This window comes from Dermacentor albipictus, unplaced genomic scaffold (assembly GCF_038994185.2).
Source record: "Dermacentor albipictus isolate Rhodes 1998 colony unplaced genomic scaffold, USDA_Dalb.pri_finalv2 scaffold_13, whole genome shotgun sequence".
Classification (NCBI taxonomy): Eukaryota; Metazoa; Arthropoda; class Arachnida; order Ixodida; family Ixodidae; genus Dermacentor; species Dermacentor albipictus.
In genome coordinates this window covers 10,129,280-10,373,072 of record NW_027225567.1, presented here as the reverse complement: position 1 = coordinate 10,373,072, position 243,793 = coordinate 10,129,280, and the positions used below count along the sequence as shown (strand labels likewise).

Sequence of the window (243,793 nt, the reverse complement as noted above, 5' to 3'; positions counted from 1 at the left end):
TTCATCTTCATCCGGTATCGACAATATTAACCCAAAGTTTTTGAAGAATAACAAGGATATTTGTGCGCAATTTTTATGCTTACTTTTTTCACAGTCACTGTTAACAGGTCAACTACCACGCGAGTGGAAAAGCGGTAAGGTCGTTCCAGTCTTCAAATCAGGTAAAAAAAATTCACCCCTTAACTACCGTCCCATTTCCCTCACCAGCGTACCCTGCAAACTCATGGAACACGTCATCTACTCCAATGTCATGAGCTTTCTCGATTCTCACAACTTTTTTCATTCTGCGCAACATGGTTTTCGAAAAGGCTTCTCATGCGAAACACAGCTGGCCATTTTTATTCATGATTTGCAGGCTAATCTTGACCCTAACGTACAGACCGATGCTATTTTTCTTGACTATGCAAAAGCGTTTGACAAGGTTCCTCACAAACGCCTACTACTTAAACTTTCATATTTGAACCTTCCCTCTAATATCTTTAAATGGATAGAAGAATTCTTGACTAACCGCTCACAGTACGTTACCGTTAACAATCACAACTCCAGTCCTATCCCAGTAACGTCAGGTGCCCCGCAAGGGTCTGTCCTCGGTCCGCTTCTGTTTCTAATTTATATTAACGATTTACCAACGCATGTCTCTAGTAATATTCGCATGTTCGCCGATGATTGTGTAATTTATCGCAAGGTTAATAACGCTTCTGACCAAACATCTCTTCAAGACGACCTTAACCGCATTCAGGAATGGTGTGCCAATTGGTTAATGGAACTTAACCCTAAAATATGCAATATCTTGTCCTTCACACGGCGCCGTAACCCACTTCATTTCCCATACGTCATAGCTAACGTCCCTGTACAACCGGTCCTATCCTACAAGTACTTAGGCATTACCTTGTGTGGCGACTTGTCCTGGAGTACACACGTTACGAACATCATTTCATCCACTAATAAAACACTTGGATTTTTAAGACGTCATCTCCGCCAAGCCCCTAAACATGTGAAATTATTAGCGTACAAATCCCTTGTCAGGCCAAAATTAGAATATGCCTCACCCATTTGGAACCCGCACTAAGCTTACCTTATAAATGCACTCGAATCAGTCCAAAACAGAGCAGCCAGATTCATTCATTCATCATATTCTTACGACATCAGTGTGTCCGCTTTGAAAGCTGAATCCGACTTACTGCCCTTATCACTTCGTCGCCGCATTGCCAGCCTTTGCTTGTTTCATAAATTTTTTCATAGTTCACTAGGTCGCGCACCCTACATCGTCTCTCCAGCCCGCATATCTCATCGCACTCGTCATCCGCTTCAAGTTTCCCGACCTCGTGCCCGAACTACCACTTTTGCCGCATCATTTTTCTCCCGTACTGCAGCAGACTGGAACGACCTACCCAACGACATCGCAGCCATCACGTGCTCATCCAACTTTGCCAATAATGTTACCAGTCATGTTTCGTTCTGTTAACACTCGCTCACCAAAATATATGTACCCACCCCTTATGTAATACCCCTCGTGGGTCTTTAAGGTAATAAAATGAAATGAAATGAAACAAATAAGTTATCATCCAAACGCCTACCACAAAAACATGCAGCCAACGACACCCCTGAATGCTCCTTAACCTCTTGCCTCCCCAACGATCTCCAATGCCCCCATCTTTCTTTAATTTTTTATGCGAAGCATATTACGAGGGCTCAACCCAGCTCCTCAGGCGCGGCGGTGACCATGAAATCACGTGACACCGTGACGTCACGACAGAGGAGAAGTGGCTTTGGCTCAACTCTTGCAAGACGGGCTGGGTGGGAATCGAACCAGGGTCTCCGGAGTGTGGGACGGAGACGCTACCACTGAGCCACGAGTACAACGCTTCAAAGCGGTACAAAAGCGCCTCTAGTGAATGCGGTGTTGCCTTAGAAACGCGCTGTTTCTAAGGCGTGCGTCTCTTGCTCAGGCGCACATTTCGTTGCCGCGCCGAACGCTGCTTTGCTCGACGCTCACCGCGTCCAATGCGGGGCGCGTAGTCGCTGCCCTGTAGCCCCTTGGCGGGTCGACGGGAACGCTGTCGCGTTCCACTCTTGAAGGCGAAGAAGTAATGCATGAGTTGTTTCTTCGTCTAGCCGAACCAAATATAGCCAAGCAACAGCAGTTCACCAGGCTAAACAGTGGTTCAACAACTAAAATAAAGGCTAGTATGCTTCGCATCCTGGGCTTAACCTTACCTAAGCCACAGCCATTTTTTTCTTTCTTGTTCTTCCTCTCTCTTTTTTTTCGTCTTGGTGTCGCCCTGGGTTTTTTTTTTCTTCTTTCGTTTCTTTTCTTTTCTCCCCGCGTTCCCACTCTCAAGCTCTTGTCCCCTCGTCTTGGGAACGAAGCTCACAGACGTCGGACGACAGCGCTCATTACCGCTGAAGTGTCTCCCTTTAAAACCAGCCGCCAGCGACAACGCCCGCACGTGACGTGACTGCACTAACCCTTTAAAACTAACACGCCGAGGATGACGAGGCCACCTTTGACGAAGATAGGTCCTCCTATCGAAACGTTGGCCAGCCTTTCTGCGGCACTTTATCCCTGTTTACAAACTTTAAACCTTTTCTGAAGTCATTCTGAAGTTCTCCCAAAATGTCATTATTCTCGGCCCATGCTTGCAGCTTTAATTTGATTGCTTGCATTGCTAACCTGTTTTTACCGATGTAATAGTCAACGGTCCATACGAGTGAGTTCTTTTTTTCCTGGTTACCTTTGTAATTAAAATCATTCTGCATTTTCCCCAACTGTGTGGTATTCGTCTATTTTTTAAGTTTTTTTTTCTCTGCTTTCACCAGAGCCCCCGTACTTTTTGGTCCTAGTTCATTAATCAGCCTATCAGGAACCTAATCTAGCGCTGTGGCTGTGCGCTTAGGAATTTCCTCTTCGGCTTTCTTCCAGTTGAAATTTGTAAGCACTAGCTCCTTCTCCATCTGGTGCTCCTTCATGCCCCCTTTTTCCTGAATACAAACTCGTCATTGGCTTGGAAAGATTCAGCTGCTATTTTTCGGATGTAATTTAATGCCGTGTCCCCTTCCAGTTTGTTTCCATCTTCGTCTAGGATATGTTGCTGTCTTATTCAAGACTTCCTGCTTAATAATTTCATGTGGTGCCAAAATATTCTAGGTGCGGCCTTCTTTTTCTCACGTATTTCTGACAACCAATGTTCACTTTCACCTTTTGTGTTTACTTGCAGCAGTACTTGAACCATAGATTTTTTTTCTCGGTACAGTTCCCATTTTCTGGCTACTTCATCCTGCGGCAACTGTGCTTTTTTTACCTGCCTGTGCTTTCGGCATGCTTTCTGACGTTTGGCGATCGCTTCTCGTATCTCCCTGTTCCACTAACTTTTCGGGTTTCTCTTTTCCTTCTCTACATTTCTATGTTCTACGTCTCTGTTCTCTACATTTCATGGCATCAGTATAGTCTTTTCTTCAGTTCGCACATCGAAACGAACAGAAAAAAAAAAAGAAAACGTGGCACTTAAACTCGAAAATTCCAGCGCACTGCGTAAAATAAGAAATGGAAGATAACAGAGAAAACAATTACAAATGACTAGTAAAAAAAATCCTTCATTTAGCTTTCGAGCTCTTTCCTCGAGATAATAGCTCTTACGATCCGAGTAATGTAATGTCTGCGAACTGTTCAAGAGGGGAAGCACACGAAAAAATTAATTAGATGATGCGGGGAGGGGGCATAACATAAAATCCTGCATAAACCTTAAGGTAAGTTTTATGGATGCTTTATATGTGCGCTCCGCAAGGAGAGCTCGAGGCACACGAATGTTCAAAAGTACATAGACGAATATCGCCAGGAAAAAAAAATAAGGATTTATACCCAGTGTAGACTTATGAAGAATTCATTTACTGCAGGGCGAACTACTCGACGCAAACACCGCAGTGCATTCGTCCATCACATCCATGGTCACATCAAGGTCGCATCCTGGTATTGGTCCCCTGGTAAGGCATGCGAGAGAAAAAAAAGGCTTTAGTGCAGAATGAGCGATTCGCCTAATCCGCTGCGGTAGCTCAGTGGGAGTGGCGTTGCTCTGCAGTGCCCTAAGTCGCAGGTTCGATCCAGGCCACGGTGGCCGCATTTCAATGGGAGCGAAATGCACAAAGGCTCGTGGGTTTCAATTCAGTTGCACGTTAAAGAAGCCCAGGTGGTCGAAATTAATCCGGCAATAATCGCAACAAGCTGATGCATATGTTGTCATCATCGCCAGCCTAGTTTATGTCCACTGCAGGACGAAGGTCACTCCCTGCGATATTTATTTATTTATTTATTTCAAAGTACCTTACAGGCCCCAAGGGGAGCATTGAGTAAGGGGGGCGTCATTGAACAAATGACAAGAGAAAACATATATATGAGCGCTAAAAAATGTGAGCTAAAAATGTTTGTAATGATCACATGCTTCCAAACAGTGTTAAAAGAAAACGCTAAATCAATACAAAGCGTTATCGGGAAAGGAATGAAAAGGGCAATTCACTCTAACATAAAAGGCAATGTAACACTTGCGCGAAATAACGTACATTGCGCGAGTACATAAAGCAAACAAAATTGAAACCACAATAACAAGAAAGTCACGTATTATATGACATGACATATGTACAGATGAATATATTTGTTATGATGAAGACTGTAGGTTTAGTAGTTGTCTGAATTTATGATTGCTCATTTGAGCGACAGTGCTATTAGGAAGCGAATTCCATAACCGAATCGCTCGTGGTAAAGCCGAGAAGTTAAATGCGTTAGTGTTGCCATAAATGCGAGTGAGGCTTAAATCATTATAAAGTCGTCGTGATGTGCAAGACGCGCGTTCCAGTGGCAAGTTTGGTGGCTTGACTTGGTGAACATATCTATGGATGGAGCAAGGACAGGAGGGCTATGTCACGTCGGCTACTCAGTGATTGAAGTGAAAGGTCGAGTTTTATTTGAGTAATGCTTGACTGGTAGCTGTAATTTCGGGAAATAAATCGACTAGCTCGGTTTTGGATGGCTTCTAACATGTGGATTAGGTATTCATGGTAGGGAGACCATATAGGGGACGCGAATTCGAGCTGAGGGCGTACAAATGATACGAATGCTAATTTACGGATGTTAGACGGGCAATTACGCAAGTTGCGGCGAATATACCCAAGAGATTTGGAAGCGTTTGCGCATATAGTTGCAATGTGAAAGGCCCAGGAAAGGCTCGGTGTAAGATTTACGCCTAGATATTTATATGCTGATGCCTGAGATACTATATCTGAGTTGATATAATAGGAAAACCTATGAGTTGTTGTTTTTCGCGTGAATGTCATTAGTTGGCATTTAGATGAGTTAAGTTTCATTTGCCAGTCTTCACACCATTTGGTAACGAGATGAAGGTCCTCTTGAAGAATGCGACGGTCATCAAGGCTGCGAATGGGTCGATATATTATACAATCATCGGCGAAAACACGCATGCAGGATGATATGTTATTGGGCAGATCATTGATGTAAATAAGAAAAAGCAAGGGTCCTAGTACGCTACCCTGCGGTACACCGGAACTGACATATGCAAGGGGTGACATAAAATTATTAACGACTGTAAATTGCTGACGGTTTGTGAGGAAGTTACGAATCCAGGAGAGCGTTAAGCAGTCTAATTTGAGAACGGATAACTTGGAAATTAAACGACAGTGAGCCACACGGTCGAAGGCTTTGGAGAAGTCGAGAAAAAAGCAATCTGTTTGAAGATTATGGTCCATGTTAAAATGCAAGTCTGTAGTGAATTCTAGTAACTGCGTCTCACATGACAAACCTTTCCTAAACCCATGTTGGTTAATAAAGAAAAAATTATTTGATTCCAGATGATGATATATGTGAGATGCAATGATATGTTCAAGCATTTTGCAGCAAATACTTGTCAATGATATAGGCCGATAGTTTTCTGGGGAATTCTTGCAACCATTTTTGTGAACTGGTATCACTTTTGCAATTTTCCAGTCTAAGGGAAGCTGGCCTGATGACAACGACTGGCGGAATATATTGCATAAGAATTTGCTAGATAACGTGACTGTATTCTTTAAAATTTTTGAGTTAATATTATCGACACCCGAAGAAGTAGTCAACTTAAGGTTATTTATGAGACCTGTGATACCATCCTCTGTTACATCGATGGATTGCATGTACTGGTAATCTAGATCAGTGACTTCCGGCAGATTAGAATGGTCTTCTATTGTGAATATGGATGAAAAAAATTCATTAAAGACGACTGGGCATTCCTTGGCACTGATTGGAGCTTGATTCCTATCATTTAGTGAAATGTGATGTGAGCCACTATTGGGTGAAATCACCTGCCAGAATTTTCGGGGGTTGTTTTTAAGTAGTGAAGGTAGATGTTGAGAGTAGTATTTTTCTTTAGCCTCTCTTAAAGATGAACAGTAAACTTTCAAAAATGAGCTATATTTGTCCCATACCACGGGTGAGTTTGTACGCTTTGCAGTTGCGTATAGCCTTTACTTCTTGTTTCTGAGCCGTCGAAGGTGCTTGGTGAACCAAGGGTTCTGTCTATCGTCTGTTATTCTTATTTGGGGGATATACGTTTCCACTAAAGCACACAGCTTTTCTTTAAACAGAAGCCAGTTTTCGTTGACTGACCGAGCAGAAAACGAAGCTAAAAAGGTGCCAGAAAGAAAAGTCTCAAGTTCTTTGTTAATACTGCCATAGTCTCCCCTGTTGTAATCACGGATGATTTTGTTTGAGACGCCTGTATATTTCAAGGGAATGTTAAGAGTAAGTTGTAGTAGCTTGTGATCACTGAAACCGTCTAAGCAAACAACTTCACCAATTGTTTCAGGGGTGTTAGTGAAAACTAAATCTAAAATGTTAGTGCCACGGGTGGGCTGGGTAATTATTTGGAATAAATTGAAATCTAACATTAAAGAAATGAACTCCATTGATGTATGACAAGAGGATGATAGGTTATTCCAGTCGATCGAAGGAAAATTAAAGTCGCCAAAAACATAGATGATATCAGCCTGACAGAGCTCAGTCACCCCTGTCCTGCGCCAACCATGCAACTAACGCCCGCGAATTTCCTAAATTAATCGGCCCACCGAGTCATCTGCCGCCCTCGACCGCGATGTATATGCTGCAGCGAAAAATTCCAGAGACGACTCAGCACATCCTAGTTGCACAACCGGTTTCCAGCAGAACGTTCTCACACTGACAGCAAGGGACGACGACACACGCTGGAAAACAATTGCGCTACGTGCAACCCACGAGCTCCGGCAAACACTATCTTCTGAACTCCCTAGTGTAATGCGAAAGGATTCACTCAGTGAGGATTCACTCAGTCAGACTCGTAGGTAACGCACACCTTCCATATACGCTTGCATTTAAAGCGGGCGGAAGCATCAACCGGTCAGCACTCGAGATAGGCAAGAGTCGTTTAGAGTATTGGTGAAATAAAAAAAAAAGAGCAGGGAAGAGATTGATACGACCGCATCAGTTACAGCCATAGCTAGCGGTACAAGGAAGGTGGGGAATTTTTCAGCAAGAAAAAAGAAAAATAAAAGAAGATTAAGGTGATGTACGTAAAAAAATGCTAGAATTAAAAGCATGTATAGCATGCCTGATTACATCAAGTAGGTTAGGTGACCGTTTCTCAGAGCCCCGATACAAAGGGGATGCCAATAAACCACGATCAGCGTCATCGACTTCCATTGAACCGCCTGGAGGTCCGTTACTTGCCCTCGAAGCTGTCCTCGGCTGTCTCCTAAGCTGTCTACGTAGACCTGTCTCCGATGCTGGCCATAGCTGGAACACTGCATCATTCAGCACAACTCTGCCGCATGAGTAGTCGTCACAGAGCCATCTGCTTTGCGTTGCCGAAAACGACTTTTATAAATGCTTGAGCACTTAATCGCAATGGATGTGACCTTGACCGCGTAAATTCTACAGCACTGACCTTCCTTTTCACAGACTATTCCGTTCGTGCCATTACCCTCTCACTGAGTGCAGTAAACTTTTTCTCTAATTGTGGTTTTTGATAAGTATTAACTCTGCCTAAACGATACAGCGATATTTAAAGCATAAAACTTTCAGAGATGCGATCATATGTACCGGAAACACCATAGGGCTGGCTTTATAGCTTTATATATATACCTATATATATATATATATATATATATATATATATATATATATATATATATATGTGTGTGTGTGTGTGTGTGTGTGTGTGTGTGTGTTTGTGTGTGTGTGTGTGTGTGTGTGTTCCGTGCCCGTTGCCGTGCAACTGCAGTCGAAAATTTTCTGGACATTTATTTTTATCTTTCCTCGCATTGCGATCAATCGTTGCTTTTCGGTGTCCAAGAATTGCGGTCTCTTCAAGCAGCCGGTGTCCAGGTTAACATCTGCGACTCTTTTCATTATTGGATTCCTGGGATGTTTTACACAATCTCCTCGTCTTATTCGCGCTCGACAATACACTTCACTCAGTCGCAGCATCGCGCGCGCCATCGACTCTTGCCCACGCCTGCTTAGTACCCAGAGAGTCACCATACTAAATAACCATACATATTTATTATAGAAGGAAAAGCTCGGCGAAATGTGACCACCGCAAGTGCGCTGACCATGTAAAAATTCATTGCAGATTCTTCATTTTGGCCAGCGAAATAATTTCCAAACTGGCTCAACGGTAAATAACGGTAAAAAAACGCAAAATATGATGACAAAATAGAAACTTTCGCTGTGCATGTACGCATGGACATTGCGAAAAGTTAATTACGCTATATTTTTAGAAAAATGACATGGCTATTTATTTTGTTCATTTTAATTTAGCGGGTGCAAGAGAGTGCGTTTACAGGAACATTAAATAGATGGCGCCACCACATCACGCGAGGCTCGGGATCTCGTCTGTATAGAGATTGGCGTCTGCCAGGCGTCTGCGCTTTCTGCTGACTTGTACCGCAGATAAGAAAACAAGGGATAAGAAAAGAGCAGATTGGGTGAGGGAACAAACGCGAGTTAATGACATCTTAGTTGAAATCAAGAAAAAGAAATGGGCATGGGCAGGACATGTAATGAGGAGGGAAGATAACCGATGGTCATTAAGGGTTACGGACTAGATCCCAAGGGATGGGAAGCGTAGCAGGGGGCGGCAGAAAGTTAGGTGGGCGGATGAGATTCAGAAGTTTGCAGGCACGGCATGGCCACAATTAGTACATGACCGGGGTTGTTGGAGAAGTATGGGAGAGGCCTTTGCCCTGCAGTGGGCGTAACCAGGCTGATGATGATGATGATGATGATGTACCGCAGACGGCGTGGAGTAAGTGTGGGCTTGCGTAGACATGTGTTGTTGTTGCTCTTATGTCTGTAGTCCATCTGTTTTTTTCTATCTCTTTTAACGTCACTTATTCTAGTGCGGCGAGCATGGCTTTGGGTTCTTTATCCCTTCCTGAGTTTATATGTATATCATTACTTTCTCTCAGGAGTTACATGACATTAGCCCGTTCCAAAGGCTTGTATCAGCTCACGTAGTTGTCTGCCTGATTTGTGTGTTGCACGTCGACTGCGGCTGGTGCACTTTGGGAAGCTATCAGTATGCACATATCGAAAAGCTGTTGTGTCGGCGTGTACACTGGATGCTCTGCCTCAATTATAGTTAACAAACAAGTCAGCAAAAGCATCCATGTTGTCTCTTCGGTGAAACAAGGGTGTCCTCTGTCGTCACTACTTTTTAGCATTTATTTAGAGCCATTTTGTTTAAAGATTATTCAAAATGAGGAAATAAGAGGCTTTCGTATTATGGCTTGTGAAGTCAAAATATTATCTTACGCCGACGACATAGCTGTTTTCTGTACAGATAGAGAAAGTGTAACAAATGCGATAAAAGATGCCACAGCTTTCTGTCAATACACAGGGAGCAGAATAAACTGGAATAAATGTCAGGGTTTCTGGCATGGTGAATGGGAAAGTGTGCCAGTCACGTACGCCAACATTCAGTGGACGACTACTCCAAGTAAATACCTAGGCGTACCACTACAACACTACAAGGACACACAAGAATACTGGAAAGAACAGACAGACAAGGCTCGAGAGAAAACACAAAAATGGGGAGGACGAGACCTATCAATTTTTTCCCGTGCCACAGTGTGTAACATTTTTATTATTGCTCGGGTATGGTATGTTTTGCAAGCGTTGCACATGTCGCGCATGAGTATTCAACGACTGCACAGAGTGTTGTCCGTTTTTTGTATGGAACTCATCGTGGGAAAGGGTGAGCCGCACAAATTTGTTCCTTCCAGTGCGATCGGGAGGACTGGGTTTGATTCATTTGTTCGTGAGACAAATTGTCTCTAGGTTCGTATATTATCGCAATGAAAGAAATCCTTTTTTAAGAAGTGTTATGCAAGTGAGATTGGCGAACGCATTGCCAGATGTCATTGTGTCATCATGCACCCATATGCAACGCAATGTCCGCGGATACATGCATGAAATTGTTGCGGCTGTGCAGTTTCTAAAAGTAAGATTTTCAATGGAATATCTCAGCGAGGTCAAGAGAAAACGCCTCTACAAAGATCTAATTGATGTGATGATGCCTGTTCCCTTGTATCGAAGGATGTACAATCCTGGGCCAGGCAGCAATGTGTTAAAAAGGGTTAAAAGTATGACTATCCGATCGTCAGTCAAAACTTTCTTTTTCATGCTCCATAGTGGCACACTTTCTACAATACCGTGGCTAAAGGAAAAAGGGTTGTTGGTACCATGGTCGGTTGACTGTGTAATATGCAAAAGGCCTGAAACAATCGAGCACATGTTTCTCGATTGTTGGGATGCCGTATTCTTATGGGACATCTTGCAAAGAACCCTGAAAAAGGAACTGCCGCTTACACCCTACGGCATTCGATTTCTTCCCGTCGAAAGCGAAGGTGTGCCGTACGATATGCTAATGATTCTAGTAATGCACAGTGTTTGGAAAACCAGAATGTCAGTGCGTAATGCGGACGTCAACGCGAGGTCAGCCCGGGACAACTTCAACGAAAGCATCGCATATTTACGAGATGTGTACAAACAGAAGGAAGAAAAGCCAGATTGGTGTGTTTATCTGGACGAACTCCTGACCGTAAAGCGTTTTTTACCCACTTATGCTAGCCAGACACAAGCTAGCATTTTTAATGTGATGTTATGATGGTGTTTTTCACTGTATTGTGCCAAGTTGCCAATAAAGAAAAAAAAAAAGCGTCGGTGGTTCAGTGGTAGAATACTCGCCTGCCACGCGGGTGGCCCGGGTTCGATTCCCGGCCGACGCAGCTTTTTCTTTTTTTTTTCTTAGTTGTGTTTTTAAGGCACTCTGAAGTCACGGGTGACAACGTTTAGAGTATTTGCAATCGCCTGTGGCCGGTTTTTTTATTGATTGTCGCTGAGAGTGGTGCTCGACACATTGCACGCGTGCTTCCAAGAGATACTTCAAATCAGAGCCCCGGGTTAAGGAGTGTGAAATTGCCGGCACACATATAACGGTGCTGCCGTCGGCTCCCCAGCAGCCCGAGTCGGCGCCACGAACCGAGGCGGTCCGTGGGATGCACGAAGGGAGGCCGTGCCACGCGCTACCTGGTCTCACACTCTCCTTTACTGGAACTGCGTTCGAATTCGTTTTCTTCTTTTTTTTTCTTTTTGTGAGCTCATCGGGCGCAGGCTACTTCATCGAGTTCGCAATGGGTTGCTCTAATCACGGTGAATTAATTTCCTTGCATGACATCCCTCCCTGAGCTGTAGATGCTTATTGACGTTGCGGTTCAACACACATGTGGAGCGCAAGGACACGATGACAGAAACCAGTGAGACGACCAGAGATCACAGGTCATTTTTTTTTTGTTGTTGTTCACTGTACTGTACAACATCGTTGCCCAGCCTGGCACTTGCACCACTTTGCGCCACGGCGTTGGCAGTTGTGATTGTCCGGGTCACGCTGACTGCTTATATCAGGAGCGCCGATGAAATACCGCCGCTACAAACATGTATGGTTCTTTTACGTGGCACCGAAACAAGCTTCACAAACACAAATACATTTCTTTTCAGAGTGTTCAATAAACACGGCACCCACATTTCTGCTTAGTTAAGCTTTCGTACTTCAAACTCCGCTTATTGCACTCTTTTAAGCAATGGACAGTCCGCGGAAATTACCGAAAGGGCTATTTATCGTTTAACTTGTTGAGCCTCTAAAAACCTCCATGATACCACACTGCGTCCATCACTGGCCACATACATATATGCGTGCGTCTTAGCCGCAAAGCCCGAGTCCCCCCCCCCCCCCTTTTTTTTTTACTGACGCCGATGCGTGTTTGTTTTCATAGAGTTTGCGCAATCCTTCATTCACAGGTCCAACTCGGTAGGCATACTATCTTCCACTGCTTTTACGAATATCTGTACGCCGCGGCATATAGGGTGTCCCACGTATACCTTGAGCCAAACTGTAGAAATATGCAAGTGCCACGTAGCTGGACAGAATGGAGGTAATGTGTGCCGTCGCTTGGAGAGACTCAGATTATATTTTGCATTCCGACGATAGAGTTACGTAATTAGTCTTAACTAATTAATTTCTCAAATATTATAATTAGGGGAAAAGTGTCAATGAGAAAATTGTAGAGCTAACAGGAAAAGCTTCCGATACAGCTTTCTGCTGCTTCAGTACGGGCTACATAAAAGTATTTTCCAAACGTGAAAGCAACCCGCGAATGCACAAAAAATTGCCGCGCGACTGGCCGTCCGAGGCACATATTTCTAATGTTTGGCTCAAGTAACGCGGGACACCGGGTATGGTGACGCAAAATGTCCCACGCAGATTCAACGAAACTGCATGTTATTGTGCTCTGCCTAAACACAGAGATGATCCAGCACATATCAATTAAAAAAGAAAGCAGAAAAAAACGAGGCTATTAAGAGAACAGACGAGCACTCGTGGCCTGTGTCACATGACTCCTAGAACATAGTGGTGGTCGTGTGATTCCGGCGCTCGGTGAATATCCAGTGTGGCAGTCGGTGATAGTCGGCGTTGAGGTTTACCGTGAGCAGGATCATGAGCAGAGCGATGGACTTTAGAGTCAAACCCATGACCAACTGCAAGAGAGACAGTAGTATGCGAGGGGATAAACGTTTTGTTTTTCGGCATACTTAAAAATCGCCTGTTGAGGCAACGCAATTCTGCGCCTCGAGCTGGATTATTCGGAGAGGCAAACATTAGTTGCACGAAAAATAGAAGCATATATTAAACAATTTTTTAAAATCACTACTTCTTATCCAAATTCAAGAAAGGGGCTGACAGATGGAATAGCACATTGTGGTATAAAGTTTGTAAGCAGGGATAAGGTGCCTCAGAAAGGCTGGCCAACGTTTCGATAGGAGGATCTACGTGAAAGGCGGCCTCGTCATGCTCGGCATGATAGTTTTAAAGGGTTAGTGCATTGATGTCAGACGTGGTTGTTGTCGGTGGCGGCTGGTTGTAAAGGGAGAGACTTCGAAGAGAATGAGCGGAGAAAGAAAAGAAAGAAAAAGGAGGAAAAGAAAACAAGAAAGAACGAAGAAGACACCAAGTGGGACAAATAGAAAAGTGAAGGAATGAGAGGGTGTTGGGGAAGCGAGATGTTAGGAAGCATTCAGGGGTGTCGTTGGCGGCATGTTTTTGTTGCTTTAGAAGAGCCGGTTAGGTGGTCAGTGCGCGAGTAAAAGAAACTCCCAATAAGAGATAAGTTGAAAGAATTACTTTTGTAGTGTAGTAGCACACTGCGTCGAGTAATTTTGAAGGAGTTAAGATGGCGACAAGGGGTGTGGGCTGCAATGCATGGTATAACTGCAAGGCAGCGGCATAGTCTTTCAAGGGACGTTAGCCCCAGTAGCTCAACGTAGGTGTCGTTACGGCGGTATACAGAAATGGCGATACCCGGTGTGGCTGAGGCGCCGAAAAAGATATCCTGGCGTAGGCGACTTTAGAGTGTGTTAGTGAGGGTGTTTAAAAAAATATATAATAAAAAAAGAGAAGAAAAGGGGGGGAGAACCGAAACTGGAATAACAAATAGGAGGGTGACATGAGTAGACGCGGGCGAGGGCAGGTGAACTTGGGAAAAAGGGGTCGTACAGTTGATATAAACGTAAAAACATGAAATAGTACATTAAATTCAGCAGTAGGCAGGAAAAAATTCGCAATGGAGGAATAGGTGAGGTTAAGAATTAAGGTTAGCTGGTGGCACAATGTGTTTTGTGCCTTGGTTGATGATATGAGAATTTGAGATTTAAGTTACCACTTTTAAATTTTTTAAGCTGCCGCGTGCCGAATTAATTTCCATCGGGTGTAGGGAATTAAACTTGCTTATGAGGTATGATTCCGTATATTTCCTCTCGCGAGGGGAACGGAAATTTGTATGTAGTAGATAGAGCCTTGCTTTGTCGAATATATGACATGTTCATTGAAGTGGCTGGCTACTGCTTTAGGTAAACTTTGTTTTGTATCTGCGTGGTGACCGTTGAGTCTTGTATGAATTTCAAAGTTACTCGACGCATTACTGCTACGCTACTAAAGTCATTTTTTCAACTGATCTTTTTTTGGGTCTTTTTGTTACTCGCGCACTGACCGCCTGACCGGCTCTTCTAAAGCCACAAAAACATGCCGCCAACGATACCCCTGAATGTTCGAAAACCTCTCGCTTCCGCAACACCCGGCCTCCCATGCCCTTTTTTTTTTCTTTTCTTGTTCTTTTTCCTTTTGGTGTCTTCTTTCATTTTTTTTCTTTCTGCTTTTACTTTTTTAATCTTTTCGACCCATCTTCCGACTCTCCCGCTCTTGTCCCCTCGTCTTGAGAACCACGCGCACAGACATCAGGCGACAGCGCTCATTCTCTCTGGAGTCTCTCCGTTTACAACCAGCCGCCACCGACAATAAACGCACGTGACGTTACTCTACTAGCCCTTTAAAACTACCATGCCGAGGACGGCGAGGCCGCCTTTGACGAAGATAGGCCCTCCTATCTAAACGTTGGTCAGCCTTTCTGAGGCAGCTTATCCCTGTTTATAACCTTTATACTTCTTAGTTACCGTACGGCACATATATTGCAATTTACGAATTATAGCTGGCGAGTTTGCAAGGCTCGTCCACTTGGAATGAACTTCAAGAATGAATACCAGTTTGGAGACATGCGCTATCTAAATCGACGTTAAAGTGCACTGTTGCTCAACTTACATTTTTAACAAAACGCTTTTTTTATACATTGAAACACAACAGTAACTAAAAAGACCATGTATTCCGTTCCACACGTTGAAAAATAATATCTCGGAACTGGTGCGTGTTATTGTAACCCCAGCGCTGACGCCCGTTGTTGCAATCGGACCGCTGGCACCCATTGTTGCAACTGGGTTGCAAGCCCCAAGGGTAGCGTTGGCCTGGCGGCCTGGGGCACAACTGGAAGCATCCGAAGGTCCCGGCAAAGCATGAGTCGACTGCTAACAGAACAACTTGTTTATTCTAGCATCGCAAAAGAGCGGCCGGTCAGGTCGACCGAAGTGGAGAGACGGGAGAGCACGTTACTCAACAGAAGAAATCGGAGCCTCTCTCCTGGCGTCCGGGGGCAGCCGCTTTTATACTCTCGGAGTTGAGGGCAAGAGGGAACGTCACGGGACGAGGCCACGTGACAGCGGGGCATGGACAAGCTGAGAGACATGTTGAGACGAGTGTAGTGACTCATCAACCGGGCCGGCGCCGGTCAGACCTCCTCGCTTCACACTTGGGAAGCTCCTCTCCCCGGCTGCCGCGCTTTGACAAGCGCGGGCACGCACACACACACACACACGCACACACGAAGACACGTGGCACTGAAACATGCCTGGATGCGCTTGGCGGGGAGGCGCTGCGGCAGCTCCGAACGGGCCAAAATGTCCGCCGCTTTGAACGAAGCCCCGGCGCCGGTCCGTTGCATCCGCGCCGGCTATACCGCGCGTCGTAGGCGAAACGTAACAGTGTCATCCTGGAGATCTATTTCAAGTCTACACTTCTTGAAAGCTTACCGACTGCAATTCGTAAATTGGTACATATGACGTAAAGTTAAAATTTGTTTCAATTTCTTGTGCTACTACTGACCGCCGCTTCGAATAATCCAGTTCAAGGACAAAAATTATGCCACCTGCCACAGGCGCGAGATTTAGAAATTCTGGAAGGCTTAAAAGGTTATCACCCCGCGCATGGTAGTCCCAAAAGTTGGCGTATGCGAAATGCGGGCGAGCCGCGATGCTCCATGTTTCCCTCTGATATGTCTCTTTTCTTACTAATTGAGTTTAGCAGATATAACGTTATCTTCGTCTTGCAATACCTGCAGTTTCTTTCGTACACACAGCCAAACAATCAATACACACGAATTCTAAATCGATAACCGTCCACGACAGTAATGAGCTGATCGCGGCGATATTCCGCGATCATTCTGCGTGCACTGACGTCATAGCTCAATAAGGACCCGATTATTTTGCTACATGATCGCTCTATGCGCCTCAGTGATGACAAGGGTGGGGGCAGGGGGAGAGCGAACAGTACATCGAGGCATCGTGCAAGGCGAGAATAGCAGTTTCAGCAATGAAAAGTCCTACCAGCTGCACGGGTCCAACGTCAATGAGGTTGGTGAGCACGGCAAGGCTGACGCCCGAAGTAGGAAGCACGAGAGACGTGGAGGCGGCCACCGTCACCGGTATGGCGAAGTAAAGCGGGTTGCACGGCGTTGTCACCGCCTGCGTTTTACGGCGTTGTCACTAGTAGCACGCGTCCCGCGAATTATTGTGCCAGGAGAGCGCGACATCATCACTTTGTCAGCAAACCTCGTTTTGTCAGTTTCATACATGCACTAAGTGGCTTCTTCATGCGCAAGACTGAGACTATTACAGGCAGGAGTGGCAACTGCATATGCTAACAATCGCAGTGGTAAAAAATGACATTACGTAGAAAGGCAAGCGAGAACATATCGGCACCAGTGCTTCTAAGCGCCCATACCTCTTCGGTTTGAGAACCGCTCATGCACCGCGCGAATGCCGTTATGGACGAATGGAATATCTTGTGCTAGTCGGTGCGCGCACAGAAATTTTCGGAGGTCAATAACAGCAGATGTATAATGCAGCATGTCAGACACGTTACGCTGGATACACATACGTTAATTTGTCTTAAGGAGTGACGAAAGGGGCACAAGAAAAATGGTTACACAACTATTCCGTCCCCTGGTTCTACATGTCAGGAAACGTCTGTGCCGATTAGTCTTGTTTGGGAAAGTTCTATCAAGGCGTGTATTGAGCCCTAGTGAAACATAGCCCACCACAGTACAAGCAATCAATCAAGGTGTCCTGTTGTCCTGTCTCTAGCTTGTGAAACGATAGCTTTGCGAATATGATTTAGCGAGATGTCATTAATAACGTACGATGTATATTAAATCGCCATTTTTATGGTGTTTCATTTAGCATACACTGGCTGGCGTATAATTACTACTCGGGCACGCGAACTCAATTTGCTAGAACAACAAATGCGTATTGGGCGAATAGGTAGCTATATGCATTGTCCACGTACTATTCTGATTCATTTGTGTCGCACTGCTAATAAATTGCCACGAACTTGTCCAATACCGTCATGATTACACACAGGGAACCACATTCCATATTCCACTCTCAGCACTTCGATGTTACTTCGAGTCACAATTTTGTGCACATAACCAGGATCAGTCGTTAAAGAAAACTCGCAGCTTCAAAGAAGGGCGAAAGTGAGGCAGTCTTGCAAGAAACAACTAGTAACTAGCCGGAGTCAATGTGTCTTACTGCGCCTTCAACAAATAGTTATTCTGATTTTTTTTTAATTTTAGTTTATGCGGGAGGAAAAAGTGCGACACCATTATTCTTCGCTTTGAAGAAGCACGTCTTAGAATGGTTTATAAAATTCAAAAAACTTTTTGGTCTCATCAGGGGCATTGAACCCACTAAATCACTATGCTATCTTCTCTTCAATTTTGAACAGTGCTGCAGAAGACAAGGACATAAGATGATGATACAAGGTTGGCAAACGTGGCGGTGTGTTAAGGATATGCTAAGTGATATGCTCGCTTCATCGTTGTCATCATCATCAGCCTACTTTTTTATGTCTACTGCAGGGCGAAGGCTTCTCCCTGCAATCTCCCAATTACCCTAGTTGGCACAGGACAAGGGTAATTGGAGATCGCAGGGAGAAGCCTTCGTCCTGCAGTGGACATAAAAAACTCAATGCCCTACCACTCTGTGAGCAAGGATGACCAGCGCAGCTGTGTATGTGGGCCCCTTAATGGCGAACTGCACCTCCGCCGTGGGTCCGTCCGGCATTCCACTATCTTCGGTATCGGCCCACGTATGGGGAGTGGTTAACGCCTGCTTCACCTCTGCCGCGGGTCGGGCCGGTATTGCAATATCTTCGGTTTCGGCCCACTTATGGCAAGTGCTTAACGCCTGGTTCACCTCCGCCGCGGGTCCGGCCGGTGTTGCAATCTTGTGGATTGGCCTATATATGCGGAGTGATTAACACCTGCTTAACCTATGCCGCGGGTCCGTCCGGCATTGCACTATCTTCGGGATCGGCCCGTGTATGGGGAGTGCTTAACGCCGTCTTCACCTCCACCGCGGGGCGGGCCGGTATGGCACCATCTTCGAGATCGCCCCACGTATGGGGAGTGCTTAACGCAGGCTTTACCTCCCCCGCGGGTCCGTCTGGCATTGCACAAGCTTCGGGATCGGCCCACTTATAGGAAGTGCTTAACGCCTGCTTCAATTCCGCCGCGGGTCGGGCCGGTATTTCACTCTCTTCTTGATCGTCCCACGTATGGGGAGTGCTTAAGGCCTGCTTCACCTGCGCCGCGGGTCTGTCGGACATTGCACTATTTTCGGGATCAGTCCATTTATGGAAAGTGCTCATCGCCGCCTTCACCTCCGCCGCGGGTCGGGCCAGTATTGGACTAACTTCGGGATTGGCCCACATATGCGGAGCGCTTAGCGCCTGCTTTAGCTCTGCCGCGTGTCGGCACGGCATTGCACTATCTTCAGGATCGGCCTAACTATGGGGAGTGCTTAATACCTACTTCACCTCCGCCGCGGGTCGGCCCGGCATTGCACCAGCTTCGAGATCGGCCCACTTATGGGGAGTGCTTACTGCCTGTTTCGCCTCCGCCGCTGATGGCGCCAGTATCGCACTATCTTCGGGATTGGCCCACATATCCGGAGTGCTTAACGTCTGCTTCCCCTCCGCCGCGGGACCGTCCGGCGTTGCTCTATTCGCGTTCGGCTCACTTATTGGAAGCGCTTAATGCCTCCTTCACCTCCGCCGCGGGTCGGGACGGTATTGCACTAACTTCGAGATCGGCCCACTTATGGGTATTGCTTAATGCCTGCTTCACGTCCGCCGCGGGTCGCGCCGGTATTGCATTCTTAGGGATTGGCCCACATATGCGCAGTGCTTAACGCCTGCTTCACCTGCGCCGCCTGTCGCACGGCATTGCACTATCTTCGGCATCGGCCCACATATGGGGATTGCATAACGCCGCCTTCACCTCCGCCGCGGGTCGGGCTGGTATTGCACTAACTTCGGGATTGGTCCACATATGTGGAGCGCTTAACGCCTGCTTTAGCTCCGCTGTGGGTCCGTCCCGCATTGCACTATCTTCGGTATCGGCCCACTTATGGGGAGTGCTTAACGGCTGCTTTACTTCCGCCGCTAGTCGGCCCGGTATTGCACCATCTTCGAGATCGGCCCACGTATGGGGAGTTCTTAACGCTTGCTTCACCTCCGGCACGGGTCGGCTTGGCATTGCGCTATCTCCGTGATCCGCCCCTGTGTGGTGAGTTTTTTACGTACCATGACAACGACACGAAAATTTTGCTGCACAATGGAGGTATTCATCTGCGCTGTAAAAGATAGGCTGATGATGATGATGATGAAGGTAGCATGAAGGCAACCTGACGAGGATCCTAGCGGCGAATCCCATAGTAGACACAAGATGTATGTTTATGCAGCTTCTTGCTCATACACGCAGTCAGAATTGTTACCTGGTAAATGGAGTGAAATTATACGAAACTGAGAGATTCGTAAGATAATTCCCAGCACTCAGGCCGCGGCCTGGAGTTCAAGCGCGGAAGAATTTCTCGCACGCATCGCAATGAGTTGACTGGAGAAATCCTCAAAGCAAGTGAAATGAGTTGCTTGAGAAGGTCATGTGTTAGCACGATGTCATGTTAAGATATCTATTTGCGGTGTCTGTCCGTGAACTACGAGAGTAACATGTCATGATTACACATCAGTTTAACTTTCCGTGTTCGTTTTTTTTTTGCTTTTTTTCAGTTTTTCTGTCCGTTTATATATGGCTGTTCTTTCGGAACAAAGATGTTCGGAGTCAACTGTATCCGTCCTCTTATTCCGTGCATGCATTTTGTTGCGCAGTTAAGTGTTCATGATGATCAGAAAAGCCCAAACGCTGACGTTATGAACATAGATTCTGCTTAGCGCAAAATATTTGTTGTTACAAGGTCTGTGTGCCTTGACCCAACATCTTTCAAACGCACAATGTCGACGGCGACCGGGAGGAGGACTGAGAGGGCTGAGGTGTTGCTGACCAGCTCGGTGAGGAGTGATGAGCAGAGGGCCAGGACGCACTGCATCACGAGCTGGCTGGGCGCGTACCGCTGCAGCTGCGTCGACAGCCACTGGGTGAAGCCGCTCACCTGACGACGACAGGGCGCAACTTGCGTTAACGCAATGCTGTGCTAAAATGGAAGTGCAGGATTTTGCCGATAGGGCCACCCTTTTTCCAGCAAAAATTTTGCACACTGAAGTTCGAACATTAACCAAGGGTGTGTCGTGCCTTCATCTACTTCGGTGTACTAACGGGACACATTGGATGTCCGTGTAGTCGGGTGCGATCAGTCAGCTTCTGAAATTTCTTTGACGGGTATTTAGCGACAGCAGATGGCGGCCGCATGAAATAGACGAGCTAAGCTTAACTGTTGTTTTAAGGATGTCTGGTTTGTCGGCAGGGCAGGCTTGCCCACAGTTCCCGTCTGTGCAGCGCAGACAGCAATTCACGGAGGCATTTAGTATTTACGCTCAAGTAAGAGCTGGAACACCTTTTAACGGAACAAAGTAATATGAGTTTGGACTTCACTCCTGTATAAGCCGCACTCTTATCCTCGGGAAATAAACAGGATTATGTTCCTGTGAAGAACGGTACATACTATGGTCATCCGTTGCCGAGCCGTGACACTTCGGACGCTTTGTACGTGACTGCGGTCTTCATGTCCGTCCATATACGAGTCCGCATTGCAGCTTATTTTTGTGGCGATAAACAGGTAACTTCCTTGACAAAGCTCACGATGTTGAGAAGCCACGCGCGCAGCCTGTAAAGCGCCATTGCGATAGCTGACATGTCTATGTTCACGGCAATTTTAAATAAACTTATTTGATGCATGGCAATTTAGACTTCAGGGACCGAATTCGCGAGGCTGTTCGTTAAAGCTGCTTTCTGTTGGCTTACCGCTTTCGCTAATAAGTCCAAGGTCACGATTGACTGGCGCATGCTCTTGCAGAGTGTTCTAAAAAAAAACGCTTTTGTAAATGTAGCTTGAACGTGGACGTAGATATTTATTTTTTGTTTCTTTCTAAACGCTACTCCGAAACGAAAACATACGTTCCCATCGTTTCTGCATCGAAGCATGTTAACACACAACAAAGTCTACCACGAGTCTGTGCCGTAATCGGCGATTAAGGCAAGGCCGGTACGAGGCTGAGCGCAGTCACAATTAGCGACACCAGCCTCGTGTTTTTCAAGGAGTACAGACGGGACAACATTCTAAATTAATAAAGGCGTGACTTGGTTCCATTGGTGGCTCCGCCTGTGCGCCACCTTGACCCGTTTACTGCGGCAGTGGAACGAGAGTGTACACGGGTACGCGCACACTCGCGTTCCACGGCGTCTATGTACCAGCTGCGCTAGGCTGTCGGCTTAATGTTCGGGATACGACAAGTAAGGTACGAAATCTGCCTCACAGAGTTGTTGCTTACGCCTACGGTGCTCTTTACCAAGATAATATTCAACTTTTTTTTTCCTTCTTTTTCCCGTTTTGTCGGCATGACAGCCATAGTTGGAACGATGCCCTGAGTTAAAGGCTCTTCAGTCGTACGGTAACATTTCTGTGATGCAACCAGCAGTCGGCGGACATCGCTGGCGAGTGCCAGAGCTGTTACATGGCATGGCATCAACTTAACATGCCCTGGGTTATACCTGTAGCCAATTTAAAGATATAGTCACTCCGGCTCTAGGGTCATCATTGAGCAAGCGATGACGCGCGCTGGTATGTGGCTGAATTAAACACAATACGAGGGAGAGGGATAAATTCAATACCGCAGTAAATTTTGCAAGAAGTAAACGGAGAATCGGCGCACACGAGTTGTAATACCCCTGTTACACGGGCACTTTAACGGCCGTTAAGGAAAACGGCAGTTGGCCTTAACGGCCGTTAGGCGGAGTTACACGGCAGCGCGAGCGCCGTTGGAAATCCAACGGCGATTGAAATCAACGGAGCTCGCTGGTCTCCGTTGCGCCGCCGCTTCCGTCCGTTTCGTCGTGCAGTAGACAAGATGGCAGCCCCCAGCAGCAACGCGTCCGCGCTGCAGGTGAGCGCGCCGGCGCAAAAGCGCTTTGCTCGTAGTGCGCGACCAGGAGAAGCAAATCGGGTGGACAATCACGGTCGCAATCATAAGGTGGCCAGCTAACCGCCATTCCGCGGCTGTTCTGGGGTGCGCGTCGCAAAGTCGTACCACGTTCAACACTGCACCTGCTGAATCGCGCAGACGGTCACTCGCGGTACGAAAGAAAAAAGGATATGCACAGTGAAGCTGCGGTTAGTACAAGCGATGAAACGTGAAATGGGACGCTTCACCACGTTAAAACCACAACAAACGACGCCATTTTGCAACGCCACGAATCGGATTGGATCGGCTAATTGAGCTTCTTCGCTAGTTTTGCAAACAACTTTTGCAAATAGTTAAACAAACACATTGTACAGCATGTAGCGCAGAAAATAATTGGAGAAACAATTTTTTTTTAGAGTTGGCGAGGTAAAAAGTTCAAGAGTCACGTGACTAATCGTCGAAACGGAAGTGAACCGACTGAGCATGGAAAGTGCCGTGTGAGCGCTGCCCCCACCGTTCCGTTCCCACTGCCGTTACGGCGTTCAACTGCCGTTTGCGTTAACGGCCGTTGCAAGTGCCCGTGTAACAGGGGTATAAGACAGTCTATAGGAACCTAAAAACGTAAACTTCATTGTGCTAGCGTTAGCTTTGCTTCAATAATTGTCAAATAAAAGTATACGCGCCATGTTTTCGCCTTCATTCTATGGAGCATTTTTTTACCCTGCCGTACAGAGCATCGAGCCAAGAAAATAGCTCATTATTTGCAATGGCAAACATTCCACTCACCGCCACGCATCATTGCGTGAGTTGATCGCCGTTATGCTTGGCTCATTTGGAATCCAACGGGTAAATGTAAGAATATTTACAATATAAATAAATAAATAAATCAGTGTCTGTATACTATCAGCTGACTGCAATCCTATGAAGAACTTATGTGCCATATGCGTAAAAATAATGTTAATTTACTTCTAGTACTCTTTCACACGGCATAACATTACGCTTACACCCGCCGTGGCGACCTATAGTGGCTTGAAAAAGGGGGTACCAGCGAAACACAAAGGACGCGCACACAAGGAAAAAGCGTTAGATACAGACGGACGCTGGATCCAGCGACCGTCCGTGTCTAACTCCTTTTCCTTGTTCGCGCGTCCTTTGTGTTTCGCTGGTACCCCCTTTTTCATGTTCATCAGGCACCAACTGGCCCAAGAGCTTGCGCTAATGCACCTATAGTGGCTATGGCGTTGCGCTGCTAAGCCCGAGAATGCGGTATCGAATCGCGGCCACGGCGGCCGCATTTCCATGGGGGCGAACGAAAGGCAAAAAGACCCGTGTGCCGCGCGTTGGGTGCAGGCGCGTTAAAGAACCTAGTGGTCAAAAATGACCCGGTGGCCCCCACTACAGCGTGCCTCACAATCGTATCGTGGTTTTAGCGCACAAAACGTTGTAAAAGGCATTACACTGGCACGCGGCTATACACGTAGCACTAGGCAAAAATTCCAAAGCAGTTGGTGGAAATAAGCGTTCTATAGGCTGCATATCCTGTGAACGGTTGAGTGTTGGTGATGACAGGCAGGAACATGGAGTTGTCTATGTTCTTTAGTGACCCTGCAGGGAACGCGAGACATGATACGACTGAGGTATTTGGGGCAGGTGAGGATACCGAGAAGGAGCTTTAAAAGAAGCAGAAGGCCAGCGCGATAACGCTGGCATAACAAGTAAAGGCAAGACAATAATCCAATAGTGCTAGAACAAAGTCCAGCGTCCATGTTACCAAAGCAGTGATGATATATGTTTAGAAACTTTTTCTATTCCAGATCTACGTATCATATCACTGTTGGATCTTGAAATGCCATTCCACACGAACGACACGTATTCGTGTTGAGAAAGACAGACTGATGCGTACAACTTGCGGAACGGTGTGGAAGAATTGAATTCCCCCCATACTCTGCAAACACAGCCTAGGCAGCGCAAACCCCGCATTGCAACGCGTTTAGTGCGAGCTGAAAAGTGCAAGGTTGCATCAAAAATTACACCGAGATCATTAATCTCAGAGCGTTCAACCCTGAAACGTTATATAAGGATGAGAAACGAGCGGCAATACAATCCGTGTGCTGCTTGGACTTCTACTCCCCTAGAGCTCAGCAGGTGAAAACACTCTCCACGTTTACTAGAATGCTTGAAAATATGCTTCCCAAATTCCACCCATTGATTGGATGCGTTTTTTTCCAAGAATGCAATATATAAGTCGTGATCCCGTTTATGGAGGCGCTTGCAGAGTCCTAAAAATGCGGAATTGATCTCTCCAATCAGTGGGCATGGGACTTTTGGATTTACGTTGCGCGCGATCTTTAAACTTTAGGGAAGTTGTGAGTTCAGGTGAGAATCAGTGGGGATATTTATAGCACTTACGTCTGTTATGGGGAATGTATTTGCGCACACTGCTCAAAACTAGCTTCGTAAACTGATATACTTGGTCATCCACATTGGTTATGTCTGTGACGAGCGACCAATCGGTGATGGAGAAGAAATCATATATATACCAACATAATCAACACGCTTGAAAGTGACGTGAAAGATAATAATAATAATAATAATAATAATGTTTATTGCCACACAATATACAAAACAACACAAGGAGGCCGGTCTAAGCCTTAGTTGGCTTGTAGGACCGTGCCAATGGATATAATATAATAATAATAATAATAATAATAATAATAAAAGAGAGTCTTAGAATAAGGGCCCCAAACGTTGCGGGCCCCAAAGAAATAGCGGCGAAGCCTCTGCGCATGTTCGAGACGCAAACTGCGTTTGAGTTTTCCGTCGGGCAAGCTATTTCACTGATTTAGCGGGAGCCCCAAAAGCTGTCCCAAAAGATTTGCATCAACAAACATGGCGTCAACCACCGTAGCAATGGCTCTAACCTAGCACCAAACTGGGCTGAATTCCTGGTAACGCGGGAAGTTCGCAAGCTAGGAGAAGTGACTGCGGTTGTCGCTTTCTCACAACTAGCGCGTGTTATGAAGATTTATTCATTAGACGCAGCTCATTCCGAATTCGATTGTCGATTTCATGGCTCCTAGGCCTAACACGGCTTAGCTTTGCTGGTGAAGGCACGTAAAGTTGGTTACTCAAAACTAAGCGCAACTAATTGATTCCTGCTAATAGAATACTCTTAATTGTAATTAAACGCGAAAACACGAAAGGGGGTCAAAATTACTATTGTTATCATAAAATGGTACATTTTATTTATATATTTCTAATAGCTTTTCTTGGATGCCTTAGTGGCGTTGTCAACGCAAGAAGCTATCCGAAAACGCAAAGCCTTATTCTAAAATCTTTACTCCTGCGTGCCCGAACACTAACACCACCCGCCGTGGTTGCTCAGTGGCTATGGTGTAAGGCTGCTGAGCACGAGGTCGCGGGATCGAATCCCGGCCACGGCGGCCGCATTTCGATGGGGGCGAAATGCGAAAACACACGTGTACTTAGATTTAGGTGCACGTTAAAGAACCCCAGGTGGTCAAAATTTCCGGAGTCCCCCACTACGGCGTGCCCCATAATCAGAAAGTGGTTTTGGCACGTAAAACCCCATATATCATTATTATTAACACTAACACCCGCAAAGCTCTTTGAGGCCCCTATTCTAGAACTCTCTAATAATAATAATATTTATTTATGCACCACAAGAAAAAATACATAGTAAGCGGGCCTGCCGAAGCCTAAATGGCTTGTGTGACTAGGCCCGGCAGTGCCGGCAACAGCGATGAGGTCAGTGTATGTACATACATGCGTAACCTTGGTGCCGACAAAACATTGTGCAAACAAAACGAAAATTAAATACATGTTAATACAATGTAGCGTGAACGTATTTTCACGCTTATATGGATGAAAAACAGAAAATATGATACATGGTAGTCCAGCATAGTGAACATTTTTTTTATGCTTACATAGAACAAAAAACAAAAATTTAAAACAAGTTATGGCAACGTAATGAACATTTTTGTAAGCTCATAAAGATATACAGGTTAATACAACCAAATAAACACATACCCATACATAAAAGAAAACTCAAATGGAAGATGACATCTTCTTTAAAACCTTTTTTGACTGAACCGAGAAAAATTCGTCAGGTAGATCATTAAAGATTTTGGGCACATAGACGCATCGCCGTGCCTCGCCATACCGAGTTGACGAACGAGGAACATTGAAACGGATGTTGCCCCTCAAAAGTCGAGGAGCTACATATTTTTCTCTGCATTGGTCGTTCCAAAAATGACGAAGAACAACAGTTTGCTTAAATAATGACTGAAATGAAGGAAAACCTAACGCGGAAAATGAATTGTCACCTGACATCTGGCCGCAGCCATAGGCAACACTTTTCAATATATTTTTTTAGTAAACTGTCAATTCTCGTTTGCCATCTCAGTGCGCAGAAAGCGAAAATGGTGATTCCGTATCGCAAGATGCTGTATGCGAGTGCATGCACTATGGTTTCCTTTACCGATAATGGCGTGAAACCTTTTATATTAAAAAGCAACCAAGGGACACTCCTGAGTTTTCCACACAGATATGCCAGATGATGCTGCCACGACATGCTGCTATCAATGAATAACCGAGATATTTCACAGAGTCTACGTACTGAACAGGGGTACATGTACATGAAATGCAGTGCTGGTCATGCAAAAATACTGGAATGTTTATTGCTGTGGTCTTTAAGGGATTTCTAATACATATTACCTGTGTCTTCCTGATATTTACATTAATACAATTTTTCACGAACCAGTGCATTACACTGTGTATTGTATTTTGCAGGGCGCCCACAGCCTTTTCATAATTTATATGCTTTGTTAATATAACCGTATCGTCAGCATACTGATAGATAGTGCCTTTAGAAACTACTAGAGGAAGATCGTTTACGAATATGTTAAATAAAAGAGGTGATAAAATTGAGCCCTGGGGAACACCGGCTGTAAGCCATTGCTTGCTACTGACGGTTTCCTTGTCACCCATAACTATCTGTGACCTACCACACATGTAGTTTCGCAGTACCCTGTGGAATGGTCCTCTGAATCCCATTAAAGTTAATTTCTCTAGTAGAATGTTATGATCCACTGTGTCAAAAGCTTTCGCTATGTCTAGAAATAGCGCACAGGTGAATAAGTTGTTTTAAAATGCAGAATGTACTTCATCTGAGAATTCTTCCAATAGGACTGTGATACCTCGATTCACAACAAAACCAAACTGTCTGGGCGATAAAATCGAAAACTTCATTAAGAAAGACATCATGCATTCGTAAAGGAATTTTTCTAGTATTTGGGAAAGTACCGGCAAAATTGAGATTGGCCGATAGTTTTCAATGTTATCTTTCCTGCCTCCTTTATATAGTGGCTTAACTATAGCCGTTTTCAGTCTCGGGAATTACTGCAGTTTCTAAAAAGCCATTGATTAAAAAAAGCAAGATGTTAGCAAGCACATCGAAGTTTCTTCGCAGAGTGCCTACAGATATGCCATCTATTCCTGGTGGTTTATTTTGCCGAAAACTAAAAAGAATCCTTTTCAGGTCAGGTGTTGATAAGCTAGGCAAGAAAGCGGATGCCGACACAGATTCCTTCAACGTGCAATTATTTTCCTGTTGGGATAAAGCGTTTTCAGAAGCACGCGAAAAAAATCGGTTGAATGCGTTAACTACCACTACTTTGTCATCTAGAAATGTGTCAATGGGATTAGAAGGCACGTCACCTCCTCTCCTAAGATTATTTATTACAGACCACGTTTTCGCGGGACTTTTGCGCGACTGGTTGAATTGATTAAAAAAATACATTCTCTTTGCTGTTCGCAAGAGCCCGACTACCCTGTTTCTTGTAATTTTATATTCAGCTTTTAATCTCTCATTTTAGGAGAGCGTTCGCAGCGTTTCCAGAGCCAATCCCTAAAAGATATGGCACGCATAATATCGGCATTAAGCCAGCTAACGTTATTTCTGCATTTTTTCATGACAGTATATGTGCTTAGGCGCTCAAAGTGCTTAAGTTGAGTGGAGAACTTTTCGTATACCTTATCGGGTGCACTGCCGTCAATTAGCAAAGACCAGGCAAAATTAGTGATGTGTTGGTCCAACATTTTTGTATTAGTGATTTGGATTTTCATGTTATTTCTTTTTGTGTTCCCAACCGATTGATGTTCTACAGATAGGGAAGGCTTCGAAAGGCGACATGCCGCAAAGTAGTGGTCAGCTAATCTCTGATTTATGACGCAAGCAGCCACAGAATAGTCAGATGCGCGCACCACAATGTGGTCTATGCAGGACGCTACGACTCGGTTATTAAGCACTCTTCTCTAGTCGGATGATTTATGATGGATTCCAAACCGTAAGAAGGCAAAATGGATAAGTAATCGGAAACAGTGGTTGACGTGACGCATAGCGTATTTATGTTCAAATCACCAGCTAAGCATAACTGCACAGCTGAACCCCATTTGCCCAGTATTTCATCGAGCTCGACCAAGAATCGCCTCACACTGTTACAAGGTGGACGATATATCGAAAGTAGGATTAGATCTGTATCTGAAAGATTTATTTTTGTGGCCAGGTATTCCGCATGAACGAACGTAATATCTATTCCAGACGTCACATACATGTCACGAACAAAAATCGCTAAACCACCTCCACGCCCTCGTGGCCGGGTCACGAAATGTGAACGATAACCAGACAGCGTAAACATATCAGCCCCGACTTGTGGTATATTTATCTCAGTGAGAACAAAAGCGTCAACGTAATTGCTAGCCGCCTCCGCTATCTCTTTAAATTCATTCCAGTACTTTCGTAGGCTTCTTATGTTTACGCTGACGAAAGTAAAATTATGTTGTGACCTCAAGCCAAACGTACTTTTGAAACTTCTAAAATGAGGAACCACACAGAAACTAGACGCCATGCTGCTTAAACAATCCTAGCAATATCAGCTGGCCTGATTACTCGGATCAAAGGTGCACCTTCGTCCTTCTTTACAAAAATCGTACCACCTTTTGCCCAGGCGAACTTGTACCCTTTCTCCCTAGACACGGATAATAATAATAATAATAATAATAATAATAATAATAATAATAATAATAATAATAAGCTTAGCAAGTTTTGTCAAATCTGGAGAATACTCTTCTAAAATGTATAATAATAATAATAATAATAATAATAATAATAATAATAATAATAATAATAATAATAATAATAATGTTCATTTTATTATAGTTACTGGGCACATGAAACTGGGAACATGCAGTAAAATAAAGTTCAGTAATGTTGAAACTTGGGCAAGTTGGTGATTAATCATCACACCTTGCTGGTGAAGCAACGTACTGACGCAGACACAGTGAAGACACACAAGCAGCGAGTGGCGTCTTTTCTTGTGTGTCTTCAATGTGTCCGTGTCAGTGCGCTGCTTCACCAGCAAGGTGTGATGACATGCAGTAAAAGTTATCACAAACAACAGCTTCACAGAGCCACATGCCTACGTACCATTGACTGCAGTGCATCAGGAACAGAACAATATGCCTTTGTACGATAAATAACAGAAACATACACTAAAAAAGTTACAAAGACAAAGAAGTGCTGCACCTTGACGTGTAAAGTAGTAAGCTACAAAGAACAGTGAGCACTTCTTTCTTATGACACACAAGATACATGATCGTGTGTTAGATTTTCTCGCTATAGAATCAAAGAAAATAAATGAGATGTGAACAAGGTAACTAAAGAAGCGTACTGTAACTGGGGAAAATGTTATGATAATAGAAAAATAAAATATCTGAAGGAATCACATTACATCGCGAACAAAGTAGAAAGCTTACTTTGATGTCACGTTTTCAATATGTATATGTTTTATCATTTACGCTATTTAATAGTCTATATAGTCTATTCTGCAGTGTTTGTGCACCGTAATTTGTTTTATGTGTTCTCTTTTAATGTTTCTGTGCTACGTGTCTGATCATTCGTAATATTGCTTTTTAAGTTGCTAAACGTTGTAGTAAAGAAAATGTTTGCATGTTCGTAGTTCCGTCGCAAATGTTTTACAATGAATATAATCAAACAAACGTGTCACAGGTAACATGTCATAATTAATGAATAGGCTGTCGGTGTCATAATACATAAGCACGTTTTCGACAGTCCTAAGGAGTCTTTTTTGCAATTTATTGATCTTATGTAAATTGTCATGCGCCGAGGTTGCCCAAACTAAATGGCAGTGGCTAACTCGAGAATAAAATAAAGTGTTATAGGTAAGTGTCATAATGTTAGGGGGCAGTATGTGGCGCTTAAACTAACTAATACCAAGAACTTGTGCCAGCTCGGTCAGCATTAGATAGGCGTGTACATCCCATGCCATGTTTTTTTCGAAATACAACGCCTACCTTCTTAAAGTAAGGAATAATTTCAACGTGCCCTGATCTTAATAAAATAGATTTATTAACAGACATAGTCTTGTTTTCGCATACAAATACCACCTCATTGGGTTTGCTAACATAAATCTGAAGTGTTTCATCTAAACACCACCAAGGGTGTTAATTGAACGTTTGCCACGTGCCAAACCACCGCACCTCCTAACCAGACGTCAGCGTGGCGTGGACAATGACTAAAAGCGCTCACCCCACCATTACCTGGAAGCCGGAGAAAAGCGTAAACGAGGAGGAACCGCGTCAGCGAATAGATAAGCGCAGTTAATTAGACGAGTCACGTCACCTGGCAGACTGAGCGAAGAAGAAAGACAGCGCACTAACCAGCTGTTGCGGCATTCCACGAAAGGCCCTCAGCCCGCGCTTCACCTTGCAGACTGAACTAAGGACGGGGTGGGCAATGACGAACGAATCAGGTGTCGCCGGATGATTTCCTTTTTTGTCTCAAATTCCAAACAAGTTTCTTCGAGGCGGAGTTACTGAGGCCTATGGATAGCATGGGGCGGGGTATCGCTACGGAGTCGACGATGGGGATTTGCTGCTGGACAGTCTTCAGACTCTCTAGTCGACTCGCCTAGGGAAGACGACGGGGCTAAACGCAGATACTTTTAGAGAATGAGGACAGAGGGTCTTGAAGTGAACTGAGACGTTAATTTGATCCAGCGTGAAGTGACTTCCACACTGGAGCCATGTAACCAACCTAAATATACCCTTTTTCCTTCATTTTCTACAACTTCACGTCGTAGTCGATCAGCATGGTGGATTCCATGTCCCGGACGCCACCCCAGCCGCAACAAAAGGCGATTGCGTGGTATCCATTCACGTAATTTTGTTAAAAGTAAGTTTGATGCTTCCATTAAATCGTTAACGGATTTACCCATTCAGCACACACCAGTGTCGTCTATGTACATGATGAATTTGGTTCTTGCATCGACTTTGACAATATCGTCAATTAACAGATTAAATAAAAAAGGACTTGAAATACTATCTTGTGGTTCTCCTGAGAACACAGGAAGTGAGTCGGAAAGCGAATCACTAATTGAGACTGTTTGTGTGCTATGTTTCTGGTAGTAACGAATGAGGAATGCAGCTTTCCCACGTAAGCCGTATCGGTCTAGTTTTCATATCGAAAGGTTACGACTAATATTGTCAAAGGCTTTTTACAGGTGTACGGAAATTCCGAGTAAAATATTTCCAAGTTTTAAGTTGGATTAACGTAAGTGTTCTTTTTGAGAGAACAATGCGGGCTGAGTACTGACGTCTTTAATGGGACCCTGAAACGATTTTGGCGATTTTCTACAAACGTACTGAGTCGTTAGAGTAGGTTCTTCTGATCATTAATTGATGCATCTAAGTGCTCTGCGTAAAGCGTGTAATTTATTATAAGGTTTTAAAAATACACATCGCTGCCGATCGCAGCGCACTGCTCGGCGGAATTTTAAGCCGCCCCTACCCATATGATGCAAATAAACCATATTATGTCACATGGGCGAGCTATCTGATTGGCTGACCAAGGCGCGTGGTCGATAATTTTTCCAACTTTATGGTGAACAAATGATGCTCGTAATAGTTGGAATGTTAGTTAGTTTGTTTTTGTAAAAAGAAAATAACTTAAAGAGAATACACAAGAATAGTTTTTTAGTACACTTCAGCGCTTCCCGCACACAGCAAGTGTCGTCTGCTTGGGTTACAACGTACTCCATTTTGACGAGAGCACTGCGGTCAGAGTCGGTCTCAGTCTTTTCGCGAGCACCATGATTCGACTTTGTTGCCTTGTGGACTGCAAACCTAGCGACCTGCAAACCGCGAGTCCAGTATTAGGGCAAACGCAAGCGCAAGGGGACGGGGTCTGGCCGCTTGACTGTGCCGGGATGAGCCACGAGATGAGCAGAAGGGCAAATGTGAACGGTCTGCACGGTGCAGCCACCTGGTGGCACAGAGCTCAACCATACACAGTAGCAGCAACGAAGTGTATTCTTTGCTGCTGGTGTGTATTTTTCGCAGGAGTGTAATCATCAACACGTTGATTTATAAATGTTTAAAATGCTTTACACTTGGTTAGAGCAATATTAGCGCTTTGTTTGACTGGTTAAGCGCTGCGCCAGCAAGTGTCTGGACCGTGCAGACCGATCAGGCTGCTCACGTACGTCTACGCTAAAGTTCCTTCATCAGATTGAGTTCATGCCTCCAGTCATTTGCCGAAATGACCAGCTTGCCTGTTTTTAGCGGAGTACCGGACACGTTCGGCGCTACGACAGAATGCTCGCAACGCACGCTGCTTCGATAGCTCTCGGTCGACGGCCAAGCGGCTAGCGGAGAGGTCTCGCGCGGGAGGGGGCGTGCTCCTAAACAACCGGAAGTGAGCGATCTGACGTCGCATCGTGACGCTGAACCAGTGAAGGCGGAGCTTAGCGCCGCTCGTTCGGTGAGCGAGTTGAGGAGGAAAAGCAAAGCTAGGGAGGAGGGTAACTTCTAATCGCTTGCAGCTCCATTAATACGTAACGCTTCACTTAAATTGTGGTGCGAATGTTCTACTTAACATGTACCCTACGCGCCTACAAAATTTGTCCGAACTGTTTCAGGGGCCCTTTAAGGAATCCATATAGGGTGTTTAAAATAAATGTTTACGCTCGAACTCAGTGAAACGTTCTAAATGACCTTTTTTTTTTTCGACATCTAGAAAACAAAAACAAGTAGTATAGACATTGGCCGAGAGCTTCCTATGTAAATTTTACAGCCTTTCTTCAACAATACTGATATACATGCACTCTGCATACTTTGGCAGAAAATATGTTTACTAATACAAATATTAGTAAGCATATTTAGCGCCAGCAAACAAGGACGTAAGGGAGACGACAACACAATGCGCTAACTTCAACAACTTGATTTTCAGGAAGTACACCTATATAAACCATGCACAGTGGCGCCACCTTATCCAAATCTTATCCATCCAAAAAAGCCGTCTCCTTATCTAATAGGTCGATTGAAGGGGCCCTAACACACGTGTTTCTATTCCGCCAGATAGCCTGCGCTTCAATAGTCTCTCGCACGTCTTTATCTTTGTGCTTCTCAAGAACCCGACAGGATTCATAGACCGGCGCACAGCCGCATTCTTGACAGTGGGATGACAGATGACCGTTTTGCTTATTTTTCACAGTTTGGCAATGTTCCCGCAATCGGTCATTAAGACATCTCCCTGTCTGTCCGATGTATTTCTTCCCACAGGACAGCGGAAGCTCATATACAACACTCTCTGCGCATCCCACTGGCGCTTTCCGATGATTCGTAGAGCACCCGGCAGCTGGCTTACGGTACGGGTCTGTCAATCGACATATTTTTGCCAGCTTTTCTGGTGCGGAAAAGACCACTTTGTGTCCACCCGGCTAGCCATTTTCTTAAGTTTATGTGCCGTTCTATGCAGGTAGGGCACTACCGCTACCTTCCTTCTACGTTCCGTCCCTTGATTTGCCGTGTCCTGAATTGTGCTATCAGACCTGCACCTTTTTAGCAGCCCCTCGACGACCGAAACTTGCACTGATTCCGGAAACCCTGCTGCTGATAGCCTTCCCGATTGATCCATAAGGCTCATATAGATCTTGTGGTGGCAAGACTTCTTTAGAGCATTTCCAAAGCATAAGTTGGCAATGCTCCTCTTGACGAGCTTCGAGTGGGCTGACCTATATGATAACAGGGGCTTATTAGCTCTAGGTTTATACTCCCAACACGTGTGCCGTTCCATGAACTCGAGCTGAATGTCTAGGAAGCGCAGCACGTTATTGGAGGGCTCTTCAATCGTGAGAGTAAGTGGGCTAAGGGCCGATTTACGCTCGAGCCGCCTATCGCCGCAAGCCGCACCGCACGCGTGCGGTCGCGCCAAAGATTGCACGTATCAAACACTTGTGCACAAATTTCGGTTTACAATGTGTAAGGTATACACTGTGCACACAGTGTAAACAGTAATTTGTGCACAAGTGCTGTATGCGTGCAATTTTTCGCGTGACCGCAAGCGTGCGGTGCGGCTTGCGGCGATGGGCGGCTCGAGCGTAAATCGGTCCTAAGGCCTGCAGAAAATACTTCGTAAAGCTTGCCTACCGTAAAACGTGCGTCAGGTTAGGTCACGGTATCTCCCGAACAGGAATCGAGTCATCATCACGCGGCTAACCATCCTTGCAATATTCCTCGTGGTAAACATACTGTTCTTTTTGCATAATCTTTACAAACATACGCAGTTGACTCCCCAAGCGCGAGCACATTTCTAATCCTGTTTCCTCATGCGCAAGCAACATATTGATATTAACTGAAACTTGGCTAACATAAGACGTGACCGATTCTGAAGTTTTGGCCGTCTTATCTAACTTCAACATCTTTCGGAAAGAGAGCAAGTACTTCTGAGGCAGAGGCTTTCTTATTTTTATTAACCACCAGTTACCTTCTTCTGTCATCAGAATAAGTTCGGAGCTATAAATATTGTGGTTCATCTGCCGTTCCGCACCTCAAATAATCATACTAGGTGTCTGCTATCGACCCCCAGCAACAACCCAATGTATGCGCGTAACCTTAATGATAGCTTAGATTGATTTCATACTAAGCACCCAAATGCGCGCATCCTTCTGTTTGGCGATTTAGATTACCCCAGTAATTCTTGGCAAAATATAACAGCAACAAGCAGCGCAGAAACAAAAGACTTTATCGATGTATGTTTCAATTTTAACCTCGCCCAATTAGTCACGGAACCGACACGCGTCCTGCATGAGTCTTCCAAGATTCTGGACTTGATACTAACTAATCATCCAGAAAGTTTATCATCCGTTGCATATCTTCGCGAAGTTACCGATCATAAAGCTTTGCATGCCGCCTTCAGCTTTATACCGGAACAACGTCAAACTTTCCACAAAACTATTCGCTTATATGACGCAGGTAATTACGAAGCCATCAATAATTGCAGGCTTTTTTTTTTTCAAATTTCGAAACAGGCTTTCACGACCGATCTATTGAACTGGCTAACTTTCAAAACTAACAAGACAGAACTAGTGAGCGAATTTATTCCCACCATAACGTTTCGTGGCAACCGTAATAACGTATGGCTCTCCAAGACTTTAAAAACTCTTGAAAACAAGAAAAACCGTCTATTCCGCGTAGCAAAATTCAACCCAAGCGTATACGCATGAAACAAGTATTCTGCGGCTGAGGATACGTATCTGCAATCCGTTCGGAGCGCTAATAAACGCACATTTTTGGAACAGACCTGCCCAGAATATTAACCAATCATCCGCGAAAATTCTGGCAAATACTAAACCCTCAACAGACACGCACTATCAATCTTACTAACGCACTTGGAGAAGAGGCCAGTGACATTGAATGCGCGAACACATTTAACTCCGCATTTTCATCCGTTTTAACTTAATAATTTGGCATACCACTACCTGTCGTAACTGCCTACCCGATATCACCAATGCCATCAACTACATTTTCTGCACACGGAATCGCCTGTATTATCGAAAACACTAAGCTGTCATCATCGTCGGGTGCTGACGAAATCACTTCCAAGCTCTTAAAAAATACTCGGCGCGTCTCTGCGGCATACTTTTCGCCACTGTTTGCGCGATCACTTCAATTTCAGTTTCAGTTTATTATTCTTTAAATACAATGCATTGGAAAGATACAATATACAGACGAGGGTCCCAAAGTCCAAGACTGCGACGGGACCCTCAGTTAATAATAACAATGTAGAGATGTATTAAAGAAGAGCAAACTAACTAAAACAAACGAACACAATCGCGAAAGTACAACATAGAAAAATAATATAAATGAAAACAAATTGTATTTATATAAGCATGTAGCGCACAAAAAAACAGTCAGTACATACAAATGACAAATATAGTGTAATGAATGAAGTAAACCTAGTTGCACATATAAAGCAGCTTAAGAGCATGACTAAATGAATGAAAAGATGAAGATTTAATGCTAACGGGTAAACAATTCCACAGTTTTATAGCAGCGAATGACGATGTCATTTTTTCATAGTTAGAATGAACCATAGGTAGTAGAAAATTTGAGTTACGTGCAAGCCTGGTATTATTGTTATTGATGACGTGTCTGGAATCAATGAATTGGTATGAGAGCTGTTTAGTAAGTAATTTATAAAACATATATATTTTATGATATTTGAACAAGTTCGTTACAACAAGGATGCTATTTTCACCAAGTAGAGGAGTAGCACTCATGCAAAACCCACTGTTAGTGATAATGCGCATTGCTTGGATTTGCAAGTGCTGAATATATGATATATGACAGTTATATGTGTTTCCCCAGGAAACAATGCCATAAATAATGTTACTGTGAATGAACGCAAATTATTGTGCTAATAATGCGTCTTTAGAGAAGTATGGTCTTGATTTGATTAATGCTCTAATACCCAAGGTACACTTTCCCTTACTGAAGGCAATGTGTTGAGAAAACTTAAGGTTAGAATCTAATTTGATGCCCAAAAATGATACACAGTCGGAGACACGAATGTGATGACCATCTAAAGTTATCTCAGGTAAGCCAGTTAGTATTCTTTGGCTAGATCGAAAAATCATGAATTGAGTTTTTGAAGGATTGATCAGTAATTGGTTGGACGAACACCAAGCAGCAATATGGTCAAGCTCATTGTTTAGTTTAAGGATTAAGGTTGTTAAAGAATTGTTACGCAACGAGATAGTAGTATCGTCTGCGTATAGCACACAATGTGCCGACTTGAGACAAGTGGGTAAATCATATATATATATAGAGAATAATAAGGGACCTAGTATGGAGCCTTGTGGTACACCTTGGTTAATAACTTAAGTATCAGAATAAGCACCTCCAAAAAAACTGTTCTCTATCATATAGGGAACATTTTAGGAGTTTTAGTACTGGACCGGTAACAAAGAATCACCTCTTAACTACCATCCCATTTCCTTAGCTAGTGTGCCATGGAAAATCATCGAACATGTCATTTATTCTTCCATATTGAATTTTCTTGACTCGAACAATTTATTTTCATCCCTCTCAGCACCGGTTTAGTAAGGACATGTCCTGCGAAACGGCAATTAGCCATTTTCATTCACCATCTTCATATTATCACGGTTCACAAGCGGCAGGAACTGATAAAAAAGGCCAGAACATTTTAATTGCAGGCCAAATGAAAAATGATCGCGCAGGGACGTCTTCTTCTCTTCCGCCATGCGTAAGATCTTCGTCTTCCTCTACGTGTCGCGTACTGGATGCGGCATTTGCCTTCCTCCAGAGAGAGCATCGTCCCGATGCTCACCTAGCAGCAGGAAGATGTGTGAGACGAGGTGTGGGCACTTCAGTTCGAACACTAGGGCTTCATGCGCACGATGTGCACAACTTCTGCTGGGCGCTACCTCGCCGTGGAGGAAGCAGGACGGTCAAGGATAACCTCATAGCTCAGGTCGCTGAGGCGCCACAAACCTTGTACGGACCAAAGTACCGCCTGTGTAGCTTTTCTTTTAAACAAAAGCGTTGAACTGGAGTATCTTTTGACCGAGCACGAACCGGACGCATTGACAGTAACAGAAACATGGCTATACTCCGAAGTTTATGACCCCGAAATCTGTCCGCCGGGGTACAAAGTGATAAGGAACGACCGTAGCAGCCGAGGTGGGGGTGTGGCGATTTTCATTGATAGCAGACTGCGGTATGCAGTATTTGAGCATCCATTAGATATAGAAACAGCGTGGTGCAAAATTTTTTGGGGGGTGAACGAAGTTGTCGGTGCAGTGTATCGCCCACCTGGGACAAGCGCAGCAGCTATCGAGAGACTGAATGATTTCATGCATTGCCTGTGTGTACAACACAAGAACGTTATTGTAGCGGGTGATTTTAATGTTCCTGAAGTATTGTGGGGCAGCATGTTGCTGGGAAATAGGGAATGCGAGTCTGCCACCGCACTAATCGAAATGTGTTTTTCGCACCGTCTTCACCAAGTTGTCAATGAATACACTCGTGTCCAGCAAGCCAACAAATCTGTCCTTGACCTTATATTTCTGAGTGAAAACTTGTTCCTCCGGCCACACAAAGTTGAGATTTTCCCTGGAATTTCTGATCATTCCATCGTTCGCATAATGCTATGTTCAGACTACGTTCGTAAGGCGCCGATTTTTCGTAACAAACGTAAGCGGAAGCGCAACAAGCGTATGCGTCTAGTTCAGACTGCGAACGTAAAGGTACCAACGTGCGCAATTCTCGCAAAAATCGTGGGTGAGAGTGTTAAAGGGTCGGCAACATTTACGACTGTTATGTTACGACCGTTGCGACACAGCCAATGACCGATAAGCTTTCGGCTTTCAACAACCGGTGACGACACTTCCGTCCTCCCGTCTGCAGACAGCCCCGGGCGCGGGAAGTGCCATTCCGCCATTCCGTGCGCACGATTGGCTGTGTTCGTGAAAATTTTTGCAGTGCGCCTTGCGAGACTGTTTTCAGTTCATCTGGTTTATCCACCGAGGAAATCGATGGCCGCAGATGCGTGCTCCGAACTTCGATGAGTGGTCTCATTAGGTTTTCAAGGAAGCGGTACTGCTGGGGCGACATGCGCATGATGTTATGAAACATCGCAGCGTCACCAACTCAGAGCTTGGCGAAAAGGTTGTGAAAATCGCCGTCCGCGGCCCTGTCGAGAAATACTTGCCGCACCCAAACCCTTCTGCGTCGCCTTCGTCGTCTTTGGGCGATTAAATACATGACTATAAGTTTGTTTTGAGCGTGAATTTCTTCGATCTCGGCCAGCGCTCGCATGTTGGCAGGAGCCATATTGGACCGCTGGTGACGTCGATTCTGCAGCTCCAAATTTGATTGGCCTGTTGTAAAAGCCGTAATTTAAGCAGCAGTAAATGTGAACAAAGGTGCCGGCTTAACTGCCGTAACGTTTTTTACAGCCGTTACGTTCGATACGCCAAAAGAGCTGTTACGCGCGTTACGACCGTAGTGTGAACATAGCATAACACTGACGTTGCAGCAAAATGGAAAGGCATCCAGACGTGTATCGACTTACAGGGACTACAATATGGCCAATGATACGGCTATACTTGACGAATTGGCCATTTCTCTTAAACGGTTTAAGGAGCTTTGCCTCCAAGAAAATACGGATATAAAGAAAGTTTGGGTAATGTTTAAAGCCTTTGTAATCAAATGCATAATCCAGTTTGTGTCCTTGAGGGTAAAAAAGAAACGAATGCGTAACCGCTGGATATCACGCGAAGTTATCCATTTGAAAAGGAAGGTACAGCGATCGAAAGCAAGGTACAAACGTGTGCGTGATCTAGATCTGTTAGAACATATTGCTACGCCCACAAAAGGCGTTACTTTGAAGCCGGGTAGAGTTAGATGCGGTGGCCTTGATCAGCTGAGCGCCTGTCGATATTCAGCTAGCCAGCCACACGTCGTCTTCTTCGTTCACCACCCTTCGGTGCCCCCGCATACTGTTTGATGAGGCGTGAACCCACTATGCACGTAAGAGCGTCACATTTTCCTCCGCGCAGACGAAGCCCGCCGGGCAAGTCAAACAGGCTGTCGAGAAATAAAGGGCTTTAAACGGGTGACATGCGAAAGTTCAGTCTTTGCTGACCGTCGGCCATTTGATGTGAGAAGTGCTATGCGGTAGGTTAATTCGCTGATACGCTCACTAATAACATAGGGTCCATCATAGTGGGCCAGCAGTTTTTTCACACAATCCACGTCTCCTGGTTGGTTTCCAGAGCAACACTAAATCACCAGCGTCATATATCACGTGTCGGCGTCGGCGGTCGCAGCGTGCCTTCGAGCTGTCTTGTGAAACAAGAGTGCGTAAAGAAGCAAGTCGTCGGGCTCCTCAGCAAGACAGACTGTCTCTCATATACAAAGATTATCGTGGCTGGAGAACGGGAAGATAGCGTCTAGTGCATAACGAGGCGGACGAGCGTAAAGAAGAAAGAAAGGTCTGTAGCCCGTAACTTCATGCTTTGAGGTGTTAAATGCGTACGTAATGAAAGGTAGCACGCTGTCCCAGTTCTTATGATCTGACGCGACATACATGGACAGCATGTTAGTAAGAGTTCTGTTCGTGCGTTCTGTACGGCCATTTGTTTGGGGATGATATGGGGTGGAATGTCGAAACCTTGAAGCACATAGACGAAGCATCTCTTCGACCACGTTTGCAGTGAACTGCCGCCCACGATCGCTGATGATGACTCTGGGAGGTCCATGTCGGAGAATAACAAAACGCAGCAGAAAAATACACACTTCAGTTGCAGTAGCCGATGGTATTGCAGCTGTCTCACAGTAGCGTGTCAAGTGATTGGTACACACGATAATCCAGCGATTCCCGTCGGATGAACGCGGGAAAGGACCGAGGAGGTCGATGCCAACTTGCTCAAAGGGAGTGCTGGGGGGTGGCACTGGATGGAGTTGACCAGGAGGAGCACTCGTCGGACGCTTGTAACGTTGACACTCGCTGCAGCTAGACACATACTGGGCGGTCGTCTGGCGCATTTTAGGCCAGTAGAACCTTTCTTGAAGGCGGTAGAGAGTTCGCGCAGAACCCAAATGACCAGATGTTGGATCGCCATGCATAGCGCGCAAGACGGAGGCACGGAGACTCTCCGGGACCACCAGAAGATATAGTGGGCCTGTAGCACAATAGTTCTTTTTGTAAAGAACCCCATCACGAACGCAGAAACGAGTGGATGGTGCTGATTGCCTTGCAGTAATGAGCAGTGGTTCTGAAGTTCTGTCTTTTTGTTGCTCGACCTTGAAGGCATTTATATCAGGAAATCCCGGCTCCAGTGATGCGATATAGCGGTCGAAGTTGTCCGCGTCGCAGTCCGTCGTTGGAAGCGCCATGCGCGAGAGGCAGTCAGCGTCGGCGTGTCGGCGGCCGCTTTTGTAAGAAACGCTAAAGTTATATTCCTGTAAAGGAAGTGTTCAACGCGCAAGCCGGCCCGACGGATCACGGAGATTAACCAGCCAGCAGAGAGAATGATGGTCTGTCACCACAGTGAAGGGGCGCCCGTACACGTACGACCGGAAGCGCTGTACTGCGAAAATATTTGCAAGACATTCTTGCTCTGTAACGGTGTAGTTACGCTCGGAATTACTTAAAGAGCGACTCGCATAGGCGACGACGTGTTCTTTGGTGTCGACGCGTTGAATAAGGACAGCGCCGATGCCAATACCGCTAGCGTCCGTATGAACTTCTGTGGGAGCCGCATGGTCGAAGCGTCAGAGAATGGGATGTGACGTCAGACGAGACTTCAGCTAATGAAAACTAGCTTCACATTCAGGAGTCCATTCAAAGGGAACGCCCTTCTGGAGGAGGCATGTCAGCGGATACGCGATGTAGGCAAATCCACGAATAAACCGGCGGAAGTACGAGCAAAGCCATAGGAAACTGCGTAGCTCTTTTACATGGCGAGGTTGCTTGAAGGCTTCCACCGTAGCAGTCTTCGCTAGATCAGGTCGTACACCGTCCTTATCCACTAGGTGTCCCAGAACGAGTGTTTGGCGCTCTCCAAAATAACACTTCTTCGAGTTGAGCACCAAACCTGCTTTGTCCAAGCAATCTAGCACAAGATCGAGACGTGCGTTGTGCTCACTGAATGTGCGCCCGAAAATCACTACATCGTCTAGATAGCACATGCATACTTCCCACTTCAAACCACGCAGGATGTTGTCCATGAAGCGCTCGAAAGTTGCAGGCGCATTACAGAGCCCGAATGGCATCATATTAAATTCAAAAAGTCCATCTGGTGTTACAAATGCCGTTTTCTCCTTGTCCGTCTTGTGCACAGGAATCTGCCAGTACCCCGACCCCAAGTCAACAGACGAAAAGTAAGACGCTGATGAGAGGCAGTCGATAGCATCATCAATACGCGGAAGAGGATATACGTCCTTTTTAGTGATGGTGTTGAGGCGGCGGTAGTCAACACAAAATCGCCATGTACCATCTTCCTTTCTAACCAGAATCACTGGCGCTGCCCATGGACTACAGGATTCTTGGATTACATTCTTATTTAGCATTTCATGGACTTGGTCATTGATCACCTTGCGTTCCGATGGTGAGACTCTGTATGGTTTCTGTCGCAACGGTTAGATACACCATCGCATCTATGCGATGGTGTATACGAGAAGGAGGAAACAATGGTGGCCCCTCTTGCTAGAAAAAAGTCAAACAGTCGGGCATGTTTTAGCAGAATATTCGCCACTTCGTGACGCTGCTTAGTGCTGAGTGATTTGTTTACCATAGTCAGAAATGAAGAGTGCGCCGGAGGGCAGGCATTAACGAAAGGGCGCTCATCCGCAGAATCAAGGGCCTCTGTAAGAATGGCGAGCGACAGCACTTGATCTTCATGGTAGGCAGCAAGTTTCAGACCCTGTGGCAGTATTGTAGGTTTACTGGAACAGTTTACGGCCCATAAGTTAGTGCGTCCCTGAACAACTGACAGCGTGCAATGCAGTGTCAGTACATTCCTCTTGATGCAACTCAGATGAACGGGCTCCACGGTAGCGTCAAACGTTCCGTCGGTGGTAGGAAAACAGGCAACTGAAACACACGCTGCGGATAACGGAGGCACAACTGTATCCCGGGATACACAAAGCACACTTTCACGATACGGTGGGCCTTCCATAAACGCAGCAGAAAAACTCGTACCTACACTGATTTCACCCGTTTTGCAGTCGACGGTGGCACCACACAGTTTCAAAAAATCAAGGCCCAGGATTACGTCATGCGTAGAGTGAGGTAGAACAGTGAACTCCGCGTTAAATATTTGACCACCTAAGGTAACGTCTACATTACACACGCCCACAGGATACAACAACTCCCCACTCACTCCGCGAAACGTATCGGCACGGTTCCAGCGAAACATCACTTTTCGTCATAGGAGGCTTTTGAACGCAAGACTCATCACCGAAACGGTTGCTCCCATGTCCACTAAGGCCATGGATGAAACCCCGTCAGTTAATACAGACACCTTGTTCTTAAACATACAAGTGGTTGGAGGTATTTCTGTCGACATCGAAGATTGTCCAGCTACCTCACCTCCAACGGCCGTGCTGGCTAGTTTTGCGGAGGTGGCGACGGGTATCGACGCCGCGGAGAGGGTGACCGGCTTACACGAGGAGCGGGTGGTGGTGTCAAGCTGCGATCGGATGCTGGAGAACGGTTCCGCAGCGGCTCCGGGTGCTGGTGAGGCAAGCTTCCTAAATATGTGTACGAGGGCGAATATGTTTCGCCCAGAGGAGCGCGGTACCGCGTAGACATCGTCGATCGGTCGAACCTCGGTGGTTGGCGGCGATCGCAGTACCTGGCAATGTGACCCAAGTCGCCACAGCTATAACACACAGGTAAACGACGATCGATGAACTGTCCTTCGAAGCGCTCAGCCGTGGGGGGTCGTGTAGCAGAGCGAAGCGGCGGAGCCTGCTGCACAGGAGGAATGGTCGGTCTCCGAGCAAACCTGCTGGGGCGAGGGTGTTCTGCAGGTCGGTGTTCGGGCGTGAATGCGCCCTCACGTGGCCATGGAGCTCCTCTGTGGTTGACGTCTGTGACAAATACCGCCCGTTGCCAGGAAGTGCAGGGTGCGGCAGGCGCCATGTGTTGCGGGTAATAAGTATCAGGTTGTCGTATGACGTCGCGCGCAAGTTCCTGGTGCCGCAGCAGTTCTTCACGTACGATCTACCGTATACGGTAGACGAAAGATCGACAGACGGGCTCTCATCGATGCTGGCAATGGTTGTCACATTCGCCAGGCGTCCAAATTTTGGCAAAATGTGTCGTGTTTTCAACGTCTCAAACGTACGGCAAGGACGCACGACATCTGAGACGGAATCAACGTGTTCCCGGCTTATGAGGAAATTGTATACATCTTTGGCAATTCCTTTGAGGAGATGTCCGACACGGTCTTCCTCAGACATCTGCGAATTTACGATTTTGCACAGCTTGAGGATTTCCTCTATGTACATAGTGCATGTTTCTCCAGGCGCTTGAGCTCTTTGAGCTAGTGTTCTCTCGGCGCGTTTCTGTTTGGCGTAGGAGTCGCCAAAACACTTCTTAATTTCCTCAACGAAGCGCTCCCACGTTGTTAGCGAGTCTTTGTGGTTTTCATACCACATCAGCGCTGTCTCACTCAGGAAGAGTAGGGCATATTGAAGCTGAGTGACAGAATCCCAACGGTTGTAGCGGCTCACCCTTGCGTAGTGCGTCAGCCACTCGTCGACGTCTTCACCCACTTTTCCCGCGGACGAGCGTGGTACCATATAGTGCTGCAAAGGTCTAACTGGCGCTGACTTTTGAGCGGGTGAAACTAGAGCTGGCATTTGTCCACCTCCGTCCTGAGCCATAGGGAAGGTCGTTGGCAAGAGACCGGCAAGACGACGGCTCCGGCGAAGTTCTAGATGTTGCGACTCCGTGGTACGTTGTGTCATACCCCGCACCTCCACCATTCTGTTACGCCCACAAAAGGCGTTACTTTGAAGCCGGGTAGAGTTAGATGCGATGGCTTTGATCAGCTGAGCGCCTGTCGATATTCAGCTAGCCAGCCACATGTCGTCTTCTTCGTTCACCACTCTTCGGTGCCCCCGCATACTGTTAGATGAGACGTGAACCCACTATGCACGTAAGAGCGTCACAATATTATTGAGCTCAAAAAAGAGTTGAAGGATAAAGTAGAAGAGTCCAAACAGAAGTATTTTAATGTTACAATGCCAAAGTTCCTTAAGGACTCACCCCAGAAGTTCTGCAGGCACATTTCAAAAGATAAAAAGGCTATCTCTGAGTTGAGTACGACTGAAGGCTTTATTACTAATGAAGAAGATATTGCAAATGAGCTTAACAGTTTCTTTTCCAGTGTCTTTACTACAGACAATGGCGAAGTAGGCGACTTTAGCGTTTCTCAATGCTTCCGTCCTCTATACGCGAACTCGAGCTTTCTGAGCGAGGTATATTTAAACTATTGCTCAATTTAAAACAATGTAAATCGTCTGGACCTGATGAAATTCTTAGCGCATTATAATGAGGTATGCAAAGTGTATGGCCAAATACTTCTTAGTTATCTTTGAAGAATCTCCATCGTCGGGGGCTCTACCTGACGATAGGAAATTAAGTAAAATAATCCCAATACCAAAAGACGGAGATCTTAAATCTGTCTCCAACTACAGGCCTGTTGCAACGTCAACACCATGCAAGATTTTCAAACATGCTGTCCCCAAACACATCAGAGAATTTCCGACGAGCAAAAATTTCTTCAGTCAGTCTCAGCATGGTTTTCGTAGCGGCCTCTCGACAGTTACCCAACTTATGGAAACAGTGCATTTCATCTGTGAAGTGCTAGATCGAAGCGGCCAAGTAGATATAATTTATCTGGACTTTAGAAAGGCATTCGATACGGTTAGTCACACGAAACTATTATTGAAGAGTCGTGCTAGGTGACTGCAAGGTTGTCCAATGGATCGAAAATTTTCTAATAAATCGCCGACAGTTCGTTAGTGTTAAAGAAAGCCAGTCTACAATATGTGAGGTTGTCTCCGGAGTGCCGCAGGGCTCTTTGCTGGGACCCCTGCTTTTCCTAATATATGTCAATGACCTGATAGCAGACCCATCGATTCAAGTCAAATTATTTGCAGATGACTGCGTTATTTTCACTGAAGTAACCTCCACAGCTGACCAACTTAGTCTTAATTCTTACTTAGATCAAATACATGAATGGTGTAGAAAATGACAGATGTCACTGAACTTGGAAAAAACTGTATGCATGACAATATCGCACAAATACGCCCCTTTACGCTTCAACTACTCCTTATCGGGTACCCCACTAACTCAAGTGACCGAATACAAGTACTTGGGCGTAACTTTGACTGCAAATATGAGTTGGACGGCCCACATTGACAATATAGTAGGCAAGGCAAATCAAAGATTAGGATTTATTCGACAGACTTTCAATCAAGCACCCGCCGAAGCCAAGCTTATCGTATACAAAATGCTAGTTCGTCCTACAATGGAATATGCTTGCGAAGTCTGGGATTCGCATGACCAAAAGAACACACTAAAATTAGAAGGCGTGCAACGGCGTGCCTGGCGCTTTATTTTTTCCACAAGACTCGGTGTCACCGCTTTCTGAAAAAGGCAAACCTTCCTTTACTTAAAATGCGAAGGAAACAGAAAAGGCTGAGCCTTTTTTACAGCATCATGAATCACATGGTGCTGGTAAACAAGGAGCGTTACATAACCGAGACAACGTCGCGGGTAGTAAGGAATAAACATTCAAAGTACGTGAAAGAGGTTTAGATTTTCTAAGGATTGTATTAAATATTTTTTTCTTTTTTCAAACTGCGAGAGAATGTAATAAACTGCCGGAGAGAGTGGTAAGCGCGACAGACTACGAGGAGTTTCGGACCCACCTTCAACAATACTCTTCTTAGTGGCGCGTGATTTCAATTTTTGGTACCTTATAGTGCTGTACTAAGTGCCACAAGCTGATGCACTAAGCGTCAGGAATTGTTCCTAATATTGTTTGTGTATACCTGATCATATGCACTGCTGTGTGTTTAGTGTTTTTGTTGTGTACCATGTAATACATTATTGTACTCATTCCTATCTTGGCCCTGCAAAGGGTTCATAGTATGTTCAAATAAATAAATAAATAAAAAGCCCTGGCCGGCGGATAGGCCTCCAAACCCACATTTTGTCGCCTGGCTGATATGTGATGTAGCGGAGCCGTATATTGTAGCGTCGAACGTCGTAGTCTTGCTGTCGGGCGATACTGACGCGGGTGAGTTGTCTCGATTCTTCAGCATGTTGAGCGAAAGCTTCAGCGTCCGTGCCCGTATCACCGCAGTCATGTGGCAACATCGCATCGAGCTTCGTCGTCACTTCCCGGCCATGAAGAAGGCTAAATGGTGTCTGTCGCATTGTTTCCTGTTGAGCAGTGTTGTAAGCGAATGTGATGTACGGTAGAATGTCATGCCAATTTTTCTGCTCCCCGTCTACGTACATACTCTGCATGTCGGCGATAGCGTAGTTCGAGCGTTCTGTTAGGCCGTTTGTTTGCGGGTGATAGGCTGTGGTCTTTCGGTGAGCCGTGTCGCTGAGGCTAAGCACTGTCTTTAGAAGTGTAGCCGTAAAGGCAGTCCCTCTGCCCGTTATTATCACCGCTGGTGCACCGTGCCTCAGATCCACGTTTTCAATAAAGAATCGCGCTGCTTCGACTGCGGCGCCACTTGGAAGGGCCTTGGTTTCTGCATAGCGGGTCAGGTAATCGGTGGCAGCTATTACCCACTTATTACCAGTATTGGAAGCCGGGAATGGTCCGAGAAGGTCCATCCCGGTTTGGGCAAATGGGGCCGTGGGCACTTGGACTGGTTGTAGTAGCCCAGCTGGTTTCATATATGGTGGTTTGCGTCACTGACAACTGAGGCACGTACGCACGTAATGTTTCATAAAGGTGGCAATCCTTGGCCAGTAATATTTCTCTTTGACGTGGGCCAGTGTTCGCGTGTAGCCGAGGTGGCCAGATGTCGGTTCATCGTGGCAGGCTTGCAAGACCTCATGACGGAGGCACGTCGGGACGACAAGTAGGTGGCTGCTTCCGCATACGGAGAAGTTCTTGTAAAGAACATCATTTACGGAAGCAGAATGATGGCAAGCTTCTTGCAAATGTTTTAGGCGTGCTTGTAAACCGGCCTCCCAAAAATTCAATAAGCGGAATCAGTTCGCTGTCTTCCCGCTGCTGACGAACAATCGTAGCCGTGTCTAGAATACCTATAAAAGCCATGTCTTCGTAATCTTCTGTGACTTCCTGCTCATTTGGTGACCTTGAAAGGCGGTCGGTGTCGGAGTGCTTTCGTCCGGACTTGTACGCCACTGTCATGTCGAATTCTTGAAGCCTTAGGCTCCAATATACTTCAAGTTCGTCAGCCAGCAAAGTGAGTGATCATCGCTAACAACACTGAAGGGACGGCCACAGAGATACGGGTGAAACTTCATAACTGCCCACACCACCGCAAGGCATTCCTTTTCTGTGGTAGAGTAATTAGACTCAGCGCGTGAGAGCGTCCTGCTTGCGTATGCAATGACTCTCTCGGCTGAGTCTTGCCACTGCAGGAGCACAGCGCCTACACCTACGTTGCTAGCGTCCGTATGAATCATGGTAGGAGCGTCCTCGTCAAAGTGAGCCAGTCCAGGAGGTGTTTGCAGGCGCTGTCGGAGATCATTAAACGCTGCTTGTTCTTCTTCGCCCCATACGAAGGCAACGTCTTCTCTTGTAAGGCGCGTTAACGGTCAAGCTATATGGGAAAAAATGGCTATAAATCTTCGGTAATACGAGCAGAGACTTAGGAAACGCCTCACTGCCTTCTTATCCATTGGCGTTGGGAACTTTGCGACGGGTGTGATCATGTCAGGATCAGGGCGGACGCCTTGACGACTCAGAACATGACCTAAGAACTGGAGTTCCTCGAAACCAAAGTGTCACTTTTCTGCTTTCAGTGTTAAGCCGGCGGACCAGATCGTTTGTAGAACCGCCAGGAGCCGTCTCAGGTGTTCTCGAACGTTTCCGAAAAAACTATGACGTTGTCGAGATATACTAGGCATGCCTGCCACTTCAGGCCTGACAGAACCATATCCATGAGTGCCTGAAAAGTTGCTGGAGCTTAGCATAAACCGAAAGGCAGGACCTTGAATTCGTAAAGCCCATCAGACGTTACGAAAGCAGTCTTTTCTCTGTCTCTCTCGTCAACCTCGATTTGCCAGTAGCCGCTTTTGAGGTCCATCGACGAGAAGTAGCGGGCATGCCTCAGCCTGTCGAGAGAATCGTCGATATGCGTTAATGGCTATACGTCTCTCTTTGTCACCCGGTTAAGCTTTCGGCACAAGTCGACACAAAAACATAGACTGCCGTTTTTCTTTTTGATCATCACTACCGGCGATGGCCACGGCCTTCTTGATGGTTGGATAACGTCGTCGTCTAGCATTTTCTTTACTTGCTCTCGGATCGCGTCGCGTTCTTTTGGTGCTACACGGTATGGGTTTCGTCGGATTGGTCTCGCTGTCTCCTCCGTGATCATCCGGTGCTTCGTCAGTGGCGTCTCACCAACTCTGGATGTCGACGAGAAGCAATCGCGAAACTGGTGAAGCAGGTCCACAAGGCGTTGCTTTTCCGCTGGTGATAAGCTCGCGCTCACGTAAGGAACAGGTAACGGTGCCGAAGCTTCTTGCTCTCCTTGTTGTAATGCAAAACAATCACCGAATTCCGCAATCTCGTCAAGGTAAGCAACTGCTGCGCCGTTTGCAATGTGTCGTTGTTGCTTGCTGAAGTTTGTCAGCAGTAGTTCTGTTTGCCCATGCATTACTTTAACGAGACTTCTGGGCGTGGCAATACCTTGAGTGAGCGAAATCTGCTCGGCAATACCTTCCCCTTCGTACTCTGTGTCGCACCTGACAGAAACAGGATGGCAAGATAACGGTGGTACGGTCACGTCGTCTATGATGCGCGGAGACTTGCGTTGTAGTTCTGCACGTTCGTCCCCTGGAAAGGTTAGTATACCTTCTGGCATGTTTATGACGGCGCCGTGCTCGCCTAAGAAGTCCATACCTAAGGTTACATATTTGCAGCAGTCGGGGAGAAGAATAATGTTTGCGACGAATGACGAATCCCCTATGTTGAACCTTGCAGTACACTTGCCAGTCGGTGTCAGTAGCTCGCCTCTAGCACCTCTTTTGTACGGCCCTGACCATTCCATTTTCACTTTGCGCAGTCTGTCCGCCAGTTTTCCAGTTACGATCTAAAAGTCCGCGCCAGTGTCTACCAGCGCCATCACGCGTCGTGGCCGTGAGTTGATACAGTAACATCGGCGCTAACAATCTCGTCTGTCGTCAAATCATCCGGCTGTATCGGTTTCTCGTTCACATGGCAATAGGGGATTTTCGGCACTTCGACGTGTGGCAATCTTCCCCCCTGAGGTCGCGGCCTTCAGTTTCCCCGGCGTGGGCTGAGAGATCGCCCTCGGGCCACGTCGGTGGAACTGCGTCTTGCAGCTGGAAAACGATGTCCCAGAAAAGGGAAGCGCTACTGGTAACCGGGTAATTTGGCTCGGGAGCCGCAAACGCTTGCTTTATTTCTTGGCGCACAAGTTCAGCCACCGATGCAGATGTGCATTCATTTGGCGTTGCAGTGAGCTTCTTAATTTCTTCCTGAACAATACGCGTATCAGCCGGCGCAAGGAACCCTCGTCTGTGACGTCTGAACCCTCGTCCAGTCCAGTGCTGGTCAGGTGATCCTACTGGTGGCTGCGTAGATGTAACGCGCGCTCTATGGCCGTCGATTCTAAAATAAATTCATCGACGGTCATCGGCGGGTTCCGCACAAGGCCGGCAAACTGCTGCTCCTTTACGCCGCACATGAGGTGGCTGAGTTTTTTTTTTTGCCTCGGACATTTCGGGGCATGCACGAGGACAAAGACGAGCCATGACCTCAGCGAACATGGAAAGAGTTTCATTCGGCTTTTGAATCCGGGATTCGAGAAGACGCTGCGCGTGGTCTCGCCTTTCGGTGCTCCCGAATGTATGGAGGAACTGGCAGCGGAACTCATCCCAGCTTGGCCAGATTACCTCGCAATTGACGAACCCTGTGCGGGCTTCGTATTCAAGCGAGAAATAAATACCATAGAGTTTCTCACTACATTACCTAGAGGGAAATCTGGCGCTGCTGCGCTGTGGTATGCATGGGAATGCCGGTATATTCTGACTTGGGATTGGCATCGTTCTCATAGAGACAGGACACCTTGAAGATGCACTTGGCAAGTACCGTTCCGTCTGTCACAATGATTCACTTTCTACTAAAACAGCACGTAAAAAGCTGTTTTAGCTTTATTATTACGCGAAAACATGTTTTGTTTAACTATGAGAACTTGTTATTGTGTGTATGACTACATGTTACGTAAAAAGTATCAGCGGGCCGCTAAAGTTGGAGGACAGACGACAAAGTTCTCACTCGCTTTCAAACAGTTGGTCGTCTGTTCTTGCTTTTCTTCGCTTGGTCATGCATTGTGGGTGAGTAAAGATGTAGTATGCGTGAATGGAAACATTTTATGAAGATTTTACTTTGAGAACGCGTTATTTGCGTAGCCATATCCACGTTTTAGACGAAGCCTCTTACAACACCAGCCAACACGAGCCTCGCAGACACATATACCGTCATTCCCATGACGGCACGGTGCCCCCTTAAGAGGAAGCTTTAGCTCGGGTGCTCCTATCTAAATACATGTAAAAGGAGAATTCGTTTTTCTCGGCAACCACTGCACCAAATTTGACTGGGTTTGCTGCATTTAAAAGAAAAACTTAAAGTCTAGAGACTGTTGGTTTCGAATTTTTGAGTTAGGTTGTCAATTTTTTATAAAAAATTGACAAAAATTGCAAATTTTCAGAAAACGAAACTATCAAGTTTACAACTCTGCAACTCAACAAGCAAAAACGATATCGCAATTTTGTGAATTGTATCTGATATCACATCTAAAGCGGACAAAATTGATATGTTACACATGAACCTCAAAAAAGGTATTAATATGTAATTACAACTTTTGCAGAACCCTCGTAAACAATTTAACAAATTCACGTAAGATGTAAAATGACATATAATATTTGTCCGCTTTGAATGATCTAATGGATGCCGTTCACAGAACCGCGATATCTGTTCTTGATGCAGAGCTATTAGTTTGTAAACTTCATGCTTCTATTTTTTTTAAACTTCTGAATTTTTGAAAATCTTTCTAACAAAATTCAAGCCCTAAATCAAAATTCTGCTTCCAGCGGTCACTAGAATTTATCTTACTCTCTCAAATGCAACAAATTTCATCAAAATCGGTCCAGGGGTTATCTCACAAAAACGTTTTTACGTTTTTACATGTATTTGAATAGGCCGCGTCAGAGTTGGGCCCGAGCTAAAGCTTCCTCTTAAGAAGCTTCCATAGACGGTGGCACCAGATTACCCTCTAAGTGTTATAATGAGAAACTCTATAATAAATACACATGCATGGGCTAGCTTCTGTCCAGCATGCCACTCATTGTACTTGGCTACGCGCTCGTATTCCTCGAGCCAGTCTTCTGCATCCTCGTAGGCATTGCCGTGGATGCTCACGGGAGATCGAGAAATCAAAAGAGTCACCTGTGCAGGACCTGGGTCTGCCATGGCTTGGGCACTCGTGGTAACGGGCAGACTTCCTGGTAGGGGACCAAATTCTGGGCTTAGGCCTAGTATACATATATAGGCGACGGCTGGCGCGGTGAACGGGTGTTTCGACACGCGGAAAAAGTCCTGGGCTTGATGTGGGGCTGTTGACAGGCGTCCCAAACATTTACCCGGCACCTCCACCAGTGTCACGATTCACAAGCAGCAGGTACTGATAAAAAATGGCAGGACACTTTAATTGCAGGCCAACTGAAAAACGATCGCGCAGGGACCTCTTTTTCTCTTCCGCCATGCGCGAGATCTTCGTCTTCCTCTACGTGCCGCGTACTGGATGTGGCAATATGAATCTTGATTCTAACGTTAAAACTGACGCAATCTTTCTAGACTTCGCTAAGGCTTTTGACAAAGTACCTCACAAATGCTGCCTGCTAAAAAGTTTCCCAGTGAAATTTTCACCACGATGTATTACAATGGATAAAAGAATTTTTAGCACACCGCTCTCAGTTCATCTATGTTAATAACCAAGCTTCTAATCGCCTGCCAGTAACATCAGGCGTCCCTCAGAGATCCGTGCCTGGTCCCCTTCTATTTTTGATATATATAAAAAACTTACCCACGCATGTTTCCTGCGACATCAGCATGTGCGCCGATGACTGCGTTGTGTACCGCACAGTTACTAACACATCCGATAAGCTAGCTCTCCAAAACGACCTAACCTCTGCACAAGACTAGTGCAGCCAATGGCTCACGGAACTTAGCCCTGCAACATACAAACATGTGTCATTTCACCCTCAAGCACAACCCAATTTTCTTCCATTACTTATTCTCTGGCGTCGCAGTAGAATTAACCAGTTCGTAAAAATACCTGGGCGTAAACTTGTGCAAACACCTAAACTGGAATGTGCATGTCCGAAACATCCTATCATCAGCTATCAGAACACTCAGCTATCAGCTATCAGTTTTTGAAACGGCACTCGCGCCATGCTACACCAAATGTGAAACTTCTCGCATACACGTCCCTGGTAGGAACAAAACTAGAATATGCATCCCCTATCGGGAGGGCTATACGAATGACTACATAATAGATCCATTAGATTAATTCATTCCTGCTATTGATACAGATAAACATCATAATACCAGCATATCATATTTAAAAGCGTAATCCGGTCAAACAAATCTTGCTTGTCGTCGTCGAATCGCCAATATGTGCTTGTTCCGTAATCTTTTTTTTGTTAGCTCACTTTGTATTCCGCCCTACATCAGCCCTCTGGCACGTATTTCACTCCACAATGGCCATCCCTTGCAAGTTGCCTGTCCAGCTGCTCATCCTACAACGTTTGGTGCATCATCCTTTGCTCGCTCAGCCATAGATTGGAAGGGCCTTCCGCACCACTTCCCTGCAGCCACCTGTCCATCTACATTTTCTTACTGCATAACTGCCATATTTAACCAACATTTTCTTTGTATATGCGATTACTTATATCATTTACCCACCCTTTATGTAATACGCCCAGAGTGGGGGTCCTTAAAGTAATAAAGTGATGTGATGATTTATTTATTTATTTATTTATACAATACTGCAGGCCTCATTGAGGCCCAGGCAGGAGGGGCATACAAAATACAGAATAATTGCATTTGCAGACGTAAGAACAAAAGGACCAAATTAGTGTGCGCAATAGCAATGGAGTCCACCAGCTGCGAGAACCAAATGGGTAAAAAGAACACTCGGTCTTGTAACCAAACAATTGCCAAAACAAAAGTGAAGAGTAAATGTACAAATAAACCGTCAGTACAATTTTAAGCAATGAGAAGGAATGTAACACAAAGATCAATTTCAGTTATTACTATGAAATCAGTAGTTCAAACGGTCAATGGAATCAGTACTGTTTAGTAGCGACTGAGGTAAATTATTCCAATCGGTTATAGTGCGTGGGAAAAAAGAATATTTAAAAATGTTAGTTCTGGCATTATAGGGAGTTAGAGAGTCAGCATGACGATGACGTGTTCGGCGTGCTGTCATTGGCGTTACATAAGGCTCAGGAGTGAGGGCGAGGAGATTATTTTTAAGAAGAAAAAGAAATTTCAGCCGTTGTATTTTTCTTCGTATTTCCAATGTCTGAATGCCATGTTGTCTCATTATTGCTGTCGGGGAATCAGTCATACGGTATTTCGAAAAAATAAATCTGATTGCTTTACGCTGTACTCTTTCTAGTGCATCAATGTTCGTTTTCGTGTAAGGGTCCCACACTATGCAGGCATACTCCAGTTTTGGCCTTATTATTGATGTGTAGGCTAAAAGTTTAGTTTCAGCGGGAGCTTGTTTTAGTTTATGACGTAGAAGACAGAGTTTACGAAAGGCTGAGTCACATACGTTAGAAATATGAATGTTCCAGTGCAGGTTATGAGTTATTGTGACGCCAAGATATTTGTATTCCCTAACCTCGGTTAATGGTTCAGATCCGAGGGCGTAAGGAAAAGATAGGCTATTTATTTTTTTAGTTATCTTCATGTAAACTGTTTTGTTAGCATTTACCTCCATGTTCCAACGATTGCACCAAGAAAGAAGGTTTTGAAGATTATTGTTCAGGGTTATCTGATCATCGCAACCGGTTACCTCACTGAACAGAACACAATCGTCAGCGAACAGTTTTATTTGAACTGGTGCTGTGACAACGCTGGCAATGTCATTAATATAAATTAAGAATAATAAAGGCCCTAAAACACTACCCTGAGGGACGCCTGAGGTAACTGGAAGTTCATGGGAATGGTAAGTATCGATACTAACAAACTGTTTTCGGTTAGTGAGGTATGCTGAAACCCAATTAACAATGAAACCAGGAATGTTAATTAATCGAAGTTTTTCAATTAACTTGGAGTGTGAAACAAGGTCAAATGCTTTCCTGAAATCTAAAAATATTACATCTACCTGGCTGGATTTGTCTAGAATATTCGCAAAATAATGAATAACCGATGTTAATTGGGTGACAGTAGAAAAACCTTTTCGAAAACCATGTTGCTCAGGTGAGAGTACACTGTTATCACTTAAGAATTTAGTAATGTAGTTAGCTATGATGTGTTCTAGCATCTTACAGCATGATGACGCTAGCGATATTGGGCGATAGTTACTTATCAGCGTTAGGTCCCATGATGCGATGATACGCAGGCTATTTTACTATCATATAGCTCGCGTATACCTTGGACTATGATGTTCGATATTTTTCAGGGTTGCAATATTGGGCGTAAATAAACGGTGCACAGCAGCACAAAAACAATGCCAGTGGACACAAACGTTAAGTTATAGCATTGTTCTCATCCCTGTTTTCTTTCTAACGGCACGTATGCGTTTTCAGGCGCGCAGTGTTCAGGACACATTAAAGTTGAACAAGTCGAGAAGTGAGAACGCGCATTGCTAATAAAAGACTATCACCTTCGCGTAGCATATGTAGGTCCGAAATTCTTCCGAGTAATGGCGTTGATCCAGTTTTATAAGCGTTCCCATCTTTCGAAAACGAAAGTGCCTGCGCCTTCGTTTCTGCCTGACGTTATCCAGGACAGCCTAGCACGCAAAACTTGTTTGACATCACGCCTTCAACCTTGTGCGTCGCACTTCGGTTACATTTTGGAAATACGACAGTGCGAAATGACTATTCATGAGAGTGGCTTGTTGGGCTAGTTGGTACATGGTTATACTAGGCGAATGCCAGAAAACCTGAAAGTAGAAATGCTGCCGCTGTTTACGTTTAAGTTTGCTGCCATTCTCCTAGTATAGAAATGACTAATATTTAGGCATGACCATATAAAGGCAGATACTTGAGAGAGCAGGCGGAAGGGGTTTGAAGCACTGTAAAGGAAATTTAAGTAATTTCAAAATTTTGCGCGCAAGCCTGAAAAGGCACGAGTGAAATGGTGGTTATGAAATAAATGGTGGTTAGTGAAATGCCAGTGTTATGCCTGAGCGGCTCGAAGAGCGGTATAGACCTCTTAGCTGTTTACAAGCATAGCCCCATAGGGCTTCTTGTTTTGCCCACTGATATAGCTTGCTTAATTTGGTGGGCAAGAAAAACAAGCGCGTGAGCGGCAGAAATTTGTTAGAATAGAAACCGTCAGATTCTCGACGCTTTTTCCCTGCCCATATAACCAGATTTTGCAAATCAAGCTTGCCGTAAGTTGAGCTAAAAATCACATGTACTACTATTAGGGCATAGTTCACCTTATCTTTATCCGAAAACCTAGAAAGAAGCTTTCCGTACATAGAAACAGCTAAAGGTGCTTTCTGTTCTGACGTAATAGACTCATAAGGTATGCGACCAAAAGTTTCATGGTGGGCGCAGGCTCGTTGCTATCCAATGCATGCGCCGTTCGCACCTTGATGATGAGCATAATGGCGTCGCTTCCGGCCACGGTGATGATTGCGCCCCAAGGCAGCCTTTGCACGATGCCTTCGAAGTTCATGAAGACCCCGTGAAGCCACTTGGTGAAAGGTGGGGCGTAAGCTAGTACCAGGCATAGAACACCTAGCGGATGCCTGACAAGATGAACAAGCAAGACGATGAGAGCATGAAACTCAAGACGACAGCTAACTCATTAAAAACACCCATATCCCCAATAACCTGCGTACAATACAATGTACACTTCAATCCCATTTAAACAACTGGGGCTAGCGTATATGTAGCTCAAATGGCATATGATTATTATTGCGATCAGGATTCTTTGAGAACTTCACCGAGTTTGCAGTATGTTTGTCTCTAACATCTTTTCACGCCAACTTGAACTTGAGTCACTGGATATATATATGTGCCATTAAGCATGTGCCGCTCTTCGATGACAAAAAATTCTCTAAAATTTCTCCAGTGCTGGGCATAATCGAACTCGCGCCACGTGCGGACATCGTGGCAGCACCGCTTGATGGTGCAACGTGCTACAGCAGGGATTAAACCCGGATGTCTTACTCGTTCGTCATCTCGCAGTAACAGGACGAGCCAGCGCCCGTGGCCACTGCCTGTGCGCGGAGCACCTTCTTCCTTAGTTCGCAAAGGAAGCCTGAGGGAGGAGCCCGGCTGCAGTATACACGTCTCATGACGCGTTCGGCGGTGACGCTACGGCGTGTCGCTACGTTGCTTGAATGCTAATCGCATTAACCTCACCAGACATCTGAGGTGGTTTCTAATTGAATTGTTTTTCGTTTGCTAAGGTAACAAGGAAATTGAGTAAATGTATGATGTTTATTCTGTAGTTCTACGGGTCGATTTCAGATAGCTAGGTGGAGCGAAAACTTATAAAGAACGGCAGAAAGACTGTTGGCGAAGAACGAATATGGTAATTAGCCTAGCACACGCACTTTGTGCGGGTTGATGCCAGCAATACTGCATTGCTTGGGCCTAACTAGCTGGCGCCTCTAAAGTTAGACTGGTCTAGCGTGCACGAGGTACGCCAAGATAGTGCTGCCATGTTACTTGGACGGTATTCACAAGTTTTTGATCAAAGACTTGGTTTAATTAAGAGCTCTCCTATCAGGCTAGAGCTCAAACAAGGTAGCACTCCTGTCTTTTGCAAAGCGCGCCAAGTGCCTTTTGCATTGAACGACGCGGTAGCGCAAGAGTTGGAGTCTTTGTAGAGACCGGTGTTCTTGTAGGAGTACAGAAGAGAGAGTGGGCCACGTCCCTTGTTGTACGCCTAAGTTGAAAAACAAAGTTAGCATGTGTGGCTACTTAACAGTGGCACCAAATCAGCGCCTGCGCGCAAATCATAATCCTCTTCCCGTGATCAATGATCTGCTAGCAACTTTGGAATGATGCAAATATTTCACAGTGCTTGATCTGTCTACTACATATCATCAGGTCAAACTGCATCCTGAAGTAAAGTCACTGCTAGTCGTGAACACACATAATAGAGTTGTTCAAGTAGGTGCGACTGTCATATGGTCTTACGAGTACTCCCTCATTGTTTCAAGCAGCCATGGATGATATATTGAGGGGTCCTGACCATCTTGTGCGCTATTTGGACGATGTATTTATTACTGGAGCATCTCTTGAGGAGCGTTTGCAGAAAGTAGAGAGCGTACTTTCGTGATTTCAAGAAAAGGGCGTTTGAGTTCGAAAAGAGAAATGCAAGTTCTTTAAAACGTCCGTGTCTTATCTGGGAGACGTTTTGGACTCCAATGATATACCGCCGTCTGATGAGGAAGTTGAAGCGATAAAGCAGGCTCCTAGACATAAGAATGAAGCATGGTTGCGAGCGTATCTTGGTTTGATAAATTTTTATGATAAGTTTGTACCTAACATGCCTGCTACAGTCACGCCCTTGTACAATGCTCTGAACCAAGAAAAGTGGTTCCAGTGGGCAAGTGAGCCAAAAAAACTTAGTGCCCTTCCGCTCTGTGAGGAAAGATGACCAGCGAAGCTGTGTAATGTGGGCCCCTTAATGACGAACTGCACCTCCGCCGCGGCTCGGGCCGGTATTGCACTGTCTTCGGTATCGACCTACGTATGGGGAGTGCTTAACGCCTGCTTCACCTCCGCCGCGGGTCGGCCCGGCATTGCACTATCTTCGAGATCGGCCCACTTATGGGCAGTGCTTACCGCCTGTTTCGCCTCCGCCGCTGGTCGCGCCAGTATCGCACTAACTTCGTGATTGGCCCACATATCCGGAGTGCTTAACGCCTGATTCACCTCCGCCGCGAGTCCGCCCGGCATTGCACTAGATTGGGGGTCGGCCCACGTATGGGGAGTGCTTAATGCCTGTGTACTGAAGGCACTGGGCAGTGGGCATGGTGCTGATGTGCAGGTGCAAAAGAAGAAGACGACGAGAAGTGCTTGCTTCCGTGTTACGATACAGCGCCGACCTGTTTTAAGCCTAGCACTACAATCTATAACTACTGACCCTTCTGCTCGGTGAACACCCCCGTTGCATTTGGTGGAGCTGCTGGGTTTCTCTTCTACATCCTGGAACTCCGCAGCCGAACGCTACTACCAGCTGTTGCAATGGATGAACCAGGACCGTCCCAGGCTGCTGCTCCCGTGCCACCCACCATCGTCTGTTCTGGCGTGATCCGGCAGCGCGATCCGGCTATATTTAGCGGCACAGACGACCACGACGTGGAAGACTGGCTCGCCGAATATGACCGTGTAAGCGCGTATAATAAGTGGGACGACCGCGCCAAGCTCACGAATGTCATCTTTTACTTGACTGACGTGGCCAACCTATGGTTCCGCAACCATGAAGCCGATTTTACCACTTGGTCGGCTTTCACGGCGACTTTGGCAGAGGTCTTCGGCCGTCCCGCCGTTCGGCGGCTTCGCGCTGAGCAGCGCTTGCGTGGTCGAGCTCAACGCCAGGACGAGACCTTCACCAGTTATATTGAAGACGTCCTCTCGCTATGCAAGCGCGTGAACTCATCTATGGACGAAGCTGACAAGATTAAGCACGTCATGAAAGGTATCGACGACCATGCCTTCCAGATGCTCGTCGCGAAGAGTCCGCGAACGATTGCCGAAGTCATACAGCTATGTCAGCAGTACGATGAGCTGCGCAAGCAGCGTGCATCAACACGCGCTGCTCAGCAGGACACCTCGGATCTATCCCCGTTGGATTTCGGCCACGACGCTGCCGACATCTCTGCTTTATTGCCGGAGATAAAGCAGTTTATACGTCAGGAAGTTGCCCGCCAACTCTCTCTGGCGAACAGCACACCCGAGCCGTCGACAACCTTGGCTCCTTCACTTCGCCACGTCATCCAGACCCAAGTTGCCGCGGCGCTGCCATCTGCCCCTGCTCCGCAGCCTGCAGCTGGGCCGCTAACGTACGCTGACGTCGTCGCCCGGCCTTACGCTCCTCCGGCTCCTGATGCCTACCGGGCCACTGGCACCTTCCATGTGCCGCCGCCGCCACCTTCACGCCCAATGGTCGTCCCTTACTCGGCCGCTGGAGCCCCTGTCGTCAACCCGTGGCGTACATCCGACAACCGGCCAATATGCTATTTCTGCCATTTTCCGGGCCACGTAGCACGATTTTGCCGCCGTCGCAGCCCCCGTTTACCTGACAGTGGCGGCGCCTCAAGCTACAGGCCTGCTCGACTTCCGCGTCAGGACCCATCTAGCCTTCCTCCGGACTCATCTTACAGTCGCCTCCCTTTCGATGCCCGTCGGTCACCTTCCCCACGTCGCCGATCCATTTCCCCGATGGTTCGCCGACCCAGCCCAGCCCGAGAGGAAAACTAACAGTCGCAGTTCCAGAGGCAAGAACTGCGTTTACGTCGAACATTTCAAGGCCTCATTCTAACCCGGCGAACGAAATTGAACTGTCCGTAGACGGCGTCACCGTACACGCGCTTAACGACACCGGAGCCGCCGTTTCTATTATTAGTGAGAAGCTTTGCCGCAATTTGAACAAAGTGACCATTCCCCTTACCTCTCTTTCTCTGCGTACGGCAACCTCGCATCGCATTCAGCCTTCAGCGTCGTGCACAGCACGGGTTGTCATTCGAAACGTTATGTATGTTATAGAATTTGTCATCCTATCTCGTTCGTCACACGACGTTATTCTTGGATGGAACTTCCTATCTGTTAATCAAGCACTTATCGACTGCGCTCGTGCCGAACTTACATTATCAGTGCCGTGCTTCGACCCTGACGACCATTCTTCTCCTAAAGTTGTTGCCGCCTCCGACATCGATATCGCACCTTTCTCCGCCGCTCTGGTTCCTGTGTCATGTAACTCTGCTGCAAACTCATCTGTTCTGTTTACACCGTCGGCCACTTGTGCGCGCCGCCGGAACTTTCTGCTTCCGTTTGCTGTCGTCACTTTTTGCGACGGTTCAGCTGCCCTTTACGTGTGCAATCCGTCCGCCTGCCCATCATCCCTACTCCGCGGCGAGTGCCTGGGTACCGCTGAAGCTTTCGACAGCGTTCTCCCGGCCACCACGTTTGGTGATTCGGTATCACTTCCGATTTGTTCCGTCACTCCTCCGGCCGCGACTGATGCCCCTGTAGACGTCTTCGCTCGTGCCGTCGACGCGGAACTCACACCTGCGCAGCACACAGAAATTATCAAGCTCCTCCAACGCTTTCGTTCCTCATTCGACATTGACCAACCATCCTTGGGCCGAGCGTCCGCAGTCGTTCACCGTATCGACACCGGTCCACAAACACCATTGCGCCAGCGTCCGTATCGTGTGTCGGCTGCTGAACGCCGTATCATCGACCAGCACGTTGAAGACATGCTGGAGCGTGGCATCATCCAGCCCTCTAACAGTCCCTGGGCATCTCCGGTTGTCCTCGTTAAAAAAAAAAGATGGCTCCATTCGGTTCTGCGTCGACTATCGCCGCCTTAACCGAATAACGCGCAAAGATGTCTATCCTCTGCCGCGCATCGACGATGCCTTGGACTGTCTGCAGGGCGCGGAATTCTTTTCCTCGCTAGATTTGCGCTCCGGGTACTGGCAAGTGCCAATGGCAGAGGCCGATCGTCAAAAGACGGCCTTCGTAACGCCTGATGGGCTATATGAATTTACTGTCATGCCGTTCGGTCTCTGCAACGCGCCTGCCACTTTCGAGCGAATGATGGACACCATTCTTCGAGGGCTGAAGTGGAAAACGTGCCTCTGCTACTTGGATGACATTGTGGTTTTTTCCACCGACTTTGCGTCGCACCTCAACCGCCTCGAGCAAGTACTTGCGTGCCTCTCCACTGCAGGACTGCAACTAAATTTGAAGAAATGCCACTTCGGCGCTCGTACGCTTACTATTCTCGGCCATGTAGTGTCAAAAGACGGTATCCTTCCGGACCCCACAAAACTTAGCGCCGTATCCGAGTTCCCTCAACCAACCACCATGAAAGAGCTTCGCAGCTTCATTGGCCTGTGCTCATATTTCCGACGCTTCATCCGTAACTTCGCCTCTATCATTGCCCCCTTGACGCAGCTTCTTACCGGCAGTTCTGACCTATCAGCCTGTTCCTCGGCATGCGACGACGCATTCCAAGAACTGCGACGCGTTCTCACCTCGCCTCCAGTACTGCGAGACTTTGATCCCTCTGCTCCAACTGAGATCCATACGGACGCTAGTGGTGTCGGGCTCGGCGCTGTTCTTGCACAACGCAAGGATGGCTTCGAAGAGTACGTCGTCGCGTATGCCAGCCGCACCCTTACCAAAGCCGAGGCAAACTACTCGGTTACTGAAAAAGAATGTCTGGCCATCATTTGGGCTATCGGCAAATTCCGTCCTTATGTGTACGGGCGTCCATTTGACATCGTGACCGACCATCATGCCCTATGCTGGTTATCTTCTCTAAAAGATCCAACTGGTTGGCTTGCCCATTGGGCATTGCGCCTACAATAATACGACATCCGCGTTGTTTATCGCTCAGGCCGAAAGCATTCAGACGCAGACGCTCTATCCCGGTCACCCCTGCCCTCTGGTCCTGTCCGCTCGCCTATTTATACCTGCGGTGCCTTCGCCCTCAACATTTCCGACATGCCATCAGAGCAGCGCAAAGACCCATGGATCTCTTCGCTTATCGACTTCCTGTCCAGCCACTCGCCAGCACCGACCTCTCGGACGCTTCGTCGCCAAGCCACGCACTTCATCATTCGAGATAACCTGCTGTACCGCCGCAACTACAATTCGAGCGGTCGTAAGTGGTTGCTTGTTATACCCCGACACCTCCGCTCCGACATCTGCGCCACGTTCCACGACGACCCACAATGCGGCCACGCTGGTGTATTAAAGACATACTCTCGCCTCCAGCTTCGGTACTACTGGCGCGGTATGTACCGTTTCGTTCGCCAGTATGTCCGGTCATGCCACCTATGCCAACGACGCAAGACGCCACCTCAACATGCCACCGGCCCCTTGCAACCTTTACCATGCCCCGCGCGCGCGTTCGACCGCGTCGGCATTGACTTATACGGTCCGCTTCCCAACACTCCAAGCGGCAACCGCTGGGTTATTGTTGCTATCGACCACCTCACGCGGTACGTTGAAACTTCAGCCCTAGCATCTGCCACAGCAAAAGACGTCGCCAGTTTTATCCTTCAAAACCTGATTTTACGCCATGGAGCACCTCGCGAATTACTGAGCGACCGCGGTCGCGTTTTCCTCTCAGACGTCATTGCAGCATTGCTAAAGGAGTGTCGCATCATTCACCGCACTACCACAGCATATCATCCACAAACTAACGGGATGACAGAACGTTTCAACCGCACCCTTGGTGACATGATGGCCATGTATGCTTCATCTGACCACTCGAATTGGGATCGCATTCTACCTTTCGTCACCTACGCTTACAATACCGCCACGCAAAGCACCACTGGGTTCTCCCCTTTCTTTCTCCTTTACGGACACGAACCTTCATGCACTATGGACACGATTCTACCTTACCGGCCAGATGCTTCGGAGTGGACGACTGTTTCTAGAGCGGCTGCTTACGCCGAAGAATGTCGCCAGCTCGCTCGTTCGTTCACATCCCAGGACCAGTGGCGCCAAAAGCTTCGCCACGATTCATCCACTACGGCTACGTGCTTTGCGCCTGGCTCGCTGGTCTGGTTGTGGGTGCCCTCTACTCCTCCAGGCCTTTCCTCCAAGCTGCTCTCCAAGCACCACGGTCCTTATCGGGTACTGAAACAAACATCCGCGGTCAACTACCTCATCGAGCCAACGGAAGCGCCTTCCGACCAGCGTCGTCGGGGCCAGGAAATTGTCCACGTCTCCCGGCTCAAACAGTGCCATGACCCCCCTGTGTTCCCCTGTCCTTAGGTCGCCAGGATGGCTACTCTTTCGGTGGGGAGTGATTGTACTGAAGGCACTGGGCAGTGGACATGGTGCTGGTGTGCAGGTGCAAAAGAAGAAGACGACGAGAAGTGCTTGCTTCCGTGTTACGATACAGCGCCGACCTGTTTTAAGCCTAGCGCTACAATCTATAACTAGTGACCCTTCTGCTCGGTGAACACCCCCGTTGCACCTGCATCACCTCCGCCGCGGGTCGGGCCAGTATTGCACTATCTTCAAGATCGACCGTTTGGGGAGTGCTTAATGCCTGCATCACCTCCGCCGCGGGTCGGGCCGGTATTGCACTATCTTCGGGATCCCCACGTATGGGGAGTGCTTAACGCCTGCTTCATCTCCGCCGCGAGTCCGCCCGGCATTACACTAGAGTCAGGATCGTCTCACGTATGGGGAGTGCTTAACGCCTGCATTACCTCCGCCGCGGTTCCGGCCGGTATTGAACTATCTTCGGAATCGGCCCACATATCGGGACTGCTTAAAGAGAAGCTGAAGAGTTTTCCAGAAAAAATGAGTGAAGAGCTGTACGTAATGGTTTTCAACCCTCCGAACTCCAATATCCCATGAAAATTGAGCGAAAGAAAGTGCAAACACATTTTATTTCCACGAAAATTGCAGCAGAAGACTCGGGGAAGCTCGCGCGCCTCGTTTCCACCTGTGATTCCACCTGTGAATGGTGCTCGTCCGCACCGGCCGCTGCCGCCACACATGAAGCACGGTGCAAGGTGGTTTGGCGCTGTTGTTTTGCTGAGACGGTGATGGTAAATTTCGAGAGCTTGCGTTTCTCTGAGGAGTTCGGCGTTGCTCCCTACATGTACGTAGCCGGCCTCTCCAAGAAGCAAAAGATGCTGGTAGCAAGCAGTGCTTTCGACGCGAACGAAAGCGAAGTGTTAGCATCTCCTCGTGTTAGAAATGTTCTTTGGTGAGTATGTTTTTTGCAAAGCTGCATTCAGCGATCCAGTGAGTTCTTTTCCGGGCAAACAACTGTACTGTTATGTTCCTGCATGCCTCCTCGTGGAACGCAAGCAGGGATGTGATTGTCGGCATTTGTGCGCTGCCCCAGAGCTGTCGGCAATCTACACAGACGGTTTACATGCGGGATAAGTATTGCGGTTCTTGTAGCACGTGTAGTGACCTTCATCAGCGCGCCATCCCCACGCTACTCGTAACCGGAGCCGTAAAGGCGGTAAATCCCGTCGGCAACATGGGACAGCCGGTTTCTCTCTGTGCGCGAGGGGGAGCGCAGCGTCCTGGCATGTGCCGGCTTTCAAACGCATGCAAGCTTTAGACTTGCACGGCATTATGGTAGCTGCATGTAGGCTGTTTCACAAAACACGTGCGAATAGAAAATTAACGGTGGTTTGCGATGAAACCTGCGTCAAGGGTGGGAGATAAACATGCACCTTCCGTTCAGCGTTTTAACACGAAGGAGCTAGCAATAAATCAAAATCCAGGTTTAGACGACTTCGTGTATTCATAAGGCCTTCCAAGACCAGTTACCATCCGTCCGCCCGGACCCGTTCCGTCTTTGTGCGTTCGTTGCCCCGACCTTTCCGGCTGCGTTTAGACTGCTTTAGGCTGCTACTCTACATACACATAAACAAAGTAATTCCGGGTCGAGCGAAGCAGATTATGACGGTATGCACGCAGAAACAAGCACGGTCAGGCGCGATCGCGGAGACTGCGAAGGGACGGAACACCAGTGCTCACGTCACTACGCCGCGGTTTCCGGTCTCCGCTCGCATCGTCAGCGTCAGCAGCAGCACGCGGCACTCGACGGGGGATGGAGCGATAGCGCAATTTTGACCGGCGATTACGTCGCCCCTAAGTGAAAAATCCCCCACCCCCCCTAAAAGTTTTACCTTTCTTTCTTTCTTTATTTGTTTCCATTGCTAAAATACAATGACGGGGACTAAGATAAAAGCTGCAATGAGGCACCTTGAGGTGCCCTTAGCCCCCGTGTTACACGGTGGCAGTGAGTAGCGCACTCAGCCGTACGCAAAGAACATTACATATAAATAATAATTACAATCATCAATCAATTCAAGAGAATTTTCTATAACGGAACAAACAAAAAAGGAACAAAGAAATGGGATAAGGACAAATAAAAGCAATGCAGATATTACGCACCACCACATTACATACACTTGGCAATACGTAAATAAAAGTGAAAATCGCGTACACTTGACGATGCATAATTAAAAGTGAAAAGATACGATGGTCGATTAATATTGGAACAATTAAGAGAAAGAAAAGGACGAGCAAAAATTATGTCATTACAAACATTTAACAAGCCACACATGTGAATACAGGTGAAAAAGAAATTACGCCTGATTCATTATTTAGGAGAAGGTTCTGATAAGTAACGACAGTTCTGACCGTGTTATGTTAATGATGTCAATGCCAGCGTCACGTAATGCATTAAGCAGTCTGGGTAATTTATTTTTCGTCATTTGAAAACCGTAGTTGGTTCTTGAAGGGGGTATAGACCAATATTCTCCGTGACCGGTTATATAGGTAGCTGTATTTCTTTGCAGACAAGCAGTTTCATTAAATACGCTGTTTTCAGAGTTTGAGTTTGAGTGCCATATACGAAGGAGAGAGCAGTTGTATAGAGAGTAGATTGTAGGTATGTCGTATTGTTTAAAGAGGTGTTCACTGTGACTGTGATATGGCACATTTGCAATGATACGTACGATCTTTTTCTGTAGTAAGTGTATTTTCCTGAGGTTAGTTTCAGTTGTTGTGCCCCACACAAGGTGTGTATAATTAATGTGTGATGCAAATAGTAAGTGGTAAATTAATATTTTTATGGATGTTGGTAGGCGATATCTGTTCTTGTTCAGCATTCCTGTTATACGGCTAAGCTTTTGTACTACAGAATTTACTTGTCGATCTCAGTTTAGCGTACTAGAGAAGTATGTACCTAATACTTTAATTTCATTTACTATTTCTATGCTCCCTTCTTCATCTCTAAAGTGTGGCTTTGTGGAATCTTTGTGCCTTTGGCATGAAAGATTACGGCTTTTGTCTTATTTGAATTTAATTTTAGATAATTTTCTATAGACCATGAGGATATGTTATGGAGAAACTCGTTTGTGCTGTTTATTAAACTAGTATAAGATGCCGATGAAATAAACACACTAGTGTTGTCTGCATATATGATGAATTTTGCCTTGGGATAGATCAGAACGATATCGTTTATATATAAGTTAATAAGTAGCGGTCCAAGAATGCTTCCTTGTGGGACTTCTGTTTTTATTTCTCCAGAAAACGATTTGAAGTTATTTATGTGGACATATTGCCATCTTTTTTCTAAATATGACTAAATTAACTGCAGTGGGAGGCCCTTCATACCATACGTATCAAGCTTTGTTAATAATAGGGTATGGTTAACATGATCGAATGCCTGAGTAAAGTCTATAAATATACCTATTGTCAGTTGCTTCCTTTCAAAATTTTGCAGTACGTATATGGTCTTTCTGGTGTAGTAGTGCTAAATGTGTTGATTTGGTTTTTTTAAAGCCGTACTGAGCTTTCGTGACAACGCGATATTTTTCACCAAAGGATGTTAACTGGATCAATATTATTTTTTCAAGTCCCTTAGAAAAGTGCGGTTAAATTGATATGGGGCGATAATTTTGAATATTGAGCCTGTCAGCCTTCTTATATATTGGAATGAATTCAGCAACCTTCATTTTTGATGGAAAGATGCCTTGAGCAATAGAGGTATTATAGATATGAACTAGAATGGGGGCTATATCGTGTATGACAAATTTTATGGGTTTTATCTGCAGGTCGTCTGAATCACAACTTTTAGAGTTTTTCATTGCCATAAATACAGAGCAGACCTCGCCAACATTAGTTGGATGGAAAAAGATTGTGTTTGAGTTTCCGGGTAGGGAGAGAGTGGTTTTCGGGCGTGTATTCGCTTGTGTTTCTCTGTTCAGGAAGTATTTGTTAAAGGCATTCACCATGTCTGTTTCGGACAGTAAACGACCTTCTAGGCTAATTTTTTCAATAGGTTCTGTGCGTTGTTTCCGCTCCAATATATTATCAAGGTTCCTCCACAGTTTTCCTGAGTTTCCATCACACAATAAAAAGGATTGTAGATAATAGTTATCTCTGGTTTTCCTTATTTCCTTGTTTAGACTGTTCCTGTAAACTTTAAATTCTCTAAGATCAGCAATTTCACGAGTTTTAATGAATCTGGCGTACAACGTTTCGCGTTTTTTTATTTTCTTTAATAGCTCTCTTGTTATCCATGGTTTTCGGCACGACTTGGGCTTATATTGTTTGACGGTGAAGTGTTTCTTATAGACAACTAAGAATTTTTCAATGAAGATATTGTAGGCTCTTTCAGTATTATATTCCTCAAGTGCGTCCTCCGAACTTACTCGTTGTAATTCTGTTTGAAACGCTGCCATTGTACGCTCATTGATGTTCTGAAATATCCTAGTTATATTTTTGTTAACCTTTCTTAACTGGCGCTCGATAAAAATGCATATTGGATTATGATCACCAATTGGGCTGCTTAAAACAGCGCTTTTCACATATGAAGGCTCATAATTTGTAATAAATAGATCTAACGTGGTCTCCGAGGACACTGTGATTCTAGTACTCGATTCTATAACATTTATACAACCGTCCGGCAAGATTATATTTAATAAGTCATGCTGTCTAGCACTATATGCACTCATGTCAGTGTTATAATCGCCGCCAAGAACCACTTTTTGCTTGTTTTCACATGCACACGCCAACAGATTATCTACAAAAGTGAGGAACTCCTGCATGATACCGTCTGGTGGACGATAGCACACACCAAATATAACACCATCAGCTTGAATGCACAATGACTCGACATTATGCGTTATTGTTGTAAAGTCTTCCAATATGTCACAGGGTATGGAATTTGCCACCAGCAGAAAGACACCACCGCCACGTCGAGTTGTTCTGTTCAAGCAAAATGTTTTCTTTTGCGGTAGTCGAAGAATATTAACATCATTTGAGTACCAGGTTTCACAGAAGATAATGACATCACAGAGGAACATGGTTTATAAGGTTCCCGCATCCGTATACGAGTGTCTTATTGAATTCGACAGACTCTTCAGCTTCCCTTTAACGCCTACTTCACCTCCGCCGTGGGTCCGCCCGCCATTGCACTATCTTCGGGATCGGCCCACGTATGGGGAGCTTTTTGCTTACCACGCGAACGACACGAAAATTTCCATGGACGGTATTATATCACAGACGTGTTCTTGCGTCTGTCATATGACGTCGCTGCGCAGTTGTGAGCGCGTGTCATGTGTTTGCTGGCGCTCCACTTGCTGACGTGACCATATAAGCACCCGGCACTGCTGAGTTTATTCTTGCTGTTACGGCCGAGCTCGTAAAATAAGCAGTTTGACTCCATTGCTTTGACTTTGGCATTGCCCGCCATAGCCAGAACAAACACCTAGGGAAAGCCGTAAAAAAACATAGTTGAACCTAGAACAATAATAAAACAATAAAGCTACATTCGGGAAAGAACCTTTGCCTTGAGTCAATGCTTCGAGCACGTTTTTTGGCAAAAAAAAGAAAGAAAACGGCATTGCAATACTGCACCAAAGGTCACATCACCTATATTGAATAAATTTGTATTTGTTTACAGCTTGCCAATATATTTGTATACAGTTCACAACTTATTCGTAGAAGTACGAGCAGATATATTAACTTTGTCCGCTTTGGATGTCCCAATATATGCAGTATATGCAACTCTGGTATCCTTTTAAGCGCGAAATACTTTTAGCTCCCGTTGTCGGCGACCTTGAAGTGACCTTGAGCCAAAAGCCAGAGCCATTATCCGGGCACTCAGACGACAACATCCGGGCAAGCAGCTAAAGCTTGAGAAAATGCGGTCTCTGGCTCCCAAAAACAACCCGCGACGGTTGCTTAGTGGCTATGCTGTAGGGCTGCTAAAGACGAGGTCGCGTGTTCGAATCACGGCCACCGCATTTCGATGGAGACGAAAACACCCGTGTACTCAGATTTAGGTGGACGTTAAAGAACCCTGGCAGTCCATATTTCCTGAGTCCCCCACTACGCCGTGCTTCATAATCAGATCGTGGTTGGTTTTAGCACGTAAAACTCCCATAGCTTTATTTTTACATATTTTGGCTCCCAGACGTACATTTATACAGGACCGCCTTGCATACGTTAGTAAGTGCCCAATCAAGTTTCAAAAAAGATTGCTTCCGAGTTCTTCCTAATGTTTGTTTACAATATCACTCAAGCTGTAACTTGTAGTAGGCTGCAGTTTTATCTATCATTTCTAAAGCAGCGTTCAAAAGGCAGATACAGGGCACCAAACACTTCACTGTCATCTTTTGGCACTGAGACAGGCTTGCCTGTGCTCTTTTGAATGCCAGTGGTCCGTGAGTTTCGCGGCGCGGGCTTTGCGTCGTCTCGAGAGATGGCGCCACACTGCGTGGTGCCTCCTTTAGGCACTTTTCTTCTTCTAGCAGGGCAGTGCGCGGTCTCCCTGGCGTCTTTCACTGCCCGTCTTGCCGCCTTCAGCTGGTTTCTAGTTCCTCTAGCTGGGAACCGTCCATATGGACCAGTACACAGTATGGCGTGGTGGGGTGCGGTTGGGTGGGAAGCATTGCGAACATGCACGACACCCATTTTAATATTGTGGCTAGTATATTCTCCAATCAATCTGCTTTCGCGGGTGCCGTTTCATGCTTATATCTACTCTCAATTACGGGAGAGCGAGCAATTTCTTTATTGCTGATTTAAAACTATGCAAGCTTGATGCTACATATATTTCTTTTTTTCAATTTCCGGCAGTTTTTTTGCAAGCGAAAATGACGGCCTAAAAGATCTGCATCGACTTCAGCATTTCCTTTTAAACACAAGATTCGCGAATGTTGTTTTGGTGGATACTGAAAAATACGATTTCTGCGTTCCACTGGATTTAAATATAGGTGTTCCTGTAATAAAACTTCATCTAAGCAATTCAGTGGTGACACGTAATTACTGCAACACGTTTAGGCCGCTTGGGAAGGCGTGAGAGAATTATTGGAGAGATTCAACCGGCACGACGCGCTACCGAAAGCAAGAACGCGACATTTAAGTGACGTCGCATGGCGCGGAGCCCAGCACACGTACAGCTTAACTTGCAAAAAGTGAAGTAAATAGTAACGCGAAAATTCCGCAATACGGCTTACACCATGTTAATGCGTCGCTCGGCTTCGAGCTAGCGGTACGCGCTGATTGAGCTCTCTTCAAACCTATTGATTTTGCGCACGTTGGACTTGTTGGGAAAGGAACGGTGAAAACGACACAATAGCCTTACGGTGGAGCATATGAGTGGCGTAGCAAATGTGCGTTCAAATCATCCGACCCGCAAGACAAAACGTCAGAAAGATTCACTGCTGGCTGTTGGATCATGATGAATATCTGATGAAAATGGTGTTGGCTGTTTTTCTGCTATTGGGAACCGTGTGCGATGAATCGGATGATATTAAACGCATGTGCACGTCGACGTTCTCAATGCTGCCCCTGCGATGACAGGAATGTACAGTACAATATTCCAATGAGCCCGTAACTATTCTTGGAGTTAAAGCGATGTTAAGTTTCCTTTTATTTTGAGGGCAGGGACGAGTAGAAGCTTTGATGTGTAGGTCAGAAAATATCCTAGTCTAAAAAAAAGTTTGTTCAGGGCTCTCAGGATCCCTTTAATAAGGTTCTTCATATCCGTATCCGTCAGGGCTCTGGTATCTTCGAGGGCAGTCGCAAGGACACAAGAATTTTCTTCATCTAGCTGCTATCTTATCGATCACTGAAGGAATGACATTAGAAAGGAGTGCTTATCCAAAATAGATTTGCACGTCTTTCTGCTCGCTACTATAGCAAGTTAACACAATGAGATGACTCACATATCGTCAGTAGTGGTCCTGAGACCGGTATGCCTATGGGTAACGCTGTGAATCACGGTCCAGGCACTGAACAATAGCACCGACAGGCATTCTGAGCATCTGAAAAAGAAAATTGGTTAGGCGTTGTTCGCGCTGTAGAATAATATGATGCGCGGCAAGAAGCTACAACCACCTTTCCGGATATATCCTCTAAAATATGTAGATTACGATGGGCATGCTAATGGGCAGACAGGAACAGTAGTAAAAAATGCGAGTAAGAAAGAATACAACTGTTCATTGCGCTAACTTGGGCCCGGAAAACAAGGCAAGGCTTCGATAGCAACGATAGTGGTCGGCGACCATCGAATCGCTCTGGTTCGAGTTCCACGTCTATTTATAAATACATCATCTTACACACGCAGCCAGTGATGTTTACTTTGGTTCGAGAATGCACTACAAAATATGACCATATGTCTACAAGTGATCAGCCCATCTCGCTGTCGACGTGACGACAACGTTCGTGACTGTGCCGCTACAATAGGGGTGCATTCGTTGCGCGAGCGCGATATATAACTCGATCACAGTTGTACTACGGTAAAATCGTTAACCAGAGAAGAGAAATAGAAAGCGTGCATAAATATAATAAACGGCACACAGTCAAACTTGGATAATTCGAGCTAGGCATGGCTTTCAATAATCATCACAACTTGTTAAGCTTTCTACTGAATGGTGCGCTTTAAAAAGGGCGTTTGCGTGTTTGGGGGTCGTCGAACATTAGCCTAACTGAATATAAGGCCAAAACAATCGCTCTTGAATGGACGGACAAGACGTGAGATCGGAATCCGAAGCCGCGCAACGTTTCCACGCAGAACGTGACGCGGCTACATTGGATGCATTTCGCCTAAGAGTCGAAGTTCATAGAAGTACGTATTGCCTTTGTAGTAATTCCGGCACCTGATTCTTCTGATAAGGCTGTCAAAAGTGGTCCTGTTAGCCCCTTGCCCCGTTACAGCTGTTCGCGATTTTACGTTGCTTCTCTTGCGGTGCTGAATGTTTCCTGGATTAGAGTCATGGAAAACACTACTACTGGCTGCTTTCTTCGTGCAGGCGAGCTGCCGTGGAATCTTAAGAGTGGCGCCGCCAGTCCGTCTTTCGTTCCCGGTTCTTTTCTGGCTTACGAAGTCACCGCTTACGGTAAAGGTGGTCGCTCAACTATAGCAGAGGCATAATTTATCGATACAACTTCTTTTTTTTTTAATTCGAAAGCATGCCCTTAGGCATAATACAAAAGATGTTAGAAATACACGAACACATTCGACTCGTGCAAAAAATCTAGGAGTGAACGATGATGGGGTCCATGAATCCAACGTTCAAGGTCGGGTGGGCGGCCAGGCCGAAGGCCTGTTGCCCGGAGATGGCGGAGACGGCTTAGATGAAGCCCTTGGCACGTCCATAGTAGGTGTGTCACTGTCACATTTTGGATTCCAGTGTTGCAAAATGGGCACGATGAGCCGTAAGGACCATGGTATTGTTGTGGCCAGAGAGCGGTCACAGACGGGGTGAGTGCGACCCCGACACGTAGCCTCCTTAACGTAACCTCCTCTCGGCGGGCTAACCAGCCAGGGAGGTCTGACCCACACGGAGGTATGAGAGCTCGTGTGGTACGTCAGAGGTTTTCCTTTTCCCTGATCAGTCGTCCACAGGCGTCTTCAGGAAAATGTGGAAGTGGGTATGTTGTAATCTGTGGGTGGGTTGCCATATCTGCTTCAAGGAGACCCGGCAGGGCTGCTCGAGGCACCCACTGGACGCGTATGAGGATATTCGTAGTGGCAGCAAGACGGTGAATGCTATCTGACAATAGCGTGGACCGAGATACCCTACGTATGTCGTGGATGGCTTGAGTCGAGTCTGTGCGAATGATGAGTTGAGAGTATCGAGCATCTTGAAGAGTAGGTAGCAACGCGGCCAAGCCGTTTCGTATGGCAGCAAGCTCGGCAAGGTAGGCCGGTGGTGCAGGATCGGCAACATACGAGCACGTTCGGCCTGCCTCCGGTATCAATGGACACACGAGAGCTGTGTGAATCATGGTGCCATTAACACTGGCATCAGTGTATGCTACAAGAGTCGTATCGTCTTGATTGTCATCGGCGTGATGAAGGCGGGAAACATGGGCATTCGCCTGACGACGAACCGGGCTATACAGACGACCAAGAGGCTCATTGTCACTTAATCGTACCCTTTTCCACGGAGCTACATCGGGTCTCTTAGATGCTGGATTGTCTATTTCGTGTCCCATGTACCGGGCCAGTGAAGCAGCCGAGCCTAAATATGGCTTTAGGGCACGCGCGCATCGACGTTGGTGTACGAGTTCGTCAATAGTGTTGAGTTGGGACTCAGCCTGTAGGGTTGGCAACGGAGTGAGACGTGGTAATCCCGTTATGGCCCGCATAGCTTCATTAATAATGGCCTCAAGGCGAGCCCATTGTGCCTTCGTGAGATGATGAAACTGGGCTCTGTAGATGAGTCGTGGTTGCAATACAGAACGGACCAGAAGGCGAGCCATGTTGATGCTCGCTCCACCAGATTTCTTCGCAATCCGACGTATCAACTGTATCGTTTCTGCGGCCTGTTGCTTTGCATTCTTGACCCATGGTCCCGCAGATCCGGAGGAATCCATTTCAAGGCCGAGTACACGGAGAGTTGAAGCCTCGTGTAATGGTTGATGATCCAGAGTTAACTGAAGAGGCCGGAGTGCCAGTAGACGGCGCCCATACTTGTTCGCTACTGACATGTACGTCGTCTTGTCCTTGGAAATGTCAAGGCCTATCTGAGCACACCAGTTGTGCGTCATGTTTAGGGCCTCTTGGAGCGATTGTTCTTTGTGGCAGATTTCAGGATCAACTGACGAGACAGTGATGTCGTCTGCGTACATTATGTACTGTGCGTTATGTATCGTGACTAGCTTCCAGGCTAGTGGAAGGAGAGCAATATTGAAAAGGACTGGTGCGAGCACAGATCCTTGTGGGACACCCCGATGTGCGACGAACTGGCCTACTGCTTGGCCAGCCAGGCGAATGGAGAAGGTGCGAGCGCACAGGAAGGCTTCGACGAATGTGCAGACACGGCTAGGAAATTGAAGCCAATGGAGAATTCCGACAATTGCTTCTTGACTCACATGGTCGTAGGCTTTACGAATATCCATTGCCAGAATCGTGCGAATTCTTCGGGAGCGGCCGCCGATGAGAATCATAGAAGATAGGTACGCAAGGCCATCCTCTGCGCCTAGATGAGCACGGAACCCGATTTGGCCAGGATGATACCATGAGTACCGCTCGAGCCACCATGTAATACGTGCCGCGAGCATACGCACCATCAGCTTGCCTAACGTTGAGGTTAGTGCTATTGGGCGCATATGAGCGATATTATCTTGGGGTTTTCCGGGTTTGGGAATAGGGACCATTTCTGCATGCCGCCAAGAATCGGGAATGACTCCTGTAGCCCAAGCTTCGTTTATGGCCCCCAACAGCACTTCGAGAACCTTGCCTTCCGTGTTTTTATACAGTTCATACGGTATGCCAGCCGGTCCTGGTGCCTTGCATGGCTTCGACAGGTCGATTGCCGCTAAAAATTCCGCCATAGTGAAGGCAGCTTGTATACCCTCGATGTCAGAGAGCGTAGGCGGCGTGCCTGCGTCCACGGGAAGGCAGTTTTGAACAACGAAGGGAGGCGGTTCTGTGTACAAAGCCGGAAAAAAGGTGTGGGCGACAGTTTCTGCGAATACTGCTGGTGTCTGGCCCGATGCTAACAGGGCGCAGGCTGCGGGCTCTGGAGGGCGCCGACCACGTTCCATTACTCGGAAGGTGCGCCAAATGGAGGCATTGGACGACGAAGGTCCGAGAGAAGAGCACCAGTCCATCCAGCGGCCACGTTCTAAGCGGTGTTCATGGCGCCGAGCTACTGCAGTAAGGCGTTGGGCCTCTAAGCGAAGGGTATTTGATGCAGGGTCACGTTCTGATGCAACTTCTGCTTGGCGGCGCGACGCCCAGAGACGCAGAAGTTGCAAATCAGGAGCGGTTCGCGATTCATCAACCCACGACGTACGTGTCGCCTCAACTAATGCCGCCTTAAGACAGTGGGACGGGTCCACCATGAAGTTGGATACATTGCTTTCTGATACCGCCCTGTATCGATCCCAGTCCACCACTCGACATAGTCGGCGGAGGCGGCCTGTTCCACCCGAAGATAAGCCAAGGTGAATCGGATGATGGTCGCTACCCCAGCAGTCGGGTTCACATGACCACGAGACGGTCGTCCTTCCTAGCCACCAAGATAAGTCCGGTGAGTGTGGCGCCGCGCAAGGGTGGTCTCGCCGATGAGTAGGCACTGACACATTATTAAGCAGAGTGAATTGGGCGTCCATAAATGTGTCCAGCACACATGTACTACGCGCACTGGAAATAGCGTATCCCCATGTGGTGTGGGGCGCGTTAAAATCTCCTGCGACCATAATGGGGAAACCAGGATGTTTCTGTCGTAGGTGCGCCAGCCAGCCGAGACACAACCGAGCCGCACGACCGCTGTAAGGGCGGGCATAGTATGAAACGATGATAACGTCCGTGCGTTGGAGACGAACCAATACGGCCACGACTTCTTGCCATAGAGTACACCACCGTGAATGATCAACACGAGTCTGATGAAGAGTGCATCTTACATACGCTGCAACCTTTCCTGGAGGGACATCGGGCGTAGCACTCCTACGATCCAACATTGAAGGCGATGAGTATGCCACAAATCCTGGAATGGGTGGCAGGCCGTTGGATTCTTGAAGCAGTAGAGCCCAAGCACGCAGCTTCCCATATCTGAGACGCTGACGCAGCTCTCCGACCTTCCTCGCGATGCCGCGACAGTTCCACTGTAAGATGCCTTCTGGCACACTTGAAGACGTAGCAGCCATCATAGATTAAGATTGGCCAGTAAAACCGAGGTGAGATGCTGGAGCTGTTGCGCAACGAAGCGCAGGAGTTCTTGGGGTGAAAGAGGCTTCGACACAGATGCCGGGTTAGCCATATGAGCAGGACTAGACGACGACGGTGAATGCGACGGCCGCGCTCCGTCATGACGACGCCGGAGCACTGTACGGCGTTCCTTGAGACGTTGGATCTCCCTTTCAAGGTTGGCGAGGCGAGCGTCGATCTCGAACTCTTCGTCTGCCAAAGGAAGCGGCGTGTCTTCTATCGATTGCGATGCCCGTTGCGGTCGTGAAGTGGACGACCTAACAGCTGCGCTATAGGTACGAGTGGCAGCATCACTTGTCTCTGTACTTGCTTTTGTCACCTGGCTAGCGTCCTCTTCCAGCGATGCCAGAACGGCGTAACGGTTGTACACAGGGACTTGTTTCATTGATGAATCTCAAGGGGTCCGTGCTGGCTGTCGAGAATGGCGTTGTCGAGCCTTCTTAGTGGCCTTCAACTTCGTAGGACACGTCGTGGAAGTGATGTCATGATCGTTTGTTTGGCATAGGCCGCATCTAAACGATGCCGACGGTTCAGGCTCCATGGTGTCGTCTTTAGGTGGGTAGGGGCAGGATGATTTCATGTGTCCCTGTGTAAAGCAAGAGCAGCAGTACACAACGGAAGGCTTGAACGGACGCGGGCGCAGTACGCAGCCGTAATACAGGATACGTTCAGGTGGGGAATTAGGACCTTGAAGCGTGATTAGGCACGTACGACCGCTGCCTAGGTAGCGAGCAGCCACGACCTTGTGTGTGGGACACGATAGTTCCTGCAGGAGCCTCTCGGGTTCTTCGTCAAGATCAACGCCATTAACCACGTAGCGTCTTAAATCTGTACCACTGGCGAGGTATACCTGGACTGGAAGGACACACTCTTCCGAGACTTGTATTTGTTGCAGTTCTTCGAGTTTATAAACTAACGCCATAGCAGACACCTATACTGAGGCCGTATTAGTGGGTTTGTGTAGAGCAAAACCTTGAAATCGGGAAGTCTTGAGGCAGGCGTCCAGGGCCGCTTGAATGATACGGTTGTGCAGAGTGGACATGTCATATCTAGCACGAGGCTTGGTAACCACTTTGTACCACGATGTCGTTGGCGACTCCGGAGACGTGCGTGTCGGTCGTGCAGGCAGGCCTTGTGATGAGCGAGGTCTTTTCGGGGCTGCTGGAGCTACATTTTCATCCGATGGAAGGCCAGTAGCTTCCTTCGTCCTCTTGGCTGAGGTGTGCGCCACGACAGCAGGGCTGTTCTGCTCCATGTTGGTGGTATCCATGCTCAGGGTACCGCCTTCACCCGTTGCACTTGTCCCCACGGAGGAGACGTTCCTGGCTTGGGTGCCAGTTGCATCGGTAATGTTCCGCTCCCTCGACGCAGCGGACAGCAGCTTGGATGCTCCGCGCCGGCGCGGCGAGTGCCGCGGGGGCACTCGTACTCGCGAAGCCGCACAAGAACTCGAGCTCGACGGCGCAGCAGGAGGGTGTAGATGACGACGTACCTTGTAGATAGGCGCCAGTAGTAATTACGAGCCGCCAAAGCGGTCCATAAACAACAGAGTTCCAGTAGCGGGGAAAAGAAACCAGCAAACGGGGCGAAAATCCGGAGCTACGGAAAAACACGTCCGAGTGCGGCTACACTTATAGAACAACGATAGCGGCGAACACGGTCGGCGATAGTCGAAAATATCATACAACTTCTAATTCCTCCTCAGTGTCCCTCTAAAGCCACAAACCTGTACCGGGGTTTGGGGTCGAGAACGTTGGCTGTGTACGGTATTCAGATGGACAGGGAAGAACGCACTACGACAATTCTGATTAAAAGCTGGTGAACACGTCGCGCGTACAACAGCGACAATATTTCTTCGTTGACTCTCCGACAAATCGCAGCATACGTACACATGTAGCAGGGGTGTTGGGATAGCGAAATTCTCTAATCTAATCGAATATGAATATTCGAGAAAAACAAACTTCAGATGTCGAATCAAATACTGGATATTTTCTCATTTCTAAACAAAGTATATTATAATGTTGGTGTGGAATCCGTTTAGTTAAAAATAAGTCTTATATTAGTGCATTGTCTGATACCTGCCTGTAATGCCGTTCGCTACTGAATGTACGGTCAACTGAGGAAGTTGGAAACGATAAACCTCTGTTTTTGGCCTCCTGGTGCACTATGACAAAGGCAGTAACGTAACGCGCCATCAGGTTCTTGTTGTTTTCGTTGAAGCAGGGAAGTGAAGTAATCGCACATCATTTTAAAAGGATGCAAATGTCGTGGCACGTCGAAATAGTAAATTGCTTTGCCTAAATTAAGAGAACTTCGTATATAGGCTGCTTAAAAGCGATGCACCGTTATCGAATGATACGCTATTATTGAGAAGTTATAGGAAGCGTAAATGCATTTCCTCAGAAACAGGTGCCCCTCCGCGCAACAAACACGTACACACTCCCTCCTCCCCCTTGCCCCCTTCCTGCAGCAGAATTATTCAGAACAGTTTCTGTCTCTCTTGGATTGGTCTCTTTTTCTCGGAACTTCCGTACGTGTTGTTGCCCCTAATGTTCGAAGAGAAATGAGTATTGAACAATCTTGAATAATAAATTCTTGAATTGACTACGAAACGAATAGCAAAGGCTATTCGGTTCGTGTACAAGATTTTGTATATTCGTACACCCTTAGTACATAAAATTAGAATAAAGCATATGACTTTCAGCAACGAAGGTTGTTGTTGTTAAAAACTTTATTTAAATGCGGCGAGCGCTCGAGTCAGGCGGCGGCAGCAGCACGCGCAGGCGCAGACGCTCGCGGAGCGGAGTGTTGAACCGCGTTGTCTGCTGCGGCGGCGCGCGCTGGCAACATTGTCTTGGCATTGTCGGGAAGCGTGCTACTGTCAGAGACAGGGCGCGGATTTCATCGTTACTGCGTGAACTAAGCCGATATTCTTTACTAAGCGTTGGGCGACGCCCACTGATACGCCTCAAAGGCATGTTCATCGCTGAAAGGTGCAGGGCCGTCATAGACGACGTACTGATTCCGTACGTTCTTGACGGTCCGCTCCCGGAAGGCGACGTTATGTACATTCCAACACGATAGGTAGCTGATTTACACTGCTCGTCTTGTGCAAGAGCTGCTCGAAGAGGGCGGCGTCACTGCCCTGGAGTGGCCGCCCCAGTCCGCGGACCTCAACATCATTGAAAATGTCTGGGGCTCATTGAAAGCATCGCTGGCGCGCCATCCTCTCCATGGGTTGTGCGAGTATAGGTTTTGGTCCACCATCGCAAGTGTGGGACGTGCTGAGAATGAACACGTCGCTGACCTAGTCACTCTACACCTGACTGACCTCCATAATGAGCGCTGTCATCGCTGCCACTGGGGACATGACGAGATACTAAGTTCGGAGAGTCACACGTGCATTTCCCCGCCGGCGGGCAAGGTCTTTCTGGTGTAATGAACTATTGTCGAGAAGAATCACTTCCAGCTCATTGTCTTAAAACATTCCTTTATTCGCATCCGTTTCTTTTTATCTTGTTTTACCCTCATAATTATCCTTGTTGAGTGCTTTTTTTTTAGTCTATCTAAATAAAGACTGAGCACGTTGCGCGTACATTTTGCTGTGTCTTTCTTGTCACTGCTTATTACGGTCGGACACACAGTGAAGAAATATACGTGCACGCACTCGGTATCCCGGCCTTTCGAAAGAACACACGAAGCATGTTGTTAAAATAAATTTCTGGAACTCCACTGTCTCCACTGAAGGCTCAGCGGTTGGCGTCGCACAACGCTTAGTAAAGAATATCGGCTCCGTTCCGCAGTAACGATGTAATCGGCGCACTGCCCCGGACAGTAGTAGCACGCTCCCCGACAAGGCGGCCAGCGCGCGTCGCCGTAGCAGCCGACGCAGATCAAGATTCACTCTACCCGAGCGTCTGCGCCTGCGCCAGCTGCGGCCGCCGCCTGACTCCAGCGCTCGCCGCATCGCCATCGCGATGCGCTCCGAGTTTTCCCCTAAGTGTGAAACACTGCACAATTCAGCGTCGAGCATCTTGTGCTTGGCACGACGCGTAGCCCACATACGCACCCGATGCGTTCCATGCCGTGGCGCTTCTTCTGTAGAAAGAGTTGTATGTTGATCTGAGTATTCTTGTCCAACTCCACGTCACTGGAAGCAGGATACAGTGTGGGAAACGAGCGCTCATAATAATTACGCGCAGGTTGACATATTTCATCCCCTATAAGTATGTAAAAAGTCACACACACACACACACACACACACACACACACACACACACACACACACACACACACACATATATATATATATATATATATATATATATATATATATATATATATATATATATAACTTGAGTGTTGCTGCAAGGTAAACAGAACAAGTATTTTATTTCGACAGTTTCGATCGGTGGACCGATCTTCATCAGGGTTTACAAAAAAATGGCAGTTCGGCCCTGGTAGTGAAGACACCAGACCGGGTGCCCGGTCGTTCTTACATACATCAAACCGAGAGGAACAGTTGTGACAGTGATTGATTTTCGGCGCCTTGGCAGATTTACAGCGGCCTTTGGCAGCTATGCAGGGCAAGAGGAAGGCGGAGTCACATGTATGTAGAGCAAGGAGGTCAGTGAGGGAAAAAAATGGAAAAAGAACGAAAAGAAAAAAGAACGGAAAGAAAAAGAAAGAAGCACACAGGAGGAGGGAGACGTAAGTCGGAGAGCGAGGGGGGCGGGAAGTAGCGGCAGCTAGGTTCCCGTGCACCCGAGGCAAGGAGGGAGAAAACGGCCGTTCCGCAGCACCAGTGCGTGGGCTGCCGTTGTAGCGGGAGAGAGGGCAATTGAATCGGGTGGCGGGGGGCACAATAGAGAAGGGGCCCAGAAGGAAGACAGAAGAGCGGCAACTTGTGAAAAGAAACACAGTGTCACAGTACACATATACAAGGCACGGCGCGTTCCGGCAACTCTGTGGTCCAGCTACGTTGCGGAAAAAAATAGTTCCAAAAAAGAATATATGCGTGGGATTCGCAAAGCAAGTGCGCCCATGGGCTTAGGTTTAGGGAGCCGAGTTAAATAGCCTCCTTGTGGTCCAGTTTTCGAACGTTTAACAGACAACCGACATCAAGTCAGCACGTGCGTATTTCAAGAAGGGCAATAGGTCACTCAGAATGACCACTTCAGTGGCAGGGTCCAGAAACTGAATTTATTGGTTTTCCGCTCGCCCCCTTGAGGCGCATGCGGAGGGGTGAGCAAGCAGTGAATAGCCAGCGTCTCAATTTTAGAGTACAGAGCATGTATTCGCGTTTCCCATGCACTTTCACGGCATATCCCGGAGGCACGTCAGCCGCCCCGGACTCTCATTAATTCCTTTAGTGTACGTTCCAAATTTATGGATGAAAAAATATTCTCTCTGCTCGCGCGCACGGGTGTGTTGGAAACCAGATTGCAAGAGCACAACACTCACGCGTTCAAAGGAGTGATCTGGCAGCCGAACGTTCCTGGAGAAGGGTAAATTGGGGAGACTTTTCACATGCGCGCGGTGATTGTTAAACCGCAGGCGGAAAGGGGTCTCTGTTTGGCCGATATATTCCTGCTTACACACCTCGCATCGAATTTTGTACACGACGTTACTGGAATCACAGTCAAGATTTTCGGTAATCTTATATACGAAGGGCGAGTTCTATGCTTCAGCCGTGTCTGCTGTTGTCATGTGACGGCAGACCTTGCAACGAGGTTTCCCACACGGTCGACAGCCCTCGGGCGTGTTTGACTTCTATGTCCTCGCTCTGACTAATAAATACCTTAAATTTTTGTTTCTTCTATACACAACCCGAGGCGGCTGCTTGAAGATAGTAGCGAGTCGGATGCTCTGTTTCATGATATTAAAATGGCGGGTGAGAATGGCATTGACCCGCGGAGCACCGGTGGTGTATGTGAGGACCAAGTTTGGATCTGATTGTGCATTGGTATTGCTAACCTTTTCTCCCATTATCTGTGCTCGATCTAAGCTGCGGTTCCCGTGCCCGGTTGCGGTTCTAAGCTGCGGTTCTAAGCTGCGATTACCGTGACCTCCTTGCCTCGGGTGCACGGGAACCTAGCTGCCGCTACTTCCCGCCCCCCCCCCCCCCCTCACTCTCCGACTTACGTCTTCCTCCTCCTGTGTGCTTCTTTCTTTTTCTTTCCTTTTTTTTCTTTCTTTCTTTTTCCCTTTTTTTCCCTCACTGACCTCCTTGCTTTACATACATGTGACTCCGCCTTCCGCTTGCCCTGCATAGCTGCCAAAGGCCGCTGTAAATCTGCCAAGGCGCCGAAAATCAATCACTGTCACAACTGTTCCTCTTGGTTTGATGTATGTAAGAGCGACCGGGCACCCGGTCTGGTGTCTTCACTACCAGGGCCGAACTGCCATTTTTTTGTAAACCCTGATGAAGATCGGTCCACCGATCGAAACTGTCGAAATTAAATACTTGTTCTGTTTACCGTGTAGCACCACTCAAGTTCTTTACGTTTGAAAGGCAGCCTGAAGAATCCCTCTTTGCCTACTATATATATATATATATATATATATATATATATATATATATATATATATATATATATATATATATATATATATATATATATATATATATATATATATATATATACACACACTCTTAGGCAAAGTTGCACCCTTTGGCTTGCCCCTTCTGCCACACAACAATAATCGTTACCTGCCTTGATGCGTTTCCTTTCTTTAACGCTGTGAGCCCGGAACTTTCCAGTAACGAACGGCACTCGCGTTATCAGAATGGAACAGTTTACACCCTTTGGAGTGCCGCTACTGATAACGCGCGTGCCGTTCGTTACTGGAAAGTTCCGGGCTCGCAGCGTTAAAGAAAGGAAACGCATCAAGGCAGGTAACGATTATTGTTGTGTGGCAGAAGGGGCAAGCCAAAGGGTGTAACTTTGCCTAAGAGTGTACCATGTGTTTTCTAGCCGCACCAAAATTTTAAAATTATAACTATAGATATCCCGGTAACGCTACTTGTACCATTCGCGATTCGAGTGTCCGGATAGCCAGGTTCTAGATACATAGCCATTTCCGCAATTACGTGCGTAATTAGCAAAGTTACGGTGATTAACTTTCTAATTATGAACAATAAGTGGCTACAGCAAATGAGTACTTTGGGGCCCGTCCTCCCCACTACCTAACCCAACGATCAAATTTTGAATAGCGGATTTCATGTGAGAACTACACGAACAATTAGTTCCCCTTGGCAGCTCCTTGAAACCGAAAGGGGCTGGAAAAAGAGCGTCTGAGTCGTCTGAGTCGTCTGAGCTGCTGTGCTTGGGGAAAGAGGTCCGATCCCCCGTCGGGAACGAAAATGAAATATTTCTTTAAATGTTGAACTATTCGGCAAGACAGCAGCGGTATACTCCACAGCCGTAGTCAGGAAAGCCCGAGAGGTTCCGCTTTAAAAAATAGATTTATCGAGGCCACAGTAACATACGTCATGAAGTAACACTGTACAAAATGACACGCTGACATATCTGACAGAATGTTTCGCTCACAACTGCCGCAGGACGAAGGCTCGAACGTGTAGCCACGCCACCATCAGCGTGACGCATTCCATCGGCAGGACCATGGCCATCCAGACCAAGTGACTTGTGACCTCGGCATTGAACCTGCTGCGGGGTCGCCAACAAGTACACCAGAGGCTCCGTCATTGTTCGGGCACTTGTTATGTACTGAGGTATTATACAAATCCAGCGCACATTTAGGATTCCATGCGAAACGAAGCTTTAGTGAAGCGGTGAATGAGAGACTGTCCAAGTGATCACATTCTGCGATGCCTTTGGCAGCATAGCAATTACGTGGATGCACACGAAATCAGCAGGACGCCTAAAACGCCACCACGCGACCCTCGTTATGCCCGCGACCTCGGCATACTGTCTGCGAGGCCGGCCCACTTTTCATCAAGCCAGCTCCTTGATCAGCTAATTTTACTGTTGGCAATCTCCAAAACAGGCTGAACTTAAAGGGCGAAAAGTCGACCGAGCAGACCCTTTGAACATCGCGGAAGAATGAATGGAAAGGTTCACTTTATTAAAAGAATTATGCACCTAAACTATTTGTTGCACGGATGATAATGAGGTGCTGTTTGTGCTTTCACTGAGTCATTCCGCAGAGAACCGAGCCGGCAAGCACCACGTCTGTAGGGGTATATTATAAGCAGCTATATAGGGGCTAAACATAAGCAGATTCGTTGTACGAGAGCTGTCTTTTGTGTGAGCTTTCTGATAAGACAACGACAGCAGCAGCAAGCAGCTGCCGCCGCCGCCGTCGAACACGTCTGTTGTTTTAGCGTGCCGTCATCACCCACTTGCCCTATTCAAATGCATTGGTTATCGTGCCTACGCGACCTATCAATAGGTTGTGAATAGGTGATTGATGGGTGGCGCATACTACCGCTTGCACAGGGTCGTTGGCTCTTCCGGAAAACATCTGATTAGTATTTAAGTGCTCATTTCCGTCTAAATTCGACATTAGTAACACTAAAGCAAATGCTTCATCTATAAATAGACTTTTGTCGAACACGTCATGTTTTCCTTCAGTGAAATGTCCATATGGTAGCTATACTGACTTTAATAATTACGAGATTGTTTCCAGCTAAGAGAGCGCGACCCTGTACAGTCGTGCGCACTGTGAAAGGGAACAGTGAATTCATTTTAAGCAACGATTACGTGCGATATGTGCGTACTAACCTTGTGTGTAATTGGAAACTATAGCTTTCCAGTGGGAAATGCTGTCTCATCAAACACATTTGTGCTTAGCCATAACGCCTTTTGAGAACAATTTGCGTGTTGTTATCATATTGTGCTAGGGGGGCACGTTGACCCCGCGCAAGTCACCGACAGAAAGGTGGAAAATGGGGCCTCATTATGTGGGGCGCAAGTTGTTCAAAAAGTATGTGCAATCGCATAAATGAAAATAAGTAATAGGGGCGTCGGTCGTTTTCTGTGCAGTGTATAATGCACGCTACGATTCAAGAAGCTCAGGCACAACAGAAAAAAGAAAAAGGAGAAGCACTGGCCTTTTAGCAATGCACAGAGCACACTTACTCGCGGAAGTAATCTAGAAAGTACACGTTGGCACGGTTTCGGCTCAGGCTCATAGCCGAGGTGAGTGTGCAGGCGATGACTGTTGTCACGGCTAGCTGCCGGTGAATCATTTGCTGCTTCCTGCGGGCGAAAGCAACGCGCGCAGCTCGATAAAGTGCTGTAGGCCACTCAGTAGAAGGCTGCAAACCAAAGCTGCACAATATCGTATAGTAGGGTTATTGCAATAAATATAACCACTCCCTTCCCTAATGCTTCTGGCATGCGGGGTATTACTAAAAGAACATTATTTTTTTTTAAAGCCATTCTGCCTTGCGAAGGTGTATGACCCCTGGTGTTGTAAAGATCGTGGTAAGAAAACTTGTAAAGACTTCGCCCGTTGTCACTTAGTAACGACGGTCACACTGGCTTTGTGCTCGCGATGTTATACACTGATCGGCATACTCGCAACTGCAGACACATTCTCTGATAATGAAAAGTCGATGCACGAACACCGGTCAGTGGTCGGTTGGGTCGGATCGGTGTGGCATCGCAAGCGACATGTCTCCAGGAAACGTGTAAACCAGTGACTTTTCGGTCCCGACACTTCCACATTCATATCACCGACAACGACCAGATGGGTAGTGTCATTACAACTAACCCACGCAGAGCGAGCAGCCACGAACCTTTTGACATCGCATTTCGACATCTAGGAGACTTCGCCGCATTCTCCGATTCGCGACACGCGTCATCCCGTCTGGCCGGCCCCTTACGGTCGGCCTCTCGTGCGCGATCTGCAGTGGTGTTCGCCGCGCGTCGCCGTCGTACTCTCGCCTGAGTTCACTACCCAATTAGGTTTCTCCGAGGCAGCCTATGACAGTGTTCGACGTGCTGTTCTGCATGTTGTTTGCGTGATTCCAAAGAATGTAAGCACTGTTCGCTTCACTTTGCCGAGTGCTTGTAGTCTCTACCTTAAGGGGCTATGAGCAATTGCATTTCTTGTTTGCTTACGGGGGTATTAGTGCTTACGTGGGTATGTGCCATTGACGATGATAGTTTTTGTGTGCGGACACGAAAGTTCTATGGTACCCTAGCTACATACAGCTCCGCTGTGAAAAACAAACAGTACTATTGTCACAGATGTTACGTGTAGCCAGAAACTTAAACTGGGGGGTTTTGCGTGTCCAAACCACCATCTAATTATAAGGCACGCCGTAGTGGGGGACTCCGGAATAATCTGGACCGCTTCGGGTTCTTTAACATGCACCTAAATCTAACTATATATACACGGGTGTTTTCGCACATCGCCTCATTTCGAAAGAAATTTTATGCCGCGATCACGTGCTTAGCAGTCCAACACCATAGCCACTAAGCAACCACGGTGGGCAGCCGGAGTCTTGAATAATCTCAAAATAATCTGCGCCTTTGCTGAAAAACGGAAGCAACACGCTGGCATTAGTCGTAGCTGCGAATTAATTGCGTCCCCTTATACCTAATGCAAGGTACACGACCGTTTTGCATTAGCCCCCCCCCCCCCCCCCCCATTAGAATGCAGCCGCCATGCCTTGGATTCGAACTCATTCAGCCCCAAAACCACCGCGACTAGTTAAACGAAGTCTGTCGATCTTTTCCTGCCTTTTTTCTTTTTGTTCTCAGCATATCTGTAAGAAGCGAAATATTAGCGAATGCGTGTTTTTACTTTACGCTTCCATCATGAACGAAGATAAACCTCCCAATTAATCGTTGCGATACAACACGAAGAGTTCGATGGCAGTGGCAGATGTCATACACAAGCTGATAAAAATGTTCTGCGCCCGATCACCAACAGGCATATTCTCAGGCGCGTTCTCAAGGGGGAAACTTACGCAATCACCGGCGTCATCGTATTGGGTCCTTATATCGGGCGACATCCACTTGCGGGCTCTCCATCGCTGTTAGTGATAACGGTACACGTCATGATTGGCAATCTGTTGTGCACAAACACGGCTAATCAAAGCGCATTTGACGTCGCTCTTTGGTCACTTCGGTGCATATCGTTTAGTATATGTCTTGTGTATAATTGGAATGGATCAGTACATATACGAGGGACGTTCCGAAAATAAGTTTCGTCATTTATTTTCACACGAAAACTTAATTGCAAAAAAGAAATACACCATGACATCATGAACTATACACCTTGCACTATTTTTCCACATAGTCGCCACCGACATTGATACATTTGTAGTAGCGTGCAATCAGTTTGAAGATAACTGGTAAAACTCGGTGCCCGGCGATGTAAGGGGTGAGACATCACCTCTTCCCCATACACGAGCTGTAGGCGTTCATGGATGATGGGGTGCTATTCTCGACACGCATGGCGGCTGCACTACCGCCATTATCCACCATGTTGGCTCTCTGATTGGCTGTGGCGAGCTCACGTGCCTGGAAATTTGTGCCGGGAAACGGAAGTTTTGCGAAATGTCATTTTGCGTTTTCATCAAGATGACGAAACGTGACGCGGAGTTGCAAATTTTATGGACTAATACATTTTTTTTGGTCCTTGGCAGATATATTGCGATGTTAGTGCTTCAAAAAGAATGTGAGCGGTAGCGTGCAGAAGCCAGTGCAATGCATCTGCAATTGCGCGAATATGTGGTGGCGATCCAAGATATGCGCCATGCCAGCTTGCTGATTGGCTGAAGGAATATCTCGTGAGGAGCATCACAGGAAGGGCTGCTTCGTAAACGTCATTTTGACGACGCGTGACCTTGCGCTGGGCCGCCATTGCTGAGATTTCCCGCCATAATTTTTGCTGTGACGAGCCGCGCGAATTATGCTAATGAGCAGCCATATGCAATGGCAGCCGAGAGGAATGCGTATCGCCACATTTTCCCCGTCGTTTGGCGCCACGAAAATCTTTTGTTCATAACGCGCGCTCATAGTATTTGCATGGCTCTCGGGTAGTGTTGGCATTTGTGTTTGGGGCCATCATTTTTTAAAAGAACGCGTTTATACACAATAATATTGGTTGAACAGAGCAAACTTTCGGCAATGTTGTCCACTTTTCACTGTTGCATTTGTATTGTAATCAAGATTAATGCCTTTTCGCACACTCAAAAGTTATGACAACGGTCTCTTTCTAATTTATAAAAAGAAATGTTCGCAAGGCGGCGCCTTGAAGTTTCCTCCCTCGGGGCGAGTAACCAGCGAAATGAACAAGAGATTGCAGCGCCGGCGCTTGCGTCGCGCTAGTAAATATCTCTGGCGCGCGCAACGCTATCGGTGATATTCGGCCGTTTCTCAGCCAGTCGAGTCGGGCTGAGTCACTTGCGTTTCACGAGATAGCGATAACGTGCCCTAGAACTGTAGGGGCGCAGAGGCTCTGTCAGGCACTTTGCCTTTACCTCTGCCCCCTACACGGAGAGAATCCGTGAAACAAACAATAAAGAAATAAAGAACGTGCGCGCATCACCACTGGTAGGTCGCGTATGTTGTCTCAAGCAAGATAACAAGCGCGTTGGCGCCAACATGCGATAACTCATTCCATTTTCCGGGGACACGCATCCTAGCTATTGAAGCAGACGACGGCTTGTACGCAGCAGACGACGGAAGCGCGAAGCGTTTTCGACGGAATAATCATTCGCTTTGAGATAGCTGCTTTATTTTCACTGCGGAGGAAAAGTGTTTTGCTTTACCGATAACGCTATATTCAGTGCCTTCATTTCAATTTCTTATGCGAAACGTCAAGTTGGCGTCACGTTACGTAAGCAAAACGGGGCCACCAGCGCAATTTTGTTTGCGTCGCGCCTACGTCATACACCGAAGAAAATGGCGAAATGTCCAGAATAGCGCCCATGGACACACTAGTCATACGTGCCCATTCATACTGGATAACAGCACGCACTTCCATTCGCGACCACGTTGTCAGCACGCGTATGTCTGCCATCATGATTTGGACTCAAATAACCTCGAGCGCGACATGCCGGTCTGCTGCTACTCTCTCTTCTTCGGTGCTCTGCGCATGCGTGGTGTTTCCTTCGCTGGCGCTCCTTCCGTCGTTGAACCAGCAACGGGCGTGGATTCTGATGGCGATTGTTTGTTTCACCTGGGGCGCGATCGGAGATATTTTGTTCGATACGCGTTCTGTTCGGTTGCTGCAACGTCACAAAGTTGCAGTATTGAAAATTTGTGACAGCGGGGGGGGGGGAGGGGGGGGGGGGAGAGCAGCCAATCAGGAAGCGGTGACCTCCCCGGAAATTTACTTCCGTCGTTTGTCGTCTGCTTGCAGACAGTATATTACAAAACGAAATGTTTCTCGTCTTCCAAATGAATGAAATCTTTATTTAAAAAAATGTATTTTTTCTTCTCAAGCCCAAACACGTTTTAAAATAGTAGTACGTGTGATTACTGCAATTTATAACTATTAGTTTCGTTGCGTCGTCCCTATGTGGTGTCGCGCACAGTGAGAAGAAAAAAGAAAAAAAAAGAGACAGGAAGAGTGGCGCACTTTTCAAGAGGCAGCGACAACATTCCAGTGGCTCGCTGGCACCCATGATGGAGTCGATTTCTGTGTACAACCTTCGAATTATTTGTTTCGAGAAACAAAAACGACGCCGGAATTCACTTTCTGCCATTTCTTCAAACGCGTTTCGCAGCACCACCCGCTCTCCTTTCTCTAGAAACGCCAGCGCAACAACCTAAGTTCCCAATGGAAGCGCCATTTTCTGGAATTAAACTATGGATTGGATTCAAACGTGCCATTCCGCAGCCAAAAGGGCCGCCTGTTGGATCCAATCCTATCCGCCAGACGCGCCATGCGAAGCCGTATGATCGTTCCAAGCTTCCCGGCTCCCGTCGGATTCGGCGCCTATAGCAGACGAAATGCTCGGTGGGCGGATGATTGACAGGAGCGTGTCGTCTTTTTGACGTCACCAAAAACGTGGCCGCACCCCGCGCCTGGCGACGTCGGCGCGGAGTAGGCCAACCGCGCGCGCCGGTAACCGAACGAACGCGCCGAACAACCATCTCCGATCGCACCCCTGGTCATCTTGTCTTTTAGCAAAATGACGAAACTTAGTTGCTTACTTACAAGAAAGTTAAAGATGTCTGCTACGCTGTCCAGATCAAGAGCGGGCAAAGCTTAATAGGCGCATCCGTTTCAAGATCCCCTCGATTTATTTTGTTCTGTGCTACTTTCGAAAGGCACAAGAAATATTGACGCTCCCAAGTAGCCAGGCACTGTTTATTTACTTACTGATATTTAAAGCCGATGTATTCTCGTACCGGACGTCTTGTTCCATATAAGAAGCCTGCAGAGATAAATTAATGTTACGCATAAATTTTTTTCTGTCGGGGGGAGTTCGCTATCCCTCACTTTGCTTGAGGGGGCTGGTCGAAAATCGTGGGGGCATGCAACAGAAGCTTAAAAATGCCGCTAAAACGGATCCTCAGCAAAGAAGAGTTCGCAGAGCGAGGTCCTAGCTAAGTGTGCCGAAAGGGCTGGATAACGTTATATGGCCATGCAAAAAGTTTTGTTATAAGCAAATAACCCCATGCTCTCCGGCAGGTGCGAATAGCCAGACGAGACATTCATTTGAGGGATCGCCAGCCGTTTGTGCGCAGGTGCGAGTAATAGCAGGCGCGCGAGAGAAAATTTGGGGGCTTTTGCTCCTTGAATATATGAATCTGCCTAGGCACTACGGAGGAGCTTTCTTAGCGCGTGTTGTAGGCATTGCGAAGTGGGGTCGAGTTTGTTTACGCTTGCACGCTGGCTGCCGGCGCGGTAAAATAGGTGAAGCAGCGGGCACTGAGGCCGATTTGGCGACTGCTGTGTCGGACAGACTGCCTCGCACCTGCGGCGCTCGTACTAAGTAAGCCCTGGCGGATCATAGCATTCTCGCGCCTTATACATCAATGTACTTTGTAAATAACATCACAGATGTTTCCGTGGGAGCAGTAGCGACCGTAATAGAGCCCGGGCCGCATATACTGAAGAAAGTCGCGGGACGCGGTATAGTGCTGAACTTAGCATAACAAGTTGGCGGCTGGACGCAATCACATTTATTCAATCGTGTTTTCTTTTTACTAGTTGTAACAACGTGTCATTATTTTGCATTATTGGCGGCGCCTCCAGGACACCAAAGCGGCAACAGGGACGCCAAACCTAGAACCCGCACTAGTCCGTGGGTTTGGGGCTCGCCGAGGCCTGTGCGTGACAGGGGTGCATGTATAAAATCGGCTGTCTGCTATCGCGGACAGCCAATGTTTTGTGCGAACACCCCCTGGCACGGTTCGGCCTCCATGACCCCAGCACACAGGCCGCCTTGCTTCCAGCTTTCCCCCCCGCTACCCCTCGGGTGCCCCGGAGATCATGCGCCGCCTGCTTTAGTATAACCTCAGGTGCTCCCCTGAGGCCTCCGTTTGTCTGTTACATGTGCCCTCCTGAAGCAGTGCTTGTAAAAAATCCAAAATATCGTCGCGACAAAACAAGCGACCCACGACTTATACGACGCCAGTCAGAACCTTGCCCCTTCAGACAACAGCGATCACCAATTGGGGCGTCCGTGCCTGCTGCCTCAATGCGCGGGCAGCCAGCGGCGCAGCGTAAGCAAGCTCGACCGCACTCCGCAATTTCCGGCATGCGTAGGGGACAAACGCATGCAAGAAACCTCCTAGGAGGAGGAGGTTTTTTAGGAGGAGGAGGTATACATGGCAGAGTCAAGAGGAGCAAAAGCAACCAGATTTTCTCTCTGCCACCCGCCGTTACTCGCGCCTGCGCGCAAACGCGGCCTAAAATGAACGTATTGCAGTAACCAGTGCCTGAGCGATTGGCGGCAGCCATCTTCTATTCCTTTCAGAACGGGGCATTCTGCGGCTATTCAGAAAAAAAAAATCCGGTTTTGTTCGGAATATTAATGCATCTTTAACGCGTACACGTAACTTTAACGCAAAGAGTTTTCGCAGTTTCATGACGTCGAGTGACCGGCAGGTGAAGTCGGTGCAGGATGAAAGCTTTTGACCAATAGCAGAGGGTTAATGGCTAAAAAGACCCGCCGTGGTTGCTCAGTGGCTATGGTGTTATGCTGCTGAGCACGAGGTCGCGGGATCGAATCCCGGCTACTGCGGCCGCATTGCGATGGGGACGAAAACACCCGTGTACTTAGATTTACCTGCACGTTAAAGAACCCCAGGTGGTCGAAATTCCCGGAGTCCCCCACTACGGCATGGCTCATGGTCAGAAAGTGATTTTGGCACGTAAAACCCCATAATTTACAATTTTTTTTTATGTTTAAAAGGCATTGAATCAGAACTAATTATTTTTCTTGTGTTCGGTCGAATCATGCATAAACAGAATATACACGTCATGTCAGATGGGGAGCTGTCGCGGTTTTCGTGACGTCGCATGACAGACAGGTGAAGTGAGGGTGGTCCAAAAAATGTTTGACGTATCGCGGAGGGCTAATTGCAGAATTGGAATAGAAAAGTTTGGGATAGCTTTACGTTATAGCGCCCCTACTTACAAATTAAATTTGTAGTGAACGTCAGTTGACTAGCAAGATAATTAGTATGAGAATACATTCCCATAACGTCCACCGCAGTTGTTAAGCGCCAGATATACTCCAACGTATTCAGCGCGCCGTGCCACGTCCCCCGAAGCTATCTACGTCACCTTGGCGACGTCGCGTCGGCGACGGTGAGCTGGGCAAATGTAGCACAGGCTATTGGAGTGTAGACAAGAACACGATAACCTCGCACCTAGACTAACCGAACGCCTACTCTCGCACCCGGGTTACGCGGTCGACCGGCGCCATTTTGTACTGGGTGCCAAAGTGTGTTCGCCGGCGACCGGTAGACATGGCAAGCGTAAGCTCTAGGACTCCAAAGTGCGGAAATGTGCCTGATCACGTGGATCCAAAGTACAAGAAGTCATCTGGGCATCATTGCATCGTGTTTGGATGCCAAAACAACCAGCGCAAAAGGAGCAGGTTGCTTAGCGCTGTTTGCGAAGAGCACAACACACGTAGGGGATCGTGCCGGTGCGGTGTTTTCAGCCTGCACCAATTACCATCCACAACGAAGAATGCCAAGCTACGCCACCGGTGGATAGCTGCAGTGAATAGGAAGAACTACCAACCCAGTGAAAATACACGAGTGAGTATTCGATCTGTGTATATTTTGGTGCCACGTTCAACATTGCGCCCTACGAACGTAATATGCGTAATGCTATGTTCACACCACGGTCGTAACGCGCGTAACAGCTCTTTTGGCGTATCGAACGTAAAGGCTGTAAAAAACGTTACGGCAGTTAAGCCGGCACCTTTGTTCACATTTACTGCTGCTTAAATTACGGCTTTTACAACAGGCCCATCAAATGTGGAGCTGCAGAATCGACGTCACCAGCGGTCCAATATGGCTCCTGCCAACATGCGAGCGCTGGCCGAGATCGAAGAAATTCACGTTTAAAACAAACTTATAGTCATGTATTCAATCGCCCAAAGACGACGAAGGCGACGCAGAAGGGTTTGGGTGCGGCAAGTATTTCTCGACAGGGCCGTGGACGGCGATTTTCACAACCTTTTCGCCAAGCTCCGAGTTGGTGACGCTGCGATGTTTCATAACATCATGCGCGTGTCGCCCCAGCAGTTCCACTTCCTTGAAAACCTAATGAGACCACTCATCGAAGTTCGGAGCACGCATCTGCGGCCATCGATTTCCTCGGTGGATAAACCAGATGAACTGAAAACAGTCTCGCAAGGCGCACTGCAAAAATTTTCACGAACACAGCCAATCGTGTGCACGGAATGGCGGAATGGCACTTCCCGCGCCCGGAGCTGTCTGCAGACGGGAGGACGGAAGTGTCGTCACCGGTTGTTGAAAGCCGAAAGCTTATTGGACATTGGCTGTGTCGCAACGGTCGTAACATAACAGTCGTAAATGTTGCCGACCCTTTAACACTCTCACCCACGATTTTTGCGAGAATTGCGCACGTTGGTACCTTTACGTTCGCAGTCTGAACTAGACGCATACGCTTGTTGCGCTTCCGCTTACGTATGTTACGAAAAATCGGCGCCTTACGAACGTAGTCTGAACATAGCATAACACGCAGGTTTGCTCCGAGCACTTTCTGAACAACAAGCCTACAGCGAAGACTCCCGTGCCGGTGCTTCGCCTTGGCTATAACAAAAAGGCAAGCCTTTTCGTGTTTTCAGTCATGCAGAGCTCCCGACGGTTAAGCGGAACAGTTGAGTTTGCGGTTAGCAATACTTGCAGCTGGTGCACGGCATGGCCATTAAGCGTGAACGAAAAGTTGTAGGCAATAGAATGTTGCCCTGCTGGCGAGCGTTATTGCTATCAATGTAAACCGAAGTCTGCTCGTCACGTAGCATGCGTCCACAAAAACGTAAACGATGACTGCTCGTCTCCGAAGGTATTCTTGCAGCGTGCCTGTCTTTCTGAGCTGGTGTTCCAGGTGTCATTCGTTACGAATTCATTTCAGCCTCCTGAGCTTTAAACTGCTTGCGGGCTGTTATGCGGGGCAAAGCGCAAGATTTTCCCGTTCTTACAGCGAGGAAAATAAGGTGGTTAATTATTGTTGTATTTTGTAACAAAATTTTGCTCGTTGTCGCCAGCTTTTTCTTTTTTTTTTTTACTGATTTCTGTTCTAAGGGAGCGCCAACAATCTGATATGGCCTCGTACAAGCGAAACAGGTCTGATACCAGGTAGCTGCAGTTGGTGGGGCTAATTTCTTGGAATGCAGGTGCGGTTGTTGTCTTGTACCAAAGGGGTCCCTGATGATGCAGCTTTAAGTAGGGATGGTAATTTTATGTGCCCTGTCATGGTTTGTGCAACAACTGTACAACACCTGCACCTGTCATGCTCACCCTGTTATACGGCCTTTGACTGCACACGTAGTTTAACATTATAACTACTGCAGTTCCTCGTTTTCCAATGAGTGAAAGTTAAGCATCATATGCTGCTTGTTCGAGTGCTGTAAGCTATTGTTCTGAATGTTGTACGATAAATTTCACGACACAATTGGCCTGGTGTATTTTCTATTTCATTTTGAGAGGACTTTATATCTTCGCAACAGTGATGGCATGGGAAAGAACTACAGCCCTTCTCACTATAACATATATTTTGTTTTCAATGTGCAGGTGGTGAAGGGCAGGCATGTGCTAATCAGCCAGGCTATAAGCCCAGTCAAACGACCTCGCCAGTTGGTTGCCAAACGCGGCCAACCCAGTAGTGACCATGACAAACAAGACCAAACTGAAAGTGCAGAAGACAATGTGCTGCGTGCTTTAATAATATATGACACCAACACAGTGCTCTATATTGCTTCACAGGTTACGTGCCAAAAATGCGGAGATATTACAGCTCACTCGTGTTCTAGCACGGTGGGGGGCTCAAATACCGGCGGAAACGTGCCGGCGATACGGTTCTAATCATTCCCCGCAAAGCCTAATCAGCGGGAGCAACGGTAGCAATGGATCGCCACCGTTCAGCGGGAAATTTCTTGTTCTCATCCTTTGTCGCGTCGGTGTATTTTCCACTCGATCATATTTAGACGGGTAAACGACGAAGTTTGTCAGCAGTGCAGCATGCGGTTTAGAAACATTTCGCCGAGTTTCTGAATGTCGTACACCGCTTATACTGTTTGCCGCTGTTTTACCGCGTTGCACTAGCTAGGCAGCATGACGATAGAGTAACATAGTAAACGAGAAGAGTGGACACTCGAGCCGTTTCGCGGCTGAGCTATGGAGCTTCGCCGATTCCGCTAGGTGGCAAAGCACATCAAGAAAAATGCGGCTGTGGCTGCGGCTAGCAGCTTAACAGGCGGCACAACCCCTGGGCACGACCCAACACGTGCGAAGCCTAGTCAGGCCGTGCCGCCGCGCCGCCGGGCTCTTTCTGTAAAATGCACTTCAGCATCGTTGTTGGGTTCTTCTGCCAGTGTCAGCTTCGTCGCCGTTTCATGGTAAGGCCACAGCATATCCTTTTGCGCGTTGTTAACGATTTATTCTCTTCGCATTTCCTTATGTCACTGTTATCCGCATGAACGAGTGACGGCGGCCTTGCAGCCATGAACAGCCGCTGCCCATTTGCTACGCTGACTTTCATTTCGTGTTCTTTTTTTATGCGCAGCAATGAGCGGTGATGCTAGCGAAAACAGCGATGCGGCAGCGTCCGAGCTGCGAGGCACGTTCGATACAATGACGAAGTTAGAAAATAAAAGAAAATGGTTCGTTAAGAAGTGCGGCCTATGAACACATGCCGTTCGGGGCAGAGAGCTTTATGATACGCGCGGAGACTGCTGAAAAAGTATGGTGCTCTACTTTTGCAAAAGAAATGTAGCGATTTCTAAAGCGGTACAAAAGTGCAATATTTGCAGTATGGCAATAAGACACTCTCTTTCAACCTTCTGTATTAGGCTACGTGCGCTCGAGCATTGTTAGCTGTTCTGCATTCGGCTGAAGATACGTGTTTTCACGTTTTAATTATGTATGAAGTCGTTACCCTAGAAAGTTCCTTGTTTCGTAGCATTCACAACAGCGCTGCTTTAAGCAAAAAAATACGCATTGCATGAAGGAATGCAGCATCTCCATTATAAAGCTTTGCAGGCTCCAGTATTGCTTATACGAAGGAACGTAGCGTCTACATTCAATAGCTTTGAAGCCTCCAGTATTGCTTACCTTCTGTCGTTCTACGTATTGCAGGAATCTCCACAATTTCCTCAAAAAAACACTGTACAGCTAAAGAACATCATGCAGACTCAAGGGCAAAATTCCAAGTATCAGAAGGCAATTGCAAAGCTTCGAAGACAGCAGGTGAAGACCCCCAACACAAAGTGCTTAATTGCAGCTGTTTAATGACGGACGCACTGGTTTACACATTCGAGATGAGGATGTTGGTGCGTGCTCAATTATTTTTGCAGCCATTTTATTTCGGCACGCAACCATTCACGTAATTTTGCTACCCTAATTCCCCCTCCTTCGCCGAAGTATAAGAAAAAACGTCATATTTTCTTCCTTCTAAAACAATCCCATTATGAGCAAATTAATTTGCTGGCTTGTATGTGCAGCTTTATTTTTAATTATCTGAATAGTTGCAACACGTCTTCTATGTGTTTTTCTTGTGCCAAGGTACTGCCATCACGCCATTAATTTCCGACCATTCTCCATTATACCGGTGTCACACGACCACTTTCGATCGCGATCAAGTCCGATCCGGATCGAAATTCGCGACTGCTATGGCTCCATCGCGCAGCTTGCACAAAAGAACCAATTGCGACCGAGAAATTCAAATCGGATTGGGCTTGATTCCGTTTAAAAGTGCGCCGTGTAACACCCGCATTGCATGTCGCTGCTTCTTCCCGTTTTCATGTATCTGCCTCCTACAATCTTGCTGCAAAAAATTGTCTGCTATATTCGTGTTCTTCACTGTGCAGCAAGTTGATTTATATTTAAGGCAACATGGCACATTTATTTACGATACAACGTTTGGCATGAGGAACTAGAGGTACAATATCATAAGCGATAAAGTTCTACTTCAAGAGTTGGCATGATTATTGCGCTAAGTAACACCTTGAAACTGCAAATATGAATTTAAATGAAACTAACATAAAGTGAAACACGTGTGCGCGCTGGTCAGCGCAACATATAAACAGCGGCGGAACGCCTGCATGAAATCTCTTCATTTAAACAACGTTATGGGTCACACACAGAAAAAAAAAGAAAAAAAAGACGACACTGAAATTAGGGCCTCCGAGATTCGGCGGCGTGCGCGACCATCTTGGAGGCTGGTGCGTTTCGCCGATTCCGCTAGGTGCGCTGACAGCCAAAGTCGGCCGCAGGCGCCTATGGGAGTGTCCACTCTTTACGTTCACTAATGGCGTTTTTCACTGGTCGATCTGGAGCAGCCGCCTGAATCCTCGAGCGAGCGCTCGGCTTTCACCAATCCGAGTCTGCCAGTGGAGCGCACGAACGCTCCGCGGGAGATCACACAGGAAGTCTGCGTGCACGTGACACAAACCGGTTCCGCAAAGTATGCCCAACACAATGTTGTGCGTACCGACCGGGTACCGATTTCGCTTGAAGACGGAAGTGACGCCATGTGACGCGTTCTATTTCCGCCCGAATCCGCGTCTCGGCGGCGGAGCAAGTGAGAGAGATCCGGCGCGGAGCGAGTTGATCCGAAACGACCAGTGGAACGCGCGAACCCGCTCCAGATCGACCACTGAAATTCGGATTCGTTGCCGCGGAGCAAAAACTACTGCTCCGAATCGACCAGTGAAAAACGCCATAAGTTACTCTATGGCATAACTGCACCATTGCATCGTGATGTATGTTAAAGCTACTAAAGCTTGCAAGAATTGAAATTGTTGATTTTTTGCGGCCCGTTAAATCCTCGCACCAGCCGCCACGCACTTCATGTTTTTGCATCTATTTTATGCGTGTCTTCGCGCATGTTCAACTGCTGCTAGTTGCTTCATGCATAACTCTTGTTGATTATTTTGAGTAGCTAGGTTTTCCCCGTGCCTCGTTTGTAAAGGGTCTAAATCACGCTGTGTTTTATCGGAATGATACCAAGCAAGTGCTTCTTTAACCACTTTATTCTTTTCGCCCGAAGGCATCTTAGATATTGCGTTTTTTTGGGAAATGTGTTTAGAAAATAGGTAGTTCAGGGCGAGAACTGCTAATAGTTGCTGCATATGGCATTGTTGTTCGATTTTCGCTGAAAAGTTCGCGTCATGTTTGAGAAGTCGTCACATCTCGATGCTGTCTGAGCAGACTTAACACGCCGAGTGATTTGTTCTTGCATCTTAATTTTGTACTCAACTTAATCGTTTTTTATTATCCTTACGCCGCAGAGGACTAAACGCGGCCTTACCGGCAGCGCTCAGCTATTTTGACTGGTGCTGCTCTGGCTTTATCATGTGGCATCTCTCTCTAGTAACATTAAGAAAGAAGTACTGAGAAGTTAGTCAGTCTTTAGCTTTGTACATTTCCAAGCAGCTCCCTTGGAGAACTCAACATTGCAGCAACTGCAGCGGGGACGGCATTTCATCGGCGTATGCAGCAGAATTGCATCTGCGCTACAGCGCTAACACGCGCTTTTATTAATCCGTATGTTTGGCGACTTCGTTGACTAGTGTACCCGTTTCCATCAATAAATTTGCAATTAGTCTTCTTGAGGCGACTTTGACTGCACTTATTCGGCGATGTCCCATGTATTCATTGGGAGAAAGATCACAACGGCGTGTGCAGACATCGCACCATGCGGATTTGTTTGGCATAAGTCTACACTAACGACGGCTGCTTGTTATTGAGGTAGAAAAGCACCATTACGGCAAGGGTTGAATAAAAAAAGAACGATCGAGACATCGCGTTACTCAACAAAATTTAGCGGCGAGTTAACATGAGCTCCACTTCATGTAAACGGGGTTCATGACGTTTGTCTGCGGGATGCACCTGGCACGTATGTGGACCAGGTTGCCCTGAACACCGGTAACATTGCGTTCATAACCGCCCCATAGAGGCCAGCGTCTTCCTTACATGTGTCACTGCAGAACACGCAGACTGGCGCCTGAACAAAGGAGAAACAGCAGCCGCGAACTTCAGCCATCCTTGCTGCAAAGCGTTGTCGTCTGCTACTGCAACTGCTCCCGCGCGTCTGGGCCTATTCGATTTTCAGTTCTAGCAGCCAGATGGCAGCCAGCTATTTCCGGTCCTGAAAGGAAGTCACGTGGGCTGGGATCCCAAGACACGGTGTCCCAAGACAACCCGAACCAGCCCAAGGTTTGCAAGATCGAACGCCGGGACAGCTGTCAAAATGTAAACATGCTACAAGCATGGCAGCGCCCGGCGAGCCCGGCGAGGCCGGCGCGCGCTCGGCGTAGTCGGCCCATTTATGCGCTGCCAGCTTGAAAATATATAGTTGCATTCAAGGATACGAACACTTCCAAGCGATTTCGCGCGACTCGGCGCAGGACGCGCACTGGGCGAACCTCACCTTGTCCAGCGCAACAGATGTCCTCCGATGCGTCCGGTGACAAGACGCGAAATCGCGCGTAAGTGATTGTATTCTCAAATGCGATAGCTCGAGGGTCTCTGCTCGCAGTGATAACGTCGGCCACCGGCGACATTGATGAGTTGGCGTTGTGTCATCACTTCACAAGACATGAAAAAACAGGATATCGGGTACGTCTTATACGCATAAAATTTCGTGCCGACCTGCTTGGGCTTCGATTTCAGAAATTTTGTCATAGCTGATGGTGCTTCTGATTTTTACCCTAAGTAGCTGGGGACGCGGCTAGCGCCTGTGACCAGCGAAATGTTTCACACGAAAAACGACATTGGTCGCGATCATGAGAGCAATAATATACGTGTGTCTAATGTACGTGTGCGTATTACTCAACCAGTACATTCTTACATCAACGGCCTGCAGTTCGGACGCATATTGGTTTGGAGCTGCCGCCCAAGCATACGACGGAGAGACGGAGCAAACACGGGCTAGCTGCAACGCCTTCGCTAACTGCAGAAAAAGGAGATACCTCCGCATACATACGCGAGATATGTGAAAAGGAACCCCACCAGGAAAGACGAACCGAAAACGTACCGCGATATGATGTGAATGAGTGTCTACAACTTGCGTGGAAGACGATGCAGATAACATGCACGCATGAGAGCGCGGCGCCCTGATGCGAAGAAGCTTTGGGGACTCCCACACAAAAGCCAAAAGCTTCAAACGGTTCACTACTGCTCGTATCACACCGCTTCGCAATGCGGAACGGTGCGTTAGTACCTCAAAAGATAACGCTAGAAGTAAGGAAATCCGAAGATGACCGTAGACAGTTGGCTGAGCGAGGTACATTTAAGTCCTCAAGCGCCCGCGTTGCAATCTGGGAAGTCGCCGCAAAGATGGTGGCGAGCGCCCATCGCCTCTTTTATTAGTCTGCTAACCAGAGAACTTCCAGAGAACAGCCAGACTGAAATCGTCCTGGCAGGTTCTGGAATACCGCGGGTAGCAAGAACCGTCCAGCCCGAGCGAAAAAAAAAAACCGCCCGGCGGAAGTGCGTCGCGCGGTGGGCGGAGCAACCCGAGAAAAACGAAGACGCTCTGGCTGGCTCTGGCAGCCCGCGGGTAGCCAGAAGTGGAAAATCGAAGAAGCCCACGGAGGAAGAAGCCCAATGTTGGAACGCGCCCGACAGCGCCAGACATGCCGGTTGCGTCGTGTCGTTGGAGTATAGACGCCGGTTGTTCGCCACCGTGGCGTCGCGGAGCTCGATGCACGCTCGGGCGCGCCTTACGTCGGAATATATAAGCGGCATTACGGTGGGCACCCCCGCCCCCCCCGATTAGCCGCTATTGATCACATATTCCTTAAGTCTCAGTGTGTGTGTGTGTGTGTGTGCGTGCGTGCATGCGTGTGTGTGTGTGCGTGTGCGTGCGTGCGTGCGTGTGTGTGTGTGTGTGTGTGTTATGATCGACCGACAGGTCGATCATAACAGACCAGGTCTGTGAGGCGTTCAGGCGGGCTTCAGGCCGAATCGACGACATGCGTGTGTGTGTGTGTGTGTGTGTGTCAGTGGCGTAGCCAGAAATTTTGTTCGGGGGGGGCTACGCCACTGGCCCCATGTATATATATATATATATATATATATATATATATATATATATATATATATATATATATATATATATATATATATATATATATATATATATATGGGGCCAGTGGCGTAGCCAGAAATTTTGTTGTTGCATTTAAAAGAAAAAGTTTAATTCTAGTGACTACTGCTTTCAAATTTTTTATTTAGGTAGTCAATTCTTTATTAAAAATTGGCCAAATCGAAAATTTTCAGAAAACGAAGCTATCAAGTTTAAAACTCCGTGACTCAACAATTAAACATGATATCGCAATTCTCTGAATTGCATCTAATAGTACATCTACAGCGGAGAAAATGGATATGTTACACATGAATCTCAAAAAAATTCAGTATTGTGGAAATACGGCTTGTGCAGAACCCTTGTACACAACGTAATCAATTCACGTAAGATACAAATTGACATAGCAAACTTGCCCGCTTTGACTGTTATAATAGATGCCGTTTACAGAACCACAATGTCTGTTATTCATGCATAGCTATTAGTTTGTAAACGTCGTGCTTCTATATTTTCAAACTTTCGAATTTTTCAAAATGTTTTAAACAACATTCAGGCCCTAAATCGAAGTTGTGTTTCCAACAGAACTAGAATTTAACTTTCTCTCTCAAATGCAACGAATTTCAATAAAAGTGATTAGTAGGATTATCTAAGAAAAGGGTTTCTGCGTTTTACAAGTATCTGAATAGGCCGCGTCGGATTGGGCCCGAGCTAAAGCTTCCTCTTAAACAATTTGTCAAGGGATCAAATCCATGAATAACTGCATTGTCATTGCCAAAGATGCTGCAAACGAATTCTTGAACGCTACGCACAGTCAAAACAATAAAATACGTATTCTTTCATAAAAGAATGTACTCGTATGTGCCAAAAGTATTGCCCAAAATTACTGATATCAATGCTTCCATATTTTTGTCTATTTAAGTAAAGAAAATATCACACAAACTTTAGAACTATATCAGTTCGAAACCAGGAAAGCAGTGCATGCCACTGATATGAAAAATTAAAAGGCAATGAACTTACATTCTTGTATATATGCAATGGCCAGTGAAAAATCTCAATGACGCTGTAATTTGTTTTAATGTATTACGCAGAAGCAGCTGTCACCGGTCGTGTATCGTGAGTAATTGCACCGAAATCAGTCGCAACAGAGGGCATGTATAAAAAGCAGGAATTCTGCAAGATATACGAGGGCAAGTCAAATAAATGTGAGCCAACAACGGGGTGCTTCTTTTAAAGGTAGTCTTCATGAGAATTCAGACATTTGTCCCATTGACTAACGAGTCGCGTGATTCCCGTCTTATAAAACTCCTTGGGTTGCTGCTTCAAAAAGTCTGTATCTGGTTCCCTTGAGCTGTTTTTTCGGTTGCCCCAAAATGTAGAAGTCGCAAGGTGACAGGTCTGAGCTGTATGGCGGATGCTGCAGCGTTTCCCACTTGAACTTTGCCAGTTTTGTATTAACCACATAAGCGACGTGGGGACAGGCATTGTCGTGGAACAAGATGACCCCATTCGTCAATTTTCCACGTTGTTCGTTCTTGATTGCGACACACTGCCGTTCTGGCGTTTCACAATATCGGAAACAATTGATAGCCTCTCAAGATTTAGCAAATTCTATCAGTAATGGACCCTGACGACCGAAAGAAAAGTCAACAACACCTTTACAGCGGAAATGATGGCCTTTGCGTTCTTTGGGCGTGGTAAATTCGAATGTTTCCACTGTAAGCTTTGCCGTCGTGTTTCAGGCTCGTAGTAGTAGCACCAAGGTTCGTCCTCGATCACAATTGCAAACATGAAGTCGTCATCCTCATTGTGATACCCGATCAGATGAGTCAAGGCAGCGCGAAACTACTCCGTCTTCTCGCTATGGATCAAAATCTTGGGGATCCATTGCACACCAAAGAGCCGATAACCGAGAAGCTCATGAATTAAGGCGTGAACCGAACCGTGACTGATGTTCAGACGGTCTGCCAGTTCATCGATGCTTATCCTCCGTTCTTGTTTCATCAGCTCATGAACCTTTGAAATTGTGTGGAGGGTGATTGCACGATGGTTTTGGCCCGGTCTTGGAATGTCTTTACAACGTCCTTTAAACCGTTTGCTCCAACGCTTCACAGTGGTCAATGAAATGCCGTGTTCAACGTAAACGGCAGCCATACGGCGATTAATTTCTGTTTCGGAAATACCTTTAGCTGTCAAAAACTTCGCGACACCGAGCTGTTCAACTTTTGAAGTGTCCATTATGTGACGCAACCATATTCAACCCAGTGTATGAGAGCATTAAAGAACATTTATCTTCACACCTGCGTGTCACTTTTGTAAATGAGACATGCCGTTCTCCTACGCGCATGCCTCGCAGATAATGAACCGAACCATTATTGCGTGGTTAGGGTAGGCGCGCTTTCATTTGACTCGCCCTCGTACATTAGAAATGCAAAGATACAATGGGATATACAAATGTGAAAATACGGCTTGATAAAGGACAAAAAAGTGTCACTGGAAACATAGTTCACTGCATGTATACACAAAACATCGGAACAAGATATTTAAGTATACGTGTAAGTCTCCAATGAGTCTATGTATGTAAGAAAAAGTAACTGTATGTAATGCGTCAAACAAGGCAAATAAACATGTTGCACAATCATAGATTCACAGAATCCTAGATTCCGCCCCCATTCCATCCACTCCCCCCGATGTATTGCGTGCGACGGAAGGCGGCGCGCTTGCTCCCCGCTTTTCTCCTTTGCGCACACAAGTCTGAGCCACCATCGTCGGCTCACCCATTCCACCTCCCCCCCTACGCTTTCACTCGCACATACAGCATGCAGCGCGTGGTCACGATGTTATCACCCTTGGACTTTATACGAAACATGAGGGCGACGGCGACGGCAGGAATGCGCCTGGAGTGTCCATGTAATTGCTTTCGCAATAATACAATAAACGTATCCGGCAACTAAAGCGTCCCGTCGCCCATTACTTTCCTCAAAAGAAGTATCAAAATCGAACTTTCACCATGCGACAATTCGCTGCGCCGCAACAATATATTTTTTTTTTCTGTGAGGCGGAGGCACCGAAATGGGAAAAAAAAAACGCATAGGAAAGTATGTTGGCCAGAATCGAATGCCTACATCGGGCACCTAATGGGGCTACAAAATTAATACCGCAGAAAACATGAGACGATTGGCCCACTGAGAACCCTACGCATATTGCTCAGTATCCTACACCGGCGAAACAAGACTTTACGGAAAGGTTCCGCTCAAGGAACGCGGTGCAATCCTTCGAGTCCCCACAGTGATGGCGGCGAGCGACCATTGTTTTTTTTTCTCGTCTGCTAGGCAGAAAGCTTCCAAAACTCTGTCAGGTGAAAATCCGCTCGGCCAGAGCAAACCGAACGCCCACCGAAGTGCACCGCGCGGTGGTCGGGGCCGTACGAGAAAAACATATGCGCTCTGGCTCGCTCTGGCAGCCCGCGGGTAGGGTAGCGAGAACAAAAAAAATTGAAGAGGCTCAATGTGTTCTCGGCGAATAAAAGTCAAAGTAGAAAAAATAAATAAGAACGTAGTTACTTTGGCTGGCTTTAGTGTCTTGCCATGGTTGTTCTGGCGTAGGTTAAAAAAGTGTTGATATTTTTTTATGTGACATTACGGCACAAATGAACCACCCCAACACATCGTCTCATTGGACCTCGCTGCGTGCTTTGTCAACTCGTCTGCTAGTGTGTTGATTTGGCTTGTCCCGTTGTATGTTCCGATGTAAGACTTTAGAAAAGTCAATGGACCTTTGGCGTCAAATGTTTATAACAACATTAAATCAACAAAGTTCCGCAATTGAAAATTTAAAGCACAACTTTGGAAATGTCCATGCACGTTTCACATCAAGAGCTTATGAGATTTATACCCATAAAGTTCCGCAATTGATATCCATGCGCTCCATAGATTCCGTGGCCTCAGTGAGATGCCGCGGCGAGCCCGCTCACCATCAAAGCGCCCTTGAAACTTTGTGCTCGGATGGGACTGCTTGGCGTTATGTGACTGCCGGTGTATGGGCGTTGCCACGAAATCCAGCCCGAGTTCGCAATCTTCGCGGTTAAATGTCTTTTCGAGCGTCAAAAAGACATTCTAGACAAAATCCAGAGTGATTTCCGGCGCCGGGGGTCGCTTTGGTCGGTGGTGCATGGACAGCACGAAAAAATTTCGGGGGGGGCTGAAGCCCCATAAGCCCCCCCCCTGGCTACGCCCCTGGTGTGTGTGTGTGTGTGTGTTATGATCGACCGACAGGTCGATCATAACAGACCATGCAGGTCTGTGAGGCGTTCAGGCGGGCTTCAGGCCGAATCGACGACACACACTCCGAGCTGACACAATAGGGTGTAGGGCCATAGGGCTAACCAAAACGCAACAAGGCGCCCTCCCGCTCTCCGAGCTGACACAAAAGGGTCTAGGGCACACCAAAAAGGCAACAAGCACCTCCCCCCCCCCCCCCCCCCCCCTCTGCTCTCCACAAGCTGAGACAAATGAGTGGTCGGCACAAAGCACTACAACCCCACAGGCTCCAGGAGACGACGGCGACGACAACGGGACGGAAGAACGGAGTGGGAATAGACCGGAGCAGCCCTACTCTGCAATTCAGGCTAGGCTGGCCCACGTGTTACACAGACCGCTCGAGACTCAGATGAGAGTCACATCCATGTACCAATGAAGTGAATACAGCCTTTTCTACTCTTTTTCACCATCACTATACCCGGCTTCGTCATCATTTCCTGATTCCTGCGGTGAATGCCCACTTCACCCGAAGGAGATTATATCAACTGCTAGGCAGCAATGGGATATTCCACCCTTCGTCCTGGCTTCAGCAGAATGGTGAGCGCTTGACTTTCTTTGAGAATTTGATAAGTTTTAGCTCGTGTGTTTAATAAAACTGCAAATTATTTTCTGTACGTGCAGGCTCCTGTTCAAAGCTTCCTCACGTCACAACAGAATAAGGAAGTCCTCGTTTGGGATTGACCATGAATTTAAGCAAATGGAGAAAGCCAGAGTTGTTTTTAATTTGTGAGGAGCTGCGAATTGAGGTCGAGAAAAGGCAGAGAAAGCCGCAGCTTATTGAGGTGATTGAGAAGTGTGGGGCTCTTGAGGACGAAATTTCAGAAGCATGGGTAGAGATAGAGAGACGAGCTGAGAAAGCGGTACAAAAAGGTGCAGAAGATAGCCAAAGAGCTGAGTAAGCCGATCAATGAGCTTCAGAGGAAAGGCAATAAGCTGAGCAAATCGCTGCAGAAGAAAGAGAGCTCACGAAATAAAGCTAAAACAACTAGACGTGCAGCGGGATCTGGACAGGCAATCGGCAAATAACATCTCAATAAATGAAAGACGTTCAGGTGAATCGGAAGTAAAAATAAGGATTCTCATGCAGGTTGACGTAAACATAAAGGCGCACGTTGACATAAACGATGACATGGGATTGTTTCTGGTTACATTTCAACGAACCTGCGAGAAAAACGGGTTGGCGCTAGAAAGTTGGTCACAACAGATTCTGACCGTTCTTCTTGGCGAAGCAACCGAAATAATTGCAAGGCTAACGAGAGACGACGCAGATGACTATCGGAAAGTAGAAGCTGCGTTGCTGAGGAAATATCGGCTCTCATTGGAGGCTTTCCGTCGTCGTTTGCGTGAGGCAGCTAGAACATCGGGTGAATCTTTTCATGATTTCACTTACAAGTAAAATCAAATTTAATTGAGTGGCTAAAAGAGGAAGACGCGTTCGGCTATCACGACAAGGTCGTTGAGATAATATGCTTAGAGCAGTTCTATGGGTCCTTGATCGAAGAGATGCGCCTGTGGATTCATGATAAGGCGGGCGAGAAGGGCTTAGAACGTGTTGCAGTACTAGCGGACGGATTCGTCACACGTCGCGAATCCGAAAAGACGCGGATGAAGTCATTCACGAAATTCAGTAAAGAAGAAAATAGGCCACATTCATTTCCCTTCCCCCTTTCCTATTTTCTACATTTCAATTTCAACCACAGTTAATTAGCACGCTGCTTTCGCTGACTTCATTGTCATAGCTCTCTAATTTCCATCGCTGCCATTAGAACACTGCTAAAAAGCAGAGTACATGCGATTACTGAGGCTTTCCCTTTTTTTCTACTTGAAAGATGTTGATGTCCTCGTGGTGAGAATGTGAAGCGCCACATCATTTTTATTCATTCAGCTATAGAACCCTCTTGGAGAGAGATGAATAAAGCAAGGCGGGGGTGTTAACCGTGTTCGCACTAGTAATGTAAATGTAGGAAGAACAAACATCGCTCTAACGATATCGGGAAGATTAACGCGCACATGATTTACGAGGAGGAACACTTGTCTTCAGTAAAGCCACAGTGCGTGGCTTGAAAAGTTCTGTCATCGTGTGACCATGTAACCCTTTATTTCTGGGCCAGACACCATTGTGCCTATATATATATATTACCCTGTGATGTGGCGTGACTGCAGGAGCCAGTGTCCCACAACTACTAAATTATTGGCACTTTTAACACTTCTCAAACGAATAAGATAATCAACACATTCATTTCAGCTCGCCATTGTGCCCATCGGGCGAATCTGTGTCGAACGTGCTGTTTCGCGCAGGCAACAAAGAGTGGTCAGACGTGGCATGACCTCCAAAATCGGCACCCAAACCTCAAACGTTATAGTTTTAACTTTGTGGGATACGTGACGCTTCACCGTGATACGCGGAGCGGTAGGCCCACTGCACATGTGCGTCTTATACCACTGACTACCGCTGCAGGTAGTCGTGATTGCGCAACACCATGGCAACAGCAGGACCAGCCTGGACTGCTAAATTAATTAATTATTTATTAATGGTAAAATCAGCCCTCACTCGCTTCCATATCCCGCGGATGACATGGTGTTAATGGTGGTTTGTCGTTGTTATTGAGATAGGTGGTTTCTCTAACGCTCCTAGGCCTAAAATACGCCTGATGGCGCCGCAGCATTAGCGTTGGTGATGCATTTGGCGGTGCGGAACGCCCTAGTAGGCCACTTCTTCACTGCACGATTAATTTTATTCTACGCTCTAGCACGATATGCAATGAGAGTATGTTAAAATGGTGATTACTTAGCATTTCTGCCGTGGTTATGCGGTGATGAGGCGTAAGCTCACAGTAACAAACATATCACCTATCACGGTAATGTATCCCGCAAAGCTAAAGCCCTCTATTGTGCTGGCCAACACGTGATGAACAACACAGAGTGGTCACGTGCGTCTTGGCCACCGAGATTGGCAGCACGCTCATTGTCTCAGGCTCGTCCCACGTGAGCCTCGCGAGCCCTTTCCGTCGGGTGGAGCGCGGCTCAGCGCAGTGCTGAGCTTGTTCAGGAAAGCTGGCATCCAAATGCAAGGTAATTGGAAGTAGAAGTACACCGTCCTCAGTGCGTGCGGGGCGGAAGACATCACAGTGTTCGAGCCAATAAGCGAGCCTTTGCATTGTTTGCTTACAAATCGCTGGTGTGACAGAGATACGTCATAGGTTATCTGATTTATCGGGTGTCTTATCCTGCTTAGGAATAGCCCTAACTATGGACTTCTTCGTGTCATCTGGAACAGTTGATGTCATCCATGCATGATCGATACAGTTTAACGTATGCTGGAGCTGTGCGTACGTCATGCATATTTCGACGCGCCTCGTATGTTGGTGCATCCTGGCCAGACACTGTGTGCTTCTTTAGGGACCACCACTGGCAGCCATCAATTTAGCCGTTCCAAATGGGGAACCCATGCCCTCTGAGTCTTAGCACGCGTTGTTAGCCGGTAGTTGGCGATAGGAGAATCATAAAGTGGGGGAAATATTCGCGACGCTCAACAGTGAATTCCTGCTTGCTGTCGCCGATGCGGAACCGTATACGTTAAAGCAGATGTTTTATTTCTTGTAGCGTCTTTCCATTGCGCGGTACGTAGACCAGCGCTTCATAATGTTGGTGTGCTCGTTCAGCCGGTCGCATTATTCTTGCTATCGGCGTCTGCAGAGAACCTCCTTGCTTCTTTTTACAAATGCTGCGATGCCCTGTACTTAGAGAAGAGCAGTAGCTCGTTGTACTTCCAGTGGCTCCATGTAGATCAGATGTGCATTGCCGACTAGTACAGAAATTCAATAGGTAATAGTCAGGCATCGGATTTGTTCTCCTAGTTTTCATTATTTCTCGTTGCATGCTGTTGCATGAGTCGTTTAGAGAATTTTAGTGGAGAAAAAAATGACGGACGAGATGGAGACGAGATCGTCACAGGCATAGATAACTTTAAGGCACAATGCAGAGAAAGGCAGAATGCTAGCTTACCATACACGGTATAGCATATAAGTAGCTCTCACACGCTGGGTGACCATTTGTGGCTCTACGGTTCGATTTAATTAGAAATAACAACCATCATCGAGCCTAGCGTAAGTTTGCCTGCTCGACGTAGGGTAGCAGAAAGCGGTCACGTGTGTCACGCGCGGAGCGGCTGATGGCACGTGATTCTAGGAAGCGTGCCATCAACGTGAATTACATGTGAATTACATGCAAGTCTAGGTTGCGTCGCACTTACTGCTCATCTCGTCCGAGGTACTCGCGGTGACTTTGGGCGGGGGAGAAGATGCTCCAGGCATAACGATCTTGCCGCCTTCCATAATGGACGTCCGCTTCCTAGTCTGCAAGAGACACCCGCCCAACCCAGGTGTTGCGACGATATTGTGAGACGAGGTTTAGGCAGCCAGTCTCTTCTTTATTCTCTCGAGTGAGAGCCCCACCACCAGGCCCCAAAGGTATGCTGAGATTTTAGTAACAACGCTCGAGCACGGAAAATCCGCGAGGTTAGGTTGACCCATGTTGACCCATGGTTAGGTTGACCCGCATGTTGACCCATGCACCAACCGTTACTATTAGTAACGGTTGGTGCATGGGTCAACATTTCGTACCAAGCTCACATAATTATTCAGAGAGGAGCGACGTATATCGTTCGAGAATACTCGTATAATGCATCATTTGGGCAATGCATGTGTCTTAGGTTGTTAGACACAACCTCGTACGCGTGAAAGACCATTTAGAAAGTTCAAGGTTTCCTGTGGTAATCTACGAAATTCTGTGCAAGAATTGTGACGCATCCTACATAGGTGAAACTGGGAATTTTAAAAGAAGGATTGAGCAGCACCAGAACGATGTCAGAAACGGCAATGCAAGTTCAAACGCCTTGGCGGGTCATCACATGACTATAATAACCACGAAACGTCATCGATTGGGATGCTGCGAGCATAATCGCGACAGAGAAGCGCCTGTCTTCAAGACTACTATTAGAATCTTTACATATTCAAACGACGAGAAACGTGATTAAGCGGAAACGGGGTAATCTCCCCGAGATATACATGCGCACGCTGCGCCACCTAACACATAACTAAACGGCCCCTCCTGCACTCATTTTCATTGTGAACAAGAGACTCGTAGTGGTCCTGAAACGTCATCTTATATGTATTATTCATTTTAAACCTTAGGCGAGTGCCAGTTTATTTGACAATGTATCACTCTCGTCTAACGAGTTTTCGTCTAAATTTGGACTATAAGGTTATACAACCGTCCGGAAAAATACCAGCGCCGGCTGATTGTTATAAAGAACGAAATATTTGTAGATGTAGGCCACTGCACTGACAGAGAAAAGTTAAAGAAAATCTTCGCTAACACGGACGCATGGCTTCTATACGAAAAAAATAAATATCGCGCAACAGGCCGTAAGAAAAGGCGCCGGTCAATCGAAGAGTGAGTACATTATTAATGAAGGTGGCTGACCACTGACAAAGAGTTCAGGTCATGTATTCACAAAACTGCTTTCAAGAAAGACCTTTCCATCATTATCCGGCCTTCGGGCGTCCGCCACTCCTGATAACGATCGCTTCGATAACAGGACGAGCTCTGCCGCTACGACCAATCACAGACGGCGCCTACCTAAGCGATGTTTTGTGAATACGGGCGCTGGCGAAGGGGAGGGCCATGGTGCAGGATGACGTCGTGGATGAGGACGGAGGCGATGTCCGTATGGCGCAACCGATCAGCAGGTGTCACGGGAAGACGTGCCGTGTTGATGCAATGGCTCGATATAGGCATCAATAGAATAATGAAATCAGTATGAAGCGAAGCAGGTGTCTTCTGGCGCAGACGGAAGGTCTCATGCAGCGACAAACGGGCGGAAGAAACGATAAATCCAAGACTAGAAGAAACGGCGCGTGCAAGGAGCGATCGCCGTGCGCGAGTTCTTTGCAAGATCGTGGCCAGTAATAGGGGTGGTCGCAAAGTGGCTGGAGTTCGAGGCGCCTTTGGGCACACACACACACGCACACACACACGCACACACAAGCGCACGCACGCACGCACACGCACGCACGTAGGCGTACGCACACACACACACCGCTATACACCGATTGCTCTGGGAGCAGCTAGCACGCTCGGCTGGGGCAGCCTTTATCTGGCTCTAATCTCGAGTACGGGATCTTCATTGCTGCAAACCCAGTTGCAGCGCGGTAGGGACCAGTCGAATGTACTATTCTGTTGTCACTGGCTAGATATGAAGAAATGTGCAGAGGAAGAAAATGCAGAAGTTCGCATATGCGACGCCCGGCGGATCCGCGGAATGGCGGGACGCGTAGTCGGCTTCCTGATGAAAACGCCATAATTTATGAACATGTTACCGTTGAATGCAGGGGCCAAGTTAAGAAAACTTTTTGTACGTGGAAATTTATAACGGTCCTGTCGTCTTCACTAATTGTATTTTCGCTATCACGATTGAGTTCTGCTTGTTCTTGCGCACCTCTGTAGCTTACGAAATGCCGGGTGAACGGGCTCAGGACCCGATTTCCACAAAGCAGAGTGATCGGTAAAAAAAAAAGAGAAAAGAAAAAGAAAATAACAAATAAGCGCTGGTGGCAGAAAGCTGAATATTGTCTTTGCAGGTGACCTGGTGCGACGGACAGAACTTGAACGACAAATTACAAAGGTTGGTTAAGTACTCATCCAAATTGGCCAATACAATTTAATTACTGAGTTTGGGGCTTATGCCTATGCGGCATTGAGCAAACTGAAAATGTCCTCATACGAACGTATCTAGCTTTACCATTTTCCTAACAAGATTTGTCATCAAGCCATATCGACTGCTTACATAGAGGTCCAAATGAAGCGCTTGTTTATGCTTTGTAAGAGAGCTGATGCTATTGCGATGTACGTCATCATTTTGATCGCCGCGTTTGTGCAACAAAAGCCAGATGCGTCATCAGTGTATTTCGCGTCTGCGTACATGGATTGCTTTGTGCGAGGCCGAAATGCATGGAGAGAGGTGGTCATGCACAGGTGTTCATAAAGCTGGCTAGCAGCGCAGTACGGTGTTTGCTAAAACAGGACACGTTTAAAAAAAAAAAAGAAACGTGTACCATCATCAGTTGCAGAAATATTGATGGGCTTAGGCCGGAGCTTCTTACTCTGCTTGTGTGCTAGGTACAGATGCGTCTGCTTCCTCAAAAACGCGAACTTTTTTTGCGGCTATAATAGCCCCAATGAGAAACCTAATTAAATGTGCGGGTAGGAAAGACAAGAAGGCCTTTGATCCCGTAATGTGAATCGCCAAGCGTTGTGAAGTGTTATTTTAGTGCTAACGCACAAATGGTGGAGTGACCTGAGTACCGCTCTGACAGGCACGTACCCAGGGGGGGGCCCGGGGGGGGCCCGGCCCCCCCCCCCCGAAATCAAGTGGCATACCCCCCCCCCCCTCCCCACCCACGCCACCACTCCTCACACATTCCTAAAGCGCCGCCAGATCAATATTGAGACTTCGCAGCTGTTCATCGGTCAGCATTATGCTGCCTTTTTCACTCCTTTTAGATGGCGGTAGTTATCGCCATCTCTTGTATAGTGAAGGACAGTTTTCTCGTAGATTCCGCACCCGCGCGATTAACTCGAGATGGGTTCAGTTGTCACCATCTATTCAACCGTCACGCGCATGTTGCTTTTGTTAGTTCAACCTTCTTTGTTCGGGCTGATCCTGGGACCAGGAGAGGGATGCGGCTGTTGCTCAGCTCGTCTGTACTCTCATGGAACGAGTTGCGGCCGGAGAAAACGCCAATTCCGTTTAACTTATCCCTTTGCTTCATTGTTTCCTTGAGTTACGGCTCGCCGCGACGCTGGCAGATGCCCGGAACCATATACACGTGATATGGGCTAGATAAGGTGGGAAATGAAATAATGTGAAAGAGCGTCCATCATGGAACCCTGCAATAACCCTTAGACCCATAAGCAAGATGACTGTCGCCCGCTACCTCGTCTGTTTTTCCCTAACTGTATAGCACTTGGCAACTGGAAACAAAAATCGCAAGGAGTTGAGAGATTAAGCGATCTACTAAGGGAGAAAGCCAAGGCAACAACCAAACTGCAAGCAAAAGCGAATAATAAAAAAGTTAACCATTGTTTATGAGAATATTTATGAATCAACATCTTTTTATTTAAAAAGGAAGTAGAGAAAACGCCGCCGGAAGTGGAGAACAATTACTTGTTCAGAACGACACTTCTACAGTTATCGGTCGAACCGCCTCACGTATCTCTGCTGTGCTTATGGGGGTGTTTTTCTAACGTTTCGCAGTGAGCGCAGTACGTCTAGAATCGCAGAGTCCTGCGCTCTACGCGGTTGTATGGGACTGGCGGCCGCACAGAGTTACGCAGTTTGCGGAACTGTCAAAACTGATCAACAAGGCGAAAATAACTGATATTCGAAACTATAACATGAGAAAGACTGAAGAAGCCGCAAAAAATGAACGCAGCCTAAAATCAGTAAAAAAGAAACCTGGCATAGGACAAACCATGATGTATGCACTAAAAGATAAGAAGGATAATATAATCAGCAATCTCGAAGATATAGTAAAAGCAGTGGAAAAATTCTAAGCTGACCTGTATACAGTACCCAGAGGAGTCACGATAGTTCGCTTAGAAACAGTAATGAACAGGACACAGAAACTCTCCTATAACTAGCGATGAGGTCAGAAGGGCCCTGCAATACATGAAACGATGAAGGGCGGGAGGATAAGGTGGAATAACAGTCGATTTAATCAAAGATGGAGGAGACATAATGCTTGGAAAACTGGCGGCTCTTTATACGAAGTGTCTATCGACTGCAAGGGTCCCAGAAAACTTGAAGAATGCAGACATTATACTAATCCACAAAAAAAGGAGACGTTAAAGAATTGAACAATTATGGGACCATTAGCTTGCTCCCAGTATTATATAAAATATTTACCAAAATAATCTCCAATAGAATAAGGTTAACACTGGATTTCGTCAACCAAGGGAACAGGCTGGCTTCAGGAAGACATACCTAACAATGGATCACATCCATGTCATCAATCAGGTTATCGCGAAATCTGCAGAGTACAATAAGCCTCTCTATGTGTCTTATATAGATTACGAAAAGGCATTTGATTCAGTAGAGATACCAGCAATCGTAGAGGCACTACGTAATGAAGGAGTACAGAACGCTTACGTAAAAACCTTGGAAAATATTGCTACATGCGTGAGGTATTTGTTTGTTTGAACGAGGTGCGTAGGCGCCATCACTCCAGAAAAGAGGAGGAAGAAAGAACTGGGCTCGCGCTGTGAATCTAACTGGTCAGCGCATCAGCCGTTGTTGTAAATATAATCTGTAAATAGTTTCTTGTCTTACTGACTCGTCTTTCGCGTTAGAATATGTACCGAGGTTCTACAGCTACCCTACTTCTACACAAGAAAAGCAGGGAGATACCTGTAGAGAAAGGGGTCAGACAGGGAGACACAATTTCTCCAAAGCTATTTTCTGCGTGCTTAGAATAATTCAAGCTATTAAACTGGGAAGGCTTAGGAGTAAAGATCGACGGCAAATATCTCAGTAACGTTCGGTTTGCCGATGACATTGTTCTATTCAACAACAATGCAGACGTATTACAACAAATGATTGGAGACCTTAACATAGAGAGTGTAAGAGTGGGATTGAATATTATTATGCAGAAGATGAAGAAAATGATAAATAACCGGGCAAAGGAACAAGAGATCAGGATGGCCAGTCGGCCACTAGAGACTGTGAAGGAGTACGTTTACCTAGGTAAATTAATCAGAGGGAACCCTGATCATGAGAAGGAAAATCACAGAAGAATAAAAATAGGTTGGATCGCATACGGCAGACATTGCCAGCTCCTGACTGGAAGCTTACCATTATTATTGAAAAGTAAGGTGCGCAATCAGTGCATTTTGCCAGTGCAATATGTCCAGTGCCAATGCATTTGCCAGTGCATTTCCCAGTGCATTTTGCCAGTGCATATGGGGCAGCGACTTGAGAGCAAGTTAAGGACCACGCAAAGAGCGATCGAACGAAGATTGCTATGCATAACGTTAAGAGAGAAAGAGAGTGGTTTGGATCAGAGAGCGAACGGGTATAGACGATATTCTAATTGACATCAAGAGGAAAAAATGTAGCTGGGCAGGTCATGTAATGCGCCGGTTAGATAACCGTTAGACCATTAGACTTACAGAAATGGGTACCAAGAGAAGGGAAACGCAATCGTGGACGACAAAACACTAGGTGGAGCGATGAAATTAGGAAATTCGCAGGCGCTAGTTTGAATCGCTTGGCGCAGGACAGGGGTAATTGGAGATCGCAGGGAGAGGCCTTCGTCCTGCAGTGGACATAAAACAGGCTGATGATGATGACGATGATGATGATGATGATGGTGGTGGTGGTGGGTCCCCCCCGAAAAAAAATCCTGGGTACGTGCCTGCGCTCTGACGTCGCATTTTCAAAGTTGCACGTGTGTTTCGAAAGCAATTGAGCATATAACACCTCCGTAACAATACTGCGCCGACAACAGGAAGAGCAAGCGCCTGTTACAGCATACATATCCGTAGCTGCAAGAAGGCTATTGTGGAAAAGTCGCATCAGTATACGACACCGGTTTATGAACCGAATATCTTCCTTTTCTAACTATCATTCAGTATAGAACGCAAATACTGGCAGCCTCGCATAGTATGTCTGAGGATGAGCCCAGCTGCCTTGCAGCAGTAAGGAAAAAAAGTGAGCTGAACAGCGAAATGTTCTTGCGCATTAGAGTAAAAAAAAAAAAAGCAGCGCACGAAGCCAAAGGTGGTGCTCTGAAACGTGTCACTTTAGGCCAATTGATTACCATGCAACTTTTGCCGGATAGCACTTTAGTTGTCGACTATAACTGCATGTATCTTCTAGCTGTAATTTTCGCAGTTGCATCCATATACAGCATAGCTGCGATAGTGATGCCTGAAAATACTTTGCATGCGCAACTGTTCGTAACGAAGTCATAGTGATAGGATAGGACAGGTACTAAAATACCGCAGCTTTTTTTGTTGTTGTTGGGTTACTCACAATGTCAGTGATAAGTGGCACGCTAAGTTGAGTCCAAGAGAATGAGACGGAGCGTATACACGAGCACCTCCAGAAAAAGACGAATTAAAAAATACGCAGAATAACGCCTTCTCGTATGTGCGGCGACGCGAACACGGGCGCGCGCCCCGAACTTAAGGCAAGTGTGTCCGCTGAAGTTCGCTAAACTAATGCATTAGGTGGGCGCTATGGGGAGCTTTACCACCAGACTTATAGCTCATTCGGCTGGCCGCTATCGACGGCTAAGAACACATCGCCTGGTTCAATCAGAACGCCATGCTCCAGATCAGAGTGCTCGGAGGCGCTATCACCTTAAAGCTGGGAGCATGACTGAGATCCAACAGAATCCTTATCACGTGGCTTCTGTGATTGCTCTGCGAGCTGCTCAATGTCCGGCTGTGGCAGGCTTTCCCTGGCTGTAATCTCGAGAGGCCTCCCCATCGCTGCAAGCCGAGCCGGAGCACGGCAGGAACCAGTCGAATGCGCCATCAGCTATGTAAACTAAGTGACCGGTTGTGTCGGAGAGAGAGAGAGAGAGAGAGAGAGTGAAAGAGCAAATGCAGGGAAGTTAGCCAGAGCAGTTTCCGGTTGGCCGGGAAAATCCGTCTCGTTTTCGGCACACGGCACACAACTAAGAGAAGTCACACGTAGCACGTCATCCTTGATCGGCAACAAATTCTCCGTTGTCGCACGTGAGATGGCACTGCGGCCATGGGCATCACTTCCAATGCAATGTGAACTACAGTATAATTACACCGAGCTTTGGTGGCGCAGAGGAAATACATATATGAAAATAAGTACACGGAGCCATATGGGTGGGCGTCCTTTCGAATAGCGGTAGGTTTATGGATATATAGTTAGAAAAAGGACTAAGGAATGTGAACGATAATGCAGGTTCCTTCTGTTTTTAACCATGAAAGATTTTTTTATTAAGAAAAAGAGCCATAAGCGCAGCGAACGTGGCCTTTTTCTGGGGAAGTTTTTAAGCAAGGCGGGCATACTTCTCCGCTATAGTAGCGTGAGCTTCAGAATATTCATTTAAATAATGCTATACATTTCTCTTAGTGCCTTGGGAGCCGTTGTCCGAAACATTGGATGCAGTCACATTTTATTGCAAACTGATTTTAAAAAAAGGATATTGGAAATAGCAACCACTTCGAGATATTCGTCATCAAATTTCAACGGTGAATCCCAGCAATATCGTAACTAAGCGTAATGGGAGCCCCGAAAGGGTGGCCCCGCTTATGATCTGATTTGAGGAACGCCGTAGTTGTCCACTCCGCCTTAACTCTGACCACCTGGGGATCTTTAACGTGCACCCAATGCTCGGCAAGAGTGCTTTTTACATGTCGCGCCCATCGATTTGCGGTCGCCATGGCAGGGACGTTGTTCTTGAAGTTGCGCTCCATATGGCAGCACGGTGCCGTAGCCGCAAAGCCACTCCGGTTGCTCGCATAGCGTGCGGAAATGTTGCAAGAGAAAAAACTGAGAATGTCCTCTTGGCTTGTTGCAGTATTCATGCAGAGCTAAACAAGGACGCAGTTACCTTGCCCGAGGTCTTGTTTTTATAGGACGTGAGGACCGGGGTCAAGCTATTGTGGAGGTCACATTGAACGGTAAAACGTGCCTTGCTTATAGGCTACCGGCGCTCCTTAAGTATCTTAAATATAATGGCAATTCAGTTTGGCAGTTTTGAATATTGTTTGTCAGGCCTAAAGCTGTAATCGAGTGGAGTAAACATTCCAGGAATAAACGGCCGACTTCCGCGGTTCCAAGTGCATTTTATAGCATGTGCTATAGTAGTATGGCGCTTGGCGCTGCAGGCACGTTACATTGTGCCTCTGAAGCTTAGTAACATCTAGAATAGCTTAAGAACTAATAATCAATAAGGACCTCTAGGACCGCGCAGCTGTTTGCCATTATGAAAGCTAAGGAACGGTCGTTTGCTTATAAAAGAGGAACATATAGACATACAAGTTAGCATCTTAGTTTAGTAAGCGACGGTAAAACGTCCAAGGGTCATTCCATGCCAACTGTCCCTGCCGTGGCGCTCGAGAAAAATCATTTCTCTAAAAAAATATAGGAAAAAATTACGAGTATATAAGCATTACTTGCACGGTATTTTCCCAAAATATATTGAACAGAAAAAAAGTTTTTGGCCACATGAGCGCCATTTGAATTTCTCGAAATGATGGAAAACCAGGTGGAAAAAACAAATTCGCCATAAATCTACCGCTTTCCGAATTATTTCAAAATTTAGGGCTTTGTATTGTCTGAACATTGTTATTTCATTATGAAACAGTTTCACAAGATAACTTCAGGTTTCTTACTCTTTAGCGCCGAGGTGAAAATGCGCAAATTCTAGCGCTTTTGCGCAATCTTTCCCAAAAAACGGTCGGGGGATGAAACCTCGAATCACTGCTATAGAACTTGCCGTAAAACGTGTTATCTTCTGAAATATTATTTCCGCCTATGTGCTACTCACAGGCTCCAAAATAAAAGCCTGAATTTGTCGGGAACTATATTTTGGATTATGTTTAGACGTTAGCAACACATAATGTGGTGCATGAAAATATAAGCAGTAAAGCGGATATGATTGAGAAGAATAAGAACTTTCGCCACAGAAATTTTATTGAAAGTAATTTGTGCTTTCACCGAGAAAAAAATTGGCTGAAGGCTTAGCTTGGTTAAGCCTGGAAGATTGCGCAAGCAATACGCTTGGCTGCGCCTTGGTTCGGCTGATGGTGTGGACATGGTTGCCCTTTGTTAAACTTACGGCTATACATCATCCGACATTGCGCAAAGCAGCGCGCCGACCACTGCGAGGAGCCAAGCTGTAGCCCCATTTATCCTCCTAGCGTGACGTCACACCAGCGAGCGCCCTCTCTCGGTAGCGCTGCAGCAGCGGCGCGCAAGGCTTCGCCTCCACCATCGATGCCGCCAGCTGGGGCCCCGTCTCTCGGTCTGGCGTGACGTCACACGGTCACGTTACGCGCAGCTGTGTTAGGAGGCGCCACGACCACCGATGGGCCGAAAGTGCGAGCAGTATTGCTTTTGCAACAGAAAATTTGAATTTGAGTCCCACCGTTGCATTACTTTCGTTCGTGCTTCCACTTCACCTGATAGCATGTTGACGGACAGTACAAACTAGGGTGGTGCACGTGGTGGCCTGTGTGGTGAGGAATAAAAGCCGAGATCTAAAGCAGTTCGTAAGAATCTGAATGTTGAAGGTATGCTTACTTAAGGTTGATCGACAATGCGTACTTCCATGCTACTGGAAGTATACATAAGCGGCCGCCTACGCGTTAAGTGGTAGAGTGGGTCACAAATCAGTCTCATTTTCTCAGACTACTTTTGTAAAAGTATTCTGTGAAAACGGTGTCCTGAGGGGTGACATCACAAAGGCCCTGTGGTTGCTGTCCCAATAAAAACTTTGCTGACTACTGTCTATCTGGCCCGAAGTTGCACGAACAATACTATGGACATCGCAGAACTAGTAAAGTACGCTCAATAAAGCTCCTTATCAAAAATATTCACCGGATAGTCAGCCTGTTTTCACTGGTTTTACGGTGAGTGGACATGTGTCGTTCAAGTGGTGCTTCCAGTTCCCGCTCATGAAAAATGACGGGTGGAGAATAGTAAAAAACCGCTAGAGTATTGGTGACGTAAGGACAGGGAACATAATGAACTCAGAAAGATTTTCATTCATAAGTGCTGTTTTTCACTGGCTGACCATATTCGCTAATAATTTGAGCCGTACGTTGTGCACTGACAAGTTACTTTGTACTTTTTATTACCCCCCTTACTCAATGCCCTGTCAAGGGGCCTGTAAAGTATGTTCAATAAATAAATAAATAAATTATTAATATATCTGACATCTCGATTAGCTGGCATGCACACTTCTATATATATATATATATATATATATATATATATATATATATATATATATATATATATATATATATATATATATATATATATATATATATATTGTGAGACGAGGTTTAGGCAGCCAGTCTCTTCTTTATTCTCTCGAGTGAGAGCCCCACCACCAGGCCCCAAAACGGTGGTGATGAGTATGTACAGGTGAGAATATGAAGCGTATGCATAATGCTCACACTAATTTCCCCGCACGCTCAAGCGGCCAGCCAGGCCCCGACTTTGCCAGGAGGGGAACGCTGAACGAATCGTTTTAGGCGCGAAACGTGAACGATCTCCGAACCACGACAACGATGGTCGGAAGAAACGTCTACGGGAGTCAGTGGCATAGCTAGGTCGTCTGGCACACGGGGCCCTTAGCTCTTCTGCCACCCCCCTCCCCCGGGTGTAGTCGAGGAAGGCGAGGATATCGCAAATTTCGGGTGTCTTCAGACGTTTATGACTCCCCCCACCTCCCCCACCCCCCTGCTGGCCCCGTGCACCCGGGGCCCACGGCCCCCCGGCCCCCCCTGTTGCTACGCCACTGACGGGAGTAACGCGATAGTTCACGGGGGATGTTTGTTCGTTAATAATATAGGGTCCAAGAAAGCGGGATTCAAACTTCTCGCACAAACCGGGTGTACGAATGGGCGTCCAAAGGAGCACTTCCTCTCCAGGACCAAAGGAGACGTCGCGACGAGAGATGTCGTAACGTTGCTTGCGATCTAGCTGACTGACTTCTGTGTTGAAGCGAGCACGTTGACGGCATTCCTCAAGTCTCGAGACGAACTGTTCGGGTATACTGGCCGAGGTGTTAGTTGGGGCATTGAAGAAAGCGGCGTCGATGGTGAATGTCGGTAAACGGCCGTAAACTAGGTGGAAAGGTGAGTATCCCGTAGTTCGTTGGATAGCGGTGTTGTGAGCAAAAGTCACGAAAGGTAAAAGTTTGTCCCAATTGTCCCGGTTTGGCCCGATATACATTGATATCATATCTATTAGTGTGCGATGAAATCGCTCGGTTAAGCCATTTGTTTGTGGGTGATATGCGGATGTTGTCTTATGAACTGTGCCACAAGCTCCGAGTACTTCTGCGAGTATTGTTGACATGAAAGTCTTGCCGCGGTCGCTCAACAGTACACGAGGTGCACCATGGCGCAGCACAATGGCATCTAGAAAGAAGGTGGCAACGTCGGAGGCCGAACTAGAGCGTAGAGGAGCGGTCTCTGCGTAACGTGTGAGCTGGTCAACAGCTGTCACGACCCATCGATGACCCGCTGGCGGTATGGGCAGAGGGCCGACTAGGTCTATCCCAACGATGGCAAACGGGGTCTCGGGACATGGGATGGGGTGTAAAAGCCCAGCAGGAGGCGAAGTCGGTCGTTTCTGCCGTTGACACTGAACGCAAGAAGCGACGTACTTGGCTACAAAGGTAGACATGCCTGACCAAAAGAAACGGCTCCTAACGCGGTGGTATGTTTTGTGGAATCCCAAATGGCCAGCAGATGGGTCGTCGTGCAAGGCTTCAAGGACTTGTGTGCGCATCGAATGTGGAAGAATAGGTACCCAGCGGTGTCCGTCGGAGTTGTATATGTAGCGGTACAGCACATCGTTGTCAAGCTTAAATAGTCGCAGTTGTCGACGTAATCTGGCGTTTGGTGCAGATGTAGTTCCGCACAGGCGTTGGATGATGCTGTCGCAGTAGGGGTCAGAACGTTGACACGAGGCGAGGTGAGTGACGCGATTGGAAGATAACGTGTCAGTAACCGATAGAGGTAATAACGGTAATAACGGGAGTGACGACTTAGTCTCATCATCAAGTGGCGAGCAATGGAGAGATGTACTCGAAGCTAATAGTGGCAGCGGGCAGCGAGAGAGAGCGTCGGCATCTTGATGTTTTTTCCCAGACTTGTAGACAACGTCAAAATCGTACTCTTGTAAGCGTACCACCCAGCGACCAAGTCGTCCGGACAAATTTTTGATTGACGACAACCAGCATAAGGCGTGGTGGTCGGTTATGACCGTGAAATGGCGTCCGTAAAGATATGGTCGAAATTTTTGGATCGCCCAAACTACTGCGAGACATTCCCGTTCGGTGATCGAGTAATTCTTTTCGGGAGGTGTTAGTGCGCGACTGGCATAGGCAACAACTCTCTCTCGTGAGGTGGTATCACGCTGTAAATGTACAGCACCGGTCCCATGGCCACTAGCGTCGGTGTGCAAGCAAGTTGGTGCGTTCTCATCAAAGTGACAGAGGACAGGCTCGGTGGTTAATGCCTGCTTGAGGGCTTGAAAAGAAAGTTCGCAGTCATCTGTCCAAGGAAAAGCAGCGCCCGACGTGAGCAACTTGTGTAGCGGCGACACCACGGCCGCAAAATGACTGATGAAGCGGCGTGTATATATATATATATATATATATATATTGCAGGAACGTTTTGCGAATACTCACCCAAACGTTAGGGTACTAACTTTCTATCAGGTACGATAGCATGCTAACAAGAACAGTACGGCTCACGAACTTCTAATAAGTACGTACGAAAGGGAAGAGTAACGTTCTTGGCGACATACCCCGTGCACCACCCCGACTCAAGGGCGATGGTTGTAATAGTCATATATCCTGCATTACTCGGCTGGCACGGCTGGCACCGGAATCGAGAGTTTTGTCTGTACCACAGTGTTCTGGACAATGTCGAATTCCGCCATATTGTCAAATACGGTCATAGCGGCATTTAGAGTTCATCAGAGAGGCCGTAGTAGACCTGTGGACCAAACAGAGCTGGCAAGATGGCGAATTCGACAGTATGAAAGAGTTCGGTAATATCCAACATAGTATCAGAATTCACGCGCGGCGCACGTCCCGCTCGATGACCGGGCAAATAAAGGTAAGCTAGAAATGTTGCTTTCAGCAGCTTGCGCGCACCTTTTTTATGCCTCTTTTCAGAGCGGCGGTGCTCAGCGATGACGTGTGCGGTCGAGGACGGCTGCACAGTTGCGCCAGCTCTTCGGAGAAGAGCTCGGACTCCAGCGATGACTTGCGGCTCGGGGAGTGCGGCAGCTGCGTAGGACTCGTGATCACATTTTGAGCAGCCCTCTCTGAGGACGTCGACGGGAGGATCGTTGCGGACATCAGCGGCACCGCGGAAGGCGGCGCCTTGTCGACAGGAGTCGAAATCTGGCGGACGGGGTCTGAAAGTTCTGAGGTTCGTTCGGCCGCCCGATTAGGCAGAAAAATCTGAGGTTTCGGATCACAAATTTCAGCGGCTAGGCGGCACTTCAGCATCACACCCCATCTTTCGTCAGCGATAATCACTTGCACAGATAATCTTGAATATAACATACACTAATACCCAAGAACGGAGACGGGAGGATGTCCGAAGTGCTAACTGAGTTGGCAAAGTGCCGCAAGCGTAATGCCGAGAATGTGGAGTCGCTCCCCGCCTGCGCAAAGTTTTCCCTTCAACCACTTTCATTTCCCTTTCCATTATTAACGCAAAAGCCTTAGAGGACTCATGGGATGAAAAATCCTATGTCCGCAATTACGCTGTTCGGATTTATGGTACCAAAATTCATGGCACCAAAATTGACAAGCCTCGACCTTTCGTGGGAGTCGAACCCACTACCTGTGGTGTTAATTAAGGCGAATTTAATTAAGACCCAGGACCTTTGGTAAGAGTCGCACCCATGATATTTGGTGTTAGAGTGAATTAGGCCGCCAATTTCTTTATACGAAGGGGGAAGCCGAGGCAAAGAAGAAGCGTCGACGCGACCTGTGGTGTTAATTAAAGTGATGTTAAACGACACCTAATTAAGATAGAGTTAATTAAAGCACTCGAACCCACGAGCTTTGGTGGGAGTCGAACCCACTTGGAGATATCAGCGAACCGGCTTATCTCCAAGTTGGATTCCAATTGACATCGTGACAGACGGGAGTCGAAGCTGCGACCTCTGGTTTCGACTCCCACCCTCGACTTTTGATGAGAGTCGAAACCACGGCAGGTTGGGTAATAATTCAAAGTTAATCAGGACCCAGTTAATTAAGATAGAGTTAATTAAGGCACTGACATTTCGTGAGAGTCGAACCCTCGACCTTTGGTGGGAGTAGAACCAGCTTGAAGATATGGGCGAACCGGCCATATCTACATGTTGGATTTCAGCTGACGTCGTGAAGGTCGAGAATCGAAACCCCAACCTTTGATGTTAATTAAGGCGAAGTTAGCTCAGGTACAGCTAATTAGGATATAGTTAAGGCATTGACATTTGGTAGGAGTCGAACCCACTTGGAGATATGGGCGCACCGGTGATATGTCCAAATTGTATTCCAACTTACATGGTGAAGATCAAGAGTCGAACCCATGACCTTTGGTGTTAATTAAGGCAAAGTTGAGTAAATCACTTGGCCTCACTATCCAACATGGAGATATGGCCGGTTTGCCCTTGTGACCAAGTTGGTCCGACTCCCACCAGGGGTCTTGCGTTCGGCTCTCGACCTTCATAATCTAAATTTAAACTGCTTAATTAAGATGGAGTTAATTAAGGCACTCGGACCCATGACCTGTAGGATTAATTAGGTCAAAATTAATTCATCATCATCATCAGCAGCCTGGTTACGCCCACTGCAGGGCAAAGGCCTCTCCCATATTTCTCCAACAACCCCGGTCATGTACTAATTGTGGCCATGCCGTCCCTGCAAACTTCTTAATCTCATCCGCCCACCTAACTTTCTGCCGGCCCCTGCTACGCTTCCCTTCCTTTGGAATCCAGTCCGTAACCCTTAATGACCATCGGTTATCTTCCCTCCTCATTACATGTCCTGCCCATGCCCATTTCTTTTTCTTGATTTCAACTAAGATGTCATTAACTCGCGTTTGTTCCCTCACCCAATCTGCTCTTTTCTTATCCCTTAACGTTATACCTATCATTTTTCTTTCCATTTCTTTCAAAATTAATTAAAGTACAGTTAATTAACGTAGAGCTAACAACCTTTGGTGGGAGAAATAGGAAGTAACAATGAAGTGGGCAGGCTTTCGCCTTCACCCTCTTTAGCGTATGCTAAAGTGTATGAAGGCGAAAGCCTTCATCCACTTCATCTCTACATTTCTTCTACATTTCAATGGAATACAACAAATAATTGCCCCATCCTTTTTCTGGCTTCACTGCCAGTTTCATCGTATGGTTATGACCATAAGAGCTCTTAACACGGCCAACATATCGTGTTTAACGACAATTAATTTACACCGATGGAACTCTTTATTTTAACACGCTGGTTACTCTATGCGAGTCGTGTACAGTCAAGAAGCTTGCTTGCGAGCTAATTTGTGTGCTGTTTAAGCACGTCGTTTACTCCGAGCAACAGGATTTGACACTGGAATATTAATCTCACGGCGCTGAGGTCATCTTCTTTGGTAACGTGAGTAATGGTAACGAGTCAAAGGGGAAAAAATACTTCATAGTCCACATTCATAAAAACTTGAAAAGGAATGTAATACAAAAATCCAGGATTTAGTTCTAAAAGCACACCAAGTAAATCTACATTTTTATTACAAAACTTGCGAAGTAACATATAGCAGTCCGCTTTTGCATATAGCGGAGGTTACGAATGCCGTAAAGCATCGTTAAAGTGCAAGGACGTGGCAACACGATCATTGAATTTCTGGAGCAGCTCTCTGTGACATCACAGATTGCGGCAACCTTCCGACGAGGCCAGTTAAACACACTGTTGTTATAATCGACCTAAGTTTTCCAAGAAACCATCAGCTACCACATCTGGCGACGGGGGGATGTCCCACCAGCAACACGCAGCTGTCACGGTTGATGTTCCCGCCTCGTCATTCACTTGTCTTCAAGACAGCAACGTCGTCCTCTTGACCATCGCGAAGTGGCCACTTATCGGGGAAAGCGTCGACGACAGATGGTTGCCTCCTGTTGTGACGCGTTGGAGACAGGTGTACCACGTACACGAGTAGCTAGCTGGAGACATGCGTACCACGAGCAGCTCGTTGAAGACATAAGCACAACGAGCAGCTCAATGAGGACATAAGCTCCCCGAGCAGCACGCTGATGACCACTGAGGGGCGACAGAGGTGGTTAACGATTCTGCGTTTGTGATTGACCAGTGGATTCCCTGAGCGAAGGAAATAAGGGATAGTTGAGGCCGTCTTGGCCCCCGTGTTAGATCAGAACCGCTCGAGACTCGGATAAGAGTCACAGCCATGTACCAGTGAAGTGAATACAACCTTTTCTACTTTTTTTCATAACGATGCCCGGCTTCGTCGTCGTTTCCTGATTCTTGCGGTGAAGACCCACCTCAACCGGTCGAGCTCGTATCACTGTACTTAAGTGAGTGCTGCAGTGCTTTCTGAAAACAAAAAGAACTCAATGTGACCCCATTTGGAAGCATAGTCAGTACAAAGAAGGCCAGATCTCAGCCCATGGTTGCGGTGTTCGATCAGAATTCAAACTGTTCAGATTTCTCCTACATTGACGCTTTGGTTCAACCTAAAAACCCGTTGTTGCGTTCTCCAGGGTAGCATACCCCACCGCTGCCGACCAGTTGATGCGACGCCATTTCGAGAAGCTCGACAGGCGTTACTATTGGGTAGCGTGGCGTTGTCGGCAAGCCGCAGGCAGCCGGTAGACCATGGCAACCAGGCAAGGACGAGAGGATTTCTGGTGCGAAACTTGCACTGTTTATTCAATGATTGGTGAAGTATAAGATGAAGCAAATGAAGTGAAAAAGTACATTGCGGGGCACTTTAAATAGGCCCACTAAAATAGAAGGGGGGATCTTGCCTACGTCAACGTGACGTGACATGAACTGAGTCCCACGGTGCTTTGCGGCTGCTCTTTTATTCCTGGGCGATGTTGCACGTCCCCGTCGGTGCTTTGCGGCTGCTTCCACATTCTCAGGTGAGCCTGGACGGGCCCGCATCCGCAGGTGGCAATCCGCAGGTCAGGGATCGTAGGCGCTTAACCTTTCTTCTAGGCGACGTTGGTTCGCGGAAAAGGTGTCTGGTTGTGGATGGGCGGCTGACCTAGAGTTGGACATTCCGTGGAAAGGGTTCTTGTAAAGTTGCACACACATAAAGGGGCCAGTAAGCACTGCGGGCCGCCAGCCAGACCGGTAACTCCACGAGACAAACATAGCAAATTAGGAATCCACCCTCCGTTTCGATGAGTCATGGTGTTTGAGCATCCTTTTTGCCCGGGGTGTTACACGCCGACCGTAACACCGTCCACATTGGATGCAATGAGAACCTTTACCATGTGGGGCTCGATACCAGGTATACAAAACACTTCATGCATAAAAGCAATGCACTTGTGGCTACGCGAGTGAGGATATCCAACTCGTTCTGCTATAATGTACGTGGCACGACACACGGGGACAACGTTTAACACGGGGTTTAGTTGCATTGGACGGGGTGCCCTTCATCCTCAGGAAGATCCCAGATATACGGGCAACATATTAATTGCTAAGACGAACGTGAATGGCGGTCTAAAGATTTCTAGAAGTGAGCGATATTATCGGGAACTATGGAGTACAGTAGCTATCTGTGATAAGCTCACTTCATGTATTTATTTTGGCCTGATTTTGACCCTTTCAATGCCTGAATTCATGTCCCTTCGTGCGAATCTCTTCCGTATTTTCTTGATGTGCCGTGGCTTTAGTGTAGTTATTTGACTGTACTTTGTGTTGACTTTAGTGTACTTACGTGACTGTATGTTGTGCTGCTGTGTTTCTGAGTTCACTTTCAGTTTTACTGGGGCCTTAGGTTTCTTATGTGACCGGACTTTATGTTACTGCTGTGTTAAATCCACTCCTTCATTCGCAAGTTTCTGCGCTCAGATGACACCTAACTTCCGCGAATATACGAATATTCCAGAAAAGAAATTGTTCCGGTATACTCTTAATTTGGCTTCTTCGATGTCCTTCCAAGCAGGAACTGACCTCTAGAAGCAGACGCAGAGCGTAAGAACGAATAACGCGAAGCACAGCGATTAGAAATAATTTGTGCTCCGAAGACAGATGGTCACTTGTATACAAGTACGTATTTTCTATCTGTCTGCACAGTCTTCCCTAATTCAGAAAGTGCAGCACTTTGACCTATGCTTTGGAAGTACGGCATGCATGAGCCAGTTCTGTATAAGTTCACTTCTCGTCTGTAATTGCTACTATAAGAGTGCAGATCATGCAGTTTGTTTTCGTAGTTGGTGATATGACGCTACCCTTGTTGATTAATGGTTCACAGATGGCAACGTTACGCGTATTTTGATTGGAACAGTCAGCCAAGTTCGAAGCATGGACTGTCGTCGGGACATACGTTGGTACAGTTTTACATGGTGTGAATTGATTTCGTACCAGAGAATGTGGGGGTCGGCTGCTTTTCCTGGCAAAATGCAGCAGTAGCAAAAGGTAGAATTACTTCGTTTGTCCGCTTAGTTGTGCGGCGATGAGGATTACAGTGGCCGCGAAAATAAGATTTTATTGTTATATTTTTGTTATTTGTGAGAAGTACTTAACCGCCGGCAGACGACAGAGCTCGTCGATGGCTTCAATTTTCGCTTCCATTTGCAATGGACACGAGGCGTGCAGGCCCAGCGCTAAACCTGCAGTACGTGAACTCGTGCGGTACCCCGCACGGTATTCTCCAGTGCTGAATGGTTCACAGGCTACGGCTTGTGTTGGTTTCCGCACCAGTGTTGCCGGGTTCGCCCGTATCGCGATGCGCTTTTAATGAGCACGCACTGAACAACGCACTGGTATATAATTTAAACTTTATTTTAAACTCTGCTGAAAGGCGCCGCTGAGGCAGAGTAATTGCCAACAATTCCAGCATGGCTAGATCCGTCTGCAGCCAACATTTTCCTGTCTCCTAGTGCCAGTTTTCACAAAAAGCTTTTCCGCTAGAATTACTCCTAACAGAAAATTTTAACCTATCCTGATGTTGGGCATACCATGTCATTAGCGAAGGAAAGTGGCCAATGGCTGATATAATTTATGACAGAAAAACTTTGTGAATTCAGCTTCAGAAGTGGAGATTCCAAAAACGCAGTCAACTCGAAGAAACCAGAGCTAAGCTCTGGCGTACATACACGTGACTTGCGCCTGTTACAAAGCGACGTCAGCGTTAACGGGTGTCCTACCACTTGTGACCCTTTTCCCATCACAACTCCGCCAGAACTGTGTGTACACCTACCGTTGACATCTTGCGGAGAAAGCGTGCGTTCCGTGGCATTTTCCCGCCAAGAAGTGATGACTATTTCTTCTTTACCGTCCTTCAGCGGCTGTCGCAGCGCTGTCGCCTGGGCCTCAGCTTGAGGTGCCGCTATTGGGCCCAGCGACATCATCAAAGTTGGAGGGGTCATTGGGCTACCGACGTCGCTGGACGTGATCGTACCGCCAGCATCGGCGAGGCTACTCTTCTGGCGCATCGTTTGTAGAAGCTGCTTGCGCTGGGATTCGCGCTCCTGCTGCACCATGTAGGACTGAACAAGAAGCCACCGGTACTTATAAAACGGCAGTATTGAGAAAAGAAGCTGGCGTAACGGAGGTTGTTTGTAAATAGTCAGCTTTCGTTGCGACGATATACCCGCCTTTTACATGCGCACACGTTGCACGTAAATATTACTCAGTTCACGTATTGCGAACGCGCGACACTTGATGTATACATTGAAGGGATTCAGGTTTTATAAGCTGATATTATCAACCATGCAGCATATATAGACCTGCGAACATTGTTTAACTGCGCGAACAAACGGACCACAAAGACAGCATGGGACAAGAACGGGCGCAGACTTGCAACTAATGTTTATTCCACAACGACCACATATAAGTACATGCCCGACATACACCACTGCGCGTGCGCGAAAAAAGAAAAGGTAAAATAAAAGAAAAACCTTGTATAAGCAAAGCGCGACCTACCTACGCTCGTCAATAAACCTCATCTCACTGTTGTGTAAATAAACTGACGTGCCACTGACACATTCTTGTCCCTTCTTTCTAATATGGTACGCCTCGAGTAGCTCTCTGGCTCGGCTATCTCGGCAGCGGCACAACATCTTTACTTCCTTCATGATCGGCTTGCGCGTGCACGCCAAGCAATGGACAGGCAGGTGCCCATTCGTCTTATTTCTAGTCGACAGTTCATGCTCACGCAAGCACACATTCGCGCACCTTCCTGTTTGGCCTACGTAAACTTTGCCGCATGATAGAGGTATCTGATAAACTACTCCAACACTGCAATCTACCTGGGAAATGGAGTGCTTTGTTCCGCACCCTTGGAAGCTATTCTTCCTGTGTGCGAGCATAGCCCAGCGAGCTTGCCTTGTTCCATGCTGTCTCTGTGGTCCGTTTGTTCGCGCAGTTAAACAATGTTCGTTAATATATACGAAGTCGCCCAACAACAAGTTCTTATAAACTAAGTATAGATCTTCCGAAGTAAACTACAGCCACATAAAATAGTTCGCCAGCCTTAGCGTTATACGCTTACGCATCGCTCGCATACCCGATACCGACCCAGATTAGTTCTTCGTAGGCAAATTAGCCCCTGTATACTGAAGCTGTCTGGTGGTAATATGCATGGAGTCACTCATGGAGATGTGACCAGGGGCTGAAGAGACAACACAGGAGTTGCAGCCTGACATATGTGTATTACAGTTCACAAATTACTGGAAATCCGAGAACCTAACTGGAACTGTACAGAGTTCGCGACGAGAGGTGTTGCATTCACCCAAAGCGCACAGAAATCTCGCTGAATTAACACGTTTTGCGTAGGTTCTAGCGTTTAGGTGTGCACAGAAAAACAATTCTTCATTAACACATTTCGGGCCGTTTCTTTTCGCATTCGTCGAGAAGGCTTAAGCAAGGTATTGTCAAAAGATGTGGCCAGCTGCGCTCTTTTAGAATCTACGTCTCCGTCCCCGAGCGACAATACGAACACTTGAGGCTGAGAATCGTTCCATATTTCTGTGATGCAAGGACCAAATTTTACTACGTGAGAATATTGGCGTTGTCAGCAGTGGTTGGGTGCTGCAATCAGACTGTTTTCATTTGCCTCAAAGCCACAATGAACACATGACGAATATTATATTACCGATGTCTGACAGGGATCCACGTTTTGATGGTTCGTCCTTTCATCCTAGTTGTTCTATCACAGTAACGTCGCTTTCTCAAAGCGCTCGCGTTATATAAGGAGAAAAAAACGTGCGCTGTATGAATGCTTTCGTGAAAGGCTCGAGAACATAGGCTATTGGGGAAAAGACATTTGGCATTTGAAAAATATGGTCTTTACTTTTTATGCTTCCCTAGCTAAGTCTCGACAAGAGTTAATAATTGTTGCTGTAAAAAAATTACTGCCCATAGGTCCACGAAAAAAACAAGCAACAAAAGTTTAGCGAGCTGAATATCCTAAATAGGCCTTTGGCATGAAAAGTTTAGCTTTGATTGAGCTAAGTGGAAAATAAATTGTACGTGGAATTCTCTGTTCGCTGACATAGGCATACAGTGTGCGCAGTTATAATGTAACAATTGTTTCTTGCGAACTTCCTGGGAAAATTAAATATTATTATCTCATGAAAAGCAGGAAAACACGCACTCATGTTCTCGAATCTAACACATATCAGCCAACATAGACAATATTGGTGCATTATGAATACATACAATATGCCACCATTGTTTGGTCTTGCGCGACATTTGTACGTGTTTCCTGCTTAATTCGTCTTGCCATGGATGATGCACCATTTAGCAAAAGCATGTTGTTCAGGTGGATAGTTACGCCATTACTGTGTACGTCAGTCTCGATGTATGTCACTTTGACTATTATTTATGATTTTCACATTTGTTAACGCAGTGTTTTCCTGTGTACTTGCATAGTCTTAGCAAGAACGTGTTGTGCTGATGTATGTCACTGACAATTTCTTGCTCTATACGACATGAGTGTTGACATGTGCCCGGGACCACACCAGAAATGTATAATCTCGTGAGTTCCAGACGCTTGAACAGTGGCTGTCTGAAATAAAAATTGAAATTAAGATAAAAAAATAATAGCTGACACACGAACCAGAGTGAATGCAATGTGCTACGCATATATCACAAAGCGCTTCAGTGCAGAACCCAAAGGAATTTGTTGCCGTAGTGACTGAATTCACAAGAGTAGGACACTTATGGGCCTCGTTAATTTTGCTTGAGTGATGAGCGAAGCTCGAAAAATACAAGACTAGGTGGAGCTGCGAGTAACCCGCAACGCTATATCTTATCCGTCGCTGTGCCATGTGTTATGCCCGTTAAATCCCAGTTGTCTTCAGTTTTACTATTTTTTTCTTGTTCTATTGGTTTGTCTATCACGCAAAATTCGGGGTATCTGCAAGACATTCAGTGGCTACACATAACAGGGAAGGTGGTATCGGAATGTTTCGGGACTAGCTCTTCTTTGAAGAAACAAATTTATTTATGTGCATTCAAACACTATCACACTTGAAATAGTCCCGTCAGCAATACAGCGCTTCTAGCGTTCCTAACCCTTGGCGAATATGTCCTGGAGGAGGAGGAGGAGGAAAAACGTTTATTGAGCTCTAGAAAAATTTTATGAATTTCGCGGAGTGAGATGGTGTCTTCCATCTTATTAGCAATGGCCGTCTGCCCCTAGTCCAGGGCTCCGCTGGATGCCGCTGCCAGCTGGGCCCGTCGGATCAGCCCTAGTTGGACGTCCCGACGGTCGCTGGAGAGCATTCCTTCCCATTGCTCTGCACTCGGGTTTGGTATTATTGGTGCCGCATTTGTTTTCTGGGAGGCCCACGTTATATGGTAGAGCGTGGGTGTTTCCTGGCACCATGGGCATTTATCAGTGTACTGTGTGGGTTGTATTTTACTGAGGGTGTTTAAGTTCGGATATGCACCCGTCTGTAGCAGCCTCCAAGCTACGGACTCCTCTCTTGTGAGAGAGCTATGCGGCGGGGGCTACCGCTTCCTGCTGCCCTTATAGTGGTTTAGGATAGCCGAGTATGCTCTGGGGACTGGCTCGGTTTCCTCGAGGTCATTGGCGGAGGGTGCTCGGTATGCAGTGTATCCTCGAGCTACCCTGTCGACCTCAGGGTTCCCTTCCACGTCCGTGTGACCCGGCGTCCACACTATCGTGCGTCTAATTGGTTGTTCTTTTTCTGTGTTTTGTGTGTGGTGATCTTCAGAACGGAGTATGCGGAGCGCTGTGTGACCTATTCTGCCTAACATGTAGTTTCGGCATGCTGTTTGGGTGTCGGTTAGTATTGTTAAGGACCGCCTAGTCCGATAGCCCTCCGCTGCCGCAACAGCGACGACCGCTTCTTCAGCCTCGAGTACCGTGCAGTCCCGTAGAGATGGGCTGACGATTTCTCGCATGTCCGAGTTTGTCACCGCCGCTACTGCGTTGGGGTGGGTCTGTTTCGCCCTTCTGGTGTATGTGGCTGCGTCCACGTATACCGTTGTTGCCTGGGAAGCTAGTGACTTTTGGATGCATTCTGATCTCGCCTTCCTGCGTTCTTCGTATAGGTTGGGGTCCATATTTTTGGGAATGGGAACCACCTTGACTGTGTTTCGTATTTTGTCCGGGATAGTCTGGACGTCTTTTTTCCGGAACGAGTCGAACACGCTTCTGCAAGTTGAGCTTCATTTATGCAAAGGTCTTGAAACGGCGACCTTTCAGTTGGATTTATAAATTTAGGAAGACAGCAAAATAAGGGCGAGCCTAGTCTGACGAATGACCCGGCTCGAGGATCATCACTAGTGAAAAAGCTCATGGCACTGAAAAAACGAAACCTTCACATGATCGAAAAAATAAACACTAGGTGTGATTGCAGCACGAGAAAATACATTCTCATCGTCTTTTTCGCGATTCCCGGCATTGTGCACCACGAATTCGTCCCTACTGGTCGAACTATGAATAGGGAGCTTAACTGCCAAATTTTAAGGCGTCTGATGGAGGACGTTTCGAGAAAACGGCCTGATCTGGTGCGCACTAGAAGTTGGATGCTACACGACGACAATACTCTTGTCAGAGATCACTCCGCTAATTTCTCCGGAAAGAACATGGTTTCCACCATATGCTCGTAAAATTTTGCTTCCGCTTGTTTCACTCCCAAGAATTAAAAACCCAGCTGAAAAGCCGCCCCTTTGGCACGACTTCCTTATTAAGCTCGAATCCCAGAAGAGTGCTTGACTCCTTTGGAAAAGAAGACGGCCAGGATATATTAGTAAATTGGAAGGAACGCTCGGAGCGCTCTATCGCTGTGCAAAGAGACTAAACGGTGTACGTACGTACATGCGTCCGTACGGGAATCGCATGTGCGTGCCTGCGTGCGTGTGTGTGTTTATATATGCATACAACGGCTACGAGGAGCCAGGTTCCCTTCCCGTATGTAGCGTCCAGCAGGCTCACCTGGACGTTGTCGTTCATGTAGTCGGCGACGAGCCGCCTGACGAGCGAAAGCACGAGCAGCGCAGCGAGCGTGTCGTGCAGGATGAGAGGCGCTAGCAGGGCGGCCGACATGCAGATCAGCGCCACGCTACGCAGCCTCGCCCCGAACACATCCAGCAGCCACAGCGACACGCGCTGGTACACGCTCGTCAAGCACAGCAGGAACACCATCATCACGTCCACCAGCACCACCAGCAGGGTGCCCTGTGCAGTTGCCAAACGTTCTGCACGAGTTCACTGTTGACACATTACATTAGAGGCTTTAATGTCTTTTGTTAATATCTTTTGTAAACTTTTTGTTAATACTTGTTTGTATTTTTTATTTTTTACTGCATTACTTCTTGTTTTGACTCCACTCCTTTCTGTAACGCCTTCGGGCCTTGAAAGTACGTGAAATAAATAAATAAATAAATGTTGTGATTATAGAGGAAGATGTACAGGAACACTGACATTGGACAAGAACTTTATTGGAGTGTCCTGAGGAACTTGATTGGGGGGAACCGAAGGATCCCCAATTAAGTTGGTGGCTCCGCCAACGACGGGACAGGGAGGTGGTGACTCTCCGCGACGTCGCGGGCCCTCTGGACGGACTGTAGACGCTTCGTGAAATCCGAGCTCTTCAGCAAGGCGCCCCACTTACACTTGTATTGATGGTCGGAGCCCGCGTTTTACGGGCACAGCCAGAGCATGTGGTCGAAGGAGCAGCATGCGTGACCGCATTTGGAGCACGACTGCGGGAAGTTCGGGTCTATCCAACGTAGCGGCTCTGGGGGTGAGGTAGGATCTGATTTGTAAGAGCCTGAAAGTAACGGCCTGAGCCCTGTCCAATTTCGGGCTGGAGGAGGGGGGGGGGGGTAATTTCTGCCTGCTGTGTCTGTAATCCGACGTAATTCCGTGATAGGTGGTAAGAGGACCTTTGAACGGGCAATCCTGTGGGAGAGCTGGACCGTGAGCTCGGGCGCGGCTCGTGAATTCATGCGCCAGGCAGTTGGCGCGCTCGTTAGGGTTGCAACCCGCTTGGTTACTTATATCGTTCACGTGGGCCGGGAACTACGCTATGGTATGACCTCCAGTTTCTTCACCCGTAGTAATACGAAAGGATCTGTTGACGATGCCGGCTGCGTATTTAGAAACTAGAGCGGACGAGAAAGCCCTGACCGCCGTGCGCGAGTCAGAGAAAATGGTCGCCGGGCCTTTTGCGGCTTGAAGAGCCAAGGTTATCGCGGTTTCCTTCGACTCGTTCGCGTGTTCAGTGTAGATTGACGCGGCGTGGATATGTGTTCCGCGCATGTCAACGAGCGAGATTCCAAACCTGTCTTTGCTGTCATATTTGGTGGCGTCGACGAAGAATGCATCTGCCCCGTGAAGGTCGATTCGTTGAAGCATGGTTCTAGCCCGCGCTCTTCTGCGACCTTCATTATATATTGGGTGGATATTCCTCGTTGCGGGCTCAACCTTTAAACCTTCCCGGGCTAATTTAGACAGGGAGTGTCTGTCGCGTGGTACCTGTATAGGGTGTATACCAGCTTAATCAAGAATCTTAATTCCCAGCTCAATTGACGAAAGCCTGGAGATCTGTGCAACAAACTGTGCTTCGATTAATTCGTCTGTGGTATTGTGAATTCCAAGTTCAAGTAGTTTTACCGTGCTAGCGGACTGTGGAATACCGAGTATTCTTTTGACGCCGGACCTGATGAGCGTGTCGAGTTTGTTCTTTCCGATTTTGCTCCATTTGAAGTACGGTGTTGTGTAAGTAATATGACTGATGAAAAAAGCTTGGAAGACCCTGAGTAGGTTGTCCTCCTTGAGTCCCCCTCCCCCCCTTTTGCTTGTGATTCTAGTTATGAGTCTTAGTATATGTTTCGCATGCGCGCCTAGCTTGTTTAGAGCTTCTGCATTACAGCCATTGGCGTTGATTAACAGTCCTAAAATTTTGATGGAGTTCACCCTGGCAATGGGGTGCCCTTCTGGTGTCATAATTTCGGTTGGCAGCGTTTCCATAGGCTCGAGGTTCCTAACGCCCTGCCTCGACTGTCTGTAGAGGAGGAGTTCGGATTTGGTCGGTGACAGCTTGAGACCCGTGGATGTAAGAAATTCTTCCGTTACATCTATGGCCGCCTGGAGAGATTGCTCTAGATCGGCCAGAGATCCCCCCGGGGATCAGAGTGTGATATCGTCTGCATAGATTGCGTGGCCAATTTTGGGGAGTTCGGCCAGCCTTTCGGAGAGTTTATGCATGGCGATATTAAACAGTAACCGGGATAGGACCGAGCTCTGAGGGGTTCCGCATTTGCCTAGTACGTAAGGACAGCCCGAGATCGTCCCCAGTCAGAGGAACGCTTTTCCTTTCCGATAGGAACGAGAGAGTGAAATTAAAGAATTTCCGCCCTAGGTTGAGATAGGAAATTTCGTTCAAATGAGTTCATGAGCCACCTTATCAAAGGCCTTAGCGAGGTCGAGCTCAATTTATTTATTTATTTATTTATTTATTGAGTACTATTGAGTAATATTTATTTGTTGAGTACTATTGAGTACTATTTATTTATTGAGGCATTACAGCAGGGAGGTACATGCATATCTACATCAATTGACACTCATTTCAACACACAAATCGCGGTAAAACTTTTCGTTACATTGTATACCTACAGTATTTGACGGGAGAGCATTCCATTCCCTCGTGGTTCTATGAAAAAATTCATAACGCAAGGCGTCACCTTTAAAAGGAAATTCATGAAGTTTCACGGCATGGTCTCTTCTACGCGTGATATACGACGGTAATGTAATATATTTGTTCCTGCCAATGCTTGTTTTATAACAGTAAACACTGTGAAAAAATTTGGGTCTGAGGCCCTTTCTTCTGTCCTTTTGATCCTGCCAATGAAGTCTGCGCTTGCCTTCGGTGATACTGAGGTTTTTGTCATAACTCCCCATAACGAATCGAACCGCCCTATTCTGAATTTTTTCAAGTAAATTGACTAACTGACACGTATAAGGTTCCCAGCAGATACAAAAGTGCTTAAGTACCGAACGTACGTGAGTAGAATACAGCCGTTCTTTCAATTTACTAGGTAATTGACCAAAATTTCGTCGGAGAAAGCCCAACTTTCGTGCCGCCTTCCTTCTTATCCGCAGTGCATGCCTGTTCCACCTTAAATCCGAGGTAAACCAACCTCCCAAGTATTTGTATTCCGTAAACCTGGTTAGAGTAACGCTATTTAATTTGTACTGGTATGTCTTATATGAACGTTTCTTTGTAAAGGTGATGTTTAAATATTTTGAAACGTTAAGCGACATTTCCCATTTCGCACACCAAGTTGAAAGTTTATCTAAATCACTCTGAAGTGCATAAAAATCACAATCACTATCAATATCCCTATATACTACGCGGTCATCTGCAAACATCCTGAAAGATGACGTAATACCACTAGTGATACCATTTATATACAATAAAAATAAAAGGGGCTCCAAGACAGAGCCTTGGGGTACTCCAGCGGTCACTGTAGCAAGATCAGAGGAGATGCCATTGAGAACCAGACTGTTGTCTATGTGAGAGATATTCAGATATCCATGCAATTACCTTTTTGTGCAACTTGTAGGCGTGTAATTTGCTAATAAGTAGGTCATGAGCCACAACGTCAAATGATTTACAAAAATCTAGAAAGATGCAATCAATTATCTGCCTTTTGTCTATTGCTAGGGCCAAATCGTGAGTGTATTCTACAAGCTGCGTAGTACAAGAAAAACCCTGCCGAAATCCGTGTTGGTTCGCATTTAATAGATTGTGTTTAACTAGATGTGACATAATACAACTATAAACGCGAAGAAAGGGGGTTAACCGAGGGGCTCGATTTTTATTAGTCATATCATAAGAAGCCAACAAACACTGACACCAAGGACAACATAGGGGAAATTACTTGTGCTTTATAAATGAAATAAAGAAAAGAAAGTTAAAGGTAATTGAAGTGGATGAAAAAACAACATGCCGCAGGTGGGAACCGAACCCACAACCTTCGCATCTCGCGTGCGATGCTCCACCAATTGAGCTACCGCGGCGCCGTTTTCCCATCCACTTTCTTGGGTATTTATGTGTCCTAGTAGAACCCTGGGAGTGTTAGCCAGCGCCACCACTCACAGACCTTGGCGGCGGACGTGGAACGTGGGACGTGGAACGCCGCCAAGGTTTGTGAGTGGTGGCGCTGGCTAACACTCCCAGGGTTCTACTAGGACACATAAATACCCAAGAAAGTGGATGGGAAAACGGCGCCGCGGTAGCTCTATTGGTAGAGCATCGCGCGCGAAATGCGAAGGTTGTGGGTTCGGTTCCCACCTGCGGCAAGTTGTTTTTTCATCCACTTTAATTACCTTTAGCTTATCGTTTCTATATTTCATTTATAAAGCACAAGTAATTTCCCCTATTTTGTCCTTGGTGTCAGTGTTTCTTGGCTTCTTATGATGCGAATAATACAACTATATATAACGTGTTCCATCATTTTACATGCAATGCTAGTCAAAGACACTGGCCTGCAGTTCTCAATGCAGTTTTTAGGCCCACTTTTGTATACAGGCACAACATTTGCCAATTTCCAGTCGGTAGGTACGGCACCCATGTCTAAGCATTTTTGATACCTGATGATACCTTGTACGTCCGGCGTCTCGTTCTCAAATATGGATCTTTTCAGGAGGAGCATTGCGTCCTGCGTGGAGAGTCTCTTTCTGAAACCTGTTAGATCATACCTAAATAGTTCATGGTTTTCTATGTGTTCGACGATTCGATTGTGTACTGCATGTTCGGCCACTTTGCAAATGCACGATGTTAGAGAGATGGGACGCAGGTTATTTATGTGCGGAGATTTACCGGTTTGAGGATGAGCACCACCTTGATGGTTCGCCATTCCGACGGGACCTGCCCCGATCTCCACACCTCGTTTATCTCTGCCGTTAGGATTTCGATGGCCCTGTCGTCCAGGTTCCGGAGGAGCTTGCTAGTGACCCCGTCTGGCCCCGGGACCAATCTTCCATTTAAGTTGAAGAATACGTGTCTGATTTCTCAAATTGTGAAAGGTTCGTCTAATTCTGGCTTGTATAGCCCCGCGTAACCAACTCTCACGCCTCTGCCTTGCGAATCTCATTCCATAACGGGTAGGTAAGTTCACGCCAGGTCGTTGATAATTACTTAGTTTGTGAGGCCTGAGGTGACCTGCTTATGCATGAGCCTATCGACGGCGAGATTTAACGCATTCCTGGACTGTTTGTCGTTGAGAAGGCTTTTAAGCAGATTCCACTTACTACCTCTTCTCATGCGACCGTCCGTTTCGTTGCATGTCTCGTGCCACTGTTGCAAGGCCAGTTGTCTGGAATACCACTCTATTTCCTTGTTTACGGACGTTAGTTTTGCTCGTAGTCGGCGATTTAATTTCTGCATTTTCCACCTCTCCCCAAGAGCGTGTTTAGCTTCCAGGAGATGCATTAATCGCGAGTCCATTTTGGGAACTTCAAGTAGTGTGCTGATTTCTTTGGCCGCCTTTTTGATGGCCTGTTTAAGATTGGCAATTAGATCTTTGAAGAATTCGCTTTAGGGGGCCGTTTCGGCTCGAATTTTCCGGAAAAGATCCCAATCTACGTATTCGTACTTGACCGGAGGTTTGGGTTTGACCTGCACCGCGTGGTAGTCACTACCCAAGTCCCCATAGGGATTATCCCAAGTGCCCTCGATATTTCGGAAGAATGCGAGGTCTGGCGTTGTGTCTCCACTGACCGAATTACCCCTTCTAGTGGGAAATCTAGTATCCGTAACAAGCGTGAGGTTAAAATCGGTTGCACATCTGGCTAAGTTTGTGCCCTTCTTGCTTCTAAAGCCGCATCCCCATTTCGTGTTCGGAGCGTTGAAGTCCCCGCAATTAAGAGGCGCGTTTCTGGCTGCCTTGATTTCGGTATGGAATAGTGCATTAAAGTCTCTGTTCCTATCTGCAGGCAAACTGTAGACGTCAAGAATGAAGGCATTCGCGTTGCTTCTTCGCATCTACTGGGCACGAGCTCGATCAGTTGTGCTTCTAGTCCACTCCGATATTTTCGAGCGGTGTGCTCCACAAAAGAGACGCTCTTTTTAACTAAGGCGCCGATGCCTCTACCCGTTCCTATTTTGTACGCTACGACGCGATACCCCGATAGAGCTATCTCCTTCTGCGCGAGCGTCTCCTGCAGTAATATCACTTGTGGCTTATCTGTCACCGATCTGACGACCTGACCTAACGAAGCCTTGCGCCTCTGGAAGCTAGCGTAGTTCCACTGCCAAATTTTATCGGTATTGCTATTTGTGATCGCCATCTTGTTTACTGTGATATTTTCAGAAACCTTTGGCGCCCCCTTCGGGATTTGATCGAGTAGGGAGCGGTTTAGTATGTGTTGTTTTTCTACTTTTGGGCTGAGCCCTAGGTCTTTCTAGTAGCGTTACTCTCAACACTATGGCGGAAAGAATTTCCATAATTCTCCTCCTCATCAGCACCATCAGCCTATTTTATGTCCACTGCAGGACAAAGGCCTCTCCCTGCGATCTCCAATTACCCCTGTCCTGCGCCAACCGATTCCAACTAGCACCCGCAAATTTCCTAATTTCGTCGCACCACCTAGTCTTCTGTCGTCCTCTGCTGCGCTTTCCTTTTCTTGGTACCCATTCTGTCACCCTAATTGTATAACGGTTATCTAATCTGTGCATTACACGGCCGCCCCAGCGCCATTTTTTTTCTCTTAATGTCTATTAGAATATCGTCTCTACCCGTTTTCTCTCTGATCCAAACTCTTAAATCTCTTAAAGTTATGCCTATCATTCTTCGTTCCATCGCTCTTTGCGCGGTCCTTAACTTGTTCTCAAGCTTCTTTGTCAGCCTCCAAGTCTCTGCGTCATATGTCAGCACCAGCAAAATGCACCGATTGTATACTTTCCTTTTCAATGATAACAGTAAGCTCCCAGTCAGGAGCTCACGATCTCTGCCGTATGCGATCCAACCCATTTTTATTCTGTGAATTTCCTTCTCATGGTCATGGTTCCCCGTGATTAGCTGACCTAGGTAAACGTACTCCTTGACAGACTCTAGAGGCTGACTTGCGATCTTGAACTCTTGTTCCCTTGGCCGGCTATTTATAATTATCTTTGTCTTCTGCATATAATTCTTCAACCCAACTCTTACACTTTCCCTGTTGGGGTCCTCAATCATTTGATGTAACTCGTCCGCAGTGTTGCTGAATAGAACAATGTCATCGGCAAACCGAAAGTTGCTGAGGTATTCGCCGTCGGTCCTTACACCTAAACCTTCCCAGTTTATTAGCTTGAAAACTTCTTCCAAGTACGCAGTGAATAGTATTGGAGAGATTGTGTCTCTTTGTCCACTCCTTTCTTTATAGAGATCTTCCTACTTTCCTTGTGGAGAATTAAGGTAGCTGTGGAATCTCTGTAGATAGTTTCCAAGATAATTACGTAAACACACGCGGGCACCAGCGATTACTCTCGAACGTTCGATGGCTCATGTATAAAAGCTGACGTGCTTGACCCGCTGATCAGATTTCGACAATCGCCAAATGTGTTCACCGCTATCGTCGTGTTTTAAGTGTAGCCTGCTTTTGTGGGCACAGGTTCGGTCAATAAAAGTTAGTTTCGTCATTCACAGTATTGCTACTGTGTTCTTTGCCGTCGCTACTACGTGTCAATACCGACGCTGTTTGTGTAAACGCACGAGTTCACAAAAGAAAATAACGTGGTCGACCGCTATGTTCGCACCGCGGCGCATTCTAATAGGAAGACAGGCGCCCCACAATCAGGGGGTATCACCGATTTTGGTCATTCTGACCATTTTTCGCATTATTGAAGATGGTCACACACTTTATGTGTGTAAATAACAGTATGCAACTTGGCATTCTGTTGGCCTCCCCACTGCCTGTGTATGTATGTACGCCTAGCACTATGGCACACCATTAAGCAAGACGTGCAGTGGTGAAACGTGATATTCGCCCTAAGAACTACACGTCATGCCCTACTCCAGTCATGAGTTTTTGTGCGTACTCATACTGTTTAATTACTTATTCATTTTACGCCACAGGTGCAGCGTTTTCAGGCTAAGGGGGAGCTTGTAGAGCGTTGCCGAAGCTCCTCTTCCAGCCATTTGTCACGCTGAAGAAACCTCCCTTAAAAGCATTCACCAGCTGGCTAGATGGCTAGCTGACAATGTCAAAATATGATTACACGTACACGTTGTTTCGGTCTTGTCTGACACGCTTCTTATTTGGTCGCGAGTCTCGCGTGGGTACGCGTGGGGCGGCTGTCGTGGCGAGCAGCGGCGCCTGCCATATTGTTTCTCGTGGACAATGGCGCCACAGTACATCGCAAAAGGCGGATTGAGCTATCGCGGCGCCATTTCCCCGTACCCTTTCTTGGGTATTGATGTTTCCCAGCAGAACCCTGGGAGTTTTAGCCAGCGCCGCCATTAACAAACCTTGGCGGCGGATGTGGAACATGCTTCCTGCCGCTTTTTCGGTGAAGGAAACCGGTCGATAAACCCACACTTCATACCTGCAAATACCGCAAATAGCATCAGGAACACCTTAGACTACTGTCATTCAAAGGACCAGGCAGGATTCCGAAAAGGCTACTCAACAACAGACCATATTCACACTATGAATCAGGTGATAGAGAAATTTGTGGAATATAACCAACCATTATATATAGCTTTCATTGATTACGAGAAAGTGTTTGATTCAGTCGAAACCTCAGCAGTCATGGAGGCATTACGGAATCAGGGTGTAGACGAGCCGTATGTAAAAATACTGAAAGATATCTATAGCGGCTCCGCAGCCACCGTAGTCCTCCATGAAGAAAGCAACAAAATCCCAATAAAGAAAGGCGTCAGGCAGGGAGATACGATCTCTCGAATGCGTTTCACTACGTGTTTACAGGAAGTATTCAGAGACCTGGATCGGGAAGAATTGGTGATAAGAGTTAATCAAGAATACCTTAGAAACTTGCGATTCGCTGATGATATTGCCTTGCTTAGGAACTGAGGGGACCAATTGCAATGCATGCTCACTGACCTGGAGAGGCAAAGCAGAAGGGTGGGTCTAAATGATAATCTGCAGAAAACTAAAGTAATGTTTAACAGTCTCGGTAGAGAACAGCAGTTTACGTTAGGTAGCGAGGCACTGGAAGTTGTAAGGGAATACATCTACTTAGGGCAGGCAGTCACCGCGGATCCGGATCATGAGGCTAAAATGATCGGAAGAATAAGAATGGGCTGGGGTGCGTTTGGCAGGCATTCTCAGATCATGAATAGCAGGTTGCCATTATCCCTCAAGACAAAAGTGTATAACAGCTGTGTCTTACCAGTATTCATGTACGGGGCAGAAACCTGTAGGCTTACTAAAAAGGGTTCTACTTAAATTCAGGACGGCGCAACGAGCTATGGAAAGAAGAATGATGGGTGTAACGTCAAGGGATAAGAAAAGAGCAGATTGGGTGACATCTTAGTTGAAATCATGAAAAATAAATGGGCATGGGCAGGACATGTGATGAGGAGGGAAGATACCCGATGGTCATTAAGGGTTACGGACTGGATTCCAAGGGAAGGGAAGCACAGTAGGGGGTGGCGGAAAGTTAGGTGGGCGGATGAGATTAAGTTTGCAGGGCGACATGGCCACAATTAGTGCATGAGCGGGGTAGTTGGAGAAGTATGGGAGAGGCCTTTGCCCAGCAGTGGGCGTAACCAGGATGATGATGATGATGATGATGATGATGATGATACCTGAAGGCATCAATGTCGCCGAATTCGAGACCCTCGTTATGCAATGCACGAGAAAAAAGGAACACGGGGGCCCCAGGGGCCCGAGTTTTGTTAGTCATATCATAAGAAGCCAACGAGCACTGACACCAAGGACAGCATAGGGGAAATTACCTGTGCTTAACAAATCAAATAAAGAAACGATAAATTAATGGAAATGAAAGTGGATTAAAAAACAACTTGCCGCAGGTGTGGAACGATCCAACAACGTTCGCATTTCGCATGCGATGCTCTAACAATTGAGCTAACGCGGCGCCCTTTCCCATCCACTTTCTTGGGGATATATGTTTCCTAGCAGAACCGTGCGAGTGTTAACCATCTAGGCATCTTCCTACTTTTTTTGTATAGAATTAAGGTGGTTTGCGAATCTCTGTAGATATTATTCAGGGTATATAAGTAAGTGGTCTTTACTCCTTGATTACACAATGCCTCTATGACTGCTGGTATCTCTGCTGAATCAAATACTTTTTCGTAATCTATGAAAGCCATATAGAAAGGCTTATTTTCTTCTGCGGATTTCTTGATAACCTGATTAACGACATGGATGTGATCCATTATAGAGTATACCATCCTGAAGCCAGCCTGTTCCCTTGGTCGACTAAAGTCCAGTGTTGCGCTTATTCTATTGGATATTAATTTGATAAATGTTTTATATAATACTGGGAGTAAGCTAATGGCCCTCTAAATTTTCAGTTCTTTAACGTCTCCCTTTTTATGGATTAGTATAATGTTTGCATTCTTCAAGTTTTCTGGGACCCTTGCAGTCGATAGACACTTCGTAAAGAGAGCCGCCAGTTTTCCTAGCATTATGTCTCTTCCATCGTTTATTAAATGGATTGTTATTCCAGCCTCTGCTGCCGATTTTCCCCGTTTCATGCCTTGCAAGGCCTTTCTGGCCTCATCTCTTGTTATAAGAGGAGTTTCGTATACTGGTCATCATCGTTTCGAATAGTGTACTCCTGAGTCCTATGGATACTGTACAGGTCAGTAAAGAATTCTTGTGCTGCTTTTATTATACCTTCGAGATTGCTGATGTTATTACCCTGCTCATCTTTCCGTGCATACATCTTGGTTTGTTCCATGTAAAGTTTCCTTCTCACTGATTTCAGGCTACGTCCATTTTTTACCGCTTCTTCAGTCTTTAATTCTCACGTTGTAATTTCTAATATCCTTTATTTTCGCTTTGTTGATCAGTTTTGACCGTTCCGCGAATTCTATCTTATCTCTTGAGCTCGACGCTTTCATTCTTTGTCGTTTCTTTATTAGGTACTTTGTTACTTGGGAGAGCTTGCCTACTGGTTGCATTGGTGCCTTGCCTCCCACTTCGACTGCTGCCTCGTTATAGTATCATTCATTACTTCTATGTCATCATAATCATATCTCTGTTCGAAGGCTGCATATTTGTTTGCAAGTACCAGCCTAAATTTGTCTGCTTTTACCCTTACGGCATTTAAGTTGACCTGTTCTTTCTTGACCAATTTTACTCTTTCTCTATTAAAATTGAGGTGAATCCTAACTCTCACTAACCTATGATAACTGCACGTTACCCTACCTATCACTTATACATCCTGCACTATGCTGGGATCAGAACAAAGTATTAAATCAGTTTCATCTCTTCTTTCACCATTAGGGCTTTTCCAGGTCCTCTTTCTATTGCTACATTTCTTGAAAAAGGTGTTCATTATTCTCAGCTTATTCCTTTCTGCGAATTCTACCAGCATCTCTCCTCTAGTGTTTCTAGAATCGACACCGTAGTTGCCAACTGCCTATTCACCCGCCTGCTTTTCCCCCGCTCTTGCATTGAAGTCACCCATTACTGCTGTATGCCGCGTTTGCACTTTTCGCATCGCTAATTCAACATCTTCATAAAACTTATCTACTTCCTCATCTTCGTGACTGCACGTTGGAGTGTAGGTTTGTACTACCTTTAATCTATACCACTTATTTAGTCTCATTACGACTACTACTACCCTCTCGTTGATGCTGTAGAATTCGTCAATGTTGCCTGCTATGTCCTTATGGATTAGGAATCCTACCACGTATTGCTTCTTATCTGGGAGACCTCTATAGCAGAGGACATGGCCGTTATTCAGCAATGTGTAAGCCTCACCAGCTCTTCTAATCTCACTAAGGCCGATAATATTCCAAACAATGTCCGATAGTTTTTCGAAGAGTCCTGCTAAGCTAGCCTCACTCGAGTGGGTTCGGGTGTTAAACGTTGCAAGGGTCAGTTTCCACTGGTGGCCTGTCCGGACCCAGTGATTCTTAGCATCCTCTGCTGCGTTACAGGTCTGACCGCCGCCTTGGTCAGGTGCTCCGCAGCTGCTGGAGACTGAGGGCCATTGGTTATTTGTAGATATCATCAGGGAGGTTGTGGCCGAATACTGCACTAGGGAGACCAATTCCTCTTCTGGTAAGGGAGTGTCTTTGTTGGAGCTTAGTGGGCCTTCCTAATTTGGTTGTACCTGGATTAGTATAGCTCCACTCGCTCTCGGCATCTTTCGCCGGTGTCCAGCATCACTCCAAGCCTGCAGGTTTAGTGCACTGGAGAATGTAGAATAAAAAAAAAACAAAAAACCGGGTGAGGGGGGATTTGAAGTTCCGACTACCGGCAGCAGGGCGTTCGACGTGGCTCAGTAAGATAATCCCAAAGGCGGCTAGGCTACCTTGTCTCCGAAAAGTACGGCCTAGAAGGCCCTACATACCTAAGAGATCAGCTGATTTGTCCGCCTTCTGTTACGGCCGCGGTCGCAATACAATTCTCGGGAATACAAAAATAAAGTAAGCAGGAAAGAATAACTACAGATCTAGACGAAAGGGATGGACGCATATACGATGGGGCTGAAAATCTGTCTGTTAACTTTACAGCTAGGTGTCGTTGCTACTTGCTTTCCCTTATTCTTTTCGTGAATACTGTAAACAAAAACCTCCCCGTCATTTTTCTCGGTTCCTTTTTTGCGGAAATTTCGCATCCTGAAAGAAAGCCCGTTTTGGCAGCGCGCCTCGTAAGTTGCTGCGGATAAGTTCTTGAAAATTTGTAGTGTTAAGGAGTGTGTAGTGCCAACATCTAATTCGCTTATTAGGTTCCCCGAATTAGTTTTCAAGATCTGTATAAGCTAGAGATTCTATGTATCGTGGTCTTATAAAGAGGGAATCGGGGTGGCATGTCCATCCGTTCGGAATTTGTCTGCGTTATAGTTTCTGGTGTTGTCACTAGAAAGCATGTGCAAGGTATGTCGGTAGTATATTTTCAAAGCCCTTTTCGTAAAGATTTAGTGTTGCACGATATAGGGTCAATTCTCCGTAGCCCTAACCTAACTTTATACAACCCTAACTTTATACAAAATTTACAGATAGTGGATGACAGCGTACAGGTAAGAGCGCATCAGACCAACTGGACGGCTGGGAGCGACTCTCTCATTTCACACACAAACAGGCCGGTTCTCCCTTAAACCCCTTCGGCGACTCCTCGTCGACAGGAACCAGTTTGGAGACTTCTCGTCGGCAGGAACCAGACGGGGCAGGGTGATGACGTCGCCCGCGTCGAATTCTCGATTCGTAGCGGAGATGGCGGGCGTTTTTTGAAGTCGCCTCCCGTGTCGAATTCTTGATTCGTCGTGGAGAAGTGGGAGCTCCCGTCGCCTCGCTGATATGCACGTGGTGCGCGTAATATGGCAGCTCCCGTCGTCTCGTGGTAGCCACGTGGTGCACGTAGGATGGCTCAACAGCGTGCAAACAATGCCTCGATGAATCGCGTGATCCCAGTAATTGGGGGAAGCGCGTGTCATCGAAACATTACAACTATTTTATGTGCAGCAGAAAAAGAAATTCCTGCAGAACCATCTCACGATCGCTCCAGGCGTTAATAATGCGGTTAGTAGTGAACATGTCGACGACAGTTTGACGACGACAGTATGACGAGAATCTGATGACGAAGCTGGAATTACAACGACTGTGTCACGATGGCGCAATGGCGACGATGACATGACAACGATGGAACGATTACAATGAAATGACGAAGAAGGAATGACGTCGATGGAACGACAGTGGTTGGTGTGGCGACTACAGCATGACGTCGATGGTGTGACGTTGACGCCATGACGATAGTCGGATGACGAAGCTGGAATGTTCACAGTGCGACGACCATAGCAGCATCATGACCCCGACCACATACATAGTGTCCCAAGCTAATAGAAAACTTGGATCACTTTAATTGAGGTCATAGTGCTGAGGCGCCTATAAGGTAAAGCTATTCCAATCTTTTCTATTACAATTCTGCAATCAGCCCTCGACGATTGGTCGAAAAATTTTCGCACCACACCCACTTCGCCTGTCTGTCAATAGATGTCACGAAAACCGCGATAGCACCCGATCTGTTATGTCGTTTACACACTGATTGTGCATGATCGGACCGAACAAAAGAAAAAAAGTTATTTCTGATTGGACGCCTTTGTGCCGTTTACCCCCTGCTATTGGTGAAAAGTTTTCGGGCTGCACGCACTTCAGCTGCCTTTCACGCAACGTCACAAAACCGCAAAAAATCACTGCGTCAAAGTGACGTGCACGCGTTAAAGATAGATTAAGATGCCGAACAAAATTGAATTTTCTTCTGAATAGCCGCAGGCTCCCTCGTTCTGAAAGGAATAAGAGATGGCTGCCGCCGATCGCTCAGGCACTGGCTACTCGCACTTGCCGGGAGCAAGGGTTTACTTGCGTCTAATAAATCTTCTTGCGTGGCCGTGTAACGTTTTCGAGCACTTTCGGCACGTTTACGACGTCGCTCTGCCAACTATTCTTGGCTGAGGATGCGTTTTAGCGGCAATCTTAACCACCGTTGCATGCCGCCACGATTTTTGACTCGCCCCCTCAAGCTAAGTAAGGGAAAGCGGACCAGTTGCAGAGGCCGGCACCACCCCCCTCCTCCGGTTACCTACCATCACTGTGCTGGCTCGGCCCCATCGAAACCCTCTCCACTTGAGCGTGCTGCTTATTTGCTGCTTATAATTATATAAGAAAAACCGCTCAATGTAGGCAATGTTATTAGCTTTGAACGCAAACAAAAGTGACCTCCTATGAACGAGGAGAGAGTTTGATTGAGCTGTTCAGGCAACGCTGCGGTTTACCTTCCGATGCCTACGTCGCTGGTTACATAAATATGACGTCAGGACATTCGAATAAGAGCAGATTCGAATAGCTTGACGTTATAGGGCCCCTGTATTCATACGGACAAGAAAGACGACAGGACAGGCAATCAAGCGCTATGTCTTCAAATAATGCAACGAACCAACTATAGCCCAAAAATATGCACTCTTGGGTCACCGGTTAGATACGGGATGGGTTACAAAGCATCCTAAGAATGCTAAACGTATTAAAAGGCGCGATAGGCTCATTGCAGCGCCGTGAGGTCGCAGTGCTGGCGTTGAGACAGACCTCAGGCGTCGCGCTTGCGGCTGTAGCTAGGAGTTGCAATAAATGTTAATACCACCTGTGCGTTGCTACATGGTCTGAATCGAACTGACGGTAGTGTCAGTTCGTTGGGGTCTCAGCACTATACTGTCTGTGCTACTCTGTGGTTCTGCGCGCATTGGGCTATGGGCGCCGGAGTAGGGGACGGATCCACATTATAATTCCGTCCGCTACATTGTCAAGATACCTTTCCTCCTATTCTCTTTATTTCTAGGCTCCCGTTCGCATCTTTACAATTGCTAGTAAGTACAGCGGGTCGTGGTGTTTCTCGAGGCGCTCGACGTTTCTGCGCAGGAGCGAGTAAACGGGGGTGCGAAAGAGAAAGTCAGGGAGCCTTTCATCCTTGAATATCTGATCCTTCCTAGGCACTGATATAATCTCGATCGGGTGAGGCGGGCCGTCACCGCAGAAATCAGGAAACCACGACGAAGCCGGGCATAGTGAGAATGAAAAAAAGTAGAAAAGGTTGTATTCACTTCATAGGTACATGGATGTGACTCTCATCTGACTCTCGAGCGGTCTCTTTAACACATGGGCCAGCCCGGCCTCAAATATACACTGGCGGTCCCGTTGTCGTCACCGTCTTCTCCAGGAGCCTGTGAAGTTGTAGTGCTTTTCGCCATCTACCCTTTTGTGTCAGCTTGTGGAGAGCGCGGGGGGGGGGGGGGTGCCTTGTTGCCTTTTTGGTGTTTCCTGCATCCTTTTCTGTCAGCTCTGACAGCGGGAGGGCACATTCTTGCCTTTTTGGTATGCCCTACACCGTTTTCTGTCCGCTCGGAGAGCGGCAGGGCGCCTTCTTGCCTCTTGGTTTTGCCTTGCATCCTTTTATTTTTATTTATTTATTTTATTTTATTGTACCCTCAAGACCGAAGTATACAGAGGGGAGTGGGTAAAAAAAGAACATACACAAGTAAATAAACAAAGCAGCAATAAACAACAAATGTGGTTAGTTAATTGTATCCGGGAGTAATGATGTCTGATAAGGCCGAACGAAACTTTGAGTTGTCCTTGATTGCGACAACTGCGCCGGGAAGGTGGTTCCATTCCTGAGAGGTCCTAGGAATGAATGATTCGTTACAGGTTCTGGTGCGGCACTGGATGATTCCAACCTTGTGGCTATGGTCGATGCGAGAGGAAATGTAGGTAGGAGGTGATATTAGATTATCGCGTAGGTACGAATTGTGGAAATATAGTTTATGAAATAAAGCAAGGCGAAAGCACTTACGCCGGGCTGAGAGAGGAGCAAGCAGCAAAGAGTTTTTCATGGCAGTTACGCTTGATGTACGGCTGTAGTTGCTATGAATGAAACGTACGGCATTCTTTTGGATTAGTTCGAGTGATTGAGTAAGGGTTTCGAGGTGCGGGTCCCAGATGGATGAAGCGTACTCCATTTTACTCCTAATAAGCGTTTTGTATAGAATTAATTTTAATGACGTAGGAGCAGAAGAAAAGTTTCGGCGAAGATAACCTAGCATGCGATTAGTATTGTTAATTACGTTGTCGATGTGCAACGACCAGGAAAGTGATGAGGTTATGTGGACGCCTAGGTATTTATACGAGGTTACGACCTCCAGGGGAGTATCATTAAGGTAATAGTTCGGTGGAGGAATATGGCTGCGAGTTACACGCATACATTTACATTTACTTACGTTAAGTTGCATTAACCATACGTCACACCAGTTAGAGATAGCGTTTATATCGTCTTGTAAGAATTTGTTATCAGATTTGTCCGAGATTTCACGGAGGATAACACAGTCATCTGCGAAAAGGTAAATGTTAGAACAAACGTCATTGGGTAAGTCGTTAATGTAAATTAAAAAAAGAAGAGGGCCTATAACAGATCCTTGGGGCAAACCAGAGTCTACAAGATTAGATGAGGACATATGATTTTCAACCACAACATACTGTGACCGATTAAAGAGAAAATGTTCAAGCCATGCAAACAGGTGAGGATCAAGATTAAGTTTACTAAGTTTAAATAGAAGTAATTTATGGCACACTTTGTCGAAGGCCTTGGCGAAATCAAAGAAAACACAGTCTGCGAAAGAACCTTTGTCGAGAATAAGATGAAGGCTGTGAGTAAAAGAAAGAAGTTGGGTTTCACATGACAAGTCTTTTCGGAAACCATGTTGTGCTTTTGTAAAAAATGAATTATTGTGTAAGTGCTTAGCTAAATGTGAGTACAGAATATGTTCAAGAACCTTGCAAGGAATGCTTGTGAGGGAAATGGGGCGGTAGCTGAGTGGCGAATGTTTGCTAACGGACTTATGAAGTGGGACCACCTTCCCGACCTTCCAATCTGTAGGTAGCCGATGGGTATCTAAGGATTGCTGAAAAATTTTCGAAAGCAGAACAGATGAATAAACAACAGTATTTTTCAGGAATTTCGCGTTAACCAAATCAGCACCAGGACTTGATGACAACTTAAGACCTTTAATTACATTTTCGACCCCAAGAGGTTCAATGATAGTAAAGTCCATTGGTGGGTAATTGCAAGACTCGAGCGTTGGAAGCACAGGGTTACTACATACGATAAAGTTGTTACAGAACACAGAGTTAAGGATATGGGGACATACATCTTCGGGTACCGGTGAACCGTTGGAATCAATCAACGTGATTGAATTATCTTTGGAAGGGTTAATAACACGCCAAAACCTTATAGGGTCATTCGCAAGCATTGTGGGCAAAGTGTGTACTTGGAATGTCTTTTTGGCAAGTTTAATAGCTTCTGTGTAAGTACTGTTTGCCTCCTTATAAGCGTCCCATTTCGATGCCAGTGAACTTTTATTGGCTATTCGATACAGTCATTTTTTTTCGGTTTGAAAGCCTTTTTAACTTGGAATTGAACCAGGGTTTCTTAACATTGCAGGATATTACGCTTGATGGAATAAACTTGTCGGTGAGCTCATGTATCTTATTTTTGAAAACGGTCCAGTTATCAACCGTGCGATCATCAAATTGGCTTATGAAAGGATCAAGAAAATTAGCAAGATGAATATTAATATCGTCAAAGTTTGCCCTATCGTAGTGGTAAATTACTTTTTTTCTCAACAATTGGTTTTATCACAGGAGATAATATGTTGAAAGAAAGACCCAGGTGATCGCTTAAGCCCGGTAAGCATGAAACATTGGTAACTATGTCAGGATGAGAGCATAATACTAAGTCAAGGAGGTTAGCGGCGCTTTCCGAGATCCTCGTTGGTTCTAATACTAATTGTGTTAGGGAAAACAAAGAGCAGAGATCAAGAAAGTCGTTACTTTGCGAAGAAAATGGATAACAGTGCGGAGGTTCAGTAGTCCAGCATATGTTGGGGAAATTGAAATCCCCCAATAATATGATGGGGTTCGAAGGATGCCACAAAGTAAGGGTGTTAAGCACATCGTGAAGCTCAGTGGTGAAAGTGGATGGGTAGGATGGAGCGCGGTAGCAGACAACAATCGTAATTTTACGGTAACCGATATCGACGCACGCGCACACAACTTCCAGGTTACAGTATAAGTGGACTTGATGACCTTGCAGGGATTTTGAAATAGCGAGTAGTACGCCTCCGCCTTTGCGATTAGTGCGATCGCAACGGAAGGTGTGAAATCGAGACAAGTCAAAGATTTCACAATCTTGCACATGGGGTTGTAGCCACGTTTCTGTTAATGCAATGATACCAGCATTACAGCTATCGATGAGCGATTCTAGTTCCACGCGTTTGCGAAACACACTTCGAGCGTTTGCTACAAGCACGGAGCCTTGTGGTGTTAAAGATACGTCATTGCCCTTTGCGCATTGCTATGTAGCAGGATGATGACGCAGATTGTCAGGTGCGCTTGCGTGATCTGGAACACTACTTTTAACTTGCTTAACGCTGTCAGTTGTTGAATCATACATAAAACATTGATTATCAATGAAAAGCTTGTTAAAACGTAGTTTAAATGAGGGAGAAATAGGTTGGTTTTTACCAAATTCGAGAAGCTTCTTTCGAGCGAGCCTTGTCGCAGGCGAGAAGTCCTCAGTTACTGAAATGTTACTATATTTAAGCTGGCTGCGCGACGAAAGTATGCTCTCCTTAATTTTGAAGTTTGTTAGTTTCCTTATAACCGGACGACATTTTGTGTTTGAAAAAGTCCCGATTCGATGCGCCCGTTCAACTGAGTTTGGTGGCAATGCATTTCCCATAGCTGACGACAGGGCATCCACGGTTTTTTGTTCAGTTTGCAGCCATGACTCATGGGAATCGGGTATGCCGTGAAAAACCAAGTTATTCCGCCTTGACCTGTCTTTCAAGTCGTCTAAGCGCGAGACTATGGTGTCCTGCTGCTTTTTTGACCGTTCAGCGCTCTCTTGAAGTATGGCTATATCTTTGCAAAATGTGTCTAGGGCTTCAGATTTTTTCTCAAGTGATTCAAGACGGCGGAAAATATCAGTTAGCTTGTTTTCGATTGCGTTTTGGCTGGCTTTCACATCCTTCATATCTGATTTCAATTCGGACTGACCTTTGGCAAGCTAGACTGTCGACTTCTTTATGTCTTTTAGCATCAATAGCACTGTACCCATTTGATCCGACTGGGATTCGGGAAGACTACTCGACGCAGAGTCATCTTGAGCCGACCTCTGCACCCTTGGAGGCCCCGGGTTTTCTTCGACATCACCGCATTGCAACAACAACAGCGCCACGTCGCAGCAATCACACATAGTAGCATGTAAGACAAGTGGGCATGGGAGCAGCAAAAGTGAGCGATTATCACTCCGTTTAGCATACAGGGTCAAATTGTTACGCACCTGTGGTGCGAAGAAAAGTTGCGCATGAGGCATAGTGCAACTAGTGCTGCTCGCATGCCCACTGAAGGAGTAGTTCATCAGCAAGCTGCTTTTGAAGGGGCTGGGAAAGGGCGGTGAATCAGCCAGTGACGTCGTGCCAGAAACGATGCGGTGTCCATCTAGCGGTACATCCAGGAAGGATGGAAGATTATGGAGGCCACACGTGCCGGTGACGGGCTCTTGATCTTGGACAGCATCGACGCGTTCGCCCATGGTAGGGCACGTTTGGATGGGCGCAGAAGGTGAAACAACGGCCAGCATAAGGAAAATCTGTGGAGCGAAGAAAAGTTGCGCATGAGGCATAGTGAAACTAGTGCTGCTCGCATGCCCACTGAAGGAGTAGTTCATCAGCAAGCTGCTTTTGAAGGGGCTGTGAAAGGGCGGTGAATCAGCCAGTGACGTCGTCCCAGAAACGATGCGGTGTCCATCTAGCGGTACATCCAGGAAGGATGGAAGATTATGGAGGCCACACGTGCCGGTGACGGGCTCTTGATCTTGGACAGCATCGACGCGTTCGCCCATGGTAGGGCACGTTTGGATGGGCGCAGAAGGTGAAACAAGGGCCAGCATCAGGAAAATCTGTGGAGCGAAGAAAAGTTGCGCATGAGGCATAGTGCAACTAGTGCTGCTCGCATGCCCACTCAAACTTGTGTCAGCTCGGAGAGAAGCGTGTCGTCGATTCGGAGAAGAGTGCAATCATGTTGACGTCGCGAAGCCCGCCTGAACGCCTCGCGCACCTGGCAGGTTGATAATAACCGTCCTACGGTGGAGAAGTTTGTTAGCGCGTGTTGCGCGCGTTTGGCCCTGGGGGTGCCGGCATAGAAGAGTGTGGTCAAGTTGTTAACGCTTGGACACTGGCTGCCGGCGCAGTGAAACAGGTGAAGCGGCAGACCCTGACGCCCCATTTGGTGATCGCTGTGTGTGCAGGTGCGTCGGATAGATTTCCTCACGCGCTCGGCGCTGGTGCTGAGTCAGTCATGCCGGATTATAACTTTGTCGCGCCTTACGGCGCTCTACCTCCGAAGAGTGATAGGGACCGTAGTAGAAGCCGGGCCTGCTCTCCTGCGTTTTCCAGGAGCATTTTTGAGTGGTCGCGTTTGAGGGAAATAAACGCACAGTGCCTTAGCAACCACGGCTGAACGCGATTACCTGATGTCCCGCCGTGAGGATTGTTGTTGCTCCAAGAGGTAAGGTTAGCTTAGGTTACGTTAGGTTAGTGTAAAAGGCGTAAGGGTGCCGCGGCGTATTCCCACAGCGGTTACGCCGTGCAGATTATTGTATTTGCGTCTCCTCCACGTTATGTTAGGTTACGTTAGGTTAACGTTGCCTTAGATTGGGTTAGGTTAACGCTACGTTACGCTAGGCTAGCGTAAGATCAGTTACGGTGGCGTGGCGTATTCTCGCGACGGTTACGTCATGAGCATTATTGTCTTTCGGTCTCGGCCTCGTTAGGTTAGGTTAACGTTAGGTTAGGTCAGCGTCAAATGCGTTAGGGGGGCGCGGCGTATTCTGGTAGCGGTTGCAGGGGCGTCGAGCATCACCGGCGCCTTTTCAGACACTCGCGTACAACCGCGGTTGCTAAGGCGCTCTGCCTTCTAGCTTTTCAATATATGTGAATCGGCCTTTTCCACGGTCCCTACTGCTCCCACAGAAACATTTGCGATGTTATCCGGCAGCCAGCGTATACTTGTATTGGTCTTTAACAGGCGTGCAGGTTTGTTCTTTTTATTCCTCCTACATAGAAACGCGACTGCGACCTCACCTCGCACTCACCTGTATACAGGGTGTGCCGACTATGATGCACCAAGAGTTAAATATATCCAGATGTTACACAGTTGGACAGAACCAAGATAATTTTATTTGCTGTCGCTTGGAGATACCAAGATTATTGTTTCATTCCGCCTAATTACGTAATTAGTCCTAGCTCGTTCATCAACTTCTCAAATATATTTAGACCAAAAAAAACTGTCATTGAGAAAATTGTAGAGCAGCATGAAAAACTACTGATACAGCTTTCTGTTGCAGGATACGTGCTACATAAAGGTATTTTTCCGACCGTGAAAGAAGCCCGCGAATACGCGCAACGTGTCTCAAGGGACCAGTCGCGCGGCAATTTTGCGTGTTTCCGCGGGCTTCTTTAACGCTCGGAAAAACACTCTTGAGCAACGGAAAACTGTACAGGGAATTTTTCGTGTTGCTGTACAATTTTCTCATGGCCACTTTTAATCTAATTGTTATATCTGAGAAGTTGGATAATTAATCAATAATATTTACGTAATTAGGTGGAATGCAAAAAATAATGTGCGTATCCTCAAGCGACGGCAAACAACATTACCTCGGTTCTGTCCAGCTCTGTGACAATTGTACATTTTTAAATCTTTTAAATAGTTGGGACACCCTGTATAGCGCCTCTTTGCTACCGCGGCGGGTTTCGGGGCTGCTTATTGGTTGTCTACAACTTACGTACGGATGATGCAGGGAAAACATTCTTGGTGAATTCGCAAAATCTAGTTGTGACAACAATGGTCTTCGGTCGACCACGGCTTAAAAGGATCTGTCAGTCACTCACGGCAAGAAAGCTAAAAACGTGCGTGGTCGACGTACCGACAATACGTGCAGGCATGCGGGGTCGCCAAGTCCCAGGTCGGTGAAGACGAAGAGTGGCAGCAGTGCTGTGATGGGTGCCGGAAGAGTCTCTGTCAGCAATAGGATGGACACCGTGGAGATGCAGAACCCACATCGAGACGCCTGCGTGAGCACCGTGTAATGCCCTTAAATAGAGGAATTATGGATTGAGTAAAAAAAATTCTATGGTTTTACGTGCCATAATCCCCAATCTGATCTTAAGGCACACCGTAGTGGGGCGGCTCTGGATTAATTTTGACCAGTACCATCGGAATGCCGCCGCCACGGACAGCATCGAACCTACGACCTCGTGCCCAGCAGTGCAACGCCATAGCCACCGAGCTATCGAGCAAGGTAATTATGATTCATTCATTCATTCATTCATTCATTCATTCATTCATTCATTCATTCATTCATACGTTCCAAACATACATTGAAATATTGAGGCATGGCGCCTTATGTAGGAGAATACGTTCAGACACATTCGGGTTCTTCGAATACCGTAGTGCACTTGCGCACAAGCAAATTACAATCAACAGCTCATGGTACATTGTGTCTACCAGCCTTGACAGAAAATCTTTTGCTGTTGAAAATACTGCTGGCCCGCGTCAGGTCACTTTCACGCCCGATTCTGCGCGTTTTAGTATGCCCAGCACTACTAACCAAAGCGACGACAGGTGCCATTGTCCACGTCCGAGAGCCAACGTAATTGTGAAATATCTAGACCAAATTTAGCTCTTCTCAGATGAAAAGCGTCGCCCTGAAAATCTCGCATCAGCTCTCCGTGACGTCAGAGATTTCGGCACAACGTCCGATCGGGGATAGTTAACTGTCAACCAATGAAAAGTATTGCGCTAAATCAAGCAAAAACAAAAATTGGCGGCAGTTTAAAAGTTTCAGCGCGTAATAAAGCTGCCAAAATACGTGGCAATACCCGCGGACATCCATGTCGTGCAGCCTGACGTCAACGGTGCCGCAGTCAGGGCAATAAATCAAGAAAGAAAGGGTCCGCCCTTCGTTTTCTCCACTAATAAACAACCTTGTTCCCCAAGATAAGGGCTTGCAAATAAAATTTTGAACGAATCATCAGTATAAGCTGATGTAAGGCTGTATTATGTAAATAGGCAGTAATCAGGGAATCATGACTTTCGCGTGGCTTTGTGTTTCTGGCACCAGCGTCCGAATCTCAGTTTCAGTTTGTGCATCTCTCCTGGCGCGCACGTTATTTTGTCGAAGGTGTAAAGGCAGCGGACTTGTGGATACACTGCAAAAAAATTCTGTCATTGTACGGAGGATTTCCGTCATTGTACAGAGGAATTGCATGAAGCGACGTCCCAGTCGAGGTGATCGTCGGAAACGTACATGTTCAACATTTCGGTTAGCGTGCGGTTGAGTCGCTCGGTGAGGCCGTTCGTTTGAGGGTGGTACGCGGTAGCGATCTGGTCTTCTGTAGAACAGGAGCGGAGAAGATCATCGACGACCTTCGATAGAAAGTAGCGGCCGCGATCCGTCAGCAACTGGCGAGGGGCGCCGTGGTGCAGGATGACGTCGTATAGTAAGAAGTCGGCGACATCTGTCGCGCAGCTGGTTGGTAGCGCTCGTGCGATGGCAAATCTCGTGGCATAAACTGTTGCTACAGCAATCCATTTGTTTCCTTTGATGGACATTGGAAAGTAGCCAAGGAGGTCTAGGCCCACACGGAAGAAGGGCTCTGTAGGGATATGAATCGGTTGCAACAAACCAGCGGGAGGCATAGCAGGCGTCTTCCGGCGCTGACACAGGTCGGAAGAAGCGACATAACGGCGCACAGAGAGCTAAATGTCGGGCCAGACAAAGCGGCGCCGCAGGCGGTCGTATGGTAAAAATACGAAAAGTATTTCGTATTTCAAGAATACGGCAAAATCTTCCGTAAATATAGAGAAATGCTCCCCGGTTTAATTTTTACGGACTGTAATAATAGAGTGGCTACACTGTTTGCCACGAAACAGGCAGTATTCCGTATTTTTGTTATGCGAACATGCGTATTTTTGCGAGCAAAACTATACACGCTGTCTGAATGAGCGCTCGTACTCACAAAGTTTCAGATATATAACAATATGTTATTGAACACGCAAACTGTACGCATTATGAAGATACGTACAAAATGTGAGAGCTAGCCTTCTACCAAAATCTGCAATAACGGATCGCATAAATATATATACGCATCTTCTATTCCGGTCGCAGTTTGCCGCGCATACGGGCCTTGTAACGCTGATCATATGGGCATATATATGCGTGTGTTTGCAATGTTCTCGAATTAAGCGTTTTGTAGTTGTTAATACAGCATATATGTTTAAGCGAACGAAGAGGCGTGGGCATACGTGCATATGTAAACAAACTTGGGCCATTCAGGTTGCTGGTGCACTGGGAATGACATTAGTGCTCTACGCCAAAAATTGTGCGCACTATAAATCAGTACCGAAATGCAGGGAGTGGTATAATCACCGTAGCAGAGTTTACATTTAGCCACAAATGGTCTCGAAGAGAACTGGCGGCCTAAAGATCCACGTACAATGGTCGGATGAAATTTTCGAATGCGGGAAGCAATTACCCAAGTGTGGAAGGGCTTTGCTGAACTGCAATGCAGTTGGTTTCACTCATTCTCATAATATTTCCAAAATATCTCGTCTCTGTCAGTAACTGCCCATTCATTGAGACAAATCGATTACGCATAATCTTCACTGTTCATGTGTTAATTCCTGCGGTAAGATGTAATCGGAAACATTTGACGCTTCATCTTGAAACAAGACCGATAAGCGCGCACGTTATTGTACGGCAGAATAAAGAATGCGAAAATGTACCGACATGTGAGCAAACAACGGGAAGGTGACTGAAGATGAAGGACCTAGTACCATGCTAGTACTGTGTGTACTGTCAAAAAGAAAAAAAAAGTAAAGAAAGAACTCCAGTGCCGAGATGGTGTAATGATTCAAGCTTTTTTTTTCTTTTTGACCCTGCATGGAACACCATTTGTTCCACGTGCTTTATCCATAGGTAAATGTTATGCCATAACTCATTATTTACCCGTTCATTACATGCACAAACCATCCCAAATGAGCACTATACTAAAGCTTATTGACGCATCGCAGTGCACTGCTTTGCACTGCATTGCAACACTGGGGTTGGCTACCCCCAGTGCCAAACCGTCTGGTTGACCTCCGTGCATTTCTCCTTCTGGCATTCTTTATCTATTTGTATAAAATGCCTTACCTTGTGGGAGAGAAAGCGCTCTCCTCTTTCAGAATTCAATTATTTGTCAAGCAATTATTTTGCTGTTCTGTTCTCCGCGCTCGCAGAGTGCGGCACCAGGGGGCAGCGCGCGCTGCGCTTCCGATCTAAGGAGTGGTCGACGAAGGTGCACGTGTGTTGTCAGCCGGCATTTATCGTGTTGTGTTGTAAAGATTGTTAATTTACCGTAAATATCTCTTGATTTGTACTCAAGAGTGGTGCAAGGCCCCAAGGAAGAGAGATTGACGCATCGGGAGCGAAGAACAGAAGCGATGGATGGTTACGCTACTTGGGTCTCGGCACGTTCGAAATGGCAAAGTTCCGAATTTGTCACTGTGGGGTGTACACTTGTGTGCTCGACATGTGCCGTCATAGCGCGGGTATATTTTTGCTCAATGCGTTTCACTTCATCTACAAAACTGTACGTATCGAAGAAGTTGTACTGTGTTCAGTTAATAGGTATGTGCTTGCACACGCGATAACCTGCTCTCAATGGGTGTTCAACAGTCTACGCGCGCTCGTAACTTGCGTAAATGATGCGTGGTAAGCCGGCGTCGCGAACAGAAATATTGTTTCAAGAGGTCACTAAGCAGCGTCTTAGGGTAAAAATTAGGCATGAATGGAGAAACGGATCACCTCTCTTTTCAGATAGATTTCAATGGTAGTGTGATTGGCTCGATCACACTACGTGTGACTGCCGCATTGCAGCGGAAACTGGTACACCACATTGGTGGCACAGGGCACGTACTAGTACTCGTACTTAGTAGTACAGGCGACCTTGCGCGGACCACCCGCCACACGCCTACATAGTTAGGATAACTTGCAGGTGGCTGAGAAAACGAGTTCAATGCGATGTATCAGTTTCCGCTGCTATGAGGCAGTGTTTACGTTGGCCAAACTGGTCAATGTATTAATAATAGACTGCGACAGCATTTGCGCTCCTTGAAGGGTGATAGCGGCGCCAATCTTCCCCGACACACAAGGGAATGCAATGGTTGCTACTCCAAATTCAATCAAGCCATCATTGTATGAAGGGGAGACTCTAAACTTGAGCGAGAAATTATGGAAGCGGCACACAAGCGCAGGCTTGAGCTATAGACACGTGTGTAAGTGAGCCTTCAGTGGCTCTCCTGGGTAAAGAAACGGGGTTTTTGATTAACCTGTGATAGTTTATTTTTTTTGCCCGTTGACACTTTCCATAGTCATAGTGTGCTTTCTGAAACGTGTTTCATTTTGTTCATCAGTATGTCAAGGCACGCTGCGCGCAGATGCGACATTTTTCTGTTATGTGTTTCATGGTAATAAACCTCAGCTGCTAGTTACCGCTCGTCCTGTCCACTCCTTCGTCACGTCCCGTCTGAAGTCGCGGTTCTTTTCCTCTTTATTAGCATGATCGACACCATGAGAGTCAGTGTGGTGTATAAATATTGTGTCTATGATGAGTAGGGGGTACAATAATTTTAGGAACTTTTCTGGATGACATGAATCACTATTGTGGAATGCTGTTTGTTTCTTTCACTCATTGTTACCAAACTTTACTCTGGTTGTGGCAAGAAGCATAATGTAGTTTGGGGTACCTCAGAAGCATAAATAATGTGTGGGTACCTCTGTTGAAGAAAGACCAGCTAATGGTTTGCCAGGAGCTAAGGTCCATTCAGACCATGAAATGTTCAGTTTACACTGACGGATATTACTGCTGAATGAATGCCCACCCAGGAGAACTGCCAAAACATTTTCTTCCGTTACTATAACGCTGAAGCTTTGAACAACATTTGAACTTAAACGTGTTTAAAAAATGACCCATTCCCTTGTTAAAGCAAGACAAAGGTTCCAGAGGAAGACAAACTTGAAGCCATGAACAGCGGCATGAATATAAACAGTGCTCAAATTGTCGCAATCTTGCACCTGGTTTTCATATTGCCCATCCCATTTTTTAAACAGGCTGTTCTTTACTGTTTTGTGGTCATACCCAGTTTAATGTTGATTTCCTTATTTTTAAATATTTGGTCAATATATTTTTTCTTCATCGGCTTTCGCCAAAATGTGTATTTGTAATGTGCCTTCATTTACCATTTCCACTGCTCTTAACTAGATGCATATTGATACAAAATTTATTTTCCTAATTCTTCGTTGCATTTCCTAAGCGTGCAAACAGTTTATCTTAATTCCTATTTTGACTTCCGGGAAGACTAGGTCTGCTGGATTAACGATTGCTTACATGAGTACATCGTTTTCTGTTTTGGTCATCCCTACTCTTTGCAAGAACTGACAGCAGTGCCCCTACCTGCTCCATCACGATCCCCACTGCTAAGCACACCCTTCCTGCCTTTATTTTAACACTTCCGCTTCTCTTGACTTACTATATGCACCAGCTTCTTTTCCCCCAGGGAGGGTAAGGGCCAGTGAGCTATGTACAAAAAGATTTTGCCAAGGAAAAGAGTTGCTACCGATGACAAGCACCATTTTTGAAATGTCGGCTACAGCAGAATCCCTTGTTTCAACAATGTTGGTCTACTTACATGTTTTTCTAACACAGAAGTTATTGCTTTGTTTTGTTCTGTGATTATTCTTTTTTGCTGCTTTCCTTAGGATGGAAATTCACGAATACTATTTGTTTCTCCTAACAGGAGCAATTTTATCCTTCTAATTTGGGGTCAAAAACAAGTTTCACCAGGTAATACTGCAAGACGAGTGATTGAAGAAAATAAAGTTGCTTCTGCGATCTAAAGAACTTGAGGACTGAAATTTTGCACTTTTTCTATATATGCTGTGCAATGCTTTGATATCACAAAGTGCAAAGTGCTTTATCTTTTCAGCTATGTCAGTGTTTAACAGGGATAGGCGCGCTAGTTGGTGGTTGATATTGGAATGCATCATGTAACCACTCAAACAACAAAGGACAAAGAAGGAAACACATCCGCTTCTGTCCTGTGTGTTTCCTTCGTTATCCTTTGTTGTTTGAGCGGTTACATGATGCATTCCAATATGTCAGTGTGTTGGCAGGACAATTTTTCTCAATGGTAACCTGCTGCTTCAGCTGTGAGTTGCCTTTATGGCATTTGCATTAAAGGGTATGTACTGTCGTGGACAAAAGTACCATGGAAGTGCGAGCGTCGACAAAATTGCATATCTGCATTCAAGACCGCTGAAAACAGTGGGTCACGTATGTACATTCCTAACGCAGATGTTAGCTCGGCTGATCCCAGCAGATAGCGCACCAATATAATTCGGTCAGCGCTCGCGCGTCCTGGGCAATCTTGTCCTCGTTAGTACATTCTTCAAGCAATCAATATGCTCTCTAAGACGAAATAAGGGAAGCACCTGTACTTTAACGGACATAGTATAGATTCAGCATACAGTGTGTTCCGTTTTCTAAATACGAGAAGCACCTGTACTTTAACAGTTACAGCACCGACTCTGCATACAGAGTATTCCGTTTTCTGGGTATGAAAGCACTCGTATGTTCTGTTACGGTCCCTCTTCTACGGCTGTCCTTTCTACAGAAATGATCGTTCTTTATTCATGGAAAAGCGTTCAGTCACACATTAGCAGCAGATTTGCCGTAAAACCAGGAATTTTTTTTTTTTACAGTGCAGATGGACGGACACTAAATTAGACAAACACGAATTGTTTCTTTCATTCAGGGTTCATTCATGTACTACAAGCGTGTCACGTTTACAACAGTAGTGACCAACCAACTAGCCCACAAATATATATGCTCTACCTGTGCAAGCTGACTTAGTGATCTCATAAAGCTTGCAGCCCATCCACTACGTGGTTCTATTTGAGGCACCGCTTAGGAGTGCGTAAGTGTCACAACGAGAGACGGTCACATGTAAGCAAAACATCACAGCGTCTCGTAACAGTGCTCAAGTTATTTTGACACGGTCTCACGAAAGGTTCCATTCGAGTTCTTTCCTATAATATTCCGTCTAGAAGGCGCTATCGTATTCTCATAGAAACTATATCGAAGGCAATAAAAAGTCCATAATAAGTGAAAATAGTTTCAATATACGACTTCTTGTGTGAGTATGCTTGCGCGTACCTTGCTACCTTCGAAGAGAAGTGGGCTCAGCAGGATCGGAGAGCCGACGCCCAGGCATGTCAGGAAATTGCTGTAAGATGTACCGAATACCTGGCGCTTCGGACTAGCAGGACCGGACGAGGTCATGTTCCTGCGCCCAGGTTATTCCAAATGCATAATGAAGGCCGTTCCAAACCAAAATTATGGATGTATGCACTATCAGAATTTATATGCGTGAAATTAATACAATACGAAAAAAGTATTTGTGCGTCTCGCTATTAAAAACTTCCACATCAACAGGCTTCTCTACTCTGTGCACGGACGTTTTGTTACGCTTTCTTTATGTTTCAGTCAATACTTTCCAGGTCAAAAGCAAGATTCATGCAGCATTTAGTTTTCGGAAACAATTTATTCGGATGCTTCTAAATCTGCTTGCTGACTGACTCCGATTTCCAACTGACATCATTGCGCTAACATACTAAGACTTATTTGTTAAATTTAATGATTTATTCACACGCAATGCAAAGGCCCTTCAGACGAGAATAGACAGCTGGTGATAGCGTAACATGGCCGGGTCAAGGCTTAAGGCGGCCTCCCACATACAGACCCCAGGAATGCGAATTCTTTTGGAGTGAATGCTAGGAATGGTTTGCTAACGCAGTTGCCTTCTGCGTTAGCTAACCATTTCTGGCATTGACTGCTTAAGAATTTGCGTTTATGGGGTCTGTATGTGAGAGGCCACCTTAAGCCTTGGCCCGGCCATGGTGCACTCTTGTTTATTTGTGATGACCATGTTTTCTTGCACAATGGCAAATGATTATGATCAAGTGCGCGAGAGTATATATACATACCTTTTTGTATCAAACACCAGTTGAAAATTTGCGCTTGTCCTTGTCGTCTTTTATGCGAAGCATATTACGAGGGCTCAACCCAGCTCCTCAGGCGCGGCGGTGACCATGAAATCACGTGACACCGTGACGTCACGACAGAGGAGAACCGGCGCTCCAACTCCCGCCGTCGCTCGCGGCGTCGCGCCCCGCATCGGACGCGGTGCGCGTCGAGCAACGCAGCGTTCGGCGCGACAACGAAATGTGCGCCTGAGCAAGCGCCGCACGCCTGAGCCGACGCCGACGACACCGGCTTTTCTGCGACACGAGCTCCTTAACGCTGTCGCGTTAAAATAAAGGCTAGTATGCTTCGCATCCTGGGCTTAACCTTAGCTAAGCCACAGCCATTTTTTTAGTGTCCCGTGTCCACTCTTGCGCTAGTCACTTCAGCATGGAATACCAACTAGCCTGGTCTCACACCCTGATAGCGTAAACTCTGTTTCCTTCGTGTATAGTTCAATTTATTACCCTTTCAAATTCGTATTGTGCAGTTCGCTGCACAGTTAGCTGGATTGCTGTAGCATTGCTTGCAGATGCTCGCCAGGGCCATTCCAACGGAGAGAACACCAGTTATATAGGGTTTCCCAGCTAACGTTAGCCAAGCTGTTCAACGATAAAGAAATTTAGATTAAAAAATAGAAAAATTCACCAATGATTACGATGCTCCCTCATGCGAAATTTGGGCGTAGTTTCATACGTGTTTTCACTTCACGTGTCAATATTTTCACGCGACAGCGTTAAGGAGCTCGTGTCGCAGAAAAGCCGGTGTCGTAAAATCCCGGAAGGCAATTTATAAATAAAAACAACTTGCAAGATGGGCTGGGTGGGAATCGAACCAGGGTCTCCTTAGTGTGAGACGGAGACGCTACCACTCAGCGATGAGTTCGACGGTTCGGAGCGGGACAAAAGCGCCTCTAGTGAATGCGGTGTTGCCTTAGGGCCCGTACATGGTCAGTCCGCCTGTCCGTTCCGCCCTCGTCCGCCCGCGTGCTGATGGCTCTCTACTCGTGAGCGAGGAGCGGTCGCACCTTTTCCGTCCGCACGCCTGCTCGTCTCTCATTGGCTGGTCCGAGGCGAATGGTTCGGCTGTCGTCACAGCAAACATGGCGCGTGCCCGAAGCGAAGCGAAGCGGGGACGTAAGGCCTAAGCTACAGCCGCGTCATAACAGTCTATCTTTTCTCCTTTTTGTGATTTTTACTTGAGTTATCTGGCACCCACGGAGATAGCCATCGAAAGCAGCAAGCCGGTGTACCCTTCCAGACCTCATCAGTGCGTGCGATCGCCAACAGAAACAGACGGAGCGCAGGAAGTGTGTGTTGTGTTTACGAGAGCGTCGGAAGAAATATTTGAAGCCGTCGACTTCGTGATTTCTTGTGCCATGCTTCGCGTGTGCGTCCCAGACGAGAACTCCATCACATACACGTGCATTCTGAGCAGCACACACGTTCAAGGCGTGGCGAAATAAGTAGCGTCCGATTGGCGCACCCAGAGTACACGTTTGGTTTCTGTTCTGTGTATTCGGATCGTTGCCGCGAAGTGGTGAACGCCAGCCCTTCGAAACTTTCAGAAGTAATGATACGATCAGTAGCGATAAGTTTTTATCGCCTCGTTATCGCTGCCATTCTGCGTGTGCTATACTGCGCGTGAGCCGTTTTGCCGGCTGCGACGCGCCGAGGTGACCGCGACGTTCGAGCTGTGTTCTTGCTGTCATGAAGTGTGTTCGCAAGCTACAAGCCGTGATATGTATGTGCGATGTGTCGCAGCGTTGCTGGGTGTAGAAGTGCTCGTTCTACGCGATGTGCGTTTGCTCAGAAGTGAACTGCGCAGAAGTGTTGCCGATCGCGTTTTCATATTTGGTACCCTTACAGATAAGCCCTATCACACCGGCCTTTTCTGCTTCGTACATCTATCGTTTCTTTCAAAAGTTGTTACTGCATGGTTGAAGATGCTTGTATCGGTGGGGGGAAATTAGGGAACATCCTAATAATTGCATACGTCAGAACGTTCAGCGCTGTCGTGAAATCTGGACGCGCCTGAGAGCACTAATGTCATGAATGCAAATTTCTGGCAGCCTTGATTTTCATAATGTGGACACTAGTGTGAAAATCAAGAATTTCTAGATTTCATTAAGTAAATTGCTTTATATATTGTGATGCAAGCGGCCTACATAGCCAAAAATCTGTGCTGCTTGTTTTTGACTAGTGACTAAGCACAGGGTCTGTTTGTGAAGACACCAGTGGCATGGTAGATGAATATGTTATAGGTAAGAACTGGATACTACCTTCTTATTAACTAAAATTTTACATTTACTGATAAAAAGCAATATGAATGTAAAGATGAACACATAGGACGAGTAGTAACAAGTAAGTAAGTGTCACAGGTATGGTGTTATATAATATTCTGCTAGCAGCCAGCAGAACTGCGTGAAAGAAATTTTGCCCAGAGTTCTTTCTTCCTCACTGGCCAGCCATGGACACGTTACTAATGCAGGCAGAATTGGGTTAGCGAAAGTTTGTGGTTACTTTGTTTATCCACCCTATTTGATTATCTGGTTTGTGTCGCCTCTTTTGTCACGAGCCTTCAGTTTAAAGCGAACAGTAGCACAAGTACCAGCATTATATGCCTGATAAGTGTTTTATTTTCTTTCCTCGTGTTCATTCTGCCAACAGTCATTAGCAAATAATGTGCATTAAACTGACTTGAGCCTGTAAAGTATATCCATTAAATGTTTTTCTAGCGCACTTTCATCTGCCACTAAGTTAACTGCTACCTATCATTCATGGGTGTGGGATGTTGGACGCTATAAGTGGCTATCTGACTGATCTTTATTTTGAATAGGCCACGGTTCCACTCATTGACTGAACCGTTTTCAGCTGCGCTGCCAGACTATAGAAAGGGGCACATCCCCTCTTGTCATTCTTTAGCATGTTCATGGCCACAGTGCGTTGTCCCTGAGAAGTCAGCTGCTATCACAATATAAAACGTGCCTATTGGCTGCTATGAGTTTATCCTGAACACGAATTTTCACAGTTATGTAAGCATTAGTTATGTGACCGAAGCCAGCCAATGAGCACGAACTGCTGGCAGAATTTTCAAGTGACTCTGCAGGCAGAGTGTCTGCTCCCTATATTATGTTAGCCACACTGCTTTGTCAGTGTGCTGAATTGTTCTTTTTTGACAGAAATTTACTACCCAGCCAGACAAGATATTGCCAAACCATCAATTTTAGGCCCGTACACATGGTCACTTCTTTATTTTATGATATTCTGGGCATGACACCCATGGCTTAACTTATGCACGGAGTTGAGTTGCTGCATGTGAGAAAAAAAATCACTGCGTAGCTAATAGGAATTAGGCTGGCACGAAAAAATTATTTATCTTTATGGCTTGTAGTATAAGTGGTGCTGTTCATTTGATGCACACAGTAACACGTGAACACAAATGTATGTGTGCCTTGCATTTATGTGCATGTGTGTGTGAATAAAACAGCCCAACTTCTAATATCAAGGCACGTTGCACCAACTATACCCATTAAAGATGTTCTATGTGGTATTCAGGTGATCTTATTGACATTTTATCACATGGTGCAGTTACAACATTTCATACCTGTATGTAAATCAATTTAAGAACTGTATTCACTGCATGTGAGAATCCATATTTTTGGCCAATGCAGTACCTGGGGTAGCAGCTTTTTAGTTAGCTTTTGCCACAGCTCATTAGAGGGATCTTGTTGATTATGCCATCCAAACAACTCGTATAAAGGCTTGTGTTTAGTATACCAGCAGTGAAATACTGAATGCAGCTGCAATTCTTTGTTTACTAGTGATATTAATTCCACTGCTCATTGTTCTGTAACACGTTGTTCTTCAGTCACACATGGTGACAGTATTTGGCGTCATGAGTTCTAGGCTATTTTTCACATGGGCCTTTCGATGAAGTGAAATCTGCCGCTTCAACTGTCAGTTAAGTGGAAAGCCACCACTGAACCAATAGCTCAAAGACCAATTCCTGCATGCTTTTCGCCAATTGGGTAGTGCGCGGAAACTATGTGTGATACATCACTTCAGCTACACCAATAATCACACAGCTAAACCTGCCACATATAGTTAAGTCATTGATATAGGCAGAGGAATATGATTCACGTATGTAACAGTTACTCATCCCTTGAAATATGAATGACCCAAACCTTCGCGAGCATATCAGTCACAACCATCCAGCAGCACAAGTGGGATCACTTGTGCTATCATAAACGAAAACAAGAAGAATAGTACCACCGTCTCAGCTGGTTTGTCGTGATTACCTTGCCTGCAAGTTTCTTGTTTATATTGGATAGGCTTCCTACTTCCTACAAATAGCGTGTATACATATTTGAACTGCACCACAAAGAGCTGATGTGACAAAAAAATATGTACACCTTAGTGTTATGTTCCTTTTCATGGTGTCTCAGTTTACTTAATGCAGTTTTGAATTTACAGATTGCTTCACATGTTTATAGCTAAAAACCACAGAAAACTACTTGCATTGTGACTGCGAGGTCACAACACGAGGATTTGTGTGGTATCCTTCCTGTTCACCCGTGTGTCCTTGCACTATTAATGTAAAACGTCACACCTGCAAACCTGAGCATCCACCCTTACATTTCAAACACTTTTTTGAATGCTCGGCAGTTATGCTTACAAGCACATTGTGACAGCAAATCTACACCACCTTAATTTAAGTGCGATGTAAAGGGTTGTTTGTGCATAGCCAAGCTGTTCTAGCGTGCCTGCAGGGATACAGCATTGTCCAGTGGAACTGTATAGTTCAGGCGTAACAGTGAACTAGTAAACAAAGCGGCTGATATTACTAAGCTGACCCATATGTAGGAGCATTATATTATCTAACCCACATGCAAAGTTGCTTTCAGTGTACTGAATAACCACAGCTTTGATTTACCAAGTTATATTACTGCACACACACAGCGCTGAAACAAAGTCTGTACAATGTTGAGAAATGTCCCAAGGAATGAAAGATTACTTGTGATGTGTTGATTTGAATAGTAGATGTGAATGCATACCCAATTCACCAGTATGCATGTTTTCTTTTGGAACAATTTTACATTTGGCACAGAGGCTGAGCCACTACGGCCTCTTGACTGCAAATTTCTGTGCTCTCACAGTGCTCATGGGAGTATCGTTCATTTGGCAACCCGAATATTGAATAGGTAATAGAGCACCACAATCTTTCAGTTTCACGCAGAACACCTTGTGCATTATTCACAAAACTGAACCTAAGGAACTATTCGCTGGTTTGTTATAGAAATAAAGAAATGGCAGTGAATGTTCCCTCGCTTTTCGTGTGGCCCTGTCTTCTGCCCTACGTGCCTTCATTTCATTGTCATGTGCATGTTAAAACAGCAACTAAGTAAGAAAGACAAACACAAAACCACTAACTACATCAACCTTTTCACACCACAAGAGGTCACTGAACTCACTGCTAAGCTACACTTGATAATATCGGTTTGCTTTCAAATAAATACAGGCACTGGCCAGCTGTTCATGTTATGCTATGCATTTTTCATTTTCCTAAAATATGGCTGTGCATGAGCTAGCAAGGTTGTTACTACATAAATACATAAACAACATGCAGCCCATGCCCAACTAACTCATATAACCTGAGTAGTGCTTATTTTTTATATGTAGAGCAATCAAAATAGAACACGCATGTATGATGCCGACAGTATCCTGTCAAGGTACTGCTTGATTTTGTGCGCTTTGGTAATGTTTGTACATTGTTGAAATGTTAAATTAGGTATGTTAAGGAGTAAGGTGGCAACATATTGGCCACCAAGGCTGGCAAGAAAGAATGCAATTGTTTGATTTCACTCAAAATAAGTTTTCTTATCAGCAATGTAAATTATATGCTTTCAAATAAATACTCCCCTTGGAAACATATCTCATGAGTATGCATATATCTACATAAGGTCACCGCTATGCATACATATTGCTTTAAGCCAGTCATAATGAATTGTACACTCACTGCTTAACCGTCAATTCCTTGCTGCATGAAGTTAGCCACTTATGCACAACTTTTTTTGCACGCGGTGAGAACTTCAGTCATCGCTGAGCACATCATTTAAGGAAAAGGCATTCCATGCATCCAACTGCTTCACTCTCTTAAAATTGGCAGAGTGGAAAAAAAAGCACGAGCAAGCGTATCAGCAAGCTGTACTCGGAGCCTCACACGCGTGCTCAGTGGTAAAAAGGTGCGTCTTGGCGACCTACGCAAATGCATTCCGCGACAGATGTGCGTGTGTTCCGTATTCTTGCAAGCTGTCACTAGCACTACAGAAACCGCGCCACCGGGCTTCCGGCGACACTATCAGTTTCGCGTGACGCGGAACGCATCACGTTGGATAATTAGAGAGGTTTTGTTCAACCAGCCAAGGCAGCGTGCACTGAAAGTAAACATCCGAGAATACGTCGCGTGCTGCGACGTGATGCGATTGCAATACATCTGTAAAAGGTGGCGCAGATAAGACGACTGTGCAATGTTTCGAAGAAGGATGATGGTGCCAATGCAACACATACGGCTGCAGAACAGAATGTGGCAGCCTAGAGTCGCATTTTCACCGGAACGCGGGAACTTGAAATCACCTCTGCAAAAATATGCCAGTGTCGTTTGCTGTCAAAGGTCGTTGCAAACCTTGAACACCTTTGCTCCGCCAAACGGTTGCCAGCTGTCAACAGGCCGCGTCGCCCAATAGGAGTGCGCGTGTGATCCGCTCGTGCGGATTGAGCGTGCATGGAATTTTGCGGCACCTTCCGCCTTTTGGGCCTCCGCACGCGGGCGGGCTAGGGCAGAACGGACGGGCGGATCGACCATGTACGGGCCCTTAGGAACGTGCCGTAGAAAGTTATACTGTGGTGTATATCGGTAATTATGAGCATGTAAATTACACAAGTCGCAGTTAAACGCGTAGCGACGTACGTTTCCGCTACATTTCTTCTGCGCTTGCCGCACACGCAGAGCCATCTTGCGGCAAACACAGAAGACCCCCTCCTCGCAATGTACGGCGTTGCCCCGAAAGGTGGCGCGCCACTTGCCCGCTTCTCGCCTTCGTCTCGTTTGAGCGCATTAAGGCAGTGCGGGGACCGGTGCGAGGCGCGTCGCGGCCCGGCTGTCCGTGCGGATCACGATGTTTGGCCCGCGTGGATCGTTTCTCCCTCCGAGACACCGAGTTCTTTAATTCATTCCGCTTGCTCAGGCGCACGTTTCGTTGCCGCGCCGAACGCTGCGTTGCTCGGCGCTCACCGCGTGATTGGTGGGTGCAAAGTCCGATGCGGGGCGCCTCGTAAGTGATCGCTGCGCCGTGGCGCATTGTTTTACACCTCTTGGCGGGTCGACGGAAACGCTATCGCGTTCCACTCTTGAAGGCGAAGCTTAAGCGTCCTCCATTTTTTTTGTATTATGATTATAAACGTACACGGTCTATATTTGGAAGAGAACGCTGTAAGTAGCGTAGGTGGCGCTGACAGTCTGTCTTATGCGGCGCACTGCAAACGGAGCGAAGTGTGGCGTGACTGCCTCGCTAATCGCGAAATTGCGAGAGGCAGCGCTGCGAGTGGGTGACGCCTGGGCGCGATTCACAGCAGCCGCCATGCAGCTCATGCAGCGCTCCGTTTACATACGGACGACGCGCGCTACTGTGACGTCATATCATAGCCATTGTCGCCGAACAGCCCGTCTTACGCGGGACTACGCTTTTCTTCGCATGCTTTGGGTCCACCAACGACGAGAGCAGCCCTTCATCGCGGCGAAATCGTGCCACCAGTGTCAGCGGCGACAACATCCAAAGGAGCGTCACATCGAGCCTTACTCGCAGCAGCACGCCATCGTTCGTTGCAGGAGCAGTGATCCCCGATACACACGCTGGTACGGTGGACTGGCCTCAGCAGCTGGCGCAGCCGACGAGCGCAGCCCTCCCCTCCTCACGCCACCCAGTCCCCCTCCTCGGAAGTGCAGGTGAGGTCGCTTAGGCTGCTGTAGATGCCGTGGTGGCAACTCAGCGCATGTGCAGGCCGTCTCTCCTCCGCTCCTCCTGCACTTTCCTCCTCGCGCACTCTTTCATCTAACGTTGCGCTCCGCGTTCGGCCGGTGACGAGGTATAACGTCGCCGACGCTCAAAGCAGGCACGGGAGCCTAAGAGCCTCGCTCTAATAGCACGGTGCAAAATATAATTTTAAGAACTGCGATGTTTTGTCCTCAGACTTCTGACCACCGAACACCATAAATTATATTGTTACGTAAGAAGACGCAGATGAAAAGCTATAAACAAGTATATTTACAAGGGAATACGCCGCACTTGGCCAAGAGGCAACAGCCCGCACTAGCCTCCAATCGTCGTCGTCGTCTTCTCACTGCTCGCCTCTTCGTCATTGTAAACACTGTTCCGTAGCACTACCCCCGGCGGTAAAAGCGCCGTCCTGGAGCGACTAAAGGCCGGACTCAGAAGCAGTGTAGTAGGCCTTGAGCCTATTGACGAGCACGACATCGCTAGATGCCAGAGTAGAGGACGAGGTTGAACACAGAGGAGCAATTTCGTACGTCACAGGCGTCACCTGGTGCAGCACGTGGTAGGGCCCTGTGTATCGCGAAAGGAGCTTTTCTGAAAGTCCGACGTGACGAGAGGGCGACCACAGGAGTACGAGCGCACCAGGCGAAAACTGTACGTCACGGTGGCGGGCGTTGTACTGACGCTGCTGAGTGGTTTGCGAGTCCGTCAGTCGAGCACGGGCAAGCTGGCGTGCATGGTTGGCGAGGGCGATGGCGTCGCGCGCATACTCGTTTGTTGAGATCGCAGCAGGAGGAAGTGCCGTGTCAAGGGGAAGGTCGGTTCGCGACCGTAGAGTAGACAAAATGGAGAAAATCCGGCGGTGTCGTACCGAGAAGAATTGTACGTAAATGTGACGTAAGGAAGGACAATGTCCCAGTCGTGGTGGTCCTTGAAAACGTACTTGGAGAGCATATACGTACATATACATACGTACTTGGAGAGACCTGGAATACCACAACAGGAAACGAAACATTGAACTTCATGATATCCAGAAAAAAACACAAGGAATGTTTAATGTCTGAGGTTAACGCTATTGCGTCAAAACTTCAGCTCGCACCATTAGCTGAGCAAAGTGTATCTGCGATCCACCGGCTGCCCTCTAGCCCAGATAAGATTCCTGGAATCCTCGTCCGCTTCTCGAATCAATCGACTAAGGATGAATGGCTCGACAAAAGTAAGGATTTGCCAACTGTTCAGAACGGCGCGTACATGATGGAAAACCTAACTACTGTTGGAACCTCAGTGCTGACACCCGTTATTACAATCGGACCGCTGGCGCCCGTTGTCGCAAATGGGTCGCAAGCCCCAAGGGTAGCGTTGGCCTGGGGCACACTGGAAGCATCCGAAGGTCCCGGCAAAGCATGAGTCGACTGCTAACAGAACAACTTGTTTATTCTAGCATCGCAAAAGAGCGGCCGGTCAGGTCGACCGAAGTGGAGAGACGGGAGAGCACGCTTCTCGACGGAAGAATTCGGAGCCTCTCTCCTGGCGTCCGGGGGCAGCTGCTCTTATACTCTTGGCGTCGCGGGCAAGAAGGAAGGTCACGGGACGACACCACGTGACAGCGAGGCACGGACGGACTGAGACATGTAGAGACGAGTGTAGTGACGCATCAGCCGGGCCGGCGCCGGTCAGACCTCCTCGCTTCACACTTGGGGAGCTCCTCTCCCCGGCTGCCGCGCTTTGACAAGCGTGGGCACACACACACACACGCACACACAAAGACACGTGGCACTGAACATGCCGGGACGCGCTCGGCGGGGATGCGTCGCGGCCGCTCCGAACGGGCCAAAATGTCCGCCGCTTTGAACGAAGCCCCGGCGTCCGTTGCATCGGCGCAGGCTACACCGCGCGTCGTAGGCGAAACGTAACACTACGCAAAACAGGGCCCTACTGAAGTTGGCTAAAGCGTGGGCGCATGAGCACGATTTTTGCTATGCATGGCACCGAAGTGGCAAAGTTTTCGTCCGAAGAGAAGAGGGCGATCGTGCGCACTTGATAAAATGCCCCAGTGACCTTGCCAAACTTGTTTCCTGAATTCCTGGTGACTGTATTTGTATACGTCAACCATGTCTTATGCTGATTGGGTGTGCCCTTCTGACTTGTTTAACAATTTGGGCCTACACACAGAAATGGCGTAAAATGCGTTCATTTGGATTGTCAGTCTGCTTGCAATAAACATGATGAGCTTGACGCATTTCTGGGGAGTCTAAGCGTCTCTCTCGATTTTATCATGTTGTCAGAAACGTGGTACCACCAAAACTCGACAGTTTGGCAACCTCCGAACAACAGATGCTTCACGCAGTCGAGGACGATTACACGTGGCGGTAGAGTTAGCATTCTGGTTCGAGACGAATTAGTAGTGCAGCGTATAGAAGATTTCTGTGCTGTGACCGAAGATTATGAGGTCCTTTCAGTTATATGCTCAAATTTATTGGTTACTGTATGGTATAGGCCACCTGATGGTAACATTGAGCGTTTTTTTCTGTTCCTTGAAAACTTCTTTACTTATATCTCTAATAATCACTATGAAGTTCTTTGGGGTGGCGACTTTAATATTGACCTACTTGCATTAACCCCCTTGTGTCGTGACTTTAAGCTCTTGCTACAATCCTACGGTTTTTCAAATGTTATCTCGGTGCCGACAAGAGGGACCGCCCACACAGCTACGTGTATTGATTTATTTATTACCAATTTCCCAGAGTGCAATACAAAAGATGGTGTCTGTTCTTCCGTTCTGAGTGATCACATGCCAATTGTTTTCAGTATAAACCGTAAAATTAAAAGATGTTCCCCATGTGAATTTTCCACTCGGCTAATTACACCATTGCGAATGCAGAAGTTTCGTGATGAACTGCGACATATTGACTGGAGTTCAATTTTATGCGTTGCATATTGCAATCACTCAGTTCAGCCCATGGGCGCGGCCGCGCAGCCACCATTGAGGGTATGCGCCATTTCATAGCTGCGCGTCTCATATGTGGGTCTATTCTCTTGCTTCTATTTTTATGCGTTGCATATTGCAATCACTCAGTTCTGCCCTTGGGCGCGGCCGGGCAGCTACCATTGACCTTTAGCGCAACCACGTGACGTGACGTCATGACAGCCGGAGGAAAAGCTAGGTCCCAACTCGCGCAATATGCAACGCATTCTTGGCTTAACCAAGCTAAGCCTGGTCATTTTTTCATTCAAAATGTTCTAACTTCGCGTATGAAACTTTCTTGGGCATTTTTTGTGTACTCTACGACCGGCATTTTCCGACTTGAACTAAAACAAAGCGCTCCTCAAAGGTAAGAAAACCGTGGATCACGGCAGAGCTATTCCAAGAAATAAAATAAAAAATTGTCCATATAACAAGTTTATCGTGTCCTGTGACATGGCAGATCTAGCCACACTTGAGTGATACCGTAATAAATTTAATAGGCAGCTGCGGCTTGCTAAGATTCGCTATAATAACAAATATTTCGAGTGCTGTTCGAGCGATAGTAGGAAAGTGTGGAAGAAGGTCAATTCGCTACTCGGTCGTTCACCTGATGCCCTACTCCCTGTTATTATTAAGAAAGACAGGGTTGATATTAGCGCTGAAATGTTACCTGATGTTTTTAATGATTATTTCACCAACATTAGTACGTTGCCCACAAATAGCAGTGCTTGCCGTTCTATTAAAGCCGCGCCTCATGACACCGTTTTTCTCCGGCCAACTGATGAAGGTGAACTTATCTGTATTTTTTCAAATTTAAAGGACAGTAGCACGTGTGATATAGATAACTTGCATATGAAACCTGTTAAATATGTTCTCGATGTAATTGCCCCAGTGCTAACGCCAATTTATAACCTATCACTCGCTAGTGGTGTCTTCCCACGCAAAATGCAAGCTGCAAAAGTGTTAACTTTATTCAAGAAAGGTGGTAAAACAGCTATGTCAAACTACAGGCCAATATCTATACTCCCGATCTTTCCGAAAGCTTTAGAAAAAATAATTTTTATCCGTGTATCTAACTTCCTTGAAACTAAAAACCTCCTCACTGACTCGCAATATGCCTTTCGCAAACATAGATCGACTCAGCTTGCACTTCTTCAGCAGCAAATACATTTTACAAAATTTTAAGGACCACCAGCTTACTTTAGGGGTATTTATTGACTTTAGTAAGGCACTCGACTCCATCAGTCATAAATAATTATTAAATAAACTTATCTACTATGGTATCCGCGTTGTCGCCTTAAAATTATTTCGGTCATACTTGCAGCATAGATGCCAATGTGTGTTCATAAACAACAAATCGTCCAAAATTTCTTGTGTTACGGCAGGTGTTCCCCAGCGCAGTATCCTTGGGCCTCTTCTGTGAAATATTTACGTCAATGATCTCGTTAATATTGATCCCGATGCCAAATTCATAATCTATGCCGACAACAGTACTGTCCTATTTTCGTCCAATGATGCTTCGGAGCTAGTGTCAGTGGCTAACTCTTGTTTGGAAAAAGTATGTTTATGGTCTCTAGAAAATGGTCTCAAGATTAACGCTGAAAAAACAAAGGCAGTCTTATTTCAACCGAAGAATAAGAATACCTGTCTTTGTAGGGACGTGGTGTTAGGGTCTTCTAAAATTGAAGCTGTCCCTTCTGTAAGAACACTCGGGGTCTTTTTTGATGAAAATATGAGCTGGAGCCATCATATTGATTTTCTTGCATGCATACTCTCCCAAATTACTGGACGCGTTTTCTCTATTCGCTACATGCCTCGGAAGTTTAAAATGTTAATTTATAATGCTTTGTTTGCGAGCCACCTTCATTATTGCTGCCTTATTTGGGGCACCACACCTGTTACAAATATTAACCGTTTGCTTGTAATACAAAACAAAATTGTTCGCGTAATTGGTGATATGCCCTTTGACTCCCCATCTGAGCCCCTATTTAAAAAACTTCGGGTAATAAAAGTGAGTGATATGCTTAACTACCGCCTTGCTCTTGGATACCTAAAAGAAACCAAACATAATTTAAGCCTTGTTTCATCTCTGGCTAGATTAAAACACAACATCCCATGTTATAACACCAGGTCCCCGGAATACTGGCATGTGCCGCATGTGCGTTCAACCTATGGTAACCAAATGACTTGTTACACTCTCCCCACTCTGCTCAATAATGTTAGATTTGCGTCCATCGATGTACCTAATTGTTCTGGCAGAGAACTGTATAATTTCTATTGCCCCAAGAAATGGGTTTAACCATTTTAAGAGTTTTGTGTATCTATATATCTATATTGTTTGTTTTTCCCGAGCTGTTTCATGTGTGAAGCAAACTGTTTGAGTGAGATCTATGTACTACATGCCATTACTCTCTTTCCTTTCTCCATTTTCGTTGTTCCTTTTTCCTTTCTTTTTCTTCTTTTTTTTTCTCGCTCCTTGCTGTCTGCTGCCTTTTGAACCTTCTGGTTATTAGGACCAGTCAAGTTGCTTTTGTAGCAACTTTTTTCCTAATGCCTTGGCACTTTGTAGCACTTGTTTTTATGAATAAAGGTATTAATATATTATTATTATATCGGTAAGAGTACGGTTTCACCGCTCTGTCAGGCCATTGGTTTGAGGATGGTATGAGGTAGTCAGCTTGTGTTGAGTGGAGCAGGAACGCACAATGTCTGCGATAACTTTCGAGAGGAAGTTATGACCACGGTCAGTAAGCAGCTGCCGCGGGGCACCATGAAGTAAAATAATGTCACGCAAGAGAAAGTCCGCTACGTCAGTGGCGCAACATGTAGGGAGAGCCCGCGTGATAGCATATCGGGTGGCGTAATCAGTTGCGATGGCTACACATTTGTTCCCAGAGGATGACGTGGGAAAGCGACCGAGGAGGTCTAATCCAACACGAAAGAACGGTTCCACAGGGACGGTGATCGGCTGGAGATCACCGGCGGGTAGCACCTGAGGTGTTTTCCGACGCTGGCAAGTATCACAGGCAGCAACATAACGTCGGACGGAGCGAGCGAGACCAGGCCAATAGAAGCGGTGGTGGACGCGGTCGTACCTGCGGATTACCTCAAGACGTCCTGCAGTGGGTGCGTCATGCATCTCAAAGAGCACAGTCTGTCGTAGATGTTTTGGCATGACAACAAGATCAGATCCGTCAGGGAGGAAGTTCCGTCGGTATCGAATGCCGCCCTGAAGGACATATCGGCGAACAGATGCGTCGGTAGGTGTAGAGCGCAGACGCTCGATGAGTGCTCGCAGTGATAGGTCTCGGTACTGCTCGTTGGCGATGTTAGCCAAGGCAGACACGGAGAAGATGCCGTTGGCGGTACTACTATCGCCGGCGTCAGGCTCGTCTACCGGATAGCGAGCCAGGCAGTCAGCGTCCTTGTGTAGTAGGCCAGATTTGTAGGTGACAGTATACGAATATTCTTGGAGGCGTAAAGCCCAGTGACCAAGTCTTCCTGCAGGATCTTTCAGTGAGCATAACCAGCAAAGCGCGTGATGGTCTGTGACAACGGAAAAGGGTCGGCCATATAAGTATGGGCGGAACTTCGCAACCGCCCTAACTATAGGGCCAGACACTCGCGCTCAGTGATGGAATAGTTGCGCTCCGAGGGTGAGAGGAGCCTGCTCGCGTAAGCGATAACACGGTCGTTGCCACGCTGGCGTTGGGCCAGTACTGCGCCAATTCCTTGACCGCTGGCATCAGTACGGACTTCGCTAGGTGCAGAAGGATCGAAATGGGCCAGAACGGGAGGCGTTGTGAGAAGGTCGATTAGATGCGAGAATGCAGAGGCCTCGTTATCGCCCCACTGGAAAGGGGCGTCTTTTTTCAAAAGCTCGGTTAGCACTGTTCCGTAGCAATATAACTGTATCTCGCACTGTGTTTTAAAATCTTTTTTTTAATCTTGGCTAACATTGGCTGGGACATACGGTTTAGACATGTTGCTTCAGTATCTTCTGCAGATATATACTCTCCCAAGCCGTCTGGTCACCTCTAATCATGCCTCTTGCTTTTCATTGCTTCCCGTACCTGTTAGCGTACCTTATCGGAAAGGAGCCATAGCCACAACCATAGGCAGCCGCATGAAGCGTATGCTCTATGCACAGAGTTTTCTGCAAAACAATGACCACAGGGAAGTCTAGCGCTGGGTTCTGCTGCATCATCCTAGTTAACTAATACAATAGAAGTGCATATACGAGACTCCATGGTCCCTGACCTTGTTTATTCTATTCTGCTTCTTATTTTTCTTCAACCGGCACTCACCCAGCACGTGACACCTAATAGGTGACAGCGACGCCGTAGATAACATTTCACCCATTGAGAAAAAAAATGTCCAGACATTGCTGACTAATACCTTATGAAGTCCTTCAGCTTTTTCGGTGTCATCCACTTGCGTCTGATCCTCCATGTTTCACATCCTGATAGATTGCTCATGCAATGATGTTTCTTGCGTTCCGGAACTTTCATTTCAGCATGGTACGCTTATTTGCGGTTATCTGCTGATGTTGGTACCAGGTTGCGATGGCTGGCTCACAGTTTGAATGCATGATGAATTGTCATATTCCAGTGACCAGTTCATGACAGCAGAAGTACCGAATTTCATTTTGCTGACAACCCGCCGCGGCGGCTTAGCGGCTATGGTGTTGCGCTGCCAAACACGAGTTCATGGAATAAAATCCCGGCCACGGCGGCCACATTTCGATGGGGCCGAAATGCAAAAACGCCCGTGTCCGGTGCGTTGGAGGTACGTTAAAGATCCCCTGGTGGTCAAAATTAATCTAGAGTCCCCACTACGGCATGCCTCATAATCAAATCGTGGTTTTGGCACTAAAACTGAAGAGTTCAATTCAATTTTGCTGACAAGTTCAGGATGAACAGCGACGAACTTGAACACCATTCCACACACGCTCATGTACTTATGAAACCGGTCCGCGTTTTTCAAGTATCTTCTCTGGTATACAGAGAACAGTAGAGACAACTTTTCATGGACTCCAGAGAATATAATCCGCACGTACTCAGCAACGGTAAAGCTAGGCTCCTTCGCACAGCGTTTTTTGTCGGTGTAAATTATTGAGCTCAGTTACTTTTTCGTTACACGTTCTCGCAAAAGCTCAAACGTCGTCTTCAGGGTCGAGCTGAAACACTCATTGAACAGTCCTACTATGTCAAGTTTAGTTTGAGGCTTGTGTCCTTGAAAAAGAACCGCGGGTGCAACTCCAGTAGCCGTGGGTGGCGTATATATATATACAGTGATACGTTTGCAGGTAATCAAACATCAGTGTTTTTATCTTCAATAGTTGGAACATGGTTATCTGGATATATGACTTCAAGACCCTGTTGAATTTTTCAACCAACTCGTCAGTTTGCGGATGATGCACAGATGAGTTGTAGTGAGTTATACCACGTTCCGCGAGAAATTTTTTAAAATTCTAGAAAAAAATTGTAGACAATGATCGGATACAAGGTAACGTGTGTTATCCCTTTCGTGCAGAAAGTTCAAGTAGGAACTTTTTCACCGTGGACGTGGTCACGTCTCGTACAATTGGCAAGTGACTGCTATGGCAAGTGACCTGACTAACTACTATGGCAAGTGACCAGAGGTCACTCATAGTAGTCAGTCCAGTCAGTCAGTCAGTCAGTCAGTCAGTCAGTCAGTCAGTCAGTCAGTCAGTCAGTCAGTCAGTCAATCAATCAATCAATCAATCAATCAATCAATCAATCGTTTTTATTTTATTTTTCACCTTGAAAAAGAGGAGACAGGACTAAAAGCTGGGGTACAGCTTGATGAAGGTCCTGCCCCCTTATACAGTTGACAGCAGAGCACTGTAGAAACATCACAAAAAGGCGACACAAAAAAAAACAATGCTTGCGACGAAATGCCCTTTCAAGCAAAAAAAATACCCGTACACCTACTTATTTTACGGGCATACAAATATATATATAGTCATATCATCACATAGGTTCACATCACATATATATAGTCATATCATCACATCACAAACGATAAACTAATGGAAATTAAAGTGGATGAAAAAACAACTTGCCGCAGGTGGGAACCGAACCTGTGAGTGGTGGCACTGGCTAACACTCCCAGGGTTCTACTAGGACACATGAATACCCAAGAAAGTGGATGGGAAAACGGCGCCGCGGTAGCTCAATTGGTAGAGCATCGCACGCGAAATGTGAAGGTTGTGGGTTCGGTTCCCACCTGCGGCAAGTTGTTTTTTCATCCACTTTAATTTCCATTAGTTTATCGTTTCTTTATTTCATTTATTAAGCACAAGTAATTTCCCCTATGTTGTCCTTGGTGTCAGTGTTTGTTGGCTTCTTATGATATGACTAATAAAAATCGGGCCCAAAACAGTCTTGTTGCGTGGTTTGGATTGCGCAAAGGATCAAACTCTTCCTTTGCGAGTGTATGAAGTAGAATGGGCATAGCGTATGGTAATGATTGCTTATCGTAATTGGTTCGAGGTGTAAAGACATGCCGTTCTTCTTTATGCTTAGGATCACGAATCCTAAGGTTTACGTTCAGATCTGCTAGAGAAAACACAGTGGATTCATTATACTTCAAATGCGACTTGTAGCTCAAAATTAAGCGATAATTGTATAGAAAGAATACTGATAAAATGTCAAACTTTATGAACAAATTTTTCGTACAAAATGAGCAAGGAACATTGGCATTGCATCGCACTGCTCTTTTCTGGAGCAAATGTAATTTCGTGAGGTTTGCCTTGCTAGTGGTGCCCCAAACGAGGTTGCAGTATTGTAAAACTGAAAGCACTAGAGCATTGTAAAGTAATATTTTAATTTTAATAGGTAGAAAACATATCAAACGTGCTATTGTTCCCACAGAAGAAGATACCATTTTTACTCATTTGTTTCACATGATCGTTCCAGCTTAGGTCTTTAGAGAATGTTACACCTAATGTCGAGACCGTGTTAACAATTTCTAAATTATCTGTACCTATTCGCACGATAGCGAACGCTTCTCGAGCAGAACGGGACAGGCTCACAAGATACAACGACATCACCAGTGCATATTTGAACGCCAGAAGGATATACCCCCCGCCGAGTCCCAAATTGAACAGGAGCAGGCCGTCGCCTGGCGACAACTCCAGACAAACACGTTCCCTAATCCATTCCGTCTCAAACGCATCTTCCCAGATAAGCATCAGGACGACACGTGCAAATTGTGCCAGGAAGGACCAGCAACACTCAAACACATGCTGTGGGAGTGCAATGTAGTTATAGGAGGGATGGCAGTTACTCCGGAGACCCTGTCGTCGAGGTGGGCCGCCGCTCTGCGCAGCTCAGACCTCGGAATCCAGACGTGGGCAGTCCAGCAAGCCCGTGAGGCGGCGTTGAGGCAGGGCCTTGACGTTCCTCCATGGGAGACCTGAGCCCGGGTCGCGTTAAACCTTGCCGGACGTACAAGAAAGTTGTATCCATCCATCCATTTTCATTTTTATTGAACTTCTTAAGTTTTTGCCTCTTTGGGTATACACAACTTTTGTCTCGCTCGTATTTATTCGTAAACACTTTGCCCTCACGTCCGAACCTCTGCTTTGCCATTTCGACAACACCGTATCCACTCTTCTACTTACAGACGCTTGCGGCCACGCTATCGGCGCTGTTCTTTTCCAATGTCAACAAAGTTCCGAAGAACGGATGGTTACATACGCAAGTCGCACGCTAACAGCTGCAGACAAAAATCATACGATTGCCGAGCAAGAGTGTCTCGCCGTTGTTTGGCCCATCCAAAAATTTCGGCCTTATGTGCACGGCCACCAGTTTGCGCTCGTTACTGATCACCATGCCTTTGCTGGCGACGCTAAAGAATTTAACGGGACGTCTCGGTCATTGGATACTTCTTTTACAAGAATACGACTTTGACGTCACCTACAAGTCTGGAAAGAAACACCAGGATGCCGATGCTATTTCTTGTTGTCCTCTACCACCGCCTTTAACCGCTGCTTGCTTACCACCATCCATGAGCAAACTACAGGACGCGTCTTCTGCATTTCCTTTGCTGGCAGCTCTCGAACGGCTCCGATCCAGCCAATCTCACCCGTTTGCATCTTCCCAACGTAGTGACTCCTACTGCCACTCCGTTATGGAACGTATTCGCGGATAACACCCAACGCTCGGCTCCGTCGGCAGTTGAAGAACTTCAAGATCGAAAATTCGATGTTGTACCGTTGCGTGTTTCATCCCGAAGGACACCGTTGGGTTCCTGTCGTTCCCCGGTTACATCGGGCCCATATACTGGGGACATTTCATGAAAATCCCACTGCCGGTCACTTTGGTTTCCATAAAACCTATGAGCAAACCCGCAGCCGCTTCTCTTGGCCTGGATTTGCACCCAGCGTAGTGAAATACGTGGCTTCCTGTTCGCTCTGCCAACACCGCAAACGACTGACGTACCTCCGGCTGGACTGCTCCAACCTGTACCATGTCGTGAAGCTCCTTTCGCAGTCGTTGGTATCCACCTCTATGGAATGCTACCCTTATCCGCTGGCGGTAAACGATGGGTCGTCACAGCTGTAGACCACTTGACACGGTACGCTGATACAGCCGCGCTGTCTTCGGGATCCGCAGCGGAGGTTGCAGACTTTTTCTTGGAAGCCATCTTCTTACGGCACGGAGCCCCACGTGTCCTTTTGAGTGACCGCGGCAGGACCTTTCTGTCGAAACTTCTCGACGATGTGCTCCGTACGTTGTTATAAGTTGTTTATGGACGTTCTCCATCCATAAAATGACTTCCAGCTACCACCCTAAAACGAATGACCTCACTGAACGCTTTCATCGCACGCTGTCTCGCATGATGTCAATGTACATCAGCCCTGATCAAACCAATTGGGATGTCATTCTACCATCCGTCACTCTCACATACAACACGGCCGTCCAACGCACTAGGGGTTACTCGCCCTTTTTCCTTGTGTACGGTCGTCAACCGATTATCATCTTCAACATTTCTTTCTTCAGTGTCCCCGTACCCTCGGCCATATCAACGTGTGAGCAGTTCGTTTCGTGCATTACCCGGTGTCGCCAACGTGTCCACCTCAGCACCGACGCCATTCAACAAGACTGCGAAACTCGCTATGATTCATCCCGCCGTGTCGTGACCTTCCACCCTGGAGAGGAAGAGTTGCTGTGGACCTGTTCGCGCTCCTGGCTTATGAGAGAAATTTCAGTCCCGTTTTATCGGGCCCTACCCTGTTCGGGAACAGACTTCGCAAGTTTACTACCGTGTCACTCCCGTTGTTCCGCCTTTGGACGGCCGCTGCCATGCCACAGAGATTGTGCCTGTTTCGCGCTTAAAGCCTATCATACGACGTTCGCCGCTATAACCAGTGCCCAGGTTGACCGCTTCCACGCACGGAGGAAATTGTGTGAGCATTATATTACACTTCATCTTCTTCATCTGTATATATTCATCATCATAGCCAGCGTCAGCTTCTTCAGCGCGTTACCTTATATATATATATATATATATATATATATATATATATATATATATATATATATATATATATATATATACACACATATACATTGTTGCACTTCATGTAACTTCCAAGATTTGATCGCTGAAGTGACGGCGTTAAATGAGTATATACAAGACATCATAGTAGGAGGCAGTTCACTGTCACAGCCTGAGTCCTCTCGGTGGTGTAATCTTCCTTCGTGTAGTTGCGGCATACTTGGCTATCACTAGTACTGCTTCGGCTTTCCGGTGAAACCGCAGCCTCCCTCTCTCTTTTTCTTTTTCTGTGAGTTCGAGTATATGTGCTGCTCTGCATGACTGCTGTTGATGCTAATTTCGAGTGAATCCGGCTTGGCCTCATTTCAGTTACTGAGTGAATTATACAGTGTTCCCCAACTATCATGCACCAAGATTAAAAAAAGAGCAGTTGCGTTACTCAAAGAAAACCTAGTGCATGTTGTTTCCAGTGCGTCGTCATCATCATCATCATCATCGTCATCATCATAACCATCATCATCAGCCTGGTTACGCCCACTGCAGGGCAAAGGCCTCTCCCATACTTCTCCAACTACCCCGGTCATGTACTAATTGTAGCCATGTTGTCCCTACAAACGTCTTAATATCATCCGCCCACCTAACTTTCTGCCGCCCCCTGCTACGCTTCCCTTCCCTTGGAATCCAGTCCGCAACCCTTAATGACCATCGGTTATCTTCCCTCCTCATTACATGTCCGGCCCATGGCCATTTCTTTTTCTTGATTTCAACTAAGATGTCATTTACCCGCGTTTGTTCCCTCACCCAATCTGCTATTTTCTTATCCCTTAACGTTACACCCATCATTCTTTCCATAGCTCATTGCGTCGTCCTCAATTTCAGCAGAACCCTTTTCGTAAACCTCCAGGTTTCTGCCCCATACGTGAGTACTGGTAACACACACCTGTTATACACTTTTCTCTTGAGGGATAGTGGCAACCTGCTCTTCATGATTTTAGAATGCCTGCCAAACGCACCCCAGCCCATTCTTATTCTTCTGTTTATTTCAGTCTCATGATCCGGATCCGTGGTCACTACCTGCCCTAAGTAGATGTATTCCCTTACCACTTCCAGTGCCTCGCTACCTATCGTAATCTGCTGTTCTCTTCGGAGACTGTTAAACATTACTTTAGTTTTCTGCAGATTAATTTTCAGACCCACCGTTCTGCTTTGCCTCTCTAGGTCAGTGAGCATGCATTGCATTTGGTCTCCTGAGTAACTAAGCAAGGCAATATCATCAGCGAATCGCAAGTTGCTAAGGTATTCTCCATCAACTTTTATCCCCAATTCTTCCCACCCCAGGTCTCTGAATACCTCCTGTAAACATGCTGTGCATAGCATTGGAGAGATCGTATCTCCCTGTCTGACGCCTTTCTTTATTTGGATTTTGTTGCTTTCTTTATGGAGGACTATGGTGGCTTTGGAGCCGCTATAGATATCTTCCAGTATTTTTACATATGGCTCATCTACAGCCTGATTCTGTAATGCCTTCATGACTGCTGAGGTTTCGACTGAATCAAACGCTTTTTCGTAATCAATGAAGGCTATATATAAGGGTTGCTTATATTCCGCATATTTCTCTATCACCTGATTGATAGTGTGAATATGGTCTATTGTTGAGTAGCCTTTACGGAATCCTGCCTGGTCCTTTGGTTGACAGAAGCCTAAGGTATTCCTGATTCTATTTGCGATTACCTTACTAAATACTTTGTAGGCAATGGACAATAAGCTGATCGGTCTATAATTTCTCAAGTCTTTGGCGTCCCCTTTCTTATGGATTAGGATTATGTTAGCGTTCTTCCAAGATTCCGGTACGTTCGAGGCCATGAGGTATTGCGTATACAGGGTGGCCAGTTTTTCTAGAACAATCTGTCCACCATCCTTCAATAAATCTGCTGTTACCTGATCCTCCCCAGCTGCCTTCCCCCTTTGCATATCTCCCAAGGCTTTCTTTACTTCTTCCGGCGTTACCTTTGGGATTTCGAATTCCTCTAGACTATTTTCTCTTCCATTATCGTCGTGGGTGCCACTGGTACTGTATAAATCTCTATAGAAATCCTCAGCCACTTGTACTATCTCATCCATATCAGTAACGATATTGCCGGCTTTGTCTCTTAACGCATACATCTGATTCTTGCCGATTCCTAGTTTTTTCTTCGCTGCTTTTAGGCTTCCTCCGTTCCTGAGAGCATGTTCAGTTCTATCCATATTATAGTTCCGTATGTCAGCTGTCTTATGCTTGTTGATTAACATAGAAAGTTCTGCCAGTTCTGTTCTAGCTGTGGGGTTAGAGGCTTTCATACATTGGCGTTTCTTGATCAGATCTTTCGTCTCCTGCGATAGCTTACTGGTCTCCTGTCTGACGGAGTTACCACCGACTTCTATTGCGCACTCCTTAATGATGCCCATAAGATTGTCGTTCATTGCTTCAACACTAAGGTCCTCTTCCTGAGTTAAAGCCGAATACTTGTTCTGTACCTTGATCCGGAATTCTTCTAGTTTCCCTCTTACCGTTAACTCATTGATTGGCTTCTTATGTACCAGTTTCTTCTGTGCCTTCCTCAAGTGTAGGCTAATTCCAGTTCTTACCATCCTATGGTCACTGCGGCGCACCTTGCCGAGCACGTGCACATCTTGCATGATGCCAGGGTTAGCGCAGAGTATGAAGTGTATTTCATTTCTAGTCTCGTCATTTTGGCTCCCCCACGTCCACTTTCGGCTATCCCGCTTGCGGAAGAAGTTTTCATTATCCGCATATTATTCTGTTCTGCAAACTCTACTAATAACTCTCCCCTGCTATTCCTATAGCCTATGCCATATTCCCCCACTGACTTGTCTCCAGCCTGCTTCTTGCCTACCCTGGCATTGAAGTCGCCCATCAGTATAGTGTATTTATTTTCACTTTGCTCATCGCCGATTCAGCTTCTTCATAGAAGCTTTCGACTTTGTGGTCATCATGACTGGATGTAGGGGCGTAGACTTGTACTACCTTCAATTTTTACCTCTTGTTAAGTTTCACAACAATACCTGCCACCCTCTCGTTAATGGTATAGAATTCCTGTATGTTACCAACTATATCCTTATTAATCAGGAATCCGACTCTTAGTTCTCGTCTCTCCGCTAAGCCCAGGTAGCACAGTGCGTGCCCGCTTTTTAGCACTGTATATGCTTCTTTTGTCCTTCTAACCTCACTGAGCCCTATTATATCCCATTTACTACCCTCTAATTCCTTCAATAACATTGCTAGACTCGCCTTACTAGATAACGTTCTAACGTTAAACGTTGCCAGGTTCAGATTCCAATGGCGGCCTGTCCGGAGCCAGGTATTCTTAGCACCCTCTGCTGCGTCACACATCTGACCGCCGCCGTGGTCAGCTGCTTCGCGGCTGCTGGGGACTGAGGGCCGGGGTTTGATTGTTGTATTCATATAAGAGGTTGTGGCCAAGTACTGCACCAGGGTGGCCAATCCTGCTCTGGTGAGAGAGTGCGTTACCGGTTCTGGTCACCGGGATCAGGCCGCACTCCAGGCCTGTTTGTGCAATTTTCTTAACACACGGTTTTTTTTTGTATTTTCTGGTGGAGTATTGCGCGGCACCGGAATTTGAACTACGGTCCTCTTGCACGCGAGGCGGATACTCTATCGCCCCCGCAGGAGTTGTGCGCCTCATTTAACCTACAGTGGTGCCTTATTTGATCAGTCAAGGTGTACCAATCTGAGCTCGGTTATACCGCACGTATAGCACTTAGCTAGAGAACCTGGTATATATGACCTGCACATGTGTGGCCATACATAATAGAGGATATATATATATATATATTTTAGGAGGGTTCCCGTACAGTGATAAAATAAAAGGAAAGACATTAAAAAGGGGGAAGATAAAAGAAAGAAAAAGGAAGGAAAACAAGAAGAAAGGAAGGGAACAGGTGATTTGAACTCGTGACCCTTGGATGTTGCCCGGAAAGATAGCTCAGTCGGTTGGTTCGTCAAGCCCCAGGTTACTTTGAAGCACCATAGCTCCTGCCCCGAGCCTCATACTTACGTGGAAAGGGACTGATGATGTCCGTGATGGTCGATTGGTCGATTGACCGCGATAGTCGATGGTGGTTGGAAGGCATACTTTCTTGGAAAAATGGCCGCCCTGGAGCGTGGCAAGCTAGCCTGAGTAACTATCTCAAGGACTGCTGCTCACGAGGGCGAAATACCTTCGTGTAATTATATTCACCCTAATAAGACTCCTTTCGAAAAAAGAACGGCCCAGAGGGCTGTACTACGAGTGCTATGACTGATAATTTTCTACATATATATATATATATATATATATATATATATATATATATATATATATATATATATATATTCATTTCATCTATGGGATCGCATGCGAGCGCTGTTGCTTTGTCTCTGCGTATAGTAGTTAAGAGAGCCAGTTTAAGGGTGGAGAAGAAGAAGGGAAAGGAAAGTTTCTGAAGCATAATTGCAGCGCCGTGGTGTTAAAGCGCACCCGCGGTAGAGAAACGGGAGGCGATATAAGCGTGCGTGGCCATGATACGCACACGACAAACTGCCTTAAAATATTTACACTTGAGAGAAAGCTTCGTTAACAACCGTTAACATGGCAATCAGCCCTCGAATACGACGAGAGAAATTATTGAGACGTGGAAAATTCCCTTGAACTAAGTATGGTTTGCGAGACAAATGCTTGTAAGTGTTGAACTTTTTTAAAAGATGAGGGGAATATGCACTTACTGAGAGGACAGCGTCCGCACGAGACCACCACCAGGCACCTTACTGAGACTTGGAGGGCTTTGTGGCCGGAACAAAGCCTCCCTTCTCTGCCGGCCAAGCGCAGAAAACATGCGTTCCGATCGCTCAAGGCTATGTAGTCCAGTACGTAGTCCAAATCAAACTACACACAAGTGCAGGGAAATGGGAGAAACTACTGTCCAGCGACCGCTGCAATGACCAGCTAGGTCTAGTGCGCCGTGCACGAGGGAAAGCAGAGGCCAGCGGAGCCCTGGACTGAGGGCAGCCGACCTTGCGATAGAGGACGGATTAAGCACTGGGTGAAGACCTCTGGGGAAGACACAAGGAGGAAGACTACCCTGAAGAATCCGCCCCAGCCGCAGCAAAACAATTACTAGAGCTCAGTAAAGTTTTCACTCACTCACTCACTCACTCACTCACTCACTTACTCACTCACTCACTCACTCGCTCACTCACTCCAGTACAGGGGAGCAGCCGCCAGTAATTCTTTTGTTACAGAAATTTAATTCTACAATTGCAATTAATTATCTAACTCGAGAAGTACTGTCCGAATTTTGAAAGTGTCGATGAGGCATTTGTAGGCACCCCAAAATGACATCTAACAGCGGTGTTTTCAGTGACGTACTAATTGCGTACAATGTTTTCAGACTGGCAAAAAGACCTCCCGGAGTATGAAAAAATGCCACCTGAATGCGCTCGTACCCGCATCATAAAGCAGCGCCCTCACATAAGCTGATTAAAAGCAATTGCATCGCCTGTCGCAAACCCGAACAGACAGCGCCTCACCTTGATAATGGTACAGAAGGAGCACCAACATCAGGTTTCGCGGCTTTGCAGCTATTCCTTCCTCTCATTTCTACACCACACTTATTATCCGTCTCTAAACGCCGATGGATCACATTGATAACAAAAGCCCCTTGATAACGCGGCTGAAGCGCTGCTCTGGCCACGGACGAAACGCGAAAAGCAATGTAATAGGCATAGAATGTTTCAAAATCCCGCCTTTGTCCGCATCGCATTGAAAGAGTGCGCGCGAAGCTAAGTTTCGCGCCAGAAACTAGCTTCGGACCAAAGCCAAATTAATGTGACCGTTTTATTTTTCGTAACAGTGTATACGTGCTGGAAAAACAGGTTTGTGTCAAAAAAATAAAAACGAAATAAACAGAACGGGAAGTGACCAACGTGTAGAGAAAAGGCAAAACCGATGCGTTCAAGAAAGTAAATATACCCCTTCTAAATTTAAAAATTATGAGGTTTTACGTGCCAAAGCCACGATCTGGTTATGAGGCACGCCGTAGTGGGGGATTCCGGAAAGTTGTACCACCTGGGATTCTTTAAGTACACAGATGTTTTCGCATGCCGCCCCCATCGAAATGCGGCCGCCGTGGCCGGGAGTCGATCCCGTGACCTTGTACTTAGCAGCCCAACACCACCACTGTTAAGAAACCACGGTGGGTTACCGCGTCTAAATGAGCCGAATTGGTAATCAGGATCTCTGCACAAAAAAAATAGAGAGAAATAGATCAGATTTGACTGCAGTGTGTCCTTATTATCTATTCGTAAGCCCCGCTGAACACCAGGTGCTGCCTTGAAGACGTGTTCGAATAGGTCTCCTTCTGCAGCTATGCAGTATTGCGTCCACTTTATCATATCTTCAGTGGCTTTCTTGATGACCAACGCTGTAATTGCACGGCAGACATCCATTATCCTTGCCTTGAACTAATTTGATGCCCGTCTCGATCATGTAAGCATGATCTTTCACATAATTCCAAAGAAAGAAATCGAGTGGAGCAAGGGCAAGTGACCTAGCCGGTAAGGTTACAGGCGCCTGCCTTCCAATCTACTGCGCATCAATGTCGCATACAGCCAGTTTTCGGCTCGGCTGCTGCTGTGTGCTGGTGCCCCACCTCGCTGATACCAAAGAAGTGGAAGATGTGACAGCGGGACTCCGCTGAGAAACTCATCCACCACTCCTTTAAGGATTTCGTCCACGTAACGTTGCCCAGTCAGTGTGTGATCGAAGAAGGTGGGAAGGATTATAGCACCGGCGTAAAATCAGAGCCACACATTGAACGACCCCTGGTACAGGTGCCGAGTCTGCTTTACCCAGTGTGGATTGGAGTCACTGCAATAGTGTGTATTATGCAAATTTACATGGCCGCTTCCGCAAAAAATTGGCTTTATCTGTGCAAATGATGTTGCTCAAAAAATCCGGTGTCTCATCGTCGTTTGTGAAAAGCAAATTTGCGAAATCTAGAGGATTCTACTTGTCCTTATCTTCGAAGCATTGGTGCTGGTTAAGGTGGTACGGAAAAAAGGACGTCATTTAGAATCCTCCAAACTGATGACTACGAAATTGGTACCTGGCCGGCCACGATTCCCAAGCTAGCATGAGGGTTTGAGGCCATAAATACTAGAACATCCGTGCTTAGGCAAGGATTCAAAGATGGAGTCCTACGGCGCTGTTTCTTGAAGCTGCCGGTTTGTCTCAGGGTTTCATCACTTCTGATGATAGTCGATGCGTTTGGTCTACCGCCAAACGTCCATGACTGATCCATTTGCAGATGCCAAGTCAAGGATCCTGTTTACCTTCTGCTCATTAGAGAAAGACATGGCGACTAGGACGAAACAAAACACACCTCTAAACCTTTTCATTGGCATTGTCAATTCACTTTTGTGGTGATAGATTTTGTGGTAAAAAAAAATCCGTGCACTTTATCTACGCTTGGACAACAGCTATCGCAGCTTGTTTCCAACTAACACCAAACGCGACGTGTTACTTCAGGCGGGGTGCGGCAGATAGAGGACAAGCTCGATCATGATGTTTTTCTTTATTTCCTTTATTTCGTTCTGAATAACTCGGAGGGAGCCTGTTCGCGGGCGTTGCTTTATGATCTGGGGGGGTGGGGGGCGGTGGAACGCAGTCACGTGTCATTCTCCACATTTCGCGGGGTTTGCTTATGAGTCGGAAAAAAACTAGTATGCAATTGGTACATTGCTGAAAATACCGCAGTTAGATATCCCTTGGCTGTGCGTACAAATGCCTCATTGACACTTTGCTAATTAAGATACGACGTCGCGATTTAGATAATGATTTACAATAACCTAAATAAATCTCACTTATGAAAAACTTACTGGCAGCTACTCAACTGCACGGTAAACAATATGCACTAGGTTTTCTTCGCATAACGCATTGCTCTTCTTTTTTAAATCTTGGTGCATGATAGTTAACTGGGACGCCCTGTATATATTTATTACCTTTGCATGCAAGTAACGATGTTTCCATCGCCCAAAAATGTTGTAAATTATTAGGAATTTTTTCATCAGTCGTTAGCATTGCTTACTGCAAAGTGTCTCCTTCCTTCGTGCGTTGTTTTTTTTTTTTTGGCGCCTTGGTTCTCAGCATGTATAACCAATTCGCCCACCAGCACGTGTTCAGGGAAGGAAAAGCAATACTGAGACACATATCATTCATATGTATTTCACACGCCGTTGATAAAACACTCTGCCGAAGGGGTCATTGAAGCCTATAGGTTTTTTTAATGATCAAAAAAGCACGAAAAGTAATTAGTGTGAAAGCTGTATATGACTAACCTTCCGTAGTTTTTGGGGCGTCCGGCAACAGAAACGGACATTGCGATTTCTAACAAACCCATACGGCTGCAGTGCAGCGGCGCAGATGTCAAAATGCGGAACAGATTAAAACGCTCGAAGTGAACAATAACGTGACGTCAATGTTATCGCAGTATATAAACAGGAGATGTATCAGTGCTAAAAACAGCTGCGTTATCCATGGGGCAGACACGTATAGTTCGTTCACCGGAAGAACAACATGCGTACGTGGAGCGACGGAGGGAACAGCAACGAGAATGTAAACGGCGCCGGCCCGAAGCAATCACCGACGAAGAACCTTCCTGCAACCATTACACTCTGTGAAGTTGGAACGGCAGCGAAAGTGCTTTGCTTTTCGTTTGAGAGCTTTGACTGTCGTCAGCTATCGTTGCCATTCCTTCTTCACAGAGTGGAATGGTTGTCATTTTTTTAAGCGAGGTGAACATACAAAAACATATTCATTCTCTGGGCATAGGCTATCCATACTTTTAGAAATTATTTCTAATAGGCTACCTCCATCTCTTTAAAAATATACTAAACTTTGTCCTGTGTGCATATTTAAATATATTATATATGGGTATGGCGTTTACGGTGGAAATTTAAAACAATATTGAAGTGAGAAAATACCGATGAGGCAGCTGCCACTCGTGCTTCTAATGTACTTGTCCTCCTGTTGTCAGGATTTGCAGAAATAAAGCGAAATTATGAATTAAAAGCCGTTCACGTCCACGCCAGCAATGATGCAGTAAGCTATTAGCCCCCAAAAATTTTCTACTGAAAAGGTCGAGGAAAGTCAAAAGAAACCTCAAATGGTGTGGGTGACAAAGCTCTGGTAATGGCACTTCGGGTGTGTTTGTGGTGGGGCGGGGGGGGCGGGGGGGGGGAAGGCGAGGGGCTTTCGGCATCGCCGAGAGCGGGGGCTCGCCCCCTCCCCTTCGGAAAACTCCGGAGGGTGCTTGGACCCCGGAAGCACCGCCGCATACATACCGAACGCATACATACCGGGTGTTTCAGCGAACACTTTGAAATTTAAAGAAAATGCCTATAGAAGATAGCTTAATTCTATTCTATCAGCTGGTCTGCTCGAAGAGGTGGACATTATGTGCGGAAAAATATTGAAATATGTATTCTACTACTTAACAAAAAGTGACTGCTTATGTTTTCATCTAATTCTCTTATGGCACATATTGCAATTTACAAATTCGAGCCAGGGAGTCCACTTAGAATGAATTCTCAGGAGGACACCAGTTTCGACATATTATATCCCCGAAATTTCCGGAGAAATGCATTGCGTTCCGTTTACTTTTCTGCTTCAATGCATAAAACAACATTTTGTTAGGAAAGTCAGTGAAACGACAGTGAATTTTTACTGCAAGGTTGACGGCGCATACCTCGTAAATGGTGTCACCCACACAATTATTTTCAAGTGAATATTCCTTGCAGTCTCACTTGCGGGAATTTGTAAATTGAAATGTGTGCCGCAAGGTTAATAGTTAAGAATAATGAGAGAATTTTTTTAATCAGTCGATTAGGCATTTTAATTTGTTGAGCAAGTAATGTCTGCTTCCTGTAGACCAGCTCATGGACTAGAATTGTGCTATTTTCCACAAGCAATTTTTTTTTAATTTAATGTGTTCGCGGAATTACCCTGTATCATTTTAATAGCATTGGTTGGAGCTGACTGATTTCAAAGCAAGCGGCATCTCGCTGTAACTCTAGATCAAGATTGAGGACCTCGGGCAAGAACTGTACTTCGCTTTCGAAATTCCTACGGTGACGTTCTTCAGAGAGCAAAGGTATAATAGACATGCGTGATTCACCTGCTGACGCCAGCGTGCGTACCTGTACGGTCAAGTTGTCAGCGGAGTGCTTCTAGAGAAACGTCTTTTCCGGGCTTGTGAGGACTGAGGAAGGCACGCTGCAATTTCGGAGGGCAATATCACTGCCTAGTGCGTGTGCGAGCAAACCAGCATGGAAGAGTGCCGCTGTTCTTCTTCCTCATCGTCAGCCCCTTCCGCCGCATTCAGCCTCCTGTTCTAGCAGCAAGTCTCGATGATGTGAACAGTGATTACAGGACGACTGATGGTGGCGCTTGTCAAACAATGATTAAGTATCGCGGACCCAGAGGGTCAACCCCTTCGGGTGTGGTTGACACCCGAAGGTAAGAAACACTTCTGTGGTTGCGCCTTCTTTAATTATTGTGTCGTATCAACTTGTCGAAATGACCTTTTTCCCGCATGACGCAGTGAATTATTTCTGTAAAACGCAGTCACTTCGGTTGTGACAGTAGTAGAGAGAGAGAGAAAAACTTAATTATATTTTTAATAAATAAATAAAATGATACGGGATGCAGAGAGGCCGGCTTGAGGTGCATTCCTCTATCCTGTTACCTTGCGCTAGGGTGAGGGGAAGAGAGAAAAAAAGAGGAGCATGATGGGGGAAGATAACGACAGAAGGCGGATGAAAAACAGGTAACAAGCAATAAGTCCTCATCAAAGCACAGAGTCCAGACCCGCACTTTTAAAAGAAGTCAAGTATAAGGCCACGGCTTGAAAACTCGATTTAACGTCTTGAGAAGGCCTAAAATAACGTACTGCGACAAGGGTGGGCTGTCTAGGTGCACAAGGTTATTACTCAACTCCTGTATTACTCAACACAGCTGGCTCCGACGCCAGTCACATGCCAGCATTCCCATGCTGTCCTTCACTCTGTGAAGGCGCTTACGGCATTGTTGGCACACTACCCGTATGTGTGGCGATTTCGGTGAGTTCTGTCGTGCGCGCCGATGGGTAGTTGCCACAATTCTTCATAAACGTACCTTAATCGTGACAAAAAGTGTGCCGAGTGTGAAATCAGGCTTTCGCCTTAACGTTTTACACGCGGGCACTTGCTTCATTTTTTTCCGATTTTAACGTCCGCGCGCTCACCGGGACGCAGCCAGTAAATGGAATAAATCAGATATGTAAGGCTCGCGCAGTGCAATATACACGGACAAAGCAGTAAACCTATCGTTACAGCCCCAAGGAGAATGTGTTGTAGTTTGGCCTTTCAGCAATCGCAGCACCTGCGACATATAAAATTCGGTTTCAACGGAACTCGTTTTGGCAGACTTCGAGATAGAGAGAAGACAGTTCGTCAAAGCGAAGATTGTGAAGTTGTTTGGAAATAAGCTTCTTTTCTAGTACGAGAGCACGTGAGAGCTCGTAAGCTTGGTTTGCTGTGTCCATTCCGTCACTGCACTGCGTCAAGCCGCCTGATCCTCAGCTCCATACTAGGCGAAGAAAAATAAATATTTGCCCGCCGCTGTGGCTGTAATTCATGCACCTGCCACAATGCGCAATTAAAGGAGTACTGACACAAAAATTTGAAGTCGAGATAACTTGTGAGATCGATTTAGTGGGTCACACACACATCGTGTGTAAAATATCAGCGGCGAATATCGCTTAGAACATATTTAAAATCAATATTAAAGTACGTGCGCGCAGCCAATCGTAAAACAGAGCACCTCGCGACATTGACATCACCCGGGTCTGTAAATAGCCAAGAAAACGCTACGTCATGTGGCTACGTCACGAATTTTCGTTGGCTACCATGCGGCTTATTCGGGACACACGGTGCGTGCATCCGAAAGATTGAGCGGCGCGTAAGCTCCGCCCAGATCCAGCCCTCCAGCTTGACTTCAGAGCCACGTCGAGAAACGCAATATAAACAACTCTCTACAACACTGCGTCGCTTTACGTGAACACTGCCAATAACGTTATGCCCCTGCGAGTGACAGAACACTTCACGACGGCGCGTCGTCCACTGACGACTCCGCTAACAGCCAGCGATAGGGCCGGTAGGCCTAGCTAGGCAGACGCCGCGGCCGACGGCGCTTACGATCCAACCCGAGCTCGTCGAAGAGCGCTTATGTTTGCCAAAACAATTAACACTGTACACTTAGGTCGCCCGTAATTAAATACAATTGGTTTACTCGACGCAGTCGTTGCGAAGGGCAAACGTGCAAGCAAAGCGAGCAGCCTCGCTCAGACGGTCGGTGTGTGCTGTCTGCCCGCAAAATGCCCTCGCGTCGCGTCTCCTGATCTCGCCAGTAGCTTAGTCCTAGTGTACTAGGCGTTGCTTTGAATAACAGGCACACGTCGAGATAATTTTACTGAACTGGTAACTATTTCGTGTCGGAAACAAACTGCAGCAGGCAAGGAAAAAAAAAACACTGCGAGAAACCGGCCAGCCAGCGCCGCCTCCGTGGAGGGAACGTCACATGCCAGCCGCGCTGTCATTGGCTGCGGCCAGACGACGGTGCGGTTGTCGGACGCGTCGGACGATGAAAATCTGCCCGGTTTGTCGCACGCCGGACGTCCGATTCGGCGCTTCGGCACGGCACAACACCTCGATTCCGGCTGCCGTTCCGGCGCGTCGGACGCCGGATCGGACACCAAATCGGACCGTGTGTCTCCCGCTTCATCGTGTGCCGGAGCATGCGGCGCCGCACGTCGGATCGGACGCCGAATCGTACTGTACGTGTGTCTCCTGCAGTGCTCGCCGTCGCCGGCCGCAATATCCGAGTCGCTGCTCTCCAGTGGGTCAAATTGAAAGTGATTGGCCACGTAATACGGCGGCGACTCCCACATGCAGGAAATCGTCGCCGCTGGACGACGACGACGATGATGGCGAGGACATGGCAAACCACGTGCAGGCGTAGCAGACGACTAGCAACACGAAGCTCGCGTACCGGCGCGCCGCACGCTGGCTGCGCGGCAGAGCATACGTCATGGCTTTTTGCGAACACGTGACCACTTTGTTTACACACCCGGTGAACCGTTTCGTTGCTCTCTGAAACCGAAACTGGGACTGGTCGCTACAAAAAAGACTTCAGATAATTACCTGTCGCGCTCTGAAGTAAATGAGGTCTCGTGCCGTGATTACTGGGTCATTAACTACTTATTAAAGCAGAAAAAACCACATGGATTTTTTTTGTGTCAGTACTCCTTTAAGGGACAGTCGCACCCACCACTGAGCTGCGGGCGAGTTGTGCCTGGTTTCGTGCGAAACACAGACTCCGAGAGTGGTGACGTCAGCGCATGTATTTCAGAGGCTACAGCAGGCCACCAAAGACGACGCTGGGTCCATTGCAAAGAAGCAGTTGTTCTTGAGAAGATGAAAGTGTCCGCTGTGAGAGCGTGCTTCTGTAGCTGTAAATGCATTCAGGGCCGGGCGAATCACTGAACTTTGCTGATTTCTTGTGTCCGTGGCCCTAATCGTAGCTGTAGAACGGCGTTCAGCGCAGCTGAGCATCTCGCAGTTTTGAGCGCTGACTGCGATAGCCCGCCGGTGCCCCAAATAGCTCGTTCATAATTCTGCGGCCTGATGGAGCGTAAATGGCCACTTATCTCTAAATCACGTGCGCTCCAGATCCTACGTGTAATAGCTATATGTCGTACCTGGAGGGAGATCAGAAAGTGCTCGGCGTCTGATCTGGATTGCAAGACTGCCGGCACCCAAGAGGTTACGTATATGGCGTCGTCCGCACATAAATTTGTGCGGCACACTCAGCCGCGCCACGTCTTACAAATAGGTTGCATGTTTCTAATGGCGTCAGTTATCTTGTTGCCACCGCTTTTGTCTTAGCAACGTAGCAGCGGCGCTCAATCTCAGGTTAATTGCAGCTAGTCGCATCGACCGCAATAGATATACAGGGTGTTTCCCGTCACCTAAACCAAGCATTTAAAAAAAGAAAGTGTGTAACCGCAGCTGGGTGAAACCAACGACATATAGTTTTCCGTCATGTGGTGCTCCTTACCCTATTTTTTATTCCCCTTAATTAGCCGATGAACTAAGATCGATTATGCATAATTTGTAATATTCATTTAATGGCCAAGTACGTTTCGTTACGTTGAAGAGAGGATTCAGGAAAGACCGATACAATTTTTTGTGGCAAGGTACATAATGAGTCGTGAGTTTTTTTTCGGCGTTTAAAGAGAGCCCGCGAAATATGAAATAAGCCCACCTGACTGCGCTCATGCGCTATTGTATTGCAGCGCTCTCAGCCGTGCTTCGAGCGAAATAACAGCGCGTGGGCCGCGGCGCAGTGAGCGGCCGCGGCTCTAGGCGTCGCCTTCACAGTGCGTCAGCATTGACGGTGGCACATGGAAAGGAAGCGCCGTCATCCCTGATAAGCGATAGGCTAGAAGCATGGTTGAGAGCGCTGCCATACGATAGCGCACGAGTGTAGTCACGTGGCTTTATTTCGTATTTCACGGGCTTTCTTTAAACACCGAAAGATGTCGCCATGCAGCATGTACGTTGCCACAAAAAACTGGATCGATCGTTTCTGAACCTCCTCTACAGCGTGAGGAAACGTACTTGGCCGTTAAGTGATTATTAAAAAGTTTGAATAATTGATATCATTTGATTACCTATTTCACCGGAATATAAGAAATATTTTGAGGAGTGCCGCATGACGGTAAATCATATGCGGTTGGTTTCACCCAGTGGCGGTTAAGCACTTATTTAAGGTCCTTGGTTCAAGTTGCGTGAAACACCCAGTGTATTGTGGTGTGCACTTTGTTTCGTCATGCCATTGCTTTTGCTTGGGTCGGGGCGTACACTCATCTGCAAAGCTTTCCGGAATCTACAATTCGTGGCGGTTGACGCAGAACAAGGGACCTTACGCAAAACTGTATTGCTGCGCCGTCTACCGTCACACAGCGTAGTGGCGAGGCGGCGCAAAGCGCGCCTGGCGCTAAAGTTGCTAGAGTGCTGGGAGCCTTGACTGCCTTGACGCCGCACTCTGCGACTGTAGACGGTGCAGCAATGGAGTTTTTCGTCGCTCCGCCACGCATTGCAGATCCCGCAAGCTCTTGCGGCTGACTGTACATCTTACTGCATGACCAAGTTTGACTTAATAAAGGTCGGCGCATGCGACAACCTACGGCCAAATAATTATCTAGAGTGGCTTGAGTGTGAGTAGGAATTCCAATTGTTCCGCAATTTTTGGTGCCCACAAGATGCTTGCCATTTGGGTTACTACCCAATGCGCAGACATAACAAAAACTACTACAACTGTACTTTGTCAACAGCCCCGCTTATCGGATGGAACTTATTGGAACGAGCTGAGAGTCTTTAGAAGGCGAGTGGGTGGTAGTTCTATGGCGTCGCTAGTGATGTGTGCATCCAAATGCGACGTCTTTGCGAATTCAAATGAACTGAATCACGCGAAGCGGCTATATATGACAACTGAATTGCAGCTGCAGCTAAATGGCATGTTTTCGATTCACAGAAGGAACCAGAATGAACCGGACCAGCGCAAGAAGCAGGAACGCATACGAAGTCGTCTGGCGGCACGCCAGCCAACGCGATATCTGACCCGTCCTCGCGCCTTTTTTTTTTTAGCGCTGCTTATTTCGAGCTTCGCCAGCCCGCGACTTTTTGTATCTCATTTCATGCCTGTCTCCACGTTAGCCTTGACATACAAAAGTACTGGAAACTGAGGGACTCATTTAAAGCTGCAAGCGTCTTCCAGAACTACGTTCGCTGAAATCCCCTTTGAAGCCCAGGCTTCGTGCGTCGCTGCTAGCCACGTGCGTAAGCAGCCAAGAGAAACGAAAATGTTTTGCCAAGTTTCGGTCGGACGTCGAGGCAAGACGAATTCCTTAACGCGAAGCGTTCGACTATGCACGCTTAACACAGACGTGTTCCACGCATCAGTGATCCTTAGTTATGCTGACGAAAAACGCAAACACAAATTCGATGGCAGTGATGAGACTCATTTCTGGATACATCGCAACATGATACCATGGACCGTAGCTCATTCTGTTTTCTTCATATTCGCCCGCTTCGTTAAGCGCCAGGCATCATCCTCCCATTTTGCACCCATGATATTTTTTTATATCTACGAGATTCTTGCAAAAGAGTGCCAACGTCTTACCCGTTTGCGCACAAACGGTTCACAAGAACACTCGACAGACCATCATCGCCAATAGGTCGCGTATGACCCTTCAGGCAATAGTGTGGCTCTGGACGTCCATAAGGATACGTGTTTTAATGCGATAGCGTTAAGGGTCCCGCGTCGCAGAAAGTCCGGCGTCGGCGCCCCGCGTCGACCATCGTTTCGGCAAAAAATGACTCCGAACCACGCGAACCCAACCACGCATTCCAAACCACGCAGACCCTACGTCTAGGGAAACGAAGCTACTGAACTAATTGAACTTCTCAAAGTAAAATACGTCAGAAAAATCGTAAAGTACGACTTACACACAAGCTACAAATATGGTAGCGTTGGATTGTAATTTGAATATACGAGAAAACATATATCTGTTACACGAAAACTAATAAAACCTTCCCATCGTTTCTACCATACATAGACAGGCCACGGCATCCGAGATTTCCGCACGCCGCCACTCGCAAATCTCGGACGCCACGGAGCGGCGCGCCCAGTTCTTTGCAACACATCCAAATGGCGTTCACCTCCGCCGTATCGCGTCTTACGGTCTCATTTGGCGATTTGTGGCGATGTTTGGGGCGCACGTACGTGCTTTGCTCGGGCTCCGTGGCGGCGATGAAAAAAATTTTTTTTTCTTCATGCTTTCAGTTTGCTTATGTGTTTGATTTGCTGATATTTTAGCCTTTAAATGGTAATTGGTTAGTTTTCTTTTTTTTGCGTTTTTCGTATACGCGGGTGTGTTTCGTGTATATTTGGTATTGCCGGATAGTCAGAGCGCCATTTCGTTCCACGTGTTTCAACAAATGCAGCTGCGTGGGACGTTAAGTCTTAACTAGAAGTTTGAAAGTGGCTGAGCTATTATATATTACTGGTTTGAGTGTGTGTGTGAATTGGTGTAGGGAATACTGCTTTCGTAGGACAGTGAGAGCATGGGTGCGTGTTTGAACACGTGCGAACACGTGTCATACCTTAAGTCTGTGCAGCATTTATTGCTTGTAAAACATTGTTGATAATTACTTTGCGGCATTTTAAGGATTCAGATTCTTTGTGTATCGGCCTTTGCTTGAACGAACGGGCTGAGAAATCTTCGGTGTTTGCTTAGAGCAAGCTAAGTGCAACACATGGCGATTAGATTGGATTGGAGAAACTTTATTTATGCCTGCAGTTGGGCGCTCGCGCGCCCCGACGAGGGCCTACGTCATCCTCCAAGTTGCCGTTACTCGGCGCGGGTCTCCACTCGCCGTTGCCGGTTCGCTGGGTCCGTGCCTTTCGAGCGCCTCGACGACCTCCTGGACGGCCCAGAGCTGATCGTCTCGGTCGTAGCTCTTCGCAGCTGCCTCGAGCCGTGGTGGGAGTGTTCTTGATTTAGCGTCCTCTGGATATTTAATGCAGTCCCACAAGATGTGCGTGTAGTCTGCGGTCTCCCTCCGGCAGACTCTGCACATATCTGTCGGATATGTCTCGTGGTACATGCGATTCATCAGTTTCGGGCTCGGTAGCGATCCGGTCTGGAGCTGTCTCAGTACTACCGCCTCCGCTCGACTCAGTCTCGGGTGCGGGGGTGGAAGAGTCCTGCGAGCCAAGTGGTTGATTTCATTGTAATCCGTCATGCGGTCCTTGGTTCCGAACCACGTCGGACGGTCTGTCGCCGAGGCGCGGTTGGTTAGCGCTCGCGCCGCGGCGTGTGCCGTCTCATTATGGTTCTCATTGCGTTCCGACGCGTCGCCCGCGTGCGCCGGGAGCCACTTGAGTCGTACTTTTCGTTCTTCTAGTTGGACCGCTCGCAGTACGCGCTCAGCCTCCCTGCAGATTTGGCCTTTGGCGAAGTTTCGCACCGCCTGTCTTGAGTCACTCAGCACCGTGTGGCAGTCTGCGTCAGCGATGGCCAGGGCGATGGCTACCTCCTCCACTTGTTCCGCTCCGGCGCTTCTCACGCTCGCTGCCGTCCTCGTGGCGCCGGTTGACGCCTCTATGACGACCGCTGCGATGGCGTTCCGTTGGTATTCGGCCGCGTCCACGTACCGCGCGTGTTCGTCGTTGGCATGCTGGTCGATGAGAGCCTTGGCCCTCGCCGCTCTTCTTCCCTTGTTGAACTCGGGATTCATGTTCCATGTTCATGTTCCAACACATGGCGAGAAAGATGGTAAAGCGTGCAGTGTGCGGGTGTGGCTCTAGGGTAGACGAGGGGACGGATGAGAATGGAGAAGAAATCGAGTCAATCGGTATACACTGTGATGGCGACGCTAGGCTAGAGAAAATGCAGTATTCCCAGGATGAGCTTGTTTGTGAAACAGGTCGAGGAGCTCAAGAACTAGCTAAATATGGATCGTCACGAACGGAAGGCGGTGGAAAAAACGACTTCAAGCAGCCGAAGAAAAGGTGAACAAGGTCGCCATCGTGAACGAGTATAGTCGTGACAATAGTACGCAGCCCCCCGACGTGACAGTAGAAGGAATGTCAGCAAAGCACGGGGAATGCGTGCAACGTCTGGAGGCGGTTGCTCGAAACAGCTGCGCCCACCTTGAGGCGGCCGCAAAGGAAAAGCAACATCGCAGGTCTCAATTCCCTTTGTCAAGTTCGAATCACACGGGAAAGGAAAACAAAGGGAAGCAGGAAGAGGGAATCGGAAGTAGGAAAGAGTGAAAGGGTGATTATCACCGGCAACTCAAACCTGGCTAGGTGCTCAAAAGCAATTGTGAAGAGGGTGAAAGTCGATAAAGGAGTTGTGGTAGGGACATTTCCCGGGCGGGCATTGGGCGCTGTCATAGAGCGCGCAAAAGCAAAGCTCGAGGGAAATGCCCACGTGCGCAACTTGTCATAGTAGCAGATGGGCTGAATGACGCCGTAAGCACGAAAGGGACATGATTAGCCCAGCTCTTGGCGAAGGCGGTGGACGACTTGCGCGAGGTGTCCCCTCAGGTACAGATGGTGGAGTGCACGCTGCCGGATGTGCCTGTATGTGACAGACAGACAGACAGACAAGAAACTTTAATTGTATGTGACAGGAACGTACAAGCAGCCATCGTGGCTGATAATGAGACTAGTTGGACAACGAGCCGAGAGAAAGGTATCGAGGTTGCAGAAGTAAACAGGGAAGTGAGAAGGCGTGGTTGTTTTCAACGAGACGGGATCCACTTCAATCCCAGGCTTGGAGGAGAATTGGGCTGACGACTTGCTGGTCGCGCGCTTGCTTTTTGAAGGGCCCACGGGCGCTCAAGAGGCCAGTGTAGGTAGGAACCTCAGAATAGCAACGCCGTCAATAGCAGAAAAAGGAGGAAAACAAGAGAGCTTGTCATGCGGTAGGACACATAAACGTGCAGGGCGGAAAATAAAGGAAAAGTGGGTAGAGATTGAGGTGCAGTTAAATAGAGAACAAATAGGGGTATATGCGGTTACAGAAACTCAACTTAGATGCTCGGAAGAGCCGCCTGTGATTGAGAATTATGTTTGGGAAACGTGCAACAGAACTAAATTGGAAAGAAATAGAGGAGAAGTCGGAATGCTCATCCATAAGGGAGCCAAATGGAAAAGAGTAAATTCAATATGTCAAGAGTATTTTCGGTTATCCTGTACTATGAGTGGAAAGAAAACTTGGCCTGGCGTGGCGTATTAGTGGGCTGGAAATAATTGCAAACCGTATCAAGAGTTAGTGAAATGCATAAATGCTGGTGTTAAGTGTTTCGGGAATGATGCAGAAATTATTCTATTAGGTGAGATGAATGCCTCCATACAGGATCTAGATGGCTATACAGACAACAACGGGAAGTCAATGCTAGATCTTTGTGAGCAACATAATCCCGTTATCGTGAATACAGGGCTTCAGTGTGTCGGGCAGTCCCCATGGGTATTGGGAAACCGTCAATCAACCATTTATTACTGTCAGATGACAGAAGAAATTCATGATAAGCTGAGACAAAGGGTCATTAACGAGGAAGAGTATAGCAGCGTAGGGAGTGACCATAAACTCATCATTTTGAAAATGGAATATGTGGTTGGGAAAGAGAGCAAAAAGCACCAAGTGGCCAGTCCAAATTTGAACGCTGAACAAATAAGAAATATAGTCACAAGAGTCGAGGAAGTACTTGGCAAAGGGCCATGCAAAGAGTGGGGATACAATAAGCTTTTAAGGATAATAACGACAGAAATGGGGAAAGAGAAGCAACATGCTCGTTGTAAAGGAACAAAGAAACCGAAAAGCTGGTGGAACAGGGACATACGAGAAGCGGTCGCCGAACGACAGAAAGCATCCTGAGAGCACAGGTGGGCAAAAAAAAAGCTCAGTTACCGCAGGATGAAGCAGACAGAAAATGGGAAATACACCTGGAGAAAAAATGTATGCTTCAAATACTGGTGCAAGCAAAGATAAAAGGTAAAAGTGAACATTGGTTGTCAGAAATACGTGAGAAAAAAAAAGGCCGCACCTAAAATATATTGGAACCACATAAATTTATTAGGCAGGAAGTCAACAACAACACAACATATCCTAGACGAAGATGGAAACTGGAAGGGGACGCGGCAATTAAATGCATCCGAAAAATAACAACCGAACCTTTCCACGGCAATGACGAGGTTGTATTTTAGGGGAAAAATGAAAGAGAACCAGATGTAAAGGGGCTCATGCTGATAAATTTCAACTCCAAGAAAGCCGAAGAGAAAATTTCTAAGCGCACAGCCACAGGGCTAGACGAGGTTCCCCTTAGGCTGTATAATGAACCAGGGCCAAAAAAAAAAGGAAGCTCTGTTGGAAACAATAGAAAAAGCTTTAAAATATAGACGAATACAAAAAAGTTGGTGCCAAGGTAGAAATAATTTAATTTATAGAGGTAAGGGGGAGATAGAATTCACTCATATAGACCGTTGACCATATTACTTCGGTAATATACAGGTCAGCAATGCAGGCAATCAAATTAAAGCCGCAAGCACTGGCAGAGAAAAATCGCATTTTCGGAGAACTTCAGGATGGCTTCAGAATAGGTAGGCGTCTGGATGATAACTTATTTGTTCTTACTCAGTGTATTGAAATATCAAGAGTAGAAAGCAGACCTTTACATGTGGCCTTTTTAGACATTACAACAGCGTATGACAACGGAGACCGCAAGATTATGTGGGACATTCTGGAAGGGGAAGGCTTAGGCGACGATTGTATATAGCTTTTGAAAGAGATTTACCAAGAAAATACCCTTTGCGTTGAATGGTAAGCGACGGGTAGCGACGAGAAAGTTGATATCAACAAGGGACTGAGGCAGGGGTGCCCTTTAACCCCACCGCTGTTCATGCTGTACATGGTGAGGATTGAAAGGGGGCATGAGGGAAGTAATATCGGTTTTAATCTCTCATACAAACAGGCGGGTACAGTAGTAGAGCAGTAGCTTCCAGGTTGCTTTTATGTGGACGACCTTGTGTTGCTAGCTAACAAGCGAAGTGATATGCAACGTCTGGCTAATATCTGTGAACAGGAAGTTGAGAATTTAGATCTGAAATTTAGCATTAAAAATCAGATATTATGATATTCAATGAAAACAGTGAACAGAGAGTCCCAATACAGGGCCAGGAAATACATCGCGTGAAAGAATATAAATACCTTGGTACATGAATAAACGAAAGCAATAGATATAAGAATACACTGTAAAAAATAATAACACTAAAGGGGAAGAGAAAAGCAGCCCTAATGAGACACACAGCGCTATGGGGATACAATAGGTATGAGGTGCTCCGGGGTATGTGTAGAAGTGTAAGGTTTCCAGGACTCGCATTTCGAAGTGCGGCTGTTTGCTGGAAATCAAGGGGTACAATCAGGAATAGATGGGAACCAAAGGTCAGTGGGACGTCTATCATTGGGCAGTCACGGGAAGACTACAAGTGAAGCTGTGCAGGGGTGATATGGGCTGGACTAGTTTTTAATTGAGGAGAGCTCACAGTAAAATTGATTATGAAGAACAACTGAGACATATGGAAGAAATAAATAGGCTGGGAGGGTGTTGAGGTATTTGTACAGGAAAAACAATGATTCCCATTGGAGCACAAGAACTAGGAAGCTTACAAGGAAGTACGCGGCTTGTAGGGTGGGCAACACAGCAACAAATTAAGCACGTCAAGCGGATAATCAGAGATGCTGAGATGATCTCAAGGGTGGCGGCTATGGAAAAAAATCCTGCTATAAGTAACTACTTAAGAGGAAATGTTGAAATCAGGAAAAAAAACAAGCTCTCTACTTTTCGAAGCGGGATCAGGGTGCCTTAGAACACGCACTTATAAAGCTAGTATTAAGAACGAAGAAGAAGCATGTGCTTGCTGCGGCAAAGCTAGGGCAACGATGGATCATGTTTTATTAGAATGTGAAGATATCTGCCCAGCGGTCGATTTAGCCACTTCTGGCTTCCTTGAAGCTCTTGGGTTCAGCGAGAGCAGGGGAAAAGTAAACATGTGCGCAATAGAGATTAGTAAGAGGCGATCGGAAGATTTGTGGAGGAAAAGTAAGGAAACGACAAACAACGAAGGCGCGCAAAAACAAAGTTCACAATAGGGGTCCAGAAAGTTTGGTTATGGGAATTCATCGTAGGTTTTTTTCTTTTCATTTTCCTTTTTTTTTAACATAGGTAGGACATTAGACACTATAGTAACAAAAGGTTGATGGCGAAACCCACCACTCCGTCCCAAAGGGGACGCTCATAGCACCCATCCATCCATCCATCCATCCATCCATCCATCCATCCATCCATCCATCCATCCATGCATCCATTGCGGCCCACGCAAGAGGCCGCGTTTCTACCAGAAAGCTCGCCTTCATGCATAGCGCTCACCGCCAGATGTCCCCTCCATCTTTTATTAAATCGACTGCTATTCCATCTTCACCTACCGTTATTTCTTTTTTCGTGTCTTGCAAGGCCCTTCTGACTTCATCGCTAGTTACGGAAGGAGTTTCTGCATCCTGTTCATTACTGTTTCTAATGGGGGTATCCCGACTCCTCTGAGTATTGTACAGGTCAGTATAGAATTTTCGGCTTCCTTCATTATGTCTTCGATATTGCTGATGATATTACCCTGTTTGTCTTTCAGTGCATATATCTTGGTTGGTCTTATGCCAAGTCTCTTTCTCACTGATTTCAAGCTGTGTCCATTTTTCACGGCTTCTTCAGTCTCTCTCCCACCTTATAGTTTCGAATATCACTTATTTTTGCCTTGCTGATCAGCTCTGACAGTTCCGCGATTTCTATCTTATCTCTGGAGTTGGACACTTTCATTTTTGTCGTTTCTTTATTGGTACGTTGTTACTTGGGAGAGCTTGCCTACTGGTTGCATTAATGCCTTGCCTCCCACTTCAATTGCTGCCTCTGAAGCCATCCTCGTTATGGTTTCATTCATCACTTCTATGTCATCATCATCATCTCTCTGTTCTAAGGCTGCATATTTGTTTGCAAGTACGAGCCTAAATTTGTCTGCTTTTACTCTTACTGCCTCTAAGTCGACCTGTTTTTCTTGACCAATTTTCCTCTTTCTCTGTTCAAATTGAGGTGAATCATAGCCCTCACTAACCTATGATCACTGCAGTTTACCCTACCTATCACTCCTAAATCCTGCTGTATACTAGGATCAGCAGAAAGTATTAAGTCAATTACATTTCTTGTTTTACCACTAGGGCTTTTCCAGGTCCACTTCCGGTTCCTGCGCCTCCTGAAAAAAAGCGTTCATTATTCGAAGCTTATTTCTTTCTTCGAATTTTACCAGCATCTCTCCTCTAGCGTTCCTAGAATCGACGCCGTAGTTGCCAATTGCTTGTTGACCAGCCTGCCTTTTCTCCACTTTTGCATTGAAGTCGCCCATTACTACCGTATATTGAGTTTGCAATTTTCTCTTCGCTAATTCAACATCTTCATAAAACTGATTTACTTCCTCCTCTTCATGACTGGAGGTTGGAGCGTAGGCTTGTACTACCTTTAATCTATACCTCTTATTAAGTTCTATTACGACTACAGCTACCTTCCCATTAACGCTGTAGAATTCATCAATTTTGCCCACTATGTCCTTATGGATTTGGAATCGTACTCCGTATTGCTTCTTATCTAGGAGACCTCTAAGCAGAAGATATGCCAGTTATTCCGCAATGTATAAGCCTCACCAGTTCTTCTAATCTAACGAAGGCCGATGATATCCCAAACAATGTCATATAGTTCCTCAAGGAGTCCTCAGAGAGTCTAGCTGATCGTAGGCAGAAGCTTACGCTGTAGCTTAAAGGAGGCGTCGTATAAGCGCTTTCCAACCATAGAGCAAGGCGGCTTCCAAGGTCGCCTATTTTACGCGCTGCTCAGAACTATTGTTTGGCGGCCCGTCTCGCCACTGAGAGTTTGCCTGTGAGCGAAAGTTTCAGTCAATGCACTCTCCTCACATCCCACATCTCAGCCTTGGGCGGCGATTCAATATCAGTTCCACCTCGTTGGGAAAGACTTCTCCGATGCATGAGGCAGGCAGCCGAGACCGTGAATTGATTGGTGTACCTGCCTCCAGACGCGACTAGTGAATTCGCTGTGAGCGCTGAAAGTTTTTTTCATTTTCTAATTTTCTTTTTTTTTTCCACACTACTTTTAAGTACCGTTCAATTCACCAAAAATATATCGTGTCGCCGTGTATCGGCCGTGTATATCGTGTATTAAGCCACGTGCATGGGAGCTTGCGTACGCGAGACTACGAAACCACGATGTTAGAACCATTGAGAAATACTATGCCGTGCCACCTGCCGCGATCACAGAAACCCGTATACCGTGGAGAATTCAAGCATGTTTTCAAGCATTTGATATATACTAGATGGACTTAAACTGACTCTACCGACATGCCTCGCGCTGACTTTCTAATCAAACCCCCCCCCCCTCTCCGCCCCTCCCCCCAAAAAATCGCAGCGCTAAAGGAAGAGAAAAAGTGATGAGAAGGTTTAGCACGCAAACAATAAGAAATAAATAACATGACGTCAACAGTTGCAAAGTTCACATACAGATTTTCATCAAGTAAAAGAAAAGGCGTAGTTTGCGTCCAATTATTTCTTCTACATTTGCACTTATATTCGTTATCGCGGGTTTCCGTTTGTACTCGATCCTGTAGATCACGAGCATATATTGGCAACTGCGAATGGTCGTCCGTACGCCTTTAAGGTTTGCCTAGCCGAGTTCACGGCCGTCTGCGCACGTCGTATTCCGGAACTACGAGGCCAGATCCGTTTAGAAATCGTTCTATATTGAGTTACCCATCGCGATCAGAATGACACATCTATCGCGGATAAATCAAGGCAGTTTTTAGCCACGTAGGGCCCCCTGGGCTGTACTTGTCGGCGATAAGGTATCCTCGCCGCCTATGAGATTATCTGACTGAGCTATGTCGAATGCTCGGTTGCCATAGTCGGAAGTTCGAATCCCTCTATAAAATTCGCCAGTATGTGGCAAAAACTGATTAGGGAAGACGCGGGGCCCCGCACGTGTGATAAGAAACACACTAAAAAGCCTTTTGATTGCTCCCACAACGTAGTGTACGTGATCCCCCTCTCGTGCGGTCGTTGCAAAACCGACCACACTGGCCGTTGTCTTAATGACCGCCTCAGAGAATTTCAAATTTAATGGAAAAAAAAGGGGGGGGGGGGGGGGTTGGCAGCCACCTAGCCATGCATAGCTCCCGTTGTAGTTGTCGCTCACTGTTTGACAAATGCAAAATATTAAGGTGCTGTGGTGACCTGCGTGCACATGAGGTATATGAGGTACATGAGGCCTTCTGCATCTACAAGAAAGGCGCTATGTGCGTGAGCGTGTCCTCTGTCCTCGGTATCGCTCCTCACAAAAGAACTCGCGTACCTTGCACGTTGTTGGATACGGACCCTTTTCCTGGCATCACTCGAGTTCCCCGACCACATCCAATCACCGTCGCATTCCAATTATGGTGCCCAAGGGTGCGTCTAACACGTTCCCGGACCCTTCAGACAAGTTGGCGAGCCCCACCTCATGTGCCGCACGTTGAGCGGCCAGAACTGAGCGGCCAAACTGAGCGGCCAGAACGCAGCACACGGAAAGCTACGAGTCGTCGGCCCACCCAGACTCCGTCTCAAAAGCGGATCGCTTTACAAAGCAGATACACAGTTGCTGCCGGAGTAAACCCCCGCCCCACGGTTCCTTGCGGACGACGGAATACGGCGCGCTTCCGCCCCGCTTTCCTCCCTTGCGCGCGCGAGATCGTCGGCTCACCCCCGTACGCTTTCACTCGCACATAACCGCATACGGCGCGCGGCGATGGTGTTATCGCCCGTGGACTTTATGCAGAACATCACGGCGACGCGGCGCCTCGAGTATCCATGTAATTGCGCTATAAAAAGCACACATGTGTATTCAAGCAGAGCGTTCTAACCATTACTCTGCTTCCGCCTACGACTGTGACCAAGGGTTATAAACTCTGAAATGGGCTGAACGTGACGCTGTCGGCTGAGCGGATTTTCCTGGCAGCGCAGAATTTCGCGCAGCAGAAAAGAAAAAAAGTAGCAGCGGCTGTGGGTGGTGAGACCAGAGGCAAATGTAGGTATAAGAAGAGTATCGCGTTACGCCTTTCCTGTATTAGTGCAGTGCGCCGCCACATAAATAGAAGACGCCCGCCATTGGACAAGGGGAAGATGGAGAGCCGCCGCAGGGACCTTTGCATCGTCTCACTGAAAGCAAAAATTGGAGGACGCTTAAGCTTCGCCTTCAAGAGTGGGACGCGACAGCGTTCCCGTCGACCCGCCAAGGGGTATAAGACAATGCGCTACGGCACAGCGATCACTTACGATGCGCCCCGCATCGGACTTAGCGCCCACCTATCACGCGGTGAGCGTCGAGCAACGCAGCGTTCGGCGCGGCAACGAAACGTGCGCCTGAGCGAACGGAACGAACCAAAGAACTCGGTGTCTCGGAGGGGAAACGATCTACGCCAGCCAAACGTCGCGATCGGCACGGGCAGAGAGATAGATAGTAATCTAAAGAAAGGACCGGGAGCACGGCGAAGCGTCGTCAGGGGAGAGGGAGTCCCGCGACGCGCCTGGCAGCGGTCCCAATGCGCGCGCGGCGCGCCTCCTGTCGGGGCAGCGCCGTACATTGAGAGGAGGGGGTCTTCTGTGTTTGCCGCAAGATGGCTCTGCGTGTGCGGAAAGCGCAGAAGAAATGCAGCGGAAACGCACTTCGCAACTCGTGTAATTGTGACTTCTGTACGTTACATGTTCATAATTACCGATATACACCGCAGTATAACTTTCCACGGCTCGTTTTGAAGGCAACACAGCATTCACTAGAGGCGCGTTTGCACCGCTTGGAAGCATCGAACTTGTGGCTGAGTGGTAGCGTCTCCGTCTCACACTCCGGAGACCCTGGTTCGATTCCCACCGGGCCAATCTTGGAAGTTGCTTTTTATTTATGAAGCGCCTGCCGTGATTTATCGCTCACGGTCAACGCCGCAAACGCCGACGCCGACACCGACGCCGACACCGACGCCGACGACACCGGCTTTTCTGCGACACGAGCTCCTTAACGCTATCGCGTTAAAAAATGCAGTAGCCCAAAAAGAAGCAGCCGGGATCGGATGCGTTCTCTTTGAAAACGCCGGGTAGAAGATTCTGCAGCAGCTCGAAAACAAGCGGCCCGGAAACGGAAAAGAGCTGCTATTATGGGTCACTGGAATCTGCATGAGAGACTGGGAGAGAAAGAGCGCGTGCCCCACAGAAGTTCCTGCCGGATCCACGGAAACACTAGCGACACAGATGGCGAGCGGAAGACCGTGTTTAACAAAAGCCGCTTATCTTTCCCCATGTGTCGTCCTTGGCGTTCCGGTGTGTGTCGCACATCTCGTGCGCACGAAAGCAGTGAGAGAGCCGGTGCCAGTTTGCTTGCGGAATGTGTCGACGTATTGTGACTTAATCACATGTGTCGCACTGTGAATGCCGGCAGCATACTGACTGGTTACGCCACTAAATTGCATATTCGCCATTCGCACTGCTCCAACGCGGGTAAACGATGCACCACCACTGTGCGACGAAATCGGATTCGGAGGAGAGCAGCCCCGTGACCAGAAATACTACGCGCGCGCGCGCGCACACACACACACACACAATGATGACGTCAACATAAAATGGAGCCGAGGACAGCGTAGGGGAAATTAACTGTTCCCAAATAGATAAATATTTAGGTAGAAACCTAAAATTTGCGATATGCTTCGTCATGTCAATACAAGAAAAGGGACTTCAAAATGGATGGAAGTACGACTAGCCACCGGTGGTAGCCGAGCTCGCGATCTCTGCATAATACGTGCGATGCTCTACCGATACAGCTGCGGTGGCGGCGGCTGTCTCTCTGTCCACTCTCTTAGGTATTCACCTATCTTAGCATCCCAAAGCAGCACAGGGACTACGAACGCCCCTATATTTTGCGGCTGCAGAATAACTTTAACCACTCGGAGTTAAATTTAAGTTGCGCACTTAAATTTTAGCACATGAACATATGTGCATTCCGCCGCCGTAAGAAGGCCGAACGGGGGAACCGAACGGGAACCGAACCCACGAACGCGTAGTCAGCCGCAGAATGCCATATGCACAAAATTTCCACAGCTTTGCGAGAAAATAACATGGGGAATAGAACTGGATTTTATCGTACTATCTGGGGACAGGTGTAATCGAAACAGGTCTTAGTTGCAGGATTCCTACCAAATGAACCAGATTACAGCGCTGAGCGGGTCTGACACTCGTGCTCCAGAGTCGGTAATTTAAATTTAAGTTGGACGTTTATCTTTACTTATAACAGAAACGGGAGGAAGATTGTCATACTCCTACTCATGTTGGTGTTCAGCAATATGGTACGTGGCTTCAACTCGGTGCAACATCAAACTGATCACATCATAATTATTAAGTTAATTGGTCGAATTTAAAGGGACACTAAAGGGAAACAACAAATCAGTTTAGACTAATAAAGCATTGTTTGAGAAACCGGCAGGCAGTCATTTCAAGAAAATAGTTTGAATATTAGATGAGAAATTGAAGGTCCTAGTATCAGTATTTGAATTTCGCGCCTAAACGCCAGCGCCGGTACGTCAGCGTGACGTCAGGGATTCCAAAGTTTGTTTTCGCATTTGGGCAGCGTTGGCTGAATAAAGGTTCCCGAAACTTGGCGTGTTTAATATTTGGTTCCTTCAGAACACAATGTAGTCAATCTCTACCGCTATATATTATTAGTAGGCCCTAGAATATGCCATCAAAATCCAAGACGTCACAGCCCCCAGGTGCGGGAACTCAAGTAGGTGTCGCCACCCGCATTTCATTCTTGCGCTTTTTCTGGCTTACCAAACGTCTTATCGTTGTAAGAGTGGTGTTTTTGGTGTTGTAGAACGGTGATTTACTGATGCAGAAGAAATCACTTTTCACTTTAGTGTCCCTTTAAGCAAGAAGATTGCTTATTCACGGTTATTGTACGACTGCTGACGCCCGCTGCTGCCATTGTCGAGGGAGACGAAAAATAAACTTTTCGCGAATCTTTATTATTGGGAACTGCTGGCGACTGAAATGCATCGCGCACAAGCTCGTTTAGTTTATCTTGTTGCTCGCGTTCGGATAAGCCAGCGCAGCAGGAGTTGCCAAATCTGTCGCTTTGTTGAAATAATGTTGGCGCAAGATGCGCACCTATTTGGGCAGGGAGAAGTCACCATACGAAACGATCGGTGAGAATCAGAACAAGCGCGCAGTAAAATAGCGTGGATCGCTAATATGCAGGTGCGGCTTTCGCGTCGCTGCAGACCTGCGTCGCCATCATGTTGATGGTATATAAATAAGTTTAACTTTACTGTGCACCTTTCCATCTCTCTTTTTTTCGTTCTCAGGTAAGATTTATTGCTCTGTTTTTCGCTTCGCCGGACGTACGGCAGTTGGCACCATCAATCGTTCGTGTGCAAGGCGAGAGAAAAACATGTGGATTGGAGCAAGGGCGAGCAGGGGTTTGGTGGAGCATTGTGAAGTGGCTGTATTCGCAGGCGCTGTCGCGATTTTGCGCCAGGAAATCGCCCGTCGAAACGAGCCGCGCTTTTGTTTTCACGGCCATCTACCCCTGCACGCGTGCAGCCGGAATTTGCCAATGGGCTGAGTCAGGGCGCGCGCGCGCGCCGCGACACAAACAACGGCCCCGCTGACGCAGCGCGCGCGCTCGTCTTGCATGCCGCGCGAGACGCCGCCGTTATCGGCATCGCAACAGCCCTCGTGGCGTCCCTCCCTCTCGCGCTGTACCTCTCCTTCTTCCTTTCGACCTCTGCCGCCGCTTCAGTGTCGCCATTTCCTCGCCTCGTTCACTCGCTACGCAAGGACTCTGCGAGCAGGGCGCGCGCAACGAATGTCATCGTGCGCGAGACACGCGACACAGGAACGGTAGACCGTCGGGCAGCCGCCCGCGGGCGGTGGTTGTCGGGAGCTATTGCCGCGGCGCCCTTGGCTTCTCACCGCGCATGTTAAACACCCCACAGGCATTCCAGTGCGATGGTTGAAATAGCGCTTTAGTAAATGAAACGGGTCTCATTAACATATACGTACATAAAGTATACTGTAGAGAGAGAGAGAGATGATGGTGGTTTCAGTGTAACTTTTGCAGTACACGTTTTGCATCCTGCTCTAGATGTAAATGGGTGAAAGATAACGCGATGCCCACGCATCCGTGAACGCGGCATCACAACGGGGCGAAAGCACGCGCGCTACTCAAAACCAACGCTTCATTGGGCCCTCTGGCTCTTGCTCGTTGTATTAACGGGAGAAGTGCGTTCGCAGCGCGCGTGGAGTCTGTCCACGGGATGGGCGCGTTTCTTGTAGCTCAAGACGCGAATCGCGGTGCGTTTTTGTCGCAGCGTGGAGACTGTGCACGCGACGCGACCAAGGGTTGAGAACGCAATGAACGTGCTGCATGCCAGCGGGTCGTGTCAACCTTACGTGGAACAGCCGACAGGAGGGCCCTCCCATATACTTCTTGAAAAGCGCCTCACCAGACCTGGACACGGCTAGTCACAAGTAAAACCACGCAAGCGTCGTAACCTACGTACACCTTCGCCTTGCTTGCTCAACAGCAATGAAGCAAACGAAAGGTCCAGCGTCAAGTTTTCCGACTAATACGGCGTCTGTGCGTGTCTCAGGACAGAACACCCCCACGCGCGCTGCACTTCGAGCCAGAGGAGGGAAAATCCAACGCCATACCAGCACCTCTTCAGAGCTGCTGGCATGATTGCAAATAAGCAAAGGAATTTTCTACCAGCATTACACAACGTTAACAAGTTCCTTTGCCTCTGCAGCGATGCGTTCGATTGCGTACGAGTGAACTTGATATGACTGATGTGTCACCTGAGGCAAAGTGTTGGTCACAGACAAGTGTCGATTCCAGTTGCGCGGTATAACTTTTTTTTTTCGCAAAGCTTGCGCATATAAATCACCAGATGTGTCAATTCTTCGGCTAACGTTAGTAAATTTTCATATCCGGTCAAATTTCTGAATTATCGAGTCAATATATTTAGTCGATGCACAGCCTCTATTTCGCGCAGAAGAAAACATTCGTTCTCGATCGCTGTAAATAAGGGATGGCGGCAAAGTTGCCGGCAATGGCTTCCGCTATATCGCGAACCAGCTGCTATCCTGGCGACGCATGCACTTGCTATGCCCTGTCACCTTTGCAGTAATTTCCATGTGCAATTCCTAACCAATTGGAGCAAATAACGTTTTTCCTCCTCCTCCATGTACAATAAAACGAAAAATGTACGGAAAAGGAAACGAAAAAACGAAGCGGAAAACGGAAATTTTCCGGAAACGGAAAAACGGGAACGGAAAGGTTATTAATCTTACGCTATAAGCATGACACAAATCGCGTGTGTCCTTTCTTCGTTATTGTTCCTGTTTCGTCGCCCTATTTTGTATAGCGATGAGAAGCTTGGGACACAGATTCCCACAACTTCCATCATACTTCCTTGCATAAACATGTTCTGCGGAAATACGCAAGTGGAGATAGATTGATGAAGAGACAAGCTGGTTCTCAGCCCTAAATGTAGCGCCCACCAATTCCGGGCGGGAGCCTCGGAAAGAAAGCTACGCAACTGAATTCATCGTGCTCCTGGAGAACGAACCCGCAACTTTCTCCTTTATGGTGCCCGCTCCTGTAATGGAGCAAACAGCCTATAGCAGATAGCATAGTAAGGCAAGAACGAATTATACAACTCCAACGCTGCGAGCTGTCGATGAATTTTCTATCGTGCTACCCAGTTTGGCCGTTATAACGAAATGATTCCTATCGCTTGATTCCATTCCTCTCTTATTGTTAAACTTCAACAACATTCGGGGCTTTATGTGCCTAAACCATGACATGATCATAACGGATGCCGTAGTGGGAATCACTAATTAATGTTGAGCAGCTAGGGTTCTTCACTGTGCACCTATATCTAAGTACACGAGCGTTTTTGCGTAACGCCCCCAGGATAAAATATTGGCGGTCTGGCTGCCTCAAACAAAGTGGCACCGACCACTTTGGTCATGCAAGGGCTATGTAACGTAAAGCTATTCCAATCTGTTTCTATTTCATTTCTGGGGTGTCGGCGTGGATGTCAACGAGGCTCAACTCCGAGCAAGAATCGTGAACCGCCGCAATCCAGGAGCCATCGAGGCCAAAAGAATCAAGAACACCACGGCTGTGGTAGTATTGTTTAAGGGTATGAAGGTGCCCAGTTATGTGTCTTGCGGCGCGAGCATGTTTCGCTGCACGCTATACAGGAGACACACGGAGGTTTGTTACGGCTGCGGAGGTTTAGGACATCGTGCCGACGTGTGCCCTAATCCAAACAGCAAGTGGTGCCGCACGTGCGGACAGAAATCACCAGCCGACGATCATGAGTGCATTCCAAAGTGTTCGCTATGCGAAGGTCCTCATCCCACTGCGGACAGAGTATGCAAACACAGGTTTCACGTCCCCTACATCGTCAGAAGGAGAAGACGCCAACGCCACCGGCGTGCCGAGAAGACGCAGCTGGCCCGAGGAATGCAGTCACGCGACTCCAGCGCAGTGTTGCCACGACACATTAAAAAATAGTAGTAGATTTTTTCGCGAAAAATCAGTAGAAATCAGTAGATTTTTAATTTCAATTTTTGCACTCAGTTTATGAGCCCACGAATTCAGCGCTTATATTAGTACTCTGTTGAAGTATTGTAGCTTCCAGGAAATAGTACAAAAAATTGACCCCGAGATTCTTAGCGATACTTTTGAAAAACCCGGGGATCCAGAGAGCCATTGTCAAGCACGAATTTAAAAACAGCGAAGCCCTCCGATGGCATATTCAAAGGCATCAGATGGTAGTTAGTGCCTGAAAGCTTTAGAGTATAGTATCTACCAGACAGGGGTAATTGGAGATCGCTGGGAGAGGCCTCCATAGAGGCCTCCGTGCTGCAGTGCACATAACAATAGGGTGGTCATGATAATGATGATGATGATGATGGTCGTTTCATAGTTGTGCACATAGAGTTTCTCTATGGTTGTGCAGTTCGGTAGTGCATCCACTTTCACAAATTCACCGCCTCACCGTTTCCCATAGAGCATAGAAACTCTATGCCTTTTCCCCACTTTGCTCAAAGGTAGCGCCACGTTTTTGTCTGGAAACGCAGGAGTGTATGTTAACCTCGGAACCAACCACGTTTTTTTTTTTCTCTCGCTAGGTGGCATTACATTAATATAACCTCTGTAACCTCTATAACCATCTATCCATTTATTCCCTGTACTGAAAAAGTCGCAGATTTCGCTTTCGTTTCAGTAGAAAAGCAAGAAAATCAGCAGATTCAAGCACTTTATCACTGAATCAGCAGAAAATTTTAAAAATCAGTAGATCTACTGATAAATCAGCAGCCATGGCATCACTGCTCCAGCGTATGTACCAGCGTCGCCAGCACCCTCGGAAGGGGTCGCTCCAGGACGCCATCTACTAAAACCCCTCAATCTTCCAAAGTAGCGCCATTCACTTCCCTCCTCCTCCGCTCGGCGCGGCCTTGACGGTAGCGTCGCCGGTGGTGGGCCTGCCGTAGCAGACGACGGCTAACACGCTACGGGAGGAAATCCGCAGAAAAATTCTTGCGAGCACTGCGGAGCAGTTTTTTCAATCGAGATCTTTCTTCGTCAGTCGGTAACTGGCCTTTAGAATTTCGTCTTGGAATTGCGGAACAAATAGAGAAAATGACCATTATTTAAGGCGTATTTAAGGCGTAAAGCGCGCGACGTTGAGAGTTCGTGTTGCTGGAACACGACGCAAGCACGCGGTGTACTCAAACACGCGCGTAATTACCAAAGTTTCAGGTGTTGACAGCGTGAAAGTATGTGAACGTGGTTTCGTAGGTTCATTCACGTACCTGCAGGACACTTTCGTTCGGTTGGCGCGTGAGAGATTCCGGCTGTGTGCGGTCAGCAATGCCTGGCAACAGGGCCGTTTTTTTCATTGCGGGGTGCTTTGGTAATCGTGACGATATATTGTTTCTTTTTTTAAAAGTACTGCTCCAGGAGGGCACATGTAATGGCTAACGGAGGCCTCCGAAGAGCACGTAACATCACACTATTGTAGGCGTCGCAGGGAATGTTCGCATACAAAATTGGCTGTCCGCGATCTTATACCCCCTTGGCATGCACAACTTCGGCGAGCCCCATGCAGCCCTGGTTCTAGCTTTGGTGTTCCCGTTGCCGCTTTGGTGCCCTGGAGGCGCCGTCAATAATACGAAATAATGACAAGTTGTTACAACTAGTAAATAAAATTGATTGAAGAAATACAATCGCGCCGAGGCGCCAACTTCTAAAGCAGCGCTAGCGCGCGAGTATTATGAAACGCCAACGAGGAATTTACCGGCCCACGTACGACTCTACGATCAAAGTGCACGTTAAACATCCCCAGGCGAGCTAGATAAAGTTATCCGGAGCCATCCACTACAACCTCCTAGCTTTAGTCGCTTCCGAACGTTAAAAACGTTAATCACCGCAAACCAAATCAATACATACGGGCGTACATTCGAAGCTAAGAGACTGCATCGTAAGTCATAGTGAGCCTTGCAAAAGCGTCGAGAATGTGCCAACTTCTGGCGGAGCTCAAAACACACCATGAATAAAGTCGCTTTTATGTCACAGGCCAGCTGCAGATGCGTGCATTTCACCGCAAGACGAAACTGCATGAAACAAAGAGAGCACATTCGAAAAAGAAAGTCAAACAACGCGCTGAAAACCACGCAGAGCATGAACACACACTTTTTCGAAGCGGAAGGCGTGAACTAGGCTCGAAATAAGAGGTTGTGAGTAGCCGTGGCCCTTACTTCACTGAGCCGTGCGTTCTTTGCCACTTCCTCGAAGTCAGCCCGCCCGATCCTGCGACTCCACACTTCTTTTTGCGTAGCGCCCGCCGGACGGCAAAGCAAAAAGCTTTTTGCCCTCGCTGTGTCTGTTGCGGCAATCGAAGGCGCAGCAGCATGGCATCGCAATTATGTTCTCGGCCCTGCACATTCTATTACGCTGACGCACTCCGTCAGTCCTTCTGCCGTACTTTCGTCGAGCAGGTCCAACGATGAAGGTCGGCGCGCGCTGGAAAGAAAAAATATACAAAAGCGCGGCGCCTGGTCCGCGCTGGAAAGAAAAAAACATACAAAAGCGCGGCGCCTGCTTCCACGTGACACTGATTGTTTAATGGGGGAGCGGAGGAGGCTGCGGACGGGAGGCGTGGAGGAGGACGCGCTCGGGTGAGCGGGCTGGCGGAACGATCTAAGAATGGCGCTACTTTTGAAAAATTGAGGGGTTTTACCATCTACGCGGCGGCGCGACGCCAAGCGGAGCCGCTCCCGTTCCAAAGGGCGCTCGGCGTCTCGAACGAGATTTCAGGAGGAGCTCACCTGGGCGGATCGAGTGACGAAGACGCCCAAATCCAGAAAGGTAACGCGGTCGGTATCGCCAGAGCATAGTGCAGAGCGGGAAATTCAACTACTACGTCAGGAGATTGCTAGTCTGAAAGAAGAGCTATGCAAGCAGAAAGCTGCGCAGGCCTTTCAAAGCAGGGTCGAGGGTGCGAAAGCGGCGGATAATGCCGTGCAGAAAAGCACGCAGGAACCCAAAGTCGAGGTCAGCAAAGCCAAACGTAAGGCGCCCCCCTCCACTTGAGGACGACTCGCAGATGAGCGAGTCGGAGATGGCCGGTGCGGAAAGCTCGCAGAACAAAATGCTCCATGAGTTACTTAGGATTTCCAAAGAAAATCAAGCAAGCATTAACCAGCTCGCGCAGCGCATGGGAGCACTTGAAAGTAAAGTAGGAGCTATAGAGAATAAAGTAATAGCAGTTGAAAACAAGATGGCGATAAAGGCCAATTCAAAGGTTCGTAGGCAAGCTGCAGCTAATGACGGTACTGGGACGGCCCCGAAGAGTCATCAAAATCTTAACTAGTAAAATGGCGGGCACTCAAAAGGATCTAGTAATTTGGCAGTGGAATTGTGCTAGCTTTCAAAGGCGCAAGACTTCTCTGCAACAGTACATTACAGCTGAGGCCAAAAGGCCGCAAGTAATTTTGCTACAGGAGACACTGTGTGTTACACCCACCCTCGCAGGCCACAAATCGGTGGCGGCAAGGGGGGAGTCCAAGAAAGGTATAGCTACGCTAGTGAGCAAAAACCTCGCATACGTTGAACATGACATTCAGCCAGGTCGCGGCAGAATGGAGGCGCTTCTGGTTGAAGTTATCCCCAACAGCTGGCTTAAACAAAGCGTGTTCATCCTCAATGTTTACAGCCCACCATCCGATCAGAGACAGTCTTTCCACTCCCTGTTTATGAAGGCGGCTTCGCTCGCTAGAGAGTCACCGTTAGTAATCGCGGGAGACTTCAACGCCCCACACAACGCATGGGGGTACATCAGGCAGACAGTAAGGGCACAAATCTAGCGCGGGCCGTCGATGACCTAGCGCTAACAGTCATCACCGATCCCCGTTTCCCCACGAGACTGGGCATGTCGGTGGCTAGAGACACAACCCCCGATCTTGCCCTTATCAGAAATGTAGAGCAAACAACATGGGATAACAAGCAAGAAAACCTGGGCAGCGATCACTTCATCATTAGTGTTACCCTTCAGGTCAGAGCCCCCCAGGCCAGGGAGTTTAAGTGACGGACTGGGATGCTTTCCGCAAGCTCAGAAAGGAGGACACTGGCGAATACGCCAGCTTCAGCGAACTGGTCGAGACACTCAGAGCAGACGTTGAAAAGGCTACAAAAACTATTCAAACCGAGCTCGAGGTTTCCAGGATGGGCCCGCACCTCGCACATCTCTTGGAAGCTAAAGCCTCTATTTTGAGGCGTTGGAAAACACAAAGGCTTAACCGGAGGTTGCGAAAGAGGGTTGCCGCCCTTAACAGGGAGATTGAACAGTACTGCACCGAGTTAGCTAGGCTACAATGGGATTAAATCTGTTCAGCAGTCGATGGGCGCATGCGCACAGGCGGAGAATGGAATCTCCTTAAGCACATGCTAGATGATACGCAAACCAAAAGCAATCAAAGACAGACATTGTGCCGCCTCATTCACAGGTACAAACAAGAAGGAGGAACCGAACAAACGCTCTTAGACGAGGTAGCCAATAGATATCTCCCGCTGGGCGCAGCACACTCAGAGGAATATCCCAACATCGAATGTGACACGGTAAAGGAGCTCGATGACCCCTTCACGGAGTCCGAAATCAGAGCAGTACTTCACAACTTAAACAGCAGGTCGGCCTCAGGTCCGGACGGCATCTGAAACAGACTGCTAAGGAACCTGGATGATAGGTCGATTGAGCTGCTAACGAAAGAGGTCAACAAAACTTGGGAGAATGGGTGCGTCCCGGGCGAGTGGAAAGTGGCCTCGGTTGTGCTTATCCCGAAACCGGGTAAGCCCCTAAACCTTGACAACCTAAGGCCGATATCGCTAACCTCTTGCGTAGACAAGGTAGCGGAGCATGCGATCCTGCACAGGATATCGGATTACATAGAGCGCAACGAACTGTTCCCGCACAACATGGTTGGCTTCAGGCCCGGCCTTTCCACACAGGATGTAATGCAACTCCTTAAGAAGCACATTTTCGATAACAGCACTAGGAATGTTAGGGGTATCTTAGCCCTTGACCTGACCAAGGCCTTTGACACTGTATCTCATCGATTTGTCCTGCAGGCCATGGCCAGCCTAGGTCTGGGAGCAAGGTTTCAGGCTTTTGTTAGATCATTCCTCATGAACAGAACAGCCACCATCAGGATTGCACAACTAAAGTCAGATGAGTTCGCACTAGGGGCCAGAGGCACTCCACAAGGAGCAGTCATCTCCCCCTTACTGTTCAACATAGTCATGAAGGGCTTGTCGGAAAGGCTCAAATCCCTTCCTAACATAAGCCACTCGCTGTACGCAGACGACATCACGATTTGGTGCCCCGGAGGATCACTCGCAGAGGTAGAGCACTCGCTACAATCAGCCCTAGACGCAACGGAGTCCTACCTGGAAGACACAGGCCTCCAACTATCCCCACACAAATCTGAATTGTTACTTTACAGGCCGGCCAGGCAAGGTGTTCGGGGGCTCACCCCCCTAAACCAACTTCCCATATCCCTCATTGCAAGAAACGGGCAGCCCATTCCTCAAGTCGAATCTATCCGAATCCTAGGATTACTGATTGATGCGCGTGGATGTAACGCCAAAACGCTCACGCGCATCTCGGCGAAAACCGAGAGCATGCTGAGACTAGTTGCTAGAGTATACGGACGAAAGAAGGGACTAGGTGAAGGCAACCTCCTCAGGATCCATCACGCTTTCTTAATGAGCCACATCCACTATGTAGCCTCGGCCCTTAACTGGACCAAAACCGAAAAGAATAAGCTTAACGTTTTCATGCGCAAGAGCATCAAAAAGGTACTGGGGCTACCAGTAACCACTTGCTCGGACAGGTTAAGCAAACTCGGTATGCGCAACGACATTGATGAAGTGATCGAAGCGCAGGTCACCGCTCAGGTAGTCAGGCTCTCGTCAACCAGGGCAGGGAGACGCATCCTAGACGAGGCCTGCAAGGCTCCAGGGATACTCAATGAACGGAAAATCACCTTATCCAGGGAGGCACGGGCAACCTTTGTGGTCAGCCCATTCCCTCGGAATATGCACCCGCAATACAATGTAGGGAGGCGAAAAGCCCGAGCACGGGCGATTTTACAGAAGGCCAGCGAGAATCAAGATTCGACTGTCTTTGTCGATGCGGCTCAGTACGGCAACTCCAGCACGTTCGCGTTGGCAATCATTGACGGCAAAGGGGAATTACGCTCCTCGGTGTTGGTTAGGTATGCTTCAAGTGGAGTAGCGGAACAGGTCGCCATAGCCCTGGCCATCACCGACCCCTCGCGCACCAACGTTTTCACCGACTCACGAGCGGCCATCAAAGCTTTCGAATCGGGTAACCTAGCCCACGAGACTGCCTCCATTCTGGAAAAGAGAACAAACCCTGGCACTCACTTCATCTCTTGGTTTCCCGCCCATATTGGTGCGGACGTTCATCACAACATACCTAACCTCAACGAGCTTGCCCATGACCGTGCGCGAGATCTAACGCGCGGCGGCGGCATGGAGGCCTTATGGGGACAGGATGAAATCCAGCAGAACGATCCGCTTCTTACTTTTCACGAGATAACATCTCACTATCGGCTTAGCAGAAGGGCCTATCCTCTTCCTCACCCGAAGTTCAGGTCTCAGTCAGTTTTACTTAGAATGCTCCAGACAGGCTCATTCCCTTCGCTGGGCTTTCTCAGCCGTATCTACACAGACGTCGATTCGAGCTGTCCGGACTGCAATGAGATCTATTGTTCCTTAGCGCACATGCTCTGGCAGTGCCCCGCGTTACCTAACGGCCCTCATTCCAGCGAAGCCGACTGGGAAGAGGCACTCCGGAGCCCATCGCTCCAGACACAACTAGAGGCAATCCAGAGGGCCCGAGAAAGGGCGGAACATCACGGTATTCCTGCCCCGACTTTGACGCGGCCAGCAGCTTCCGCGGGTCCCCGATAGGGGCCTCCGCTGAAGCTCCTCAGGATCAAATAAAGTTCATTGTCTGTCCGTCCGTCCGTCCGTCCGTCCGTCCGTCCGTCCGTCCGTCCGTCCGTCCGTCCGTCCGTCTGTCTGTCTGTCTGTCTGTCTGTCTGTCTGTCTGTCTGTCTGTCTGTCTGTCTGTCTGTCTGTCTGTCTGTCTGTCTGTCTGTCTGTCTGTCTGTCTGTCTGTCTGTCTGTCTGTCTGTCTGTCTGTCTGTCTGTCTGTCTGTCTGTCTGTCTGTCTGTCTGTCTGTCTGTCTGTCTGTCTGCCTGCCTGCCTGTCTGTCTGTCTGTCTGTCTGTCTGTCTGTCTGTCTGTCTGTCTGTCTGTCTGTCTGTCTGTCTGTCTGTCTGTCTGTCTGTCTGTCTGTCTGTCTGTCTGTCTGTCTGTCTGTCTGTCTGTCTGTCTGTCTGTCTGTCTGTCTGTCTGTCTGTCTGTCTGTCTGTCTGTCTGTCTGTCTGTCTGTCTGTCTGTCTGTCTGTCTGTCTGTCTGTCTGTCTGTCTGTCTGTCTGTCTGTCTGTCTGTCTGTCTGTCTGTCTGTCTGTCTGTCTGTCTGTCTGTCTGTCTGTCTGTCTGTCTGTCTGTCTGTCTGTCTGTCTGTCTGTCTGTCTGTCTGTCTGTCTGTCTGTCTGTCTGTCTGTCTGTCTGTCTGTCTGTCTGTCTGTCTGTCTGTCTGTCTGTCTGTCTGTCTGTCTGTCTGTCTGTCTGTCTGTCTGTCTGTCTGTCTGTCTGTCTGTCTGTCTGTCTGTCTGTCTGTCTGTCTGTCTGTCTGTCTGTCTGTCTGTCTGTCTGTCTGTCTGTCTGTCTGTCTGTCTGTCTGTCTGTCTGTCTGTCCAAACAGCGGTGGAAACAATCGAACGATATCTAGAGGGGACAGGGCTAACCTGCTCGGCAGAGAAATCGCAGCTGTTGCTGTACACACCGACTCGCAGAGGTCTCAAACCAGGAACTACAGGGAAGATCTCGCCCATTTAGAGGAGATACAGTTAAAGACGGCCGATGGGAATCCCATACCCAAGGTCGACAGGATCAGGGTATTGGGGCTCCTCATCGAAGCCAAAGGCAACAACGGAGAAACCCTCAAAAGACTGGAGGGAATTGGAGCGCAAATCATGAGGCTAATCAAAAGGATAGCAAACAAACATAGCGGGATTAGAGAGGATAGCACGATCAGGTTAACACAGGCCTTTGTAATAAGTAAAATAGTATACATAGCGCCGTACTTGAAATAGCAGGTCGCGGAAAAGATCAAACTAGAATGTCTCAATCGGAAGATATGCAAACTAGCCATAATGCTACCGGTCAGCACCAGCACGGACAAGTTCATACAATTAGGCTTACACAACACGATAGACGAGCTTATTGAAGCGCAATGTACGGAACAATAAGAGCGCCTCTCTAAGGCTAGAGCAGGCAGACACATCCTAAAAAGACTAGGCATACGTTACCACACACAGCACGGTATCAAGGTGGACATACCGAGAGAGACGAAGGAAATAATGGCAATACCCCCCATACCAAAGAACATGCACCCAGAACACAATAGGGACAGACGAGAGAACAGAGCGAAGCAGAGACAGCAGAAATTCAGCAGCGACAAGGACGCAGTGTTCGTAGACGCGGCTCGATACAGTCGCACACGGGGTTTTACGGCAGCCGTAATCGATAGCGAGAAACGGTGTAAGACGAGCGCGACGATACGCACCACAAGTAACGAATCTCACACGTCAAAGTGACGTTTGCACACTAAAGATGCATTAATATGCCGAACAAAACTGAATTGCTTACGGTACAGCCGTAGACTGCCCGTTCTAAAAGTAATAAGATGTCTGCCCGCCGATCGCTCGGGCACTCACTGCTCCGAGCTGCCGGCGAGAATTGATTTTCCTGCGCATATTATTATTATTAGACAGTTCTAGTTATACGTACGTAGAGGCTTCACGTACGCAAACGTGAAAAGCCTACGTATCTTACATGCACGCCATCTGAAACACTTTTAGCTACACGTACGCGACGCACGCTAAGAGGTACCCCGTAGCTCCATCTGTCGGGAAATGTGAACACGGCGGTAGCCAATTCAATAGACAGTTTTAGTTACACGTACGTAGAGGGTTCACGTACGCAAACGTGAAAAGCCTACGTACCTTACGTGCACGCCATCTGAAACGCTTTTAGCTACACGTACGCGACGCACGCCAAAAGGGACCCCGTAGCTCCAATCGGGAAATGTGAACACGGCGGAATCCTGTCGCCGTGTTTCGATGCGAGCCGTCTGCGCACGCGCGGCCCGCTATCCCTTGTTCGTGATCTTGCGGAACTCCTGCGCGAAGCTGTCTACGTGCGTAAGAAACGCACGCAAAGAAATGAATCTCACGTACGTCCGTGAGACCAGCGCGCGGCCGCTACGTTTTACGCATGCGCACTGCTGACACGTAGAAGCTCTACGTACGCAAAGCCTCTAGGTACGTGCAACTAAAACTGTCTAATCCTGTCGCCGCGTTTCGATGCAAGCCGTCTGCGCGCGCGCGGCCCGCTATCGCTTGTTCGTGATCTCGGGGAACTCCGCGCGAAGATGTCTACGTGCGTAAGAAACGCACGCAAAGAATTGAATCTCACGTACGTCCGTGAGACGCGCGCGCGCCCGCTACGTTGTACGCATGCGCACTACTGACACGTAGAAGCTCTACGTACGCAAAGCCTCTACGTACGTGTAACTAAAACTGTCTATTATTTTGTGGCAGCGTAGCCACAGTCGAGTGTCTTCGGCACGTATACGACACCACTCTGCCGACTTTTCTTTGCTGAGGATCGGTTTTAGCAATATCTTTAACCTTCCGGTTGCACGCCAGCTCCATTGTCGACCAGGCACCGCAAGCTAAGCAAGGGGAAGTAGACCAATTACAGACGTCCGCATCGCCTTTTTTTTTTCGGTTATCTACTTTCACTGCGCTACCTATGACGTGCCGAAACCCTCTCCACTTCTGCGCTCTAGAGAGATAGAGATTCTTGTTTGGGAAGGAAAAACATGGGGCGTTTCCTGTCAGCCAATTGGTTGACGAGAGGTAAGGGGCATACACAAGGCATGGGCCATATAACGTAAATCTATTCCAATATATTTTTAGTCTAATCTTCTGGCGTCAAATTTCCGTAACCGCCGACGCAAGCATCGGGCGGTCACCCGCAGGGTTGTCTGATCAAACCAATAAAATGCTCCCCTCGTCATATCAGATGGGTAGCTATCGCGCTTTTCGTGACGCCGCGTGACAGACAGGTGAAGTGAGGGTGGTCCAAAAAACTTTTTGACCAATCGCGGTGGTCTGATTGCAGAATTTGAATAGAAACGTTTGGAATAATTTTACGTTATAGCGCCCATAGTCACGTATAAGGAAGAAAACAAAAATATAACTCGTTTGCAGTTTTACGTTAAGACATCTAAAAGAAATAACGCAGCATAGAGTGTAGGAGTTGAGGGGGACTTTGGGATGAAAACTTGGGAGGTTTATTTACATTATTTACAGTGAGAGTCAATTAACAGTCTTAAAGTCATTACGGGCCGGCAGCAGCTCGGACGCTGCAGCCCGTGGCAAGAAGCTCGAAAGAGAGGAATCAAGGAATGCTCCAGGAATCTCTCTGCTGCTCCCGGTCTGCGTCTTTTAAGCCTTTCGGTGTCTCGAAGACACATCCCGTTCGGCCAATGGGCGAGCCCGCTCAGATGACGCCATTTTCGGCCAATCGGCGAGCCCGCTCAAGTGTCGCCATTTTCGGCCAATTGTAGGCGCCCGTGCGATGGTGTCATACCCGGCGAAGAGAGTCGCCGCTGGGTCCCCAATTGTCCGAGCGCTTACTTCTCCCTGCGGTCTTGCATTGCTTACTTGCAATGCGCCGTCACAATAGCCAGGTGGGGGCGATGCTGCCAGGCCTTCGCGGTGCATTACAGCCGTCTTGCTTCGGGACCCACTTTACCCGCAACAGTGCCAGGCTCTCGCTTCACTTTCGGGAAGAGTCAAGCAGTGAATAGCTCCACCTGCGGCACACGAAGTGGGGGCCGCCAACTTGTTTGCACGGGCCGCGCCTCAGGAATGTGGTATCCGTGCTTCTGCGGTCCTTAATTAGCTGTGGTGTGATTCGATGTGGCCTGGTGAACTCAAAGTAGGGCTCAGGAAACGGTTCCGTATCTAACAGCTCGTTCTCGCCTCGAGAGTCCGGAATGGCCGGTGAACTCAATTCGCTGGCCATGAGGAACGCTGAAAGAACCTGCAGGGTACTGGTGCCGAGCCTCGTTTGGCGAACTTCGGGATCCTGGGCCCTGGAGAACGTACGTCTAACAAACAAAACAACACAGCGCTGCACTACGTGTAAGTGCAGGCTCTTCACCCCTGACTCGCCAGGCTATTACGTAGTCAAAATGAACCCTGATCTTTTATTTCCCCAATTTTGACAAAGCAGTTCCAACCATCTTTCCAAACCGCTATCCATTTCTCCCAGAATGCCGACAAGACCATAGTGTCATTGTTGTCAAACAATTGGTCGTTGCCGTCGCAAACAAACAATGAAAACAGCCGAACATAACTTAAGTGGCCTAACTACTCGAACAGCATGTTTCCAATCCTAACGCAGTGGCGTACTTATCTAACGTATTGTTGCCACTTAACAGTCTGGCCATCTTCACAAGTACGTAATCACAAGCGCTCTAGCTTTCTGGTCACTAATCGGAACGCGTATTTGCGTCGTAGGCTAACGTTTCATTATGCTTACTTACGTTTCTTCCTTTAGTCCCTACAGGACACGTAACCTAAACGAACAATTAAACTTGCGGGACTTAGCACTCCGCAGAACCCTTAAGTAATGCGTATTCTAATAACTAGTTCCAGTCACGCTCACTAAAGAAGTCAGAATACGGCTGCCCTCAACACACACGAGCAACCCAGTCACAATTCTGCTTCCTCCCGTCCACACAGGACACGCGCTAATGGAACTAAGAATGCTTCTCGATGCAAATCATGCACCCACTGAAAACTTACGCGTTTAGCCTTGGAAAATAAAAAACGCATAAAAAGAAAAAGGTTAACTAAAACACACGCGCGTTACCATAGGCCTCTCAACGATAACCTTGACACTCAGATTATTCACACACACAAAAAAAGAAAGCCTATTTACTCATTAACTAACACCTCGCGAGACTAAACATTTACAAAAAAACGCGTCCTTCAAATCTCGAGCTTGTCTAACAAAACACAGAGCTCATACCTTACATATTGAAAGAAACTCTAGTCTCAAATCGCGAAAATTTCCAAATGTTCAAAAATAAAACAAAACACTTCATTTCTACGGAAGCTCCCTTGGTCTCCCGTTTCAAACGTTTTTGACTGACTCATACTTTGAGCCGTACCGAGGTGGTCGCGGTCCGAAAGCTACTCTGGCTATCGAGGAACAACAAAAGGGCTGACTCACTATCAGCTCCCCCAAGACGTTACAGTCCCCTGCCAATTTGCGTCCTGGCGCCCCGCTTTCATCACGACCTCGATTGAACGCGTCGCTACTCCCCACCTGGTCTCGTCTTGCCACCTTGCGCTTCTTTGTACTACACGCTGAGCTTCGAAAAGAACGACGGAACGACGAGGAATTTAACTGCCGCGTGCCCTTTGTCCGCGTCCGTGCAGAACATGCTTCTCGGTCTCCTTTTAACCGGTGGCTAAAACGTGCTTGATGCGCACACGTCATCCGTGACGACCGCACCTTTCTTTTCTCCGCGCCCTGCCTTTTCGCGCCTGTCGCCGTCTTTGGCTTCGCTACATTAGCCACTGCATTCCGATCCTTTCGGCGCTTCTTTCTGCGGCGCTTTCTCCTCGAACTCTCTTTCATGCCGTCATCTCGCGCTTCGTGCTGGCCGTTCCACATCTCGTCGGCCCGGATCGGTCTCTCACCCGCACAGTCTGCATGATCATTAACTAAATCATCTCTCTAGGCTACCTAGACGGGCGGAGAGCCGTACCGATCCCTGAACAATGCAGTTGTTCTCTCGTGAGCTACGGAGCTCGCCATCCCGAAAACTACTCTCAACTGCATCGTCCAGCTGGCACTTCTCTTCGGCACGGAGATCTGACATGACATGGGTGCTCGTGTCTGTCGGGTCAACAGTACCCTGTACCTCGCTAACGACCTCGATACCATGAGATGCGACGCGCACGCGTGGTAACTGTGCCAATTTTTTCGCAGCTGGCCTAGCTGTCTCTACAGTCCTCTGTTGGCACAGCACCTCGTCGCTCTCACTACGGCCTTTAATGGCCTCTGTTGCCCCTAAGACATCATTAGCAGCTAGCTTTTTCCCTTCACCTATGAATGTGCAGCCAATCTCACAGGCACCACTCTTCTCGTCGGATTTTACCGAAAATCCGCTGGACACTTCCTCATTCTTGTGCTCTGTACTGCCTACAGAATTTTAAGACAGGCGTTGCCTTTGTTCCTTTAACTGCTGAAAATATTGTATCTGTTTTTCCAATGCTGCTGTCTCTCCCGTTCGCGTTCATTCTCACGTTCTTGACGCTTACGCTCACTCTTAGGTTCACGACGCTCACGCTCCCATGGTTCTTGTATCACCTCCCAAGCAAGCTCAATGCTTTTATCATCGTTGCCACTATCTTGAATTGCCTTTATGATAGCTGGCATTTTCATCTGTTCGTCCGCCTCAACTCCCAAATCATCGCACACCAACAAGTCTAACCTCGTCGACCTTCTAAGATCCATGGCAGCTGCCCCGACTGGTGGTTAGAACTGTTTCCCTGAATTAATTTGTGCAAACACACAATGCAACAAATTCCCGATTCCTAGAACTATCAAAATGAACACACATTTGAAGTCTGGCGAATCAAAAGGAAAAAAACCACGCGCTCACTTACGGTTGCAGCACCCTGCCATCCGGTTCATTGGTCCGCTGTTCCCGGTTCCTCAGGACTCCCTGGGTCGAAGGCTCGCTCTTCTTCGCTACTCCCAGTTCCGCAGGACTACTTTGGACGAAGGCTCTCTCGTCTTCGCTGTTCCAAGTTCCTTGGTACTCCTTTTTGGACGAAGGCTCTTTTTCGCTGTTCCGGGTTCCTCAGGATTTCTCTCGATGAAGGTTGATCCGTAGCGCTGCCACCAGTTGTTGCACTTGGAGGCGATCCCACCACTAGCAACCAGTTGTAGGAGTTGAGGAGGACTCTGGGATGAAAACTTGGGAGGTTTATTTACATTATTTACAGTGAGAGTCAATTAACAGTCTTAAAGTCATTACGGGCCGGCAGCAACTCGGACGCTGCGGCCCGTGGCAAGAAGCTCTTAAGAGATGAATCAAGGAATGCTGTAGGAATCTCTCTGCTGCTCCCGGTCTGCGTCTTTTGAGCCCTTCGGTGTCTCGAAGACACGTCACGTTCGGCCAATGGGCGAGCCCGCTCAGATGACGCCATTTGCGGCCAATCGGCGAGCCCGCTCAAGTGTCCTCATTTTCGGCCAATGGCAGGCGCCCATGCGATGGTGTCATACCCGGCGAAGAGAGTCGCCGCTGGGTCCCCAATTGTCCGAGGGCTTACTTCTCCCTGCGGTCTTGCCTTGCTGACTTGTAATGCGCCATCACAATAGCCAGGTGGGGGCGACGCTGCCAGGCCTTTGCGGTGCATTACAGCCGTCTTGCTTCGGGACCCACTTTACCCGCAACAGTGCCAGGCTCTCGCTTCACTTTCGGGAAGAGTCAAGCAGTGAATAGCTCCACCTGCCGCACGCGAAGTGGGGGCCGCCAACCTATTTGCACGTGCCGCGCCTCAGGAATGTGGTATCCGTGCTTCTGTGCTCCTTAATTAGCTGTGGTGCGATTCAATGTGGTCTGGTGAACTCGAAGTTGGCTCAGGAAACGGTCCCGTATCTAACAAGAGGTAGATGTTGGTGATTTATTTTTTTATTTATTTAAACGTCATGTATATGAACGTTGCTAAGTAACAGCGGAAGAAAGTGTCTCAGCATTTGATGTCCAAAGGTGGTGCGCGCGTATCAATTCTGAAAGTCCTGTTTATAACATTTAGCCAATTTAAAAGAGTGTATTTTATGTGCCGTGATTAGGTAATAAAATGCAAAAAAGATTCATTGTATGCACGTTCTGTTCTACCTTAGCTATAAGCCAAACTGCCTGTTTTTGGAGCGCCTATTCGTTGCAGATAATGTAGTAGCTCCCCATATGAGAAAACCCTCATTTACGTAGGGCATTAATAAGGCGTTATATATGCGTAGTTTCGTGGAGGAGGGTAGAGAAAACCTTGAATTTTTCTAGTATTTCTATCAGTTCTGATACGCGGATAATATTTTTTTTAGCTTAGACATCCCAAGACATGTCTCCGCGAAAATATGCGCCAAGTGTCTCTACAGTGTCGACCAATTCGTTCAAAGAATTACCTAAACAGAAGATTGTGTCTATTTTTTCCATTACGTGCAAGTGGTGAACAAATGATGGCTTTTGTTTTGAAACTGTTCATTTGTATTCAATTTACTATGCTGCACTTATAAAGATAATGAAAGCATTTGTTGATGTGTAACTGAAGGGGAGGTCCAGCTGTCGTTACGAAACAATAGTGTGACGTCATCGGCATATATAATGTATTGAGATTTGCATTTAATTGTTGCTATATCATTTATATAGAAAGTAAAATGCAGGGGGCCAAGAATGGTTCCCTGGGGCACTGAATTTGGAATACTATAGCAATGTTTTGTGTTTGTAGTTCTAGAATAGGGTCCAAGCGTGAAACGGCAGGAAGACACTTTGTGAGACTCAACTAAGGGAGCGTAGAGTACTGGCCCAAATAGTATTGGCCTCGAGCTCCACCACTGGAGAAGCTGGCGCCACAGTCGGCTTGACGTGCTAGGAGGGATCACGTGGACATAGCGGCCGCGTCGGCTGCTTCGGGAGCGCCGAAGCGAGCTGAAAACGAGTTTCAATTCCCTCGTACGCTGCGGTCCTCATTTAGTGGCAAAATTTTCCCGCTTCGAGTGTGTCCTTTACAACGCTTGAAAGCACTACAATAGGTAGTGGCTGCCTTTGAAGGCGCGCAACATGGTAGGCTACTGCTCGGTGCCGCAATGCCGGATGTACGCAACGGAGCCCGGAGTCGGCCTTATTCACACGTAGCCGCAGGACAAGCTGCGTGAAGCTTGGCTCGCGAAACATAAAACCGGCAAACATCGGCTACAACTCGGGTATGCAGCAAGCACAGACGCGAGAAAGATTTCTGCTACGGCGCCAGGTCTGCGATCTTAGGAGAACGCGCACTGAGACGCTCGCCCGAGTCCGCTGCCCGACTAGAATAGAGTGTTTTAGCAGAACGTTTTTGACGGTCCGGTCCGCTCTCGCGTAACCGCTCACAGTTAGCGGAGCGGCGGACGAAGAATCAGTTTTAGCGGAGCGCCCGGCTGCGTCCGAAAGGCATGTGCTAAGGTCCCTTTATAATTTCCAAGGTAGCGACATCTGCCGCGCGCGCCACCTAGGAAGTTCCTGTAGCAGACGGCGCCCACGCTAAACAGCGGCGCCGCGGCATTCGTGAGGTGAAAAAATATCTGCATACGCGCGGAAATAAAACCTACTGGTGCCTGACTGTGGCGAAAAACGAAAGAACGACCCGAACTGCGAAATTTAGTCCTTTAATTTCAAATGAGTGCTCCGAGAAAATAGCTCAAGAGAGCGTAATGAGGGCTTGATCGCCTCGATTCCGCGTGTTTACATTTCGTTCGTTTGCGCTCAATCACCGCGCGAGCCTTGGTGATTGCTTACGCTTAATCTCGTATGCTCTGTGAAATCTTTTGCGTGTAAGTGTGCTGCGTACACATAGCGGTTGCATTGAACGAAGAAGTCGTGTAAAAGTGAAGGCTGACAGTCGCTTGGACCGGAAAACTTTCGACATAACGTCGCTCAAACGTGCGATTCTCAAAGCGCGCGACCCTCACGGCAACTAAACAACATACTGTGTGTTTGTGGAAACGAGTGCGCCAACAGTCTTCTTGTCGCTGAGTGTGTCTGTCGCGCAGCGATTACACGACGACTGCTGTGTCTTGTGGTTCAATGCTACGAGCCAGTGCAACTGTCGTGACATGATGAAGAGGCGGTATGGATCGTGTCAGCGTATCTCCTCGATCGTGTTCGGGCTGCCAGCGCGATCTGATCTCGCGGCACACCAACATCGAGCGTGGTGTGTGCGCGTGTGTGAATGTGGTTGACTGTTCTCGTGAACGGTGCGACGTCGCCGCGTAAACTCGAATCATGACGCGCATTGTTGTGTTTATCCCTTTTCGCCTCCGTGCACCGCTAAAGCCCCGTAAGAATTAGAGGGCCCTTATACAAAACGTACGCGGATTGACCCAGCTATTACTGCACTGTATTTTGCTGGCAATCCGTGTATCGCTTGTGGCGTTTTTCTTATGTTCATTTGCAGTTGCGTGTTTTTCATCAGTAAAATGGCATTGCCGATTACTGATACATCTTCGAGTGTAAGGGAAACTTGGAAGGAACGAGCTCGCAGCTGTATGTAATGTACTTTGATATACTGTATTACGCTTTATTATTTGACGGCCAGTAGCTGTGGCTACGCAGTATTCGTTTTTAAAAACAGAGTTATGCAGGCACTTAGCAATATATTTACTCACATATGCAATGCACAAAATACGATTAGGATATTGGAAATTACTTTTTGGACATGTTGTAAAGCGCAGAACAACACGCGCACAAACAGAGGAAAGTGTAAAAGTAGAATTCGCTGCTGAATTTTATTTTTTATCGCACGTAACGCAATGCGGATATTTGTCAGCGAGTTAATGCGTTTCTGCCCCACTATTTACTTGCATGCTAGGTCATACTGCACTTGCTAAGTCAACGGGCTCGTAATGCACTAAAATCAGTAATCTCCACAAACTTCGGCCGTCAACATTCATGCGCGCGAATGAAATAATACTGCAGCTCTGCACACACCGTCGTATCGCTCTACGTTACTTTCCTCGCATAGTCGTGCAGTTACCGACGGCTCAGTCTTTCCGTCCATTTCTATGCAACCAGAATTACCTTCTGGTTAGGTTTTGTTTGCTGCGCGGGATGCAAAATAACTTCTTGTCGTCCTCCGTCTGATCTCGGCACCCATCCGCACAGCAACAAGGCATTTCGGTTCTTCGCATCCTAGGTCATACCGATCTATTCAGCGGGCTCACAGCGAACTAAAATAAATAATCTCCACATACTTCGGCCCTCAACATTCATGCACGCGAGTGAAATACTATCACCGCTCGACACACGCACGTGTATACTTTCTATCGCACCTTTGTATCGTTGTATGTTACTTGCCTCGCATAGTCGTGCTGTTACCGACGGTTCAAAGTCCGTCCGTGCAATTCTGTGTAACCATACTTTTCGTCTGGTTAGGTTCTGGTTTCCGCGCGCGATGCAAAATAACTTCTTGCCATCGTTCGTCCGGTTTCGGCACCCAACCACACAGCAACAAGGCATTTCAGACCTCCCGGAACGAAATTATCGCAGCGATGTGCAAAGCACAACAGGCTAAACGCGCGCTCTTCGCCCGGCGCGCAGGAACTTTCATGGCGGCAAAGGGGCGGAGCAAGGTCACATGTCACCGATCAGCCTATCGCAGGTATTGTCGGCTGGATCAAAGCCTGGCGGTACTTTTAAATGATTGAGGGACTTTAGCATGTGCTTGCCTGACGCGCCACCTTGCCGCAGAAGGTAAAACCGCTATGAACATAATATTCAAGTTGTAAGAATCGCCGCAATAAAATAATATATTTGGAATTGCTCAAGTGTCTGAAGGCATTTCACGCAATACATTGCATTTTCATATATATATATATATATATATATATATATATATATATATATATATATATATATATATATATATATATATATATATATATAATCCTTACATTAACAAAGCCGTTGTGCTGTGTTGTAGCCAAGACAAGGTTTTTTGCTCTTTCATTACACCTAAAACGTGGTCCGCATAAACAAACGTGCACACATGGCATGGTTCTGAAACGGGTTCATGGCCACAACCTCCCGAATAGAAGAAGATCTTCGTGTCTCCTAAAGTGTACTCTAGGTTTGCGCTTTACAAATCCCGATTCAAACGACCTCGTGGACGGGCCAGCAGCACTGGGGGCAGCCATTTTGCTTCGCTAGACCCGCTTGACGCGCTCGCCGCGCTCCGCTGAGAAAGCTTTCTAGCGGAGAGGGGGCTCCCGTCCGCTCGCCCGCTCACTGCTGAACGGGTCGCGCATGCGCACTTGCGCTTCCGCTAGCCCGCTGAGCGGAGCGGACCGTCAAAAACGCTCTGCTAAAACAGCCTAATGTGATGACGGCTTGGTCTATGAACATGTCGATGCTGTAGATACTGGCAAGTTCACTGGAGTGGAAAGGGAGTGGTAAGAAGCACAATATATAAAGTATGACATATGGTCATGTTTATGTTATGAAATTAATGCACTGGATTACAAAAAAGGAGCAGCGGGAAATCGCACGCTGAGAACACCGATAAACATAAGTGCGACGCAACTCGACAAATAATATTGAAAGGTCAAAGAATTTAGAAGAAAAAAAAAGATTGAATCGTCGCGACGGCACATCACAGTCCCCGTAGGCGTCGAAGTCTCTAAAATGAAATTATTTTTGAACAGCTCTGACAGCGCCCACGCAACAATGGTTGCTTGTATACTGTCAAATGCTCATATTCTGCGGCCTAAAGCTCATGGCACGGTGCGAAAACGCGCACGCGGCGAAAGCGAAACAGTGCGCGGACAAGTATGCAGACGCGCAGTCGGTCGCTGCGAATCTGTGCGATCGCTGCATCGAGGCTTCGTTCTATTACACTCCATTTAGTTATACAAACACTATAAGAACATATTTCACATAGTTTGCTCTCAGCGTTTACCTACCTTTCACGCAAGAAGCCGGTTCGGGAGACTCCATCGCGACGACCGCGCGCAGTGGCGTTCACTGTACGTTTTCGGTAAAGAGATAGCGTCTGTAAACGTTTGTGTGCTTTCAGTTTACCCAAGATTATTATTTAGACAGTAAAAAACTTCTCTCGTTTCGAAAGTACTTACAAAAATGTCCTGGAGAGCTCGCACGGGGTGTTTTCAGTGAGCGATGACAGCGAAACCTATGAGGAGCGCGCCGCGTGATCCCTCATACTACGCCAGCGAGGCGCTTCCGACAGATGGCAACTCCGTAACTCCTCGCCGCCAATAGGCGTTCATGGCGGATAATGCACAAGCCAGAAACGACGGCAAAAAAACGTTCGTGTCCTAGCAAGCACCACCGCTGGATATACATTTGGAGAATGCAGGACATACGCTACTGGCATAACCGAGCGGTATCTTATACGCACTCTAGAGGAACGTTTAAATAATGACTCGTGCTGGCAAAACTCATTGTTTGCCGACTTAGTAACGCTGTTCGCTGGCCCGTTTACGTGATGCACCGCGAGATGTGCGGGAAATGACTCGCCCTAAACGTTATCTTCTTTGCTGTGACTTGATATTTGCAAACGTGCACACTGCCGTCTCATTACCCCTTTTTGTAAAATGCACATTTTAGTGTTGAAGGGAGCCGCGAAAAGTGTGCTCCTCGTTCCTCCTTTCAAGCTCCGTGCGCGCACGGCTGCGCCTCCACTAAAGGGTGTCGCACAGTTAGATGGTCAAGTTGGGGGACCATCACCGCATTCGTGAAGCTCAAACTTTTTCTCGTTTTTTTTTCTACTTTTCCCAAAGCTACGTCGGAGCAACGTAGCAGTTGCTTCGGTTAAGCATCGAACTATACGTGAAATAAACGTCATTTTTTTTTTGGCGGCACCAATTAGGAGCGTGAATCTGTATAGATTTGCTGCATCCGTCGCGCAGACTGCCCTCTCCGCCGTCAGGCCAACTCCTCATCCTCGTCTTAGCGGTCGACGTTTGTCTCGAACAAGAAACAGAACTATTTACCCGCCATCGCAGCTCGAACCCACGGCCCGTTCGGCAGTGGGTAGTTTGGAGCTGACGTGACTTATAACACTGCGCTATCAAGCAGCTTCGTCACTTGGTAATGTGTGTGCAGTTTCGCGATACTCGCACCAGACCCTGAAAGGGTAACGCGTCGGCACATGTGCCTCGAACGACGCCATAGGCCCTTATTTCATAGCGGTCGAGAAGGACGTTGTATGCATCTCCCATCGTTCTTCAGGTGATGCGCTCTTACAAAGGCAAGTGGTTGTATTTGCTACCGATATGCCGGTGTGTTATTTTAATATTACCAGATTTCTTTTTTTTAATCGCCTGTGCTATTTAGC

The 243,793-nt window shown here is 47.1% G+C and overlaps 1 protein-coding gene and 1 non-coding gene across 7 annotated transcripts; one reads left to right on the top strand and one right to left on the bottom strand.

Moving 5' to 3' along the window:
* The first annotated feature begins 11,233 nt into the window (after nucleotides 1-11,233).
* TRNAG-GCC (transfer RNA glycine (anticodon GCC)) lies at nucleotides 11,234-11,304 on the top strand. Its single transcript has one exon. It is a non-coding gene; the product is annotated as a tRNA-Gly (tRNA).
* Nucleotides 11,305-12,837: 1,533 nt separating this feature from the next.
* LOC135915709 (Na(+)/citrate cotransporter-like) lies at nucleotides 12,838-224,925 on the bottom strand. 6 transcript variants are annotated; one of them, XM_070528569.1, is made up of 16 exons: nucleotides 224,695-224,925; nucleotides 167,591-167,720; nucleotides 160,258-160,401; nucleotides 137,518-137,760; nucleotides 132,307-132,595; nucleotides 126,033-126,307; nucleotides 112,334-112,436; nucleotides 92,351-92,405; nucleotides 87,142-87,261; nucleotides 85,591-85,707; nucleotides 82,107-82,187; nucleotides 73,044-73,142; nucleotides 57,713-57,872; nucleotides 20,585-20,743; nucleotides 16,619-16,756; nucleotides 12,838-13,111 (listed from the first exon to the last, which is right to left on the bottom strand). In XM_070528569.1, exons 1-16 carry the CDS (start codon nucleotides 224,847-224,849, stop codon nucleotides 12,974-12,976), a joined length of 2,406 nt encoding a protein of 801 aa, XP_070384670.1. In that variant the 5' UTR covers nucleotides 224,850-224,925; the 3' UTR covers nucleotides 12,838-12,973. The 6 variants fall into 6 exon arrangements, with proteins under 6 accessions (XP_070384670.1, XP_070384671.1, XP_065304921.1 ...); XM_070528570.1 differs by having other exon boundaries at nucleotides 20,636-20,743; XM_065448849.2 differs by lacking the exon at nucleotides 224,695-224,925 and adding an exon at nucleotides 199,262-199,399.
* Between the last annotated feature and the right edge of the window lie 18,868 nt (nucleotides 224,926-243,793).

Bases quoted from the DNA above. Each gene is read 5' to 3' on its own strand.
- LOC135915709 (XM_070528569.1), bottom strand. From the start codon at position 224,849: ATGCTGCTGCGCCTTCGATTGCCGCAACAGACACAGCGAGGGCAAAAA. The intron at 167,721-224,694 runs GTAAGGGCCACG...ACCTGGGCGCAG, and splicing joins AGAACGCACGGCTCAGTGAA to GAACATGACCTCGTCCGGTC. The intron at 160,402-167,590 runs GTACGCGCAAGC...GTGCTCACGCAG, and splicing joins TTCTCTTCGAAGGTAGCAAG to GCGTCTCGATGTGGGTTCTG.